Source organism: Epinephelus fuscoguttatus, linkage group LG5 (genome assembly GCF_011397635.1).
Source record: "Epinephelus fuscoguttatus linkage group LG5, E.fuscoguttatus.final_Chr_v1".
Lineage (NCBI taxonomy): Eukaryota > Metazoa > Chordata > Actinopteri > Perciformes > Serranidae > Epinephelus > Epinephelus fuscoguttatus.
Window position 1 is genome coordinate 29002464 of NC_064756.1, and position 228241 is coordinate 29230704.

The window sequence follows — 228241 nt, forward strand, 5'->3', positions numbered from 1 at the left end:
GTGACTTTAATGTGCTGCTTTGTGCAGTTTCTGCATCAATTTATGGTGCAAATGTCTTTAATTTTGTCAGAGTAAAAGTCATTGTTTGTGTAATGTGTTCTATCTATTGAAGAGGGCATGCTCCCCCCCCCCGAAATCTATACCTGTGTTTCTTCCCCTCTGTGAGGTGGAGGGTGAAGAGAAGGTGAAGTTTAAGGATGAAGAGCAGAAGCAGCATCAGTGTAGGAATATTACAGGAATAACACAGAACATTAAATATAGAGGAGGTTAAAATTATTTTGAGTGCCACATCAAGCTTTTATGCCATTGTATATTTCCAAAAGGGAAGGATCGTTACGCCATTGGAGGGGATACATGTGAAGCAGAGGGTTTCGGGGTCCTCTGACTGAATATTTTGAGCGCCAGATACTTAATTTCCTGCATTCTAGTGAATTTGTATGCACTGCTTTGTGCATTCAGTATCAATTTGTAGTGCAAATGTCTGTAATTTGTCAAAATAAAGTCCTCTGTGTGTGTCTGTATCTAAATATGCTCTAAATATTGTCCCCGTGCCCCCCCTGAATTCTACGCCTATGTATCTTCCCCTCTGTGAGGTGTGCCTGCACATATCTAAAGAGGATGAAGAGAAGGTGAGGTTTAAGTATAAAGAGCAGAAGGACACTAAATCACTGCAAACTATGATGAAGGGGGATTGAGAACCAACACCCCGGTCAGCCATCCATCACTGCAGCAGCAGGTGCTACCCAGGTCACGTAGGGGCAGCCCCCCGGGCAGGAGAGAAAATCAAGAAGTGCCTCAAAATAAAACCAAACCTATCAAAATAAAGCGCCCTGCACAGGCACTAAGTCTGATTTCTTCTCTCCTCTTTTTGCTCTCTAGGGATAAAAAAAAGTAATGAAGCATATGAATCATGTTCCCTCAGCTTTAAATCCTTTAAATCCAGTTGTGAGATCTGGTCTAATCTGACGGATGCTTTACCTAATGGGTGCCTCTAATTCATTTTAAGCTTATCTTGACCTGCACTACTGTAATACTTGACCTGAATTGCTGCAAAAAAGGTTTTCTCACAGAGCGCTGATGGCACACGTCACACTATGTAGTGGGTGAAGCTGTTATGATGTAACACCTGCTGCATTCATCCCTCCTCCGACTACACACAAGGTCACACAGAAGAATGGTCTGGTGGCTGTGTTATTAGGCAGCCACGTCCACACAAATGCATATTGATAGAGGAAAACGCCTGTGGCCAAACCACCGCCCTGGAATCTGAGAGCCACACACATCACATTACCAAACTCTACTAGGATACATACATGCAGCCAGTTTATCATGAAAGCCAATGGCAATAGGCAATACATTTCTGGCCCTGAACACTCAGCTGAGATCACACCAAGAAAAAGTAATAGGAACAAGCCTCAAGGCCAGGAAGCCAGCAAGACAGATAGCACTGATTACACCAAATGGCTGCACTGACGGGATTCAAGTGAAAAAACTAAAAGGCTAATTGAATTAAGTGAATTTCTTTTGTAAGAAGAATTCCCTCCACGCCATTGAGGACATAACTTGAATTCTACATGGCATCCGCATCAACCGACATCAAAGAGGGAAAGAATACTAAAAAATACATTTAAATAATCCGGGTAATTGATGATTCAGTGCAAACTTCCAGGCAGCTGTAATTAATTGCAGCATTAGACTTTGACAAAACAAAGTGCAGGCACACAGTAAGGTGTTTATGGTGGTAGATAACCACCGCAGGGCTTTTTGGAAAATAAAGATCTGTTTCAGCAATGTAAGGCTTTGTGGGAGCCATTAAAGAGTCCCAAAATACAATGCTTGGCAGTCAGCAAACCTGAGTTTAGCACTTGAGGTGAAGATTTGTTGTTCTTTCCTGCTTGAGAAAAAGACTCAGCAACTTTGTGGGCGTCGAAAGAAAAACTCTATGATTTCAGCACTTTAAAAATATGATGATTTATACTAAAATATTCTTGAGCCTCTGGGTAACAGTGACTCTTAGACAAGGTGGGGTAGTAGATAGCACTTCACATTCACAGATTGCTGAGTGAAACCTGTGCTGAGACACATCATATATTACCGCTCCTAGTGTTTAAGAAATTTGGCTGTTGCGACCTTTTTGTCCTCCCTATCAAACTATAAACCTTTTTAAAGACCATAAGAAGTTATGTTGGTTTGCTGGTATGAATATGATTGTGAGGAAATGCTCAATGTATGAAATGAGGCATCTTTCCTCAGGGTAACAGGGTGGTGAACTCTGACCTCGTTGTATCCTTAGCCTTAGCACATTGTCTCATTTGCCCTGCACTTCACATTTGCACTTATGACATCTGAACATCTGGTTCTTTTTCACAAATATTTCTTAAACTTGAAATTGACTTTTCACCCTTTATATTTCTTCTTCCTTATCCTTTGCACTCGTCTTTGGCAGGGCATCAGAAGTATGCCTCTGCACATATTATTTATGTCACAAATACTCCTTTGAATTCTTTAACATAAAGCTGCATAGTCCAAGTTTAAACATTTTTTTATAATGTACATATAAAGTAAATAAGTATGTTTACTCTTGTACTTGAGCTACTTGTACTTGACTTAAGTATTTATGTTTTATGCTACTTTATACTCGGGAAATATTGACTCCACTATATGTTATTTATTTCACAGCCTCAGTTACTGGTTACTTTCAGGTCAAGCTTTGATGTACAAAAAATGCAGCTTCAAAAATGTGATGCACTGTTACTTATATCCATCCATCCATCCATTTTCTAACCGCTTATCCTCTTGAGTTGCAGGGGGGCTGAAGCCTATCCCAGCTGACATTGGGCAAGAGGCAGGGTACACCCTGGACAGGTCGCCAGACTATCGCAGGGCAGACACATAGAGACAGACAACCATTCACAGTCACATTCACACCTACAGACAATTTAGAGTCACCAGTTAACCTGCATGTCTTTGGACTGTGGGAGGAAGCCGGAGTACCCGGAGAAAACCCACACTGACACGGAACATGCAGCATGAACATGCAACATGCAAACACATGCAAACTCCGCACAGAAGGGCTCCCACACCTGGGATCGAACCAGGAACCCTATTTTTTTGTGAGGCAACAGTGCTAACCACCACACCACCATGCCGTTATTTATATACAAAGTTATATACAAAGTTCAAATTAGATATACCCAACCAGCTGCTGACATGTTAATGCATCAGTAATAACAATATATGAAACACCCTGAAAGTGCAGACAAGTCTTCTGATTCTTTCATAATTTATTCTGCTCATCTTTACCTAAATACCTTTTTTTAACATTTAAATGCACTTATAATTGAGTGTTTTTATGTTGTGGTTCACTACTTGTACTGACGGATACAAGTCTTTTATTCAAATATTATGTTTTATTAAATGTCCTTTTTAGTTTCTTTTAGATATGATGATTAAGCGGTGCATGGCTGATCATTGTGCATCAATCACTAACCACTAGAAAAACAACAGGGCTTTAGTTGAGTAGACAGAAGCTGGCTTTGGTTTATGAGCCCACTGTTCACTGTAATGATTGCTGAAAAGCAGAAAGTTGAACAAGTTGATGAGTGATGTGCTCGTGGGAAAAAAAGGTCACGCTTCTGCTCCTCCTGCTGATGTGTGTTATTCTCCGTGTCAGAGTCTATTCTCCACTGTATCTTACACTGTAGGATAAAAATAATAAAAAAAATTCTACATAACTCTATTGTATCCACTCTGCTTCAGACTCACATCTGCTTCAAAGTTGACAGATAATCTTTTCAGTCTCGCAACTCATCGGTGTGATTTCAGCTGGCTATCTGCAGGGACTCTGCGTTGTTGCTTGTGTCATAACTGGCTGCTGGATCTGGGAATGCAAATTATCCCCCCAAAGTAAAGCTGTGACTGAAGTAATGATGCAAACAGTCAAAAGCTGCCCAGCAGTAGCAGGTGTTTCATGAGATCTGAGACTGTTGATGAGACCTCGCAATAATTTGAGTGAAAGGAACTTTCACAGAGTAAAATGCAAACAATGCCACAATTTGCTCAGTGAAGGCAAAACAGAGAACAGCAAAGATGAGGAATAAGATTTCATATCCATCTAGCATCAGCTGAGAATGTTGCATAAGCGACCCAGATGTCACAAAGCAGCCTTGATCTACCTGCACGGCACAGTGCCCCTTCTCAATGCATCATGAATATATTGCAGCCAACTGTGTCCTCACCAACTCTGAAATTAGCTCTGATGATGAGTCAGTGCTGGCCAACAGCAAGGTCAAACCTCTCTGACCATTTGAAATTATAATAATATGCAAACCAGGGCTAACTGTGAGCTATGCGCAGTAACATCTGTTTGTGAATGTTCATACTTATGTGACAGATGTTCGCTGTACATAAAGATATGTAAAAGTAAATAAAGTAGGAGGCTGATTATCTGGCTTGCTGACAACTCAGTCTCACAGTGGAATGCTAAGCGGTGCCCGCTGAGGCAGCAGAAATGAAAATATATTATCTTTTAAATGTCTCCCCGGCAGAAATGTTTGAAATTTCCGAACCATAACCGTGAAAAATAATTTGAAATGAGCTCTTGAAAATGAACAGAATCATTTCATGTGCTTAACATTCCCCATTCGCCAATGTCAGAACAACCTCAGTTCTGCACGTCAGTGTAAAGACAGCAACACTCCCCTCGCTTTGAGCCATCTCCATTTGTCCTGGATCGAAATGAAGAAACCGAGCTCGAGCCTGTGAAAGCCTGCACGTATTCAGACGCCCACACAGAAGACAGCCTGGGAGAAAATAGAGGCAGTTGATTCAATGTGAGCTAATTCATTCAGTCACTGTATGTCCCCTGTCAAGGCTGGTCCCCACAGGCCAATGCAACATCTGGATGTGTCCCCTCTGCTCTGTCTGCACAGCTTTCATGTTGCTCTCAAGGGATTCAGACATTTTCTCGGTCTGCCAAGTCTGTCTTGTTTATTTTGCATTCAGAATTGACACTTTTTACCATTATTGTCCAAGATTCAAGTTGGTCGGTAGCAACACTATGTGAACTTTGTTGTGCACATAGTGCACCCCTAATAAATAATTACACCCCTAAAAAGAATGTCCACGTCACCCTCTCTTCTACTGTACTTGATCTCTTCACAGTGGTCATAACCTCTTGAGATAACACATTCACCAGTGAGGGGAAATAAAGCCTTTGCTGCATTTAGACCCTTTATTTACACATTATATGCAAAAGAGGAAATCAAGTCACAATAGATTAAACACATGATGCCCTGAGCTTCCAATGTTATTTTGGTTGAGACCGTATGCAATTAATTTATTTCCATATTCCAATGAGAGAATAGAAAGTGTGAGTAATCCTCAGGGAGATTTAAACCAAGTGCAAAGGGAGGGTGGTAATCTTATAATCCTCTGTAATGTCGTAATGGTCTCTCCAAGCTTATCTAAACTAAACTAACTTTCCCAGCAGAATTCAATCACAGATACAGATGGACCGTAAAGAGTAATGTGACTAATGCTCCCTGTGCAATTCAACAATCTCATCTGCTGCAGCTCCATTAAAAAATATCTGCAATCCCAATTAAATATAGATCTTTGTAAATAAACAACATGAGTACAGACATGTAAGAGTTTCATTCCAAAATGAAACCCATGCTTTGTGCTTAAAGTCTGTAGATGCAGATTTTCTGCTAAAATAAATACACGATATTTAGAGGGAACTGTCCATGATGCTGTAACACCCTACTGGCTGACCAAAGCTGCAGCTGAAGCAGGAGGCGACTGGACTGGCTGAAGAAACTCTGAGGTGAAGACGGCCTCGGCGTACTCCTCCACAACATCCTGAAACTCTGCTGCCACGTCAGCCAGGGCCTCTGACAGCAAATCATCTGCCAGGCTGTGGGACGAGAGAGAACGGACATTAATATCCTTAAAACCAGGTTGCAAAGACATGAGAGTCAGTCTCTTTTGAAAGTTAGAAAGTCATCAGTAAACTTTAATCTGATAGAAAAGTCAGAATCTAACATCTGACAACTCACATTCTGCATCACAATAAATGAAAATGATATGTCAATGAAATTCATGTGACCACTGTAAGGGTTTCATAGAGGTCAAAAGAATGTAGTTAAATTATTCCCAAATATTCTTTATTGTTCCTGCCATAAATGTGAGAGTAGACCTTTTAAGATTGCTGAGTAAAAGTCAAGGGACTTAGACAAAATAATATATGTACATCACTTAAAAAAGGGGCGAGTAAGCTGACTTCCTAAGATTTCAAAGAAAATGTAAAACATCAGCCTTGTTTCATTATCTTCCAAAATGCAGGAGGTGTGATCAAAGCAGGTTTTTTCCCTAACCAGTGTGTCTACTAACATTCACAGCTGGACATGAAAAAACTCCTTGCCTTGAAAGACAGAAAATGAAGGAAAATAACTCAAAAGACTGGTGCAGCACCAGGCTAGATTCCAGTGTTTTGATCATTATCTGGGTCATCACACACACGCACGCACACACACAGGGATAAGTGCAAGTGGTGTACACTCTTGTATCTCCCTTACAGTGCCCCAAATACGTCAAATCATTAGATTGTCAGTGCAACAAAGCAATCAGAGTAATTGTGTGTTGTTGAACTACCTGTACCTTTGAAGAGTCAATGCATGAATACTTTGCTCTCAACACTGAATACAGACTGAAAATTGGATGGGAGCAGCCATTAGGAGATATTTCTAACACTAAAATGCTAAAAGACATGCTCGCCTTACTGAATGACTCTTAATATTCTGTATGTTAACCAATCCAAATACGATGAAATCCCACCACAAATGAAAATGAGCCATAAGTTAATATGCACTAGTAATTGTACAGAACAAGACTCACATTAATGGATGAAAAAATATGAAACTGTCTTGCAATGTATTTCAATAATCATCGGTCCAACAATATGAAAATGTATTTAAGAATTCAGACGAAGCTTTCAGTAGCTTGAAATATGTGTGTTTCCTGTGTTTTGTCTTTGCTAAAGTTTTGCTATTTTGCAATCAGTGTGTTAGCAGACAGAGCGCAAGGGGGGAGGAGAGGGGTGTTAGGCGCCACTAGGCGGCTCATTACCATCTCATCATGCAGACAGGTTTCTGCACTGTGTCAGAATAGCAGGGGGTGTAGATGTCTATATGGATGTGTTCTCTTTTGAGAAACATTGAGGTAATTGGTATCCCAACACAATATCCTTATTTTAACTCCAAATTCAGAAAAGCACAGCTCCATCTCTTGAAAACTTGGGTCCATTGATGTGGGACTGGTAACGAGCCACTGGCACAAGCAGCCGGATCCCACAGGTGGGATTGGGCAACAGTTTTTCAGCTCTGAATTTATGGGGGGAAAAAAAACAACTTACTGAGCTGTACACAAGACCACACATCTCTGTGACACAGAGGGAAAAAAAGATTAAAAAAAAAAAAAGTATCTTGTAGAAGTTGATATATCAAACACAACATGGACTCAGTACATCTGCAAAGATCAGACGCAGTCTTCTGCACTCTGCATTGCAGCAGCTTAAAAATTCTGTTAAGTATGCAAATGTGTGAGTGGGAGCGAAGAACAACAGCGAACACCAGGGACACACTGTGCAAACCATGAAGTGCATGATCCTTTCAGAGCGAGCCCTTCAGAGTCCACATTGCGTCTGTCAAACATGTCCAGGGACAAAACAGAGAGCAGGAAGGACAAATCTTGTTCCTATGTGGCTCTGGTGACACAAACTGAGCATGTGATACTGCTAAAATGTAGTAGAGATATTTGTATAAAACCTCAAAGACACAAAAAAGATTACTGAATTAGTTATAGACAGTTTAACCACAGATTCTGACACCCAGAGGGGGATCTAGAAACCTTCACAGTTAGTATTTTACCCGTCTGCGATGGCCCAGGGGTTGAAGCTGCCGACAGCCTCATGAGCCACAACACGCAGGTAGGCCTCGTAGTCTTCGCAGTACCGCCGGATGTTTCTCAGCATGCTGCCTGGTACAGAGATAACAGTCCCCTTGCTCCTCTCCACTGGGCCTGGGAACACGGTGCTGTGTCTGGGCTGCGCTTCATCTTGGGATGCCTCCTCTGTCAGGCTGTTCTCAGAGAGGACGCTGTGTCTGAGGAAACACAAGAGGATGCTCATGAGGCAAGGCATACAGGTGGATTTTCCTTGACACCTTTTTATTACCTTGAGCATTCTCACCGTATGAGCTGGGTGAAGGGCTTCTAAGGGCTGTGGAGAGGAGGCGAACTCATTTATTGACGAGGGTGTCAGAATAGAGTGCGGCGCTGTGATTGACCAGAAACACTTGCTGTTATAAGGCTGAGAATGATGAATTTAGGAGAGGTGTCAGTGCACAGACCAGCTCTCCCGTCAGCTCCTTGCTCAGAGTGAGTAGGGGCTCAGCTGGGCATTGCCATGGTCTGGCTTTATAATCCTCTCTGCTTGGACAAATCAGCCTGGCTGTTGCGACGGCGCTCTCGGTGCTATATTTAGTGTTGCAGCAGTTCCCAAAGCAAAGTGCCTCTCTATTGTGCTCCCCGGCCTCAGCTGAACCTGTTTCTGTTTTGACTGTGGGGGCCGCAAACTGCGGGGTGGCCATAAATATCAAAGTGTCAGCACAGTCAGCTCTGCTTCCAGTCTGAAATGGGTCGATTTACTGTCTGATGGGCATCTCAGGACCAACGTGCCGAAAGCCAACAATACAGCGCCCTGTAAATTCACTTCCTATTTATAGAGTCAGAACAGCACCCACGCTTTTTGTACCATATAAAAAAACCACATGAATCAGCCTGCTATTCCTGTTAACAAACACCATTCAGACAAATCTACAAGATCGACCTTGAATACATATCTATGAAAAGGGGATGTAACAATAATTATCACTGCAGTGTCACATGCAGTTGTTTGCCTCCACCAGCCAGTTGAGTTGCAGTTACCATCCGAGTCTTTCCAGACTCGTATGTGCCCATGACAGTTAACAAAGCTTCAAATTTGGATACAAAAAAGCTACAAATTCTAAAACACGGATGCTTCACACACATATGTTCGACCCGACAGCACAGAAGATCTACACAATCAGCACAGTTTCAAGGTGGACACCCAAGATTAGTGTCACCAATCCGACCAAATGGCTCTCCTTCTGTTCCTGAGTCATGGTGTTGAATAGTGGCCAGAAACAGGTTATTGCAAAATATGATGATGTCACAGAGAAGTCGACCTTTGACCTTTTAGATATAAAATGTCTTCACTTCATCATTTTATCCTATTAGACATTGTGTACAAATTTTGTCATAATGAACGTATGAATTCTTGAGTTATGGCCAAAACGTGTTCAGAGGTCACAGTGACCTTGACCTTTGTACACCAAAGTTCATCCTTGAGTCCCAAGTGGAAATTTGAGCCAAATTGGAGAACGTTTCCTCAGGCTGTTCTTGAGACATCGTGTTCATGAAAATAAGACAGATGAGGTCACAGTGACCTTGACCTTTGTCGACTAAAATCTAGTTTATCTTTGAGTACAACTGGTTGTTCTGAAGAGGAATTTGAAAACATCCCCTCAAGGTGTTCTTGCGATATCTCGTTCACGAGAGTGGGGCAGATGGACAACTCTAAAACATAATGCCTCTGACCTTAGCAATCAAAAATTACTAGCTAATGTTATGACTATGAAAGTGTTAATGGTACCTTTTCTCTTTATTCGGTCCTATAAAGCTAAATAAGAGTGCTACAGGACAAGAGGCAGCTGCATACGACATCTGTAGTGAACATTTCCGTAAACCTGTGTGTCCATGAGGTTGTGTGTGTTTCTGTGTGGACTGTGTTTGACAGGGGAACACAAATTAGATGGCTGAATCGACAAAAAAACATGCTCTTACCATCAAATCCACCCACCTACCTACAACTTGGCCCGCACGAAACCAAAACAGATAAACATCTTTAGCTATTAGCAAGATCACCGAAAGGGACTTTTAAGAAAAAAAAGCCTCAGCCATGTATTGCCTGGGAAACAGGGGACCTGGCAAAGGACAGTGCCATATGCGATACATCAAAAGGGACGCAGGCTGTGCTGAAGCAGAGTTGGACAAAGACGAATGTGACTCAGAGAGAGTACAAGGCGATTCAAGCCAGATTCACAGAAGCCCTGGTGAGCTCTTGACAACAGCAGGAAGGAAACAGGTGGAAGATGAATAGTGTGGAGGAAATCTGTATAGAGTGTGTATTTTCTTGCTTATTCAGTAATGCACTACTGTGAAATCTTTCATATTCCAGAAACAATCTCGTGTTTGACTCAAATCAGGTGGGACTACAGTGAATATAAGGTCACAACTGGAAGCGGAGGCAAAGCTACCAAGAAGCCATTTACTGTGCAACACAGCTTTCCGCTTGTTTGAAATATCTTGCCTGAGAGGACAACTGCGGCTGTAAACAAAGGGCTGGTGGATTGAGAGAGCAGATAAAAAAAATACATGAAAGGTTCAGAATATTGCTGAGTGGGGCTTTCATCTTTTCATTGATTTGTTTGACCTGCTGATGCAGCTGCAGTTGGTCAGTCAACATTAACCGAGAGGAGGGAGGAAAGTCGGGGTCTGTGTCTGGGTTCTTCACCATGGATACATAAATCTTATCTGCCGCTCTGCTGATGTTTCCAAAGATGAAATCTCTCACTCTATTGTCCCTGAGGTCGCTTGATAGCCCTCACACAAGCACAGAGACAGCCGGGGTAAAGAAGAATAGATGCTGTTTGGGAAATACTCTTTAGGAGGACAGTGCCAGTGTTATGTCTCATGATAGACGATGGAAGTGTTGAAATATTTATGTAATGTAAACAACTACCTTCCCACAAAATGGTGACGTTAACTCTCAACTCTCAACAAGCCCTACTGTTGTAAGTCATGACTTATAAGTAAACACTCGTCTCAGCAGAGACCGAAAGAACAGCCTGTCATAAACAATAAAATGAAATCCGCTTGCCCAGCTGGAACTGGATGTCAAGATAACATCAGAAAGACGTTGGACTCTAATGTAAGACGGAAGGTTAAATTTTGGCTTGAATGAAAATCTGGTTGACAATATTTCAAACGTCTAACAATGTTCCCGTTGTGTCGACATTGACATTTGCAGACAGTGGGTTTTGTTCTCAAGACCTTACGACTAAATGTTGTCACTCTACGTCAAGATGATGTTGGCATGACACATTTGGAAGAAGGATTTTGGTTACTTAACAACACAACTTGAAATTAACAAAATATCAACATCATCTGTCGTTAGTATTCTACCTCAAATTGATGTTGGTGCGAGACGGTGTCCTGACATTGAATTTGGGTCACCCAATATCACAACCTAAATATAACCAAATATCAACATCTGAGTTCCCCCATCTTTCCCCAAATCAGCTAAGAGTAATTCCATTTAATTAAATACATTCCCTCACCAGTCCTGCATGCCTTTATAACAGCACAAATCAGAAAGCAATAACTGATAACAGTCTTCCAGCATCAAACAATCCAACCAAAGCCTCAAAAGAATGTCTGTTGTCACAGTTTTTTCCTCGGTGTGTTTAAATGCGTGTGTGGTATGATGTTGCACGCATGACTGTTTTCCTGCTGACGGCAGCAACTGATGTGTCCCTCTGTGCTGAGAAATGTGAGTTATAAACAGTCAATCAGAGCTGAGACAACACATGATGTGCTCTTCACACAGTTTGCCGTTCCAAAGCCCCAAAATTAAACCTCACCATTCTGCCACACTCAACACTGGAAGAGTCAACACCGACAGAGGATTTACGCAATCCCACACCAACACAAAAACAAACTGCATTTTCAGGCTATTCCCCTCCACAGGAACTGATGCAAATCTGAATACAGATTTGAAGATTTTTTCACACATTTACAAATCTGATTATGCACACACAGATTCTTTACACACATCTGCAGATTCCAGTACACATTCACAAATCTCTGTGCCCATTTTAGAGATTCTTTTAACAAATCTAAAATCTGATTCTGAACACATGTATTGGGATGCAGTTACACACATTTGTAAATACTTTTGCTACAATAATGGCTCCATGCATGTGCTCCTTTAAGCTGCTCTTTTGCTTTAAAAGCAACATGAAAAGAGAATTATATCAGATCATCAATAATTCTCCATTCTGCTTAGAATACTTTATGCTGATTACTGCGCCAAAGTATTAATTATCTGAACTGTTGGCAGGTTTGCAAATATCTAGACTGACCTGAAGCTGGCTGCAGTTTCAAACACTTACTGGGACTTAAGTGTTTGCCACAATAAGAGTTTTCATTATCTGGAGAGTTACTTCCGTTAATGAGGTCAGTGTGTTGACTTTGGCATCAAGCTTAGGCTGTATCATTAAATCGAGCTTGTTTTCTTGGACATTAATGCAGCTCATTTCCTCAGGCTGCAAATGAAAAAAAAAAAAACAACAGTCAAATGTTGTTTCACAGTTATCTTAACTGTGAGACTCAGAACCTATTACTTCCTGTTAAAGACCAACACATTCTGACAACATCAACAAAAGCTGAATTCAACATGCAGACCGCAACAAGTTTAGGTGAGGCTGGCTCTAAAGACCTGTTCATGTCTGGTATAAACATGAGTCCTGAGTGACCGCATCACAAGTGGGCAGCTTTAAAGGGAAATTTCAGTTTATTTCAACCTGTCTCCTATCGTCCTAAATTTGTTTCAAGTGACTAGTGACATAAAAATAATAGTTAGCATGTTAGCCGTTAGCCTAGATACAGCCGGGGAGCATAGTAGCGTCAGACCTTTTAAAACGTAAGCAAACGGGCAACCTTCAAGTGCAAAGTTAGTCCACTAAACAAGCTTTTTTTCCACAAAGACCGCCTCATATCGTTAGGATAAATGTCAGAGAACATATAGAAAACGACATGTAAACGTTTTGTCTTACCTTACCGGTGTGGTGCCATGTTTGTTTACCATCTAGCTTTGCTTTCCAAAGCAAGGCCAAAATACTGCGAGAACAAGCAGCGATCTCATACCGCGCCAGGTCTGATGCTACTATGCGCCCCAGCTGTATCTAGGCTAACGGCTAACATGCTAACTATTATTTTTATGTCACTAGTCACTTGAAACAAATTTAGGACGATAGGACACAGGTTGAAATAAACCAAAATTTCCCTTTAAGTACTGGTGTGAATGCACCCAATGCGGCCTCAATGCATCCTGACAATCGATCACTCAGACGACAGATTCTCTCAGCAGTGTGTACACTAATGGGTCCTGGACCACATTGAAGGTTCCCCTACTCTGCTGACGTCCCAGCCCAGATAAGCAAATTGTTGCTGCTGTTACACAGGTTTGATGTAGCCCTGAAGGTCTCCAGAACCGTTTTCCTCTTCGCGAACGTTCAGTTCAATGTCTGTTAACACTGCAGCAAACTAGACTGTGTCATTAAACCTGATATAACTGTCAGTTAATGTTAGCCGTGTGATGCTAACAGTTGGCCCTGTCATTGTGTGTGTAGTTGGACTCCAATAAACTGTTCCTGGTGCAGAGCTCACACTTCCTTAGATATAGGCTCCTAATGATGATAAATTAAATGATGTGTTCATTTGCATATAGAGCCAGGAACTAAGATCCAATCACAAGTGGTTACTGGAGATAGATGTGGAGACGCATTCTAATGCCAGGTGTGAACAGACAGACTTAAAGCTGTCCACTTGTGATCCGATCACCCCGAATGCATGTTAATGCTCGGTGTAACTAGGCTCCCATTGCTCATGTGGTTCGTGCTGTAATGTATTATGTGTATTTGTTTCGGTATTCCTGGTGCAACGGGCTGCAGGGTTTTGTAATAAAACCTTTTGTTTACTTCATCTCATCTGTCAAGTGTTGTGAAATGTGTCACCAGGGTCAGTTTAGAGCCTGCAACACTGCAGCACAGGTCAGTTTACAGAGCAACTTCTCGACCCCCAAAGACAGCTTGATAAAACAATGTGCCTACTAAACACAATTTCCCTTTCTAGCTCGCATCAAATGACTCCCTACTTCCAACTTTATTACTTCTAAAGGGAGCAAGCACTTTGGAAAAAGACTTCTTGTCTGTCTACAATAACTTTCAGCTTGCACCTCATTGTAGGGTATAAAAGTACTTAGCAGCCGGCAGGTAACTACTAAACTGACTGGGTGTTCATTTAGAGCAGGAAAAGGTGACTAATGTGGTCAATGTATTAGAACCTATGGTAATTATTTTTCCCAATGATAAAAGTACAATCCAGCAAACTTGAAGCCACATAATATTATTTCATACACATAACCACCATCAATACAAACAAAGTTGCATCGTCATATTGAGTGGGACATTTTAGCAATCCCCCCATCTGGCTGTTTAATTGAGATATGTTGAGGAACACTGAAAGGAAAAGAAGCTCTGTGATGCCATGATGTGTGAGTCAACAGACAGCAAAGCTACCCACTCTCAATGCTGCTGAATTTGCCCATCACCATCAATGATTACTAAGGAACTGTGTTTGTCAGTGCACTGACAGAAACCAATAGTCATTACTCTGACTACAGCCAAGAAATCTCAGATGTTCCAATTAAAAACATCAACCAATAGATTACCTTTAAAGAGAATACATAATGTATAGACACTTGTTGTATAAAACAATAATAACTTGATGTTGTCTTGTGATCTATATTTGTAATTAATTTAGGTCAATTTGCAGAGATTTGTTTTTCACTTTGACATCAAAGATATTTTTCTACTGATCAATGTCAAAAATGCTAATTACATGGACTGTGATTCAATGTGTTAAGAAAGGAAAGATGAAAAGGTCTAGCAGGGTGCCAATGTTTTTTTTAAAAGGTACTGTAATTTGGACTGAGGGTAAAAGCGAGGCAGGCAAGTCTGTCTCTGTTTTATGCCACAAGGATTCAGAGAGTTTCAGAACAAATGAGCTGGCAGTTCTCAAATGTGTCCCTCTGTTCAGAAGCTGCAAAGCTGAAGGCTCTGAAGAAAGAACAAGTCATGATAAAACATAACACATCCTTAAAAAGACTAGACACTAAATAACTGACTTCCAAACGCCCATGTTGGCCAAAAAATAGGGCTATTACTTGATGGATGTGTTGCGAAGACACTGTCTAAGATGAGTCACAGTGGATCTTGGGGCAAAGTTTCCATTGAGGGAAGTGAACCCGAGGCACTCTGCGTTCATCCGACTTGAATTTGCTAATGCTGCTGCTGCTTGAATTTGTTAGAAGCAGCATCCTGCTGGCTTGTCTGTGTCAACAATTTCTAGTCCTTCCGCTCCTTTTTCTCTTCCTTCCAAGTTCCTTATTAACTTAAGCAGAGGAGCAGCTGCAGCCAAAGCCCTGGGCAGTGGAGGGTCTCTCTGTGGAGTCTGCTGCCAGAGACAGGAATAGACTCTGCCCTGGGTGCGGTAGCCACCAAGTGAGTTTTTGTGGGATGAGTAAGGCCTCCCAGTGGGAGAATGATTACAGGGCAACAGTACGTCATGTGGGAAAAAAAAACATTAACTGTCCATCGTTGGAAATACATTAACCACATTACTTTTCATCACAGTTCTAGAGGGCCAACCAAACCATTAACAAATGACTTCCTGTGGATGATGCTGCTAGTGCTTTAATTTCATAGCACATGCACAGAGAAGTCTTAAACTGCAATTTCATTTATTTTTCATTAGAAGTCCATAAAAAGTTATTTAGACTCTCTGAGCAATCAAAACCCAACATTTCAATAAGTCTATTTTTTTTAAACAGAAGGTTATATCATAATGTCATTTAAGCATCAATATTGTGTTGGAGCTGAGACTACCTAAAAGGAGACTCAGACCTTTAATTTCAGCTCAAGAGATCGTGAAGGAAGTTAAATAGGTCAAACCCTGATACTGCACCCCAGTTAATATTCTGGGAGGACTCCAAAATTTCCCTACTGCCTCTTTAAGATAAATAAAACAGCAAGGAAGGGAAGCCATCAACAAAAGATGAGAAGTACAAATTCTGTGAGCGTACAAAATGTGTAAAGGAAGTAGTAACCCACCCAGTCTCCACAGGTTTCTCTAGGACAATGTCAGCTGCAGAGCTCTGCCTCAGCACTGGCCTTGTGAGCCTAATTGGCTGAGGAGAGGCTGGCCCGGAGCCCGCGGCATGGCACTGGGGTCCTGGGAACAACAGAGAGAAAGGGGAGGGAGGGGTGGCGGTGGTGTGTGTCGAGAGGGATGGGGTGGAGCAGGGGACAGACAAAAAGACAGATGAAAAACAAGCAGAGCATAGACTCAGAATGACAAGTATTCACCTCCTCTCGTCAATTGTAGCTGTGTCTCCACCTACAGGAGACACCAGTGCAATACTTTCTCTACATGCAGTTAAAGAGGATAAACACCAGTGCGTTTGTTTGTTTTGTTTTTTTTTTTACCTGCTGTTCCTGGTCGGTCCCAGTAAAGAGGGTCTGAGTAGGTGATAGAAGCAAACCGTCTCCTCACTTCCTCCTGATCTCTCTGCTCAGACACACGCACACGCACGCACGCACGCACGCACGCACGCACGCACGCACGCACGCACACACACACACACACACACACACACAGATAAATGCATTTTAGAATAAAAAAGACAGTCCACCTGCCAATAGAGACTCCATCGGTAAACAACACCAGACCAAAGCTGTCACAAGAGCTCTCTATAAATAACAGCCCGATCACTGGTGACCTTTCGGGGTCCATGCTGACCTTCTGCTGGTGGGCCTTTCTGCAGAGCAGCTCTCACCTGTATCTCCTCCATACGAAGCAGCATACTCTCCAGGGTGGGGGCCTCCAGCCTACACTGAGCAATGCCCTCCAACTGTCTGTCTGCCTCAGCCGCCCACGCCGCCCGTGCAGTGTCCTCCAGCAGATCTTCAAGGAGCGCCTCACTCAGCTGCTCAGCACTTTCTGCTGCCTGTGGAGGACAGCATTCACAAAAAAACCCATTAACAGATACAAGCATAAAATTGAGCTGAATTGTTCAGTTGTGGTTGTTTAATTGTGGCCATGAGACCAAATTCAAACTTTATTCAATAGCAAGGCCAATTTTCCCCTCTCCCCCTGTGAATTATTGGCAACAGCAGTGCAGCTCACCCTCTCTGCAGCCTGCTCAGACAGCCGATTCCTCAGCGAGGAGCTGACCCTGTTCCTGGACTCACCAATCTGCTGAGGTAAACAGACAAAAACAAACTCAGTCCCACCCATCCACAGACAGCATCATTTACTTCCTTTTAGTTGACAAAAACAATATGGGTACTTAAAAAGTCACATTTCATTTGACTTTCGGAAAATCCAGAGCTAAACACATGCTCATTTTTTAATTTTATTTTAACAAATAAGACGTATTGATTGTTTCCCTCTTCTACAATGGAGGTAAAATCTGGCACCACCCAGGCAGAAGATAAGTCTTCCTACCTGTGCTTCATCCAGAAGGGGCTGAATTCTCTCTCTGGCCTCCTGCTCAGCCCTCTCAGCCCATCGAGTTGGCGAGACAACTTCTGACCTGTAAACCAAAACACACCCACACTATAAGCTGTCACAGAGGAAGTTCTATTAATATAAACACATTTAAATTGAATTCACAGGCCTGATTACAATCTACACAAAACAGCATTTGTCAGACTCTGTGTTTGCCTAAATATTCACATGTATTGTGATTAAACAAGGTCAAAACTATAAACTCATCAGCACTCTGCATGGAGGCAAACCTTGTAAACACCGTAGTGTGTTTATCGTGGAGGCCAATTAATTTACTCGCAGAGCCTGACACACTACTCACAACGACTCCATCTGAGGTCAGTTCAGTGCATATTAACTGGAAGGAGATTATTGACGAATGTGACATGAGCATTATATACAAGAAATAATCTGTACTTGTGTAGTTGTCCACTGTACATTACTTATCGCCTGTGGAGCAGGTGGAGCAACCGACTCCTGGCTCATCACTCAATAACATATGATAGCTCGCTGAATTCAGCCCCATGCCATAAAGTTTATTGAACTATTCTTTACTCCTTAAAAAGTTCAGTCCCATTATAGATGTATTATGCAATCTATACTGATGTGTTTTGATGGGTTTGCTGTCTTGCTGTTATTTACAGTATTTTTTTTTATCAATATTTGGGGCATATTTTATTGTTTTGAGTTCATGGATTAATTATAGTTGTGGCAGGTTGAACAGTCATCATTAGATTAGGCCCATTTGTCACAGCAGACATTTCACCACATCAGCAAGAAATGCTGAGGTGGAACGAAAATGTTGCACTTCCATTCAAGTGTCCCAAATACCCACTATGCAAAAAATCAGTGGCACCCTCGCACTTGCCAAGTACAGGCCTATTGCTTGTGTCGGTGTGTGTGAGGAAACAGAAGCATGAAGGTCAAACATTAATGCAACTAAAGCTTCATGGACCAAATGTTAACTACCGCCCATGCACTGCTCACGGCACACTGTGTTTTGCCGCTGGCCTTGTAGAATTAAACCATCCAGTGCTGATTGGATGTTGCTGCAATTCTGACCTGCATTATTTTCTGTTATTTTGTTTGTAGGTAATTATTTCCATCCTGTAATTCCCAATGTTACTGTTTATTTAATAATGAGGCCTGGTACATTGAGCTCTGTGTGGCAGGTTAATATTTGGATTACTGTCTTGATTTATGTGTTTTTTTTAAGTGGCATTACTGGTGGGAAATGTTTCTTATTAAGTAATCTGACAAATGTTTATGCAGGATACAGAACACGTCTAAGCATATATCATTATTATTATAAACAGTGTACTGTGTATTGTACGGTGACTGATAAAGCTCTACCCCTCTTGTGCAAATATTACTATGATCCTGTCCATATCAAAGAGGCACTGTGGAGTTTTCTTATGAATTTCTTATGTTGCAATTTGGGTACAGATGTGATCAACAAAGTATCTGCTTTTGTTGTCTGGATCAATATCTGACAACAGATGCAACATTACGGCAAGTATTTCTTCTGTACCTTAATGTCTTAATGCGTTCAGTCTCTTCTTTACTCAGTTGGTTGAGCTCTTTCAGCCTCTGCATCGTCATCTTATCCAGCCAGGCGTTCCTGCACCAAGCCAGTAATCATCAAATGAAACAAAATGCAAGATCAATTAAACATTTCACATAAATACCTTATAATCCCCATCTCTAAAATCAGGCTGATGCCAGCCCCTGATTAATTGGAAAGCACAATTGTAGTAATTAAGATTTGATTAAACAGAGACATATGTGGAACACTCAATCAATGTGGTGCTTATAACTGCCGAAAACAGGCCAACTATTAATCATTCACAAAGAGAAATGGCCTCAATCCAGCAGCCACCTAGATTAATTTATTGGGAAGAATTAACGTTGAATTAGAACCAGAGTATTGCCTGTGGCTCTCTGCAAGTGGGGTCTGACACATAGGTTAGAAATAACTCACTGACTACAGAAGGACGACTCATTAAGAGTCCATTCATTTTTCTTTTTCCTCTTGCTTGAACAGACAGACTAATATAAGTATGCCTATGTAAAGTATAAAGAAAATATTATCTTATCTGATAAACAGAGGAGATTCAAATCTGGATATACTGTAAGTCATAGGAGATTCACCTTAATGCTTCATTCTGAGCTTGTTTCTTCCTTTCTGAGCTCAACCCCGACTGTGCTACCAAACCACCGGCCACCGTCTGCCTTGGAGGGCTGGGCGACGGCTTCACGGGAGAGAAGAGACATCGAGGCTCTGGTCTTCTCCTCTGAGGGGATCTGTTAAGATAAAAGCGGACAGATGAAAGCAAACACTGGCACAGACGTATATACACTGTACTAAGATGGGTCAAAAAAAGATGGTGCGGGAATTGAGTAGGAGGAATATGGAGAAAAAGAATCACTGAAAGTTAAAGAGAAGACAATTTACACAAACAACCTGCAGCAGATTTATATTGGCCTCCCATACACACATTTTCCATGTCACATTTTTTAAGATAGCTACCATTCCTAAGAGAACGGACATACTGTAAACTTGGTAAAAAGGATAGCTGAATTATGAGTGTGCTACGGCTGATGTTATGTTTTTTTGTGCTGTGTTTTAACATTATTATTGTGGGGCTACAAATTTGGCAAAGCCTATAATCACACAGTGAATGCAAGCTATTAGTCCAGCAGGTAATTATGCTATTTTTCCAATGGTGCCTGCTCACGTCCACCATCTGGATGAAAAAAGAACTGCTTATTAGACAGGTCTCTCCTGGCATTGTTTTCCCCTTATATTTTTAAATGTTAATGTCAAGAGCACGTTTATTCATTCGTGCATTAATGATTAATGAGCAGGTGATTCACACTGTATGAAAACTGTTGCCTTGACATTAAAGTGTCCGACTTTACAGTACAAAACAGTGTAACCTTTGTTATGTAATGGCTTCAATCATCCAGTGTGCACGGTGAGTCAAAACACTGGTGAGCAATAATAGGCTTTGATTTTTAAAAACTGAATATGTCATCGGCTGTACAGACAGATAAAAGGCTCACCGCTGTGGAGGAGGAGAGTGAGGAGATGTAGGTATCCAGGGCACAGAGGCCTCTTTCTGGGGGAGCTGGTTCACTCTGAGCTGAGAGGAGACTGTGGGCTGCTGGAAACCTGCTGGTCTCTGGTTACGCTACAGCAAAAAATATAAAATATATGTTTATATCGTTTACGTGTTCATCACATTGTTTAAATCTTCGTGACCACTGCCACACCCTTGTACCCCTTTTACATAGTCCGTAGAAAAAAAATGGACGTAGCTACCGTGACGTCACCCATTGGTTTGTGGGCTGCTACTTCGGCATTTTGGCTGTCACCATGTTGGTTTTTTGGAGCCAGAAGTGATCATATTTGGATAAGAGGGTGGAGCTGTGAATGAGTGAGGGGTGGATCTGATGTGTAGACTGTAGACGCCTCACAGATAACCTCTCACCCAAGCAGCCCCGCCCTTAAATATGTATAATTTTAAACCTTAATAAAATTAAAACGGGTGAGTTACATAAAAAAATTATCCCTTGTACAGTCGTCATGAGGGGGGAAATTAGCTATAAAGTCCAAAATCATTTTAGATGATGTAAACATGTTAATTTCAGTTGTAAAGTTGAACAATTTAACATGGGGAGTGACAGGGACTGACTCGCATCCAAGGACCTGCAGTTGGCTTCATTTTGTAGCCCCAAATGAATGAAGCATTTTCTGCGTGTTACAACATATGTAATTAAGTATTGCATAAGCACCTTCATTATGATGTTTGCCTTCCTTCTCTCAGGGCGTTGAACCCCTCCTTCTCTGCAGTTGGTGTTTGCCTGAAGTCGTCCCTGCAACTCTCTTTCCCTCTGGGCGAGGCTCTCCAGGCCAGCCCTGAGCACCTCTTTTCGGTTCATGAGCTGGTGAAAAGTAGTTTTGGGCCTCTGTGAAGCCGTTCTCTTACCTGCTGACACAAATAAAATAATGAAACATGTGACTTTTTTGTCTTAAATTAATTAATCCTATGTACACAGAAATTAAGGAATAGCTCTGGCTCTTCAGGACTATTTAACATGAGTAAATCAGTGTGAAACCTGGGGGCTAAGGCATGATGCGACACATCACCTCCAATTAGCCAATTAGCTTACACTCTTGACAACCACTTGGGTCCCTAAGCTCATTGTAGGTGTTTGTGTCATCTCTTCCACAGGATGCCTCTCAGCCAAATAGGAGCCAGCAGGCGTTAACTGCTCATAAGACTAAGCAGCGGGAGACCGCGGGGCAGAGTTCTGCACTTCAGTTCCTGTTTCCCTATCACTTCTTCATGGCTCCTTATCAATTTTCAGCCTGGTGCAGCCATTTAGGCACAGTGGGAGGCCCAAACACAACTGCACAAAAGCCCTTAGGTGCATTCCAAATACTCCAGAGACAGTTTGTCCTTTGTCAAAAGGCTTACATACAATTTACTCTCCGTGCAATTTTCAAATGCTTGGGCAGTTGTTGGCTGTTTTGATGAATATTGTTGCTTATAGTACAAGGAAAACTGAGTATAAAATTACTCATGAAGTTATACATTTACAAATGTCTTACTAAAGAGAAGTAAAGGTGTTTTAATCCAGACAAAAGAAACACTCACCACCACGGGCACCTCTTTTGGGGTTTCCCGGTTTGCAAGGCCCTCGAATAGTTGAGGTGCCAGGACCCTTGGGTGCACTAATAGGTGACTTGCTGCGATGAGGAGACCTCCTGTGTGGAGGACATGCTGGGGCCTGCATCTTTTTGAGCAGCTCTTGTTTACTGAGGGCAGAATCCAAAGTCTAAAAGGAACACAGTGACGAGACCTTAAAATCTTGAGATTTTTTTACTCACAAAAACAAAAATTAACTAAACAATCCCTCAACAAAACAAGATGCATATGTAAAGACTACATAACATAACATAACAAAGACAATCATTTGGATAAGATTAACTATAAACCAAGAGCCATGTGCAGTAATAAAGCATAAGGATGAAATGACATGAATGACCACGAGCACTGACTCAGCTTTAATTTGTGTGTTTATATCAACACCAGGTTAATGCTGTAGGAACTGCACACCTTCCTATACATAATCTCATCTTCTGGAGGACAGAGAGTAACTAGAAAGGTTAACTTAGACATAAATAAAGTCATCTTATTTTTAAAAGCTGGTCAATTACAGCCATTAGTCTGTAACCTACATACAATGGCAGACGCTTGAAACTGGGGAACTATAAAAAGAGCCCTACATACGATACTAACCATATTACCGTCTAAACACTTTCTGATTATTAACTTATGCTCCTTACCTCTAGTTTCTGCAGGATGTTGAGAGCCGTCTCAGGCACAGCTGAACCCTGTTCTACTTCAACCTTGGCTGAGCACAAAGAGAGTTGGCGAATCAGCTGGCCCAGCTCTTTGTAATATGGGGGTACCTTGCCATGAGATAGATCTGAAAGCTGGTGGATAACAACTTGTAAGGCCCTCAGAGTTCCACGGTGGGCAGCTGCAAGCCTGTTTATCGCCATGGACTGGAGGAAGAACAGAAATGAAATCAGTTTACCATCAAATACAACAGATAACTTAATAATTTTGCATAGCTGGCAAAACTTTAAGAAAACTCCATTCAGCATACTAATTGAAAGAATTATTGAATGTGGTGTCATGTGCCAGTAACTGAAAATTACGGTTATAACAAACAGCAATGTCTTGTGTTTAATGCCTGTTATAGAAAGCATAGCATAGCACTAAGCAATGTGACAATGCTGCAGACATACCTTTTTGGTGTCCCATATCTTCTGGCTTTTTAGTTTCTCTATATCCTCTTGTATCTCTTTCACCTATTAAATAACAATTTAGGAGAGCAGCGTTCATAGATGAAAAGCAAATTACAAAGTCAGACATGGTTTATGCGGTTGAGATTTAAATACCTGTTGTTGGAGAACATAGATGACACGTGCTGACCGGGCTGCCTGCTTCTCTCGGCGCATCTCCAACCTGTTTTGCTCTTCAGGATCCAGTGGCTCCTCTATTTTCTCTCCTGTTGTTTAAATCCCAATCTTTATAATTGTTCATGATTACACATGCAATTTATAACTGTATGAAAAGTGTACTGATTGTGATGTATTGTAAGACATGAACATAAAGTAACACGCTGTTTTTGTGGGTTACCTCTGTTGGCTAGCTCTTCTACTTTCTTAATATACACCTCCAGCTCATTTTGTAGCTTGCAGATCTCCTGGCTTAAGGGAGCCTGTTTGCCTCCTTCAGACTGCTTTAGGCCAGGATCTCTGGTTGGGGGTGACCGGCCAATCCGAGGCATGGGAGAAATAGGATGCTTCTGGGGTGTGTGCACCGACCTTTTGGCTCCAGGTCGGGTTGCTTTTACTTTTGGACTGGAGGTCTTTACCTTGGTCTTATTTGGAGAGGCTGCAAGCTCCTATAGAGAGAGAAAAATACTTATTTTACTGAATAAAGCAGAAGTCATTCCTTGACTCAGACATAAACCAGTGAACCATTAGTTATAAAACTTGCACCGTTAATCTGAATCGGGTACCTGAAGCAGCTCTACATCACTTGTTTCCAGGAGGAAGGCCTCTTGAGAAGGTTTGGCAGGGGATTTTGTCAGTGACTCAAGTCGTCTTCGTCTCAGATCTCGCTTGGCCAGCTGAACTGCAGCCCGCAGTCTCTCCTCAGAGAGAGTGGTAAAGCTGATGGAGCTTCTGGTGCTGTCCACTTTCTCATTCTCCTCTAGCAGTGGCAGCAGCCTCTCTATCACAATGGGGGCTGGCGGGCGTACATAAGTGGCACGGTTGCTGGTACTTGCAGGGACGGCTTCATTGAACAATAGCTGTGGTGTGTAAGATATCAATCAGTCTTAAGCAGTCTTTTGTGTTATATAAACAGCCATTGTGGTATCAAAGTCAAATTTTGTTTGTTTTGTCCAATATCTCAACTTACAGATTTCACTTCAATCACTTCATTTGAACCCAGCTGCAAAGTTGTTTGGTACATTTAGTTAAATCCAGTGCTATCTAAAACAACAGCCCCACAACAAATTCTATCTTCATTAAGTGTTTTGTTTAAAATGTTTTTTTAAAAGGTGCTAAATGAACATTATGGACATTTTGGGGACTGCACTATTCGGTTCTGCTGAACTCCATACTGAGACGTTCAATGTCTCATTCAATAACCCAGCATAGCAGAAATCTTGGTATTATTTTTGATCGAAACCTAATCTTAGACAAAAATGTTAAATCAATGGGGCAATCCTGCTTTCATCATCTCAGAATCGTTTCAAAGATCGGACCATATCTTTACACCAAAAATCTGGAAACTGTAGACTACAGTAATTCCTCGCTCTCTGACATCAATAGAAAAAAAATTCTTTTCTGCTTTCAGTTCATCATTTTAACTTGAGCTAGGAAACATGACCACATTTCACCAAACCTGGCTTCCTTACACTAAATATCTGTTGCTTTTAGAATAGATTTTAAGGATTTATTGAGTACTTCCAAAGCCCAGAGAGACCTGTATCAAGTTAGTTATCTGATTTGATAATGCCCTACGTCCCTTCTTGCACCCTGAAATCCTAAAATTCAATTCAATTCAGTTCAATAGAACTGACTTTATCCCAAGGGAAATTCTTGTGCCAAAGAATGCTTCAAATTACAGTAACCACTAAGTACAGTAATCACAATTTAACGATTCACAACCAGGAACAACCAGCCAACCAGCGGGTTCCCAGGTCAGGGTCACTCACTGGGCCAGTTTTAGAGCAATATAGTATTAAATATGTGACAAAACATACAAATATACAAGATAAAAGTGTGCTCAAGGAGCTAAAGCAAAGCCAGTGCCTAACAGAGTAACAATAGGAGTACGAAAAGTACAAGAGTTACTAAAAATGAGCTAAAATGGTGGAAAAAAACAGACTAATGTCCATCCGTCCATCCATTTTCATCTGGCCAGCAGGCCAAGCAAAGCGCCCCAAACATCCCTCTCCCCAGCATCACTTTCCAGCTCCTCCTGGGGTACCCCAAAGTGTTCCCAGGCCAGATAACATACACAATCCCTCCAGTGTGTTCTGGGTCTGCCCCGGGGCCTCCTACCAGTGGGATGTGCCCAAAACTCCTCCAGCAGGAGGCACCGAGGAGGCATCCTGATCAGATGCCTGAAACACCTCAACTGACCCCTTTCGACCTCTTCATACTAATGTGTCACTCCTTATTGTTCTCAGGTCCAGACTGATTCACAAAGGTGATAGATCCTTTGCAGTCAGAGCTCCTAGACTTTGAATGATCTACCCGAGGAGATCAAAGCTGCAAACTTTGCCTCATTTTTTAAATCACTTTTTAAAACAACAACAACACCTTTGTAGAATAGTTTTTCTGCGATTTTACTTGTTTTATGACATTGGAACTCGTCTTACCCTATTTTTACTATGTACATCGTGTTTGTCTCTTAAATAATTTAATTATCACAATGTGATCTGTTTTTATTGTGAGGCACTTTGTAAATATGTTTTGAAAGGTACTATATAAAAAAATATGTTTACTATTATTCGTATTAGTATCTAGTTTATCGTCAGTAATTTAGATGGACTAAAATATTAGAAACACCCCAAACCACAGTCCCCTAAATGACCATAAAATGTTAACTAAACTAAACTAAACTAAACTATCAACATCTCTCTAGAACTGTTTCATGAAGGTTATATTAGGGTTTTATTGCAAGACTAACGTTAATCTATCAGGCTGAATTGGCTTTAGCTAGCTATACTAAATAAACTGGCAACTGAGTGTACATGCGCACAGGTATCGTAAGCTATCTAGCATGTCTGTAGACCCTGTAGCACAGGTGAATATAGCGGGTTTAAGATACTTCTTCCATTGTTGTTTACCTTGGTGTGGGACATCCCTGTAGTTAAATCGCTGTGGACGTTTCGAGTTGAATCTAAAGCAACCCAGTCTTTCCCTTGACTTTGCTGTACCACGGATGTGTGGGCAGACATTAGAGGAACAGCAACCGCCAAATTCAGTCACAATAGCAAACAATCATTGATGCATAGCGCATATAATAACGAGTTAGCATTAGCAAGCTAACTGCGCTTTTGAATTGAAGTTTGCAAACATCAAGTTAATCCCGACATAATCCATTCGACCATGGCCTGCAACGACTTTTTCTGTTCGTATCGAAACTATTAATTAGTTACGCACGTAGCGTGGCCAAAAGACTGTTAATTAAAGTACAGCACATGGTTAACGATTTAATTTTTAGTCGAAGCTTGGCAAACATTTGAATCGCCGCCATGACAACAACAGAACGCCGCTAGACGGAAGTAGTTTTCACCGAGTACGGATCATCAAAGAAATCAAACATCAGTACAACCGCGTTTTCTATGTATATGTTAAACATTAACAAAAACCCGTTCTGTATGATGTTATCAAAGTTTGAATTCAATGAATGAATGAATACTGTGTGACAGGGTAATTCATATACAGTGACATTTCTCTGAGAAAGGAGAAGTTAAAAATTCTTAATTAACAGTTTCAGGTACGCGTTCACTTTAAGAACCTTTGCACAGACCGGAAGTGGTAGTGTCACATTTTGAGTATTTCTACCAGGTTCACTGTGCAGAGGAGCAGTATTTCTGATATCACTTGTTAGTGCCTTATAGTCTAATAGTTTGAGGTAGTGCATTTTAACACTTGGTCTAAACGATGGCTCATTACGAAGAAGTAAATGTGCGCGGTTATGATGAATTCTGTCAGGCTGTGTCTGAGAGGAAAGGAAAGGATATTTTTGCTTATTTCTCTGGGGATAAAGACGCCTCAGGAAAGAGCTGGTGTCCAGACTGTGTGACAGGTAACATCAAATATTTACAACCATGAATTACTGTGTATAATATAGCCAATAGACATGATTAAAATGTATGGTCATGTGACTGTATGTTACAAACTTTTCATTGCTCTGGCAGAAAGATGATAGTAGAGAAGTGTTTTGCTTTTCATGGGTCTTTATTTGTTTCATATTTGGTGCATTGTCATTCAGTCATATTAAACAGTTACTTTTCTTCCCTTTTAGCGGAGCCAATTGTCAGAGGACAGATGAGTCATCTTCCCGAGGGCTCTGTTTTCATCTACTGTCAAGTTGGAGAAAGGGCCTAGTCAGTATTTCCCTCTGCTTTATTTTATGGCAAACTGTGCTGTCGCAAAACAAGAGAGCACACCATATTAGGGCTGCAATTAACATTTGAATCATTGATTTATCTGCTGTGCATGTCTTTCAATCATCTGATATGATGATAATGTCAATCACATGTAACTAGAGCTCAACATTTTGTCTTTAAAATTGTTAATTTATAGTTTGACAAAAAGCCAAAAACTCAAATTGATTTGATTTAATGTGATTTAGAAACAGTATGAAATGGAAATGCAAGTAATTTATTATATTTGTGCCAAAATACATTTACAAGTATGTGTACTTGATGGATTATTATACATATTATGTGAAATCAATACATTTTCTGTTGTTAATACATTTAAAGTTGTAAATACATTTACATTTAAACTTAATATATTTAAATAGTTTCAGAATTACAATATAAAGTTGGATCTCGTTTTGCATTTACATTTTAGGCAACCAACAAACCATAGAGCCAGTTAGAGTGAGCACAGCTTTAAATACTACATAGCAGCCAGAAAGTCTTGTGCCAGCACAATGACTAAGATAAATAATCAGCTCATACATGCACACACACACTCGATAGTTGTACTTTTTAATATATATTTTTATACTTGCTTATATTTTGTACTTATATTGGTTAATTTTTATTGTTGACTATTTATTATCTCTTACATTTGTGCCTTATTCTATATGTAAAGATGCGTGAAGTTTTTTCTTTCTTGCACCATTTGAGGATGACACAGCTGCACTTTGATTATGCTTTCATAATGAAAATAAGTTCTTGAATCTTAAAATACTTAGTAAAAGCCAAAGGAATGGTTGCCAAGAGAAAGAACATATAGCTGTTAATAGTAAAGACAGAAGTATCTCTTTTACAGTAACTTCATTATCTTTTCAAAGACTTTAATGTTGCAATATTTACAGCCATTATCTGTATTCCACGTTGACCGTCTACATGCAAACAATGGATTTGATAAGGCCATAATGCTACTCAACATATATGATGGATCACTGTCTGTAAAAGACAAAGGAGGGTTTTTGCACAATTTAAATGTCATGCTGTGTTATTTCATGTACCTATTAATTAACTCCATCCAAAAATGTTTTTGCTAATGCAGTTTGGTGTCAGAAAACTGAAGGCTGCTCTTTCAAATGCTGTAATGATATCCGCTGCCTAATAATTTCTTTTTCATGCTTCAGTTGGAAGGATTCAAGTAATGCGTTCAAGAAGACGCTGAAGTTGAGTGGAGTCCCCACTCTGCTGCGATACGGCACAGTAAGAATAATTTGCTCGACTATTTGTTGACAGGGATTAGACTAAGATCAGTTTTACAGATAAATTCATAGAATAATAACAGATAAAATCCAGTTTACATACAATTTCTTATCAAGTGTTGCATAATTGTCAAATATCAATGTAATGTAACATATTAATGTAGTGGTCTAGTCCAGAACAATTGCCTATAATACATAAATGTTAAAAGCCACCTTCTGTTATTGTGTTTCAGCCTCAGAAGTTGGTGGAGGAGGAATGCTTCAAAGCCGATCTGGTGAGGATGATGTTCACCGAGGACTGAGGCATCCTGATCTCTTCACATCAGTCATTTCATCATTTCTTCGCTGTTTAACAGTAAAGTTTACCGCCATTCAATTCCAGCATAATTGTCAAACCATGCACTACGTACATCTCCTTCTGTCATGTGATGCAAATCAACAACACTGTAACTTTACAACCAAAATAACGAGCATCCTGTGTAAGACACAGCTATTCACTTAATTCCGACGGGAATATCTTGCAAAGACAAACGTGGAACGGACGTAATTCCTACTAATGTTTCTTGTTCTGCTTTATGTGCAATCACTCAGTTCCGATTTGTAATTTGATCTCCATGCATTTCTTCAAATGTAATGTTAATCTAACACACTATTGATTTGAAAAATATCTTTATTGTGACCATTTTATTATGTGATTTTTTTGTTGCCTTGCAGTAGGATTGAAATGAAGTAGGACTTGATGTTGCAAATTGGTAGCAAAAGAAAATGTTTTTGTAAAGTGTTGTATTATGACTGATAAAGCTGAAATGTTGAAGTCCCACAAGGTTTTTATTGTATAATTTCTGGTCTTGGGGGCGGACAGTAAGACATTTTTTAAATTCATATTACAAGTGGTTGTTTTTTTTGCCATTTTAAGACCATTTTCCAGTACCATGGAAGTAGGTAGGAAGTAGTCAGGTAATTTAGAACATCAAGTAAATTGGGACATCTTATCATCTTCAAATATTGGCTGACAGCCACCAAACATGCTATTACATTGTTAATACAAATGTAATTTACATAACACAATCATATTAATGGGCCTGAGATAACTAATAGGAGCTGAGCAAAGATTACTCAGAATTTGCAAGGTATGGCGTGGCATGCTGATTTACTCTCCTAGGTAATAAGAGTGCTGCAGCTATCACGTAAGGGTATAACAACAAAAATGGTTATAGGATGTTTTATTTTATTTACTGTTGTGACTTCAAGTACACATTCAAGTAAATTGCATCTTTTTTTCTGAAGTGAAACCAGCATGTTTTAAGGCTTCCAGGAGCCAAAAAAAATCACAAGTTAAGATATTGTGGGTCACCCTCTCATATTACAGACATTTGTAGCATTTTTGTCACTTAAAAAGTATTACAAAAAGATGCAGTGAGTCCATGTCAGCCAAAAGTAATCTAGAATAGCCATCATTGTTAGACGCACACATCCATTTCAGATAATATAGCAACAAGGAAACAGGCAATGAAAGAATAGGGAAAGCATGGCAGAGAAGTTGGAGGATTTTTTGTAATGAATAGTTGGGTTACATTATGGTTTCATGAATTAATGACTGAACTGATATAAAATATTTAACATTTAAAAAAAACAACAAATATGACTATCCAATTTTACTTTCCCAGCTGTCCCATTTTACCCGGACATGTCATCAAGAGTCAGATAATCGGGTTACTTGATGTGTTTGAGCGTCTAAAGTTTCTCAAATATTTTACTTTGCTATCAATTTTCTGTGCAGAAATATAGCAGAGATACAAAACATGTTATAAAAGTAATATATAAGGTAGTCTTCAGAACTGTAGGTGTACCCAACCTCACAACTGACAGGTCTCAAATGATCTGAGAGGAGGCCCTACCATGGATTGGGGGTACCTCTGGGGTACCAGCACATCCCATGGGTGCTCAATCAGATTTGTATCTGGGGAAATTGGAGGCCAGATTGATGCCCTTAGCTTTTTGTCACATTCCTTAGGACATTCCTGAGCAGTTTCTGCAGAGGTATTTGGCTGAGTGGAGGGCGTCAAGTAGCATCCACATGAATGCCATGACCAAAAGTCTCCTGGCAGAACATTGCATTGTAACAAAATGATCTGTGTTACTCACTTCACCCACCACTGGTTTAATGTTTTGGCTGATCGGTGAATATTTCAATGGCTTTTTGGCTGATAGGTTGGTACACTGTAAATGGTCAAAGAAAAGTCGTGAGTATACCCCGTGTATTTACATACACCTTCCACTACACTACTGCCCTACATGAAGTTGTGCAGGAGGTTTCTCCTACTTTACCATTTGTTGCAGTCGAGGTAGTTTCCGGTTGTGAACACTGGGTGGCAGCATAATCATAGAAATAGATCTGGTTTGACCCCAGACTTATCTTTTTGGAATTTGCGAATTTTAATGTAGATGTGCCAAATAAAGCCTGTTAGATAAGCAAATCCCAAACATTTAATGAAATACAATGTCATTTTGAGTTGAAACCAAAATCCAGCTGCTTTTATTTTGAAATTTAAACAAGTTTGAGGATATAAAAAGTGTGAAGTCAGACATTACGATAATTAAACTGAATTTTCTATTCCTAACACATTTAACCCACCCACAGAATATAGTGACAGAGAGTCATCTTTGTAAGTACAATAACCAGATGTCATGATCAAAGTGTGCTTTGGGGGGAAAAGAGCGCAACTGCTGTTGCAGTCAGGGCGATTTAAGCGGAGCGCATTCCTGCACAGCGCTCACACCGGAGGACGAGCCGCGGTGAAACACAGACCGCAACGCCTCACAGGGGCTGGGAGCTCACCTAAAAACCTCACGTCGGAGGTGGAGGAAGTGCTGGGTGTCGCCTGAACATAGCGGTTACATGAGCAGCAGCCTCGGCTGAGGGAAACGTTGTGTGTTCGAGGACTGTACGCCGCGATGTCGGAGTTTCTGGTGAGTCTACTCGGGGAGCGGCTCGTCAACAGCGAGAAAGCCGAGGTGGACGTGCAGTCGCTGGGCGCCAAGCTCTCCCTGGTCGGGCTCTTCTTCGGATGCAGCCTGAACGCGCCGTGCAAGCAGTTCAACGGCAGCCTGTGCGAGTTTTACAGCAGGTTCAAAAAGGCGTCTGAACACAAGGACAAATTGGAAATCGTCTTCATCTCGTCTGATCAGGACCAGAAACACTGGCAAGACTTTTTGCAGGAGATGCCATGGCCTGCGTTACCTTTCAAAGACAGACACAAAAAGGTAAGATGGGCTGTGGTGATACAGAGGAACACCGACAAATCAGTGCTGACTCTCTGAGGAGCTTTTACTGTGTTTAGTGGGCTGGAAATGACTGAAAACCCCCCTGTAGGCCATGTCTGCTCCTTCTGTCAGTGTACAGGTGTATATGCTTTAATCTGGGTCATTAAATTGGTTTCATTAACCTCCTTTTAATCAGATTCCCTTAAAGCTGACTTTAATCAGCTGGACTTGTGTCATCTTAAATTAATCTCTCTAAGTCAAAAAAATCTAATTAGTGATAAGACACACATTATGCAGAAGGTCAAATTTAATAAAATGTAAAAAAGCCAAATCCAATAGAGTAAAAAGGATCTGTTTACAGAGACAAACATATAAGAAATTTACTTTTTAAAATCTTCTTCCACCCTATGATAACAACACATGCAGCTGGCAAAGGCACAATTTGTCCTCAACTTATTCAGACTTAATTTTATCAAAATAATCTAAGTGTGGCAGAGCAGACATTCCTAACTTATTACCAACAGAGGAAACAGAAAGAAATACTTACTTTCCTTTTGTCTCCACTGACTAATATTTCTGCTCAGGGAATAGTTATTGGCACACAATACAGCCAGAGAGCACACCTCATATTATCCATGTTGCTGCATGTGTCATCTGCCCAGTGAAGGCCTTCTAGTTTGCCATTATCTCATCTATAGCTTTCCTAATGGTGTCAACAGTGCAGAGCTTGGAGGATTTTTAGTTCAGTTTTGAACAGTACTTTGATTTATCTCACTTATTAAGCACCATTATGTTTATCTTTTTTTTTTTTTGTAAATCATAAGGCAGCTTGGATTTTTTTTCTGTGATGCTTATTTAAAAAGAAGTGTAAATTTTCATTGGAAATAGGCAAAGAAAACATTTTTTTAATTTTATTTTAGGATGTTAGTATATTAAATTGCATCATTTATCTCCCTATCAATTTGAGTGCAATCTAATATTTTGATAATGTAGGAGTTTTAATAGGAATATTTACGACAGATGTTTCTTGTTCATAGCTAAAACTGCCACAGAAAAAAATATGAAGAAACGAGAAGTCACCCAGAAACATTTTGTGGATTAAATTACGATTCTTTATGCTAAATAAAAAATGCATATTGCAGAGGTTTCCTTTACTGTTAGTAAGTGATATCGCAGCTGCATAAACACACAGTCTTTTCAAATGATAGAAAGGATGTAACATATGTTGTGTGTGCTGCAGGATGTCAGAGGGCCATCAAAGTGTCCTGATTGTAGCACAGGGTCTCTCTCTAAATCTAAATCAAAATGCAGATGTGACAAGCAAAGATACTGTGCTCAGTTGCATCGTATCAGTCATGCATGTCAGTGAATGCATGAGGTAAAGTCGATGACTGTGAATTTAAAATACTCACAAAATGCTAAGGAGGATTCTGACCCCATTTTTTTTTAGATAAGGCCTGATAATGCTTTTTAAGAGGAAGTAATATAAAATAAAAGAAAAGAAAAGAATAGCCTATAAGGCAAATGAAAATATTGTAACCTTGTTTACATCACACAATATGTGTGTAAACTCAAAATGTTTAGTATCCTACAGACTGTATTTTGTCAGACAGGATGCATTTTTCCAGTCTTGCCACGTTCAACCCTCGCTGCTCTTTGTGTAGGTGAGGCATGACTTGGACTGCATCATTGTCTTGTAAATTCTTTCAGATTGCCAATGATGATTTCCGTTACACCTCATAATGAAGTCCAGGCGTGAATAAGGCACGGAGATGACAGGGGGAGTGGGGGGTTGTCTTGTTGTCGTCTGGGGCGGAGCACATCCATCGCCACGGTGCAGCGTTATTGTGTTTCTGTCTGCTTGTGGAAAATATCTGTGGCATCAACATAACCATTGTTCATGCTCTGGTCGGTGGTCTGTTGGCTGTCTCGGCCTTGTGAGAATAGAGGCAGCGCAGTTGTGCATCTGTTTTGCAGAGGCCTGCAGTTTTGGTTCAGTTTGGGCTTCATCCAACCTCTCGGCCTATTCTCTCTCAGCATTATAACACAGCAGTGGAAATACATGGGAGCACCAGCAGCTTAGTCGCTATGCTGTGAATGTGACATCTCCAAAGGCCTGCAGAGCGTGCCGTTACTCGTCCTCATCCCCTAGTTAATTTATGATTTATGCATGTTGGCATTTTCGATTTTATTATAATGGAACAGAGATATATGCTGGCGTCTGTGCATTAATACATACTGCAGCCCCTCTCCTGTCCAAATGGGTGGTGTTAATCTCCAGCGGACCTGATTATAATAGCTGATTCTTCCTTTTTCCTCTAGATGTGGTAAATTGTAAATTAGCTGGCATCTATTTTGATAATCAGTTCAACATTTAGTCATTTTTTTAAGCAGAAATGCCAAATATGTGCTCGTTCTGGCTTCTCAGATGTGATGATTAGATGCTTTTCTTTGCCATAGCTGATAGTAATCTTAATATATTTAGGTTTTGGACTGTGAGTTGAACAAAACAAGCTACGTGAAAACATCAAATAGGAATGTGGGAATTTAAAACGCATTCAGTCCACTAGATTCTGACTTTTTTTTTTTTTTTTAGACGCAACAATGGATCGACTCATGGAAACATGAATGCAATGATTAAGTGCCTATTGTGTGGGGAGTTATGTTTCTTGATAAAAGACAAGGTGCACACATTTTCATTTTTTGGTCACAATTAGACGTGTCTGCTTCAAGTATGAGGTGTGATGTCGGATGGTGATAAGAATTGGATAAAATAAACTCTGGATGTGAACTTAACAGTAACTAAAAAGGAACTGCTGTCTATTTGTGTGCTATAGACAGACCTAATTGGTGAGTGATGTTGACCCAGTGGAGGGCTGTGGTGACGTTGTTGGTCTGCAGAAACTAAGTGGTCCTCTTACCTCTCCTCTCAGGCTCTGTTTGACTTGGTGCAAGCTGAGCTCATCACCCTGAAGGATGCAATCCCTCTTCAGTCGTGTCTTTCAGAGCCTCGCCGCCCACCTAGGAATCTCCGACTGTAACTCACCCCCTCCTCCCCCTTCATCTGCACTGCACTGACTTGGCTATCTATCTCTCACTGGAGGCTGTCTTCTTTTCTTTTCAGTCAGGAGTTATCGAGGCCTTCCTGTTGCAGGAAATGTTTGTTATTTAATCCAGAAGGGATGATAATGTTGATTAAATACAGAGAGAAAATAAAGTCGACTGTTGTCAACTTAAAGTCAAGGCCAATCTTTATTTTATCTCTCCCTGGGAAAAGGTGAAAGCGGTCATGCCGTTCTCTGGTGGTTTTGCAACCAACATAAACAGACTGAAAGGTGTAATTGGCCTTTACATTTTGGTGCCAGTGGATTTAATTTTGTTATTTCCTCGTGTGTGTTTGACTGATATTTTTTTTCTTGGGTCAGTTACAGACTGCTTAATGGGGTGGAAAATGTCAGTAGTCTTTCTTATTTGATATTTTCCATTCTGAGGTGGTTTTACTCCTAAAGCCATGCGGACCAAGAGGTCAGAACACTGTTTCTGCACAGCATAGAGGATATCCACAAGTGTTTGTCTCGGGGAATCCTTGAATACCCTGTTCTCAGTGAGTGGACGTCTGCTTGTTGTCCTGGGACGGCCAGCTGTCGGCCTGTCTTGGCTTGCTGGCACTGCCTTACAAGGACTTGTGCAGCAGGAGTTAGAGAGTTCCATGTAAATCAATTAAGGCCTCGGCCAACGCGATGTGACAACCCAACTTGACCGAAGGGGGGAGAACAAGCTGAGATGCTGCCAGTGCTGTTCTTGCAGGAGTCGAAGGGGGGAGGATCACATCGCGGAGAGAGAAAGGCCTCTTGTTCAGGTCCTCCTGGTTGGCGGTTCTGCTCTGTAGCCAGCCCCCAGAGGCAGGACGCCCGCTCACTCGGCTCAAAGCCAGGGGCTAAGGGTGCAGGGGGCTTCAGAGAGGGGCTAAGGATGCCTTTCATCAATATGTCACTATGATCTGCTGAAAACTGCAGTGCACCCAGCCTATCATAGCTCCTTGCACTGTGACAGTAGAAATGCTTGAAAAGGGCCCCTGACTGATATATCTGCAGGTGGTAATTCCCTCCTCTTGATCTGTCAGTGTTGCGTTTGGTTTTTGTGGGCCTGTATCGTTAGATGTTTTCCTCTTTGTTGTGTTCACTCGCACAGTGTGGGCTAATAACATCAACAGAATGTGACATTTTTGAGGCTTCTGTGATGTGGAACATCTGTAATTGAGAGCTTTAAAGTTAATTGTAGGATTCAGAGAGGATGTATTCGTCACCAGTTTCTGCTGAGCCAGCCTGTGTGCTTCAACTCATGGGAGCAGACTTCCTGGATTGTATCAGTTGGATATCAAACTGAGGTCTTAGATCACTATGTTTCTGACTGCCTCTGCTGCTAATTCAACAACAGTCGTAATTCAAATTCGGTCATCCTAAAAACATGCAGAATTCACAAGACTGACCACCCCAAACAAGGTAAACCAAGGATGATGTATGCAGAGTGGAAACTAAATCACTCAAAGCAACAACCCTACATTGGACACCAACATAAAGCAGATGAAAAAGCAGAACAAGGGCAGTCTAACATGGCCTAATCCACCAAATAAAGCTGTGAACTGGAAAACAGTGGCGCTCTCTTTTAGATTCCTAACTCTGATCAAAGTACAGGGGCTTTAATAAGTAGCCTAATATGAAGTTGGCTCAGGGACTAAATGGAAAGTAAGATAATCCTTACTTCAAGGCGTTTGACCCCAGCAGATTAAACCCTGAAACGACAGTTAACCTAAAGTTTCATGCTGTGTGAATACTTAAAGAGGTATGATTTACAATTTTAATGACTACCGGGTATGAGGGGAAAAAGGTTATTAACCCCCTAGAAACATTTAAACAGTACTTTGTTCTATATACATGCAGACCTTTAGAATAATTTATTCTGTATGCTTTACTGAAGTTTCTAATTGCCAAACTCAACTGTGATGCAGGGGTTTTCTGCCTTAGATTTAGCCAACGGAAGCAGTGTGTGGGCATAATACCTCTAACTACATACTAATTTTGTTTAAATTGCATATTGTGACATTTTTTTTTTTTTACAGCAAAAAGTACAGGAAGTACTTTATTTAATTAAGATTTGCATTTTGCACTTCAGGTATGATTGTGTGGGTTTATTTTTTTTAAATAGCTGCCTGGATATTTTGTGGATAATGTTTGTTTTGCCAGCCTCAACACCAGCTGTGTGAATATTATTTACTCCAGCAACAGTATATAATTTGTTTCCTATGTATGAAGTGATGAGAACAGAGATTTTATATCAGCTAATGTGTTATTATTGAAATGCAAATACTAATATTTACGCATTCTAGTTCACAACATTGGGTTTTGTGTTTAAGTTTTGTTGAGGTGACCTTGTAGAAACGGTTACCTTGACTCCGGCTTGAAGCGTGCATGCCAGGCTGCAGTGCTGTAGTTTAATGTGACTCCATTGTCCTGCAGCTGTGAGGCCTTGTTGCTGTGCGCCATGTTTGACAAGAGCTTATGTAAAGAATGTGGGCAGACACCTGCTCCGCTGAAGCCGTTCAGGGCCAGAGGGCATGGAAACAGTGTGTGTTTGTGAAGGCTCAGGATACTTGGCAATGCCAACTGTTACATCTCACACCAGCAAGCTTGTGTTACTGTCTCCTTTCACTGCCCATTATGTCCTCTTTACTGTGAGATCTGTAATATTGTGAGAGGCGACAATAGGGATCTCATCAGAGGTGAAGTTCGGTGGCTTAAGTTACCCAAGCGAGAGTTTAGGGAACAGTCGCACAGTGTGTCTCGTAAAACCCATTCCCTCTTGCAACTCAATCTGTTTTTACTTCCGTTATCTACCCGTTAAAAGACAACACACAATAGCTGTAAGGCTTTGACCCCTTGTCTGTGGTCCACGAACCACTGAAACGATACTCTGGGATTGGCTTTTCTTCTTTGTCCCTGCGTTCTTCAGCTGGACTGCCCCTGCACTCTGTGGTTTTCAGTCAGGACTTTCCAAAGCAGAGTGACGTTAAAGATAATAGACATGGCTAATGTGTTCACCGCAGTGTCTGCAGTAGCTCTCGATGAGAACAACAGATGATTCATCCGCTTGCGCACATTATCCCAAACTAGCCCAATTGTCACATACTTGCCAGTCAAATCATCCAAACCAGTGCAGCGTAAAGTCCAGAATGCAATCGCTTGATATTAATTTTGGATTCTACTGATGACAGGAAAGCAGCTTACCAAGCTTCTTTCCATGGAAATAAGCAGATGGTTGTTATTTCAATTCATAAATCCACCATCATCTGCTATTTCTTGCTTTATTTATTTTTTTCAGTGCTACTGCTGCTGTATTCAAGAGGTTTGTTCTTGCTTTTCTCTAAGCTGAGATCACTTCACGGACTGGTTGTTGTGCCTGGACCCTCCCCCACTCAATCCTCCGGTCTCTAATTGCCCCACACCGCAGCTCAGCAGCCCCCTCCAACATAATAACAGCATAGTCGCCCCAGGGGCATCCTGCCATCCAGAGCTGTCTTTCGTCTTCCTTTTGTTATCTCTCCTAGATTGAATGTTGGCTCTTTGTGATTGCCCAGTTTCCCCCCTCATCATCAGCACTGATCATATTTCTTAAGCTAAATGAAAAGGACAGAGTGATGGATGCACGCTTTAGACTGTCCACACTCACTGCAGATTTTTTTTACCTTTATCTCTGACACTCGATGAAACCTATCTCCTTCAGGAAATCTGCTGTATCAGTGAGTGGCAGCGCTGATTTGATGTAAATTTATTCATAGTATGAAAATTTCTGGCGTGACAAGTTTCCCTTTGGACGATAACCCTTTCCCTTCCATGTGACCACCACCCCGCTCCCAGGATGGAGGCACTGTTGTGTATATGCAAGCTGTAAACCCCCCTCACTGTGGTGTTTTCATCCAAGTGTAAGTGCTCCTGCAGCTCCTGCTCCTGTCTGAAAAGAAGCACGCCGTACAAAGAGACCCACTGTCTCAGCATGTAGCATGGCACACTGGCACCAGCCCCGCTGTCTTGCCTACAGTTGAGCTGTTGCATGTGGTGAACTGATTTTTATCCAGCAACTGACAAGCATGCACTCCCGACAAAGTGAGTAAAAGGGTAGCTTGATTTCTTAGAGTGCAAAGCTGTTTTCTGTAATGTTGCTGAAATGATTGTATTCTGTCCAAGATCTGAACATCTTGTCTTTGTCCTTTGCTTCAGTACACTTGAATTCTTGACAGTGGTGCTTCCTAACCACTTACCCAGGGGACCTCTGCAGTTGTGGAAAGATTGTGGAGTAGCTCAACTAATGAAAATTAAAAGACATATTCATGTATTCATGGTTTAGAGAGGGAAAAACGGCATCCAGTTTGGATTAAAACTGATGAAAGTAATGTAACGAATAAACAGCTAAAATACTTGGCTAAAGTAATGGATAAATGGTTGGAAGAGTTTGCTGAAATTAATTCAATTCAATTTGATTCGTGTAGCCCAACACCAGGTGGCTAACAACCACCACTTTAACTATAATAATAGACATAAATAATAATAAGTGTATGTATATGATGTAACAATATTAGCAGAAGCAGTAGGCATCAGGTAGGACCACCACCCAACTATGACCTGCAATCCAGGTGAAACCCCAATCTGTGTGAACCTGCGAATCAAGAAAGCACAAAAGCTCCAGGGAAGTAGCCAGGTTAGTAACATGCACTAATCGGACATGAATGTTTGTAAACTGACAAAGGACAAAGAGAGGAGCTAAGTGTATCATGGGAAGTTTCCTGACAGACTAGGCCTGTAGCCTGACTAGGGGCTGGTTCAATGCAAGCCTGAGCCAGCCCTAACTATACACTTCATCAAAGAGGAAAGTCTTAAATGGATGGAACGGTTGGTGTAGTTAGCAAAAACTAATGGATAAATGGTTGAAAGATCCAGATGGTGGCACTCTGAGAGTTGCAGAAATGTAAACTTGACCAAACCTTAACAGTTGAACTAAACACAACTGTATGAAAAAGTGATTGTAACAGAATTATATGTAGGGTTACAGCGTTACAACGTATAATGTATTATTGTAGCACGTTTCTGCAGTGTGACTTAACAACCACACTGAAGCCAGCTAAAATGAACACATGGTTGTTGATGAAGTGTTGATAGGGATGCGGTTGGATATCAGAGCCACTGATGTGGTGTGTACATGTGTGGCTGGGAACCACTGATGTTCATTATCTGCTGTGCTGTGTTTGAGGGTAGGACCAGTAGTTGTGTGTGTGTGTGTGTGTGTGTGTGTGTGTGTGTGTGTGTGTGTGTGTATTCAAAGACAGACAGGAAAAAGAGAAGTGGTAGTCACTCGCTCACGCTAAAAGAGCATGTGGAAGGAGAAATGCCCTGCTCTGCTCTGATGGGCTTTGTGGGCAGCCCACATCTTCTTGAAATTAAAAGGATAAATTTAATGTAGCACGCAGGGGCAGTGCAGTCTATCTTATTCATTGTCTGCCACTGTAATCACATTGTGGAATTTTAATATTGTGAATCGATCTGTTAGACAACTTTATGTGATTTTTCCATACCTTAACATTTATCAGGATATTCTGTTTAAGGGTGAAGATCATCTGGCTTTCATTTTATTTTTTTCAACTTATCCAAGTTTGTAAATGGCATGAGTGGATAAGGATGAAAAGAGTTATAGAGCTGCAATATCATCAGTATGAAGCATGCATATAAGAATATTTCTGCAAAATGTTAAGCTTTTTCTTTAATGAAGTATTGACAGTATAACTGGATAGTATTTCTCAATATTCTCGTCAGTGACATCCTGTGTCAATCTGTCAGCATGTGTACAGTGTGGACTCACACACCCGCCAACCCCAGTCACTCAGCAACAGACAGATTGAAGATGTTCACTGAGCACCAGAGGAAACCGAGCGATATTAAAATCCAGAAATAGCACTTTGTCAGTGTTTTTGACAGCTGAAAGAAACTTGCACTCAAGCACCGAGTCTCCACTGGGAGATCAGCCCAAGTCACCCATTCTTCTTTTTAATTTTAACTCTCTAGTTCACATATGCCCTTTGTCATACTGTTTCAAGGAATTTATGCACATATAAAAACATTTTTCCACATTGCTGATTTTACGTAATTCAGATTAGTTGGATCTAACTGTTGGCTGATCCTCACTTTGCTCCTAGGCAGATGCTACGGTGCGCTGTTAATCTGCTACAGGATAATGAGCCAGCTGAGGATATATCATATGTCTAATAAGGTCACAGACAGCTACGCAGGGAAATATTTTCCATAATATCGAATCAGCTCTTTCTCGTTTTCATGACATAGCATGGTAGCAAGTTCGGAGTTTTAACAGAGAGAGCCCAGAATTATAAGTAAGCATCTTCAAATGCACTTTTTGTCGGAGCTCAGCAACTCAAGAATTGTGTACCTAATTTAAATGCTGTCCTTGCTAAGTTGGCATGTTGCGTTGAGAAAAAGTGGAGAGAATTGAGGGAAGTCTGGCTGAAGCAGATCTCATGGCCTGTAGTTAGCTCATTATTTTTTGTAATAACCAGAGAGTCACTTGGAATCATTTCCAGACGCACCCATCCCCTGCTCCTCCAGGAGATTGCAAACAAACAGGCATTGTTGAATTCAGATCATTTAAATGTGTTTCTATTTTGATTATTAATCTAAATCACCAAAACCGTCTGCAGCCAGGTTCACTGAGTTTACTGCGCCTGTGTGTGTCATTTGACACCACTGCAACAACACGCTCCCCACATAATTGCACATTATATCTACTTGGACAAATGGATATGTTGATATTCCCTGTTGGTATCTGTCATGGCGTGTGTGTGCACGCCCAAGTCACATGATTCTTTAGAATACATTTGCAAGCTATTACTCAAGGTCACTGGTGGGCAAGCTAATCTGGAAAACAAATAATGGTGCTGCAGCGTTGCCAATAAATTGATTCATGCTGTTGTATTATCAGTAACATTACATTAACAATATGAAGCTGGGCTTACTTTTTAACGGGCTGCAAAATATTTACTGGGACTGAAAGCCTATGGCGGAGTACAATAATAATAGGTTAGAGAATGTCCTCCCTGCTTATGCCAGTTACTTACTATAGGTAATAATTAGTGATTTTAGTTTCAGTAATTTTAAAGTCAAGTCACATTAATTGTAGTTACATTGCCCAATGTCACAAATCATATATTTGCCTCCAGGGGCTTTACCATTTTACAGAATTCTACACCCTGTTTTTGATCCTTTACTCGGATAAGGAAAAATCCCCAACAAACCCTTTCATGGGAAAACATTGGTAGAAACGTCAAGAAGAAGAACAATGGAGGGATTCCTCTCCCTGGACAAGCAGGCATCCGATAGATGCTGTGTGTAAAGAATAGACCAACATAGTAAAACTGTAGTGTAGACAATCAGGATGACAAAATTATAGATAGATGGTCAACATATAAAGAATGGATCTGGCAGGATGTCTATTTGTAGATGTTTCGTCCAATTATGTGCTATTTTTGTTTTGTAGAAAGAAATTTGCCATCCTGGGGTGAAATTAGTCTCTGTATCATCTCTGTGTCTGCAGTAGTACTCATTTTGATGCTAGGTCTGGGCGCGCTATATACGTACATATCATGATTCTATAAATAAATATCGGCTTTAACAGTAACCTTTTTTTTTTTGTTTTGTTTATAAGCTGTAAACAAAACACTGTCATATTATTACCTTAAAAAAGATGACATGGCAAGGCAAACATATTAGCAAAACAGTCTGTGCGTTCCAATACTCATACTACTCAAATACTAACAAAAGGAATATTAATTAGTTAAGTGAAAAAAATGGTCATAAAGATAACCAACAACAGAAAGACATAGGATATTAAGAAGGTTAAAGTTCAGGGTGCACGTGGTGTGTCCCAATTTTATGCATCGTCCATGCAACAGTACTAACTTTGTAAGGGCATCATTAGTATGCACTGATAGTAAAAAGAAAATGTGATTAGGAATACAGGGAATTAAGTATTTACACATCCAGGAGACATTAAGCAACATTATGCTATTGGACTTGTATTTCTGGCATCTTCTTCAACATTGGACCTAATGAGTCCAATGTTTACTCTGTTTTTTGCTATGTTTTGGTCTCCACCAGCTCCTTAAGAGAGTATGTGGCTCCTGAGCTGCTAAATGTTCCACTCTGTTCATCAGCAAGTTGCTAACGTCTGTGTGCTACATGGTGGGCAGGTTAAAACAATAAGCGAAGACACTATAGAGCTCTGTATAGCTAAGAGGGTTTTCAGAGGTGGGTGATAATTCCCTGAGGGTATTGCACACTTCACATTACATGATGTCATTTGATCTGTTGTTTGTATGGAAATACTGCTTAGTGATTAGATTTAAATACTTAGGTTTAAAAAAATACACAATTCGTAGCATGAATCTGTTTCTAGAAAAGTTAAGACTCTGTAACTTAAAGCTTTGAGGCTGTGTATATATTTTTATAGTAGTTGTGCAGAATGTAGGGGATGTAGAAGTCCGGCTTGTTTGTTCACTTCAGCTGCAGCAAGTTAAGTAAACAAGCACAGAACCTGACCTTGCTGCAGAGAAACACATGGAGTCTGTATAACATACCAGAGCAATAGGCCAGATGATGTACTGATGGTAGCCCATATGGAGGTATTGGCAATGTTGTTGGCTGTAACAAGGGGAAAAATCAGAGGAAAGAGTCAATGAAAGGCTGGATAACACTACCCATGACAGGAAGCAAGGGTGTTGTGGGAGCTGCTGGTTATCTGAAAGAGAGGCTTTCTCATTGAATAACCCTCTAAGTGAAGAAGTAGCCTTGGATTTTAAGTAGTGGGACTGGAGTGTTTTCCGTCTCTGGAGGCTTGCTTGTCTGCACATTTCTACAGCCATCACATCCAGTTTTAAAATTAACCACGCTACGTCTTTGTTCAATAAAAACCCCACCACATGCATTCCACACATATTCCAGCTCATGTAGTGGCACTAAGGAACGTGCTCGTCCGAAAAGCCTTGCACAAATCATCAGACACTTTTAGTGTTTGAGGGAGTGGACCCCCTGCTGAGGCTCCACCATGGCTTAACTCTGCCTCTGTGTTGGGGGCTAATCGCTGTTTTGATTAGTCTTTTTTTACCCAATCTGTTTGCATGGAGCACCGATCCCACGGCCATGTTGAATGAAAGGGTTTATCAGCTTAAGCCTGTTGTAAGGAGCACGAGAGGTCTCATCTTTTCACTGAGGAAAGAGAGCGGCCCTCGGACACAAGTGTCCAGGCAATTAGAGACGCCGGGGCCTCAAAGAGAGATTACTGGCACACAGTTGTGGCCGGCGTCTTTCTTGTCCGGCACATTGTTCATGCGGTGTTTAGACCAGGGCTGCAGCTAATGGCTATTTTCACTTTTGATTAATCTGTGGATTATTTTATCGATGTTTGGCCTATAAAATGTCCAAAAAAGGGTGAAAATATCGATCAGTGTTTCCCAAAGTCCAAGATGACATCTTCAAATGTCTTGTTCAATCCACAACCCAAAGATAGCCAGTTATTGTCATAGAGGAGGAAATAAACCAGCAAATATTTACATTTAAGAACCTGGAATCAGAGATTTTTGACTTTTTTTCTTATAAATTACTCAAACCAATTAATTGATTATCAGCTTTGTAGGCGATTGTTGTTTCAAAGGGCAGAGGAGGAAATAACTGACCGCAGTCATGGGGCTCTAATCTTGGGGGGATTCTTTGAATTCAGTGTCAAATTAAAGACTTTAAAACTGTAAATTGTTTCCTTAGGGTGATGCCAATCATGTTGTCATGATACTGGAATATCTTACTTCGATACAACGGTGAAAAATATCTATCCGATAACATAATTGATACCACAGGGACAAACTGACATAAAGGTATGATAAAGGTAAAACATGAGACTTTTCTTGGTAGCAGAGAACAGCAGAATGACAGTAGTCAACATTAACAATAAGAGAGGAAGGCGCAGCTGGTATGGTACTGAAACTATTTAAAATATTTACAATTCACAATCAGTTTATCAAAAAATGTATATCTTTGACAACATAATGGCAATGGTCAGTCTTTCATCCTAACGTAGGAGCATTAGCCATATTTTCAGAGGCAGTATAGTACCTCTTCTGTCTTGTTTTTGTCTTAAGACCTAATCAGCATAATCTTATAAACATTTGCTACTGTAATGTAAACATATCCTAATAAGAAGTTAAATTTGGTGCAGCCTCCATCATGCTTTGTTTTGATTTGGCTAATTACATGGAAACATAACATCAAGATAGCATTGCAAAGCTGTTTGCATGCTAATTAGTGGTAAGGAGAAGTGTAACCATTGCTGGTGAGCCTCAGGGTGCCAGGCGCCCATGTCTGATTGCTGTGTCCACCCAAATGAAAATTACACTAACAAATAATGAAGGCTCTTTAATGGACCTCTCTGGAGTCACTTATTTGCCTCCGTGGCAGCTAGATTAGCTTTGTGTTCGCATAGAGTCGTGCCAGCATTACTGAACCAGTGCGAATGTTGAACCGGGCTGACTGCATTGGTGCCCATTAGGGTTGGGCCGGTGTAAAAAATTTCAATCCGGTTTGACTGGACCAGACTGGTATACCGATTCTTACCAGGTGTGACACTTAACTTAGCAGCTGGAGAATATCGTGGAAAATAATGACACCGTGTCCACCGTGTCAGCTGTTTGCTGGAGATCATACTTGAGACATAACATCTTAATAGATGGTTGAGTAGGCTTCTTCCTACATTTGTAATGTTACTTTTTTAAACAAAAAATCCGTTTTATATTGTGATATTTAGCCTGCTGAAAAAGACATAGCCTACAATATAGCCAACAAAAAGTAGACCAGGGCCCGTATTCACAAAGAATCCTAAGACTAAAAGTAGCTCTTAGTGACGTCATTCTAAGAAAAATCTTAGAATTCAAGGAATTCTAAGATTTTTCTTAGAATTTTCCCTTGGTAAGATAAAAGTTATTCATAAAGCATCTTAGGCCTTAAGAGAGCTCCTAAGGTGACAAACTGTTAAGAGGAGGGAGGAGGACTTTTAAGAAGCCTAAGAGTGTCTTAAACAGAGAAGATGGCGGAAAGACAGAGAGGAAGGAGAGATATTCTCCGTATATTGAACGACAGTGATTTAATAAAACGCTACCGGCTTGATCATGCAGGGATAATGTTTGTGGTTGACCTCATCAGGGATGAGCTTACTTTTCCCACCCAGCGTAGTAACGCAATAACGCCTGCTTTGGATTGCAGCACGTACCAGCGCTTCTCACACTCATCGCTTATGCGTAAAAGGAGAGGGAACGACACATTGATTTGTCGGGCAATGCGCTCCCAAGTCTACTTCTTCCCTTGTGCCGTGATCCCGGGACCGAATTTCCCTCTTAAAACTCCTTTGTTCTCCTCCACAAGCTGTGCCAACAGCAGGCACTACTCTTTTGTCCAGTTCGGCTTTTTCATTCTTTTTTTCTCCATTTCATACGTTGTTTTGGTCATTCTGCCAAATCAAACTGCTTTTTACAAGGAGACCAGCAATCACAGTAATTGCTGACATCTGAGTCTGCGTCCACCATTTATCAAATAGATTAAGTAGTAAAATTACCAGCATGGCGAGTAAACATAATAAGCAAATCAATATAATAATCGGCATGTGAATGAGGTATGTTCAAACATTTTGAAGCTGTGTAACAATTAATTTAATTTTGCTGAGTTTCATCATTATAACATAAAATTATTTTCACGATTACACATTTCTTAATAGCCTACAGTCTAAGTTCTATGATCAGTTGATTTCACTGTCCATTCATTACTAGGAGCGCATTTGTTTTTCTTTTTTTTTTTTCTTTTTTCCTTTTTGTAACAACCAATCACAGCTTTTAGAAGACTGCATCATACCTAGCAACAGGGTCAACCACACCTCCTCACTAAGATAAAAGTTTCTGTCCCCTCCTTGCTCAGAGTTGCTCTCAGAAACTTCCTGAACCACTCTTAAGCTAAGATTCCTTGCTAGGAATTTTTAGGCTAAGTTAGGAGCTCTCTGAGAGGACTCTGAGAATCTTTGTGAATACGGGCCCAGCTTTTCATTAGTGAGCATCTTTTAGCTCACCAGAAACCTTCAGCTCCCTGGTGATCTTTCTCCAGTCAGCCTCGACCTTATTTTGGCTTTTGTAGTGAAATAAGAGTGTTTTATGTAGATAACTCCCTGTCTTAACTTTATGTATCAGCCATTCCGAGTCCACTGCGGCGCTTTCAAAGTGAGCGACAGAAAAACAGGCCGTCCGACGAAAGTTCAGCTCACAACAGCAGTGCTGCATCACTCGCGATTATTTTGGACATCTTTTTCATCAGCTTCAAATCCTAAATGTTGCTTTATTGGTGCAGTTTTAGTTTTCTTGCTATGTCTCTTCATGTCACCCAAAAACACATTAGGTTGTAAACATACACCGTTTGTGCCACTCTGCCCCTCCCATCTCCTGAAATGTGTTCTCCTTCATATTGCCAACACCACCTTGTCTCACAGCCAGTCAGACACTCGTGGCTCCATTAGTCCATTTACAAACTACACAATATTATGTTGATCAGCCATCATATTGCTTATAACTGATGCAATACATGTTGGATTTAGCGCCGTGATGCCATCAGGGTGCTGATTTAGACTACTTTTTAATTTGCAGAACTTGTTATAATGACAAATAATGGTTCAGTTGGTTTGTATATAATCAAACTGGTTTAAGCTTGAACAGCGGACCCAACCAGTAAAACTGGAAATCAACCCAACTCTAGTGCCCATGGACCACAAGCCAAAGGGACCTCTAAATCCTGATAATATCTAGTGTATTCTTTTGTGAGCAAAATGGCAGGAAGATACAAATGTTGACTTAATCTGTGCCTGTTTTGCTTTTAATCCAGTGTGCTGCTTTGAATGGTATTAGTCATCCTGATTGTGATATTAGTAACGGCTGTTAATATGGGCAACAATGATTGCCTACATAGGGTTCTGTGATATGTCTATGTACTGTGAGAAGAACTCCCTTTAATATCTCTGTTTGTATTGGACCTGACATTAACAAGCATGACTGCAGAATTGGAATAACTTAATTTGTGAGGTATTTAATTTGCTGGTTTTTCCAAAACAGACATTCCCATCTGGTTATTTTAGTCATAGAATAGCAAATGGAGCCGTCAGCTGAGGAAAGCCTTGGGCTGAAACATGTCTGTCGTCCTCTTCTGCCATACACCATGAAAGTATCATATACTCGCGAGCACTGATGACCTCATGCGGCATTTTGTGATTTTAAAAAAAAAGAAAGAAAAAGATTTTTTGGGTGGCACCCATTATACTTGGAACATATTTGAGTTGAGCACGCCAGCTCTTTTGTTTGAGTTATTTTAGTCATAAACAGTTTCTCACTTGATTCACTACATTGATATTCTATTGAGCGATATAAAATTACACACCCACTTCGAGTTTGAGCTTTAACCAAAAAATGTACATCATAAAAATGGTGCATTATGATTCCACAGATGCAGTGAACATTCATAATATTTATGTTAGCTATAACTCAGCATTTGATGTCTGAATTTCATCCAACAGCTTGACTGAAGTGAAATAAAAATGTAGCATTTTTATGCACTTTATTTATAATTTTCGGCTTACACCCACATACTTCACTTTTATGATTTGAAAAAATAAGTCTTCAAATCAAATTTTGGTAGAGTTACTTTTTTTCTGGCACCAGGAGTAATTGTCACTTACAGTTTCATGACTTCCTTTCTTATGGCAACCTTTTTAAAGAGCATCTCAAGAGATAGAAGAGTTATGATATTAGCACATAAACCCTGTGCTGTTCACCTGAAGGTTAAAGCTTAAAACCTTTGGAAGGCCATAAAATTATAATGTGCCATTGTTGCTCAAGCATTCACACAGTGTTTGCAATGATGTACATTTTGTCTTTACATCCAAAAAAAGTTCTCTCTCCAAAAAAATTGTTGTAATGTTTAATGTCCTCACAAGAAGACAAACCAATTACATTTTTCTAGTCATCCTAGATGTGAAGAAAACTTGAGATCTTTTATGGTTTATACCTCTGGAGGAAATGAACTCGCAGAAAGCACACAAGCTTTAAAGTGAGAACCTTCCTGCTGATGCGACTCGTAGCCTGTGAGGTGTTAAATTGAATCCGGAGACCGTGCGAGTGCAGGGAGTGGGTAAACACAGACAAAATACTTAACCCTCCCTCTGCTCTGCAGCTCACCAGTATGTCACTCGCCACCTGCTCATTTGACAGCGCTGCTGGTTTTGAAAGCAGCAGGTGTGCTCTTTAAGTCCAGTGGTAGCAAGTTCCACTCTGACAACCTCGGTCTCTGTGTTGTGGTCACTAAACCTGCTTTTTCCAAAGGTGGAATATAGACTGGGATCACTTGGTGTTGGTTGTGTAGCCGCATTAGAAGCAAAGTGTTTGTTTGCACACAGTCCCCCATAGAAGCTTACGAATCTGAACTGAAGCAGAAAGAAAATCCAGATGAAGGTTTCATGTCAGGAATGTGAATGTCGTTCTGCCAAGTCATATACCTTTTCCCCCTCTCTTTTTTCATCTATCATATAATTATGGTGAGCTGCGAGAGCCAGAGGTATGTACTATGTTTTTAAAAGGCAGGGGGGAATAAAACTAAAGAATTATTGTTGTAAATGAAAATATGACTACAGGTTTTTCTGGTATGAATGAAACCAGGCTCAAAGAGAAAGGTGAGACCAGTTTTGATTTGTGCTCCTTACTCAAGAGTGCAAAGAGTAGCTCGCTGTGGCTGGAAAAACCCTACATGTGGAATCATTTCTCTCCTGTCCGCCGAGTTCTGCTGTGTTGCCGAACCCCTTGAGAAACAAAGGCATCTCCATCACTTCATCGCTTCCCCCTCAACGCTTTGTTGCTCCAGGTGTTCGCTGTCCGAGCAGTCGAGATGAACTGCAGATAGAAGCACTGAGCAGAGATACAGTTTAAAAAGTGGGGGGAAAAGGCAGCCAGAAGTTTCTGCAAGGCTGTCAAAATTCTCACAGGTACTTAATGAAACTCTGCTTTCCCTCAGTTAGGCTTCTTTAAGCGTGAGAGGCTGAGTGAGTGCGAGGAAATCCTCTTAACTTTGTTGTGGTGAGAGGAAAAATCTGGGTAGGGATCTGCCACTGGGGTGGAGATACGGTATGTTCTTAATGTATACTGTAATTACACTCTCTAATTACTGGCATCAGAGCAGAATCACAAAATATGAAAGCAGTATTTGACATCAGTCGTGCTAACAGGCTATTATTGGTCGTCTTGTTCTGTTTTCTAAGGTACAGCCATTCCCACAAGGCAGAGCAGAAGGATTTGACAGTTTGAAGTACAGAACAATGTCTAATGCTTTGGGAATAAAACTGCGGCTGCCTGTACATTCTCCTGCTTTCAAGGCCCCCTTTAACATGTTCTTCCTTTATCCATTCTCAGAAAGTGAAAGCAGAGCCAAGTTAAATACCTGGCATGGCCTCAAAGCTCTGAATATTTCTGCGGAAAGCAGAGCAGTTTGTGTAAGTTCGTGGATAGAGATAACAGATTGCATGTCTTCTGTGGCCGGTTGGTTGCCAGTTTTTGAGAAATGGGTGTACCACACACTGCCCTGGAATATTAGGTAATAATACACTGGGGTTTCTCAAGTGTGACCACTTTGAACTTGGTAATATCACAGTAGTGCTGTGAATCTCGACAAAATGGAGCAATTTGTTTATTAGACCATTGGTTCTCAACCTTTTTCATGTCAAAGACTCCTACATTAATTTAAATTAGGTCATGGACCCCCATTTGATAAGAATTCACCACCAGGACATCCATCTGAAAAGATTTTGGTTGTTAGATGTGATTTAAGACCAGAAATTTATAGCTGTCAAGCAGAGCCGAGACGAGTAGTCGATTAATCTTTTAAATACTCTAGCAACAGAAAATTATTTGGCATCTATTTTGATTTTCAAGTAATCTTTGTATTATTTTAAGCCAAACATTTGCTGGTCTTATGCTGCTTAAATGCATAGACTGTAAAAAAAAAAAAAAAAAATGGATGTGGCTACCATGACGTCACCCATTGGTTTGTGGACTCCTGTTTTGAAGTGTCAAGTTCGGCATTTCAGTAATCTCTATCTTAGTGTTTTTTGTAGTCAGAAATGACAGTATTTGAATGAGAGGCTGGGATGGGAGGGGTGGATCTGACTGAGAAGGACAAAGAATACTATTGGCAGACAGTCTGTCACTCAAAGTGGTCCATCCTTAATTATGCATAATGTTATGTCTTAATAAAATGTAAACGGTTGAATTATATAAAAATTCACCCCTGCACAGTTGTCATGACATGGAAAATTAGCTATAGAGACCTAAACTGTTTTTGTATCAGGCTGTAAACTTGTTTATTTGTGCTGTTAAGTTGGGAATTTTAACATGGACGTCTATGGGGAGTGATTGGCTTCTAGAGCCAGCCTCAAGTGGTCATTCGAGGAACTGCAGTTTGTGGCACTTCCATCTTAGTTGGATAGAACAAACCATTCAAAGATGTTACCTTGAGCTCAGAGACATTATACAGGGCATGTTTCACCATTTCCTGAAGTTTTATTAATAATGTGATTTTTCTATTCATGAGAAACGAGAACAAGAAAACAAGGGGCAAATTAATCGATATTGTCAATATTTGCCCTGTCGTTAACAACTGAGGAAATAGCCATGGAGGAAGTGAAACATATGACCAGAATAGCCACTCTCATGAGTCTTATTCACACTGGGCTCCCTTCTTTTGTGAATTACATTGTAAAAATACACCTTTACCCTTTTTTCTGGGGACCCTGTGGAACTCCCTAAAGGACACTTGGAGACCCCTGGTTGAGAACCCCTGTATTAGACAGTGTATTAAGAGTAGTATTGCTTTTGTAATAGTGAGGTGTGAGCTTCAGATTGGTCTGATTTTATTGTGCCTCAGTTAGATTTCACCTCTATAATTTCTTGCTCCTGACAGCCTCCTGTCAAGGGTCGTCTTTTTTTCTCCCTCTTTTATCCCTTCAGCTTCCCCTCCGTTGTGAGACCCTTGAGTTATTTTGGCCCTGAAAGCCAAACCTGCTGTCCTAGAATCATCTTTTAATTAGGCTGCCTCCCCTTCATTGATGATTCCTGTTTTACAGTATAGCCCACAGGACGTCAGAATAAGCCAAGAGAGTCAGAAGCAGCCCTGCAACCCTTTTTACCTTTAGCTGAAAGACAGCGATGAAAAGGAGGAAGGAAATGGTGCGGTTTCAATGATCTGCACCATCTTTGATCTCCAAATTGCTGCCATTACGTGTCATAATATTCCATGTAAAATTCCTCAGATTACCATGCTTTTGATGTTCATTCAGACTCGGCTTTGATATCAGCCTGCTGTGATTATGAATGTAACTTCTGATTTTGTGCAGCATTTATGCCATACAATAACACGACTGCTTCTCATTATGCAAACACCCAGATAACACTTCTTTATCTGAATGATGGAAATCTGTTCCAGTCACAGTCTGTTTGTATAGATGCCAGGGGGGGAAATATGTTGGTGGTTTTGGGGTTTAGCGATGCAGTCGACGGTTGGTACAGTTTGTGTTCTTGGCACTGAGAGAAAAGCAACAAGAGCAAGGCTTCGGCCACGATCCTAGGCCTGCTTTTGTGTTTGCCAGTGGTGCAGTGTGAGCAGCTGTAGGAGGATGCCAGCATGAGGACTGAAATAATTACTGCAGTATGCTAGTTTAGTCAACACTGTTCAACTGCAGCTGTTTCCTTTTGCGGTTGAAAGAATTTCAAAGGATGTAATGTAGCTTCAGGATTTTTTTTTTCTGGAAAGCAGAGTCATAACTACCTAGCAGGGATTTGCTGGACTTTGGTGCCATTTTGAAAAGTAAATATACTTAAAGTTTAATGGTCACAGCCTGTGACACGGAGTGGGAGCAGACACTTAAGTGTGGACAGGACCACTCCGAAGATTTATTATCAACCTGATGGGCTTGGACACACACTTGTGCACTCACACCATTTCGCTATGTTGTTTTTTTATAGACTCCACCCCCACAGCAGTGTCCTCTTCCCACCGACACAAAAGAGAGCAGGACGAGCAAACTGGGTCAGGTTCCTTTCTATTTATGCCATGTACGTGTTTTTTTTTTTGTTTGTTTTTTTGTTTTTTTTTCTTTTTCTTCCTGATGACACCGTCTTCAGTGGTCGTTAAACATTTGGACAGTTTGTTTCATTTTCTATGAGGTGCGGAGGTGTGAAGAGCTCCCAGAGCGGCTCTTAAAGGGGAACACCACCTAGATTAAGAATTCCAGTATGTTATTCCCATGGCCTGGTAAAGTTTGATCAATGTTTGTGAGCATGAGCTACTCTTTCAGAAGAAATTGAGTCTTAAACTTGTGATGTCATAGGTTATAAAGTCTGGAGTCTCTCCACAGACAATAAATGGGACCCATAAAATGTTTCTCTTTTTTATACACAAATGAGTATGTTCTCAGTTCTGAAACAGAAAATGTCCCCATATACTCAGAACATCATTGTTCTCATTGTCATCCCAATTCATTGTCTGTAGAGCAGCTCCAGATATTATTCTTAATGACATCACACATTTGAGTTTTAGCACTCTAGCTTTTGGGTTAGGGAGCGAGTTTACTGTCTTAGACCATAGGAATAACATGTATGACTTTTAAAAATGGGTGTAGTTCCCTTTATACTATTATCAATCCTTAAAGTCCCTGAAAACTTGGTTTCAAAACATTTCTCCATTACATCATGGCCCAAAGGGATACTTTGTGAGTTTTCAACCAGCTTTGTATCATAACAGTGTGGGTTGTATGTGTAAACGAACAATGGTTAAATTTCTCTCCATCTTGCCGGCGTTCAGATCTTCCTGGACATTTTTGCTGTCTCTCGGGCTGTAGCTCACACTACAGATTGTAAATGCACATTATCGAATCCCTGCCACCACAGACACAGAGTATAGAAGCGGATTGAGAGACAGTAACTGAAACCTGGTTTATATTTGTGCAGCACTATCTAGTTTTATGGTTTGATCCAAGCTTGAGATAGACACAGAGAGGTGGATCAAACCATAAAAAACTAGATAGTGCTGCATAAATATAAACCAGGTTTTAGTTACTGTATTGCCCATTTCTCTCCTAAACACATTAACACATTTTAGTGTACTGTTTGGCTGTAATATGAGACTTTGTGAACAGGAAGTGGGCACCATACTGTTTCCTGTATTGTAAAAACAGGCTGAAAACTCTGAGATCAAATGGAAACTAAACAAAGCAGTGTTGATCAAATATGAACCAAGATTCTGTTACCGTGTTGGCTAGTTTACTAACTGTAATTCAAGACTGTTTGTTACCAGCTGGCCGCCATATTGTTTCCTGTGTCAAAAAGGACAAGCACGCATTTTGTCTCCCACCAGCAGGAGCATTTATTGGTCTGGTGTGGCTCAGTGCATTCTTCAGTTTGAGGTTTTCTACCTCTTGAGCAAAAGCAAATACCACAGCCATTTCCATCTGTTTTTTTCTGGTCATGTAGCACCGATTTCATAAGTATTGTGTCTGTCTACTGCATGAACAGCCCAGTTTTATGAGACATCCTCAGTTAAGATTTATTAAGCTTTATTTATAAAGGGTGTAACACTCAAAAACAGGACTGTGTGAGGGTGGTTTGACCATATTTGACTGACAATGGCCCAGCAGCATAAGACAACAACCCCACACCTGTTTTCATATTTTCATTTAAATCTGTGCATGGAAGTATGTCATGTCCCCTTTTCCCACCTGAGCCCAGCCCACTTAAGACTAGTGTGAAGAGGTGAAAGAAATCAGCAGAAATCCCTCATGTAAAATGATCAGAATCATTATCACTAGTGCAGATAAGTGTGTGTTCTTGTAGGACCCTGTCGTTCACAATAGGAAGATAACTGAAAAAAATATGTTCTCAGGGCCTTTTATGTCTAATAAAAACAAAATTTGTCAGAAATTTGTAGTGCTTTAATGCAAGCACATATTCATCATTCATGGCCCCAGCTCAAGGTCTTTTTGATAATTGCATTTACAGACATGGTGGGTTTCGCCTCTCAGCAACATCCTCCTGCCCAGCCATTTCCCAGATGAGCAGCACTCTGTCATCTCTGCCTGCCAAACGCAGCCGCTGAAAAATGGAGACACTCCAACAAGCAATCGCTTTGGTCAAAATTATGCTAAAAAGGCAGTTCGCTCACATACTGCATTGCTCCCATGATATGTATCATTTTTTTATGCGCAACACATCTTGCGGATTGCCCATCTTCATAAATTTTTCTGTGCACAGACAGAGACGTGAACATTAAAGTCATTTCAGTGATTATGAGTGAGGAGTGTGTGCATTATTGTGCAGACCTGCATGTTACAGTTTCCTGTTATTCATCAGGGAGGCCAGAGTTTCAAGTTTGTTTCCAGAGTGTGTGCCACTCTCCCTGCACACTTTCTCAGGCTCCAACAATAGTCCCCTCGTCGTTGGCCCCTCGTAATCCTCTTTACCGCCCCCCTCCCCCCTCTTCCAACCTTTTCCTCTCTCCCCTCATAGGCCAGGCACCCCGCTGTGTTGTCAACATCAACCAATCATGCTGAGAGCTGCCACAGATTTTAAATGTTTGGAAATACTGCAAATCTGCTAATATGCAAGTTAAATACTTTGACTTTGAAATCTTGAATTCTTTTAGATGTTTAACTGAACTTTGTACATGAACACTAGAGGATGCTGAATTGTACTTATGAGCTGGATTTCCCAGTGTGTGGAGTGTGCCATTCTTGCTCACATAAGTACTTTATTTGTACACCTTGATGGCAGCTGGCGTATTCGACAGCTGATCATAGCTATAACTCCACTTCTTCCCAGGTTTTTTATGCTGTTGTTGTTTGAATGTTTTATTAATATTGTATGGCAGCAAGATAGCCATCACTGTCGGCTCCACTTCAGGATGTAGTATGTTTGTCATGCATTGTTTATCACCTGACTGCCTTGATATCGCTCACCACGTTCTTTGTGTTGAGAATCCATGCTGAACAGAGAGGATGCTGAGAGGAAGAAAAAGAGGAAGTGCACGTTCCTCATTTGTTGCCTTTGTTTACGCAGAGTCCGTTTTTGTCCTAAAAATCAATACAGGTTTTTTTGTGTGCAGCATGTATTCCATCTGTGTTTGCATGACTCAGCAGAGATACACTTACATGGATATTTATTGGCTTTACAGAAGCACTTTAAGGTTAGCCATCTCATTATAGTTAAAGCTTCTTATCACTAATGTTTGCTGCTTTACAATGAAAAGTAGTTAAACTACATCCAAACAGCATCATAGGACATGATCACAGTCTGAGTCTCAAATCTCATATTGTTGCTAGGCTAGTTTGATTTCGGGACTAGGGCAGGCCAGTCCTCTCTTCCGCAGCCTGAAGATGTGTTTTAAGGAGAGGATAGGGAGGAACTGTTGGGGTGGAATCAGGAAAATGCATAACTTTTAGGGAAGTTCGTAGTATTAGATCACATCTTGGTTGCAATCCAGAGGTGATTTTAGTGAAAAAGCAGGTGTTAATCATTAAATGACAACTGTGGCCAATGAGCCATGGTGTTGGCCTTAATGTATGGCGAAAAACATAATGAGAATACTATTAATATGTAGTTTGTAATTAACTATATAAAGTACATGACCCAAAGTAGTTAACCACTGAAAAAGCAACTGAGATTTCAATGTAAAAACTGCCACCCAGCTGCCACAAATTGAAGTTAAACTGGTAAGCAAACTACATGGAGCTAACACTGCTTATCACACAGGGGGGGTCTTCAGATCTTTTCTTTTTCCTTCCAAATGAGCACATCTCTCCTCTCGTCATCACTCTTCCTTGTTTTATTGCTGAAGCAATTCTTTCAGCATGATTCTAAATGCAATTATTCACCCATTTATCCCTTTATGCATCAAACTGCCTTTTTGCTTTGATGGAATGGCGAGTGACGGGTGGTAATTGTAGATCAAGGTCGGCCGGCTGGGGGGGCTGGCGCTCAGTTTCTGGCTTTGGCGGCCGGCAGCCCCTGGACCACCGATATGTTGCTCGTGGTGGGAACTAAAAACACTGCTGCTTATGAAGTCAGCCCCTGCTCACAGCGGCTGTGGCGGTTTCCCCCGTGCCAACCGTACAAGGGCTGCTCTTTTCATTCCAGCTCTCACCAAGTGATTCCTGCCCTCTGCCCCAGGCCACAACAAGCGTCGTCGTCACTCAAGTTGAGTGAGTGCGAGCGCTTCAGGAGGGCCTGAAAGCCCGTGACACTCCAGAAATCCACTTCAAACAAACAATTAGAGCATACTGATACATGGGGCTAATAGGCTTTTATGAGTATACTTAGAGGTAGCTTTGCTGTTGAGATCATATTAATTACTAGCAGGGTGTAGGGTGCTGCAAGTGAAATCCATTTAGCTTTTTACAGGTGATGCATAAAAAGTAGTTTCTCGCTGTGGATATGTGTGTGTTTGAATATACTAGTGGAATGTGAACCCTGTTCTTCCTGACTGCTGGAGCGCTGCCTCATCAGCTCCCACAATGCTGCTCAATATATGCAAAGCCGTCTCTTGACAGGGCTTGTTAAGCATCAATACTACACTCCTGCTCCAGAGATTTATTTCAATATGGGCCATTACCGTTGATAAAGTCCCCGCTCAACCCGACTGCTCACTCCCTTTGTGACTTCAGGATCTTTAAAGGAGCCATGTTTTTTTACAGCTGGAAAGGTGGATAGTTTTACCATTTCTCCTTAAAACCAAACAATCTGGCATTGTCACACTTTCATAGACTGCTGTGGGATGCTAGAGATGACGTGATGTTAAACATTAAACCACAGCATTACACAAAGTGTGGTGTGGATGTCTCATTTCATCATTCAGCAGAAGGAAAAACATTAATGTATTTGCGAAAGAGCACAAACAGCAATGACATAAATTAATTCATTGCGTGCACAACTTTATCACTATCTTTTGTTTTGGTGTGTGTGCGTTTGTGTGTATGTAGCAGAGTAAGGAGAAATCTGAACTGCAAAATGATCATCTCTCTAAAATATGCAGAGATAAGTGTCCAAGTGCTCAAGAATCAGCAGTTAGCCAAAGGAACCCAATAAAGTCCATTTTAACTAATTTAATGTGCATATTACCTTGCAATGTTCTCAATTTATTCATTTAAAGACTACAGTATTGATGAGTTAAGCAGAGCTTCATATAGAAATACAGCAAACAGTAGCTGCTACTCTTCTGCTTCCACCGATCTCTTCAAAGTTTCTTTTTTTCTCCCCTCCAGGCAGACGCCTTTAGAGTTTAGAGATATCATTAGTACAATGAAAGGGGTCTTTGACCAGGATGTCTGCCTTATTTTTCACTCCTCTAAAGCTCGGCTCTGTGCTGCTCATCACGCTCTAATGGAACACAACGCTGCAGCAATTAAGCAGCTGTTTGGAATTAATCAAATAAACCTCCCGATGCTTTTTTTCTAGATGTTTCCCGGAGAGGAAAAAGGGGGATGGAGACGCAGACATTTTGCAGTGCTTTAAGGTTCTTCGAATTAGGAGCATAGGTCATGGTTTTCAACTGATGAGTGCCTGCAACGTGTTATTATTTCCTGCTGTCCAGTGGCTGTGCTAAGAGGTTTATGTTGGACACAACAATCTGAAAGAGGGATGGGTTTAAAGGTTAAAATATGTATACAAATAAGCGTTGTTGTCCTAAAACATGATGTTAATTGTTGGTGTTTTACTCAATCCACAAACTGTACTCCAAGTCAAAGGGCTGTATAGCTCTAGAGGATATGCTCTCATAATGGATAAAACTCTGTGATTAAAATTTGACTGACACAGGAAATCATCTTCAGGCTGCAGATCTCTGTTGCTAAGGGACCAGACTGGTGGGCTCCTAATGGCTGAGTGGACCCTGAGCAATCTTGGGCAATTTCTTCACTTAATCATTAAGATCTGAAACAGGGAGGGGCGCTGCACTGCGCTTCGCTGTGAATTCATTACGGGGTTGAAGCATGAGATGAGTTGTAGTTGTAGAGACATAAGGAAAAACTGACAGAGTGTGAAAGACATGGAGTCATTACGAGCCAAGTGCTCATGTTTGGAGGAGCAATTAGTGGTTATTGGATTTCTGTAGACCATTATGGAATGGTCTGTGGAAGAAAATCAATTATTAAAGCATCATGTCCCTTTTGTCTTCATTCCACTGTAATTCCATGTAGGCCTGAGTGTTTTTTTTTTTTTTTTTTTTTGTGTGATGTATGAAAATTGCTGACTGAATCTTCTTGTGGAAACAGTAAGGCAATTCAGGATGTTTGTGAGCTCATTAAAAATGGGGAAAAAATGGCAGCATTGTCAGGTCTGTCATTTCACAGGAGAGAAATGCGTTGGAGGGAAAAAGAAAGTGTCCCATACAAAAGTCCAGTCTGGGCTGAACCAGCCTAGGCCGGTCCGTTTGCTTCCCTCTTGGCTGGACCACCCAGATGGATCTGGTGGGCTACACAAGTGAACATTGTATTCCTCTGGGGAAAAGATCATGTAGCAGAACTGCTTCCCAGATTCATCTCTGCTCAGAGACAAAAGGATTAATCAACAAAAAGATGAATATGTCACACCCGTCACAATCATGTCAAATGATTGTGACGGGTAATTATAAAGTAAGATAATGGATATGTTTTAAACTGCTGGCCAGGTCTACAGATGATGACTCTTGTTAAGTCTGGTGATCAAAATTACCACTTGACCAACATTTTGGGACATGAAAGGATGTCTCAAATTTCTGAAATTGTGTCTTAAAGTTTCTATAGATGCCCATGGTCTCCAAACAAGGAATGCCACACTTTTGCTTACCCCTTGTCCTTTCACAGATACCCATTTTCCACCACATTAGTGTTGGTTATTGAACTGTTTCCATTTAGGGTTCTTGGGACCCTGGTGCTATCCAGCGAACCAGCTTGCACTTCTACTAGTTTTGCATGGAACCATTGTAATCAAGGGTATGTCATCAACAGAGGGCGTTTCACAATGCACAACGTAAGTAAACAGAAGTAGCAAAATTGTGGATAACCTTGATTAACTACGAACTTTTGTTCTGTTGTTACAGATGTTTTTACCCAAAGAACAAGCCTTTTCTGCTGATCTCTCACTTGACTTCTCCATTATTTCCCTCTCCATCCTCTCTGTGCAATATGTAGAATATGAGAAGCTGATGTTGTCATTGTTCACTCTTAACCCTAGGTGCACAACCTAACGCATTGATGGATTGACGCTGACCGGAAGTCATTCATTCCAATAGAGGTGAAAATGACGGATAGTAATGAACTAGCGCGCAGCACGACAGCGGTTCCATGACTATCGGACCGTGGAGGCATTGGATTTTTCCTACTCGGGCGTTGACAACATGGGAGAAACGAAGCATTACGGTGCCGAAAGTAGGAAATAAATTGCAATCGCAGTTGTAAACAAACAATATCTCATTTATTTATGCATAAGAAAAATAAGCATAAGATTTTTTTTCATTATTAAAAGTATTTGTTGACCATAGGTTGATTTCTTTGTGGTTGATAATTAATCTATGTTTTCAAATTTTGCGCTCATTTCCATAGCCCATTTCGCATCAGCTCTTTCAGTAGTACACTACTCAACTCGTCTCAGTTCAGTTGGTACAGTGACAGTCAACATGAGAGATCTTCACAGGAAGATATTGCCAGCTCTTCTGCTAGATGACTTCGCTAACAGCTCTCCGCCGACAGCATGCTAGCTAGCCGCCCGCATCTGGCCAGGTCCTCGCGGCGTTGTTCTGGGGGTGGGGAATGCGTTGGGGAAACGCTCCGTTAAAACAGGAAAAATAGGTTGTGCACCCGGAGTAAGGATAAGAAAGCTGAAAACCAACTTTTCAGGGTCTGAACTAATTTATTCATGGTCAAAATGCTCTGAACTTTTACAGTGCCCTCCAAAAGTATTGGAACAGTGAGGCCAATTCCTTTATTTTTGTTGTAGACTGAAAATATTTGGGTTTGACATCAAAAGATGAATATGAGACAAGAGATCAACATTTCAGCTTTTATTTCCAGGTATTTACATCTGGATCTGATACACAACTTAGAAGATAGCACCTTTTGTTTGAACCCACCCATTTTTCATGAGAGCAAAAGTATTGGAACATGTCACTGACAGGTGTGTTTTGTTGCCCAGGTGTCTCCCAATTACATTGATTATTCAAACAATAAATAGCACTGAATGTCTGAGCTCAGTTTCAGATTGGGTACAATAGATTTTGCCTGTGCAGACTGCATTTAGAGGTGGAACCAACATGAAAACCAGAGAGCTGTCTATGGGTGAAAAAGAAGCAATTGTGAATCTGAGAGAAGATGGACAACCAGTCAGAGCCATTGCACAAACATTGGCCATAGCCAGTACAACCATTTGGAATGTCCTGAAGAAGAAAGAAACCACTGGTGTACTAAGCAACAGACGTCGAACAGGTAGACCAAGGAAAACATCAGCAGTTGATGACAGAAACATTGTGAGAGCTGTAAAGAAAGACCCTAAAGCAACTGTTAGTGACATCAGCAACAACCTCCAGAGGGCAGGAGTGAAAGTATCACAATCTACTGTTCGCAGAAGACTTCATGAACAAAAGTACAGAGGCTACACCAGAAGATGCAAACCACTCATTAGCAAGAAGAATAGGAAGGCCAGGCTGGAATTTGCCAAAAGGTACAGAGATGAGCCTCAAAAATTCTGGGAAAAAGTTTTATGGACTGATGAGACAAAGATTAACTTTTTCCAAAGTGATGGAAAGGCGAAAGTTTGGAGAAAGAAAGGATCTGTTCATGATCCCAAACATACAAGCTCATCTGTGAAACACGGTGGAGGTAATGTCATGGCTTGGGCTTGCATGGCTTCTTCTGGGACGGGCTCTTTCATCTTCATTGATGATGTAACACATGATGGCAGCAGCAAAATGAACTCAGAAGTCTACAGAAACATTTTGTCTGCTAATTTAAAGAAAGATGCAACCAAACTGATTGGGAGATCCTTCATCATGCAGCAAGATAACGACTTAAACCCAATAGAGCATGCATTTTACCTGCTGAAGAGGAGACTGAATGGAGTAACCCCCCAAAACAAACAACAACTGAAAGAGGCTGCGGTGGAAAAGCATCACAAAAGAAGAATGCAAAAGTTTGGTGATGTCACTGGGTCACAGGCTTGATGCAGTTATTGAAAGCAAAGGATTTGCAACTAAATATTAAGTCTCATTCACTTTAATCTATTTTAAGTTTATATGTTCCAATACTTTCGCTCACCTAAAAATTTTGTGTTCCATTACAAATAATGCTATCTTCTAAGTTGTGTATCAGATCCAGATGTAAATACCTGGAAATAAAAGCTGAAATGTTGATCTCTTGTCTCATATTCATCTTTTGATGTCAAACCCAAATGTTTTCAGTCTACAACAAAAGTAAACGAATTGGACTCACTGTTCCAATACTTTTGGAGGGCACTGTACATCCGGAGCGGAGCCTGTTCCATTTTGGCAGATAAGGGCAAATAGTGTCACCATCTGGCCCAAACAGTCTGGCTGAACACAGAGTTAATCTGCTGGTCACACAGCGATAAAACCTGGTGAAGACACTCATGCCCCCCAGAGGGTGACCCTCATTTTTTACAAAGACTTGTTAACTTTCGTCTTCGGCCACCCTCAGGCCAACATGCCTTTACACACAAAGCAAATCCTTGCTGTGAAATTTCTCTTTTCTTGGCTCTTGAGGCTCTCTCCTTTAGTCCCACAGTAAAGACTTGCACAGCATGATGCTGTGCACAGTTTTGCAAAGCCCAGTTTGTTTACTCTGGAATGCGAGTGAATCATCTCTCCAAACATCCTGGGAAAGCAGGTGACACAGGACTGACCAGAGAAAGTTGAAAAAATGGAACTTTATGCAAATTAGGACGCAGTTTCCCTGGAAGCTTTGCAGTAATTTGCACAAAAAGTATAGCCTTTAAATATGAAGATGAATGTTTCTGAGGAAGAGATTATTGTTAGTTTTTGGGGTTCCCTTTTCTGTATGTTCTTAGCTTCCAAGAATACAGATGCTTACAAAATTAAAATGCTTGTTGGCATAAAAGCTTCTCATTTATTACTCAATGTTTGCTCACATTGAAGTGAGACGTTACGGAAGCTCTAATACTCATAAACAAGCAAGCTACTAGTATTTTTGTGGCATATATTATGTTCACATTATGTCTAAATTAGGATCTATATGGGCTACATCTTGGCCTTTTTAGTGTCATCTAGTTTTCTGATAGAGAAAATGCCAACAAACCACCCATTTATTTATGTATTTATGGTAACTTGGTAACTGCATGGATTTGGTTTGTTTGTTTTTACTCAGCACACTCATTATGGTTTACTTGAGGCATGCCTAAGGGTGCACATTACAGTCATTGCAGTGATACGTAAAAATAATACGAACATCATTAATGTCAGGACCTTGAGGCCATTTCCTTTACGTATCTCGTTCTGATCACCCCAGGAGATTCAGAGTGAACTCAAGCTGTTTTTAAGTGGGCTGTTATGGTATAGGGGTAAATGAAATAGCAGGAGATGTTTCAGGTCTATAAATTTCAGGGTGAGCAGAACTGACACGCAGCGGCAAAGAGCGGGCTGTGCGGTCTCCTTGCGGTAGGTTATCTGCCAGAAATTATAAATATTATTTGAGCAAACTCGTTTCTAGCACAGTCCTCGCAGTCTGTCATGTGAAGCAGCGACTGCCGAGATCTTGACCAGTTGTCCTGTTGTCTCAACAAACGTGAGTGAGCACATAAACAGAGCCGGTCGTGCGGCAGACTCCCATATGGACTCCCTATTTGTAAGAACACTGGCCCGCTGTTTATATCTCAAAGCTCTCAGCTCAGATATCGTCATACTTTTATTCCATCTATTGCACTGTTTAGTTCTCCAGCTGGACACAAGTAGATGTGAGTTTGGAGCCATAATTGAGTTTACTCTGAGTAAAATAGAATTGATTTCACAGTGATGCCTGTTAATTAGCATGTAGCATTGTCTGCTCTCATTGAGACATTCTGTATGCGACACAAGCAAACCCACATTCAGCACTCAGATTCAGATGGTAGTTTATGCTGGGGAATGCAACCACTTACAAAGCGTGTGCTCTGTAGGCCACCACATATACTATGTGTTTGACAGACCACAGTTTCCTGGTTGGTATTTGGCAGCAATCGGAGCAAAACATGAGCTACATGGGTTTTTGATCCAAAGCCCTAAAGCCCAGTGACAACAAAATGACTGCAGGCAAAGATGGAATATATTAAGTTCAGTACAGATGAGTGAGGTAGAGCTAAACCTGTAATTAGAGATTGAGAGTGACGTTACAGGTTACACCTCTAGATATTGCCCAGGGCTACATAAAGACCCTAAGCCTTGAAAAGCAGCTTCACCGTGGCGATCTCTCCTCTTGGCCATTGTGCAACTGTAAGGTTGCCGCCACACCGCCGTGTTGCACCACCCCAAGGCACAATGTCTGCTGGTCATCTGTGTGTACGGATGTCGGTTTCGCTTGTGTCTGGCAGGATGTGTGTATATTCTAGGAAGCTACTTCGTCCGGTTCCTGCTCGTATGCATTACACCGAGTGCCACTCACAGGCCGGAGGGAGCAGGCAGAAATCTGTAGGTTCGCTCAATCCTGTTAATGTGGAACAGCATTTAATTAGATCCGCTCTGCATCGAGCAGCTGCATCTGTGTCTGCAAAGTAACGACACTCTGCATGTCGCTAAACACTGACGTTAAGGCGCAGATCGCTTTTAATGGACCTGTAAAAGTTAAAAAAAAAATGGGCTCAATGGGAGTGAGTGTAAAGAAGAACATTTTATGACAGCTTTGTGTGCAGTTTTATGGCCTCCCTGATGACATGGTGTCATCTTATCATCCCTGAACAAGTGATACACATTACTTATTGTGGCTACAATAAATAATACAAATTTTGACTCCTTTTTTTTACTTATGTTTCAGATTATTCAATTAATTATTGGTCTAAAACAGTGAAAAATACCTATCACAAATTCCCAGAGCCCAAGCTGACTGGATTAGAAGTCCTCCAAGTATTTGTTTAGTCCAATGACTCATTTGTAAAAATTAATTAAAAGGCTTGGTCTATAAAACATCAGCAAATGGAGAAAAAAGGTCCATCATAAACTTCCCAAGGACATCTTCAAATATCGTCCTTTTTTTCCAATCAAAAAGGTTGTCACACAAGAGAAGAATGTTTTTCTTCTTCCGTTTTTTATTAAGAAATACCTCAAACAACTATCAGCATAGTTGTTGATTTTCTGTCAAACTAATCGATTAATTGACTACTCACTTCAGCTCTAGTCCAAAGCCAAGAAAAATGATGTAAAATAGAAAGAAGCAGCAACTTCCCTCATTTGAGAAGCTGAAAGGAACCATTAACTGCATTTACATGCACAGAATATTTCAGTTTTTGCCTCATTCCATTTTGCTTAAAGTTTCCACTGGTGACTGACTTGTTGGACTGCAGGAACACAGCCTCCCTCTTCTATTCCCACGCAGCTTCTTGAAAAGGTCAGCGTTGTGATATTTGCGCACATCCATAACCTGTTGTTATCAAAGTGTTCATTATGTTTAAATTTAGGTTTATTTCTCTATCCAACCTGAAATGTGGGCTTTTCTTTTGGACAGGCATCTCTAACCTAGCCTCGCAAACTGTGGGTTGGTTTGTGTAAAACACACAGAGCTGACCATAAACAGGCAAGAGGCAATGTGTCACAAACTGCGGTAAAAAACCCAACTGAGATGCATAATCTGAATGTGCTGTATACATGTCCAAATAAGTCATGTCCATGTCTTAATCAGAAAATACTACATTTGGAACAAAATATGCTGTTTAAATGACCAGTATCAAATTCAGAATATCGTCATTCTGAATAATAGTTGAATATTAGTGTGCATGTAAACATAGTTACTGTTCCAATATTTTGCTTGCTAAATGTTTTTGAGCACATTGATCTTAGATGAAGATATGAGGCCTCATTTTCCAACCTTCAGAGGAAGCTGTTGCCTCTTATTCACAATTTTTTGGTACTGTATGAAAAAGAACCACCACCAAATAGCCGGTAGATAATCCATCACATCAAACATTAAGGTTTGGCTTGGTTTAGTCAGGAGTTCCCCTGTTGCATTGTAATTTCACTTTGCCCAACTCAACTTGTTTTCACATCAGTGCAGTCTACACAGTTGCACTTGCCTCGCTGTCAATCACATCACACCCACAGCAAGAAATGGAAATGTTCTCCAGGAAATGTTTCCCTCAAAAACGTATTTCCTTACAAACACTGTTGAATCCAGCCAGTGTAGAAAACATTAAGTCATCCTTTTAAAAATGTCACAAGTTAACATTTACATGAGTATTTCTGAATGATTTGTATTCTTTTTTAAGAAGGCTGACCGAAATTGATGGTTGAAGTCAAACTTTTTGTTTGAATTCTTAAGTAAGAACCTCCTGGGATAGATGTTACTGAGATCTGACTGATTGTAAATGTCAGTAGGTGGCTTCTTGCTGTGGAAAATATTTCTCTCTTCAATTTAAACAGGGAAAAGGTTGGATTGAGGTGTTAACAGACGTGATCAATTTGAGGCAGACGCATCTATTTTCAGTCTCTATTGTTTTCCTTCCATGTGATTGTTGACTCTCTGTGTTAGTGCCCTAAAAGTAGAGGAACCTTGCGTCCTGGCCAGGGAAAACAGAACTGGTTTGGATGATGTATTTTCTTTGTGGTGTTTTTGAGAGAAAACTGTGTCATTGACAAATCACGCTGGAGAGCAGAATCGGCATCACAATCCAATTTTCCACAGCGCGAAGTACAGGACGTACATAAGTACATATTGTCCAGCCCTCCTCACTTTCCATTTCTACTGTGTGTCGGAGAAAAGCATTTAAATGCAGTGTGACTGGCTATTGTGCAGCCCATCACCTTTTCACCCCCCTCTCCTCCCTCATTCCCTGCCTCTCCAGCGTGCTCAATGCGTGCCATTACAGTCCTTCATTTAAAAAAAAAAGGGTGGAGAGAAGGGAGGAATGGAGGACTGGAAAGGTGATGAGAGGAGTGAGAGATAAAAACCAGGCTGATTTCTATCTCGTTCGAGCTCCAGGCGCAGGCAGCAGCAGGCTTGTGCTCCCCAGCAACCAGGAGAAAAGGGATGAAGGCTGTAATGTGGCAGTACGGATTGATTCTCGTCATAATCTGTTCCTATCAGCTCTGGCACAAGGCAGAGTTTTGCACAGAGGCATTCGTCGCTTTTCAAAAAGACAGCCTGACACTTTTCATGCCATTATGCCATGCAACCACATCCTTACAGCCGAATTGTCTCATTATTTCCAAATCTACCTCATTGCTGTTTGAGCTGACATGTAGTCTTGCAGTTTGGTCCCAGTCAGATGGGGTGTAGCCTATCTCTTAACTGGTGCCAATTTGGATGTGGAAACATTGTGGAGTAGCTCATATTGAAAAATACATCAATTACAATTAGATTAAAGTATATACCCACTGAGTCAGCTGTAACACAACATGTTGAGCATGAAACAGTCAGCAAGCCAAGTCTGTAAATGTTTAGACATATACCTGCCACTGACGGCAGATGGAAACTGGCTGGTAGCTGAATCTGGTACAATGCAATTTTTTCTTTTTGTATGAAATTGATGTTTTTGATACATGGTCCCTGAGGGGAAAAAATACAATAAATTAAGCTAAACCTCTCTGCTGGCATTTAGCGAAAGAACTGGATAGATGGTTGACGTCAGCTAAAATAAGCTAAGAGATAAATGGTTAGAATAGTTTGTTGGAAGAAATGAATAAACAGTTTGAATAGTTAGGGACTGTTTGTTATTTATGAGGGGGGAGGGGTAGTGCAAAATGAGGAGGTATGTCAAATGATTTTTTTCAAGCACTGAGGAGGGACATGTTTTTTATTTGGACTCAGGAGAGGGATATAAAACTTTAAATGGTTGGATTTTTTTTTTCTTAAATACCATCTGAACCCCTGAACTTGCTGGGAGGTTTAAAATGTAAGTTTTCTTTATAAAAATATGTGCTGTGGGTTTAGTGAGACACTATTCATCAACGCCAGAAACTGTAACAGTGGAAATTAATGCCAGAAATTTGCTCGAATACATCATGTGAGACAAATGCTTCCGTCAGCATCTCTAAACCTTTAAATAGTTAATCAAAATAACTTTTTCTTCTCATTTTATATTTTGCCAAAAAGAAACTGTTTGCACCAACAACATCCTGTAAAACACGTCAAAATCTCTGTGCCGTTTCTTTGTTGCATTGGCTCCAGTACCTACATTTAGTATGAACATATAAAAATATGATTAAGACCTATTTAGGGGGTCATGCATTTTCCCCTAGTCAATTTTTTTTTACATCCAGGGAGGGTTAAAATAAAAGCAAAACCAAAAACAAAGGCATATCCTAGCCACCCCTCTCCCTTGATGATAAATAAAGAACAGTCCCTTAGCTAAAAGTAATGGACAGATGGCAATAATTAACCAAAGTAAAGATAATAGAAGAATTGTTTTAAAATAGATAACTGGAAGCAGACAGATGTTTGGAATAGTTTGCTCAAAGTAATGGATAAACAGTTAAAGTTAGCTAAAATAAGCTAATAGATAAATGGTTAAAAAAGATAGCTAAAAGTTAGGCCACTGCTACCAAAACCAAAACAGTAATGGTTTATTTGTATAAAAAAAAACATTGATAATATCATTTTTATGTGACAAATAGTGTTAAAGAGCACCCAGTTTAAAACTGATTCAAATGAATGCATGGAAGAAGACAGGTGGTGTCACTGGACGGGTGACTTCATCTGACATCATCATCTGTGGGAGTACATCAGACAAAAAAAAGGTCACGGACCGCTAGACTAAACAATTATTGATACATTATAAAAAGTACTATAATCATAAAAATTAATTGAGGTTACAGCCATAATTGGATGCTGTTTCTCCCTCCTTCCCAACTCAACCTACGTCCCCCCACATACACTACCACCTTGTTTGCTCTTAAAGGTTGCTTTGACTGTTCTTTTCTGTAGTCAGACCGAGCAGAATTGGTGATGCTGGGGCTGCAGGGATACACACATGCAGGCAGGCAGGCAGGCAGGCTGGGTGGGTGGGTGCGTGGGTCGGGCACTGGTGCTAACTGCTCCGGTGAGACGCTGGTAGTAACCAGGAGGGCGGAGAGAGGTGCTGTGAAAGAGTGGTCCGGCTTAGAACAGCAGTGCCTTTTGTGTCTGCCTGTTTCTGACGGTTATTTATAAACCCAGTAAACCCACAGCACATTCCTGGCCGCCACAGACGCAGGGAGAGCTGCACCTCACCCATGTGTGTCCTCTTTGTCTCTGCACGGAGCTCGATCCTAGCTGTCAGGATCAGGGATGACGTTGCTCTGTGCCGTTCACATCTGGCCTAATGAAGAGGACAAATAAAATGTGATTTATTCCTGATTCTGGAGGTGCATGAAAAACCACTTCACTCCCTTTTTTCTTTCTTGTTTTAGCATTTAATTTGCTCTTGGCTGTTGCATTTTTACGACCGCTGCTTGTGGTCTTCCATGACTCATATTAATGGGAGGGCCTCCTTCCTTGGCAATGGATTCTTTAGTTTAATGTTAGCCTATTACTGAACTTGACTACTTTTGAAAAGTGCAACTCTCTTTCTGTCTCTCCCTCTGTTCACATCTCCTGGGAATTCCTCTTCCGAGTTTGTGGAAAACATTAATCATATTTCCCTGGACAGCTTTTCAAAACCAGCACGAGACAATAATGCATTCAGGGTTTTCTTGTTTGCTGGACACCATATTTATCTTTAAATTGTGGATTGCTCTCAGGAAATTTGGTTTAATCATGTTTCCTTATGTAAGATGCTCAATAAATTGTTTAAAACACGGCAGTCACTGATGATGACAGTATAAAATATGTTTTTTTTTCTTATGCTAGCAGTCCGAGAGAGGCAATTGAGGTTCATCCTCTTCTTCCTCCTCTCCCATTTTGTTTCTGGCTCCAGTTATGTGCAGGTTTCCTGTAGCTGAGTCCAGAGAGCTGTTGGAGGAAGTCCAAGCACTAAAGGACACCCTTCCCCACCTTTTGAACCAGACTCCATTTTCTCCTCACTACAAAGGTCCCATGAGCTAATGGTTACAATTGTAATGGAAGCGGTATAATCCTGTCATTAATTTTAGTTCTGGATTTGTTTGTTTGCTTGTATTGTGCTCACCAGAGGATGCTGTTGATTCTGACTACAAACATACAGATAAAGATCCATTGCTCCTGCACTCATGTCTCTCCGTGCCTGTAAAAGGAATGAACAGATCTGGGTTTTTTTTCATTACCTTCCTGATTATTGGCAGGCCTTAAAAGCATTTTCCAGTCTTTTTAAATGTTAAGCCTGATTACAAGTGCTGCTTTGCTTTGCTCTGTTGTGCAGCATGAAATGTTTTAAACATTGCAGATAGGCTGTAATTAAAAAAAGGAGAGTCTTGCCATTTCAGCAAAGGTAATCATGTCTTTGTAGAGCTGCAGGCAGGAAAATATATTGTTTATGAGCTGCTCAACAGTCAGCTTCAGTAGGACCTTGTATCTCAACCCACTGCTGTAGGATTGCGATTCAATCGGGGGGGGGAGGAAGCATCAGTGTGATTGTCAGTGACATTTCATCCAGTGAGGCATTCAGGTAAAATGTCAGAAATAAGCAGCTACACTGTAAGGCAGAGCGAAAAACCAGCCATCATAGAGAGGTGGGAGATGTGAAATACGGGGATAATGGTGCACATTTTCAGACAGTCTTTCCTGGAAGGCATTCAAAGTTTTGCACACAGTTGTTTACATGAAAAACTGCTACAAATGGTTGTGTCAAGAACAAAAAATACAGAGCGTAGAGAGAAGTTCAAACCCTGGCTCCCTTCCCACCTCCGCACAGCTACCAATCACAGCGTGAGGTGGATGTAAATACCAGATCGTCGGTTTCAGAAAGGTACAGAAATCATCCAGCACAGTCTCCCACCCAAATTGCTGTCATAAACATGTGGGAGGTTTAACAAAACAAAAAAACGAAATCAAGAAAAGGCTCTGGACACTGCCGAGCTCACCGCTTGTTACAACACTTTGACCAAGTGGTCAGCAATTCCCGGAACAAGTAAATGCAATATAATATGACCTCGTCCAGTCCAAAAAACTGTAATTGTACATCACATATCAAGTGTGCGTGTAGTTGTAAATGTCAAAGAGATATCACAGAAAATGCACATCTGGTGTGGAACACATTCTAAAGAAACCTTAAAAATCTGTGTTTTTTACAACACTGTTTGGCTACTAACTATTTTGGCCAATGCAAATATGAGCCAGTGGTTTGTCCGTTCAGGGCTAGAAATATGGCAGTGCAACATGATGAACTCCGTGTTAGAGAATCTGCTCCCTAATCCGCTCATTCTAAGGTAACAAAAAACACTACAATTTGTGTTTTCAGGTGATTCTACACTAAAGAAAACATACTTACTCTATTATATATTTCATTCCTGCCAACAAATCCCCCTAAATCCTACACAATGGACCCTTAACTCAACAGTGTAACCAAGCCATGTTTGAATTTACACACAGCTGGTGCAAGCGGCTGCTGGAATTTAAATTATATGGTATCTTAGAAACAAGAAATCTGATTAGTGCTGTTGGCTTATTAGTCTGAAACCCCTGCCAACTATTTGCAGTGTTAGATCCATGTCAAGCTTGTAATTTCCTTCACATTGTCCTTTACTTCCTGTCCCCACTGCTTTCCAAACATCACAGCGCCAATACACTATTTAATTGCCAGTGGCTCCGAGTATTTCCAGCCTTGAACAGTAAAACTGTAAATGAATAATTGATATGTGTTGGATTGAGTGGGGAGGATTTGTGCCTGAGGATTACATCATCTTGTCTAAAAAAGCCCTTGAACTGCTGAAATAAGATATCAGAAGAGTCTGTAGGAAGCCAAGGCTTAGCAAGGGCTGGTGACCTCTGCCTGCATCTGTGGGAGGCCTCAGATCTGTATGTCAGGCTTGTGGAGCTGAATTACAAACACGCCGCCAAGCGCACACTTTCCTCTGATGCTGCTCATGTTTTTGATGCAGTGGAAGCTTCAAGCTCAGACGCTGGACGGCTTGCCTTGCCTTCATGAATGAAAATCACTTGGTGAAAAAAAAAGCTGTTTTATTCTTGGCTTTGTTTCCCTCTGAGAGTCTTTACAGGTGTGTACAAGACAAATCCCCCTAAAAGAGGCCCTCAGGTTCGCAGCATGGGAAGGTGGTGAGTGGGTAGATTACTGAATGTTTACGTAAAAGTTATTTTTTTTCTCAGACGAGTTTCATTTAAAAGCTGAGACGGAGGTGTCAGAGAGGATCAGGGGTTGCATGGAGGTTAGGCATGAACGGATGACATGAAGGCCATGCTGTTGCAGCCGGGCTATTAAAGGCCTGAACTTTGAACCTGTGCTCTTCCCGGTCAGGCAGCCCTCCACCAGGGTGACGTGACCCTGAAAATTGACACTCATGCCTCTTTCCCTCGTCTGTGCGGCCGTCTGCTCCACCCTGCTGCCATTTGCTCACTCTCACCGCCAGATTTTTGTTTACAGTTTTAAAACCCTCATGTTACCTGTGTGTGTCACCTTTCAACACAGCTTCTTTTAGCAGCATGCAACAGGAAAGGACTTAACGGTGCTTATTTGAGGTTTTTAACTAATCATGTGTGAAAAGCAGCACAATGCATTGGCCCTGGAATAAGCCAGTGTTCAGCTTTGCTACAAATACAGACATGTTTTTTTTAAGTGTTTAGTTGTTCCTTAGGGTTTCACCACATCAGACCACGCCAGCTCTGACAACAACGTGCTCTCGTAAATCATATCGGCTCTTCAAAATAAAGCAACGCTGGTTATATAGTAACCACGCTGTCAGAGTGGTGTTTATTGACTTGGCAGGAAAGAGGGATCACTCAGCCTCTCAGGGTAAACTATAGCTACAGTATTATTGGTTGCACTCATTGCTTGTGAGTCATAATATGATTTCCTTACTGCATCCTGATGCCTTAAGAGAATTTAGCTTCAAAGCATTACTGCTGGTTTTTACCAGTTATCTACGAAATCAGCTTTACTTTCCTGCCAACCACTCTTGAAAGCATACTGTCATTTATTTTTTTAGCAGGTAAGTCATTCCAGGGCTCAATAAGGATTGCCTGATTGCGTGGGGCAAGTAAAAAAAGGCCACGTTGGGCTCGTCAGTCTCGCAACTCGCTTGATCAGGCAAGTGGTAAAAAAAGAATTGAATACACTGTTTTTTACTGGAGATGATGATGGAAGTAGCTAACAGTGAGCCATCTTGCTTCCTTCTCATCTCTGTTCACAGTTGCACATGTGCGCTACCAATTGGACACTTGCAAGAAAGTAGTGAGAGAAGGCAAAGTTTACGAGTTGCAAGCGAGCATTTCAGTTTTCCTGTGAACAGGAGTTTTGTGTCAGAGGATTTTGGCAGAGCAACTGTCTTGCACAGTTTGCCACAAGTTTGAAAGCAAGGTGGATAAAACAGGGTTGTTTTTCAAGGAAACATCAAGCTTCCTAAAAATGTCACTGGAGTGCCATAACAAGAGCCAACGGCGTCCCGTTTGCATGACAGCTAAGGGAGGTGCCAACAACCCCACCTACAAGGCCTTGCTGGTGCTTGTACGATACATGACAATTAGTCTGCTTTGTTATTTGATAATCTCTAATAAATAAAATAATTTGTACAGACGCAAGTAAGAAATGGACTTAGGGCAAGTAGTTTTCTGTTCCACCTGTTTAACCGGGCAAGTGAAAAAGAAGCATGAACATTGAACCCTGTATTCACTGGAAATCAACTTGCAGAGACATGTCTGATACATAGTCTGTCACTATAAACATTTCATCACCTTTTATTTTCACATTACGTATAATGTTTATGGTTATTTGGTCATGGGCAGGGACTGTTGATGCAGTCAAAGACAATCCAAAACTGAGATTTTGCTTTTGTTACACACTGACATCTTCAGACTTAAGGTGTTCTAGCAGACACCAAGACACTGCTTTGATAGACTGAAAGGAGCCAGTTGAGGTGGGTGAGGCACCTGATTAAAAAACTCCCCCAGTCTCTCAGCTGTACTGGGAGCTCTCACAGATCCCCCAAGAGAAGCTGGAGGAAGTTGTAAGAGAGGAAAAAAAAGACTCAGCTCACTGTGCTGCCACCACAGTCCTGACCTTAAGTATCTAGAAAATTGATGGATGTTTATTTTGAGGCTCAGCGGGGGTTTGGCTCCGAGCTACATATCAGACCTTTTTATAAGTACTTATGAGGGGGAGCGTAGCCTCGGGTCCTCTGGCAGAGCACAGCAGCTTGTTCCAAGGACTGTGCTCATAACAAAAGGTGACCTGGTCTTTGCTGTCGAGGCTGTTGAGGTCTGCAGCACTCTGCCAGAGCTGAAGCTAGCCAGATCAGTAGCATCTTTTAAAACCACTACTCAAAGCACAGTTGTACAGGGGAGCATTTTTACAATGGGCTTTTATGCACCGTTTTATCGCTGCTCCAAACCTGTCTGTCTCCTCTCCATTGAGTTTTTATTTCCATTGTCTTTGTTTCCTTTTATCTACTCTGTCTCACTACTTTTTTAAAATCCTATTTTGTAAGACACTCTGTGGTTGATGTTAATGCAGTGAAATAGTATCCCCAATGTCCCAATTAAATTGTGGGAGTCAAGATCAAATTTAAGGACATTCAAACTGTTAGACATTTTAACATTTTTAATTGTTACCTGCATTAATTACAGGCAATAATTAACTGGTTGTTCGCTGATAACATAACAAAAATAGATGTATTTTGGTTGCTGATAGTGCGTGCCTGTCTACAAGGTTTTTCCCCAGTGCAACCTTAGACGTGTGGCCCAGACTTGATGGATATTTGATTTGTATAATGTTTTGTGAAATCCCTAATCTGGATGAAATGAAATCTGTACCCAAGAGTCTCCTCAGCTGGCCAATATGGGCTGATTCTGTTGGGGAGGGAGCTTATGTGGGTCTGAAATCTGTCGCCCCTGCTGTGAAAAGTGTCGGGGGATGGGGGGGGGGGTAATAAGCCGAGAATAAGACGTGCATGGAGTAAAGCGGGCGTGTGAGGGGAGGAGGGCTTGCGCGAGATACGAGAGGGGTCCAGCTGTACAGCTCAGCTATAAAATTGCACGGGGCCGCTCTGCAGCAGCAGCCAAACAGATGTGACTTTTAATGAGCGTAAGACTGGAGGAGGAAACAGGCTAATAGATGGATATAAAGTGTCACCATGGAACCAAATGTCACTGTAGAGATGCATGTAGCTCAGGCAATGGGCGGAAAGATGGGCGAGAACGTCCTTCCCCACAGGAAGCGGGAACCATTGTTGAGGTGGCATCATTGTGCATCACAGCCCACAGCAGCAGAAGCTTTGAAGATATGTGAGAAGTTGGACTGTGTTTCCTGGGACAGAGGGTGGTTGTCAGGCTCATAAGGCTATATATAGAATATATACTGTATGTGCGTGTGTGTTTGTTGGTGTGTATGTTCACATGCTGAGGCCAGGGAGTGCTACTTGTGTCAGAAGTGTTGTTTTATGAGGCAGAGCAGGCACAGGGTGTCATTGTGATTTATGGGGCTCCTCGCTGACTGTGGTGGGTACAAACAGACCAAATATATACCATACCCTGCCAAGTACACAGTGTCTCAACATCATGGCACTTATTGTGTATATTATGCTTTATTAGATATGTTCAGAACATAATTCAAGATCTAAATAGACTGTCATGCTTTCTAAGGATGACAGTAAAATCCCTCTGTGGTTGTCGGTCAAACATAGTGCTCTTAGATCGTACTGTGAGACACGTCCACCCACCAGAGACAGGCTGCATCAAAATTCTGACTGTGTAATATTGCTGCTACAACCCACATTTACAAACAATCAGAATATGACTTTAGATGATGCAGAACACACTGGTGAGCTAGCATTTCATGCTTCCCTATGTTTTTTTCTTGGCTGTGATCAGCTTCTTTTCTGAGGCCTCTCTCTGAGGCCGTTTGAAGCATTGATGAGCCAGCGCTATGGTCAAAGCTTGTTTATGGAATTATACTGAGAACATTCGCCCAGGACTTCATTAGAGCCATCTCACACAGTGTGACATGCATTGAATTTGCAAGATTGTTGTTGTGGCACAGTCTCAAGGCGCCTTTATTTTGACATCAAGTCTTTCCTTTGCGTGTCGTCAGTTGTCTGGTTTGCTTCTGTTCAGTAATGCCTGGATGCGATGATATGGTCCCCATTTGAATACCATTATAAATTTGTTTCATACTGGAATTACATGCATGCAGTTTATTTTCTCACTACAGATTGGCTAAGAGTGTGAGCTCAGACAGAATATACAATGTCGTGCTAAGCAGCCACCTAATAAATGTAAAGATGTGTTATGTCGATTGCCGTATATAGAATTCAGAGCTGCCCTGATTATGCACAAAACGCTGATAATGTGTCTGAAATGTTTCCTTCAAATTTCCATAAATATTAATGTGTTGTGTTGTGATGGCATCAGGGATTGAGCTGCAGCTCGGGGAGGCTTCCCAGGGCTCCAGCACGAGGAGGAGTGGTGGGAGTTAAATGTGGGGTCAAACAGAGGGCACAACAGGGAAGCTGTCTAAACCCGACACCCAACCCCCACCCTCCTGCGCCGGCACAGCTCTCCAGGAAACCGGGGTACCAGAGAAACGGCAATGTTGAGGCTTATGTGTAGAATTAATGCGCGGCTGCTGCTCTGGGTCTGTTTGCTGAGTGGAGCTAATTGAGCAGCAAGTGTAAAAAGCACATGCATGGAAATCAAGTTGTGCTGAAAGGCTTATTCTAATGTGTGTTTTGTCTCATTATTAATATGTAATAGCCTCAGATTCCCCAAGTGCAGAGGCATAGACTTAATGAGGCAATACAAAGTGCTTTTCTGGCGCATATCTGACCTTATTTGATGCCAGAATCACTTCATACTGTACTGGATTACATTTGAGAAAGAGTTGAGTGTGTTCTATTACCTTTTGGCAGAAAATATGAAAAAGAAATTCGAAAAAAATGCACCAGGCTTTCCAAGTCATGAGTTGGCAGATGATTACGAGTGTATTATGCCAGTCTCTAAGGGTCACGTTAAGGTAACTGATAGAGAGAGTCCAGCTGGTCCAGAGCCAAACCAGCTTTATCGTCTCTATCTGTGCCGTCCGTTAGACCCTGAAGGCCTCCACTTGATGAAATGCAGGCTGATGGTAGAAGGTGTGAGTTACAGCTAGCTGAGAAATCATGACACAGTTTTCATACAACAGCCTTCTGTCATCCTGTGAACAGCGTGGAGGTAAATCATTACCGCTGACTTCAGTTCTGCAGAATGTAATGATTGACTTGCAGAGACTGACCTCAATAAGGATGTTACCATGATGTTACTTCTCACATACAGTGCGCTGTTTGTGGATGTTTTGGTTGTTTTAATTTCTTGTACTACTGCTACTTGACAATAAACAGGATTCTGATTCAGGAAGACAGAGTCATTCTGATGTTTAAACTATAAACTGTATAAAAGTAATGGACATAGCCACGGTGACTTTACCTATTGGTTTGTGGATTTCCATTTTGACGCCTTGAGTTTGGCATTTTGGTCGTGGCCATCTTGGATTTTTGGAGCCAGAAGTGACCCAAGTTGACCATATTTGGATGAGAGGGTGGTGTTGGGAAGGAGCAAGGTGTGGTTCTGACTAATATGGTGCGTTCCATTTGCACTAGTTACTGCTAGATAATACACTATCATCATGAATGTTGAAATTAGCTACAGAGACCAAAACTATTTCTGTACCAGGCTGTAAACATGTTTATTTCTGCTGTAAAGTTTGCCATTTTAACATGGAGGTCGCTTTTGGTGACGGCCTCATGTGGCCATTAGAGGAACTGCAGTTTTTGGCACTTTGACATCAGCTTTATTATTCAGCCCTGGAAGTTTCTGCGTGGTTTAAACATCATCACGTCCGGCTAACTAGCTTTCTGTAGTGATTCTAACCTAGCATTAGCATTAATAAGGTCACTATCATAGCTAACTACATTTTGTGCGGTTACAAGTAATTTATTTAAAAAAGCCCATGTCACTGTGTAGTGTTTCTGTACTGCGTGGGAACTGCTCCTTGATGCTACTCGTGTAATGCTAGCACCTCTCCACTACTCTTTATTAGATCTGGGGACGTTTACACTGCAGCAATTCAAGGTAGCATAGCGTTAAATCCAGAAGCCACCATTTCAATACGATGAATTTTATCGTTGTACACTGCATGTGATGCATGCCATGCAAGAACGGGAAGCTTTGCACCAAAAGTGTTTTCTAGTGATTAGCTGGCATCTTCACCACATTACTTTCCACTGGGTTGTTATTAACAGCAATAAAGCATGAGAACTGAGTGTGACAGCAAATCAGGATTCTCAGAAATCTATCACATGACAAACAAATACCTCAAATCACATGATAATCAGACATCAACGTCCAGAAGACTGATGTTTTTAATTTTGTTCTCTTCGGACAGAGATGCATTTTTGTGGTTGAAAATGTCGGTTTAGCATGCTTGGATGACTAAAGCGGAGCGAAAAGGGTGCAATTAAAATGTTTTCCACATTAGTGTGGATATGCCTGTGTGTGTGTGTGTCTGTGTGTGTGTGTCTGTGTGTGTAATAGGTTTACACTTTGCTCTTTGTGATGCATCATAAAGAAAGAGGGATAGACAGAGGCTGAAATAAAGAACAGTCTATGGGGAGGGAGGCAGACTGGTCCAAACACCACTGGGAGTGAAGAATGCACCCCCTGCCATCTTGACCTTTGGCCTTTCCGAATGTAGGCCTCAGGGGCAGCCCACGCCTGTGGAGAGACAATGCTGCAAATACCTATTGAGCCCTGGCTTTTTACTCCTTTACAATCCCCCCTGCTTTTTTTTTTTTTACGCCGCGTTCTTTACTACATAAAAACTTCTCGCCATACAGGGTCCAAGTTTGGATTTAGAGCCTGTATTCAGGGGGTCGCTTTTGTGCCTCCACACAAGGCTGGAATGGGGAAACACCCACACACCTCCCTCCCTCTCTCCCTTGCTCCCTCTCCTTCTCCTTCTCTCTCTTTTTCTCCCATTTTCCTGCCGGGTTATTTCCCCTAAGCCCTCTGACATTCTGGCACCTGTTTTCCTCACAAAACCGTTAATTTATCACTGAATTATTAACTAAGAGCCCGCAATGTGTCTGGCACTCGGTGACATGTCCTGACTTTGTGGAAGGAAGGGGGGGGGGGTTGCCGGGTTGCTGTAGCAACGGGGGCCCTTTTATCGAAGAGAAAAAAAAGCAATTTAGCCAGCATCTCCTGTCTGCGTTCTGGAGGATGCACCACCCAAATGGCTCGGCCGGAGAATGTTATAGGCTTAATAAAAATACACCAGATAGCAGCAGCATTTCGCATTGAAGAGGCATGATGCGAAAGCCCGCTGTGCTCTTTCAGCTCAACAATTTTCGTGGAAGTGCATTTGCCCATCAGAATGGATGTGTAGTGCAGGATGAGCCTCTGTAATGAGCACAGTGGAGTAGTTTGGAGTGAGTGGCCTGTACTTTTTGTATTTTAGGAATATAGCTGACACTCGAGGGGAAAAATGGAAGTGGTTGGAAAATAGAAAAATTGGGTAACATTTTTTAAAAATCATGTGACAACAGTGGTGCAGGAACGTGTGACGGCAAAGCTCTGAGGATGAAAGCATATGGTGCTTTATGTAATGCAAAACGAGATGAAGCATATTAAGAGAGAGGTCGTCAGTCTAGCATGGGGAAAGGGCAGCAACTGTGCAGCTGTCACAGGGTTTGAGATGTGTATTTCACCACTGGGGGAGCCGGCGGTGAAGACTCTTGACTGGGTAAAGCGATAGTCGGGTCAGAGTAGCACTGATGGAAGCATGAAGTAACACACACTAGCCCGCATAGTGTTGGCTGAAGTATGGCTAAGAGGTGGGAGGGGAGGGTTCCCTTTGTAGCCATGAAGAGCAGCAACAGGGTTTTGAAGTGGATACAGGCAGTTACTGAGAGCCTCGGGAGCAGACTGAGCAGAGGCGGGGTGCAGCATGGAGGAATGTAAGTCAAAGCTGGCTGCAGGGGCCCAGCCAAAAGGGAATTACAGCGGTGTAGTCGGGAGATGTAGGGAGCAAGTAATGAGTTAGCAGACAGGAGAAGTTTGTTTCTCATCTGTCTTCAGCCATAGACTGCAGCAAGGAACACAGAAGTTAACCTAAAAACGTCCTGACACATGATGAATGAACTGTTGCTGCTGCTGTGCACCAACATGTTGGTTTGACTCCATTTGCAGATTGAGTTATCCATGTTGCACAGGGGATGGCTTGATTCCTAAAGAAGCTCCTGTTAGCGCCTGCCAAGAGGCAAACCAAGAGTCCATTCCAGCCTGCTCTCCCCTGCTCACAACTACAGTAAATGTTTACGGTCAGAGATCACACTGCCTGCAGGCAGTCTCAACAAAAAAAAAAGTCCCAGTAAAAGACAAATGCTTTTGTTGAGCATGTCTTGTGGGGGCTGGTCAGTCCGTCATACTGACAAGGCTCCATCTTCTAACAAATTGCTTCACACACTGACAACCAGGATCTATGGCAAGAAGTCATCGATCACCGGACTGTTCTGTGCAGGGGATCGCTGTATGAAATATATTTTTGAAAAACTCCTCTTTTGAAGATTTAAATCAGATCAAACTGGAACATGATTCTCTCCGTGTCCCTAATGTGGAACACATTACTTGTTTTTTCCCAAACGGTGCTGTAAACTGTGCCAATAAATTCCCCCTTGACAGGAATGAAAGGATTATATGGGGAACATTTTTGCTCGATAATAAATGCCATCAAGGTTTCCTGCGTAGGTTAAATTAAATTCCACAAATCTACTTTGTGCAGTTATGAATCATGAACACTGTAGGTTGTTTATCTGGATGAAATGGAATGAATAACATGAACATTTGGTTTAAGCCCTCTTTTTTTCCAAGATAAGAACTGGATTATCACCATTTGTCTCTTGTATAGTGCTCAGAGATAAAGGACTACGCTGCTATCAGCATCACAGCAGGATCCCTCTTGTGTCCTCTGTTGTAAAGGGCTGACTTTCCTTTGTAGTGGCACTGGTGTAATGAAGCAGTGAAGGGAGCGTCTGGCAGATGCCTCAGGCCTAACCGGCCCAGTGATAGCAGATCTGTGAGGAGATAGGCCCCGAACAATGATGGGTGAATTGGGCACGTTGAGTGATGAAATTTCTTCCACTCTAGTTCTCTCAACAGGGTGACACACACCACACCAGAGCCACGGCACAGACCTACCAGTTACTGAGTGAAGCTGAATTTCTCAGCAGGACGAGGCTGCAAGGGATTTCAAAACTGAAGCAGATGTGTGCACATTTAAAACTTTTAGCCCTCAAATCTGTTGGGGGGTTCTCCATGTAAGCTAACCTCCTTTTACAGAGCAGAATGTTGCCATAAAGTGCAAAGAGGCATGAAAGCGATCGCCATGGATGACATTTAACATGGAAATGTGGATGTCCCTGGGGCATTTTGTTTCTCTCCATTTTTCATTCTTGCTCACTTGCAGTCCAGAATGTCCAGGTACAGGTAGGCCATTAATGCCGCCATTGATCCCATCAAAAAAAATGTAGCTACATCTCAGAAGAATCAGCATTTTCTTTGATCAGTGGGGCGATAAGATTTGCAACCTTGGTATGTCCATGCACACTGATCCACTGGCCCCACAGCGGGCTGATTTGCTCGTCTTCTGTATATGGATCCGCAGCCATGCGTGATCCAATTAGCATGATGAGCACCGGGCGTAGAGTGAGGCTAATGTCCGCATGTCCAAGAGAGTTAATGGATTGTTAGTATGGATTTCCAGCTATCCCTGGAGTCTTAACAGTTGGTGGGCTCTCTACAGGGGTTATTGGCATCCTTAAACCAGTGTGTAACTATATAGCCAGGCCTCCTGCTCGGCTATATGGTTACACACTCTGTTGATATTGATAATGAATAGAAGCGCCCTTAGAGAAAGCTGGGAGTTGCAACATGCAATCTTGATGCAGTGAATACAATCTGCAAGCAGTTTGCATGTGAATTAGCTACAGAATGCTCTGCTGGACAAAATGTTTTGCATTTCTCGAAGAGCAAGCTTAATGAATCAGTAAAGAAAACAGCCAGAGCTGCAACTAATTATTATTTTCATGATTGGAATATTTTCTAAGTTTATCTTTTTTCCACAGTCTAAAGAGACATGTTCAAATGATTTGTTTTGTCCAACCAACAGTCCAAAACAAAAATATATTCAGTTTACAGTGGTAACACACAGAAAAAGGTCTTCATATTTTAGAAACTGGGAAATGGTTGGAATATTTCATCGATAAAATAAATTATTTATCAGTTATCCAAAAAGTCAGCAATAGTCTGACATTTTTAGAAATTTGCTCTGTTCTCATGTCCTCATGATAAAAACAGGCCCACAGGGAAGTAGTTCAGCCTTGCCCTGTGGCCACTTGCAGTATTGCAGGAAAAAAAAATCCCCTTCAGCCCAAAAAGCATTTTCTCCATTGACCACCAGTATAAAAGATGTTTGTAAAACTGTTGATGGGACACCTCAAACTTTAAATAAGGTCAATTATGGCTCTTTATATTATATTTTGTTTTATCCACAGAGGTTTTAGATTTGTTAAACTTTCCTTGAGCTGAGAAAAACAATTTAAAATCTGTGATGTCAGCACGATGTAAAGGCTATGTGCCAAGCAGGAACTCGCGGGTGGAGCCAGTGAGAGAAACACAGTGTGTCACCTAATGCTGAAGTAAAACTTTAAAGTAAGAAACTATTTTCAGTGTGTGCGCCAAGTGAGCAACTCCATTTCACTGAATAGGTACCATCTTGGGGTTCTGTATCTAGTTATCATTATACATCTATGGATAAATATGAAACTAAAGCTGCAGCCGGTTAGCTTAGCTTAGCATAAAGACTAGAAACAGAGGGCAAAAGCTAGCCTGGCTCTGTCAAAAATTAATAAAATTCAACTACCGGCATGACAAGAAAAGCTAAGCTAACCAGCTGCTGGCTGGAGCTTCGTATTTACTGCACAGATATGAAAGCAGCATCTTTTTATCTAACCCTCCTGAAGAAAACAAACATATGTCCCAATATGTCAAACTATTCCTTTAATCCTCTCAGCTCGACATACAGCAGCACATCCAAAAACACTTATGTCAAATGAGTTCCATTACAGACTAATAAAAACTTTTAAGATGACAAAAATATCTTTAACACCACTTCTAAAAGGCAGAAGCTGTTTCTCAAGCCAGGGGATGAGGGTGGATTTGACAGAATGATTTATGTGTATTTTTCAGTATCATGTCACATTCTGTATTTATTGTTTCAGCTATAATAGACAGCCTGCGGCTCTCGACAATGAAACAGTGTTTTTTGGGAAATGGATCGCTGTGGCATGTGATCCTCATGTTCTCTGTTCACGAGGAGGATGTTCTTATTGTGAGAGCTATTGTCTGTGGTGTTTTGGAGGAAAAGTTTGGATTTTGGAAGTACAATGAAAAAAACTCAGCTGTGTGACAAGTGTGAGATTCCCCCTTTTCCACCCCACCCATGCACGATGAATTCACATCTTTCAAGGTGCTGAAATCCATTTGTTTGTTTGCGACAGACTCCAGGACACGCAGCTTTGTGTAGTTACAAGGTCAGTCCAATCATAACAGCCCTTTCATTGTAAAGGCAGATCTAAACCCTCGAAGGATTTAGCATTTGGGGCTACTCTGATCTGCAGCCAAATCACCAGGCAGACGTGAATCGAGGATGCAGTAAATTAGTGGGAGACAAAGAGGAGGAATCGGTTCTGCCTCTGAGGTTGCTGCACAAATCTCTTAGCTGCTTTCTTGATGCTGCAGCATGAGAGCACTGAGTGACTCAGAAAGCCTTAGATTTGGTATACAGCTTCCTCTACTCTTAAAAAAATTATCCCTGCACTTCAGTTATCTTGATATGATCGTAGAAGATGTTTACTAAACTGTAGTGTTATTTCTATTTTTAGCCATGCCAGCAGCATGTTTTCAAAATCGTATTACCTCAGTGTGATTCCTCTGGGCCTTGACATGAAATACATTTTTTGACATTTTAGTGCAGAACCAATCACCCTATCACTCTGCTTTTTTTTATCCTCTTGTGTCCCTCTTACACTCTTTCAGCCAAATCCAGCTCTCAATCTCACATCATCAGCCCTGGATGACAGCAGCAGGCGGCTGAGTGAAATGGCTGCAGATACAGATGCAGCGTCAGGCACGTTAGCTTTCGGAGACAGTCACAGTTAATGCCCCTAAACCCCATCAATTTGTGAGCTGAGATTGAGTTTCCAGAGCAGCGTGGAGCGTGTGGTAAAACTGTTGACCGTGGCAGACGCTTAAGTTTGCTTTTGAGGGACTTCCAGACCAACATTGTCGGGAGGCTCCGGGTCGTCTTGTCCACGGGACGGGATGTCTGACCTGCTGTCAGAAAGGGCCTGTGGTTGACCTCTGATGAGTGTGTGACAACACGTGCAAAGAAGAGACACAGAATATGAGTAAAACATACACTGTGCACCATTTCCCCTCTCTCATTCAGTCTGCATATCTAAGTCTTTGTGCTCAGCTCCTGCACTGAAGTCACTGTTTTCATAGAAAGAGCAACAAAAGGTTTTCGTCAACCTGTAACCGAACTCCACGCTCACTTCACCGACTCTCAAGAAAAGCAGTGCTCACTTCATTTGGCACACAACCTGTTAGAATAACCACTGCAGCATCCAGACAGCGCAAATCATTATATTATATGGCCACTTAAGCATTTGGCTGAGTACAGCAGGTAATAAATTGGATGGTACAGTGTTAAATGTGTTCTTTGGCAAAGATTAAAACCGTTGTTCAGATAACTCCTTGCAAAGTAATTTAAAGGGAACCTATTATGCTTTTCCTAATTTTCTGTCATATATATAATGTTACAATGTCAGATCTTCATATTAAATGTGACCAAAGTGGCAAATAATGAGGTAAATGTATGAAAAAGAAGTTCCTGTGAGCAAAAACCTAAGGCTTCAGGCTTTTGTGATGAGCTGAAGTCAGCTCGTGATCAATTTCTTTAAATGGTCATCATCTCCAGGCACCCTACTGCAAGTGTTTGCATTACATAGCCTATGCTGCTACATGTAGCAACATGCTAAAGTCATGTTGTAAATTTCTCCCTGATTCTGCTGGAACATGTCCAGTTGTGTTTGGACTCTTTTATTGGTGAATTTTTAACAGGAAAAAGAGCACTATCCTCAGTTATTCCCTGGCTGCAAGAACACTGCTACATGTAGCAACATGCTAACATCAGGAGAACATGTAAACTTGGCTGCTGATGTTGTTAATTTCCCTCCAATTTTGGATCATATTCCAGCTGAAACATGTCCAGTTGTGTGTAGAAGCTTGTATCGGTGATTTTTCATGATAGAAGTGCTGCCGTTCTGTTACAGGCACTTCATGGCTGCTGAGATGCTAAGATTGCAGGGAAGACCCAGAAGTGCTGACCAGTCAGAGCAGACTGGGCTTTTTCGGGAGGGGGGTTTAAAGAGACTGTTACTAAAATGGAGCATTTCAGACAGAGGGTAAATACAGCTGTTGTAGGACAGACAGAATGAGGAAATTAAGCTGTCTTTTGAAAATTGAAACATGTAAACATGTTCTTGTGGAAACTAAAAGTGAGCATCATGTGTCCCCTTTAAGGCATTTTGATCCAATGACTCCAAAAAAAGGGGGGTCAGAACCTGGTGGATATAGGTCAAATAAAAGAGGATGAAACACACACTGACAGTATCGTCCTCTGGAGACCATGTCTCTCACTTTTGTCCTCCTGTCTGATCTTTTTCTGATCTGGTATCTGGATTTCATGCGAGGGATCCCCTTCTTCTTCTGCACTTGCTGAAGCAGCAACATTGCACAGCGCAGTTTGCCGCTCTTTACAAGACAAGGCTATTTTCTATTCACGGCGTAGGGCTCTTCCCTCTGATATGGAAAGTAAGTCTCGGATATGTGAAATGCTTGATCTGGTCTTTGATGTTAAGGACTACACTGATCGCTGAACTCTATAAATAGCGTCAGTTCATGCACAGATTTCTGGCTGTAAAAGATCTTTTCTGACTTTATGAGGCAGTATTAGTATCATCTCATTTATTATGATTAAACTTAAGGCCAGTGGGCACTCATAAACGCTGTGGAAGCTTGAGTCGTCTATCCAGAAAGCTCCAATAATTTACAGTGCTCAAAACTTATAAAAAGATTCTGAAATTTTTCTCTTTACTGCGGAGCAAAAGTGGTGCCTTTTGCAGCTGCTTTTACTCTTATTCATGACACAGCAGGGACGACACAAGTTTGCTCCTATGGAGCCTCGTTTAAAGCTTCTTACCCTCTGCTAATTCACCTCAGGGCTGACTGCACTCCTGTATTTTTTTATTCTACCTCCTAGTCTCCTGAGTCTCTTTAAAACAGCAAAGAAGGTGTTTGTCCTGTAAAATACATATAGGCCTCAGCTGACATTTGTTTGGTTTATACTGCAGTATTTCAGGTGAACATTGTTTCCTATGCACCGCATAGCTGCACTGAAGACGTCATGTTAGACTGAAAACAGTTTTTCTAGTTGAAATAAATAGGAACGTCATGGTCTTACTCATAAACGTTTTTTCCAACCTCTCCTCTCATCTTTTTCTCTCTGCAGATGAAGCTGTGGAACAAGTACAAGGTTACCAGTATCCCATCTCTGGTGTTTGTGGACGCAGCTACGGGGAAGGTGGTGTGTCGAAATGGTCTACTGGTGGTCAGAGATGACCCTAAAGGTGCAGCCTCCACAACCACACACACACACATGCACTTGCGTTATTATTAGCGAAGACATCACACTGATTTATTTCTATCCCCTGACCTCAAGCTCTGACCTTAATCCTCTTTACTAAATGGTTAACCTCAACCTCAACCGCCAGCCATTCTGGCCCTAAAAATATCACTGTTAAATGAGGTAATAGGAAGACATTTTAGGGTCAAAAGGACAGAATAACATAGATCTATTTCTCACCCACTTTGTCTGTCATACCTGTTTAACCGTGAATTCTTTAGTCTGTGTGGGCTGTGGGTGATGGACGGGATGCCACTTCTTCTCTAGTGATCTCACAGTAACACACCCAAATTCACAGACTTTCTACTCTACTGTAACACCTGCCCCCCATAAAACTAGAGCAGGTAAGAAAATTCCCCTGAGGCAAGGGGGCATGACTGCGCAAATTAAATGTAATTGGTTTTTTTATTAGCATTTGTACCCTTTTTTATGCACATTTTTATTTGTGCATGAAAGAAAAAAATGGAGGGAAAGGCATGTTACAGTGCTGCGAGTAATTCTAAAATAATAACAATTGGAATAATGATTTAAAAATGGGGTTTCCAGTCGCTCGGTGGGTAGAGCCATGTTTAAAGGCCTTCAAGTCCAACCTGTGGCCCTCTGCCGCATGCCATCTCCTGCTCCTTTCGTGTCGGCCACAGTAGTTAGCATCCGAACAGCATTGGAAAAACACAGATTTTAAACGTGAAACTGCTTTTAACAGTATTTATACCGGTTTAAATCACCGGGTCCATTTGTTTTGGTGAGAAAGATACCTCTTTAGATAATTCAGCTCATGGTTAAAACCTCCTGAATGTCTGGATCTTAAGTTATCAGAGAAAAAAGGCGAGAACACATTATCAGGTACACCCTAGATAGGGTCATTCACCTTTTCACATCAGCCACTGTAGTTAGCATCCCCTCTGCAATGAGCCTAACAGCACTGGAAAAACAGATTTGTAACATGAAACTGCTTTTTTTCAGTGGTTTTACTGGTTTTAAATCACCTGATCTGTTTGTTTTTGGTAATTCGGCTTCTGGTTAAAACCACCCAAACAACGAACGCTGAAGGAATCCTAACCAAGACTTCATGCTTGCCACATGGGAGAAGTTTCAGCTGGTTGCAATCTGCAGTCCTCACCACTAGATTCCACTAAGTCCTACACACTAGACCTTGAACTCTGCAACAATGCAAAATAATATGTTATTCCACTTAAGATATCTAATTTACCAGTATATTGTTCAACTTAGTTGCAGAACATGAATGAGCAAAATGAATTTCAGGAATGTAGGTAAATCAGCATGTAAATGAGTGCAGAGGTCACATCTGCGTACATATAGACCCAACACTCATTCTCTGTAATGATGTTTACCTGCTGAGATACTGCAGCACCACATCATTCAGCATTTGGCTAAAACATTTTGCAATAACCCCCCCCCCGTTTGTGTTGATTCTGCCGTAATTATGGTGCTGCATGAATATTATAGTGTGTCCATGTCTCACTCCCTCATCTGCAAACCCTATAATTTCTGCACTTTGAAGCGGAGACACAGAATTAACAAGAGTGAACTTGCATTCCTTTCCCCTGCACAGAGGACGTCCTCTGTGGCTGTGAAGATCTCAATATTTTAAAACGTTGCCTCTTCAGACCGTGTTAGGTCAGCGTGAAAAAAGAAGGGCCATTAGTCATGTGAGGAGGGAGAATAGCGGCTCTATGGCAGCACAGCGGTGGAGCAGAATGGATTTCACATGAGAATTGTGACAGATTCCGCTGCCTGGTTAATGAAAGCCAGCCCAAGCCTGCAGAATTATCCATGATTCATTAACTGTTCTTCCTAACTAGATGTAGCTGCAGAAGAGATTAATCTCCGGACTCGGTAGCAAACATAGGCCCATGCAGGCACTTGATTATGCCTTTGTTTTATAACAATGCTCACCACTTAACAGGCTCACATTTTTGCTTTATTGTGCATTTTGATGTATTTTCATTTGAGAGGCAGATTTAGAGCAGTTCCTGACGTGACAAATCAATTCAGCTGCAGCAGCTTTGGTTGGAGCGAGGAAAAGGGCACTAAAAGTTTGCCATACATCCACACTGGGAGGGGCGGGCAAACGATTCAGGGCCCTCTGCCTTTCACTCTCGATGAAAGGCCTGACTTGAGTGGCGGCAGACTAGCCTGCAGCGCAAAGATGGAGTGCACTTTTACAATCAGGACAACAATAAAAGGCTGTGTCAGTGCGGTGCAGATGTGTCATTCCTGCCTAATGAAGCCCTAGACGGCCACGCTCACATAAAGGGCCCATTATGAACCAGCCATACAAGGTTTTATTTATGATTACCTCCCTTTTTAATTTGGCTGTACCAAATGCATCTCCAGAGCTTGACGGTAACAATGAAGACAACCTTGAAAAGGAAATGAAAAGTGTGAAGGAGAGCAAGAAGGAAGTATTTCTGGCAGCTTTCATTTGCTCGAGAGGCACAGCTTTCAGTCGTCATTAAAACCATATTTTGATTCCGGTGTGTATTTCCAGTCACGGATATCACAAATAAGGCCTGGCTGGAAGTAATGCTCACATGACAAGTACACATGACTGTAATCTTACACCCGTGTCACAGACAGAAAATGTGTCTCTGGTTTAGAGCTGGAACACTTTGTCGATTAATTGATTAATTTTGCTAATCTATCAATATTTTTTTTTTAAAGAAAAATGCCAAAATTAAATGCTTATCAGCCTCTTAAACATGATTATTTTCTGGTTTACCCTGTATTCTATGACTGTAACGAAATTCTTTGGTCTTTGGACAATATAAGACAGTTGAAGACATCAGTTTGGATTCTGGGAAACTATGATAAGCTTCTTTTTTTTTTTTTTTAAAGATTATTTTTTGGTGCTTTTTGCCTTTAATGACAGGACAGTTGAAGCATGAAAGGGGGAGAGAGAGGAGATGACATGCAGCAGAGGGCCACAGGCAGGAGTTAAACCCACAGCTGCTGCCGCAAGGACACTGCTTTTGTACATGGGGCACCCACTGTACCCAGTGACCTCCTGGGTGCCCCATGATAACCATTTTCTGTCACTGTATAAACCAAACAATTAATCAAGGAAATATTTGACAGGTTAATCAGTAATCAAAAGAACTGCTGGTTGCAACCCTACTCTGCTTCTTTGCTGAAACATGTTTTCTTTAACTACTCTAGTGCTGTGGCTTTATGGATGGCAGTGTTGGTCAACCACTTTGGTCCAGACTGAAAGATTCAAACAAGTACTTGATGGATTACAATGAAATGTAGTACAGACCATGGAAATATACATGTAGAATGTTGTCTTACCGGTGTGGTGCCATGTTTGTTGTTTACCATTTAGATAAGGCTGCATAATTGTTGTAGTCCCATTCCTACATCAGAGAGTATTGTCTTCTGTGGGCCTAATTTGCAGCACTGTTCTTCATATTTAAAGGGAAATCTCGGTTTATTTCCAGCAGCCATTCTCCTCTCGTCCTTAATTTGTTTCCTCTCTCTCTCTCCTCCTCCGTTCTTCAGCATTTCACGAAGCTCTTTGTCAGTGTATTCTGGCCAAATAAATTGAGCCATGAAACTCTGCAAAATCAAAGTTAGTCCACAAAGTCAAAGCTTTTTCTGGCAAAAAGTCACTGCCATTATTCTATAAATCTCATAAAATAAATTAATGAACCTTTCAGGCTACTGTCCGGTTCTGCCTTGCAGCTGCTGCAGCTTGTTCTACCATTTAGATGGTATGAGATCGCTGCTTGTTCTCGATATTCCGTGCTTTGCAACAGAGGTATTCCTCGGTAAACACACCATAAGCTAAGAGAACAACTCTGAAGACCACCTAAATGTGGGATGTTAGTATGTAGGCCTTTCCAGCAGCCATTCCTCCTCTTATTTATGTGAGCCAGAATACACTGATGAAGAGCTTTCCTCGGAGGAGGAGAGAGAGAGAGCTCTTTGTCAGAGGAGGAATGGCTGCTGGAAGGATTTAGCTCTGGAGATTGGTGGTGTCTGCAAAATCAAATTGCTGCACCCCAATGCCCACAGAAGTCAGGAAGTCTGTTGCAAAATGGGAGCCATTATTCTATAAATCTTTCAAATGGTAAACAACAAACATGGCACCACACCGGTAAGGTAAGACAACATGTTTACATGTCGCTTTCTATATGTTCTCTGACATTTATCCTAACGATATGAGGCGGTCTTTGTGGAGAAAAAGCTTGTTTAGTGGACTAACTTTGCACTTGAAAGGATGCCCGTTCAATTAAGTTTTAACAGGTCTGACGCTACAGCTGTATCTAGGCTAACGGCTAACATGCTAACTATTATTTCTATGTCACTAGTGACTTGAAACAAATTAAGGACAATAGGAGACGGGTTGAAATAAACCGAAATTTCCCTTTAACAGAAAAATACAACCACACACCAATATAAGTTTCTCTGTTTTATTGAACTAAGTCTAATGTTAGCTTAATTGCCTTGCAAACTCAAACACGCTTCATTTAAATACAACAGGAAATGAAGAAAACTAAAAACCTTCCTTCTTAATTAGTCTTGTTCGTGATCTACTTATTAGTCCATTGTTCCAGTAATCAACTCTGGTTTGGTCGAAATGAATCCTTAACTCACCAAGCTGGATGTGAAAACATGCTGATCTGTGGCCGTTTATCCTTGCAGTCTCTCTCTCTCTGCCTCTCAGCTGTTCACTGAGCAGCGACTTTCACTCACATTTGGGAGGCAGCTATTGTACATCATGTAATAAACAGGGAACTAACTGTTATAGTAATGATGTACTCCACTGCTCGCATGGTCGTTACCGCAAACCGTCACCTCAGAGAGAATTTGTGACTTGCGGTCAGTTCCAACGGCAATGGTACTCCTAAAAACAGCCGTAACCCAGTTTACAATAATTTTATAGGTTTATGATCAAAAAACCTGCAAACTAATGACATTCTGATCAGCCTCAGCTAATTATTATTAGCACGCTAAACTAAGATGGTGACCATGGTAAGCATTAAAGCTGCCAAACATCAGCCTGTTACCACTTTCATTTTGAGCATGTTAGCAAGATATTAGCATTTAGCTCAAAGCACTGCTGTGCTCATGTGCAGCCTCACAGAGCTGCCAGCACGGCTGTACACTCTTGTTCTCTTATCTTTCTTTTTCTGATTCTTTTCTTTCCCACCTATCCCTTCCCATTGCCCCCTCCACTCTCCTACCCTCTCCCAGGCCTGGAGTTCCCCTGGGGACCGAAGCCTTTTGCGGAGGTGGTGGCAGGGCCTCTGCTCAGGAACAACAGGCAGACAACAGACAGCAGCTCTTTGGAGGGACACTACGTGGGAGTGTACTTCTCAGCACACTGGGTGAGCAAAGGGAGCTGAAAAACGGGACAAAGAGGACACTGAGTTTTACTTTGTTGGCCTCCTACCTCTGTCAAAACACTGACACAGTGAGAAGAAGGGACATCGGCAGCAGAGCGGAGCCGGAAGAGACGGAGCAGTTAGTTGAGACAGATATGAGAGAGGAGCAGGAGGGAGGAAGCGACTCCATTGTGTTGGTGTGTTTACACTAGCAGTGGTTAGCTATCCCTGGCGGTGCTTTCACCACCACCTCTGGACCTTTTTAAAAGTAGGCATTGGTCACCACACCTCACTGACATCATCGCTATTGTCTCTTTCTCTGCTGGACCTGCTGATAGCCAGTGAAGGTCATGACTCAGTGATGCATGAAAGGCCTTATGTCATCGGTGGACTGTTCTTGATGAGATGCAGCGCAGGCTTTACAGAGGCCAGTCAGCACGGCAGCTGCCAGAGCCACAGCCTCCAAGACCGGCTCTTCAGAACGGTGACGCCTGAAGGCTGGCTCAAACCCCAGACCCATACAAAATTCAAAAGGACAAGTCACAAAAGCCATTACAGTAGTTTATTTGTGGTGTTTTTACACCGCATTCCTCCTGGTTACTGGTGTAAATCTACCCGCTATTAAAGTAATTTCACAAATATGAAATGCCAGCACCTGGCCTTGGCATCCGTTTACACAGAAGCCTTTTTTCCCCTCTTAATGTTCTCGGGACTTGAAATGGCCCGTGGCAGAGGAACATGACCTATATTTCACTGTGCATTTGCTTTTTTCGCCTGCAGTGTGAGAGTGAGTGATTCTTTCAACTCATTGCAATAAAACTTAAGCTAAAAGTTCAGGCTCAAACACTAGCAAAGAAAAGCCGACATAAGACTCCTTTATGATACTGAAGCTTTGACACTAACTGTGATAGTATAGTACAACGACATACAGTGTTTACTTCTATGAGCAACTGAGGAAGGAGTCTGTTAATGAGCTGTGGATTGATCGAGGCTTTGTGCTTCACACTCTCACTCCCACAGTCCCTTTGTGTTGGTATGATGAGAATTCATGACTGGATCAATACAAGTGCTTGGCATACTGTATCCACTATAATCAGCTTGAATGATAATGAATACTGTCTGCTGTCTGTCATTAAATTAGAATGGAGGGATGATTTACTTCGCTGCATGTAAGATGACATTAATGAGAATTTATTTTATGTGTTGTCACATTGAAACATACAATTAATATAAAATATATGTATGTACACAGACATTCATATACAAATACACACACACAAATACCTACATGTACTCACATGTATGTGACTGTGCCTGTGCTGGAGAAGAAGGACACCTTGTAAAAAGACTTCTCCTAAAGATTAAAGCTAAGATAAAACCAATTACATGATTATATAATACCATTATGTTTAAGACATTACAGCATATGAATGGAATAAAACATAATAACGTGCTAACACACTAATGCTTTGCTTATTAATAACATCAATATGTTTGGCCACATTTTTGATATTCTGCCAATATTTTATAGATTACTGCTATTGCTTCTCTGAGGTATATGCAAGATATGGATGTGATGAGCAAATAGGTTATGACATGTATTGTTAATTTCATTAAGTGAGAGCAGTCTGAGGTCAGAAAATAACAGCATTTCAGTTAATGTATTTAATTAAAATAACCAAAATCCTAAAGGAAATCTACAGTAATATCTCTGGTGAAAGGAGGTTCCCACCTGATGACCCCAAAGATATGTTAATTATCACTGCTCACTGGTCTGTATAGTTAAGCCTTGCCATAATAGCTTATCATAGGGCTTAGGAGGTTATTCAGTGAGTGCTGAGCCTTTCTCTAGAGCACAAACTTCTTGTGTTTATTTGAACTGAAACACAGTGCAGAGAGAGGTTTTTTTTCCCCACATCTGTCTTTAATCTTTATTTTTTATTTGGATCCCCATTAGTTGCCGCTAAGATGGCAGCCACTTTTCCTGGGGTCCACGCATAACAAAACAAACATAAAAAGACATTTAACATATAAATGGTCTTGATAAGAATGTGTTCAAGACAAGTAAAAGTCAAACAAAAAACGCATATCAAATTACATTCTAGGATGGCCCCAGGATATTATATTATCACGATACCTAAGTAACAATACAATATAATTGTGATATAAAACATGTTGCAATTTGCTGAGTGCTGCGATGAAATATATTGTGATTTATGACGTTACTTCAACTGCAGATTTCAGCCTCAAAAGAAAAACATCTGCATTATTAAATAAGATAAGTTTTTAGTCTGCTCATCTTACTTCAATATTTTTCATTGCAGCAAAATGTTTTTAGAGGACTGAAAAAGCAATTGATTGTATTCTTCTAGAAGGCTAACAAAAGTATTACCCGTCTTTGTAATATTACTAGATCATTTAATAAAAAAATCTATACGTGGCGTCCATGTTAGGATAGCGCTTTACATTGGGGTTATTGCTGATGTCTCTCTGTAGTAGTTCATTAAAACATGCCTCACAGAGCGCGTCAATGATCACCTTCGGTAACATGTTCCGCATTGCATTTGCTCTATACATTACCAGAAGGCAAACTTGGAGGAGGTGGTCCAAAACTGTTTCCTTCCTAAAGAATGAAATGCCTAAGTTCTTCACCCTGTCTGCTGTAAATAGATCCTGATGTCATCCTAATGCCAGCCATACCACGGCTCCCCCTGCCTGCACAGAGTGTGGGCTCTTCAAACACACAGAACAACAAACAATTTCTCATGCCGGAGATTTACAGCAGGATTAATGGTTTTAGAAGGTCTATATTTGAAAGAAGCTGGATACAAAACAAGAGAGAATTACTAGTTTGTGGAAAGGTGTTTGCCACCGTGGTGAAAGAGTTTGGAAATACCCAAAGTAATGGAAGCTGCAGCAGTTATATTTGTGATTATGTCTACTCTGTATTCACTCCCTTTTCATTCTCTTTTTCCCCTCCCTCTGTCTGTGTTAGTGCCCACCATGCCGCAGTTTGACCCGGGTCTTGGTGGAGTCATATCGAACCGTGAAAGAGTCGGGGCAGAAGTTTGAGATCGTGTTTGTCAGCGCTGACAGGTAAGATTTATTGAGCCAGAGCAAACACGAGGTCATATTTATTGACACATCTGTCTGTCAAGGACACAAATAATCAATCCTCTCTATTCAGCCGTTAAATGAAATCACCAAATCACCATCTGCCTGGTGTTTTTCCTTCAGGTCAGAGGAGTCCTTTAAGCAGTACTTCAGCGAGATGCCGTGGTTGGCGGTGCCATATTCAGACGAGGCTCGGCGGTCACGACTCAACAGACTATATGGAATACAAGGTATTGTACAGCCACCTCTTCCTTTATAAATGTTGCTTCGGATCCTCATGCTGAGAGGAGAGAGTGTGTAGATTTCTTCCTCTGCCATTACATCACCCACTGAAACACTGGCACAATGGCTGATAGCAGTCTGTGCCGGGCAAGCAAACCGTAACACAGATTGCCCTGCAGCCTGAGGAATGTGCGCTGTTTATCAAGTTTACGGTCTTGTTCGCTACGGAAGTGTTGCGCCTCTCCCTCTGTGACTCGCTCTTTTTCTCCTGATTCTTTCCCCTGTGTGTGTACACAGAGGGCTGTGGATGAAGTTAGTAAGAGCTGGCTCTCGGCCTCTCCTGCAAAATATGTGAGGAATGCATGGGAGACGAGTCAACACTGCCCCCCTCCCGGATTTCAAAACCATGCAGTTCATGATCGCCCCCACCTCTGCTGACTTCAGTCCACATGCGCAGACAGGAACACACTCACTCACTCACGTACACCGTATGCTCCTGGATGATGTCTGTTTCTGATAAAGCTGTTAATTATAATCAGAAGATGGTGGGAGCCAGTGACATGTGAATAAAAGTGAGCACATCAAAATGAAAGCATGCAAAAAGGCAAAAACTGGTCAAAAAGGTCTTAAACATCCTCACAACAAAGCAAATCTCAGTGGGAGAGGAAGCAGTGTGCGTCATAATTAACGGAAATGACTCCAACCATCTCCCACACTGTTGCCCATTTCCTGCCCTCCTCTCTTTGTCTTCCTCTCCCATCACCTTCACCTCCTCTTTCTCCCTCACCAGGTATTCCCACGCTGATTCTGCTGGATGCAGAGGGTCACATGATCACGCGACAGGGCCGCGTGGAGGTGCTGAACGACCCAGAGTGCCGACTCTTTCCCTGGCACCCTCGGCCCGTGCTGGAGCTCAGCGAGGCCAACGCCGTGCAGCTCCACGAGGGGCCCTGCCTCGTCCTGTTTGTGGGTGAGTAAGCGGGCTATCATGATGCGGCCTCTGCTGCTCCACATGGGGCTCTGCCTGGAGCTGTTCGTATGTGAATGGAGTGGCATTTATGTGGAGCATATTGAATGTCAGACTCTGTGGAAAATTTCTTCCAGTGTTGAAAGGTGCAAAGGTGGGAAATGTTTGAGTATTTATCTATTTATATGCTAATACAGAAGGTGCAAGGAAGCAAAGTGCAGGAGGTTTGTGGAAAGGATTGAAAAATGACATGAATGTAGGACAAATACTGATTTTGTGAGAACTAAATGTCAAAGTTGGACAGTGGTGACCCTGAAAATTCAAGACCACCCCTGCGTCTCTTGTGGTCAAACTGGATTACAAAACAAGACAAAGACCATCTGTACACTTCCTTTCATGTCCTCTCTCATCTGTCCACCAGCCATCTCTCCGTCCTCGCTCACCATTTCACTCATCTGTGCATTTTTTTTTCCTCCCTCAGATGGCTTTTTTTTTCTCTTACTTTTAATGTCTTCCTATGTCTTTCTCCTGGTTCGTTCAGACGCAGAGGAGGAAGGTGAATTGGAGCCAGCCAAGGAGCTGATTCAGCCAATAGCGGAGAAGCTTATGGCCAAGTACAAAGCAAAGGAAGAGGAGATGCCGCTGCTGTTCTTTGTGGCTGGAGAGGTGAGATAAGCACACTTGAGGCACAGTAAGGTGACATTTCAAACAAACTTGCACAGCACCTGAAGTTGGGTCTATTAACTCCTGACTGATACTGGAATTTGACGACAATTTATTGGCCGATATTCAGTTGTTTTACATAAACATGTAACATATATAATAATTTGAATATTGTTTCCAACAAATAACCAACAATAATCTAGTAACAGCCAATATTTGGCCCAGCCGATATATCAGTCAGCGTGTAATCACACATTTTAAGTCCCTGCTTTGATTCTGCACCCAATACCTTGGTGATTGTTTAGACTGAAGGCAATAGAGGCCGTTCTTTGAGCCTCTTGATCCTGAAAAAGTGAAACTTACTCATATCTATGACCCAGAATTCAACTTGGTGCCTTTATCATGATGGGTAGACCCAGAGCGTGCCAGCAAACTTTCTCTACTCCCTCTGTATCCAAATAATCCCTCCATCTCCTACTTTATCTCCTCCCACGTCTCCCTCCATGTGGGACCCTGGAGTTTTCATAACTCTTGTTATCTCGTGTTGTTCTGTCTCGACCTTTCCAGAGCTGGTGGAGTTAGCAGCCGCAGCAGACATAATTACCAGATTAGCTACCTCTCCCCAGTTCCCGCGTTCTCTGCCCTCCAGCTCCCCTTCCTCCCAGTTCCCCCTGCCCAGCAGTCTGGGGAGGACGCGGCTGGTTTTTCGTGTCACACACTGAAGACAGGCTCAGGTTTCGTGGCCATGGGGCTTGAACATGTGCTAACTGTCTGACCCTGTGTGTCTGTCCAAGGTCGCTCATCAGCCTTGAAATGTCACTGACATACGTACACAGAACAAGAAAAGCTTATAGAGAGGCGAGAGCTGACATGATAGTGTTTCGTGTTCATTGTCTGTGTGCCAATATTTATTTGACCTAACACAAAGACACATTGTTGCACTGGAGCTTGTAGTGATTCAGAAGCGTCTTGTGTTATAGCAGATGTCTAAGTTTGCTTTGTTTCCCCTGTGGCACACATGCTAAGGGAAGATATTTTTACATCCACGCAGCGCAGGTATAATTTCCTGGCCCTTGCTTAACCGGCTATGAAATCACCAGTTTTACTTCCAGATCGGATTCACGCTCGGATATCACTTCCCGTTTCAGGCACTTAGTGAGTGGAGCTTCCAGGCTCTGGGCTCAGACTCCTGCACCTTGGCCCGGGTTAGTCCTGGTAGTCGCACGCTGCTTGCCAGGCCAGCTGCTGGGTTTTCTGTGTCCATGAGACAGCAGTATGCTGGCAGCCTCTCAGGGGGGAGAATGACACAGGATCTCCTTACCCTACTGAAAAAACCATACGCCACAGGATAGTGCACTGATTTTATGTATGCAGAATGAAAGATCTTTTGTTCTTTCATTTCTGCTGTGTACTGGCTGTTGCATGCAAAAGTAACTTTAGTGGTATTATCCAGTCACAAGAGAATTTAATAGATTTTTGTGGCAAGCAGCAGTGGTTCTTCTCTTCAACATTTCCATGCTTGGATTTGTGTGTAAAGCTCAATAAATATTATATTTTTAGCCGTGCTATTGGTGTGGCTTTCAAAATTGCAATTGTCAGCCTCCCACCTTTGTCTGGGCTGAATTTTTTCAGCAACTATTAGATGAATGACATGAGATTTATTGAACCTAATGGTTCCCAGAGGATGACCCCCATTGTGTTTGATGATCCCCTGACTTTTCCTCTAGCACCACCATGAGGTTAACTTTTGTGGTTTGAGTGACATATCTGAACAACAATTGGGTGGACTGCAATGACACACAATAAAGACAGTCATGGTGCCCAGCAGACTTGGTCGGCATCTGTTTTTTTGTACCTTAATACTTAACTGACATTTTACAGTATACGGTACATGATGATATTTGTGTCACTGTAGCATTTTTGTCATTTTCTAGTCAAAAATGCTGTGTTTATAATATGCAGTTAGCCTACTTAGATAAGTCTTACTGGGTTTAAATACTTACGGCCATAGAATAATGAATAGATAAGAAATGAGCGCCCTTGCTGGAGGACCAGATGACACTTCTTGCCGCGGTAGATACCGACACATCAGTGAGCCGAACAGAAATGATGTGTTTAATAAAATTATGTGGCAAATAAACTGCTTTTGTAGTTAGAAAAACTCATAAAGTTATATGTGGCAGTACTCCCAAAACAGGGGCAAAGCTGCTTTTGGTTCTTTACTAGTCCCATAATGTTATCCCCACCACTCGCAGTTGCTATCTTTCTCAGCTCAGCAGCCTGTTCCACCAATAGAGACTGACCTCTGGTGGTCTGTGTTGTGCACTACACTACACTACAACGCCTCAATGCAGCAGATGAGGGTTTGTGTTTTTGACAGTGCTGAAAACCATACTTTCGGAATTCCGAAATACCCCTGTATACCGTAACACTATGACGCCGCCTGAGCCTAGTGCCCAGTAGATGAATCCTAATGACTTTCGTGACCGGTGAGTTTTCCTCTAGCACTGCCATGTCAGTGATATTTAGAGCTGTGACAATTACTTGATGTCCAAACATTAATCAGCAAAAATTTTGATCATTGATGAATCATCTTGGTGAGCAAAAATACTAAAAAATGTGATAGTTTCGAGCTCTGAAATGTATTTTGATTTGAGCATACGGGTTTTTGGACAAAACAAAGCATTTGATGATGTCACCCTGAGCTCTAGAACATTGTGTTTGCCATTATTTACTATTGTCAGATGTTCCACAGGGCAAAGTTTTTGCCCTTTAATCAAGGAAATAATCTGCAAATTGTTCGCTAATGAAAATAATTGTCAGTTCCAGCTCTACATACAGTTGTGGTTGTGAGTGAAATGTCTTCACAGCTTTTCAAAAGAATTAGCATGAAATGTGTTGCAGACATTTATGCCCCCCTCAGGACAGACTGTAATAACTGGGTGATGCAGTAACGTGTTATCTAGTGCCATCATCAGGTCAGAATTGTTCAATACTTTTATGACCAAATAACTGCAAATCTACTGATGTGTTTAGTGCTAATTAGCAAATGCTACTATGCTAATACTCTATACTAAGATAGTGAACAAGTTTAGCATACCTGCTAAACATCAGCACGTTTGCTGTGTCATTGTGAGTGTGTTAGTTTTGTTGATGTTAGCTATCAGTACAGCCTCACACAGCTGCTGTAGACTTTTCGTATTGGCCATTTATAAACACATAGAAGGTATTTTTGTCCATATTACTAAAGCTCAATAAAGCTGACATGTTTTATTCCTTTTAGTGTTTAGATGGGGAGTGCAGCTCTTTCTCATATAAAAAAGATGACTTTGTTTTGATCTTAGACTGAAAGTTTTGTACCTCATGTAACTCAAGAGACATTCTTCAGTTGTTTATCCCTCATTTGCGCAAACAAGGCAAAGATGTTTTCACTTTGAGCAATATAAACTGATGAGCTGTTGCTGAGAATATCCAAAATTTCACAATCATGACTTCTCTTTGAGACACCAAAGCTGGCCAGCGACATGGACGCAGCCCTGGCTCAGGCCAGTGGGGAGGTTTGTTCATCATCACCAGTTCAGGCCTTATCAGATGATCACCGTCTGTGAAATGCCACAGTGCATCAATAATCAGAATAAGCCTGACACGGCCCAGCAGGTTCTACACACGGTAAACACACGCTGAGCCTTATCACAGCTGCGAGTGCAGGCTGCAGCAGAGAGGCCCTTTGTCTTTTTTGTTCGGAGCTGAGCTGCAGAGGGCGGGGGGCCTCTGGAATGGCTGCACCTCACGAGAAGCAGTTTACACAAGCAGAAAAGCCACACAAAAGAAGATGCATGACTTCCTACGGGGGCGAAGACTGATGCAGAGATTACATCTTCTCATATCGGCGAGCCTGGAAAGGCCACACTGACAGATTGTGGAATTTGCCTCTTTATGGTTTCTTTACACTGTGTGCCCAGATGATCTATAATCTACACTTAGAAATGCTGCACGACGGCATTCAAGGCTAAGCTTGTATTTGCAGTAGGGGAATCAAGCAGTATTTCACTCCTAACAACATTGTCCTTAGTGACAGCTTACATCTGTGACTATTAAGTGGTCAGTGTATGGTGATTTGCAGCGTAATAAAATGGGCTCCATTCAGAGGAAGTTAGTTGCCTACGACAGAAATACCACGCTGCAACTCATCTGTTCCATCTGTTAGCAGTTTTGCAAAGAAGGGGTCACAGACATCATCTTGGCATACTTATCCTTTTTAGGTAGCAGCACAGCCAAGCTATTCAATGAGAAGTCTGAGGGATGATTGTGTGGTTTGATCCATTTAGCGAGAAGAGCTGCAGATTTTCTGATAACAGAAAAGACACAATAAAGTGGTCTGAAAGGAGAGAACGCTTGAGTGTTATATGTAGCAGGAAATCCATCCAAAGTCACTTTATCTTTGACTTTGTTTTGACAAAACTCATATTGGCACATAAATCAGTAACAGTATTAACATCAGAGGAGCTGCCTCTCTGAGAGGTCCAACTCTTTGTTGCAGTGCCACCCTCTGGCCCTTTCTTGTTAGTTCTGCATTTTCAGCATAATCTTTTCCATATGAAACTGATCTTTAATCTTTGCGAGTCTCACTCTGAGCCAATGAAATAAGTGGGGGGGAAACCAGGTCATGCTGTCATGAGGAAAGCAGAATGTCCCGAATGATGCACATCTAACAAGTGAACCACATGACCTTACAAAACATGATACGTGAAATCTGTTTGACTTTGAGATGATATGACTAGAATAATGGATCTCTGTCAAGGTAGGAATGCCAAATGCAGACGTACTCCCAGCTGGAACTGAAGCTGAATTACAAAAGGGTGTGATTTCTTATTCAATCTCAATAATTAATGGCCCTTTCAAGCTTGTTTGAAAGTTGCTGCCTGCCTGCCTGCCTGCCTGCCAGTGATTCATTCTGTTACCTGTGGCTACAGGGGTTGTAATCCTGACTTGTTGAAGGGTGAAAGGTGACATCAAGCCTCAGGCAGAAAATGAGCGAAGCCCTTTCAAAATAACTGCAAAGAAATGAAAGTAGATTCCCCTCCAAACCCAGCAGCAGTCTATTTGTACCAAATTCCTCCACTGCGCTCTCTCATGCCCACATGTGCCATTCAAACGCTCTGCACTGAGACTTACATCTGATGTGAAGGAGCTTTTGAAAAGTGTTGTTGGACCCCCACCTGGTTCCTTCCTGTCTTTCCACTCAGCAGGATGTGTGACTAAGCACCGACACTCCGGTCTCTCTGGGCAGGCTGCCTGCAGGAAGACGGGAGAGAGTTTCATATTCTCTTTCAAGAAGTGTGCATTAATAAAGATTGTGCCAGGCAGTTATGAATTTTATGGGGTTATCTTAATGTGGCATAGTTCAAGTAATGGGTGCTGTCCTAGTTTCCCTCGCCAAAAGCAAGTCTGAACTGATGAGCAGCAGAGGAGTGTGTAATTTACACTGTCTTCTCTCCTGGAACGTTTCCAGTGTTTGACTTGCATATTTGTTGAAGTTATTCAAATGCCATGTGAGCTTTGATTCATAAGACAAGAGCTGATATAAAAGCTTCCCCAACACTTTACATAGCAGCAAGTCACTGAGTTTGTCCATGTTGTAAATGAGGATGGGATGTCTAAACCAGTGGTTCTCAGCTTCTCTTTTTTTGACCTACAACCCTTTTAACCAAAGCGATGTCTCCTTGGGACCCCTTGTCAGTTTGCATATGTCAGTGGGTTGTAGCCAGTTCAACATATATTCCTCATCTCTAAGACTGTTTTGTTTGAATAATAGAGGCCCGAAGAAGTACTTTTTTTTTTTTTTTTATTAATTTACAAGAAAGAAAGCCAAGCTAAGTGTTGTCAAGCAGAGGTGCAGACCAGAGTCTTATGACTTGGAGTTAAATCAGACTCAAGTCACAGATTTGATGACTTCAGACTCGATTTTACAAAATCAAAAAAATCAAACTCAATTTGGACTCAATGACTTAACTTGAACTTGAGCCTTTTGACTTGAAAGCACTTGATACCTTCCCCCAAGCCCCAAAGATTTAAAAGTATGTAAGTATGTGCCACGAATCAATTCATTTCCTAAATCAAATAACATTATCATTAGTCTTTTTGTTTCATTTGGACATAAAACATGCAAAAACATACATATTATGACATTTATAAAATGTCTTACAAATTTGAGAAAAGACAGACATTTTTCATGATGAGATATTATTAATACAACAAGACAGGGCAGACACATAGAGAATTCACTCTGTTGTGGTGCTGGCTAATAGTGCTATATGCTGAAAGTGCAATTTTGTTAAAATGGCATTACATTTGGTGAAGAGTGCATTATGACTGGAAACCCAAAGGAAGGACTTAGGGACTCAGGTTGTGGGACTTTCCTGTCTTGACTCAGAACTTGAGCACAAACACTTGAGACTTACTAGTGACTTGCAAAGCAATCCCTTGGTCCCATCTCTGTCAACACGTGTGCAAGAAAATGAAATGACGCAAAAGAAAATGTTGAATTCCTGCACACTGTCAGCACTGCAATGTTGCATTTTCAATAAACATTAAATTATTATTTTTTTCAATAAACTTGGAGCTCACAATGTGCTGAAATTCAGTACTTTTTCTACACCTAACTAATCTTTTTTTTGTTAGACAAATAAAAAAGAAAATAGTCTTTAAAAAAAACAATTTTATTTCCTGTTTCCTTTACAATCTTCTAATAATAAAATAATAATAATCCCTCAGATTCATGTTACAACTCCTTGGCAGGTCCCCACCTTCACTGTGGGAACAGGCCATATGACACTATACATAATACTACAGGAAACCTTATAAGGAAGCCAGTGGAAAAAGTTATATTTTCAGAGCAGAGCTATTTTATTTTCCAGCATGTTTGAATTACTTTACTGATTTTGATGGAAGCTTACTGTGTTGGCAGATAAAAATGTCATGTGGGTGTGTTATCGAACGGGCCTACCCTACAGGGGCCCAAGGGCTTGGGGGGGCAAAGTTGTCCCGCCTACAGTATAAGCTGGCAGCGGCGGTAGTAACAGTGAGTAAGGACCATTGATGAGCTGTGAGGTTTTGACACTGTATCATGTGCGACCTTTCGCCGTGAGATTTAAAAGCAGCTATCAGCAGTTGGCAGCTAACTCAAAGGAGAACAGCTGCCAATAATGTCCGCAAATATTATAGTATGGGGAGTCTTTTTTGTGTCCAGGCCCAGGGGCCCATCTGGTCATAATCTGCCTATGCATGTGAGCAAAAAAAAAAAAGAAAAGTGATGAAGACATCCTTTCTTTTGACTGAGCTTTTTGACTCTCCAACAAGACGTAAATAAGTCACTTTAACCAGAGGCTGTGGTTTGGGCCTGCTCCCAGTAATCCATCCGAGCTTGTGAGGAATGTACCACTGTAACATTACACACTATCACACCTAATCACTGTATCTTTTCTCTCCCACCACAGGATGACATGAGTGACTCCCTGCGGGACTACACTAACCTCCCCGAAGCTGCACCTCTGCTCACCATCCTGGACATGTCGGCCCGTGCCAAGTATGTTCGCGACGTGGAGGAGATCACGCCGGCCGTAGTGGAGCAATTTGTCGGCGACTTCCTGGCTGAAAAGCTCAAACCGGAGCCCATCTAAATATAGTTGGGACATACTATATGGGACTCACTCCATCATCGAACCCTGACCACCCTTCCCAGCCTCCCACTCTCTCTCTCTCTCTCCAAACCTCCCCCCTGATTCTGTCAGACTGTTAGAGAGATGTCTCGCTTTTTACTGACATTTTAACATTTTTTTTAGACATGTTCCTCTTTTCATGGAGTCCTCTCTTTCTCCTGTGGTGCCTTGCATTGACAATAGTCCCTACAGTAATATATATGGAGATTTTTTTTGGCCTCAAGAAAAGTTTTTTTTTCTTCACTTAATAGCATTTCTGAACTCTAGAGAAAACCAGAGAATTACCCAGTGGACCTACTTATTCAGCTGATTCTTTGCTTTCTCTTTTGTCTGCGAGATTCTTGTTACTTTTGGTTTCTGAATGATGTTGAGAAAGAATAAAATGCATTTTTACAGTTGTAATTCACTTGTAGTGCAAATGTGCTGAACCTCAGTTGGATGTAGCCGTAAGCCTTTATGGCCCTATTTAAAGTAAAAAGAAAAAAAAAACAGGTGCACATACAGTAAAGATCACATTATACTTGCTTGTAACAGACCAATGACTGATGTTTTAAAAACCCCTGTGTCTTGTTGTGTGTGTTATGATGTGAGTGAAAGTCATCTCTTGCCAGTTGTTAATGGTGGTTCTCATCTCAAAGTCATTACGAGGATTTTCTGTGAAGGTCCCCTAATGAAAAGGCCAGGTTATTTCTGAAGGCGCAGACATGGCATTTGAAAAGTGTTGAATGTATAAATCCCTGTATTCTGTTACTTCAGTCATGACTTCTCACGCCCATTAAAAATTCACTGGCAAGCACAAAGTTTTGTTCCTTTTAAGTTCTATCAATAAAGTTAGCTCTTGGATATGTAAAATAAACACAATGCAGTGACTCACCAGTTCCTTTGTGGGGTAAGACTCTTGGGCTTAATGCAAATGTTGCAGTTATTACGAGACACAGTATGCAGACTCCAGGTGGGATAAAAGTGTAGTGACTTCTGCATATTTGCATAGACAATATGGCTGCAGACAAAGGATGGACAGTCTTTTCTTTCTAGAATGAATATTCCAAGTGCATGCATCTATTTAAAGCTTTTATGAACTTTTTGAAAATGAGTAACAGGAAGGCATATATGCTTTTAATTTTCCTTTAGAGTGGGTGGTATAGTTTTACTTTTTTTGGAGAGCAGGGGAGAGTCATTTAACTTTTCCTAACCACAGATTCAAAGTGTTTCTACAGCTTCAGGCAAGTTAGGTTTTTTTTAATGTCCATCAGAAAGAAATTCAATTTTACAATAACCAAAACAGAATGGGGGGGAAATGAACAGAGATCAGTTACAGGGAGGTTAGGGACAATTTTGCTCAATGTTTATTGTAACAAATTAACATGACTTGTCTCATGGTGAAGATGAGGGTAGAACCAAATTGGAAAATAACTAACATCTTGGCAATTTTGTGTTTCTCACTCTGCATGTGGGATTTCACTGCTTTGATTCCCATCATGCCAACTTTGAAATACCTTTTGCATTACATATACGGAGCCTCATATGCATTGCCTCATGATAGTGTCATCCATTCCATGAAATCTTGGTTAAATAGTCACTTTTCATTGCATTTGCACTTCCCCACTCCACCCAGGGGACAATGATAGCTAGCTGAGCGTTGTTAGTTCCGCTACGCTGATCTGTGTGACATTAATGTGAGAGGCATTTGGTAAATTGTTACAAAAAATAAAAATATGTGACCAATTATTTTGAGGTTTTAAAATGCAACATCAGAAAAAAACAATTCATAAAATCCTACTTTCCATGTCTTAGCATATTTAAGACTTGAAAGACTGATTTAAAGACACTTTAATACCAATTAAGGCCTTCTTTTTAGATTAATTCAATGATTTACAAAGACTTTAAGGATATGCAGGAACCCTGTATAATTTATTTCAGCCTTCCCTTGTTAGATTTATTGTATGTCATCTATGGAATTACACTGAAAATCTCCTGAGTTTGGACTGGTGAGTGGATAAAAAATGAATTTGGAGTTGGGCTGGGGAATCCTAATGACCGGTTTTCACTATTTTCTCACACAAAACACACAGGCACTCAATCATTTCACAAATCCTCTTGGTTTTATTATTAGCAGGACAGGATGGTGAATGGAAATTTAAATAATACAGTTCAGTCTGCAGTAACAAGGACAAGTATACACCAGCATACACTGATATTAAGAGCTAACATGAAAGCTGCTGCTCAGCTGTAGGTTTCCATTTCCTACCAGGTGTCTGCATCAGTTTCATCAGTTGCTTCCTGCCCTCAAACAAAAGGATACTGGCAGCCATGGCTGAATTCAAGCTGTCCACATCAGGAGCGACAGGAATAAAGAGCCTGTGACCGGCGGTTTTCTCAGCCAGCTGGACGGCTTCAATACTCAGACCATGTGTCTCTCCACCTATCACAAGAGCAGTGGGACTCTGAGCCCAGCTCTCATGGTACAGCTTTGAGTCCACTCTGGGAAGTGAAAGTCCCTCGTCGTCACTATCTGAGTATAAATCAGAATCCGATTCTTCGTAGTGCGTGTTTTTGTAAATACTCCTTGTGCTGACCAAGCCGTAGTCCCCTGCTTTGGATGGTTTGTGAGACACGTTAACTTGTGAAGCCTCTGTTTCTCTGTTTCTGTCAGTTCCACAGTTGCTGTCGGCCACATGGACAGTCACAAGCTTAGGGAGATGTTTTTCCATATCATCCCACCCCAAACTGGGATAGATGGGAAGGCGGAAATGGGCTCCCATTGCTGCACGCAGAACTTTAGGCTCCCATGCATCAACACAACCTGTCGGTGGAAAAGTAAACAAATTTAAAAAACCACAAGCAAACAAGCAAAGCCATTTTCAAAGGGTGGAGTTCATTTGTTCACATCTTTAATTGAAAGCATACCCTTGGTGAGCAGGACTTCACTGCAGCCAGCAGCAGCAGCACATCGCAACATAGTCCCAAGGTTGCCAGGGTCTCTGATGTTGTCACATATCAGGGACAACGGCACTGAATGACCATTATTTGCAAAGTTCAATCGTGACGGGTTTGGACGAGAAAATATGGCTGCAGAAGAGGAAGCAGAAGTCAGTAACAACAACTCAGAGCACCTGTGCTTCATTTTAAATGAAAACAAAAAATTGCGACCCTCACCTATCACCCCTTGTGGGGCCATGAGGTCAGACCAGATCTTGATGTCCTCAAACTTGACTTTGACAAGCGTGGCCCTTTTCAGCTTGTCTAAGGGCAGCTCTCGGAGCCGATCAATGGTACTGAAGAACACCATCTGAGGGTTGGCTCCAGCATCCAGGGCATCACAGATCAAACGCCGGCCTTCCAGGAGGATTTTACCCTGGTGCTCCCGAAACGTCCTGGAACGAGCAACACTCACTAACCTCCTGAGGAAAGACAGAGAGGCAGAGATGGATTATAGGCAGTGTGAATATGAATTATCATGATTATGATACTGCTTTGGAAACACTGTAAATTGAAAAAAAAAAAACTGAAACTGTCAACTGAAAAAAATGGCTTACGACTTCTTATCATTAAACGGTATTTAGATCATTTACTTTGGTGAAAATAGTATTACCACAATTAAAATCTCCTCCAAGTTTAAGTCCTGCATTCAGAACTTTACTTAAGAAAAAGTATGAAAGCACTATCAGCAAAATCTAACTCAAACTGTAATCGTTAAAAAATACTGGTTAAACAGGCACAGGACTGTAACATATTATCTACAGTTTTTCAATACCGCTGACTTCAATATCGCAAAAATATACTGTCTTCAATAAATATTAAAAAATTCTACAAAATTCTTTATTTTCATCAAACTTCTCACATGGTAAAGGTTGTCTAGACACAAGTGACCTTTTCCTGAGTACTCCAAAATGGACAAAAGTGTAATTTAAACCTAGCACTATGTGATCAAAGAATGTATAAACAACATTAAAGATCTGATGAGACATGTTGTTTTCAATGATCTATGAACACATTGTGTGTTTACAATATATTATATCACTGACATATTCTTACTCATGCATAATATATGTAAGCATCATTTTAAACCGTAGTGCTGTAATCTAAATACATGATATTTTATAGACTACTCGTGTCTTTTTATGTGAAATATATTAAGCTGGAAAGTAACTTGTAACTATAATTGTCAAAAATGTGCATAAATGACATTATTTGCCTCTGAGATGTAGCAAAGTACAAATGTAAAAGTAGCATAATGGAAATATTCAAGTATAAGCACTTCAAAACACCACTTACATACTTGGTTACATTTCCCTACTGCTGTCTAAACAACTGACTCATGCAGGCTTGACAGTGGCTCTTTATCCTCTTTGCCACCTGATGACAACAATGATAAAATCTTGTGATCCATCCGATTTAGACCTTTTCTTTTAAACGCCAGTGTTGTTATCTGCAGTGGTGAAATGTAACAAAGTACATTCACCCCAGTACTGTGCCGAACTGCAATCTGAGGTACCCATACTTCACTTGAGTAATTCCATTTTATGCTACTTTACACTTCTAATGCTCTACATATTAGAGGTAAATGCTGTGGTTTTTACTCCACTACTTTTACTTGACAACTTAGGTTGATTTGCAGATTCAGACTATCAACACAACATATAAATCAACAAATAAATTCCAATATATTTTATAGATTAAGCTACCCAGCAGCATAGAAATACATTAAACTGAGTTCCCCCTTTACCAGCTGCAAAGTGATATACACATTAATGCATCACTAATTATAGTCCAGTAATATAATACATAATTGTATGTACTTTTACTTGAATAAGATTTTGTATTTTTCTTTGCATGTATCAGATTATTTGTACACTGTAGTATTCTACTTTTATTGAAGTAAAAGATCTGAATACTTCTTTCACCACTGGTTACTGTGACCATCATGACAGTAATTTCCTGCTGCCTTAATGAAGTGACACTTACGCCAGTCTCTTATCTCCAGGTAAAGCCCTCTCGAAGCGCAGTCCATCAATGTGATCCTTTGTAAAAGCAGGCTTTGTAACTGACTGCACATTATTCTTCCCTTTAACAAAGTCTCTTGCTTCGGGTTGCTCTGTTGTAGCTGTGACTTTCGCCTCCTTCTTCTTTTTGACATTTAGACCTGGTGACTGAGGCTGTGGCGTCGGTTTGGGGACTTTATCCGTGTCGTTTTCGGGGAACAACACTCGGACAGGTTTCCTCCTCAGTCCACGTACATACCGTTTTGATTCTGCAATAACACCACCTCCCTTTGATAGAAAAGTATTCCGCTCAATGGAAAGAAGACATATCACGCTCCTCATGTACGCTGCCATGTTTGCCCTGTTTCTTCTTCTCTGGTTTCACAGAGCGGTATGCTAACACTAGCTAAGCGCCGCCTGCTGTAGTGTTGGGAATACTACATTTCAGCATCTAAAATTCAATTCTAGTTTAATTATAAACAAAATTAATAACTCACTGCGTGGTTAATAATTCGCTGCGTAGTCAGTGTAGAGATTATACTGTACGTTTCCTATATTTATCTAGCTATTTCTTTTCCAAACTGAGATAACGATCAAAGTTGTTGCTCATCTGTAACCTCGCGAGAGAATTTGACACTTTGGGTGATACCATTAATCTGAACGCCTAGGGGTGGCAAACATAGTTGTACTACTTTTTATTTCGCGTAAATTCGTTTCGCTTAGCCACAGTAGTTTAATAATCTTAATCAACTGTCAATAAATTAAATTTAAAAAAAAACTAGAGGTGTTTGCAGCGGTAAATGCCCGCGGTTTGTTCATTTGTATTTACCCTCCTTTAATCGACGGCAGAAAAATCGATCATCAAGGAAGTGTAATCGCTATCTGCACACTGATCTGTGATACAGACATCAATATATCTGTAAACATGGCTTTGAGACGAGCGCTGCATTTTGTTTTCAAAGTTGGTGACAGGGCCAAAACTGCCACATTTTACCGAGATGTTCTGGGCATGAAGGTACTTTTTCTAAACTTCATTTGATGGACAGTAGCCATTAATTAACTTTTCTATTGCACAACGTTACGTAGCCTGCTAATTCCTCTTCTGTCGTATGATTGAAACTCTGGGTGTGTTCTCATACTAAATACTTACTGTATAATGTCTTCTTATCAATTTTAGATTTTACGCCATGAGGAGTTTGAGGAAGGCTGCAAAGCAACGTGTAACGGGTAGATATGAGACAACATAACTGAACTTTGTACTCATAGAGCTGTGTAACAGTTTCACAGTATTGTTAATATCCTCATAATAACCTTACTGACTGCTGCCTTCCTCCTGTGTCCACACAGCCCCTACGATGGAAAATGGAGCAAGACAATGGTTGGCTTTGGCCCAGAAGATGACCATTTTGTTGCTGAACTGACATACAACTATGGGGTGGGGGAGTATCAACTTGGCAATGACTTCTTGGTGGGTCAGAGTTCCACTGGGAACTTACAGAGAACAACACCATGTTGTGGTCAATGGCTGCAGTAGTCAGTTAAAGGGGTGATATTATATATTTTTTTCACCTTAGGGTCTGACTCTGCAGTCCAGCAAAGCTGTAAGCAATGCTAAACGTCTGGGATGGCCTCTCACTGAGGTAGGAGAGGCTCTGTATCTGACCCAGGCTCCAGGAGGTTATCCTTTCTACATTGTGGACAAAGAGCAGCCTTCCACTGGTATGTGTCAGAGGTCATTTTGTATGTCTGCATTCAGTAACCTGTTCATGCGGTAACCATTTGATAATTTGTTCCCAGACCCTGTGCAGAAGGTTTGTCTCGGAGTATCAGACCTCCAGAGATCGACCCACTACTGGTCTACGCTCTTGGGAATGAAGCTGATAGAAAAGAACGAGGAAAAGAAAACAGTGCTGATGGGATTTGCAGACACTCAAGTAAGTCAGCTATCAAAGAAATAATTAAGTCCATTGTTAATAAATCAGCAATGTATTTTAGTCTGACTGTTTTCTTTTTTATCTTTATGCAGTGTAAACTGGAGCTTCACGATAACGGTGGGGCAGTAGATCATGGAACAGCATTTGGGAGAATAGCTTTTTCATGCCCACGGGAGCAAGTAAATTATGATTTCATGGTTACATTCTTGTGTTTGTTAATATTGGAGAAAAGTAACTTTCGCTGGCAACATTTTCATCATAAATGTTTTTTGTTTGTTTTTTTCATTCCACAGCTGCCTGACCTCGAAGCCGTGATGAAAAAGGAAAATCAGAAAATTCTCACTCCATTAGTCAGCCTGGACACTCCTGGAAAAGCCACAGTAGAAGTGGTTATTTTGGCTGACCCAGTAAGTGCATTACTAATATAATCAAATGAAATTAGTCTCCATTAAAAAATTTTAACTGGAGCATGTTTGTTTTAGGATGGTCATGAGATTTGCTTTGTGGGAGACGAGGCTTTCAGGCAACTGTCCATGGTTGATCCCAAAGGAAATGAACTCCTTGATAAAGTTGGTGTTGCTCCAATATTTTCCCCTCAACATAAAATATGCAACATGTTTTTGATATTTACTGTACCTGCTCTCTGTCTGCTTTTAAACGTGTTTTGTTTTGGGTTTTTTTGTTTTGTTTTTTTTAGGCTATCGCCGAAGATAAAAGTGACGAGTGGTTTGCCAAACACAACAGACAGAAAGCTGCTGCATGAGATGAACTGCCTGGAGAATTGTGCACCATGAATATCTCACCAGTTCATATGATGATGAGATGCTGAACAAGACACCTGTAGTGTAAATCTTCTTATAATGACAACTCAATTATCCTGAGGCTGGCGGCATGAGATTTATTTTCCCCTGGGTGCACGCCACGAGGCACAGTTGCATTGACAGCACTTTGTGAAAGGACCACTAGTTCAAGTTGATGGACATTTTCCCAATAAATATTGTCACTGTCAGGCAGGGAGGTGGGCAGAAAAATCAATTTAATGCAACTACTTCTTTTAAAATCATTAAAGAGTCATGTTTTGTTGTTGTGCCCCTGGTGACCCTCCTTCATCCATTGTCCATGCATTGTATATGAATTAATTAATGCACTTAATTACTGGGCTGAAAGATTCATTTGCAACAGTTAAAAACAACTTTAATTAGAAAAATGTAGCATGCATGCACAAATTAAACTAGAATAAAAAATGTGTACACATCATAATAATACAGGACCTGACTTATTGATGATACTGGACTTCAGAAGTGTATATTCCTTAAATTAGCAGCCAGTCAAATTACCAAAACCCAATTACCTGTTGTGTACCTGGAGCTTTTGAGAGTCTGGGACCTTTGGGCAGTTGTTTGGAAATCCAACCTTGAATATTAACCATTAAAGTATGCTTTTAAATGCATCATGTTGTAAGAGCACTCTGTCTACAGATAAATGCATTCAGTACAGTATCATGTTGTTTATTCATGTTGAGTAACACAGAATCTTGTTATTTGTAGAAATTACATAATGGCACTCATCTGGTTGAATAAATTCTTTTTATCTTTTCACCTTTGAGAAAGAGTTTGTATTTTCTGTGTTTTATCTATGTATGAATTGGCTTTTTCTTCATGATGCATGTGAAGTGGGGTGTGAACTGCTGAATAACCTTCCATGTTTGAATGCATTGTTAAATATTAATATTTGCTTGAGCAGTTTTTTGTTGGCGGTGCCCCAGCAACTCTCCCACTTGTCACAGTTCTGTGCTGCAAGTGAACTGAGCTGCCAGCTGAGCAGCAGCAGGGCGGAACAGGCAGGCAGCACAGAGCCGGAGTGTTTACTCTGAGCACAGAGTGAACTGTCAGATGAAACTGCTCTGTGCTACGAAAACAGTTGAATATGTCCGGGTAAGTCACCTTGAAGATTAAGTGGAGTCAACGCAAGGCAAAGACATTTACAGTCGTTACAAAAACAGCGCTAACTTGTGCACCAGTCTCGCAGCTATGCTAGCTAAGTTAGCTGTAGCATTAGCTTGTTAGCACGGATTTGCTACTGATTTTCGGATGACGCGGCGACCAACATTTTTAACTATTTCAAGTTTGATTCGTTCGAGCTACTACCTCTTAACAATGAGCCACTGTGTTGCCACTGTTGGGTTGTTAAAAAGGACTGCTTTAAGGTAACTGTTTTACACACTACAATGATAAAAGTTTAGCTACATGCTATTTCATTTGGTTTGTTACTACACTAGTAAATTAGCAATGTTAGCTCTGTGATGCTAGTTGTGACTGTTAGCTGAAAAACACAAACTAACGTTCGTGAATTTGCATAGCAAATGTTGCGTCAGCCCGTTACAGTGACAGACAAGTCACTGATAGTTGTTTTCTTGCCACCAGTCAGTCACACACCTGACTGTAAGGTGTGGTAACTGAAGTGCATCTCTTCCTCTTTGACAGCAGCTGATAGCTGATATTGGAGTAGCCAGACTCATGTCCGAGATTTGGGTGTGAACAACTTGGGACACAATGTCTCTCTTACTGATATCCTTCCTGCTCATACTTCTCTGTGGGATTGTCTTGTTATGTGTCATTTTCAGGTAAGAGAAGCATCAGTTTCTACAGTGTGTCAGTGATTGCAAATTGCAGGCGACATTGATGTAGTTTGACTCATATTTAACCCATATGTTTACTGTCAGTGAGTTTCCCTATTTATGTGCAAGATCTCTGCTTTTGTCTGTTACTTATAGATGGCTCATATGCACCCTGGCTGTGCGATTCTTCCATACTGCACTGAATGCTGATCTAAAGATCAAATCAGTCGGGCTGTTTTCTGTCCAAGGAGTCAGTATCCAGTTTCACCCCCAGCATACTCTGGTAAGACACACTGTGTTTACATGACATTTATACAGCGAGCTCACTCAAGGAGGCTGCTTGTATTTCAGGGGTACATGTTTGTCTCACTAATGGCCAGTGGTACTTTTGTGATTTGTTATACCGTAACAGTGACTCTCTTTATGACAGGAAATTGACAGAATATGGATTTCAAGTAAACTTCTAAACCAGGATTTGCCGTAAGTTGTCACAAATTTTAGCAAATCAATTCCAGATGCTAAACCCTTAAATATGAGGATACATAACTCCATTATTTGAGACAGTTTCGGCACGTTTGTGTTTCAGGAGATACCTGGCGTTGTGTGTTGGTGAAACCAGAGTTAGGTTTGACTTGCAAGCACCACTCCGACCTTTGGTGAAGACGAGCCATGGAAAAAAGTCTGGGAAGCTTTCAGTCAGCCCCACAACGCTACGCTTCCTGTCCCAAGTATGGAGCCTCACTGCAGCTCACATTTTTGCTGCTACTGATATGTGTAAAGTGTTAACCTTTTTCTCATCTTGTGTTTTCAGCTGCTGTCGTTCCACGTCAGCTCGATCAATGTGATGGTGCTGAACCTGGCTCTGTCAGAGTCTCTGTGGCATATGACCGTTACAGGCATCACCTTGTTACTTGACCACCAGAGTAAAAGGTAACTGCACAGCTCACACTCTGTTTATCCATCTCATCCTGATCTCAATTACCTATTAAGTTTAATAAAACTAAAGAGTATCTCGTTAAGGATCATGCTACAAGGTTTTTTATTACAGGCTGGCGTGGGACTTCTCAGTTGGGCAGCTGAGCAGTAAAGTGCTTAAAAGCAGTCAGCTGGTGAGTTCTTCTTTTTTCCCTAAAAATAGAAACTTGTGATTGAATGTGTGTGACTAACGTGCTCTCCATTGTAGGATATATGTTTGGCTGAAGTGGCTCTGAGCCTGCTGCTCTCCGGAGATGTGAGCCTGCCTGAGATGAAGCCGGGTTGTCTGTCCCTGAGCGTGAGGACGCTTATAGCAGAGCTGCACGAGGGACTTTTTCTCAGCCAACTCTTATTGCCCCTGTCCCCAAAAAAGAACATTCAGGATGAATCTGGTGAGCAAATGCAAAGTCTGATCTCTGAAACATCAAATTGATTATTTGAATAATTTAGCAAAGTAGCGATGGCAATAAAGAATCAATTCTGGGATATTCATGTCACATCTGGGATGCTGTGTTGATTGTATGAGGTGTGGGGCATGGCAACTTCTATAACCAATCTATAAAGCAGAGCTGGTCTGCATGTGAGCTGGATTTGCCCTTTATTGCCCAAGCTAATTGTCTCCACTTGTGTACCCTTAACAAGTAGCTAGAATGAAAACGGTGGTGTCACTATTAGTTGTTTTCCACTGACTTTACATCAGTAAGCTTCTGCTTATTTTAAAACCCCTGCCTACCACTGTCTGTGATATTTTTAGCTGTTCTGCTAACCAGCAAAAAATGAGGACAAGGTCATATCATGGAGCTTGATTGACCTCTGTAGGTGCTTAAAATGTCCACATGCTTAATGATAAATGGATACAGTTTAACCTACGCAGTCAGAGTTATGCAATTATTTGAAAAGTAAGAAGAAGTTTGTCACATTAAGTCAAGTATTTTGACGTATTTTGTCTTTTGGGGGGCTTGTTCAATGAATGAGAAATTAAAGAAATATTTTGTTGAAACTAGGATCTCAGACTGTTGACAGTTTTGTCTATATATATATATGTAACTACACACAAAAAAATGTGGACAAAAAAGACACATGACACAATAATTCACTCAGGAGGCAGTCTCGATGTTATACTGAGATTATAATACTGTTAACACTGTTTCTTTTCAGAGTGTGAAAACACTGACTTCATCCAGACTGAGACTGTGGAACGGTTTCATCGGCTGATTCCCCACAAGGTCAATGTGGAATTTGATAATACAAATGTAACCCTGTCCATGCACAGCCAGAAAAGGTGAGTCAACATTTTTCCATCAACTGCATATAGTTGTTGTTTTGCACAATTTGATTCCCTATCGAATGACTCATTGATTTAAACGTTTGACACTCTTTTCTTTCCTTTCCGCACAGACACCTGAACTGGACTCTGAAGTCTTTAAAAGTCTGCTATGGACGTGACGACGAGCAGCTTCCTCTTAAAAGCTTCACTCCTGAGCTGAGCTTTCCCCAGAGCTCCCTGGAGCTCCTTCTGGAGGGTTAGTGGACAGCTGGGTGCCAGACGCAATGCAGAGAGAGTTGGATGAAGGAGAAAGCTATGAATAACACATTCACTTTTTTCCCTTCTCACTGGCAGATGGACTTCTCCTCTCACAAAGTCGGCAAAGAATCCTTTGTGTAAACGCGTTGAAGACAGCCCTGCAGGTGAGGAAGATGCTCGATGATCACATTACAAAGCATCTTGAGTCTATGACTCACATTTGACATTATTTTGACTTTGACTCATGTTTGTCTACATTTAGGTTACGTCAGTTGACATCTCGGGGTCTTTCACTGTCAACACTTGCATCATCCACTACCGTCACCAGGAGTTCTCCCATTGGCTAAATCTATTTCCATGGGAACAGCTAATCCACAGGAAAGCAGCACATAGAAAAAGGCAAGTTGCACAAGGAAAATCAAAGGTTTCGATTGCTGTCTTGCAATCAGTACTCAGGTTGGCGGGATTATCATCAGATATTTTCTGTGACACCTTTAAACGTTTACAGGAATGATTGTTTTTGTGTGAGAAGTCACCCACTGCAGTGAAAAAAATAATCTAATACCATTTACTGTCTTCTCTTTCTTATCCATGTCTGTGTTTACGCATCTCTCATTCTGTATTGTGTTGCTCCATGATGTTATCACGGTGTGTAGTCCATTAGATTATTTTCCCACCCTCCTTTTCTTCAGGCGCTTCCCTCACCTGGATGCCCCTGTGATGATCACCTCCTCCGTGTCCAATGTTAATGTGTCTGTTCAGCTCGGAGACACGACGCCTTTTGCTCTAGGCTTTCTCTCTGCCAGTGCAGGTAATGTAGGCCTTTAATATGCTGCACACGTGCACAGAGAAAGGCAGGTGAACGTCATATGATGTTACTGCTACAAAGCAAAATGAGGGCATGGTTGTGTTAAAGTATAACCTCAACACCCTGTGCTCAGCAACAGCACTCAATGTGATGATTACTTAACATCATGTGCAAGTCCTGTGCTATTGTTACAACATATTTTCCTTCAGTAAATATTCTCGATTCTTATTCTGTAGGCAACTTTTAGGTCAACCTTTTTCCAAACATGCCAAAGTAGATTAGAGAAGGACTTTTCTTAAGAGTGCCCTTTAAAGTTACACATTAACTTGTACGTGTTTATACCCATGTTGGCTTTTGTTGGCAATTTAAATCTCTATACTGCAGCAAATTTCAATGTATATCCACAAAGAAATGTTTTCTGATGACTCATACGTCGTGTATCTGCAGAACTGCAGCATCTTCTTGACAGTAAAGTTGACCCAGAGAGCACAGAGACCCAGAATGTGCACCGGCGTGCCTCACTGTCCCTGGACAACTTCTGGTGGAGAGTGGGTCAGGGGTCTCATATCCAACAAGCACCCCACCCTCCTGGTAAACATGTGTGGGGTGAAGCACTAATTTTAGACACGCTCAGTCTTCAGGTAGGAGCACTAATTATTAGATGTTTTATTGGGTCCATAATGATTCTTTTTCACGTTTTGTTAAGTAAATGAATTAGTCAGAGGATTTATTTGCATCATACCATTATTATTGATTGCTAATGTTGTATTTTCAAACTCATCTCTCCAGGGGAGTCTAATGCGACCCCACATGGAGTCGAGTAGCCACCCTTCGAGTCTGAGTGTGAAATCCAGTCTGAAAGGGCTTCAAGTGGAGCTCTCAGAGACCTGTGCACTGTGTCTGTCTCGCCTGCTGTCCCTCATCTGTGTTCCTCGTGACACAGGGTCACAGCTGTCAGATGTGGCCTCAGTGTCTCCCTCTAGTGACGATACCGTCCAGCCCATCCCCTCCTCACAGCAGCAGCTGCTGTTTAAACTGGACTGTTGTCTGGAGGATGTTAATGTGTTCACACTGTCTAATCTAGCAGGTGAGGTATTTTCACAACATGCAAGAACAAAATAATCTATTTAAAGACATATCCTTGGGCATTTAGAAATTGTGATCATCTTTTTGTCACAATTTTCTGACATTTTAAGAGATCAAACAGATAAGGAAAAAGTGAAAATTTGTTGATTGCCACCTCAGACCTCTGCTATGTTGTCATTCATCTTAAATGCTGACAAACACATTCATCTGAGCAAAAAAAAAAACAAAACAAATGGCCAAAAGTATTGTAGTAGTACATTTCAGAGCCAGCACAAAAAGTTGCAGGCGTTCCTCTTACAAATGTCTCGTCGCATTTTCATAATCTTGTGCAGCCAAAGACCCCCAAAAATTTTCAGTTCTTTAGTTTTTTTTTATCAGCATTATTAACATCTTATATTCTCATGTGTCGTCTACAGGAGCCGTGTCTTTGCGGATGGACACTGTCGAAGTTCAGAGCTCTGCAAACAGCTCCACTGTGTCTCTTCAAGGTGTTAGCTTGTCAGCCATCAAAGCACTCACAGAGAACATGGAGTCATGTTGCCCCGCCTCGCAGACCCCCAGCCCTGTGCTCAAACTCACCACGATAGCCTTTTCTTACTTCATCACCACCCAAACCTTACAGGTAATCAGATATTATCAGTTTTATTGCTTTGGACTGAATGAATCAATAGAATCAATGAAGGGGTCAGTATTCATTTTTTGTATCTTAATCAGGTTCAATGTGAAGAGGAGCTCACTGTCGAATGGACGCCACCAGACCACATGGTCTTATATCAGCACATGAGTGAAGCTCAGGCTTGTTGGCACATGCTTCGCGGAGAGAAAGAAGACGACGACGGTCCAGTCAAACCTACAGAGAGTGAAGTCATTTCAGGCCAGACTCGAGGGCTGCGTGTGAGTGTTGAACTGGGCTGCACTCGTTTGACAGCCCACGTGAGTGAGCAGAACTACATTCTCCTGCACACAGAAGCCCTCACACTCTCCAAGCACACTGGGTCCATGCACATACGTTCTCCCTCCATGATCTTTAACTTTGATGGCAACAACATTGTGACCTTTAAAGATCTAGATGTGGAAACACACACAGAGCTGACTGAGATGCAGCTGCACAGAGACACCTTCCCATTTCTCACCACTCCTCACAACCGTGTCTGGGTCCTCACTTGCCCATCTATGGCTGTTGAGTTCCCCTACCAGTACAATTTCTCAAACACCTTTGACATGGCCATTAGTGTGCAGAAGTGGCTGAAGACGCTTCATCGTTCCACAAGCGAAGTCACCACAGTCCAACGCCTACCTCCTGACCTTGTGTTCAAAATCAGCCAGTTCTCGTTTGTCTTCCTGGATGACATCTTTGAAATCAAGCTGCGAGACAACTATGAGCTAATGAAGGATGAGAGCAAGGAAAGTGCAAAACGTCTTCAGCTTCTGGATAAGAAAGTGGCAGATCTACGCAAGCAGCACGGAGAACTTCTTCCTGCCAGAAAGATTGAAGAGCTGTATAGTTCACTGGAGAAAAAGCACATTGAGATCTACATCCAGCGATCACGCCGCCTCTATGCCAACACACCCATGAGGAAGTCTCTGCTGACCTGGACTGTGTCAGACTTGGAGCTAGTAGCCCTGGCTGATCAGTCTCTCCATGGGCCAGAGAAGGTGAGAGAGCAGCTGAGGGACATTGACAGGATCAGTCCTTTCCCCAGAGATGGACTCCCTCTGGTGGTCCAGTGGTGCCGTGCTGTCAAGTTTAAACTGGCTGCATTTTTGGGTAAGTTGATAAAAAAAAATTTTTACAGCAGTAATTTGCAGATATGAGACAGGACTTAGAGACTCAGTCAGAAATAACATGTAATTAAACTTAAAGGCTTCATAGATAATAGTTTACCTCTACCATGCAAAAATTACTTATGTCTTTTCAACCGTTCCACTGTGCCAGTGAGAATTAGGGATTACCCTCGCTACCTGTTTGAGATCCGGGACTGGGATCTGTCAGGACGTCTCATTGGGACGGAGCAGGATGGACAGGCCAGGGCTCACCGCAAAGAGACTGTCCCACTTGGTCCGCCATGGGGAGACGTGACGGTCCACAGGAATATGCCACCACTCAAGTTCTACTATGATTTCAAATGTGAGTTACAGGACTCATGCTGTCACCATGCTATTCTCCAAGCACATTACTTGGTCTGTTTGTTTTTTATTACCAGTTCCCAGCAGACATACACAGCTCTTTGTTATGCCTGACCTGTCACAGCTTTGGAATATGCAGTATCCATTCATGTGACCAAAACAGAAGTTAAAAAGCAGAAGTAAGCATTTTCAGGGGCAAAGTAAGAGAGAAACCCTGCATATGTGTAACACTAAATATTGTAAAATGCCCAGGCCCAGTTTTAGAGAACAAAGTATAAAGTTTGCTGCAGTAGAAACACAGTAACAAGCTAGTTTTAAAAAAATTCTTGTGCAAAAGAGAAGTGCAGTGATTTTGTTTCCTAAAAGCAAGACATACCATTGTGATTAGTTCATGATGCTGGTAAATCTTAATCAGTATTGAGCAATCATTTTAGCCCCAGTTGTGCAGTCTTACTGTTGGGTAATGTGAGGTTTACTTTTTTTTGTTTATTTATTTTTTAAAAGATGAAAGCTAATATCTCTCTCTGAATATTCTCTTTACGCAGCGAACATCTCTCTGTACACTATTGTGTGGGGGCCATGTTGGGACCCTGCTTGGACTTTGATTGGCCAGTCTGTTGACCTGCTGACCAAACCCACAGTTGATCCCTCGCCTCCTCTGGCCTGGTGGGACAAAAGTCGTCTCCTTCTGCATGGGCGCTGGGTTATGGACATTGACCAGGCCAATCTTCATCAGCTGGCTACAGAGGTAAAACAATGTACAGGTGACAAACTCAACTGTTGTCAATCTGAGGTAGATCTATGCAGGAAGAAGTTTAGCAAAGTTAGTGACAAATCAGTAGATCGGTTGGCATTTACACTCACTGTGTGTTTAATGGTACATCCTGCACCCTCACAGTTTCTTATGTTTTACATTCTTGTAACTGAGCTATGTGATGCAAAATAAAATGATTCACGTAATCTAACATAAGGATGAATCTCATTCTCACAGGATCCTTACAACACTACAGAAAACCTTCACTGGGAGTGGAGTAAGCTGAACTTTGACTGGAACCCCGGCCAGTTTGTTTTTAAAGGAGATTTGGACGTAAATGTCAGAACAGCATCAAAGTAAGTGGAGCTGTCAGAGGGGAAAACAGCTGTTAAATGCTTTTAAATGTGTTTTTTATAGAATTGTTAAGTAATACTCATGCTTTTTTCCCACACCAGGTATGATGACATCTGTTTTCTACACCTGCCTAACCTGTGTATGACCCTTGACCTCCAATGGCTCTGCCATGGCAACCCCCATGACCACCATGCTGTGATGCTCTGCTGTGCGGAGAACGTTGCAGATGTGACCTCAGGACAACCTCATGACTCCTACAGAGCCTTTCGCTCTGAAAACCTCAATCTCTCCATCACCATGGACCTTAACCAGCACTGTGGCACAGGTATGTGCAACTCTGTTACATACGCTGTCTAACTAAGATAGGCCCACTGTGTTTTAAAGTAAGTATCATATAAGTATTTTGTTGTAGAGAACTATATATTTTGTCTTTGTAGAACCCTACCAGCCCAGAATCCTGCTGTACAGCAGCACTCTGCGCTGGATGCAGAACTTTTGGGCCACATGGACGGGTGTATCTCGACCTATCTGCAGAGGCAAGCTCTTCCACAGCCTCAGGCCTATCCGCAAGAAGCTGGGTCAACACTACAAACAGATGTCCTACACAGCTGCCTTCCCACAACTACAAGTAAGTGTTTTTTTAGGCTGCCTTCCAGCAACAGTCCACTGAAAATCTGCTTTTTGTTTTGCCGTGTAATCTGCATTTGCGGTCACTTCCACAGTACAATATGTACCTTGATTTCTGACAAATAATTTACTGAGGTCCACGCCTTTATTTCTCTACAGCTAATATCTACCATATGTTTGTATTTCTACATAATGTGTGTCCTTCAGGTGCATTACTGGGCCTCCTTTGCCCAGCAGAGAGGTATTCAAGTGGAATGCAACAAAGGCCACGTCTTTACTCGAGGGGCACAGAGACTTATTCCACAGGGTATGGGTGTTGAAAGAAACATAAATTAATAATTCATACAGATGTCTTAATTTAGTCTTTAAACAGAACATCAAGTAGTTTTTTTATATGGATGCATGTGTGTGTATCATATTGTCTTTCAGCTGGCACTGTGATGAGGAGGCTGATCTCCGAATGGAATGTGACTCAGATGGTTAGTGAGCTATCCCAGGTGACCGTTCACCTGATGGCCTCCACCTGGGACGAGACAGCAGATCACCAGATCAACGCTCAGGTGAAGAAGACTCACCTGCTCAGCCTGTCCTCCCTGAGCTACCAGAGACAGAGTAACCGCATGGAGGAGGTAAAAGCCCAGAGGTGGCAGTAATAAGCCTGTTCCTTACTTTCACAGAATTCATAATGGAACTCTTTTTGAATATTTTTGACAGGAGGTGAACCAGAAAGATGAGACTAACGCCTCTTACACTCACAAGCTCCGCCTAGTGGACCTGCGTGCTTCCTGGACCACCACTAACAGGAACATAGCCTTTGGGCTGTATGACGGTTATAAAAAGGCGTCTGTGCTGAAGAGAAACCTCTCCACTGAAGCTTTGAAGGGTCTGAGGATCGACACACAGCTGCAGACCAAAAAGCTCAAACGTTCTCCCTCCAACTACTCTCCCACCACAGCCCCGACCACACCAGTTGTGCCCACCGTCAGTCGAGTAGAAAAAAGTCAAAATGAAGGTGAGGAAATAGCTTGAGTAGGACAAAGACAATCGCAGAGTCTTTAAACATCCACTAACCTCCTTTTTGCTTTTCATTCCGTAGGAACCTCGATGCTCCAGAAACTGATTGAAGAAACAGACAAGTTTGTGGTGTTTTCAGAGGAGGACTCAGGTGTCAGCGACCAGCTGTGTGGCATCGCAGCCTGTCAGACTGATGATGTCTATAACCGCAACTGGTTTATCGAGTTGGTCAACTGTCAGGTGCCTTGATAGTTTATTTTCCTCATTTCTGTCCAAGATTTGTTTAGCTTTCATTGTTGTAAGGTCATGTAAATTCCTACTTATTGTCACTTCAAAAAGCTTTTTTACTCTAGTGTTGTTAGTTTCCATCTTTTGACCTCTAATTGAAGTATATGTATATATGCTATTATGGAATGAGAAAATCCAGCAATTGTGGCCACAGCATCCTACAACAGGGGCTGATAAAGCTCTTTCAAAACTAAAAAATGTGCTCTGTGATCTTGAAAGGTTTCTTTTTACCAAATTGTAATTTTCTTTGAATGCAGATTGATCCAGCCCAGTGTTTTAATCTCTGTCTGCTGTGCTTTATTCAGATGATGTTGCGCGGCACAGAGACTGCAGGCTGTGTGCTAGTGTCTGCAGCAAAGGCTCAGCTGCTTCAATGTGAGCACCATCCAGCCTGGTACAACGACACCCTGAAGCAGAAAACCACCTGGACCTGTCTGCTGGATGGCATGCAGTACTTTGCCACCATGGAGCCCAACCCGTCTGAGCAAGAGGACAGACAGTTGTGGCTGGAGGCAAGCACAGCTCTGTAGTTGCATCACGCTGTCTTAAAGGCCTGGATGAGACATAAAACACCTTTTGAAGAATACGAATTAGCCATTAGTCATTTAGAACTAAAGATTATTCTTTTTTCCCTCCTTCCAACTGTGTTTTAGTGGCACAATAAATGATTTTACATTTTCTTCGTACTGATATCAGAGATAAAACAAAGTTTTCAGTTGGTTAGCAATGCATTGCATGATATCCTATTTTGCATTCTGATATAACACACCTAATTTGAACACAAAGACAACTATCTATTCAACTACAATATCACAGCCGAGACTTTAGAGTAACTAATCTATTCCTGCTCTGATTTGCTTCATATTGTTGTGTTTAGGTGAAAAACATAGAGGAGCACAGGCAGCGTAACCTCGACTCAGTGCTGGAGCTGATGGAGAGTGGCCAGGCTGTGGGAGGAATGGTTAGCACCACAACAGGTGAATGACTTCTTAAATGCAGGGTTGTTCTGGATAAAAAAAAAAAAGTGGTGCGTTGTATGACAGCGACCACGCAGCCTCTAAATTTTCCTATCTATGTTTGTAGACTGGAACCAGCCAGCTCAGGTGAACGAGACTCAGCAGGTTCAGCGAATCATCTCACGGTGTAGCTGCAGGATGCATTACATCAGTTACAGTCACGACATCAACCCAGAGCTGGCAACACAAATCAAACCACCGGAGCTAAGGAATAACCATGAGAAGGAGGACCTGCTGAAAAAACAGGCTGGTATGTCTGGCCACCTACATACTCTGTATTTTCTACCAGCAAGGAAGGATGCATCTGGGTTCTTTTAAAAGGGGCAGATTACTATGTTGAAAATGTCAGGTGAAGAGGGGGATGTTACTATCATTTTTACTAAGTTCCCATATTCAAGCTTTAAAGAGTTGTATTATTTTGATTTGACAGGGGCTGTGGACACCTTCACCCTCATTCACCACGATCTTGAGATATCCACTAACCCTGTTCAGTACGCTATGATCCTGGACATAGTCAACAACCTGTTGCTGCACGTGGAGCCCAGACGCAAGGTAGGCTGCAGCATCAGATGGTCAATGGTCCCAATTTGCAAATTATTTCTTTGTCCTTAGCTATGTTTTATCTCTAATTTTTAAATCTTCTCGACATATAGGAGCATAGTGAGAAAAAGCAGCGTGTGCGCTTCCAGCTGGAAATTTCCAGTAACCCCGAGGAACAGCGCAGCAGCATCCTGCACCTCCAGGAGGCGGTCAGGCAGCACCTTGCCCTGATTAGACGCCTTGAGAAACAGATTTATTCCAACATCAGGGTGAGTCACAGAGCGCTTTGCTCCTTAAATCTCCACTGTTATTTAAAACTGAGGGGCAAATTCATAAAGAATGGATTGCAACCCCTGTCTGCCCCAGCTCAAGGGCCGTTTCACAGCATTTGCCCTTTTTTTGCACCTGAGTACAGTTATCCATGTGACCAAGTATAACTGGTGCCTTAGCACCAAGAACAATGGCAGGCAGAGAGAAAAGAAAACAGACGTTTTTAGAAAGTGGGCTACAGGTCCTGACTGATGAATTGTAGAAGTTTTCCTCAAAACTTCAGGCAAGGAATTTAAATGTGACAAAGAGAAACCGTATTTGAATTTAATATCCCAGCCTGTCAGCACGCCTCAGTAACTGCCAGCTCTCTGAAGACACTAATAATTTCACTGTAACTGCATGTTACTATTGGCACAGATCTTTGTGAACTGGACTGTTTTTGCAGTGAGGCTCATTTCCATAGAAAGGGGCCGATTTTGCATATTACCTAATTTAAATATGTGCAAATAGCACAGGAGCACTGAGGCGCTATTTGTTTGGCAGCGCAGCTCAGGGTGGGTGCATTTCCCCCTTTACATGTGCTTTGAGATTTCCAGGTTGTTTTTCTCTTTTCTGTGCAGGTTTAGTGGCCACGCATCATGGAAAAAATAACTATTATTTTTCAAATTTGCAGGCACAACCTGAGGAACTGAGCGGAGATGAACTGATGGAGATCAACACAAGACTGCAGAACCAGCTAAACCAGGAGAAGAACGACATGCAGATGAAGAGTGAAGAGCTCAACATTCTCATCAGGTCTCACATCGGCACCTGTTCACATCCAATACTGAGAAGATATGGCACACAGGTCAAAATATAAATATCCTTGTACTTTCAGGTGTTTTAAGGACTTCCAGCTGCAACGGGCAAACAAGCTGGAGCTGCGAAAGCCCCCAGAGGATGTGAGCGTGGTGAGGAGAACAGAGATCTACTTTGCCCAGGCCCGCTGGTGTTTGACCGAAGAGGACGGCCAGCTTGGCATCGCTGAGTTGGAGCTGCAGAGATTTATGTACAGTAAGGTGAGCACTGATGATTGTGCTGCAGACAGGATGGCAGAGTCTGTTTTTAACTTCCATTAGGGGCTGAAAACTTACCTGAAGACTTACGATATTATCTATCCTCTCTCATATCCTCTGTTAATATTGCACTTCAGAAACCATTACCTCTGCCTCCCTCTGTAGCTCTGATTTACTTCAGCTCTTGCCTTTATTCCGCAGTCTGTATTCCCAAGATCCATCCCAGGATAGCAGGGATATTTAACAGATCCTATCTTTGCATTTGTTGTATTTTTCTCTTTAAAAAAGCATTAGCTAAATGCAAAAAAATGAACTGCAAAAACACAATTTGCACCTCAGTATCTGATGATATCTTACCCAGACACATCAATTATTATACTTAATCAGTGCTGGATGATAAATGTTGACTTTCCTCCCACAGCTTAACAAGTCTGACGACACAGCAGAGCATCTTCTTGAGCTGGGGTGGTTCACAATGAACAACCTGCTGCCTAATGCAGCATACAAGGTACATTTGACTCTTGTTATTGTTTGTATTTTTCATCAGAACTTTTCAGTGCAGATGTTTTCTTTTTCAATGCCAAAGCTTACTGTCACTGTTCTAGTTCAATACTTTTGATGCTGACTAAATTGAGAGAAATTGTCGTGTAAGTATTTCCAAAAGCCTGAAGTATCCAATATTTATGACTCTCTGCCTGGTTTTCTCTGTGCAGCGTGTGAGGGTATGTACAGCGCTCATACAGTGACAAGACGTAACGTCTGTGTTGACTCCATCATGTTTGTCCAGATGGGATCACTCTGTGGCTCTTTAGGCCTTCATATTCAGTGTTGCATGCACGTTGTCATTGATGCATGTGTGACCCAGGACTCATTGCAAGATCACTCAAACATATTGGGTCACCCATACTGTGTTCAAATCATTGCTAAAATGTGCTGTTAACTATTTATCATTATTTTGTGATGTCGCTGAGGATGAAATTAACGCCCTCTTCTTTTATAGGTAGTACTTCGTCCTCAGAGCAACTGCCAGTCAGGACGTCAATTTGCTTTGCGCATCTTCAGTAAAGTGCGCCCCCCAGTGGGAGGAATCTCTGTGAAGGAACACTTTGAGGTGAGGAACATCACATTCCGATGCAACCACATTCACTGACACGTTAAGATTGTGTTTTATACTAACGATTGATTCCTTCATCAGGTGAACGTGGTGCCTCTCACCATCCAGCTGATGTACCAGTTCTTCAAAAGGATGATGGGATTTTTCTTCCCAGGAAGAAATGTTGAAGAGGAGGAGGTCACTGATGAGGAAGACAAGTTCAGATTGGTTACCACAGGTATGTTGTTGTCAACAGTGGTGATATGACAGCAGTAAGCTGAGTAGCTCTCAGTCTAGTCTCTGAGTGGGGTGACCAGGCTGTAATCTACACCAACTCACAAATCAATAATAGTTTCCATTTTCTCTGACAGATGTGTGTGTGTGTGTGTGTGTGTATGTGTGTGTGTATATGTGTGTATCAAATAGTCTATTACTGTGTTATGTCATCCCTCTGATCTATTAAAGGCTCTGTCACGTTGGATATGACCTTGAGATATGTGTGTGAGAGAGACTCAGTGGGAGTATAAGGTGTAGCGCGCAGAGTCACCCAGAGGCCACAGCGCTGATGCCTGTGCGGTCTTTGTCACAGGTATCCCTGTCAAGCCTCGGCAGTCATCAGAGGACACCATGGGTGCTATGGGCCCCAGCAAAGGTGTCGCCCAGGGACTGAACCGCACTGCGGGGGTCAGGAGGTCATTCAGGAAACCTCCAGAGGTATTAGTGCTGTTTGATAGTATGTGCTTAGATGTCACGAATAATAAAATAAAGAAATGTCATGCATTTAATAATTTCCGCCCACCAGCATCCTGTTGATGATATTGATAAGATGAAGGAGCGAGCTGCTATGAACAACTCCTTCATCTACATCAAGATTCCCCAAGTGCCCCTCTGTGTCAGCTACAAGGTGGGTTTTCTGTGCACAACAGCTGTTAGTGAGCTCTAAAATTAACTGTTATTTTCTATTTAGCGCCTGTTCATCATTATGGATAATGAGGTTGAATTAAAAGACCGAAAAGGATTATTCTCTTAATACCTTGACCTCAAGACAGCTCAGGTCATTCATACAAAACAGTCTCTAGCTGTGGAAAATCATTATTTTCCTAGCACTTTGATTATTAACTAAACTATAACTATAAATCATTAACTACAATGGCTGGTGTGCAACTTAACTTTTTAACTAAGTAAGGCACCTTTTTATGTCCAGACTGATGCTGTTTTTGTAGATGTTGAACTAATCTTTGTCTGTAAAATCCCTGTTCTTTAGGGGGAGAAGAGTAGTGTGGACTGGAAGGACCTGAACTTGGTTCTGCCTTGTTTGGAGTACCACAACAACACCTGGACGTGGCTTGACTTTGCCATGGCTGTGAAAAGGGACAGCCGGAAAGCTCTTGTAGCACAGGTAAATAATATTTATTACTTCAGCTTCTCTCCTTATTAAATGTTCACAGCTTGAAGTATCAGTTGTGAGTGAAGGTAGACCTAGATGTGGTAAAATCAATCTATTGTTTATTAGTTATCCTTTGTTGCAGCATGCCTTCAGTTGTTTTCATTTATTTATGATTACCAAGAATGACTAGGAGCGAAAACGGCATGAATTTGCCCTGACAATGAAAAGTTCTGTAATAATGAAGTTGTTCTTTTTGCTCTTTGCTGCTCAGATGATAAAGGAGAAGCTGCGTCTTAAGCCGGCCTCAGGCTCAGACCTGCGGGGGAAGGCATCTGAAGGGAAGTCGGACAACAGCCTGCAGCAGCAGGAGGAAGATGAGAAGGCTCGGCTCCTCATCGGCCTCAGCACCGCAGACAAGAGCTCCAGCAAGAAGAGCATCTTCAGTCGACGCAAGTGAAGCAACAAACACTCACACATTCAAGGCAGAGCTCGACAGCTCTGCAGCGGCTGCCGCACTCCCCTCGGCATGAGGATCAGGGAAAAACTGCCTCGCAGGGGTCAGAATATCAGTCTGTCTTTGCGAATCTCAATGAAAAAGGGAGACGGTCGAGCATTTCTAATAGTTTATGGGGGATACCTTACTGTATCATGAGCCTGCTGAACTTTTTTGTTGTGTCTCAGATTTGAGTTTATGGCCAAAATCCATGCAGGGTAACTGGAACAGCTCCAGGATTTAGAAGGGTGCCATTTTGACCAAATATATATTGTTTATTTGTGTGCCATTACAATTTCACTCTGCATTTCACATACAGAATGATGACCACTTATGTTGCATTGAATGTAGCGAGGAAGATTTACAGTGCGTAGCTAGCACTTCACTGTTAGTTTCCTCTGCTTCTATAAATGCAAGACTGAGAGCACCTTCTCCTGCTGGCTCAGGACCACTGTATGTCGCTAGAATAAATAGGACTCGACTGGAAGCACCTTCAATGCTGTCAGCTGTAAGAAGATTTTTGCCATAAATAAATATATCAGTATATGTTTTATCAATTAAAGAAAAATGGCTGTATGAGTGTCACTCTGACAGGAAAGCCTTTTCACACACATGACCACAGAAGATTTTTTATTTTGTCTTTAAATGTTTGTGCACCCCTCAGCTAGCTGTGTGACTGTACCTCACCCCAGTGCAATATATATCGAAAACAGAGCAGCAAAAACAGTTTATGTGTTGTTTAATGTCGCACTTGGTTTGATGGTATTGTGGCAAAGAAAAAAAAGAAAATATGTTGCAGCTAACTGCTGAGTGTATGTTTTGTAAATTTTATTACTAAAGCACTTTTTTATGCAAAGTATTTTGATATTTTTGTAACCACGGTTGTTTTCTGTTGAATTACCTGTATAACCGTGCTGCTTATTTCTGTCACATTTTTATTCTAAGAAGAAGAAGAAGATGCCCCCCCGAACATTTCAATTAAACGGTTCATATCGCAAAAGCAGATGTATTCACATTTCTATCAGCTCTGTGGCTTTTTTGTTTATCTGTCAATAAAAAGTGTTATAGTCTCTCAGTGGTGTTTGGGTGTTTGTGCAGAATAAAACACAGGGGCAGGTCTGTGAGTCGGAGTAAGTTTGGGAACAGAGGGATGATTGATCATTAATCTGACAGCTTTAACTGGAGCGGAATCGCGCTCCTCGCTGCGGATGACTCCCTGCAAACACGCTGCAAACATCTCTCTCTCCTCAGACACTAAAACAGACGAACACGTGGATCTCAGCTGTGGTGGTGATGATGGCAGCGGGGAAAGGACGCAAGAGGAAGAGCTGAATTTGTTACTTTTTTTTTTTTTTTTACTCATTTTTGTGCGTAATAGTTTCGCTCTCTTCATGGGCAGCGACATCAGTAAACCCAGGAAGGTGAGTCCATCAAATTCCGTCAGATTGGATTTATTCACATGCTGATATCATGGATGAGCTGGAGAAGTGAGCCGAAAAATATATACAAAGAAAATGTTTGCCGACAGTGAGAGAATGCTTATCTTGCGCAGTGGGTATTTGTCTAAGGAATATATAGGCTAGAAAAATTCATCTTTCTCTGGATGTTTAAAATTGAAGGTGCTAAGCTTTAAATAAATGCTTCCCGTCGATTCAACGTGTTTTAAAAGCAACAAAGTGCGTGTATTCCCCGAAACAAGATGTCCGCAGCATCAAAGTGAAGTGTTGTCAAAAATAGAGCTATTGATTGGTTAAGTGATCACTGACCTTCCTCCCGACCAGCTGCACGAGGGTCAATAGATGCTCGCTTTGATTTTGTGCAGGCAGCGCTGATTGAAATGGCTGCAGCCTGAGGCATCATGAGCACTGGAAAGTGTGTTTGAATTTCTAAAGTCTTATTGGCTAGATTTGTATTTTAATTTCAATCAAATTTTGTTATTAAATATTCAAACAAAATAGAAAAGTCATAGCCTAAGTAATAATTGGCTTATATGATTAAAAATGATATTTATTGAGGCAACCTAGGTGCATGAAATCATTCCCACTATAAGCAGTGGTGAGAGACATACTAAGTAAAAGTTGAAATGTAAAAGTATTAAATTACAAGTAAAAGCTATGCATTGAAAAGTTTGATGAAGCAGACCTGTAGAGGTTTATTAACAAAATGTGGTAAATAACAAAATAAATATGCTGCAGAATGGCCTATGATATGATTTTATATTAAACTATATGACTATTGTAACTCATGCATTAATATGTAAGCAGCATTTTAATATTGTAGCTGACTGAAAACAATATTTGGTACTCCATTTTTAACAATGCATCATATTTTATATATTTAATTTATAGGTTTATCTTTATTTGCAAAGTAACTTTAGCTTTGAGATAACTGTAACCGTACAATATTATCCTCTAAAATGTACTGGAGTCATGGATGTATTACTGAATGAGCCTACCGGGTGCAGGCCCAGGGGCCCAAATCTTAAGGGGCCTCCCTTTACCTGCAAAATATTACTCAAGTTTACACTGAACAACCAGGAGAAGATTTGAATTACCACAAAAATACCACAAAGAGATGCAAACGAAAGCAAAGGGACACAAAAGAATAACAAAAATGGGCAAAACCACGACTACAAAGAGACGTACAACAATAAAAAAGGGGCAAAACCACCAAAAAAAGGACATAAAATGACTACAAATAGATGTAAAACAATTAAAAGAGACCTAAAATGATGACTAAAAGACAAAACCACAGAGAGATGCTTAACATTTACAAAGAGATCCAAAACAATAGCAAAATGAGACTAAACAGTTATAAAGTCTGTGTGTCTTGCTCCTGTGTAGGAGAGGTGGTGGGGCCTTTTGCATATCTGTGCCCAGGGGCCCACTGTCTCATAATCCGCCCATGATTGGCATGTAAAGTTGCATAATATTAAACCACTTGTGTACATTTGCTTTATTACATTCCACCCCTCATGGCATCATAAAGCATTATTCTTTATTATCCAGAGAGAGAGACCACCTGCTCAGCGTCGACTCAGCCATGGGTTCCTCTCAAACTTGGGGGTCTCCATCTCTCACAGACGCAGACACACTGTTGCGTTTTCTCAGCCTGTGGGACTGGAAAACAGACCGCCCATTCCCACACTCCTGCTGCCTCCAGAGGACACAGAGACGACTCTTCCACCTTTCATTTCCATCTTTCTGCCTGAGTTCCCCCAGCGTACACTTCCTGGGCAAGACCATTTCCAGGTAAGACTGTTCAACAGAAGTGAAAAACAAAATGGTGGAAAATGTGGAGATAACTGTTTGTCTGTGCTCACAGATCCTGGGCTTCATAGCCAAAGGCTCATATGGACCCATCCTAAAAGTGAAGGACATTTTCAAAGAGAAGACCTACGCTGTGAAGGTCAGTTCAGCTGTAATAATCAGTATTATAACAGTATTATATGAGAACATAAAATACTTTTTGTGTAATCATTTTTTTTTTGTTGCAAAGGTTCTACCAAAGTCAGAGATACTGAAGCATGAAGTGTTGGAGCAGTCAAAAGAAGAAGTCATCATTCAGGTATCAGTGTGAAACTCAGATGTGGAAAAAGGTACCAGTAGACAGAAGTACTTTTACTTTACTAATCATATACAAAAGCTACAGCGGTAACTATTAGATTGAAACAAATGCTTTGATAATCTGTGATGGTTTTTGAAGCAAAATGACAAATATTTGCTGGCCCCAGCTACTTAATAATAAGGATCTGTTGATTGTTTTTATCATGGTATTAATGTCTTTCATAGACCAGTGGTACTCAATCAGGGGTCCTTATTTATATGTATAAATATATACATACGTTCCCCCTCAGTATTTGGAACATATGTATTTGTACGCCCAATAAAAACATAAAAGTAGTAGTAGTTTTATTTTGATGAACTGCTAGAACATGAGTCATAGATGCGACAAAGCCTCCGGTAAGGTACGTGGTGGCATTATACAACCTAAACAGCAGTTGCAATGTGCTATAAAATGGAAAGAACATGAGGCGGCTGTGCACAGTGTAGGCAGTACTATGCCATTTCCACTGTAATGCAGATAAGACACACATTGTTGCATAAAAATTCACAAGAATGCAGGAAATGAATGTGATGCTCAAAATTTCTCGGGGGAGGACCCTCAGACGCTCTGCCAAAAACGTGTCACCCAAAATGCCAACCAAAATCTTATCAAATTGGAATCTGTGACCTAATGTGTATCAGTTTAGGGGGGCTTGTCATGGAAAAGGTTGAGAACCAGTGGCATGGACTTGGCTATTTATCGGTGGATCAGAAAATAATCTGCAGGCTAGTCTGAAAAAAAAAAAGTTAGTTATAGCCCTGCTTATTTACTTACGTAGAAGTTATATATATCTCAGCATAACAACAGAAAAATCTAAATAAAACATTTAAATATGGCTGCTCAAGGTACTCATGGTTGCAGTATTAAACAAAGGACAAAGAGGAAAATGATTTATATTTTTCTGTCCTCACTCTTCTATTCAGTGTATTATCTGAAACATACTGTAGGACGTTTCCTGTCCATCTCCCACTGTTATATTCACTCTCACTGTGTATATGTGTGTGTGTGTGTTTGTGTGTGTGTGTGTGTTGACTGTTGCATTGCAGCGGCAGCTCAAACACCCATTCATCCACAATCTGCGGGACTGCTGGCAGACACAGCGCCATCTCTTCATTAGTGAGTTCATAAGTGTAAACAGTGGCATATAGTTCAACCCCTTTACCCTTTTATGATCCTGTCTGTGCGTCTGAGCACTTTTGTTTCCTCCTTAGTGGTCCCACATAAAGTAGTTTTGCTGTACGAGTGTGCTGCCTAACTGCAAATCTCTGAATCTCAGTGCTGGATGCTGAAGAGGCACACTGCCATCTAATGAGGGTGCAGGGTAAAGCTCACATCTTCAGCTGCGTGTGGCTGCAGATGCTGCACTGCCAACATGACCCTCCCGTCTTTACCAAACGTGATCATGAATTCATAAAAGTGGTATTAAAATATGTAACTCAGCTAACATGTCATCAACAAGACAGAAGTGTGTGTGGTTTGGACTTGACTTGACTTTGCTTTAATCCCACTGTCTTCCTCAACAGAGTGATGAGCCAATCTTTTTATTTTCTTCTTTGTGGTTTCCTCATTTCTGATATTTTATTCCAGAGGATTTTGGCCTGCATTAGCTGCTTCTAAGACACAAAAAGTGACTGTGTGTGTGTGCTGTCCTCTGCAGTGTGCGACTACTGCAGCACTGGAGACTTGTACACTTACTGGTTACTAAAGGGCCGCTTTGGGGAGGATGAGGTTCGGATCTTTGCTGCAGAGCTGGGCAGTGCGCTGGGTTAGTGTTCATCAGACTTTCACCATTAAGAGTTCAGCACACTGACCTTGAGCATTGACATGTGTCGACACAGACATCATGCTTGAGTTTTACGTGTGTGTGTTTAAGACTTTTTAAACATTGCCCCCTCCTTATCTTGTGTTTATCTATGCGTTTTGTGTGTTTGTCATTTCTAGGATTTCTGCATGACTTGGGGATCATGCATAGAGATGTAAAGGTATGATGTTTTATATGGAATGCATTTATCCATATGTGTATTTGTTACTTTAATTTATGACAATAATTTAACTTCTTTTCCAGATGGAGAACATTCTTTTAAGTGATCAAGGTAATGCATGTCTATAGTTTTTGATTTCTGTCCTGTAAAAACATTCAGACAGTTGTTATTGGTTATTACATTATAGTTATTATAACTATTCCCAGCAGCCTTCCTATAACCACTACATTAAAAACAATGCAAACCACTTAATAAAAAAAGTCCTGACTATAAAGGACACAGCCAAAAACAGGATCAAGAAAATGCATGTACGCATAAAAGTCATGAATTTACTTTTGGTGAATTTTTATGCACCTATTTTTTCATTTTTTTGCATCAATTTATGGTGTAAATGCCTTTAACTTTGTCAAAATAAATTGGTTTCAACATATTTTCAATGATTCAGGTCACCTTCGTCTGTCTGATTTCGGACTCTCGCGGCGCCTGAAACGAGGAGGCAAAGCGTTCACAATATGCGGGACAATCCAATACATGGGTGAGATTTTGGTTTAATTTCCTCACATGGATTGAAGAGTCATTTGTGTCTGTTTGAGCTACGCTATGCTGCATATTGGCTGACTGTATGAGAGCAACATTGGAGCCCCACCTGCGTTTCACTCCCATTGGATTCAGTTGACCCAGTTATGAATGTGATGCACCTGTGATGCAATTTTTATGTTGTTTTTGTGCTCCACTGTGCTGTCAGTTATGTTGCATGTCTTTCTGATGTACTCCTTTTTATTTTCTGTGTTGTTCTTTTTTCTTTACATAATTGTTGTCCTGTTTTGTCTGATCAGCTCCTGAAGTTTTAAGCGGAGGTCCGTACAACCACGCTGCTGACTGGTGGTCTCTTGGCATTATGTTGTTCTCACTGGCCACAGGAGAGGTGAGGGCACATGAACTCATGCTTTATTAGCTCTACATGTGGTCCTGTGTGAACTGTCTGAGCGCTTTTTTCTCTTGCTCTGTGCAGTTTCCAGTCCCTGCAGAGCCAAACCACAGCACCATGTTGAACAAGGTCAAAGATTTTCCTTATGTCCTGCCTGAGACCTTCAGCTCTGCTCTGAACTTACTGCTCACTGAGGTTTGCAAATGAGATTCTCCTGTTTCTAGTTTATACCCTCTGAGTGAAATATTATCATGTGCATCTGTTTTGTATCTGCAGCTTTTGTGCAAGAACCCAATGAACCGGCTTCATATCCTGGAGAGTTTCAAGATGCAGGCCTTCTTTCATGGCATTTCATTCGACTCTCTCATCCTTGAAAAGACGCCTGTGGAAGCCATCCTGGAGCTCAGGACTCATCCTGACAGGGCAGCCACAGCAATGAGAGGCCTGTCATTGGACGATTTCGATAGCTTTGACTGTGATAGAATCCTTCATTCTCCTACAACTCCCACTGAACTGTCTCCTACTTTGGCCAACATGGACCTGAGCCCAGCTACACAGCAGACTTGTAAAGCATAAGACTGGCCTGTGTTTATGAGCCTGGATACAGACGTTGGCTAGACATGAGAAATTATGCAGATTATGAACATGTCTCTGATACATGTGTCGCCCCCTGGGACTTGCTCTTCTATTTTTACAGTGTTCAGAAGTTCGATTTCCTCTGTATGTACACTCATAAAAATAAAGATGCTAACTAGAACCATACAGGGTTCTTTAGCTTGTTCCCATAGGAGATCCTTTTTGTTGTTCCTGATAGAGCCTTTTATAAAGGTTCCTGCTGTAGGTCTGCAGCCAACTCCGTTATTATTTCAACCACATGTTGCTACAGTTTATTGCTGTCATTGTGTAATAAAGTTGTGTTATACCTATAAATATAATTTGTTGTTTATTGACAATATTGAAATTCTATCAAATCACTTTGAAGGGTTTAGTTAAGATCAGTGGTGCAGTAGTTGTTGACAAGGTAGGTGTGCTACTAGGTAGATGGTTAGGTTACCAAGGAGGAAGTGGGTATATTGTCCTATATATTCTGATGTGTTTTTTGGCTGATAGGTGGGCATTCTGTAAATGGCTATAAAAAGAATGTGACTATGTTAACACTCCACTGCATCACTGGTTACTATCTATGAGTTGTGTGCTCATGTACAGGTGTTTGAATATTACCTTATCCCCAAAATCACTGGGTATACTGAATGTGTTTCATTACACACTCAAATAACATATTATTTATCTTGTACTGCAACATTCTTACAATATAACATTAAAAGGCATTAGTTTCACAGTTTAAAGAATCTTAACTCAAAGTTCACTTACTAGCTTTTTCCAGAGCTTTCGGTTGTATCTCATGATCTTCCTCGGGGACAGGTATACATGAAGTATGAATTTGGTAAATGGTAAATTTTTCCAATTGCTTTACATTATATGCCTCATTCACAGCCACATTCATACACTGGTGGCCATGCAAGGCTGCCATACAGGGTGCCACCTGCACCACATCACACTCCTGAGCCACAACTGCACATCGGCAAGCACATGTATTTCAACTTTGCATGCGCATTCCATGGAGTTGCTTTGGCACGCTACTCGGCTGTGTGTAATACCTGCATGACTTTATGCGGATGTGTTTTAAATAGTAAGGCTTTTAGCAGAAATACATGTGTTTGGAAAGTTCTGAGCATGTTACTGGACAAATGAGACTTGGATTATACTGCACGAGTAGTTTTGCTGTTGTTAAATGCGGATCTCAATGACAACATATTCTCACTCCGACTTTGTCACATGTTTAGTCATGGACTTTCCATGCTGATATGAAGTGCAAGGTACTCTGGGTGCGTTGGTTCCTGACGTTTTGCAACCCCATGTCAAGTTCTGCCAGTTAGATGCATTGTCTGTTTTTGAACTAAACTTTAGTTTTCACAGGAAATGTACAGTTTGTATGGAGTCTCTTTCAAAATAAATGCACTACATCAATACAACACTGCAAATTGACATTTTTTTTTCATTCAGCAACAAACACACTAGTTACCTTTTGCAAACATACACACATGGTTGGGTTTAGGAAAGAAGAACAGGGTTTGGCCCTACAATCGTACAGGAAGCGAACAACGGCCTCCTGGGTGAAAGTTTGGGGTTGTTGAACCCATCCACCATCCCTCCCAACTGCCCTACTCGGACTTCCACTGCCTAAACTTTTGTTGTTGTCCTGCCACATTTCCTTCTTATGCTGCCGAGTGCCATTAAACAATGATGGCACCCAGCCGCTTATCATGCTGACGTGAAAGGATGGCTTTTCGTGGGTGTCTGATGCCGGAAGTCACTGACCAAGTATCAGATTTTGACAACTTAGGAGTGAGAAAGTGTTGCCTATGACTTTAATTTTTCAAGAATGTTTACCATTTTTGGATCCTTGTTTATCCATTCCTTGTTTACCCAAACCCAAGGTAATACAGGGGGAGCAATTGAAATACACATGGTCATTTTGTGGGTGACGTATTATTTTAACCTTCATCAATGAAATGTACATAGAACAATGACTTCCAAAGATGATTCTAATCTAATGCCATATTGTTCAACTGTCTATTTTAAATGGCTCTGTAGATACCAGTGTTAAGTAAATGAGTCCTGCTGCTGTTTGACACTTGGGTAAAAAAAAACAACTCTAAACCACTGAGCGCATGACTGTCGTACCTGGATACATCGTGGCCAACTTTCAGTGTTGGGTCGACCTATTTAGAGCACAAAAACCTATCAAGGACACCCTTAATAGGACAGAAAATTAAAGACCAGATAAAGTAGGCCTATCATCATTAAATGTTTTTAATTAGGTAACAGAGAATAAAATGGAGAGCCCCAGCGGAGGCAGCCACGTATAATTGCTGTACTTCTTGAAGACATGTATCTATTTAAATCTGTATCTTCCTGAAAGGGAGTGCACCGGCTCCTCCTCCCACTGCCTCCTGACATTGAATTCCCTCTCAGGCCCCTGTCTTAGACAGGTCCACCATGTCTGTGTTGTGGCTGTATAGTGGCAGCCAGTCCAGTGACCCATATCTAGTTTCAGAGGCACACTAACCCACAATAGAGGAGAGAGGAGTCCCCCTGAAATGACGGCGAGCTGTCCCACTGAGTCTCACCAAATAGTAACACGCACAACAGGAAACATGCAGTTTCCTGAATGTAGCTTATAGCTACTGTAACAGTACAGGTCTACACAATTCAACACCCAATTCGAGATAATCCTGTTCAGCTCACACTATTGCATAATTTAATTCTCCTGTGTTAGTATTTTAAAACAAACCTTGTCTCATACAGTATATAAAATAACCAGCTTTTATATATGTGAGTTGATGTATCATGTGTCTGACACTTATGTAAAAAATGTCCTCTTCAAACTGAAAATGATTTAGCTGACCTCATTTTGGTCTAATTTGGGCCATATCACCATGTTCATTTACACTCACTGAAACCAGGAAATGATTTAACTATTTCCAAAGCCGTCCCATCACATTCCTTACAGTTTAAAGCTCACAGAAAGAAGCCATCGAGTGCATGAATTGCTTTGAGACTGAAACACCCCTGTGAATTCAAGGATGAAGACCGAATTATCAGGAGACTTGAAAGTCTCCTCTGGGCACATTTTTACTAATTAAAATAAAAATAGCACGCCATGGGGTATGGTTAAACGCTTAAATTAGGTTGCTATAGGGGTAAAGAGTGCTGACAGAATACATTATCTCACAATCAGCCTGAATATGGAGTGGCACCTAAAAGTGTTGACATAGTTAAAACATTAAAACTTATTTTTTAGGGTAAATGTGGATACAGACGCCCATTGTACGCCAATGCAATTTTCTAAGCACTATATTGAAATTAAGTGGCCTGAGAAACACTAAAGTGGCCATTTCAGCATTAAAAACAAGCAACTGCACGACAAAAAAGTCTTTATTTAAATAGAACAATGATTCATCACAAATCTTCTGATTTAAATGGGGCAGAGGTGGGTGCACAAGCACCGCCCAGGGGTGTCGCCTTATTAGGTGTGACATACTTGAGCTGGATACAAACTAGAGCTGACAGTGAGTTTCTTGTCAGTGTTCATCCCATCAGTGGACGAGACACATTTCTGTCAGGTAAGGACTTTATCTGCTCATCTTAAATCTTAAATAACTGACTTCAGTGGGTAAATCTATGCACCTGTATCAGGTAGTGATTGTTAGAAAGCTGATGGCTTCACATTTTATCTAAAACAAAAATGTTATTATTGTAATTATTTTTTGTACTTGCAGCAACTCCAAAAGTTCATATCTTTTTTCACACAATAAAAAAAATGTTTAGTTAATTTTGCATTTGTCCGTGATTTTAAGAGATGCTAAGAAATGCTAAGAGAAAATGACATGTCTTATTTATTGGGCCGGATATTGTTTAAAAAATTCTAATACCAGTGGTATCCTTAAAGTGATACTGATACCTGCAGAGTTAATTTGATACCTTTTTTTCTTCTTTATTTGATACCCATCATGTGATGGAATCATTTGGTTGTGCCACCAGACGCCACAGGCTTGTAGTATAGCCATGCTTTCAAATGTTTTGGTGGCAGCTCAGCACACTGAACTGCCAACTGACGACTATACGGATTGTTGCTGCTGCTGTAGTGTGTGATTGGCTGTGATCAAAACCATAAAAATAGAAATTTTTGTCTAGATCTGGGTCCAAAAAGATTTGAATGCAAGTTTCATTTGACTGGAGCAGTTTCAATACTACTTGGTAGCCTACTGTGTTATTTCAGTTGATGCCTTAAAGGGAAACAATGCTTATTTTCAAAATTTATACATTATTCCTATAGTCCCAGACAGTTTAAAAGTATAACCTAGAGTGCTAAAACTCATATTTGTTATGTCTAAGGTTATAAAGTCTAGAGCTGATCCATAGAAGATGAATGGTGAACGATGTTCTAGATGACACTGATAGCACCCAGGGGAATGGAAGAGTGTATGGGTACATTTTCTGTTTCCAAACTGAGAACATTACAATAGAATAAAGTCTTTTGAGTATAAAAAAGAAAACAAATGTTCAGTGAGTCTCCCATTCATAGTCTATGGAGCATCACAAGTTTGAGACTTACTTCTCTGGTTTTTGAGTTTGAGAGAGTGTAGCTCACGTTCACAAATATTGTTGAAGAGGCTGATACTTCAGCAGGCTCAGCACTCTGTAACACCCAGTTAAGATTATACCAACCAGGACCAATCTGTTGTCACCATATCATACCTCCTAAACTAGCACAACTCCCTTTGAGAAAGACAGAGGTGGAAAGAAATACGGATGGACCTTAAGATATTTCTGACTTAAACTTTGTGGATGAATAACATCTGTCTTCTTTGGGTTGTCAGTGTGTGAATAATACAATCATAAGGTCACTTCTTTTACCAAAGGCTGTATGACAATCAGTCGCTCAGGATGACACACCAGTTCCCCACACTCTCTGAGGCACAGAAGAGGGAGCTACATGAGATCGCTCTACGCATCGTTTCTCCAGGGAAGGGCATCCTGGCTGCGGACGAGTCTGTGGGTCTGTAGCACTCTTTATTTTAAACTCTGGAAAAAAATGTGTGCCATTAATGTTGCACTGAAAAACCACACTCACTCAGTTATGTCACCGATAAAGACAATCCAATCCAAAGAATGCATAGTATGGATATTAACATCTCATATGCATATCACATATGTTAATTGCAGGCAGCATGGCTAAGCGGCTCGCCCAGGTCGGGGTGGAGAACACAGAAGAGAACCGCAGACAGTTCCGGCAGATTCTCTTCAGTGCAGACGATCGCATCAACGGCTGCATTGGAGGGGTCATCTTCTTCCATGAGACGCTGTATCAGCACTCTGATAATGGTGTAGGCTTTGTCAAAATGATCAGGGACAGGGGCATCCTGGTCGGCGTCAAGGTTTGGCATATTAGTTCCAAATATTACAAATATGGGACATCAAATCATACCAAACTTTGTGGTAAAAGGTTGATTTTTTTTGATCGAGTATCATTATGGCACTGCAGTCTGCACTAACAATTAGTTGTTTTTGTTCACAAGAAACAAACAAGATTGTCACTTCTCTATTGCTTATTCCTCAGGTTGACAAAGGTGTTGTTCCCCTGGCAGGAACTTGTGGAGAAACCACCACACAGGGTCAGACAAAAACAACACTCACATCACCCAGAGTGTATATTACAAACAATCTATCAATCTTTTTTTAAACCTCTTCCACAGGTCTGGATGGACTGTCAGAGCGCTGTGCGCAGTATAAAAAGGATGGAGCCGTCTTTGCAAAGTGGCGCTGTGTGCTCAAAATCAGTGACGCCAATCCATCTAAACTGGCGATCACAGAAAATGCTAATGTACTTGCACGCTACTCCAGTATCTGCCAGCAGGTGAGAGCCCAATATTATAAACCGTGTCTGCACATTTTTGTGATTCATCTATATGTTGTTCTGATAATCTTTCCTTTCTCGGCCAGCATGGCATTGTGCCCGTGATAGAGCCGGAGATTTTGCCTGATGGAGATCATGACCTGAAACGCAGCCAGTATGTCACCGAGAAGGTGTGTTTCTTTTCTTTTATACAATCATGGGAGCTTTCCCATCCAGTCTACATGCGATTTGTGGACTTCAAGAAGGCTTACAACCATGTCCCATGGAGAGTTCTGTAGGGGATACCGCAGGAGTATAGGACACTGGGGTTGTTTCTACCAGCCATCTGGTCCTTCTACAATCACAGTGGGAGATGTGTCCATATACTTAGCACAAAGTCAGACATGTTTCTAGTGGGTGCTGGCCTCTGCCAGAGTTGTCTCTTGTCACCAGTTCTGTTTGTGATATTCATGGACAGGATCTCAAGACACAGCTAAGGGGAGAAAGAGGGGGTTGGGGACCTCAGAATTGCAGCTTAGCTCTTTGCAGATGATTCGGCTTTGTTGGCTTTATCAGACCGTGGCCTCCAGCTCACAGTGGAGTGGTTTTCAGCCAAGTGTGAAGAAGTCTGGATGAGAGTCAGCTCCTTCAAGTCCGAGGCCATGGTTCGAGGCCAGAAAATAGTATATTGCTCCCTTAGGGTTGGGAGTGAGTTACTGTCCCAAGTGAAGGAGTTCCAGTATCTCAGGGTCTTGTTCACGAGTGAGGATAAAATGGGGCATGAGACGGACAGGCGTTTGGTGTGGCATCAGCGGTTATGAGGGTGCTGTGTAATACTGTCTTAGTGAAGAAGGAGCTGAGGGACAAGGCAAAGCATTTGAATTACCCCCGCCCATGGTCACAAGCTTTGGGTAATGATTGAGAGAATTAGCTTGCGGATAAAAGCAGCCACCATACGGAGTTTCCTCTGTAGGGTGTCTGGGCTTTACCTTGGAGATCTGGAGGGAATTCAGAGTAGAGATGCTGCTCCTTTGCGTTGAAAGGGGCCAGTTGAGGTGGTTCATCCATAGATGTGCATCGGTGTGTGACGTTGATACTACAACAGTAAGAAGTGAGACAAAGAGGAAGGGAAGTATCTGTCTGCTGTCTCTTAGTTGAAACAATCCACGTGTTTCAGGTCCTGACTGCAGTGTACAAGGCCATGTCAGACCATCATGTGTATCTGGAGGGCACTCTCCTCAAACCCAACATGGTCACTGGTGGACACAGTTGCTCCACCAAGTACAGCCCAGAGGAGGTTGCGATGGCAACTGTCACCGCTTTGCGCCGCACTGTCCCCCCAGCAGTCCCAGGTAACCCAGAGCATTGTCGTGTCTGTTGAGAATTATACACAGATATGTTTGAAGTTTGCAGCAACAAAATAAAAGTCTTTTGTTCCCAACAGGAATTGCTTTTCTCTCCGGGGGTCAGAGTGAAGAAGAGGCCTCTGTCCACCTCAATGCCATCAACAACTGCCCTCTGGCTGCGCCCTGGGTCCTAACGTTCTCCTTCGGCCGAGCCCTGCAGGCATCTGCACTGAGAGCCTGGAGAGGACATAAAGAGAATGAGAAAGTTGCCACTGAGCAGTTCATCAAGAGAGCAGAGGTGCGTCCACCTCTCTTTGTCTTTATATAAAGCATATGATCCCAATCCTTTACCACTAACCAGTGTTTGTTTTCCTTTGTGTTTGTCCGCTTGCTCAATGTCCTCTCTGTCCACAGGTGAACAGTCTGGCATGTCAAGGAAAGTACACTGGTGGTGATAACTATGGCGATGGCAGCCAGCGCAGCTATGGTTCCTGTCATGCATACTGAGTAGTTTGAGAAGCCATGTTTCAATTAGCATCGTGTATTCTCTCCGTTACCGTAACAAGGAGGGAATTTAATGAAGATAATTAGGTTATTTTTAGAAATCTGACACTCATGATGATGTTCCATGAAAACAAGTGACAGCGTGTTTTCTTGCCTTGACAAATGAGGACAATCAGAACATGGCCTTGTGTATTTCTAATGCATGTATTACTGCATGGAGGTTGCTTGCTTTACTTTTGTTTGGATGCACAGTGTGCTCTTGTGATAGTGCCATAACTAAAGCTTTAAAGGTATTGTATCATGAATACTAAGTTGCCGTGTGCTGAAAGTAAATAGAATTTTCACTGCAGAGCAATAACATTAGTTTGTATCACAGCACAGTTAATTAAAAATAGTTTAAATTGATTCTCTGTGTTTGAGTGTGTGTACTTTAGTTTTGTTGGTAACCATGCACAATTAGAAATATTGCACCAGAAATTGGCTTCAGGCTAATTAATCTCTGCAGTCCCTGGGCAGAAAACACAATCAACACAGCAGGAACTTACAACACAGAGTGATTTTGTGTGTGTTATTATTCTGAGTAGTGTTCTCTAACAGTCGGAGTGTCTAATAGTCTGATAGTTCAAATGTAAGCATTCGAGCAATAAAGCTGTTCAGGCTCAGTCTGGTGTGGGCATTTTGATTTATGATAATTCATAGTTTTGTGATGTCTTCATCCTGACAGGAGTGTCTGCCAAGCAACAGTGACCACATGTTTCCTACACAAGAAACATGCAGGCTAGAGACACTTTTCCCACCAACAGTTTGACTTCTTTCATCCTCTCAGTCAAAAAGATAAGAAATAATTGTTTTTATCTCAGGGGAAATACATCTGAAGCATTTTCAGTACAAAGTAGGACAGAGTACAAAATAACAATAAAGGCGCAAGTATAAAAAATAGCAATAAACAGATATCCAAAGTCCACAAATCCAATTTATAGAACATTTACATAATGTATGAGAAGTGGCTTATATTAATGTATGTACAAAATTAAATTTGAAGTACAGCTAAATGTATAAGGTTAATTGAAAATGTTCAATATGCCTGGAATATTGCATGTAATGTCGCATTACTGCTCCATTATGTCCCATTGTGTCTCCTAATGTTCCTATCTTATAGACAATGCTGGAAAGTAGCTAAGTAGGATACTTACTTGAGTAGGCCTGCTGTATACGATTTTGACGTACTTGTGCTTCTCTTGTGTAATTCTATTTTATGCTACACAGTACTTCTACTCCACTCAAATTCAGAGAAAAATTACTCTTCATCTACTTGATAACTGGTTACGAGTTACTTAACAGATTTAGATGATTAATGCAAAATATATGATATATTAGGCTACACAGTGGTAAAATTAGTTCTGCCATTACTAGCTGCAACATTTAAGTGACATAATGAATCCAATAAAATAATACATGTTATTCTGAAACAGACCACTCAGCGTAACAAGTACTTCTAACCAGGGGTGTCATAGTGGCAGGAAAAGTGGGACTGATTGCCCAGGGCTGTAATGGAAGAGGGACCGTCAAAAAATCCTGGAATTAAAGTTTGGTTTTGTTTGCAGTTTCTTAGTAATTACTGCCGTAACTAAATTAAAACAGAGGAATAAATCTGTGTAAAGACTAATATTAACGCTGTATAAAAAAACAGTTGAATCTCTCTAAGGGCCTCTCTTACCCCTTAAAGGTGGAAAAAGGTTTAGTCTGCCCCTGCACTAGAAGCTGTCTCAAAAGCCCCGTTTCCAGACATGGTACCTAGACCCTAGGTCCGCTCAGCGTTTCCACCACAAAAACAGTACCCATGAATGTGGACGGGGTTGTTGTCGCTCGCTGCTCTGTCCAGCACTCACTGTATTTCCTCCTTTATCAGTCTGCACCTCGTTTATCGTCCACAGAACAAGGCTGCACGCCGACATTTTCAGAACAAAGCAGAACAGGCTGGAGTCAGATTCTCCCATGGCATATTTAAAATAGTGGGTTTGTGCATTTAGTCCTCCTAAGGCAAGCTGGAGGGTTTATTGTTGTTGGAGCCCACAAGATTGACGCGCCACAGTGCTATTTTTTTTTCCAAGTAAGGATTAGAATATATGCGGTTCACATAATCTGGTCGAAATTGATATAGATAAAGGCTTGAAGATCCACTCATTATTAAAAGTATATGTAATGTAAAAGCTAAAGTAATGGTCAGAGTTGTCACAGGGATTTACTGTGACAAAGTTGTCACAGAAGGTGTGTTGATGAATTCATGTCGTCAACTCATGCATTGAGTAACATTACAAGTAAATGTTCCTGGGCAGTGAATTAGGTTATTTCTTCTCCGACTACAGCTGCTGCGAGGCAGCAAAACATATTTTCATTCGATAGTTACAGTAATAAAACTCCCCACAGTATGAGCAGTGATTACATGAGTTTCAAAACCAGCCACAACTCTGCCCTGAGCAGAGTGACCACAGCCACAGTGTTCACAGCCCCACCTTTTGGTACCAGATCTTTGTGCTAGGTACCCAAACAGAAGGGGTGACCAAAAAGGGGACAGTACGGAACGGTTCCATTGGTACCATCCACAACTTTTCACAGTGGAAATGGAAAAAAAAGCGTACCAAACTGAACTGTACTGTACTGTAAGGCTCGGTTGAAATGAGGCTATAATAAAGTGTGCATCTCCTGCTAGCTCACCTAGCACCACTGAGCTAGCAAAAGTTACAGCTCAGCCGAGGAGGATGCCACTATGTTTACATCTCGTAATGTCACGAGCACGAGTCACTCATCAGTGAGTAGATGGACACTTCTCTCTGAGTGGTAATACAAGTGTAGTTCAGTAGAAAGAAAATAGTTCCTCTATGAAACTCCTTATAACAAGGTCTGTGAATTATCTTGAGTAACTGGGTCATGATTTCTGGAAAGAGACATTGCTGTTGAGTTTTGTTAATGTATTTTTTGGTGCTTTGACTGCCATCTAGTTTCATTATATCAGAGAGAAGGAAAAATATGTACGTGTCTGTTTTGGGGTGAACTGTCCCTTTAAGGAAAAACATCTTGTCTGTTAAAATGCATTTATATTATTATTATTCTCTATATAATAATATAGAAATGGAGTTTCATATTGCCTACAATATTAGCACTTAAAATTACCATGACCTGGATGACTGAGAATCTTCACCAACAAGGAGTTTCATATTATTTTGTTTTATCACCTTTACTCGAAAACATGCAACATATTCTCTTCAGAAATCTGTTCAGAAATGCATATTTTAAACAGAGATGAAGGACTAATTAAATTATTTTCATACAAGATATTTAAACAAGTTCGATCCCTGGCTTGATACTGAACCCCAAATTGCTCCTGATGGCTGTTCCATTGGTGTGTGAGTGTGTTAAAAACTGAGTAGCAAGTGACACATTGTATGGTAGCCTCAGCCACCAGTGTATGAATGTGCGTGTGTGTGTGTGTGTGTGTGTGAATGCGTGAATGCGTGAATGCGTGAATGTGACTCGTAGTGTAAAAAGCGTTTTGGTGTTCAGAAGACAAGAAAAGCACTATACAATTGCAGGTCCATTGAATTTTTTTTTTTATTACTTTACAGTAACAGTAGAACTAGAACACTGAGGTCCTGTTCCATCTTTGGTGCGTCATGGAACACCAGAGTTTGCAAATACAAGTGGGGACAGAGCTCCAAACTCATTCCTGCACAAACGCTTGAAGAGATAAGACACTTTTTACCGGAGTTAAAAAACTATTTTTCACTTGATTTTTTTATGTTCAGTTGTGTTGGGGGACGAGTACATTGTCAAGTAAATTACCTTTTTCATTAGTCACAATCAAAATATCAGCACAGTAACATGTGCCGTAATCAGGAGATAAAAATGCACATTTTGTCTTGCAAAAACCAATTTAAATTTGTAAACTGTAAAATTTTACAATTACTTAATAAGTATTTTACTAAAAATGACTGCTCCCTTTGTTATTCCTGTGAGCAGTTTGCAGATCACAAAAAAGTTTGTCATGTTACAGAAAAGCTTCTCTTGAAGTTACTGTGGAAAACAATTATTTCATTGTAGCACGAGATTCATGTTCTGTTTTGATTTTCTGAATATTATCACCAATATTATATTAGTATTGTCATAAACATTATTATGTTACTGTAACCAACTATTTTAAAAGTGAAAGTCCAGTATCATTTGTTGTATTAACTGCATTAGTTGCAACAATGCTGTGTTAATGAATGTAATGATTTTAGATGTGTAACATGTCGGTTACAGTTGTGCATCTGAAATACTTGATTTTAATTTGAAACAACACTATGGTATTTAGTCTCTTCAGTGTGAGTTTTTAGTGTAATTATAGTTTTGGTAGACCTGCTTTTAATGAACCTTTTCTTATTTTTCTTATTGCAGTGTCATGACCCAATAAATATTTCTCTAATTTAATTTCAGTTCAGTTAAACAATTCCCCTCATCAGGTTTTATTTCTTAAGCCTCATCTTAAGGTTTAGTGGAGTTACTGAGTGTGCTGCTTGAAAAAATCTGATTGTAAGTGAAATAATTATTGTGTGTGTTTTTGTCTGCAGTTTTCCTACATCAGTGTGTGAAATCGTCATTGAGACAATGCTCAGGTCCATTTTTGGACAAAATCTCTTTTCAAGAACTCGATCTTTGGGAGATAGGCACTCTTCTTCGAAGTGATCCAAATGAAGGGGTGAGAGATCTTCGTCTCCTAAAGTCTTCGACCCTCCCACCATCTGGAGGGAACACGAACGAAGGGGTGAGAGACCTTCGTCTCGTGGAGATAACAAGCCTTCTAAGACCTTGAGGCAGCAGGGATGAAGGGGTGAGAGCCCTTCATCTTTTGCACAGATCAACCCTTCTACCATCATGAAGGAGCACGGACCAAGGGGTGAGAGCCCTTAGTCTTGTGAAAACAACAAGTCCTCCGTCACGCCGAGGCAGCAGGGACAGAGAGGTGAGAGCCCTTTGTCTTCTGGAGACTTCAACCCTCCCACCATGTGGAGAGAGCATGAATGAAGGGGTGAGAGACCTTCGTCTTGTGGAGGTATCAAACCTTCTACCATGAAGGAGCACGGACCAAGGGGCGAGAGCCCTTTGTCTCATGAAGATAACAAGCCTTCTAAGACCTTGAGGCAGCAGGGACGAAGAGGTGAGAGCCCTTCATCTTTTGCACAAATCAACCCTTCTACCATCATGAAGGAGCACAGACCAAGGGGTGAGAGCCCTTGGTCTTGTGAAAACAACAAGTCCTCCGCCACCCAGAGGCAGCAGGGAGGAAGGGGTGAGAGCCCTTTGTCTCCTGCAGATTCCACCAACTAGCTCATCAAGGATGATTTCTTGGTTTCGCTGTGGAATTGTAAGGAGAGAAAACGAGAGGAGGAGGAGGAGGAGAAAAAACAAGAGGAACAGGAGGAGAAAGAGAGGATGGAGAGGATGATAAAGGCAAGAGACGAGCTGAGGGGGGAGATGGCGAGATTGGATGAGTTGAGGAGAGTAATACAGGAAAGACGGAGGAAGGAGGAAAGAGAAAGACGGGAAAGGGGGCCCGATAAAGAGCATTTGGAGATGAAAAGACAGAGGAAGGAGGCAAAAGAGAGAGATAAAATGGAGAAGGCGGTGAGAAATAGACAGAGGAAGGAGGAGAAAAAGAGGCTGAAGATGGTGAAGGAGATAAAAAGAGAGTGGAAGGAGGACAGAAAGAGACGGAAGGAGGAGGAGAAAGAGAGAAAAAGACAGAGGAAGGAGAGGATCGAAAAAGAGTGGAAGGAGAGAGAGATTCAGGCCCCGTTTAGACGACAACGCTTTCAACTGAAAACGGTAAACTTTAGTTGCGTTTTGGCTGATCGTTTACACGACAGCAGCGTTTTGGGTGCCTGAAAATGCAATGGTTTGAAAACGGGTTCCAGAGTGCAACGTTTTGGAAACGGCAGCGTCTCCGTTGTCATGTAAACATGCAATATGCAGTTCCTCTGAAAACGGAGACTTTTCGCACATGCGCATTACGGTTCCAGTCACTAGGCATGCCAACCATCACAACAATGCTGAGCTCTGCTTGCGCTGCTCACCCTGTTGATTTGAAGTTAAGTGTAGATCTGTTACTGTAGCAACTCCACCTCGTCGTCCATCCAGACAAAGTTATCTGTGCATGCTTTCGCCAGTGTGTCTTCTTTGTTTTGGTTTGTAATCACGGCGTTGGAGAGGAAGGCGCTTCAGCGCAGGCACATGCCGTCATGCTGTGGTGTTGCTTTGCAAATTTACACTGCCACCCATTGACCTGGCGTGCATACTACAGCGTTTCCAGTAGATTTTGCGGCTCCGTGTGAACGGGGATCGTTTCAATAACGTCGTCATATAAACGCAGAAGTTTTTTAAAACGCAAAGGACAGACTGGAGAACTGTTGTTCTGTTTAAAAGAGTACAAATTGCATGGCGCAAAACCTGGAAAGACAACATCCAAGTACTCAAACCAGCAGGAGCAACACCTCCTACAGAGAGGTAAGAAAGTCAACTGACATTCTTTCATAGAAAATGCCATTCACATATGGATTGCCTGTGATAGCTACACAATCACTTTTCACCACTCTGTTGATTCTTTCCTGTTAAGAGGTGTGCAGGTTTACATCTCGACTCCAGACTTAATCTTTTATATGCTGTTTATTTCAGGTGGCAGCAGTCCGGAGAAGGAGACAAAAACGACTGCAGAAACAGAACAGGACGTGAAGTGGACAGAGGCGAGGCAAGAACCTGAGAGAGTGAGGAAGGAAAAAAAGAAGGAGGAAGGCGGCAACGCCCCTGCAAAACTCTCCATGCAGGGCATTGTCTTACTTTAGGACACACGGACGTGTGGCACTCATGTAAACCCACCTTTTCCTGCCCACTTACTCACCTGCATCACCCAAGAACCTGCCTTTCTCCAACGCTTGTGTCCACCACCAGTATCTTGAGTTTCTGTCACAACAGTGACTGGTGCTGCTGAAAATAAATCAATTCATTAATCAGTTTAATTTGGCTTTTTTTTTTTTGATAAGTCCAGTTTTTTTCATTTTTTTTTCCTGAGGCTGTCTGCAAAGCGCAAATAATTTAACCATTGCCCTGTGTATAAACTGAAAACCAACTCTGAAAATGAAAGTCTCACAGATCCGACCATGTCTCAACCTTACCGTCAAAACCTGAGGGCTGTATACCATGAAGCCAGTTCGCCAGAGCCAGGCTCTCTTTGTCTGAGTTGGCTCGACAAACACTAAAGCCTTGATCACAGATGACGGGTACCACGAACAGGTTACCAACTTGCTCTGTTAACCCAGGCTTTCTCTCATAAAATTAGTCAAATGAAGTGCTTCAGTGTGAGTGAGAACAACATTGCATGTTAAATAAAATTCAGATTTTCTGCATCACTGGCAATTGTAGGTTCCCATGTAAAAAAAAATAAAAGCAACGTGATGCATACAGTTAAAAAACCAAACTGTACTGTACCGTACCACACTGCTCGGAGGAAACGGGTTAAATGCAGCTAGAGCTAAGTGAGTAACTACTTATGGGGCTCGAGCACCAACATACACTATCATGATTTTCGCTAAGAAAGGGAAATTTTGGTTTAAAAAAAGAAAAGACAAAAGCAAAGGAAAGGAGAAGAAAGCAAAGTGACTTTGTAAATTAATAAAACATTTCAAAAGGTGTGTGAGAGAGACATGGATCAAGATGGGTGGGGTAGGGGTCCCACAGAGACAGGTTTTTTTTATATATATACAGTACAGGCCAAAAGTTTGGACACACCTTCTCATTCAATGTGTTTTCTTTATTTTCATGACTATTTACATTGTAGATTCTCACTGAAGGCATCAAAACTATGAATGAACACATGTGGAGTTATGTACTTAACAAAAAAAGGTGAAATAACTGAAAACATGTTTTATATTCTTGTTTCTTCAAAATAGCCACCCTTTGCTCTGATTACTGCTTTGCACACTCTTGGCATTCTCTCCATGAGCTTCAAGAGGTAGTCACCTGAAATGGTTTTCCAACAGTCTTGAAGGAGTTCCCAGAGGTGTTTAGCACTTGTTGGCCCCTTTGCCTTCACTCTGCGGTCCAGCTCACCCCAAACCATCTCGATTGGGTTCAGGTCCGGTGACTGTGGAGGCCAGGTCATCTGCCGCAGCACTCCATCACTCTCCTTCTTGGTCAAATAGCCCTTACACAGCCTGGAGGTGTGTTTGGGGTCATTGTCCTGTTGAAAAATAAATGATCGTCCAACTAAACGCAAACCGGATGGGATGGCATGTCGCTGCAGGATGCTGTGGTAGCCATGCTGGTTTGAATTTTGAATAAATCCCCAACAGTGTCACCAGCAAAACACCCCCACACCATCACACCTCCTCCTCCATGCTTCACAGTGGGAACCAGGCATGTGGAATCCATCCGTCACCTTTTCATGCCTCACAAAGACACGGCCGTTGGAACCAAAGATCTCAAATTTGGACTCATCAGACCAAAGCACAGATTTCCACTGGTCTAATGTCCATTCCTTGTGTTTCTTGGCCCAAACAAATCTCTTCTGCTTGTTGCCTCTCCTTAGCAGTGGTTTCCTAGCAGCTATTTGACCATGAAGGCCTGATTCTAGCAGTCTCCTCTTAACAGTTGTTCTAGAGATGGGTCTGCTGCTAGAACTCTGTGTGGCATTCATCTGGTCTCTGATCTGAGCTGCTGTTAACTTGCGATTTCTGAGGCTGGTGACTCGGATGAACTTATCCTCAGAAGCAGAGGTGACTCTTGGTCTTCCTTTCCTGGGTCGGTCCTCATGTGTGCCAGTTTCGTTGTAGCGCTTGATGGTTTTTGCGACTCCACTTGGGGACACATTTGAAGTTTTTGCAATTTTCCGGACTGACTGACCTTCATTTCTTAAAGTAATGATGGCCACTCGTTTTTCTTTAGTTAGCTGATTGGTTCTTGCCATAATATGAATTTTAACAGTTGTCCAATAGGGCTGTCGGCTGTGTATTAACCTGACTTCTGCACAACACAACTGATGGTCCCAACCCCATTGATAAAGCAAGAAATTCCACTAATTAACCCTGATAAGGCACACCTGTGAAATGGAAACCATTTCAGGTGACTACCTCTTGAAGCTCATCGAGAGAATGCCAAGAGTGTGCAAAGCAGTAATTCAGAGCAAAGGGTGGCTATTTTGAAGAAAGTAGAATATAAAACATGTTTTCAGTTATTTCACCTTTTTTTGTTAAGTACATAACTCCACATGTGTTCATTCATAGTTTTGATGCCTTCAGTGAGAATCTACAATGTAAATAGTCATGAAAATAAAGAAAACGCATTAAATGAGAAGGTGTGTCCAAACTTTTGGCCTGTACTGTATATATATATATAAGGCCCAAAATTTGGTGCTGCGCCCCAAGCTTCTAACAGTGTTTCTACTGTGCTATTGCTACTTTTACACAAAAAACTGTTCTGAGTTCTTTTTGCACACACACATTCATTGTATTTGCATTATCTTTTCTGTGACCCAGAGGGAGTTTACAGCTTTATATCTAACTCATCGGTTTCCCATTTATCTTCAACCTGAAGCCTAATTAAGGTTAGAATCAGTTTCAAAGAAATAATGTGTCTTTGAGGATGGAGAACCAATTTCCTTGTTACCATTTTTTAAAACTTGCAGAAGTATCACATTTTCATTGAACAATAGTTTGTTGTCTGTAACAAAAGGCAGAAACAGTCTCATGAGCCACGGTCAAATTAAGTATTATTGTACGGTTGGCTACATATCCAGATATACAGCTCTGCATTTTAGGTGCAAGCCTTCAATGTTGCACTTTCATATTTTGCCTAGAGTCAAAGTAAATACTAAATTGATAAAGGTGACTGTCGATGACACAATAAGACGAGTTTATTTTATTCTTATCTGCTGTACCAAGGATGCTGTAAACACAGTTACTTTAGAAGTATAACCCTGCCTACCTTTGTACACCAACGTAAATGTTACGTAATGTTACATCAGCATGTGATATTTAACTACGCATAGCGTCAAACCTTTTTCTGAAAGCACGTTATTTGAGTTTGCCCTGTTATTTCTCCCCAAATAAGGTGGCTATCTATGGACTAACAGCCTTTCGGTACATTTGCACTGTCCGTGTTAATAAACGAATGAATAAATATAGTTATTATGGACTATCATTATGTCTGTCACATGTTATTACGTTTCTATTAGAGAAATTATTATCACTACACCTGGTCATTTGGCGGACTATTTTGTCAGGCGGAAGTGTCAGCGCTGGCTGCAGTGTTTCCGGTATTCATGAATGCTTCGGTAAAGGAGCGCGGTTCCTGAAGAAATACAGGAGTAGTGACCGCCTCGTCTAGTAGTTGTCTACCCGCTAAATATTCTGCAGATTGCAGACTAAAAAACCACTCGGATTTCCTTCTCCTCTCTGCTCGACGATTTACAGGCGCCTAGAGTCTGATCTCGGTGTAGCTCCGCCGACCTTATCGTTACAGGATCTTACAAACAACAGTCCGTTAGCTTAAGTAGCGAGCTAGCAGCTAGCAGCAATGTCGGGTGTTGTGCGAGGCCCCGCTGGGAACAACGACTGCCGAATTTATGTGGGAAACCTCCCCCCTGATATTCGCACAAAAGACGTGGAGGACGTGTTCTACAAATACGGAACAATCCGAGATATCGACCTGAAGAACCGGAGAGGGGGGCCGCCTTTCGCCTTCATTGAATTCGAGGACCCAAGGTAAGGAGCTAGCGTTAGGCCAGAGGTGCCCTATTGTGTGGCTAACCAACGCGTGTGCTAACGCGGGCTCCGACTATTCCCTGGTCTACCACTACCTTGTTGTCGTACAAAACGTGGTGTGTGCTGTTTCGGTTTCGATTTCGTGTTTTAAAAGTCTCACATGCACCTAAAAAATCACCCTTGTACCTCTGTTTCCTCTGCGTCCTTAATATGTAACGGTAACATAGTTGACGTTAACGTTAACCTGAGCGCGCTGCATTGTTTATAGCTACGGTTGTAACGTTAGTGAAATTTAACTCAGTGCACCAATAACGTTACGCTTGATTGCGTTATACGCAATAAAGCGCTTTCTTTGCAACGATTGCACAACAGACTATATTGTGTTTGTCCTTGGAGAAATTGAGGCAATATAACGCTAGTTATGTGCACGTCTGCCAGGCGGATTAGCAACCAGATCAAGTTAGCCGCTAACATGGCTGACCCCATCCGCCACTGCGTTCTCGCTGCACTCTTCATGTGTAAATGTGTAAATTATACCGTTTTTCTCAACAGGGACGCAGATGATGCAGTCTATGGACGTGATGGATATGACTATGACGGCTACAGGCTGCGTGTGGAGTTTCCTCGGAGCGGCAGGGGCTCGAGAGGCGGTTTCGGAGGGATCGGTGGAGCTCCAAGGGGCAGATATGGTCCTCCATCCAGACGCTCCGAGTACAGGGTCATTGTGTCAGGTAGGCAGCCATGCACTTGGCTTAACGTACAGAAATGATACTGTTATATTGTCATATCTATTTGATCACTGTATGAACGACTGTTTGCGGAATTAAAAATGTAACTAATGTGCACATTTGTGCAGTTAAAAGTATGGCTAGATCACGACAGATATTATAAACTTTAGAGCTCCACCTTGTTGGCTGTATTTTACTGTTGGGGCAGGTAAAGTATGCACTGTGCATGTGAAGTTAAACACTGTTGGTTTTGTTCATCACGATTTCTTTGAATAAATGCAAATAATTCAGGTAAAGCGCCAAAAATTCATTTGGAGAACAACTATTTTTAGTAGGAAATTGTTTCAGGGAGGTAGAGGTACACTTTCTTGTTGATTTGATTGATTATTACTGATAATGTAGACCAATGTGCCCACATGTGTGTTGTTGTAGAACTCACTTAATAACCTCCACTATGTCAGACTTGTTAGTATGATCTATTTATTACACATCTATAATGCTCAGTGCTCTACCCATAAAAAGCACTGTAAATGAGCCCATCATCATTTACATACAGTACACATCATCAATAAATTATGCCACAGTTAACACAGTGTTGCCACATTTCACACTGAGGAAGTTAATAAAGCACACAGACCGGATTAGCGTTTAACTATTTGTTTCTTCAAGCTAAACCAGTTTCTGCTTGTTTCCATTTTGACAAGTCTTCTTCCCACCACTGTTGGTCTCACCATCACAATTAATTGAGGTGCTCCTGTGTCACTCAACCCTGCATCTTCAGTTTTGGGAAGCAAAAGTAGTTGTGTAGTTGGGACACAAGTGGAAGTTCTCACACATGAACAAAGCTGTAAAGTTCACCATGTGTCCTCTAACATAACTCTGGTCAAATGTTTCAGGACTCCCTCAGAGTGGCAGCTGGCAGGACCTGAAGGACCACATGCGTGAAGCAGGCGACGTCTGCTATGCTGACGTTTTCAGAGATGGAACCGGGGTTGTAGAATTTGTGCGCAAAGAAGACATGACCTATGCCGTTCGAAAGCTGGACAACACCAAATTCCGCTCACATGAGGTATGTGTACTGATTTGATTAATTGTCATGGATAATGTGTGGAGGTGAGTACTGCAGCAAATGCTACATGTTTGAAATCACACCTGGCCCTCATTTCCATCTATGGAATTTCCACCATAGGAAGGAATGTTGCCTTTTCAATGTCAAGTTCTCTTGTGTCTGCCAGGGAGAGACTGCTTACATTCGTGTGAAATTAGACGGTCCCCGCAGCCCAAGTTATGGAAGATCACGCTCCCGCAGCCGTGGCAGTCGGAGCAGGAGCCGCAGTCGCAGCGCCAGTCGCAGCCGCAGCAATTCCCGTGGTCGTGGCAGAGGATCGCCCCGCTACTCGCCTCGTCACAGCCGCTCTCGCTCCCGTTCCTAAACCTTTCTACCACCGATGTTTTGATGTACACCCTCCTGTTTTTACCTCTTATGAGTTTCTCCAGATGTCAGCAGTTGATTTTTAATTTTTGCATTTCATGTCCCGATGTCCTTGTGGATGATCTTGGTATGTAGATGTATCCCCTCCCTCCCCTCTTTCCCTCTCGCCCCTCCCTCTCCAGCTACTTTGTCCTTTTGTTTTCTCCCCCTCTCTCTCCCCCTTCTTTCTGTCCTCTCAATTTTTGCAATATAAGAAATTGTGCTGTGTTGAACTTCAAAAATGTTGAGTTCGTATAAGCTGCACTCAACTTTTTTGCAAGTATTGAAAATTGAGTTTTGTTTTTGTTTTGTTTTTTTTTGGGTTTTTTTAAAAAAACATAGCTTCTCATTGGATATGTGGGGTGGGCTGTTTGGACGGGGAGCCCAATGCTTAACTGTATTTTACCCTTGTGTCTTCCTTTAGACATCTGAAGAGAAGGATTAAAGTGATTTGGAATAAAACCATTGTGGAGCACATTTCATTTGTATGGTCAGGATAGGACATCTAATTGAGGAGCAATCAGGTCGAGGCAATGGTACGCTTCATATTCCATAAATTGAACGTTTTGATAGGTTTCCATATCATGCATGTCATATTTAATAAAGCCATATGTGCTGTACTTTGTTATATATACAATTTTTAACTTGCTACTCTGGCTTGTGACAGAATAAGCAGTCCTAGATCAAGTGTTGTGATGTAAGTGTAACATCTTTGCTGTCAAATGTAAAAATCTGAATCACTACTTTGTTGCAAAAGCGTCCCACTTAACTCTAAATGTCCTCATTGGTTAAAATGTTTTAACTTCAGGGAGCTATAGTTTTTGTGCTCAGTGGCATATTTTTTTTTCTTGATCTGACATGAGTGCTCAAAAATGGAAAAATTAGGCCCAAAAATCTTGACATTTTATTCTAACAGTCTGCCTCTGATTTTCTTCCTGGTATTTCAAGGTTTTGATTGGAGGAGTGGCTCAGTGGATCCCAATCCTTGGAGCTGGATGGGTGGATCGATTAGGGAAGGGATAGGCAAGGATGGATGCTCGGAACGGGATCAGTTTTCCAGGATTCAAATGAGAGTTTGATTACAGAACTAATTAACGGGAGTCCCAGAGCAACTTTTTTTTTCTATTAGGCCCCCAAATGCCTATTTAAAGTTTTTCAGTGGTAATGGCTTTTATTTTACAAGAAAACGAAACTGAGGACCAGGAAGTTGGATCAAAGGATGGAGTCGTAGATGCCTGGTATGAAGGAATTAAATTTGGGGAGATTGGGAGGGGGTTTTATGTGGGAGTAGTTTCTATGTTTTATTTTGCTTAATCTTGCTTTTTCTCTTAGCATTTTCAATAAAACACTTTCAAACAAGGATATTTTAGTTTGTGTTTATTGAACCCAAACATGAACCCAAATGTCATATGTTTCTATTAGGCGTGTATAAAGCTTTATCCATGACATGATTAAAGCTAAAGCCCAGCACATTGCTCCTACTTGAATTTACAACCACATATTTGATACTGGAGATGTTCGTAAACCCAATGGAGCAGAAAATGAGGCTGTATCTTTGAATAAAAGCAGCACTACTTCCAGATATAATAGACAACACCAACACAATGCCAGTGCGTATGTTCAAAGCTCCAGTGTCTCTCAGCTGTGACGACAACTGATGAAAAACCCTGTACACAGCCCTAGTGATACCTACCCACAGCCAAGGTCTCGTTTCCTTTTAGCCCACAGTCAGTGGTGTATACTGTGAATGATGCATTGTGGGATGAAATAAGATGCCGGCAGACAGGAGCTGGAGAAAAACGCTTGCAACACACGGGGAGGCTGCAGCTCAGCCAATGGCAGGGTGCAGCATGTAGCAGAGGGGCGGGGAGCTGTTGGAGCACAGCAGAGAGAGCCAACCTACCTACATGCTTATTGTGTAAATCTTTAAAAAGCAATTAGCCGCAGCATCATCTAAACCTCCCCCCTTGCCTGGGTGAAATACATATATTTTTTGGGGAAAGAAGTGTTTCCATTCGGCTCCAGAAAAGGTGAGTTGCACAATCTCCAATGTTGGAAAGATTGACTTGCATGTCTTGGCATATTTGTGATTCGAGTTTCTGTAATGATGGTGAGCTTTTACTGTATGCCTTAATGTATTTCGACTGGTTGGACATGTACACTGTACTGGCAGGGATCACAGCAGGCGTTTTATTTCCTCTGCACATAATTTATTGGATACATTTTTGGCACTTTTGCGCTCCTGATGCAGAAGCTGCTTTTATCGGAAAGTGATTTTGCCAAGTAATTTAACTCCACCTGTATCAAGTTTCGCAGCCAATCTATGCAACACTCAAGTCATCGTGTAGTTATGAAGATGTAGATAACAACACATGAGCGTCAGTTATAATTATGAATCAGTGCACATGATGTGAAACGCGGTGCCAATCGGTCCAATCTTCTGCGTATGATTGATGTTTTTTTTTTTTTTTTGCGATGATCCGGCTGGCCTAAACCATCCCCATCACCACGTGCGGTGTTCATTTTCAGTGCAGTGAACGTCTGAGTGAACGTGCTCCTTTTTTTTTTTTATCTTCCTGAGGCAGGCACCATCATCATCCTCAACCATGACTGACAGGAAAGCTGTGATCAAAAACGCAGACATGTCCGAGGACATGCAGCAGGACGCGGTGGACTGTGCCACCCAGGCCATGGAGAAGTACAACATAGAGAAGGACATTGCAGCCTATATCAAGAAGGTGAGACAGGACGGCTGCATAGATGGATCCTCAGTGAGCTTACATCATTGGCACATGATCTGCAAATTCACAGCCTTTTTTTTTTATTGTCAGATCTATTTTTGCTCCAATGTGGAGAGGCTATTGTGAACAGGGCCGTGTCCAGGATTTTTTATTGCTGAGGTCATGAGTCTACAAGCCCCCCTCCAATGCACTGAATTTTTGACACTTTCATTTGGATTTTTTATGTTTCATGTTCACTGATTGCCCAACATGAAAGTCTAAATCAATCAAACTTACTGTGTAAAGCACTTTTCACTCAGGCTAGTGCTGTTCAAAGGGCTTTACAGATGACTGAACTAATAAGACACATACTATGAATATGAAAGATAAACAGTTTAAGACAAATGCACCCAAAAAATAATAATGCTGAAATTAAAATAATTCTTTAAACAGTACGGATTAAAGACATTAAAAAATGAATTGAATAAAAAAGCCAATGAAAACATATAAAAATGTTTCCCCCCAACACAAGATTTCACCTCGTGCTATGGGACTATAATGCACATTTTCAATAATTTTGAACAATTTATACCAGAAGTGATTAATCAAAATTTTAAAAAGGACAGAATCAAGACAATAAAAAATGAATTCATTGAAAACAGCCAATAATAACAAATGTTTTGAAAAGATGTATTAATTTAAAATGATTAAATAGTGGTCATAAAGTATATTTACCTAAAGCCAGTTCAGTAGTAGTAATGCTTTGTAAAAGCCTTGAAAATTCTTCGTTTAATTATTTTAATTTGCAATCTTTTTTCCTGGGATCAATAGAGTTCATCATAGGCCTCTTAATTTTTTTTTGAGCTTTAAAGAAATTAACCCCCAATTTTAAGGAGTCAATTAAAAGAAAATTATCAGGAAGTTTTTTGAGAAATGGCTATCCATTGAAGTCATTATGCAATCAAAAATGCTAAACATTTGCTGGCTTCACCTTGTCTATGTCTATTCATAACCCAACCTCAACAATATTTTTATATTACTACACTTTTTTTGAGTTTATAAATGGACGGACTGCATTTCAGGGATAATTTTAGGATTTCAAGTGACAAATTAATTAATTTGAATTGAGTAAAAGGTGCTGATTTGATGCCTTTTTATTATATGATTGTAAAATCATTAGGTCTGAGACTGTTGGTCAAATGAAACTAGCAGTTTGAAGATAATTATCCAGTGCTCTGGCACTGTTTTTTGACATTTAATACTTTAAATGATAATCAATTAATTGAGAAAATAACTGGCAGATTTGTGCCTGAAATACTGATAATATAAGTTAGTTGCAGACACTGCCTCATTATCTTCAGTGGGAGATATGACCTTAGTTATGACATACAAGCCAGGATTTGCATTTTGCAGCAGTTGGTTCTGGGTTTTAATTTGATATCCACTGATAATCTTTTTTTGACTTTTTCAGGAATTTGACAAGAAGTATAACCCCACCTGGCACTGCATCGTCGGGAGGAACTTCGGCAGCTACGTCACCCACGAGACAAAGCATTTCATTTACTTCTACTTGGGCCAAGTGGCCATCTTGCTCTTCAAGTCTGGCTGAGAAGTTTCTGATGGGTGTTGAGGAGTTTTTCTCCCTGAACCTAAATCGGAAATGCACTGGTGGCTGATGTCTCCCATACACTAATAACGACATACCATAACGATGCAAACCCGGCCGTGCGCAATTGCATGGACTATACACTATTTAATATGTATGTTACAGTAAGTTTACTTTTCGATAGTTGCCATTTGAATGCAACTTAAGTAGTTTTTGTTGATGCTGTTAAATTCTAGGTTGTAAAAGATTTCAACGTGGCCCTTGATTGTAAAATAAAGGAAAGCTGTAGAATGTAGTGGTGCATCTGCTTTCCTTCACAAGTGGCATTGCCAGACCCTGTTATGAGACTCCATCTGTCGGTTTAGATGGTAAAATCATACTGCGTGCACCAGTTTAACAATTCATCAAGATTCTAATATGTGATCATGAAAAGAGGTTGGTTAATGGGGCAAAATAGTCTTTTCACATGACAAGCTACTTCATGGCCTTCCTTTGGTTTCCAGGAGAACAAACAGCATGATTTTAGTTTACTACTGATATTTTACTAATTTAATAGCAATTATGTTGTCTGTACTCGCAAATACAAAACCTTTAATGTTTTCAATTTGGATTTTAGAATAAAATATCCAACAATTTCAGAGAAGATGTCACAACATCCAACACACTTGACATTTTGGAACCAACACAAGCCAGTGCATGCATTTCCAGGGATGTTTAATTAGTCAGTTTTCACTGTGAGGGACAATAGAGCAAATAAAGCTCACAAACACAGACCTTTAGCCTGTAATGTCCAAGTAATAACACAACAGACTGGTTACCAAAATCTCCCAACTCACCTACCTAGATTTCAGTCTTATAATCCTGTTTTTCTGCATGTTTGGAGGTTAATAATCATTATTTCTTTAAGTGTCATCAAACACAAATGGAAGCTCATCTCACAGCTGAAGTAATTTCTTTTAACTTTTGAGTATGTAGATACTGGACTGAGCTGATGTAAAGCAGTGTAAGGAAGGTGATTAAGATTAAAGCATCTGCAGCCAACTCTACCAAGGCTACCAACACCCCTATGTTTCAGATGGTTGTGTCGTCCTGTGTAGCTTGTGATAACTTCAAGTTGCATTTACCCCCAACTTTTATTTTTGCATTGCCAGTGTACTGCCAGACACGCAGTGTAAGACAAAGGAGTTCTTAAAGCAGCTGCAAGGAGGTGTATCTCTTGTCTAGCACACTGATTTGGTGTTTTCATTTTGTTATGTCAGCATAATTAGTTCAGTAAGGTAATGAATAATGTTTTGGTTCTTGAAGATGGCGGATTGGAGGGATTTTGGACACATATCTCACTGTGTGTGAAGACTGAATGTTTTCAGTTGCTCTCTCCCATAATCCAACGATGGGCGCATTGTGTATCTCTCAAGTGTTAGCTTGGATTGACATCGAGGGAAGTCTTCCTAACTATTGTCGATGTGAACTGATTTAGTATTGTTTTCCTCTGGCATGTATTTTTGCTGTGTATATGTAGGAGCCGTTCCAATGCTGTTAAATTTGCACAAAACGTGTGCCTGTCATTGCTCTCAACTGTAACCGGCTTGAGTACAATTGCACTTCATTAGAGTTATCCAGTAGGTTGCTACAGAACCAAAATCGTATAAACTCGATAAAATAAAAATTAATTGTTGACTTATTACACTGTGGCCTTTTATTTTGTCACTGCATCTTGCTGAAGACAACAATTCAGTGGTTGGAAATAAATCTTTGATACCTCTTGAGAATTAATTATTTACTTAAAGGAAGTAGTTTGAGACATTTTGGGAAATGGGCTGATTCACATAATTGCCACATTAAACCAGCAAGATGGCACATTTTGATTAGGTTGGCAGATTTTTTTCAGTGGATGGAACCATGGTAGCTGTTTCCATCTGTTTCCAGTCTCTATGCTAAACTAACAAGCTACTGATGCTGGCCTCATATCAACTGTAGAGACACGAGTGGTTATCAATCTTATCTAACTCTCAGCAAGAAAGGAAATAATCATAACATTATTTACCAAAATGTCAAATCAGTCCTCTCAAGGTCTGGTTTCAAGGATTTAGTGGCATCTAGCAATGACGTTGCAGAGCTAGAACCTCCCCCAGTGTGCCAATCATATAGGAGAACTATGGTGACCAACACCAAACCACTAATGGCCCTTTATAGAGCCAGTGTTTGCTTTCTCCATTCCGGGCTACTGTAGAAACAACATGGCAGACTCTGTGAAAGAGGACCCTCTCCCTATGTAGATATGAATGGCTTATTCTAAGATAATGAAACCACAGTTCAATTACAATTTCCAGGTGATTGTAAACAAATACAAACATAATTATGAATTTTATAAATCATATCTGTCAATAGATGCCCTGAAATCCTACACACAAGACCCTTCACCAAAAACTGTAATTCAGGTCTTGCCACGCCTTGTCTTGACACTTCAAAAGCCTCAGTATATTATTGATTGAGTTGAGTCCCTCAACTTCAAACATGACACTCATATGCACCTTTTGCAAAAGGCGCACTGGCACTGCAGGTTCAAAACAGACCATGAGACATATCCTTCCAAAAAAAGGCGCATGATGCTTTATGCTCTTGCTCATTGTTCAGTTGCATAATATGCCAATTCTACAATAAATCAAGACACAATAGACAACAGAAATCTATACAGTGTGAGCTGACTGAGCAAAGTGGATAACAAAGAGGAGAATATATACCACATGGGTTTCAGTATTTATGCGTTAAAGCTGCAGGGTACACAGTACAGTTGGCCTATGGCTGAGGTGTTGGACTCACTGTGTGTTCACTCTGAATACCAGGGCTCAAGTGGTCTGGTGTGAAAAATGGCCCATAGCAACAAGTGTGCGAGACCTTCACTCAGAGATGAGGAGCATGAACGACGCAATGGTGACATCAGTGGCTGTACTGTTGTGCTGGTTACCCATATGGCATGCCAAGGCACTTGGCTGCTCACAGCTCATCTCTCTGTGATACACAGATGCTGCGTTCAAGCCATGTCAGATTACTTTTTTTGATACTCATGTTTACCATATTCTCACTAATTACTCAAAGGGACACACCAGCTACCATATATTTTATAGTATCTTCACATGATTAAATTCAGACTTAACGTCGGACAACTTCAACATACATATTATCAGTTATCACTGCAAATCTGTATATGACAAAATGTCAAATAACATAAGAAATTATGTATTAAATTGATTTGTAAAGTAGTTTTTAAAATATGATTTATATAGTTAGTTATAGTTTGGCTTCTCAGGGGCATATATAGCAGGTAGCAGCATTTGTATTTCAACGTGTGTTCTTTGAGCACAGACGAATTTCTGAGGTGGCAAGTTGAATCATTGCAAGGGTCTTTTCTCTGATCTAGAGAGAGCGGGCCCTCCAAACACACCCCATGGGCCCCAGTGCAACAGCAGTGCCTGCACTGTCTATATTTTCACCCCTGGGTTTCGCAGCATGTGAAGGACAACCCAGCTTATTCAAACAAATGAAAACCCTGATGATCACTAGTGGATAGGGAAATATGGTTCTGACCATGAACTGCAAAATACCCAGGTAATAATTTTTAATAGAAAGCCTGTGAGTCTTGCACGTTCTAAATTGAGGGTTTGGAATTGAAGAAAAATGAAAAAATTGTGGATGTTTACCAAGCGACAATCTCTGGGGCTGAAAGGAAATCATCACTGAAGTGGCAAAAACTGCAGTTCCTCTAATGGCCACTTGAGGGTGGCTCCAAAAGGAAGTCAGTCCCTGCAGATGCCCCCTGCTAAAATGCCCAACTTAACAGCACAAATAACCATGTTGACAGCTTGGTACAAATTTTGGGATTAAAATTCCGCAGTAGGTGGGCTTCTTTGAGTAACGGGCTGTCTGCCGTCAGTGTCCTCAGCTTCTCAGTCAGATCCACCATCTTGTTCAAATATGGTCACTTCTGGTTCCACAAATCTAAGATGGTGATGGCCAAAATACCAAACTCAAGGCTTCAAAATGCCCACAAACCAGTGGATGATGTCACAGTAGCTACATCCTGTGTCAAACAAAAATACAAATCTTTACAAAACTTTTTGATGCTACTTTCTTTAATATCTGTCTTGCAAGCCGCCCAACAATATGGAAATTAAATACTACATTGCAAGAGTAACACTTAAATCTCAGAGCACTACAAGGCAGAATGATCAGCTACATTCAGACAAATCAATAATGTATTTGCTTCCCAGTCGTAGCATCCCAACTCTTGTAGAATCGCTTGCTCTGTTTTTCCATTAAAGCTGCACGAACTCGTAGCGCCCAGCAATGTGCCACCTAGAGCCATTACACCAGCTGATTTCACAGATAAACAAACCTTCAGTCAGAGTGAACTCAGCGAGCAGAGCTTGTGCTATTTGGGTTGGCATCAACACTTGTGTACACACGGCTGCAGACGACAAACAGGAACACAAGTTGGACCTCAGTTTCAACACAGAGATTATGTGTCAGGATCAGAGCTGCTGTCATAGTATGCATTACATGGTGATGTAATCATAGAAAAATTACAGATTTTATGTTTACCTTCAGTACCTGCAATATGACTGGGATATTTTGTGCTATTTCAATGTCAGGGTGGTTGTTGTCTTATTGAGAAACAGCAGCATGAGTATAGTTGTGTCATGTTGTCAGCTGTTGTTGGAGTTACGTGATGTCTGTACGTGGAAATCTGAAGAAACAAGAGCACGCAGAGTCAGTAGAGCTGAGAAAGCAGACAAATTAAAGGACAAGTTACTAATGAATAATTTCTAGAGACAGACTGAGGTCAAACTGGGTGAAATGAGACACTCTGTGGAGTTAACTGGAACACTTTGCCTGAGTGTGAGATAACACTTTTTGCAATTCCCACATCTACAGGGTTTTGAAGTTCAAAAAAAATTCCTTTTAACACACTGATGTCCTGGGATTCACTCACAGCTCTTTTTGCTGGGTGAAATGAATAAAGAATCAAAGCTGTAATTCGGCGTGTTTCACAGAAATACTGAATAATGTAAAAAAAGCTGTATCATGACCTTCTCATGTGTTTATTCACTCACACTTAAAAACAGGAGTACGTCAGAGAGGCTTGTCTGCTTTTTCACCAAACCTTCACTGATGTGTTACACTCTTGTTTTTGCCATCAGTGCTCCCATTCTCCCCCCTCCACATACCTGCCTGCCTCTCTTTCATACTGTAGCCTCTGGCTGCCTTCATCCATCTTCCCACACGGAGCTGTAATTCATGGTCAGAGCACATTCACATATAGACCACAGACAATTGGCTAGATGACGGAACGGCAGGTTTAAACATTAGGTTTGATCATTTAGATGATGGAAATTCAGTTTGTGAGTCTGAACTGGGGCCTTACAACTGACAAACAGATGAATCAGATTGTAGATTGTTTCTGGTTTGTTATGTGAAAATGATCATGTTTTCTAACTGATCACTTTATGATGGTGTCTCACACTACTCTTTTCCATCATTAAGCACTCAAATCCAAAGGTCCTTTTATCACGACATATTTTTTTTTTACTTATGCTCTCAAATGTCTCTATTCAGCCCCTTGCATGCTTGGCCTGAAAACCATTTTGAATAACCTGAAATGCACCAAACCGACTGTTGTTTTGGCTCAGGCCTGAAAATATCCTCCTGCTTTGTTCGCTCTCATTGATGTGGGGAATGTTTGTGCTCTGCAGATGCCTCATAGACTGTGAGATGACCAGTGGGCGGACTTAACACCGGCATAACAAGGAGGCAAATGACTCAGACTCAAACATCAGGGATGTCGATAAAGAAAAGGTGCCACATTAATATGTTAATTGCAGAAACTGGACTCAGGGACCAGAATGACATAATGTGTAGGTTGCAGTACACGTAGTTATTGTCTTGGGGAATCAACTTTGAATGTGTCAGTGCATAAAAATCTTTGTTCCTCTGCTGACTGCTGTGTGTTTAATGGTCGATTAAAAGCAAAAGGGCATCTAGAGTATATATGTAGTGGGGGATTTGAGGGGGGAACATGGGGGACGCCATCCTCCTTGTTAGCAAAATGACCACAATGCATCCCTGTTGTTAGCCTGCCATCACTCCCCATCCAGGTCCAAATCAGTACTGCTAGAAAGAAGAGATCCTTAGCTTTCTAATGATATCAGTATTGTTTTTCTACTCCAAATATTAATTAAAATATGTCACATAACATAGCATACATAGAAGTTAGCATGGACAGTTAGCAATGGACTTCCCAGGACAAATCAACATATATAATCCAGGGCTGGACACATATTCAGACTTCGGGACAAAGACAGAGAGTCTGCACTTTTCCCTGTCTCTCTTGTTTAACATGCTGGTAAATCTGAATGAAATATATTTTGGCGCTCATGGTTTTCTGTTGAATTGTTGAGAATGAGACTGAGCTGATGTGTAGCATGCCCATTTTGAAAAAAATTGAAACATTCACCATTATATTTTGATAAAATAGCTCATGTGAGGTTATAATATTGCGAAAATACATTGCGAAAGCCAAGACTTTGTTTATTTGACATCAAACAAAAACCCACTGTCTTGGACCCAGCCTTGTGACTATAACCAGACCAGAGTGTGGCTACTAAGTGTTCATTGCCAACTTGTCATCATTCCTTTACAGGCTTCAAAATTACACTCTGATAGCCAGGACTTGTTTATTTAAATCAAACAAAAGCCCAAAATGACTCAGAATTGAGACGTTGATGTAACTACACATTTATAGCCAAAAAAGACTTCCATTGAAAGATGCAGGATTTAGGTGCAAAGTTTGAATGCTGCTGAAACTCAGTGACAAAAAACAAAACAAAACAAACAAACAAACAAACAAAAAAAAAAACACGCACACACACAAAAAAGAAATTTAGAACACATCTACACTGAAGGTTGCCTCCACATGTACTCCTCCATTTTTGTTTTGGCTCTGTGCACAATGTTTTTTAGAGGACAACAAGATATTTTTAGACATGACTACAGAGCTGCAGCCCATTGTCTCCCTGTTGTAAACCTGGACAGATTCAGCTACTTTACTTACTTTATTAAAAACAAAAAATGCATATATTATGAAACATGAAACCAAACACATGATTTTTCTTGTCTGTACATAATTATCATCTTAATGCATTATATCCCTTAAACAGTATTACATTACTGTTCTCCCATATACAGTGACAGTCTTTCACAGAGCTTTAAAGTCATTTGTAGTGTGAAGAAAGCTTTGCGCCAAAATGTGTAACCTTTAAAATGTTATAGATAGATAGATAGATAGATAGATAATTATCCCCTTGTTTGTGTTCAAGGCAAAAGCTACATTTAATTTTTAAATTTTATGTCAAGCTGATGCGTCTTGAGTAAACAGATTGGCCAATCAGAGGTTCCTGTTGATGCTTGTCATAAGTCTGAGTTTACTTTTATGCACTTCCAAATTTTAACCACAAGAGGGAAACCTTTCTCTTTTTGAAAGATTATTTCTTTCTCTCATTCTTTCTTTCTTGTTGTTTATTATATGATTGTAGTGACTATTTTTTTTTAGAATATGTTTATTACATTTTTTATGCACAACACAGAACAAAGCAGCTTGGACATGACATGACAAATAAAATGAGTAGCTAAAAATAAGGCTTGAAATTAGGGTTACATCTCCAGTAAGTCATAGTTACAGTTATAAAACAACAATAATCACAGTATTTTGCAGCAGAAATACAACTGAATCTTTGATGAACTGAACACAAATAAAAATGTAGCATAACTTTGATTTAGCTCTCTAATGTTTATGAGGCAGTTGTCATGTATACATTTGTTGTGTCAGGAACATCTCCAGTGTGACACTAGAGTATCTGCATATCAAGCATTTTTTTTTTTCTTTTTTTTATTTCTGTGTAAAGCCACAAATCTCACAGTCAACAACCAATCATCAAACCATACATGTTTCCCTCACACCTTAACATGTCCTGGATAAAAATGATTATTTGATGTGTGAGAAATAAGACTGACGGGATATTCAGACTGAAACAGTGTGCAGTTTGACTCAGAAAAAATAGCTTTATTAGTAACACTGTATAAGTTAAACCATTTGCACAGGTCATATTACTATCTATATGTTGCCATGTGTAGAGCTTACATCACTACCTTTGGACTATCACTAAAACATGATAGTATCAAGAATGATTTCCAATAAAACCCCGTTATGAAATGCAACAGGAAGTTTAACTAAAAAATGGAATTTCCCAACACTAAAGGAAAACTACCACATGCTATTAATCGTTACTGATTACACTGAACATAAGGCAGAAATTCTGGATGTGTGAACAGATGAAGAAGCATTTTTATATCTCCATTTCTTCAGAGCTTGAGCGTTGCTCTGTGAGATCCTGCATGCCAATGGTCAGTGCTTTGTCCTCTCGTAGGGCACCCAGAGGTGATTTGCTTCATAAATGATGGTGCCCGGTCTGCTTTGCTGCACCCGAGAGCAGTTTGTTCTAATGGTTTCCCCTGAATGGAGTGCAGCCATGAAGGTTTGCATTGCAGGAAGTAGCTGAGGCAGTTTCACTCAGGTGTGGTATCGCTCATGAGGTTCATTAATAGAGCTTTTCTGAAGATTAGAAAGGTGGACATCAGCTGGGAGGCATTTCATTATGACTGTTGGTATAACAATGTACACACAATGCTCCTCAGACTTTGAAAACCGCAGGAGAGTGGAATAATCTTGTCACCCCTCATGCCTTAATGTTTTAACGAGATAGCAAATACAAAAACAACATACTCATACAAACACATACATAACGCTCTGTTCACCCGATCTTAGCAAACATCCTGCATGACTAAGTGAGGAGCAGGTTAAAGGTTGGAATGGCTGCCTTTCATGGGCCGCAATATTTTTATGACCTTGTCTGCACAGGCACTACTGAAAACACATACAAGTTTGCTCTTGGCAAAACTGAACTTTATGATTCCAAAATCCAAAAATGTTACCAGACATTCAGGTGTTTTGCAGTAATATGTGTCTGAATCAGCCTCATAGTCAGTAAGAAATCCTGGTTTCTGTTGACCTAAAGTCACCAGTCCCGTCTCTCCCACTAACCATCTTATCTGAGCCAAACCCTTTATGAACCATCACCTCGTAATCCTGCACCTTTACTGCCCTCGCTGTGTGCTGCTGTCAAGGATAAGGTAATCAGCTTATCATAAAGTCATGATTTATAAAACTTGGAATAAGGGCATCTTAGTGATTCAGACCTTCTTTGATATCATCCACTTCTTGCCTTATATGATGAAATAATGTGACAAGCCTTCCTTTCTCTCAGTAGACTTTTTGTCACAACAGTTTTAAAGCCAAACATCAGCATGTTCCCCATCCTGTTCATTTACCTGGATGAGCAGCGTCAGGAAGGAGGAGAGGGAGACTTGTTTCGGTACTTTCTTGCCTTATCTCAGATCATATCCCAGCACTGAAGGCATGTGATGTTGGGCAATGGGGTCATAAAGCAGGGCAACTCTTTACGAGAGGGACTGTGAAACTCTTGGCTTCACTGGCCGGCTCTGTAACTGCGAGGGGGGTTCCGCCATGCAAAATAATATTTGCGATAACATAACATTTTGTCCCCGTATTAAAATCTTCAAAATGCTTGAGAAAAATAATCCAAATATAGAAAAGGCTTATTTGCACTGAAAAGAAAATGAGTAACTTACTACAGTTTTTCCCACTTCCTTGAAGAAACCGATGTTATCAAGACACTGAAAGACATACTTTGTTGAAAAGTTTTTTTTTCTTCCCTTCAAATAATATTTCCTCTACATTCCTATTAAAGACACTGACTTTGACAACTAACACAGACTGGCATGTGCATTTTGTTGGGAATTTGCAGATGATGTGGATATATAGTGCTTCAAAACAAGAACCCTGTTAAATCTTCTGTTTTTATCTTGTCATGTTTTTGTGCATTTATTACGCAGATTAAGAATTATTTATGCATGAGGAGTAGTTCATTTCATATTGGTTTTGCAAGTGTTATGTTGGCTAGCTTACACCATGTGAGTTAGCTTAGCCTATTTTCAGTTAGTTTCAGTTTAGATTAGATTTAAGTTTTGTTCAGTGTGGTTTAGCAACTAGCTCAGCGTAGTTTAATTTACTATATTTTGTCTTAGTTTAGTTTAAGGTTAGGTTAGTTTTCAGTTTAGTGAACTTAGCTTGGTTTTTACTTAGTTTCATCCAGTTCATCTTAGTTTAGCTTTCTGCTCTTACTCCCGCGAGAGTACTACCTGCTTGATCCTGCCAGTAGCATATGCTTGTCTCAAAGATTGAGCCATGCAAGTCTAAGTACACATGGCTGGTACAGTGAAACTGTGAATTGCTCATTAAATCAATTTAGTTAGCAAGTAGTTTTGTTAAGCTCAGGTTAGTTTAGTTTATCTTGGCTTATGTAAATTTGGTTTTAGGTTAGATTAGGGGTTAGTTTAGTGAACTTAGTTTGGTTAAGTTTACTTTGTCTAAGTTTAACTTAATTTAGTTTAGTTTATAGTTTAGTTAGCAATTGGTCTAAGCACAGGTTAAGTTTATCTTGGCTTATCTTAGTTTGGTTTTAGGTTAGATTAGATTTTAGTTTAGAGAACTGAGCTTGGTTAAGTTAAGTTACGTCTAGTTTAGCATAATTCAGTCTAGTTTAGTTAAGTTAAGTGATTAGCTTAGTTTAGTACAGGTTAGTTTAATTTATCTTGGCTGATCTTATCTTTGTTTGATTTTTAGTTTTGTCTGATTTAGTCTGGTTTAGTTTAACTTAGCTGAGTTGTTTATTTGTTAGGAAATGCTCATTAATTTACTATTTATAAGGAATGACTTAATGTTAATAAACCTACCGCGTTAAGTCTTATTTTCTTTATTTTCTGCACGAAAACTTCAAAATAGTGTTGAAGTCAGATATTTTGTTTTCCCATTTTTGAACATTTTTAATACACTGGTGATGTTTGACAACTATGGTCACAGCACAGGTGTGAACCGTAGTTGAGGCAGAGCTGATCCTCACAGCAGAGCAGTGCAGGTGCTGTCAGACAGGTAACTGATGGGGTTAGATTATCCTGACAGACAGACTTTTAAAGCTGTTATAAAAGTGACTTTTTATTTGATTGCTGTCAGGTCTTGCTGGCCCTGACTCCATTCAAGGTTTGTTTGAAGACACCAAAAACCAAAGGACATGGGAAGGTATGTGTGTGTGGTGTGTGGGGGGTCATGCAGGGGGTTTGGTCAGGGAGGTCGGGGGGTAGGGAAGTCACACAGGTAGGGGACAATGATACAGGCGGTGGGACTGTGCAGTCACCATGTCTCAATCTACAAACTGACCCTGCATGACTGGTCTTGGGCAACAGCTAATGGCCCCCAATTACAGTTTCTCTGTCCTCCAGAAAGCAGCCAGTGTGGCGTGACCCTCTGAAATGAGTCTTCCCCACAAAAGCATGGCAACAATGGATATGTTTGGAGAATGAGAAGGCTTACCTTTATGTTAATTTTCATATCTTAGATTGAGAATGACACACTAATATTTGCTTTGAATCTTATCTTCACACTTGTAATAACACCTGTCTGGCTTCTTTTCAGTCCTCGAGATCATTTAGTATTTGCATGTTGAAATCTGGATGAAGCTAGTGAGGGTGGGAACAGAGCCGAGACAGAGGTCTGAGGTGGAAAGGTCAAACTGATGTTTCACCGTGAAGCCAGAGAGGGACATTTTTTTCCGACAGGATGCCTCCTGTGGTCGGGGTTAATGTGGTGTTGGAGGGACAGAGATGTGCGGATGAATTAATTTTAGGGATGAGCAGAGGAGCGTGAAGACAGAGGTCCAGAGTCCACTGGTGGTGGAGCGGTGGAGGGGAGGGAGCGGCTTTGGAAAATGGGTCTCTGAGTGCAGGTCTAAATTAAAAATCAAATAAGAACTCAATCAAATTAGAAAGTCAAGGTTTTCAAAAGCAGCGTCTTTATATGAAGTATGTCAGTGGTTCCCAACCTTCTTGGCTCACACATTTTTTTTTTAAAAGCTAAACGAGCAGAAAACAGAGATTTAACTTGTTGGTCCACTAGAAGAAAGGCAGAAACTTCAGTCAAAGATTGGTAGTCTGTCCCAGCAGATTAAATCACATGTTATAAGCCTAGGAGTGATTTTAGACTCTGATCTTAATTTTATTCGCCATTTTAACAGAGTTGCAAAAACATCATTTTTTCACCTTAGAAACATTGCCAAAATTAGACCTTTTTTAACTCAGGATGATGCTGAAATACTTGTACATGCTTTTATCACTAGCCGTTTGGACTACTGCAATTCCCTTTTTACTGGTCTCCCTAGAAAGTCACTAAAGAAACGGCAAGTTATTCTGAACGCTTCAGCCAGGATTTTAACAAATACAAAAAAAAGAGATCACATTAGTCCTCAGCTTGCATCATTGCACTGGTTGCCTGTTTCTTTTAGGATTGATTATAAAGTTCTGTTACTTACTTATAAGGCCTTAAATAATTTAGCACCGTCTTATATCAGCAATTGCCTTTCTTCTTATGCCCCAACAAGAACTCTCAGATCCTCCACTGCCTGTCTTTTAGTTGTTCCCAAGGTGTCCCACAAGAGAACCGGTGAAGCTGCTTTTTGTTTTTATGGCCCTAAACTATGGAACACTCTCCTTTTAGATCTGAGAATGGCAGACTCCTTAGCTATTTTTAAAAAGAAATTGAAAACCTATCCTAACCTAACCTATCAATATGGGTTGATTTAATTTGATTTTTATCACTGTTATTGTTTTGTTTTGTTGATGTTGTTTAAATTGATGTGTTGTTTTTAACTGTTGTTGTTTTGTTGTTTCTGATATTGCTCTGTTCAAGCACTTTGGGCTGCATTCGTGCATGAAAGGTGCTCTATAAATAAAGTTTATTATTATTATTATTATTATTATTATTATTATCATAAATAAATACTTGACTCAGGACAAGAGTTGAGCAGTTAAAGCAGAGAGTCATTTTTGCCATGTTGGTGGCAAGGCAAAACTGGAGTACAGTAACTCATCAACTATTAGATGCACTGACATGACTTTGGTGATCCCCAGACTTTCCTTCTGGCGCCATCATGAGCTTGACTTTTGTGGTCTTGAGTAAAATATCTTGACAACAATATGACAATTTGTGATAACGTAGATATCTCTTTAAGGGAACCCATTATGATTTTCCTTATTTTTTGTTGTATGATGTTACCATGTTAGATTTTCATACTAAACATGGCCAAAATTTTTCACCCAGGTGAGAATAATCACACTGCAGCTATACGACTATTTACACTCAGCAGCGTTGTTGACTACGGACACTGGTGCAAATGGCATTCTCCTGTCTTTATTTGGTCTTTTGCTTCAGGCATGCTAGTGCATGTGTTTATATTACATACACTGCTACATGTAGCTACATGCTAACTTCAGGGAAACAAGTAATCTTTGTTGTTGTCGTTCCTTTTCGAACATGTCCATAGCAGGCACAGGTAGCACAGCACGATCCTCATAAAGTGGTGCCTTCGTCCAAAAAAATTAACATGTCTTGACGTCAACTTTATGTTCAACATACTTCGTTATAGCCATTCTACCCACTGCAGTGATGGTGCAGAGACGCCAAGATACGGAAGACCTGTAAACGCCAACCCATAAAAGAAAAAGAGATCCCCTTTAACTGCTGTCATCAAGTCAAAATGTTTATTTGTCTGATATTTGATAATGACATTCCCATCAGCATTAGCTGCGCCTCATGTTAAATGCTAATTATCATGTGTTAGCATTTAGCTCAAAGTGCTGCTGAGTCTAAGTACAGCCTCACAGGGCCGCTAACGTGGCAGTGGACTCTTAATCTCGATTCTTTTTCGATTTCATATGATGCATTTTTCAAGGCCTGAAGATGTGACATTATGCCTTTTTTCACAAGATATATACCTAATATTTGAAAAAAAAAAAAAAAATCGACAAACTTTTGTGTAACAGAGACCCTTTAATTATCTTGTGATCTCTCAGGGGGTTCAGACCAACAGAAAGTAGATTATGTGTCTCCTTGAGAATGATTAGCCAAATTTGATGACAAACGACCAAAAACATATACAGGATATACAGTGGTGTTTCAGGGGTTTTGGTTCACTGCAACAGAGATTCATATCTGATGACTGTACAAAGAAGGCAACTGTAGGTGCTTTAAGCAATCACAGGGGGACAAGACAGACGCCACGGTCAACTGAGTGTGAAACTTTATTTGTGAAATAATAGATAACTGGGTTCCACATTAGGTGGCACAGGGCCAGAGTCTTAATTGTTGAAAAGCTGAGTTAAAGAAGCTCCTATATCAAAGTTCATGTTTACAGTAAAAACAGATTTTGAACTTAGAGAAAGATGGGAGCTCATCATGACAAGTTGTCACCGCTGATAAAGTGTGTTTGTGTCACTGGTGGATGACAGGTGTGTCATAATGTTCAGCTTTATATTGAAGAAATGTATCCATGATAATGTTTATACTGTGTTTACTGTTAAAAGCACACAGTGTGACTTCATTTTCTCTCCTATCAAACGTCTCAGACAGGATGAGTTACTGTAGCTCTCTTGACAATGATCCCATTTAGCTCCCTTGCAGCAAAGCCACACCAACATCGATTGGTGTATGAGGTAAAAGGAAATGTGCTGATTCCTCGCACACTCGGTTACACATTAACTGTTAACAAAAAAAGAAATAAAAAGAGCTCATAGACCTGGACAGATAACCTGCTACTGCATCCGTCAGACCAGGCAAATAAATTGCTGACAGAAAAAATAATCTTGACACTAAAGGTCATTGTTGCTACCGTCACATTTTCGTGTTACATTTATGGCCAAAATAAAGATCTACGAGCGAGAGAGAGAGAGAGCAGATTCCACTCATGAATTTAGGTGTCTTTGAAATATCCTTTTGTAGAAGAGATAAGTTTGCACAGCTTCATCACAGCCTGAATTTACATTTATGTACTCTGATAGCAATACCACGCTGTAAAAATATGCCATACTCCAAGTAAAAGTCACATTACTTAAGTGCATTTGAAGAATGTTACATGCTGTTAGTTTGTTTAAAATCCTGATCTGCAGAGTAACAACAGCTGTAGTACAGTAAAGAAAAAGTACATTTTCCTCTGAAACGTAGCGGAGTAGAAGTATAAAGTTAAGTTAAGTTAAATTAATTAATTCACTAACTACTACAACTACTACTACTACTACTACTACTACTACTAATAATAATAATACAATTTACATCTAGTGCAAAATAAAATGCACAATAAATAAAGTGGTGACAAAAAACAGGAATTACATTTGTATTATATCAGATGAATTTTCAGTGTTTTACATGTTATGCATGAACAAATATTTACATTTCTTTTGTTTGACAAATGTATGTAAATAAATGTACAGTATCTGGGAGGCTATACAGCTGCATATAAAAAGTTAACTGCTAACACTAATCACACATATTAAGCATATAACAATGTATGTTTACCGGGCATTAGCTATAGAGTGAAACATGCCATCAATTCAAAATCGCACTTGTAAGCAATTCTCACAAGATCAGGAAGAGTCATGAAGTATCAAGCTGTTGAAATAATGTTAAGTGTAGCATGTAAGTTGAATGGCAAAATTCTCCTGAGTTGATTGAAGGATTGCTCAGATCACCTGTTGTGGTGTCCTCAACCTATGGCAGACCTCATGTTAGCAAATACTATCAGCCAGATATTCTGGTCTCAAGGTCTCTTTAAGACTTGTTTTGCTGTCTTCTGCTGTTCTGTGTGAGGGTGATTTTGAAACCAAGGAATATCAAATAATACCTTTCCAATAGGTCCATCAGGATAGTTCTTGGCGTTTTTTTGTGCAAGAGTTTTGCTTGCCTAATTATCACCTAATGCCTGAGGCTTTATTTTGTTATTCTGTATTATTATTATTATTATTATTATTATTATTATTATTATCATTATCATAATTATTATCAAGGAGGCATTTTTTCATTGTGATAGCTCTTGTGAGATTTGTTTCACCGAGTGAATGTTCTTTATATTGTGTAGTTTGGAAATGGTCCTGAGGTGTCTTCCAAACGAGCGGAAATCTAGGGAATCACTGTCACAAAACAATAATTTAATTGAAAATTTAAATTTACTACTAAAGGCATTTTTTCGAGTTTAATACTTGTATGTACAAAGTTTGTAGTGAGTGAAACCCTGAATGTGATACCCAGCATATTAATGTTTTAGCTGCGCAGAGTGGAGCTGATTTTAACTATGTTACATAGTGTTATGCAGTTTATTCCAAAGAGATGCATATTTTAGATGCATATTTTATAAGATCATTATACAGTTTGTACATAAAATTTTTATCTGCAAAGTAACCATGGCTGTAATGGAGTAAAAATAATTACTGTATTTTTCCTCCAAAATGCAGTGAAGTTAAATTTGTTACTGTCTGTTACTGATGACAGGTTGTTTAGAATCAAGATGTAATACTGTATAATATATAAAATTCTATACTTAACCTTGTTACTTACAGTATGTGGGTTTTGACAGAATGATAAAAAATAAAGAATAAATAAAATAATATTTAGTGTCGAAGCACATGTGATTAGAGAGCGATATATGTGCCTGTGTGTGCGTTTTTGTCACTAGTGTCTCTGCTCACGTTGGGTAATTTTGTGTCATGCAGGCTCGGACAGCAGTGTGTTTGTTCTGCAGGGTTTCAGTCAGAACATTCCACCTCTCGTGGCTGCTAATGGCAGGTGTGCATGCCTCTGCATTAATCAGGGTGCTGTGAACCTGCCATTTAATCGCAGAGGAAGCCGAGCAGGTAATTACTTTTGAATCCCTAATTGCGCAGACAAGGAGAAAGAAAAACACTGGGCAGGGAGGCAGCCAGCCAACATCACAGGTCTTCTATCACTCCTGGGTTGTCCCTGTGTGTCACACTGAGCTGGTTTCAAGCATCTGGACACTGATCACTGGCTAATCAATACAGGTGTGCGGTATGTGTGGGACTGAGTCTATCCAAACTGGTGTTTGTAGTAAATGACAGAGAATAACTTTTGAGGAGTTTTAGTGGAAAATACACTCAGTTGCCACTTTATTAGGTACACTTAGTTTAACTGATGCAGTCTCTTTACCTTCATAAAAGTTAAAATCATTGATGTAACTTTTAAGGAATCTTGTAGCCTACCATAGTATTTCAATTTTAAAATTTTTATAATTAATCATTTTATATATTTTTTTATATTTTATACCAATAATCCAATGCAGCGCAGAGGCAAATATTGTACTCTTTACTCCAGTACTCTTATCTGACAGCTATAGTTACTATACTATGCAGACATATAATTGGCTTATAAAATCTGATGCCCTGTTTACACTGTGGAAAGCCTGTAACCAACTTTGTCGTTAACTCTTGAGTTCAGGTTGATTTTGCTGAATTCCTATGCTTTCCTTTTTTTCTTTGTTCAGCACCTTCTAAACAATCTTTACCCTGCTTGTATAGTGTCCTTTGTTTCAGCCAGTGTTGTTGTCAAGGCCACCAAAATCAAGACCAAGTCATGACCAACACTAGAGCGAGTCCCACAAAGCATGACACACTAATGATACAATGTGGAAAATGCAAACCACAGGCACTCCTTAAATTGATCTGAAAGATCCACATTCCCATGAAAACACCCACAGAAAACAAATTAAGATTACTATTCATCCACCTCTTGCCATACTCTCTATATGTGAGTGTGCATAAGTGTACTGTGAGAAATTTCTTGTTAAGATAATAAAAAGGCATTCAGGGGTGAAGTTTATGTGTGGCAATTTTATATTTTCTTCCATGAGCAGACAAATACAAACAAAAACTAAGGAGCTGAAATCACTATAACCATCTCTAAACAACACTCCTTTTTTGCACAGACAATTTACATTCCTGCAGTTGTGGGCTTGATCTGTCTTAAATAAAATCCAGAGTCCTCTTTGTCGGAGGCCGAGACAAGACCGAGTAAAGAGACAAGGACTGATCTTGGGTACTAAAGCAGTTGTTCCAAAAAATATATTATGGTCTAAAGACATAAATGAAATACTGTGTGAAGCATAAGTGCATTCATTGTGCTGATGATACTTCTATACTTTACTTAAGTAAGATTTTTAATGCAGGACTTTCACTTGTAATGGAGTAGTTTTACTCAAGTAAAATACTTCTTCCTCTCTCGAAAGAATCTCTCACAGCTCCTACTCTCCTCCTAATAACCTGCAACAAAGCTTGTGAAGCACTGTTTTGGTCTGCTGTTGCTGTAATGAGCCCAATTTGCAAAGATTTTCTTTCTTGCCAGCACAACAAAGAGTTCACACAGCATTTGGATGTCAACAAGCACAAAGCAAACATCTGATAACTGCATTCCAGCATTGTTTCCAAATGCACTGCTAAATAAAGAGACCTCTTATCGTGCGCCATAATTTGTCACAAACTCTTCCTTGTAGGCGTGTGTTTGACTTCCCGCTGAGTACAGCAGCTAACGGCTTGGATCTGATTGACTCATGTTCTTTTCACGGGAGATTTATTGCACGGTGACACACCTTACATGGACCTGGCACAGTCTGTCTGCTCAAAATAAGGTCAGGGATGATATTTGTGTGGGAGTGTGTGTGTGTGTGTGTGTGTGTGTGTGTGTGTTTGAACTTTATTGTTATATGCTACGGTTACACACTGTGTGGTCAGTGCAGTAAAACTCTCAAATAACTATAAAAATCAAACATAAGTGGGTAGATTGAATAACATGACAGACAACGACCAAAAGAAACATGTACAACAGGTTAGGCAGAGGGTCAGTCTCACCTGCATGATGTCCCGGTGTTCACTAGGTGACAGCAGTGAGTTCAACAAGAGGTTCAGAGGAGCTCCACATCCTGCTGCTAACATTTAAACAAAAGGAGTCCTATGTTTCTATGCCTTCACCACAGGACTATGCAAAATGAACCACTGGTATGGGACTGGAGCTCATGTCAGCGTCATGCAAATCTCCACAGAGTTCTCCAGTTTAACAGTCACTAATAGATAACCAGAAATGTGGACGATGGAACGTCTTCACAGTTTGCCCACTGTTGGAAACATTTGGGTACAGTTATGCTTTCAGGAAGGATCGAATGATTTCATCTCCACACAAAAAATAAATGTTTTATTTCCGTGAAGTGACACGAACAACACAAAGCCTCTGTGTGTTAAGTCCTGCTGAGACAGAAAGTGTTTAGCAGCTTTGCTTGACAAGTTTCCAGTAGGTGTTTGCTCCAATAAATGTGTGAAATCAATTAATGTCTTCCTGTACCAGTCAGGACTAATCTAAGGTTTATCTAACACATCTATTGATTATCACTGGTGGCACAACAACACATAGTTTCACCTAAAAACAGCAGTGTGGTCGTCCTGTCGTCAGACTGCAGTTGTGTTTTCATGCCTCAGTGTGCCTGCGTGTGCTTTTTTGGCTCATTTACTTTCTCAGAGTCAATCTGTTAGACTGTGACGCTGCTGTCAACCTCTTTGTCTGCATTGGTGCTCAACAAAATTGGTTCTTAAGCTTTCTGGATCTTCCAAATTAAAGAAAATATAATAATGATGAATTAAAAGCATTATAAAAGTGGTGTTTTACATTTAAGCACATAATATTATGTCTACATATGTATTTATATTCTTTCTATTTATACTGACATGTAGCACCTTTAATATGTATTTTCTTACATAAGTTAATATCTTATGTGTTTGAATTTAAAAAACAAATCCAATAAGTAAAGAAACATATTTCATGTATAGACCGGTGTCTATCTATGCTATGCAACAGGCCTCTTTTTAAAATTAAAAAGTCACAGTACAGACACACAGGTGAAAATAATAGCATTAACAGTGGAATGAATTCAATTCACCTGCTTCAGTTTCAGGGTCTAAGAATTGTGCATGCTGTGTGTTACACTGTCATGGCTTATTGGGTCACGTAAATATAATACAGTTTAATACTATTAGTAACACTTGTGTTTTTCCTACAATAACAAACCAAAATGTCCGCTGACCAAAAAAAAAAAAAAGCCTGTTGATGTTTAAAGAGTCTTTTCTTGACTTTTTCTGACTTCATGATATCTTAATATGTTGCTGTGATTTAACATGTTGTGCTGGCTTTATCATACTTTTCTTTGATTCTGACATTTGATAAGCAGCTTTTTCTCTGTTTTCACCTGATGCCATAGAGATAGCTGCTCTGCCCCCCTCTGCACCCAAAGACAAAGTGGCTGTTGCTTCGATCCCTGAGTCAATATTGACCACCAGCCAGCGGGAGAGAGAAGCAGCAGCAGCAGCAGCAGCTGGGAGGAAGATAGCCAAGAGATCATCATCAACTATACACACACACACACACACACACACACACACATGCACTTATGAAACCATAAAAAACACCAGCATACTGTCAGTATGATGTGGTTATTGACTTCCTGAGGCTGAGATACATTTCATTGATGTCAGTGCAACACAATTTCTTCTATTCAAGAAAGTATTCAAGAAATCTCAAGACAAGAGGCGAGAACCAGAGGAGCATAAGTGGCGAAAATGAGTTATGTATACATATATATATACAGCGCCTTGCAAAAGTATTCACCCCCCTAGGAATTTTTCACGTTTTAAAACCTCACAACCTGGAATTAAAATGTATTGTTTGAGCATTTTCATCATTTCATGTACAGAACATGCCAACAACTTTGAAGATGTGAAAAAACTTTTTTATTGTGAAGCAAACAACAAAAAGGCCCAAAAACAAAGAACTTCAGTGTGCATAATTATTCACCCCCCTGAAGTCAGTACTTTGTAGAGCCACCTTTTGCAGCAATTACAGCTGCAAGTCTCTTTTCATAAGTCTCTATGAGCTTGCCACATCTTGCAACTGGGATTTTTGCCCATTCTTCATGGCAAAACTTCTCCAGCTCCCCCAAATTGGATGGTTTCCGCTTGTGAACGGCAGTCTTCAAGTCAAACCAGGTCCGGGCTTTGACTAGGCCATTCTAACACATTTAACTTCTTCTCCTTAAATCATTCAAGCGTAGCTTTAGCAGTATGCTTCGGGTCATTGTCCTGCTGGAAGGTGAACCTCCGTCCCAGTCGCAAATCACAGGCAGACTGAAACAGGTTTTGCTCCAGAATGTCCCTGTATTTACCACCATCCATCTTTCCCTCTATGCGGACCAGTTTCCCAGTCCCTGCTGCAAAACATCCCCACAGCATGATGCTGCCACCACCATGTTTCACTGTGGGGACGGTGTTCTTGGGGTGATGGGATGTGTTGGGTTGCCGCCAGACATAGCATTTCCCTTTGTGGCCAAAAAGTTCAATTTTAATCTCATCTGACCAGATCACCTTCCGCCATACATTTAGGGGGTCGGCCACATGCTTTTTGGCAAACTCAAAACGTGCTTTCTTGTTTTTAACACTAAGTAAAGGCTTTTTTCTGGCCACTCTTCCATAAAGCCCAGCTCTATGGAGTGTACGGCTTATTGTGGTTCTATGGACAGACACACCAGTGTTTGCTGTGGAACTCTGAAGCTCCTTCAGGGTTACCTTTGGTCTCTCTGTTGCCTCTCTAATCAATGCCCTCTTTGCCCGGTCTGTGAGTTTTGGTGGTCGGCCCTGTCTTGGCAGGTTTGTTGTGGTCCCGTGTTGTTTCCATTTGGTGATTATGGATTTGATGGTGCTCGGGGATCATCAAAGATGTAGATATTTTTTTATAACCCAGTCCTGACTTGTATCTCTCTATAACTTTGTCCCTGACTTGTTTGGAGAGCTCCTTGGTCTTCATGATGTGATGCTTCTTGCTAAGTGGAGTTGCAGCCCATTGGGGCCTCTCAGAAAAGGTGTGTTTATACTGACACATCATGTGACACTTAGATTGAACACAGGTGGACTTCATTTAACTAATTCTGTGACTTGTGAAGGTAATAGATTGCACCAGCGCTTTTTAAGGGGCTTCATAGCAAAGGGGGTGAATACATATGCACATGCCAATTTTCACTTTTTTATTTCTTTAAATTATTCTTTTATATATATTTTTCTCATTTCACTTCACCAACTTAGATAACTTTGTGCAGATCCATCACATGAAATTTTCAGATGAAAAACATTTAAATTACAGGTTGGAATCTAACAAAATAGTTAAAAAGCAAAGGGGGGTGAATACTTTTGCAAGGCGCTGTATATCTATCTATCTATCTATCTATCTATCTATCTATCTATCTATCTATCTATCTATATATATATATATACAGTACAGGCCAAAAGTTTGGACACACCTTCTCATTCAATGCGTTTTCATGACTATTTACATTGTAGATTCTCACTGAAGGCATCAAAACTATGAATGAACACATGTGGAGTTATGTACTTAACAAAAAAAGGTGAAATAACTGAAAACATGTTTTATATTCTAGTTTCTTCAAAATAGCCACCCTTTGCTCTGATTACTGCTTTGCACACTCTTGGCATTCTCTCCATGAGCTTCAAGAGGTAGTCACCTGAAATGGTTTCCACTTCACAGGAGTGCCTTATCAGGGTTAATTAGTGGAATTTCTTGCTTTATCAATGGGGTTGGGACCATCAGTTGTGTTGTGCAGAAGTCAGGTTAATACACAGCCGACAGCCCTATTGGACAACTGTTAAAATTCATATTATGGCAAGAACCAATCAGCTAACTAAAGAAAAATGAGTGGCCATCATTACTTTAAGAAATGAAGGTCAGTCAGTCTGGAAAATTGCAAAAACTTTAAATGTGTCCCCAAGTGGAGTCGCAAAAACCATCAAGCGCTACAACGAAACTGGCACACATGAGGACCGACCCAGGAAAGGAAGACCAAGAGTCACCTCTGCTTCTGAGGATAAGTTCATCCGAGTCACCAGCCTCAGAAATCGCAAGTTAACAGCAGCTCAGATCAGAGACCAGATGAATGCCACACAGAGTTCTAGCAGCAGACCCATCTCTAGAACAACTGTTAAGAGGAGACTGCGAATCAGGCCTTCATGGTCAAATAGCTGCTAGGAAACCACTGCTAAGGAGAGGCAACAAGCAGAAGAGATTTGTTTGGGCCAAGAAACACAAGGAATGGACATTAGACCAGTGGAAATCTGTGCTTTGGTCTGATGAGTCCAAATTTGACATCTTTGGTTCCAACCGCTGTGTCTTTGTAAGACGCAGAAAAGGTGAACGGATGGATTCCACATGCCTGGTTCCCACTGTGAAGCATGGAGGAGGAGGTGTGATGGTGTGGGGGTGTTTTGCTGGTGACACTGTTGGGGATTTATTCAAAATTGAAGGCACACTGAACCAGCATGGCTACCACAGCATCCTGCAGCGACATGCCATCCCATCCGGTTTGCGTTTAGGTGTACGATCATTTATTTTTCAACAGGACAATGACCCCAAACACACCTCCAGGCTGTGTAAGGGCTATTTGACCAAGAAGGAGAGTGATGGAGTGCTGCGGCAGATGACCTGGCCTCCACAGTCACCGGACCTGAACCCAATGGAGATGGTTTGGGGTGAGCTGGACCGCAGAGTGAAGGCAAAGGGGCCAACAAGTGCTAAACACCTCTGGGAACTCCTTCAAGACTGTTGGAAAACCATTTCAGGTGACTACCTCTTGAAGCTCATGGAGAGAATGCCAAGAGTGTGCAAAGCAGTAATCAGAGCAAAGGGTGGCTATTTTGAAGAAACTAGAATATAAAACATGTTTTCAGTTATTTCACCTTTTTTTGTTAAGTACATAACTCCACATGTGTTCATTCATAGTTTTGATGCCTTCAGTGAGAATCTACAATGTAAATAGTCATGAAAATAAAGAAAACGCATTGAATGAGAAGGTGTGTCCAAACTTTTGGCCTGTACTGTACATGTGTGTGTGTGTGTGTGTGTGTGTGTGTGTGTGTGTGTGTGTAATGAAAGCTTTTGAGTTGTGCCTCTGCCAAAACAGTTACTTATATGAGTTATTAATCAAACCAAAAGACTAGAGATTATTTGAGGCCAAAAAGGGTGCAAGTGCATTTACTCAGAATATTGTCAACTAAGTATTCAGTCATCCACATGTTTATGAAGTTTTCGTATTCAAGACTGAATTCAATAAACAAAGTCAGGACAAAGTATGGTCATTTTGTTTTGGCTGTCCTGTAAAGTTGGTCAAATGTCACATATGCCCCTCTGGTTCAAAAAGACAAAGCTAGATATACAATATATTATACAATAATGATCAAAAATAGCCTAAAAATAAGTGGGATAATTTTACTGTTCATAACACTCGTGAAATATGTGGCAGCCAAGTCACACCTGTTGAGAGGGATGTAATTGTATTGCAGGGTTTTTTTTACACTTTGACTACAAATTACAGAGAGAAAACTACAAATTTGAGTATAAAAATACTTATACTTGTAACAGAGTGTTTTTACAGTCTGATATTAGTACTTTTTACTTAATGGAAGGATCTGGAAAAGGGCCCCGTTACATCAAGCTAATAGTCTGCTATCAGTCAATGTTGGGCCATTGGAGAGCGTCTGTTGTCCTAGTCTGTGTGGTGTGTCCTGCACCGTTGATCCTAGTCAGCCGCTGTCTAGTTGGCATCAGAGATGGCAGAGACTGTCGTTGAGTGAAACCATTCTGATTGGCAGTTCAGCTCAGTGCTCAGAAGAGAAACAGAAGTGAGAAAAGCAGACCACCACATTCTCACTCCGACCTCGACACATATTACCGCTTGGTCATTAATTTTCCATGTCTACATGTGACACGCAAGATAGCCTGTGTGCTTCTGATGTTGACGTTCTGGGATGCCTCATCAAGTTCCTCCTGTTACATGCATTGATTCTTTTCAAAATACAATTCCTTTTTTCACAGATAATGTACAGTTTGCATACTCGCTTTAGAAATAAACACACTACGCTAGTACGACACCATGAATTGTTGTTTCTTTCCTTCACCAAAAAAACGCACATGGTTATGTTGAGCCAACACATGAACAGGGATAAGGCACCAAAAGCATGTGGTTAGGTTGTGAAAAACATAACAGGGTTTGGCTTCATATTCATACAGGAAGTGAACACTGGCCTCCCAGATGAAAGTTGGCGATTGTTGGACACAACCACCACCCATCCTGCCCACCCAACTTGGAGCTTTTGTCCCCTTAACTTACATTGTTGTCCGGCAACGTTTCCCGCTGTGTATCTTGGGTTAGGGGTTAGGGTTAGGGTGTATCTTGTCGACGTAAAAGGATGGCTCTTTTTGAGCAAACAAACGACTAAAGTCAAGATAGTGTGAGATCAAAACAAACTTGTTATATGAGGCAAGATTATTTTTTTTTAGCCACTGAGCTTCATAGCAGAAATGGTTTACAATTGTTTGTGTTAGTATCGCTAGCACACAGTAAATATCCTTTGTTCTTTCTTCATCAGGTTGTAATGTTAATGTGCTAACTGGCTAACTAATGTCTTGAATCTGTTCTGTCTGTCTTCTAGTTCCCATTTTTTAGTGACAAATACAGGCTACCACTGCCCGCTGTTAAATAGGGTTATTTCCTCTCACGCAGGAGCAGGGCGTACATGCTAGTTCACCATTGGCTGTAGTCTTAATGGTGTGTTTACGTCCAAGTTTTTGGCCGAGACACAGGCAATGAGGGGCTAAGCAATTTATGGTGTAAATGTCAGTAATTTCGTCAAAGTAAAAGTCCTTTGCTACTTTCATGTTTGTATAGTGGGAGAGATGCACATGTTCTAAATACTGAGGGGGACATGTCCCCTGCATCCACCCTGAAATCTACACCTACATCTGTAACTGAACTGCAGAGGGTTTATGACCTTTGCCATCAAATATCTCCTTTCGATGTCTTCAGAGTTGTAAAATCACAGCGAGAACTGTTTGCCCCTTGTACTATGAATGTAAAAAGAAGACATGCTCTGACAGGATAAATCAGCTGTATCTGGGGGCAGCTTGGCTCAGTAAAAGTGTAGGAGTATCAAACTGTTGGGGGCATGTTTGATGCCAGGGGTTGTGCTGCCCTGACAAACATGATGCTGCTTCACAGTATTTTCTCTCATGTCTGCAAACCTGAGCTTCACAGGATGGAAAATCCCAAATCTGCTGTGTCTGTTTAGTATTTCTTATCAGCTGATCTGTCTTTGGAAGAGAACAAAACACAAAAATACTACACAAGAGAGAAGTTAAGATGTAATCAAACAGCACTGAGACAGAAACCAATTTGCGGTGTGGTGACTAAGAGCCCAAACCTCAAAGCTGCTCTGATCTGACATGATTTAACAAAAGAAAGGAGGAGGAAAAGCTCAATCCCTGACTGCACACACACCTTTTGCATGAAAAGCAAACACAACCAAGAGACTTTCAAGTCTTGGGTTTGATTCAAACCCACAGAAACACTCTGTCACACACACATAAACACACACACAACGTGTGCGACGTGTGTTGACAGAGTCGACACACACACCTCCAGCGCTACAGACTGGCAGACTGCCCCACTTCTCCCAGTTCAGGATCATCCGCAGGTCATGTTTAAGAACTGGGAGGAGTGGATGGATGCCAGTGCTTTCCATCACTTTCCTCTTCCGTATCCTTGCTTGAATCGGGCACCTGCAAACAAAGATGTCCTCTCTGTGTGTGCAGCCATCTTCCTGTGATTCATGGGTGTGGTGACGACATCTTATTGCACTGATTGAGATCAAAACTGAGGCTCCATCTGATGTGATGCAATCAAAGCACAAGTGGAAAAGTCTGAACACTGATGGATTTATAACAGATAAGATTAACAACCTGTAATTATCATTCCAATAGCCAGAGGATTTGCATGATTAATGAGGTTTTGTGTGGGGGTGGGATCTTTAGACTCTTAGCTTTTATTTTTAGAATAAAGGTCCACATTACAGGATTGTTTTTTTTCTTGTTGACACTTCTTGGTTGAGTCAACTGAGACATATTTCCTGCAAAAACATGCCCCCTGTCAACGCTGCTCTCTTCATTCTTGAGGAGAAATAGTTTGACATTCTGGAAAGTACTCTTGTTTGCTTTCTTGACGAGCGTTAGATGAGAAGATCAATCCCACTCTCATATTTGTCTAAGTATGAGGCTACAGCCAGCAGCAGATTAGCTTAGCTTAGCATAAAGACTGGAGACAGGTTGAAACAGCTTGTCTGGCTCTGTCCAAATGCAACAAAATCTGCCTGACAGCACAATTTTTCACTAATTCACATGTTAGATCTCATCTGATTAATTTCATTCAAACAACGAAGTGTAAAAATGAAAATTGGCAGTTTTATATTATGTGCTGGACTATTTCTTTGTGTGAGCTGTAATCATCTGAAAATGTCATTGTGAGTTTGCAGTTACTTATCACATAACATACTTTAGCATTTTGTTGTTTGCCTGGCTACTTTTTATCTCTGCTGTGTTATATTAATTTTCCCACTGGGACTGGTCAGCTGTGTGTAGTATGAGCGCCAGTAAATGTCTGCATTATACGTTTCTACAAACCGAAAATTTGTTACATTTTTACATTTCATACTGATAAAATCAACATTTCTAAAATGATGTTCAGATTTCATGTGTGTGTGAGCTGAGTTGCTTATCAGGAGGGAAAGCAGATGATGGATTGTGTGAGATAGCTGCTAAGCAAGCTGCCGTGCAGCAGGCCACTGTTGAAGACTAGTGACATTTCCAGCTATGTTGTTGGTGACAAAACTGGGCGTTTTAAGCCAAAAAATTATGTCCTAACCATGACCAAGTGCTTTTCGTGCCTAAATCTGTCCAAATATCACCACAGCGTTGTCATAACATAAAATGGAAAACAGAAACGTAAAGTTTTAACATGTACAAAACCTACAAATTTCTCATATGAAACATGAAACATATAAAGACACAGACCACTGTTGAAAACCAGTTACACTTTCAACTGTGTTTGTAGCCACAAACTGGATATTTTTCAGTGAGATGAGGTGTTGGGACATTTCTGGCCGTGTTTGTGCAGTCAGACTGGGTATTTGAAGCCCAAACATGATCATGATTTTCCCTAACCCTGGCCAAGTGGTTTTTGAACTTAAACCTAACCACACATTAACCACAGCATTGTCACAACATAAAACTGAAAATCAAAACAAAGAAATGTAATATTTCAACATGTGTGAGACGAAGAAATTTAGATTATGAAACATACAAGCTAAACATACTGCTGTTATGGTTTACAGAAATGTACAATGCCAACATTTATTCTGGCGATTGGGTTGTTACACCACATGCAGTATCGATGACTTTGTTAGCTTTATTTTTTCATTGCCAGTTTTTTACGTTAATTTTAGTATTTTCAGAAGCCTTTTACGATGAAGTTGTCTGTTGGAAACTTAATATCATCCTGTTGTTACCAGAGTGAAACCAACAACATGTCATTTTTACACACTGTTTTGGTTCAAACAAACCGGATATGTGTTAATTAGTGAGCTTTGGAGGCTCACTCTGAGCAGATTATTTTACCTTTTGATAGAACCAAGCTAGCTGTTTTCCCCTATTTACAGTCTTCATGCTAAGCTAAGCTAATCGGCCGCTGCCTGTACCTTCATATTTATAGTACAGATATGAGTGATATCAATATCTTCTCATCTAATTCCTGGCAAGAAAGTGAATAACTTATTTCCCAAAATTTCAAACTATTCTTTTAAGAAAAAACTTTTTCAGAAAAGACTTTAACATGTCTGCCTCTTTATTCTGACACAGATAACAGCAGGATTTGACGACAAGCAGCTGTCTCCGGTCTCTGAGGATAGACATGAGTGGACGGAGAGTTCACGTTGAGGGTAAGGTCCAGCTCAGTCTGTGGAACGGTACATGGCCACTGGTTCCTCAATCTCACGCATGCAACATGTAGACTTTACCCTTTATATTTGAGTCATTTTCCAAATGTTCCGGTTGGTGCGTCCACTGGACTGTGGGGTGAGGAGTGAGAGGTCGTGAGGGGTCAGTGGAGACACCGAAAAGCAGCCAAGCACACCTTGAGCCAGCGTCAGGAACTCACAATGAGTCCCTGTAGCTAAAATATTAAAATGACAGAGAGAACAGGCCGACACTGGTTGGATCCTGGTGTAGGGCCAATCTGGGCAAATGAAAGAATGAAAAACATACACGTCATTTCAATGTATTATAGATTCAAATTAAAGGTATAAATTTGTCCTTTTCCCTGATGTTTTTCTATCAGCATGATGATGATGATGTATTTCACACGTTACTGACTGATTCATTAAAAAGAGGGCAGTCATATTTTTCTGTTTTGCAAATACAGCTCAGAGTGGGAGCTGTTAGATAAACTTTGTCATCTTTGCACCACTTTAATATCTGCACCTACCTACCCTCCAATTTCAGCTGCTGGTGATGACATAAAACATCCCCAGGTCTAAACTGGACACCTTGGCTTAAAGAGTTTTACAATGTTGATATTTGTAAAGATTTCTACTCCTTATCAGTATTCTGATGGGTTGTCCTACCTGAGCATTGCTGACCCATTTCCTTTCGAGGCCTTCAGCACAGCAGGTGTGATAACCCACAAAGATAAAAGAGAAAGCGTTTCATCTCAGGTAGTTCAATCCTGAACTTAGAAACTTCCAGTCTCCACTTTTAAAGCCAACATGGATGATAAATCCACAAATGTGACATTTAAGGTTTTCTTATTTGGGATCTGGGAGGCTTAGTGGACAAACAAAATCAGCAGCGTTTTAGTTAGATAATTAAATAATAACCCAAAATTAGTTTTCACTTCACTTGGTTGCCCACTGGTAGACTCTCCTATTTTAAACAGTGACTCAATTCATACAAACTTTTTGGCTCATGACCCTTTAAACACAAAGCAATGCCAACTCGTGACCTGAACATCAGACGTTGCATATGTCTATAAGTTGTGAGCAGTTTAAATAGTTTGTGAAGGTCTAAAGAGGTAAAACTATCCTACATAACAGCTCCAAAAGTAACAATTTGAGAACAACTAAGGACAATATTGTGTAGCAGAAATGTCTACTCTCTTCTTTCTGATCTTATTGCTCATCTGGTAACTCCTCATATTTATCTTGCAGTATCTTTTGGAGGTCTCGACGCCAACGTTAGGAACCTTCGACCTAAGGCCCAGACACACCAAACCAACATTACAGAACTATTGTTGACGAAGGCCTATTGTTGCATCACCTCATGTTGCCTGTGTCTCAGCCAATAGTTGCACTTGAACTCACAGCAAAGACCACAGCCAACTAGTATGTATGCTCTCTGTGCCATTCTCTATACCAGCAAGGCCATGGCAAGAGAGACAGAAGTATGAAGTGGCTGCTGACTCTGAGGCTCCTTACTGCTAAAGCAGATGAGGCTGATGAATCTGTAAAGACTGGCTGGTGATGTTGAGGTGGAGGGCGCACACGACTGAACCATGTCAGAGAAGGAACCATATTTAAAATGAGGAGCAGTAAGATGATAGGCTGACGGAGAGGGTGTGTCGCTGAGCTATTGGTTGATTGTGAATCAGCTGAAGAACAGCTGATAACTCAACTGATAGCCCTGGATAATGACACCTAGAGATAGTGAGTGTGCATGCATGCAAGGAGTGAATGGTGAGGTGAGAAAGAAAATGTATGAAAACCATTGTCTTCCTGACTGAACTTCGCTAGAGCTTCATCAGTCTGTATTCATCATTTAAAAGGGAAAACCAGAAGACCAACAGGACATATTGAATACACTAGTTAGCCAGTTAGCACATTAACAACCCAACACCATACTGAAAGAACAAATAATATTTACCACGTGCTACCAGACAATTGACCCTTCGCTACACCCTCCTGCCTCTCGAATGCAGACTGGCCACTCATAGTGTAGCACGGGCCAGCTCTGACAAGTGTCTGACAACCACATGGCTGAGTTCAGACTCTCATGCAATCATTTTAGATTTCCTTCATTTTCAGGCAGGTTTTGTGGATCTAGAACTAAGCTTTGTGCCTGGGACACATATTATAATGATACCCATTACCTGGAGAGGTTGGAAGGAGATATAAGTTTCTTCCCTCTTCCAAAACCAAAATCAAACCCTGAAAAGTGCCCTTGAGAAAGTTTTGCGGCGGAGGACAGACACCGATCCATGTATAATTTTGAGGCCTCTGTGTCAAAGGATGATGCTGGAGCTGTTCTAAATTTTTCTTGCTGTCAACAGAAATCATGTTTTTGACTGTCTCACAATACTTGCTGACTATCCATTCCAGTCTGTTGCACTCAGCCCCAACCCCACGTGTTCCTATTAAGGACGTAAATCTTTACAAAAGGGTCACACATACATACTTTCATATTTTAAAAAGCCAAAGTAATTAACCAAAACAGCTGGGCACTGTAGCTTTTAGCAAATGTTGCTCAAACAGGAGTAAATAGTGCATATGTTCGGGACTATTTTCAGCTGCGGATCAATACACATTTTGTGCTCTTGTGAGTATTTACAGCAGTAGGGTAGCATCTCTGGGGTTTACTCAAAATAAATGACAGTACATGTGTTTGGCATTATACAAGAAGATGTCTGCAGTCTCCAGCATGTCTAATTGATGTGTTTTTAATATTTTTTGGACAACAGTGGAGCTTTGTGGCACAGAAGAATGAGATATATCAGGCTTTAGCTGCACAGTCAGTAGTTGTTAGTACAGTATGTTGGTCTGTGCCGACACGATGGCACATGTGGACGGACAGGTATAGTTACAGAAAACAGGTAGACTGTCCAGGCCCCGGTTGGTCCCTGTCCCCCTGGTTGCTCAACTCGTGTGTCACCGATCTGTGTGAAAGCGTTAATGGGCAGTGCCTGTTCCATGTCGCGCTCCAGCGCTCAGGCCCGATTTCACAACAGGGCCTGTGTACTGGATAAACTTTGTATTTTTTCTGCTTGTTATTATTTGTCGTTAATGGTTGACAGATTTTAAATGGAGACATGTGAAAGTGCCAGGAAAAATGTACTTCAAAGTGTTGTCACCCAGAAGTGGCAAGGCGTAGGTTTCTGTGCCTGTTAATCTCAATTGTTAAGTTACATCTTTTTTAGACTTAGATTTATAAACATTTTCAATTAAATTCAGACAAAAGTATAACATGTGTATCTTAGTTTAAACTAGTATCATTTATTAACATGCCTGTGGTGGCAAACATAATAAATGTGGTTATTTTTTCCTGCCACAGGTGTTCCAGATCATCTTTCTTTGATTTGCCTTTAACCCAACAAATCTCCAGCTTCAAACCAATTTCTAACTTTTCCTTTAAACCCTCTCTTGGGACTGTGTGAAAACGTTTAGTGTCAGACAACAAATGGCCCCATTTATTATATTATTAAGAAAATCAATTTGTTTCTCCAGGCCCTTAAAAAGAACACAGAGTCATATAAGTGTCACCTGGAGAGACGGAGCTGCAGACACACTGTAATTTATCTGTCTCTGCTTGGTTATCAACTTCACCTGCATAACACAGCAGCAGTGGCGCTAATCACACCTGAGTGAAGTGCAGCTAAAGTGTACAGCTCAAGAAAACTTTATAAGAATAGTAGCCAGAGATAAGAGTGTAATCTGTGTCATGAAACCCAAAGTGCAGCAGACTTTTAAATGAGAGATACAAGTTGAAGATATAGCAAAATAAGGCTTCACTAAAATATAATCATTAACATTCCCACAGAGAGCAGTGTCTCATGGACTCAGCAGTGGATTGTTAATGACCTTAATATGAACTTTGTGTTTATATTTATTCCTGTATTGTTACTGTTATATTCATATATTAGTTACACTCAGATCATTATCATCACTTTCTGCACTTCCACCAACGTCATGTTGTGTTTAGGAAAATCCTGCTGCATCATATTAGCTCCGATGCTAATAGGCTCAGGGCAATGCTACGTATTACTAATGATCAACCACATTGATACTACACTGAAAGATTATGTCTAACCAATAATTGTCTAAGTATCTTGTTGTAAACCACCGGGCATGTTCACAAAGGAGGTCAGTGGCTTCTGTGTCCATGCTGTTTTTGTTTACAGCAAGTTTTGATTGCAGAAAGCGCAAATTGTGTCTTTTTTCTCTGTACCTTCTTCATTAGAGAGAGACAAAGTCAGAATTATATGTGCTTGTGGAAAATATTATATTATGAAAAAAAGGATTACACCTGTTAGTCAATCAGCATCCAGAAGAATCCTGGATTTTCTTTTCTAAAAACAGCTCATGTACACATTATATGTATCTGTTTCTGTGCCAACTTATACCTTAAAACAAACTGTCTGTACAGGAAGCTGATCTGAACTGCTGGTCTCAGGTCAGTTTTCTGGCTCCACCACCTTATGCTTACACATTTTATGGTTTTCATGATACTGTGGATATATAGTGAGTCAACATATATGACTATTTTTTATCATCTCGTTACAATTTAAGAATTTAGTCATACAAACTTTAACAGTTTAAAGTAATATTGATACATTTCTAAGTGTAAAGCATGCTAGTCAACTAATGCAAGGGCGTAGGACTCATAAAACAGGGGCTTCGGTGTGTCTCCTCCAGAAAAGTTTGAGCATCAAACACTTAATTTCCTGCAATTTGGTGACTTTTCATGCATCAATATTTGCCTTTTCAGCATCACTTTATGGTGTAAATAACGTACACTTTTACAAATAAAAGTCCTCTGCTACTTTAATGTTTTTCTTCCAGGGGGACAAATGTACATGTTCTAAATATTGAGGAGGACATGTCCCCTGTGTCACCCCTGAAATCTTCACCCATGAACTAATGTAATTTGAATAGCCTAGAAATAATGTTCTTTTTGCAGAGTTTATGTATGTCAATAGGTAATGCAATTAATTGTACAATACAAAAAGTATTGTAAAAAGTACAGTATTAACTGTAAATGCAGAATATATTACTTGTTTAATGCCATTTAATGTTTATTATTTAATATTTATCATCTCTGATACACACACTGATCTACATCAGGCTATAGAACTGCTGATGTAAAGCTGCAACATGCCAACACATCAGCCAACACAATAATAAAGGATGATGAACAACATACAGCTCATTTATAACTTTGGTTTCAGTTATTTTACTTTTATTTATTTATTTATTTATTTATATTTATTTGCCAATGCTGTAAATATCTGTGCTACATATTTAATGTTTCTTGGTGTGAACATGACAGCTGTTTAATTCTAAATTGTGAAAGGATCGACGTCTCTGTACGAATCCAACTTGAGTTTTTAACTTTGAGTTAACCAACATTTTTTTTATTTTTGACATTTTCCGCATGTTCTCGTCTAAACCCATCACACTCTACCAAAACGTATGCACTGAGATTTATGTTGAAAAGTCTTCATGCAAAAATAAATAAACAAACAAATGCAGAATTTTTGCAGATTTTGGTTAAAAGCACATTTACTCTGACAGCTTCAGATAAAATTTAAACCACCTTTGAAGACCAGCAATTTTCAGACTCATATATATCATCAACAGTGAAACGAGGCAAAATCACTCATTCACGTACTTTACTTTTCAGGATTTTTGATCCGCTAAATACCCCTTATTGACTATATCCAAACCGCAGGCAGCTGGAGAACATACCATTTGATGTTTGCAATAAAATCGTGTTTAATAAAGCTTACAAAATAAATGTGTATGTGTTTACTTGGACCTTACAGCCACATTGGACACCTTGAACATCTGAGTTCACCCCTCAGTCAGTCTTTGGTTCACATGGCACAGCTAAATGAGGATAAACAGCTTTATTATTGTTTTATTTACAGAACAGTTCCACCTGGAAACAAAGGTGGAGAAAAATCCTTAATTAACCCCATTCTGCTTTTACATTAATGATTAATGGTTTGTTTAACTCCTGAGTGAAGTGAAGGTTTATGGGGTTTTTTCTAAATTTGCAAAGTGAGATAAAACTGAGGAGTTTCATTTAGCATCTTAAAGGACCCAATAGTTTATATTGTGTGGTGTCATTGGGCGCAGATAAGACATTTAGAGCAATTTAAAACTTTTTAAAGGGATTTTTGTCCCAAGTTTGAAGGTATTCTGTATATTTTTAGATTATTATAACGTTTTATTTACACATGTAATTCTGGAGATGGGGCCAAATTATTTTTGTAGTGATTATTATGCCAGTTTTTTCCTCAGAGAAAGTTAAAAAATGAAACCATTTCTTCTTTCTATCTAATACATGAGCATTTCTCTGTGCACAATGTGAGTATTTGCCTAAAAACTAATTAACCTGGATGATTAGGCTTCATTAAAGGAAACAAACAGCTCATTAACACCTATACGATTATCTCATTAAGTAGGCCTAATAATAACAATAGGCTACATATACAGTAATAGAAATTTACCCCTTTAATAAGAAAAATAAATAAATGAAAAGACAAAAGCCTCCACCTGTAGCGCTACATCTACACGCTATTATAATAAAACTGGATCCAGCGGTGTGAATATGTGCAGCTCGCCTTTCTTAAAAGTCTTTATGGCGTATACAACAGGGTCCAAAGTCCATGAAAGTTTTGCTGATAAGGGGAGCCAATAAAAGCAGCAGTGCAGCAGAGTAAACACATGTCTACCTCGGCCCAGAGCGGGCCTTATTCAGTGGATTTACATAAGGCTCCCATCAGCCGGCCCACTCATTACCACGTTTTATATCCCCCTGCACTCAGAAAGCATCATGACAAAGTAGCTCCATCCTCCCCTTCAACAGGGAAGTGAAGCAGCTTCTCGGAGCAGGTGTCAGCAGCCGCAAACTCCCCACCACACTGGAGCAGAGAGGAAGAAGGGAACTTTATCTTTTACTTTTTTATCACACCCTTCTGCGTCCTGTCTTTTCCCATCTGCTGCAGCGCGCGCACACAGCAGGCCTATGTTGTGTTTTTAATGTTTTCTAAAATGGTATCCAAGCTGACATCCCTGCAGCAGGAGCTCCTCAGCGCCCTGCTGGACTCAGGAGTTACCAAAGATGTTCTGATCCAGGCCCTGGATGATATGGACCCCAGCCCGACGGGCTTTGGAGTAAAACTGGAGAGCCTGCCCATGTCCCCCGCTCCGCCTCAGAGCGGCAAGATGAACGGGGCGGACACCGACTCGAAACCCGTCTTCCACACGCTCACCAACGGCCACAGCAAGGGCAAGCTGTCCGGGGATGAGGGCTCCGAAGACGGGGACGACTACGACACCCCGCCGATACTGAAGGAGCTCCAGTCGCTCAACACGGAGGAGGCCGCCGAGCAGAGGGCGGAGGTGGAGCGCATGTTGGCGTAAGTTATCCAACTTTTTTACAGAGGTGTAAAAACTAGTTAAAAGTAAGTTAAATCGCAAGTTGAAGGGCTGAAGAAAAATGTGAAAATAAGCGCTTATATGGGTTTATTTTGTTTATTATAGCGCACTTTAAATTATTTTATTTTTTACGTGTGAAAGGTAGAAAATGACGCACACATTTTTAAAAAATGGCCCTTCATATACCAAAAGTCCTTTCCCCTCTGTGTTTACAATTTTAAAATAACCCGCCACGGCTCTGTTTTCACATTCTGGTTACTAATTATCCACATGGATTATTATTTCTTTACCTTTGCAAAATATCAGCTGAACTTAGATCCTATTTATTATTAACTATACACTCCACCTCTTCATGATAAAAATCCGACATGGAGAGAAAGTGAATCCAAGCAAGTCTGGCTGTGAATTTATTTGAAAAATAAGCTTGGGAAATATAATAAAACATGCGTATTATTAATATTAATATTAATAATACATTTAAATTTAATTAAAATAAAACAATTTTAACTTTTCCATTTATTTATGTGTCAGTAAACTCATCATGACATAAAGAAAATCCTAATTGGACATCCTTAACCCCTTTATGAACTCATTTATTTCTAATTATCTCCATTCAGACCACTTGATTTACTGTAACACTAATATCTGAGGCTCCAACACGGACCGGAAGAATATCAAAACTAACCACGTGTAGTTAAGTTATTATTAATTTTATTCTATAAATCATCAACTGAAAGATACACAGTGGCGTGTGATTAGAGTGAATGGAGATCTGGTTATTCATTGTCAAAAGTTATAAACTAACATCTCCCACTTAACCCGCAGACTTAGATGTAGGCCTTCACATTCTCCAAAACAAACAGACGTGTGTAGATTTGCTATAATTACCGATGTCAGTGTGACTGGGCCCGCTAATCTCGGACTGTAGGATTAGGCTGCGTTTTACCTCCGTGTAGTTTTTGTTACACTTTAAAACTGCTGCCAAAAATTGACTAATAATGGAGAAGTTAAGTCTACAGGTAAGACCATGTTTTTAATACTAAACTTGTATTTGGAATCAAAGAAAAAAAATCTTTCTTTTTGCTGAATTTTGCCTTTCTGTTAAATTAACCTCTTTATATCATTCATTTTACAGACAACAAGTAACCCTGACCTTAGATGATATTTATAAATTTTCATTTATATTTATGTATAGCCTACAAATAGGCATATATATATATATATATATGTATATGGAGACTGAAAAGTAAAAACTACTCGATTATAATTACAAATTATTTCACAGTTTTTGGGATCTTTTTAATTTAGATTTGCATCCTTTAAATTTACACAAACCTAATCTAACTGTTTCCAGGCTGAAACACTAAGTCCAAGTTTCTCAACCTGCCTCAATCCACTTGAACTAACCTTTGAAAATATTTACAGCCTATTGAACACAATGATAAACATGTCGTCAGTAAAGGGACTTGTTACCCTTTAAACTTGAGGCCTTGAAAAACAGTGAAGCTGAAGAACAGGAACAAGCCCATATGTGTGTGTGTGATTAGAGCATTTCTATATCTGTAGATTTAATTAGGTATGAATAAACAACTTTCAAAACAAAACAACAAAACTACCAAAGTTTCCCCTTCACACGAGGCATTTCATGACGTATTTACATTTTCTGACAGCTTGACATTGACCAAACAACATTATTTCAGCCTTTAAATGTGATTAAAGCTGGTTTTGCTCTTTACCACTTCCCTGTGAGAGTCACACGAAGTTCAGTGGTGAAATGAGTGTTTTCTGCTCCTGTGTTTTATCTGAACCCAGAGAGGATCCATGGCGTGCTGCCCGCATGATCAAAGGTTACATGCAACAGCACAACATCCCCCAAAGGGAGGTGGTGGATGTCACGGGGCTTAACCAGTCTCACCTCTCCCAGCACCTCAACAAAGGCACGCCCATGAAAACACAGAAGCGAGCGGCCCTCTACACCTGGTATGTCAGGAAACAGCGGGAAATTCTCCGACGTAAGTTAATATTTGAGTTTCTCACAGCTTTGCCCAGGCTTGTATGTACAGTAGTTTGCAGCAGCACAGCGATTTATTTGGGTTTCAAACCTGTGGGGATATCAAGTTGAGTTGACATACACATGCTGGATGACACATACATGCACCTAGCAACAGGCCTGTGCTAAATCCCATTGCAGTTTGTCATAATGCATCAGAAGAGGAATTTTATTTATGGATTGAAAACACCACTTTCATGTGTCTGACTAACTTCTCCTTTTACAAATGTCTTCTCCTGTATTTTTGCAATCAAAGAAAACACCGTGTTTTGTTGAATGAACCTCTCCTTGTTTTGCAGAGTTCAACCAGGCAGTGCAAGGCTCTGGCAGCAACATGACAGACAAAGGCAATCAGGATCCGATGTTTTTTTTCCCAGAGTACAACCCAACCAGTCAGGGCATGGGCCAGCCTGGTGACGAGGTCGGCAGTGAACCCTCCTGCAAGAAAATGAGACGTAACCGTTTCAAATGGGGTCCTGCATCCCAGCAAATCCTGTACCAGGCCTATGAACGGCAGAAGAACCCCAGCAAGGAGGAGAGGGAAGCTTTGGTAGAAGAGTGCAACAGGTAGATAAACATGACACCTTCCTCTACTCTCTCACATTAATCTTATCCAAACAATGCCAACCCACATATGTCTCCTGCAGAGCCGAGTGTCTCCAGAGAGGCGTCTCCCCTTCCAAAGCTCAGGGCCTCGGCTCTAATCTGGTCACTGAAGTGCGAGTCTATAACTGGTTTGCCAACCGACGTAAAGAGGAAGCCTTCAGGCAGAAGTTGGCCCTGGACGCCATCAACGTACCGCCACACAGCATGAACCCTCTGCTGTCACACAGCTCGCCACATCATAACAGCGCTTCACCTCCCAGTAAGATGCCAGGTGGCTTTTCTTTGCATGCAGTTCAGCATCACAGAGAGCAGACAGGATGTGTCATGATTTTCCTTTACTCTACCAATTTAGCATTGCACTCTCATAACACTGTCAGGCCATCTAAAAAGAAAAGTCTAAAAACTGATGCAGCAGAACAAGTGACATCGTCTTTGTCAAAACCTGGTGCCTACATTACCCATAATGCACATTAATTCCAAGACCTATAGATTGACTTTAATGTGTAAAATTGGTGGCATTCCCCTTCAAATGTCATGTGTGCAGATTCATTGCGTAGGCTTAAACATTCCACACAAGTGACACAGAGGGCCCGAGGAAATATACACTAACTTAGAGGAAAGTTTTGTTCTTTGGTCCCAAATTTTAGTTAATATTGTAAAAAAAAAAAAAGTGCATGATTTAGTTTTCTTCGGTGTGAAAATGCCATCAGAGGTTTGAAGCACAGTTGATGTGATCAGAGGGGCAGAGAAAGAGGGAACAAGTGATCAATGAGTGTGAGTGAGCTGAGCAAATGCTATTGTTATTCTGATCTTTGAAAACACACTGAGAACAATCCACATTGTACCTGCAATCTCCACTCCAAAGTCAGCATGGAGAAGCATGACACAAAGGGCAGCAATCCTGTCAGGCCAGGGTCAGGCCAGGGTCAGGGAGGGGGACAGACACATCCAGATTACCTCGACATAACGCCGTCATTTCCACATTTCCTCCTCCCATGCAGGTTGCTAATGACTCCACTCAGAGAGTCTCCAAAACAAGGAACCGCTGTGCGTTATTGCTCTGACCATTTCACCCTGACCTGATGTTTGCATTTGGAGTAATTAGTATTGACTGAGTCTACCTGGTGTATACGACATAAAAACAAAGCTGATAGGCCTCACGGAGCATTATCCTCCGTGCCATCACTCACCCTCCATAAAACTGTGATTTGAGAGTCTCTCTCGGAGCCCATTGTTGTCCCCTCGTGTTCGAACACGAGGCAAGCTTTGAAGGGAAAACAAACTGTTTGCTTTGGCTTGCTCTTTTACCTTTGGTGATTGTCTGTTTGCTTGAGGTTTTTGTGTTGTTGTTGCTCAGAACACCTGACCAGGCATTGAACTCAGGTTGCCAAGCCAGAGAGGTCAGCGATAAGGATGCAGAAGTGAAGGGTCGGTGCATGGCGGAAAACACTTTGCTCCTCTGAAAAGAGAAAAAAAAAAACCCTCAGCTGGCTGCTTACAAGGTGTCCTGCTGGCATCCTGCCGACAGCATCAGCTGTTTTTCAGTGTCAGCCCCTGGCCTGACAATAATATCTCAACGGGGCGTCTCATTGCGTTGCTAGGGCACGGCCTGTATTATGCATGCTTAATGGACAATTAAAATCCTTTGCTACTACATCTCCCAGGCCTTTGATAAGGGGCTTCTCTGACTTCTACACTCTATACTCTCCCTCAGCAGGGGGTCCCATTGTCTGTGGTGTATTAGAAGACTGCAGTGACTGTAACCTAGGTTCATTTATCTCTGCTGGGCCTTGAGGAGAACTGATTTTAAAGCCTCCCCCCTCATCTTTATGGGCTCTGGTATAGTTGCTGAGGCTGGGTGCAGACTTGGAGCAGCAGGAGCTGTCCACTGGGGTATTGGCTCTTTTCTGGCCAGACAGGACTGATGACCCCTTCTTCGCCTACAGAGAAAGCTGGTCACCCCCCTCCTTAAACCTTCAATCGCCACACCTTCAGTCATACGAGAAAGGTCACTGCAGGGTCAGATCAAAGGAACTCCTCTGACTTTGGGAGTTTTTATTGATTCTGCTTCAGTTCATTGAACAGTCGGTCACAACTGGATAGACAGTCAAACAGTGTGACGTGCAGTTTTGGTGGTGACCTTTTTTACTTTCAGAAATGGAACTGATCTCAGGCAGATTACATAGTTGGCCAGCAGGCATATGTGCGCACACACCTGTGTTTTTCTATGTAATATTTACTCACCGTTCATCCACTAATTACGTTTACTGAGCTCAAGTAATCCGTCTTATTCAGGCCATTTTACTATTAAGCATTAATCTGTGCTAACAAGTTAGTTAATGTTATAAATTCGTAGACTGAGTCATAACTTACAACTGTGTGTTTAGAGTCAATAGATTTTCTCATACAACAATATTCTAAAGAATAGGTTGAGAAAATGTTGTATTTTTGCTGCACTTTATTAAAGACCTTTTCAGATTCAGATTTTACATTAAATATGATAACCAAACAGAAAACGACACATTGTTACAGATTAAACCACTGACTCAAGATGCTTGATCAATCAGTGAACAATCAGTGTGTGGTCGGGGCCCCTTGTCAATTTTCAGATGTCTATGAGCTGCTCCACCAAAAATACTTTTCCCCTCTAAACTCTCCAGTATTTCACAAACAAGACAAATGAAAAAATGAATGCCAATGACGTTGCGCTAACACTTCCGGATAGACAAGTGGCAGTTGTTTTGAATTTCAGAGATGTGTATATTGGCAAACTTGTTTAATTCCCTCGTCATTTCTTCACCTGTAACTGTAATGTTTAAAGATATATAGTTAAAAACGGTGGTCCGACATATCTAACATTTCTGCTATGCTTATGTTATGTACTGTGCTGCTTTCGTAGCATCTTTGATAAACCAAATCTACTGATACAGAAGCTCAGTTTGACCTTACACACTTACCAATCGAGGCAGTGGTAGACCAGCAACTCCTGTATTCTAAAATGACAATTTTTGTCAATAGAGTCTGTTGGCTTTAATATAACAGCTTAAATTCACTGTCAGAAATCACTGCCTATCAGCAAGGTAAAGCACTGAAGATATTCTGAATATAACATACGCTGAAAGTGATACAAATTTTTTGGGGTGGGCCTTTTATTAGGTGGCTAAACAGTAAGCTATTGAGGCAGTGTTTGCTCATTGCCATTTCATTTCATGTTCATGACGCAGAGGTTTTCTACCTGGAAGTTACTGAAAACAAATATTGCGATTCGGTGCACAGCAAATGAATACAACTCCCTGTTGCAGAGCTTTATTATTTCGTCTTTCCTGCCCCACTAATCATCTCACAAACCTACAGATTTATGTTGTGACCCTTTGGAGGGGACCGACCCCTAAATTAAGAACCACTGCACTAAACTACCTAAACTAGCTACAACAGTAAGATGCTGCCTACACATTGGCACATCAGTAACAATCTCGTCTAATACTTCAGTCACAAGGGTCGTTTATCTGCTTGACAAGTACTTTTACTTTTGACACTTAAAGTACATTTTGCCAGTACTTTTAGTTGCATAAGGTTTTAAATGAAGGACTTTTACTTGTAATGATTTATTTTTAGATAAATTCTTATTCAGCTACTGTTCATTTGGCAGCTGAAGTCACCATAAAACTGTATCATTGCCGTGTAAGCTGAGCTGCATCGTTCTGCATGTTACAAAACTAGCAAACTCAGAAGTTCCTGATCAGACACAGCAGTGGGGGGGATTATCCGTGGGCTGTGTTGCTTTCCGTCACCTCAGGCTAGCTTGAAACAAGACACACACAGAAAAGGATGGCCTAGCTCTGCACTTTCCACTGCTCTGTGTCTCCCAGTGAGCCACAAAGCAGGGACTGGATACGTCCTGCAGAGACCCAGGAGGTCTGTCATATGCAGCGGCACTACAATGAGCACTGCCTGGGGTTGGGGAGGCATGCTTTGATATTACATGGGTCACACAGGGAGCTAGAGCCTTTTAAACTTGCTGAAGATCCTTGCCACCACTCCCCTTCTGAGGTTCTCGCCCTCCCCCTGCTCTCCTAAAGGATGCCTCCGTTTTTCATGCATTGTCCCATCTTGCTGGATTCAGTTTTACAGAATCCCCTAGCAGGATTAGTAAGTGTCTGTAGAAAACCTTCTTTCAAGAAACTCAGAGTCTCTTCGTTCAGATCGTGGAAGTCCTCCTTACTTACTCCGAGGTTCCCTGCAGCTAGAATTACTGCCAAACCCAAAGAAACAAAACTGGCCTGAATAGCATCCTTTTCTCTCTCTGACACTTTAAGAGGTCACCCAGCACCGAGATAACTGCCTTTTTATGAGTCCTCCTCTATTCTGTGGCAATGGGGGTCATGAGTCCAATGGAGTGCTTTATTGTTCTGCGGCAGTGTTTACAAGGCACGGTGGAGTGTTGTGGGGTTGCTAGTATGTTGCTGAAGACAATATGAAGTCTGTGGGCTGAACAAAATGGACGACAGGTAGTTTCAAGGATGAAATATGGCACTGTGGCCTCAGACATGGCGGTGTCTGTATTTTAAGTGTCTGTAGTTAAAGGAATAGTTCAGCATTATGGGAAATATGCTTGTTTGCTTCTTGCTGAGAGTAAATTGAAGATTAATTCCACTCTCATGTCTGTGCATTAAGACCCAGACACACCAAACCAGTGGCAACAAAGGCCAACTGTTGTGTCACCTTCTACATGCTCTAATCCCAATTTGTCAAATGTCATCAGTAGCTACACACATCAAAATGTGACACACTGGGATACCCTCCTGCCTTTGTTTTGGATGTTTACAGACGACATGTCAATTTACGCTTGTCACATGCAGTGAAATGTTCTCAAAATACACTTCCCTCTTCACCGGAAAGGTACAGTTTCTGTTTGTTACATGCATGAAGTCTTTTTCAAAATTAACTTACAATGTGGGTAAAATAATTCAATTTTAGGTTGATTTTAGGATTAGGCAACAAAAGCATGTGGATAGGATTAAAAAAAAACATCATGGTTTATCTTAAAACGCACACAGGAACCAAACGGCAGGCTACCAGGTGAAAGTCCAGAGTTTGTTTGACCCATCCAACTGGCCTCCCACCTGCTCTACATGGACTTTCTCATTCCTTTATATTGCGATAGTTGCCAGCAGCGCAACAAACCGCCACCGACTGGTGTGTATCATACTGCGTCTATGTCTGAGGCTGAGGTCCACTTACAAAGCAACAGTATTTGACTACTTTGTTGCATGCTGCCTTTAAAACTGATGCGCCTGGTGCTTTTCATATGCCAAAATCACTGACAAAGCAGCGGTATTTGACAAGTTGAGAGTGAGAACAGGCTGGTCACCTCATGTCCTCTGTGTCTTGGCCAAAAAATTATGCTTGAATGCACCTCAGTGACTACAGTCAATGGCAAACTAGCACGTACGTGAGAGGAATTAAGTCTTCATAGCAGCAAGCGGCGGCAGTCTGTATTCATCATTCAAAAAGGGAAATAGGAAGACTGACAGGATGGAATCAAGATACTAGTTAGCCAGTTAGCACATTAACAACACAACCAGATGTTGAAAGAACAAATGATATCTACCGTACGAACAGTTTCTGCTAAAGAGCTCCATGACTAAAATAGAAAAATCTTACCTACCTACCTATTTCAATCTCACACCCTCTTAACTAGTCGTTTGTTCGCTCTCCTCACTTCTGTTTCTCTCCTTGTGCGCTGAGCTGAACTACCAATAAGAGTGATTTCATGCTCCACTGGGCTCCGCTGGTCTGATGCCGACATGCTGAATCAGCTGAAAAACAACCGACAAAGACCGACTAGTGCCAACGATGAAGGGTGTACAAACTAGGGCGACAGTCACTCACTGACAGCTCAACATTTATTGACAGCTGACACAGCTTGGTATGTCAGGACCCTTAAATGTAAAGCTGGAGCGTAAAGACAGATCACGTAGTTTAGCATAAAAACTGGAGACAGGGGGAACCAGCTAGTGTGGCTTTGTCCAAATGCAAAAAAATCTGCCTAAAGTTACCAGCATCTCTAACACTCACTAGGTAGGGTAACATGTAATGTCTTGTTTGTTAATGCTGGTAAGTGAATTTTGTTACTTGTTTGTAATCTTTATGCTTAGCTAAGATAGCCGGCTTCTGGTTATAGCTTCGAGAGTGGTATCAGTGTTCTCAGCTAACTCTTAAAAAGTTTCAAACTATTGCCTTAAATGTATGACATTGTTACAATATTATTACGATTACTGCTGGGATACATGTGAATCTGCACACATCAACTCAAAGATTTTGCAGGACTTCAGGATATACAAATGATGCCCAGTTGTTCCCTGATACCTGAAGCAAACATTCACATCTACAAGCACATCCTGTTCCAGGTTCCAGCAGCGACAAGAAATCAATGCCCTCCTCGTTGGTCTCATTTAGCGTCAGCGCCTCTCCCTCTTTTATCTTAAAACGGCTGTATATCAATGCCTCCTGTCATGTGTGACCGACTTCGGCAGAGCATTCAGGCTGTCACACCTGGGTCAGGGACGGAGGGCTCGGGGAAGATGGGAGATCTGAGTGCAAACAGAGTCTGTCTCTACACTGTCACTGAGGGAGGGACGCTCTCTGTGTCTGTGTGAGGCTGAGACCACAGGATAAGAATGTGTTTGACATTGCTTGTAATTGTGTAATGTTTACTCTGTTGGTATCAGAGGGGACCTGCATCAGCAAACAGGCATTTGATTGTCGGTGCTGGTGGGGTGAAGCATTCCTCTGGGCCTCCAGTGAGAGACAACAAGAAGTCTAGACACAGGATTAAGAATTGCATTTTCATTTCAACTTCACTGTGAATATGTGGACAAAAAGTACATTTACTCAAGCACTGTATTTGAGTAGAATGTTTTAAGTACCGCATTTTCCATTTACTGCCACTTCATACTTATACTCGTCTACATGTCAGAGAGGAAAATAATGTTTTAAAAGATTTTATATGGAAAAAAAAACCCAACAGAAGACATATAATAAGCTTATGAAATACACTTCTCTGATTGTTTAATTTAGGCTGGAAGAGGTACATTTATCCAATATTTCCCCAAATAAATGTAAGTAGCAAACTGCCAGACCTAGCACGTTTGGCACCCTAGGGAACTTCCCCTGCCACCCCACCCAAAGAAAAATAAAATAAAATAAAATAAAATAAAATAAAATAAAATAAACAACAAAACAAAACAAAATAAAATAAAATAAGATAAAATAAAATAAAAAATCATAAAAAAACATTAAAACTTTAAAAAAAAATGAAATTAAATTAAATGAAATTGAATTAAATTAAAAGGAAATTTACATGTTACATGGTGGCCACCTATGTCACCTGCAGGAAAATCCACCACTGTTGTGACCCTTTGGAGAGAGTCTTACCTCTAGGTTGGAAAACACTGGACTAAACTACCAACTGTTTATCAACAGTAAAATGCTGCTTACACACTGATGTATCAGTAGTAAAAATCTGACAATGCTATAACACTCACAGGGGCTGTTTATCTGCAGAAAGAGTACGTAAATTTCTACGTACAGATATTTCTTCTAATTACATTTTGTTGTTGGTACTAATGAAGCTTCAGACTGATGTAATTACGAACATTATCATTAGGATTTGTGTGCTAATCAGACGGGAGTTCTGCTGTTGTGAATGAGTGAACACAGTGAATGGCCTTGGCTGAGCTACGCAGATAGCAGCAGACGGATCAGTGTGTTTGTTTGCTCTGTCCTCCCCTGTCTGAGTCAAAGAGCAGGTTGGTTGGGGAGACAGCGTCGTTTCTCAGCACAGAATGAGGACTGCGCTGCTATCTCTCTGCCCTACTTAACTGTTTTAGTTGTAGGACACCGCAAGTGAAACTAACTGTCTCTCTCCCTCTCTGTCAGTGCGTTACAGCCAAGGCCCCGGTGAGGTCACCTCCTCCACGGCCATCAGTCACCACAGTAGCAACGCGATGGCGACCAGCCAGTCAGTGCTCCAGCAGGTGTCTCCGGGAGGATTGGACCACAGCCACAATCTGCTGTCACCTGACGCCAAGATGGTGAGTGAACACACCTGGGCCCTCATGGCCTCAGATTAGATAAGACCCAGCCTGCGCTTAGCATAAACGTACAAAGCAGGTTCCTGAACCTCCTCTCCCATGGACCCATGGGCAAGAGCCAACAATTAGCACATTGTGCTGCTCTGTTTGGAAGGTGGAGCTGGGGTGGCAGGCCATGGCTGGAGTAGCACGCAACCTTCACCAGAGTGTACCAGGCATGTATGTCGCTCAGCCAATAAACCTGACAAAGAAACATTATGCTCTTATTGATTAAATGCCTCGCAAAGAGGAGCCACAGGTGGAGCGCTGCTTGTTCTGTCAAAGAAATGACGCCAACATTTGATTGTAGCAGATTTTTTTTGTGTGTCTACCTCAGAGTTTCTCCCTTCTGCCCTCGTCCAATATTTGATCAGTGACAAGGAAACCTGTGCATGGATCTATAGCGTTTGAGTGGTGGTGCAATACTTTTGATATATGTGATTTGCTGGAAATTGTATACTATTTTGGTATAAAAAAAATGCCAACAACCCTAAATTCTACCATTTGAACTACTTCTGTTGTCCAAGATGACATAAAATATAAAGTTAAGCAGCTGCATGTAGTTCACTAACTTCCCTGTCAGTTCAAAATACTTCTGCCTTTTGGAGCGGCATTATGGGAAATGACCACGTCGAGGGCAGGCAGTGTAGAGTGCAGCAGGTCAGAGCTGACAGTTTCTTATCGGCAGATGTGTGTTTGACCGGTCTGCCCACTGTGGGCAGCTGGCAGTAGTCAAATAGTTGCAGCCCCACCGAGTGGGAGGATCTCCATCCAGATAGCTGATACTATAAATGCTGTTTATTTAGCAAATACGTGCGTAAGCATTTGTATGAATCAACATGCAGTTACAAACACTGTCAGTGTGCTTCACAAACTCATGTCTTCTAGCTGCATTTTTAGGACGATTTATTTCTGCACCTTTTGTGTTTAATCAGTATTTGCCTGTGTGCTGTGTACAAGTGGAGTTACACAAGCACAGTGTCATACAAAAGAATCTGAACTAAGTCAGCATTTATGTCTTTTGTTTGTTTTGCAGCCAACATCTGTTTTACTTTGAAAATACATTCATGGGAATTTACACAGCAGACAGTCAAAGTTCTCATAACTTACGATGTTGTAGTCTGTTATAAAAGATATTCCAGCATTAAATCAGTAATTTCACTTTGCTGATTTCCTTCTTCTTTCCCCAGATTTCAGGTTCAGGTGGAGGACTTCCTCCAGTTAGCACACTGACCAACATCCACAGTTCCCATCACGGCCACCAGCAGACACAGAACCTCATCATGCCCCTAACTGGAGTCATGGCCATAGCACAGAGTAAGTCTTCTGTCCCTCCTGGAAAAAAAGTCATTGAATTTATTTCATCATGGTATAGTTTGACTAAGGTTTCTCTGTGTCTCATTAGGTTTAAACACATCGCAATCTCAGACAGTGCCAGTGATCAACAGCGTGGCGGGCAGCCTTGCAGCGCTGCAACCGGTGCAGTTTTCCCAGCAGCTCCACAGCCCCCACCAGCAGAGCCTGATGCAGCAGTCCCCCAGCCACATGAGCCAGCAGCCGTTCATGGCTACTGTCACACACTCGCACAGTCAGTAACACTCAGTTCTACGCTCAGCTTCTTTGTACACAAGCCTTGAGCCATGTTGTATCAGTTATATCACCAACCTATTTGGCTTGTGTTGCTTTAAAAGCTATAAAGCAGTGAACCTTAACTTGTGGCCCACGTGTTGGCTGATCCACCAACCATTTTCTAATTCACAATAAAAATAAATTGATACACACTAGGTTTTTTTTATTTATTTGAATGCGATTAAGGTGCCAGGGTGCATAAAAAGAAGCATTTAAATAAACCCCCCCAAAAAAGTGCTAGGCGTTTGAGCCGCCGGACTCCTCAACAGAGGTTTGCACTATGCCCCAAATTTCCTTAAATCCTAGAAATGGTCCTGCTCACACTTTACCAGTGCAGGGCTGCTCTGACTGGATTTGCCTTTTCGCAAAGATGAATAAGGACAGCGAATGTCAAAAGCTTTAAAACAGGCAATTCATTCATTATAAAGGCTGATAAATATTATTGTTCATTTATTAATTGGCCCTTGGTCTTTTGTCATTTTGCAAAAGTCGTCCCCAGGCAAAGCAAGTTAAGTATCCCTGGTATACCATCTGTGTGAGCAGTTATAAAGGTGATTTATCTTTTTTAATTTGCTTACCACAACAATTTTTGAGGGCCGAAAAGCTAAAACTGTCCAGTATTTCCCAAGGAAAAAATGAATAAAAAAATAAATAAAATGTACCTTTTAGGGGTCTCAAGCTTGGTAACCAGTGAGTTATAACAGCTGGACAGATAATGTGGTGCAAAGTTCTCAAGCACTGAAAGCTAAAATGCGTAAGAAGTTTAAGAAATAAAGCCTAACAAAACAACCTATTATGATCTAATAGGTTTGATTTTGTTACCCAAAATCTGATTTTGGAGTCATGCATGGATGCATCTTGGCCCAAATGATGAGAGCAGTCAAATCTTTTGCCACTTTCTAATCTGTCTCTCAATATTACAGTAAAAGCAGAAAGATAAAGTGAAACTTCACTCACAAATTCTAGATTTTAGATCAGAACTTCTCTTGCGACTTTAGCATCTTCAGTAACTAACCCTCGTTATTTAACAAAAACATTGTTTTTTTTCCTGTTTCAAAAAAAAAACCACGTTCCACTGTTGAAATCTAATTATTTGTCTGTCTTTCCTTTGCAGTGTATCCTCACAAGCAAGAGCCCCCGCAATATTCCCACCCGTCACGTTTCCCCTCGGCCATGGTGGTCACAGACGCCAACAGCATCAGCACCATCAGCTCCATGTCCTCGAGCAAGACGGTCAGTCCTTACTCTGTCACATCATATCACATCACAGAGGCCACACCAAGATGCATGTTCTCACCTCTGTCTGCCTGCCACTGTGTGTTTTAGAGTGAAAAACTCGAAGTCTGTGATCAGTGTGGGGGCGTTTGCATGAGAATCAGCAGTAAATCTGAGTTGTTACTGCAGCTTTTGTTGTAATTCTTACAATTTGCAACAGGGATCATGACCTTTTCATCAGATCTCAATTTTCAGAAGTACTGTAACATTTTGATTAGCTCACTCCTCACCTATTGATACACACAAATCACCCTCACTCTGCTCTGTTTGAGAGAAAAGACACAATCAAAAGCGCACACTTAACAGCAGGATCTACATCATGACAGGGAGAAGTGTGTGTGTGTGTGTGTTATGATTGTGTGTTGACTTGTTTAATTCCTGTCACATTAGGACGCTCCTGTAAACAAGATGGTGCAACTCGGGGGTCTCTCCTGGGTAAATACAATTTTATCAGTTCAGTCACGTAGTTTAAATGAGTAAAATCACCAAAATTGCACACAAATCATTTAAGTAGCACACTGCTTCTTTTACTGTTCAAAGTTTTTGTCTGGGGCTGCTGCTGATGTTCAAATGCTTTCATTTGGCTCCAAAGTCATAGATGAGACAGATATATGGATAGTATACTCCTCAGAATTCCTATTTCCTCTTAAACAGGCGTCTAATCAATCACCTGTTCCCTCAGCCTGAACGCCTCTTGATTAATGCTGCCTCCTTTCACTGGTGAGAGTTGCCTCTGCGATCAGGAAATGAGCCCCGCTGTTAATCAAAGTTCTCAGGCCTTGTGTGCTGCTACTTTCCTCCATGCTACAGTGAGGCTGGAGATGAGATGGGCTGGGTGGGGGGTGGAGTTTTTTTTTTTTTTCTTTTTTGGTAATTACACCTCTTCCTCTTTCCTACTTCTCCCTGCTCTCGGTGATCGCTCTAGCCTGAAATGTTGTCCACGGTGCTTTCACACGCTCAATTTCCCACGCTGTAGCCAAGCACTCGTACCGCCACGCTGCTACTGACAGACAGATGGGGTGATGGGATGATAGCTCAGAGTGTCATGTATCCTCTGCGGAGGATACATGGCAGAAGTATAACAAATCTTTTTGAGGCTGCAAAATATGGGCACACTTTGGCCAGGGTGTTACTCTCTCTGTTGGGGACAATCTGCTGTTTATTAATGCACTTAAAAAAGTATGTTGTAATTAAAGCTTTACCCAGTGAAGGAAGAAGTTCTCAGATCTTTTACTTGTGTAAAAAAAACACAATGTAAGAATACTTAAGTTTCAATATTAATTTCTAAATTTTAAATCATCTTGTCAGTTTGATGGTTTATACTCAAAATAATACCAATAAAAATAGTCATTTGAGTACGTCAACTAATACTATTTTTCACTGTTAGACCTTATTTGTGATAACATACTCAAGAATTACTGTAATACTTCAAATACTGCAGGAACAATACAGATGAAGTGGTTTCAGATATTTGATCGACCGTTCCAATGTATGAAAACTAAATATTGACTTGACAAGGAGCTGATTTTTATAAGGAAGGTCGCAAGCCAAAAAAAAGTTGGGAGCCACTGGTTTAATCTTTAACAATACATTGTAGGACTGCAACTGGCCATTCATTTTGTTATCAGTTAATCTGCTGATTTTCTTTGTCAATTAAATGTTTAAAACATCAGAAAAACTGTAAAATACCTGAGGTGACGTCATCAAATGTCTTGTTTTGTCTGGCCAACAGTCCAAAACACAAAACTAATTAATTTATCAAGATATAATACCAAGAAAAGCAGCAAATGTTCAAATTTCAGAGCCTGTAACTATTTCTTTAAGTATTCTTTCTTGACTTCTCTTCTGTTGATCAACTCACTGATAGGTCTACTAATCGTTGCAGCTCTAATGCAAAGCAAGGCAAGTTAATTTTTAATTTTATACATTTCAGCAACAAGGCAATTGGGAGTGCTCTATATAAAACATCAGAGGCATTGAGACAGAGTGCAAAAGAAACACATCACAAAAGGACTTTTGAATACAACTAAAAATGTCATTAAAGACCCACAGTATTGAAAATAACACAACCTAAAATATACTAAGATGGGTACAAAATGCAAGAATAAAAGTCACAGTTCAGTGTAAGAAATTAATAAATATTTGATTTGATAAAAGGCAACAGCAAACAGAAAAGTCTTCAGCTAAGCAGTCCCTCCCAAAATGTAAAAATGCATTGTATTTTAGAAGCATTTTCCTGTTCTCTTTCTGTAAAATCTTAATATGACAAGTAGCCACTCACACGTCTGTCAAAAAAAAAAAGAAAATGGAATTAAAAGTAAAATATTTCCCTCCAAAATGTATGGGAGTAAAAAGTACTAAAAGTAAACCACAAGTACCTCAAAATTATACAAAATTACAGTACTGGAGTAAAAGTACTGGTGGTTACTCTCCACCACTGGCATCATCACCGGGTGGCATTTCACAAAACCATTTCTTTAGAGAGGTATTTTCTTATCAGGACTTTATTTGGATGGGGCAGCCTTCTTCTCGTGACATGACCAGCGCGCTCGGGCTTTATAATGCTCATTGTTTACCGAGAACCCTCCATTATACCTGAGCCTGTTCCAAACTCACCTCTGCGTCTAATGACTCGAGTCTTAGCTGCGGGTCAGCTTTATCAGGTGAGGCTGTTTGCTGGCCGCAGGGTCACGCCGGGGTCACCTGCCTCCACCCTTGGAGAGGCAGGGGAAAAATAAATTCCACAAACAGTCTAAAAAAAGAGAGACTGAGAGGGCATTTGAATGGAAACAAGACTTTACAGAGTCAGGAGAAGAGGGATGAGGAATGTATTTGGTCAGGTGTGGCATATGAAGGTGCAGGGGTGATGTATTTACCAGTGGTGGAAGAAGTATTCAGATTGTTTACTTAAGTAAAAGTACCACATCATGACAAGTAAAAGTCCTGAAATCAAAGCAACTAAATCTACTGAAAGTTTCAAAAGTAAAACAGATCTTACCAGTGTTTTATTACTGAATCATGTAACCTCCATTTTATGTTGTTGTGTGTTATGATGGAGCTGTTTTACTTATTACATATTGTAGATTAATCGTAGCACCAAATTCTGTTCCCTTTGCAAAAGCAGTCTCGGTGTGCCCCCCTGCCTTTCCTCTCTTGATCAATGCCTCTGTCATGTATCACGTGATTTTTTTCCCTTTATTTTTGGAGCCCTGATTTCCCTTTCTTGGGGAAAACCATGCATGCGTTGGTGCTCCAGCCACATTTCACATGTCATTTACTTAGCTCTAGCTGCAGTAGTGCAGGGGCGGCCTAAACTGTTTTGCGCCCTCAAGGGGTGAGAGGGGCCTCAGGGAGCCTCCACTTCTTCTTTTGTATACAAAGTTTGGTATTTCAAACAGTTTATTCATTCAGTTTTAATTTAGTTATGGAGCTGATGTCTTAAAAAATAAAATATTGCAAATAAAACCAAACTTTTCATCCCAGGCTTTTTGAGGGCCCCTCTCCCATATTCAGTCCTTTTTTCCCCCCACTACCATGCCCCTAAGTTTAACCTGTATATTGTGATATATTTTGCATTTGCATCTTAATCTAAAAAGCACAAAGTAACTATAGCCATATAGGGCTGCAACTTATAATTATTTTCATTATTAGTTAATCTGCAGATTGTTTTTTTCAATCAATCAATAAATTGTTTGGTCCATAACATGTCAGAAAGTGATGTATTTAAATGTCTTTTTTAGTCAGTTCAAACCCCAAAAATATTCAGTTTAGTATGATATGAAGTAGAAAAAAGCTGGTATTCATATTTTTGAGGCTGAAAGGAGTATTTTCTGCCAATTTTGCATAAAAAATTGCTTTAAATGATGAACTAATTCTCCAAAAAGTTGCAGATTATTTTTCTGTTGACTGACTAATCGATTAGCTGACTAATCGCTGCAGCTCTATAGCTGTAAAATCAATATACTGGATTAAAACATATAATATATGTAGCCCAGTAGAAGTATAAAGTAGCATAAAATGGAAAAACTCAAGTATAAGTAGGCTACCTTCCATGATGAAATGTACTCGTCGTTTTGGTATTTATGTGTGTTTCATGTGTCACTTTAAGGAGGCCTTGATGTACATTACATATACCTGTGTCACTGGACAGATTGTATTTATTGTTTTATGTAACACCTGCCTACTTTGTCTCACATTTCTCTCCTTCTCCTTTCAGTGTCCTCTTCAAGCTTGGTGAGAGCATCCACCTGACTTCCTTGGTGCCCAGCAACCGGAGCACATTTTTCCACCCTCTCACTGCGGTAACCATGACAACTCTTAATAACCGGCAACGGCGCGCTGGATGATGAGTCAGTCAACAAAACAAGAGGAGTGGCGTCGACGGTGGGCCAGGCGGTGAAATTGAGAAATGGGTACAGAGAGGGGGGAAAAGGAAAAAAAAAAACCTCACTGCACCTGAGAGTGAGGAGACTGGATCCCCCTCTGTCGCACACAAATGATCAACAAGGATGATTTTAACACAATCTTTGAAAACAGTATTCAGTTTTTTTAATCCCCCCTGTCATCCTCTTTTTCTGACATTACAAAGGAACAAAAACCAAGCACCCAAAAAGCGCTCACAAACTGCTGTGGTACGGACTTGAATGAAGGCTCTGGGACATCTTACACTGTGATTTAAGGTGGAATTATGAAGAAACCCTGACACTAACAGAGACACTGATCAGCCTCTGTGAAGGCTGAAAGACTCACAACAAGTTCCTGGATGCCTCCTTCCACACTTTGCCTTGCACGTGAGCAGAGCTGTGTGACAATCACAAAAACCCCGTATTGATCTTGTGCATGTATGTGACATTCTTACTGGGCTTTAAAGGAGTCTTCCATGTTATTCATTCACGCTCAGTTTTGCTGTGCTAGCGTTAGTGCAGGTGATGAATGCGAGGAATTCATCATTTGGAGTTGTTCAATGTGTAAACTGTGATTGAAAAGACTTTGACAATCTTGAAAGGACTATGCAATGCGTCAATAGTTGTATGCAATGCTTTGAATAACTGGATTCTGCACAGAACTCCACACACTTGAGACTGGAAATGAATATGCACTATCAATGAAGTCACCAATAGGTATATATATATAGATGTGCTATATAGGTATATATACTGGAGTTGCTGTTGATAAAGCTGCCTTTAAAATAACACAAAAGCAGATGGATGTGACAAATATGCCAAAGAATAAGAGTCAGCCTGCAATGTCTACGCAGGGAGGGCTGACACACACTTTAACTGTGGCCCTTCCCCTCCATGTTGTTTGCACACAGGTTCAGGTGAATTTCAGGAATGGGACTCACCCTCCTCCTCCTTCTCCCACTTCCTGCCTCAATGTGAAGAGATACCAAATAGGACAAATATTGTTAATAACTCCTCATCATAAGTCAGGACCCCCTGGGGGTGGTTAGAATGAAAATATTGACAAGTATTCAGAAACAAAACAATCATCTTAGTCTGGTATTTTGTGCAGGAGAGAGACATGAAAGACGGCGGTGTTGTGACAGCAGCTGCTGTAATCATGAAGGAATCCACAAAGACTGAGAGCTGTTGGGGAAAGGAGTAGCTGCTGTGGGCACAGACGCCCTCACACAGTTCCAGTTTCACTTATACTTTGACTTTGCTGGGTGAGAAAGGTCGAGTTGGGGACCAAATATGGCAGCATTACATCATCACTGTACTACCCATGTTTCTACGAGACAAAAAAAGCAATGTCGACTATCAAACCCTGCGTATCGCCAGTGTGTCAGATCCAGTCTCCTGTTCAATATTAGGTCATTACATTTGTTATTATTATGTTGGTTGGTCTGTGACTGTTATTGTAGGCACATCTACTGCCATCTGATCAGAGGGCACTCTTACTTGTGTGACAGGACATGATTTTTTTTTCTCCTCCTAATGTATTATTTTTGTATAAAAATTGAAATCAATCATAAATCATTATTTATACTTTCTGAGAAAATGTTGATATTTCAAGTAAAAGTTTTTTTTCAAAATGAACACATGGTTTGGATTATTTTGTAAATGATAGATAGATAGATAGATAGATAGATAGATAGATAGATAGATAGATAGATAGATAGATAGATAGAAAAGTGGAGTAGAAGTTTAAAGTAACTTAAAATGAAAGTACCTTAAATGTGTATGTAAGTGCAGTACTTCAGTTACTTTCCACGACTGCAAAACTTTTATAGCCTCTACAAAGATGTTGTGGTGCAGCTGTGTGATAAGACAAACAGCCTCTTTGAAGTTCATAGATCTAAAGTGCACATTACATTTCAGGCAACAGGTTCACGGAACCCGATATGTTGATAGCATAATTCATTTCAGCCCTTATCTGGGACTGACACAGAGCCCACTGTAAAAAATATATAGCTGTCATCATAGTTCCTGTAGTGACAAGAAACACAGCTTTCAATTTTAAGGGGTTTAAGTCGAGGAAAAGATTGTAGTTAATTTTAACATATCACACAGTTTCTAAACTTTATATTCCATGTTATGTCTAGTTGGTCAGGAGGTATCGGAGCTGTGTGGCCTAGGCAATATTTTTCTACCCATAGTAAGGTAAAATCTCATATTATAAATTCACATATTCTTGAATATATTTTTTAAAAGAGAACAAAACTAAATAAAAAATATAGAGAGTTTGGTGAGCAGTGACATTTTAAAGCACATCTAAAAACAAATTGAGAAATTTCTGGAGTAAGAACTGTTTCTGTAATATCTGTATATAAAGTCTGATACAACTCATTGGCCTGTGCTGCTTATAAAACATTTTATTATATTAAAAAAATCATATAGAAGCTTTTAAAACATCAGCTTTAAAATTAGAGTTAAAAAAACCTAACAGGGTTGTGAATTATGTCACCCCAAAGACTTTATCCCTACGCTGACCTGCAGCCTCCATAGTGGAGCCCTACTGAGGGGAGCCTTGTAATCCACTGATGTTGCTCTATTTGGTTTATAATGGGGCCTTTGATTTTCAGACCCAGGAGGCCTCTAAAGATCCGACCATGTCTCTTTTACTCTGTTCTCCAAAAGAAACTGAAATAAGGCTCATTAGCATCTGTTAGAGTCAGAAATAAAACACTGAACTCTCTAAACATGACATTAATTCAGCTGGGAATACGAGATTGATTTGTCAGCAGGTTCTTGGACAAGTGTTAGAAATATTCTAAAGATTTTTCTGGCTGTAAACACAGTATGTATTTTATATATTTATTGTAGGTTAATCTAATATTTGAGTGATGCGTTTGTGTTTAATCACCAAGTGACACTTCTGAGGAAGGCTGAAGTTTCTGCCGAAACATGTCAAGGTATGTAACATCCTAACATGTCTGAGATAAAAGAACAACTAAAGTCATTGGGAAAGTTTTGTTGATTCATTTCATTCTTACCTAACAGCTAACTTTGAATGAAATACAACGAGTCATCTGGTGTTCTGCTTAAACACATCTTTGCCATAACCAACCCAACATGCTAAATGTTACAGTAATTACACCAAGAATTTAAAGTTACAACATGCTGCCACGTGCTGTTCTGTGTTCACGACTCACGTTTACTCGCATACTCACATTTAATCTTTGGAAAAATATTGTTTTCAGTGTGACAAATGACTCTTTATTGCTCCATCAGCAGGGGGCACCATAACTCATTTGGGAATTTATGCCTACTATATAATATACAGTAGATTAACAACAAGAAACTATACTTAAAGAATTAAATTCGTTTTTGTGATTTCTTTTTTTTTGGGGGGGGGGGGGGTTATTCTAGTGACATTTAACTCAAATAAAATCTGCAGCTTTCACTTGAAAATGTTCATTTCAAACTACTTACTTAATATTTGATCAGCATGCCTATTTGTGAGGAGCCACATTAGTTATTAAAAGGTAATTGAACTCCAAAAGATCAGAATCAATTTCTCCACTTGCTGGACAGCTTCTTTGCACAGGAAGTTTTAACCAGACTTCAGGACACTATTCATCCAGTTTTACAAGATAATCACCACCTCCTTCACAGCTCTCTGGTGCAGCGTTGCTTCTGTCTGATCAAAGCACAAAACTTCCAGGGAACAGAGGATCATTGACTCTCCCTTCACCTCCTGTGAGAGGGCTGGCATGACTCCCAGGCAGCGGAGCGTAAAACAGGGAAGGTCATGACTGATGCCAACTCTGGCCAGACGAAGTTCATGTGGGCACATGTTGTCAGTCAAAACATGACGTCCTCAAGAAAAGTTTATCACTTTAGCGATAAAATTCAAACTAGTACATCACTTTTTTTTTTATGTATGAAGTCATTAAACTCTGAACCTGCTCTGCATATGTTTGCACTCAGACTGAGGTCAAGACTCTTGATCCACATTCACACTATGAGATATATACTGTAGAACTTACTGCAGTAAAACCATAAATACAGCTGCCGGTATCACTGTTAGCAAGTGTCACTGCCCCTGTATTGGTTCTTTTATTAGTATCATTTAAATGCCTATGTATTGTGATGTGGAGAGCAGCTCCATTACAAAGGTGGTGACACGTGTGACCTACAAAACTATTGGCCAGTATCTATGTCCTGCTGGTGTAAAATCTTCGTGGATGAACTATATCATATAATAATATCATAGTCATCATCATCACAAGTGCTTGCTAGATATTCCTTACATTATTGATAAATTAGATCATATTCATGTCAAGTGAAGGTAAAGTCACATTTCAGTCCAATTATATACATACAGCATAACAATCATAGAAGAAGATATACTTTATTAATCCCTGCAGGGAAATTTTATTTTTTCACTCTGTAGTCATGTACACACAGGCCCAAAATACACACACATACACAAACAGGACCTGAACATGCATTAAATGGAGAAATGTCAGAGCGAGGGAGCTGCCTTGGACAGGCACCCCAAGCAGTTGGGGGTTCAGTGCCTTGCTAAAGGCTAAAGTTTACTTTGTTTCTGTTACCATGTGCATCATGTTCTTTAATGTCTGACTACTTTGTCTTGTTTATGAAATGTACACTGACATACCAAGGCAAATTAGAAAACATTATAACCCAAAGTAAGTTTATAATCAATTGCCTTCATTGACTGATAGGCAGTGGTGGACTCAGGCTGTCTGAGGGGTAGGGGCGAAAAAAAATAAAAAGGGCACCAGGGCGCACAAAGTTTTCTAGCATGTAGGGTCGCTTATATGGCACTAGATCATATTTTACTCATTTTAAGGCCACCCTAGAGGGCCCTTTATTATGTTTTATCTACTGTTGACTGAATCACATTGTTAAAGATAACTTCCAGGTAGAAAACCTCAGCCTCACATTCATAAAATGAAATGGTGCTGAGCAAACACTGCCTCAACTGGTTAGTTTTTAGCCACCTAAAAAAAAGGCCTACCTTAAAAAAAATCAATATCAGTTTGCTATCCTTAGAATATCTTAATCATTTTACCTTGCTTGAAACAGCCCATGAATTTGAAGTCCTTATCCCAGAGTCCTTTGACAGAAACAGTATTTTTCAGTTTTATCTTGGAGAATATCAGAGTTGCTGGTCTACAACTGCCTCGATCAGTTAGTGTGTGAGGTAGTGTAGAGAAAATAAGCCAAATATTGTGAACACTTCAACTGATATTGAGTTTTTTGGGTGGCTAAAATACGTTTTGCTGCATCCAAGCATCCAAGAGGGCACTTTTGCTACGGTTTGTTCACATATGGGGGTAAAATGCTCTTAAACTGGTTTTTGGATTCAGTCCATCACACCATCCATTCTACACTGTATATAAATTCAAGTAAACACCTCATCTTTTACTGAAATGTATTTATTTAACCTTTATTTTTACAAGGTAAGATGGCTGGACATACATTTTGTGTAGCACACAATGTCCTTTTAACAGAAAAATAGAGACAAAATAATGGGAACGGGCGGAGTCAATAAATAAAACTGACCATTATTAAAGTGCAAGTAATCACAGTTGGGGAGAGAATGGTTGAAAATAATACAAATACAAGAAGAGGACACCATGCAACCTAAACAGAGATACAGTGTAGAAGATGCTCTGTTAGAGAGTCTGCTGCAGCAGTGTGGTGGTGCTGGAGGTGGACCAACAGTTTCATAGCGATCAGGGACTCAAGAGGTCAACACAAGGAGTGAGCTGACACCCGGGACACAGAGGAGAGGGCCAAAGAGACAGAAAGTCGAAGCTGCAGGGTGAATGTGGCCCGTGTGTTTAGCAGCGCCAGAAGAAAGGACACTACATCAACTCCAGCTGGGGCCCAGGGGGTTAATGGATAAGACTACCCAGCAGGGGTCAAGGGTCAGGAGGCCACTCTCTGCCAGGGCTAATTGGTCACTGTGACGAGAGCTAACGCCACCTTTCTATGGAGAAATACATACACATGTATGGAGGCGCTCTGACAGGAGTCTTCCATCAAAAGCCCTCATCAAGGAGGCCTCTGTTGTGCTCCTGCACAGTCATGGAGATCAGTCAGGCCTCCATAGTAACAATCAGTGCCCTTCACCGTACATCGCTGCCACCGCCACCTACAGTGACAGCTAGGCTGGACTCATGGAAAGATGGGTGGCTTTTGATCTCAAGTTATGTCATTCACTTCCATTCAGCTAATTAGCATTCACTTTATTTAGCTTTAATATGAAAGATGATCCCTAGATCTGTATAATTTGGTCTATAAATCTAAAAATTTTGAGCTTGTTTTCATTTACTGTCGATTGAGTATTAGAAAACCATTCTCTCTGTATAATGCATACAAAGTTTCTACAGTATCAGAGAGTATTTCTTGAGTATGTTATTGTAAAATACACATATAAATATGGGATTTATATCTTGGTCAGAACAAATTTATTTGCAGTATATGGCACATTTCATGCATGAGGGAGGTTTAAAAAATTTTTAGACATTTAAACTTTAGAAACGAATATAAAGCTAGAAGCAATAGTGATATTATAAAGACATAAAAGCAAAATAATGGTGATAAACACAACATTAGAAGGCAACAGGGTATTGAGCCTGCTTTTAATATTTACATTTTTTTTTTAACAGAATATTTACATTTTTTTTTTAATTTTAGGATGTTTCAATCTACAACAAAATGTATTAATCATTTAAAAAGTATGCATGGAGTCATACTGAGAAATCAAACTGAATGCTATATCAGCAGTGCATCTCACCTCCTTTTTAGGATTTTGAGACAGAGTTAGCAAACTGAAACTCATAAAAACAATCTTTGATCATCTCCACACCTGAACATCTCAGGGTTTGTGCAGTGCAAAGGAAAATGAGACTCACTTTCTACTTTAACCAAATCACACAGCTCATGCAATCTGTTTTTCTCCTGAATAGTTTTAAATCTGCCACCATCAATAGCCACGGGGAGAACACCAGCTCCCAACTGTCTAACTAAAGATCTTCAGCTGTGACATTAGCTAGATATGACATAACTCAGGCATACGTTTGTTAAGTGTGCAAATATATCCTTAATTTTGTCTTAAAGTGTAGACAAAAAAAGGTTATTTGAGTGTATATATAATACATGTCACTGAAAATCAAGATTTGTTTATTCAATAAAGGCAACTTATAATAAAGAGAAATTTCCTGAAAGAGAAAATGAAACCCTCATATTTTGTCTACTTGAGACAGCTGTCACAAGCATGACCCCAGACTGTGATCGATCTTACATAGGTTTTAAGAGCCGGTCATATGCTTCATGCTGGAGCTATTTACCCCTTAATGACCTTGTTCAGTATCTAATTGTTTGGAGGAAAATCCCCTTGTCACTGTCCAAGAAAAACACCAGGGAAATGACGCTTGTTCATGGCTCTCTATGCGGGATTTACCTGAAAGAAATCATTAAATAAACAAGCATTAAACAAAATTTTAGAGCCACATAAGTTGTTACAGATGAGTCTCTGCAGGGCAAAAGTGCAAGTTTCACCAGAATGAGTCTTAATTCACTCGATTTGCATCTGAGGCTGAAAACCTGGCTCAGAGGAATCCTGACAGATTGATGTTGTCATGCTGATGCTGTCACAGGCTTGATGCTGGACGGGTTAATGATTTATGGGGAATAGTGGGATGCCCAGAATGGGACCTGGGTTAATGTTCACCTCTCTTGCCAGACCTCCTCTCTGGGGGGCTGCCCACAGCCAGTCCAGGTCCAACTGTCGAGGGGACATGACTGACTGAGTGACTGAGTCGGCCGGCCTCCAGCTAAACCCGGCACACACAGCAGGGAGAGAGCCCACGCTCTGCTCTCAGAAGACAGGGGGGGACACGAGACTGACGAGACCTTTCGTCTTTTTAATGAGTATCAATAGAAGCAATAAAGAGCAGCAGAAAATAAAGCAAACAGTTGTAATGAGCACTCAAAAACAAATCAACCACACAGGTGATAACTAAAATTGCCCTCCACTTAAAATTGTTACTTAAATTGGATCTTTGTGCTTCACTGTGCAGGATGACGTATGTAGTCTGATAATACTGGACAGGAAAAGTTTCTCTGTGTTCACCTTAAATCTACATTCAGGATGTGTACAAACAAGCAGGATTTTGTAACATTGCAACCAGTTTAAAAGCCAATCATAGTCTAATATGCACAGGTGTCAGACACTTAAACTGAATGCTTTTAAAGACCTTTCGAGATAGTTTTTAACCAAATTTAAGACAGATTTTTGGATAAATCATCTTTTTTTAATGCAAGCATTGCAGGTATAAAGGTAAGCAGTATATATGTTGGCCTGTGTTTTCTGTAGGAATATGGTTATGAGCGTGAGTTAGGTTAATCTACATTTTGCCAACAGGTAAGTCCAAGTATGCAGACACAGTTTTAGATTCAGTGGTGGGTTTAAGGATTTGCAACATCAGAAATGTGAACCATCACACAGAAGAGCTTCACTCATTTTGACAAAATAAGTTAAGAGATGGATAAATGAAATATGTAAAATAATAGTGACTGCACAAAGTCAAATTTAAGATTATTTAATGACTTTTAAGGCCTTATTTTTATATAATTGAATTTAAAACGTTTTAAGACTTTTTATCGATCTGCAGACACCCTGATGCAACTTACACAAGAGTGATGTGGAAATGTCCAGCACACCGAGAACTGACTTGTCAGTAAAGTTGGACATTACATTTTTGAAATGAAAGATATGTGCTCATTCATTGATTGAGCTTTTCTCAATGAGAGTGAATGAATACATTTTATTTAAGAACTGTGCTTTTTTTCTCTCAGAAAACCACAACACCAAATCAGTCACAAATTATTACTCCAAGCAGAGTATCTATTATAAGACCTAAACATGTCTGGAGGGGGTCTTTAACCAAATTTAAATCCCTAGGGTGAGAGCAACAGAGTGTGACATTTGGATCTTTAGAAACACATAGGAATACATTAGTCCAAGTTCCCCAATAAAACCCCCTCTATTCATTTCATTTTTATTATAATTTGGATGTTTCTTATTTTACTTTTTCAGCCATCTGTTTAAATAAAATGTTCTTACATTTTATTCCCCAACATTAAATGCCGTTTCTGGGCCTTCTGTTTACTTTCATTCCCTTATGGGGCTGAGTATAAAACCTCAATACCAACCAAAATGTGTTGGTCGTTGAATGTTTGTTTGGATTCTTCTTCTTGATTACTGCCTTATTCGTCAGATATTTCTCACTTCTAATAAGCCGTATCTAATTTAGGCTATATTGTAATTAGGCAAAGTTCAAAAGGGTAAGGGTAAAAATTTGCTGATATTCCCCCAAATTAAGGTATCAAAATGTACTGATTTATACAATCAGTTATATGGTCTTTTAAAGATACTGAAGTCCCAATATTTGAAAGAGTCTGGAGTCTAAAAAAAAGACAGAATAAGCCTGCAAATCTATCACGTGTGTTTGTGCGCAAGTGTAGAATATAAACTTCTCCTCAGTAAAAAAACAGTTTGTAAGAGACAGTGCTGAGAACAAGTGACCACACAAGCACCATGTCTTGATATCTAGATACAGATCTTTATCAATTGCTCATACTGAATGTAGTCAAATGTGACTATTCACCAAGTCTGATACAGCAAAATCAATTTGTTAAACATCCATCATGTCTAAGTTTCTAATTGTAAAATGTAAACCAACCATATTCACAGAAATAACATACCAAGAACATGACCACAGATCTGTCCTGTGACACTGGCTGTGATGATGTACGTAAATGAGACAGATGAAAAAATATTTCTATACTTACTAAAAAAAATTCCCCACTTGCATAAAAAAAAGTTTTGCTTTCTAAGACCTTTATCTGTAAAACTAAAAGTGCAGTTTTTCTTTTAGCTGTGAGTCACAGTGAAACCTAAATGGCCGCATTAGTCCCTCTGTCATGTATATGGACTCTGAATCATTGCTGCTGAATAGAGCAGAGGTATAGGAAAGGTTGAGGGCAGACCAGGTGATGGATAGCAGCGGGGCTTGTCATCCGCTGCTTTACACTGCTCTCATTAAGCTGTAAATCTTTCACAACAACACCCGCTATGAGACAATGCTGGGGAGGCTTTTCCTTGTTGCTCCACCTTGTCATTGGTGTAACAATGAAATTGCCAACTGAATCACTTTGTCGGGACACACAATGGCCTCAATACTTGGCGCAGCCAGTAAAAATGTTGGACAAGACATCAGGAGGATATATACAAGCGGAGTGAGATACAGCAAATAACGGATTTAAAAAATACACTTCTAATAATGCAAATCAGAGATATGAAGCAAGTGACACATTTCAGTAAATTAACTTCAAAAATGTGTTGAAATAAGGTGAAAACAGTCGGTGTCGTTTGCCACATGAACATTACATAATTAAAATGTACAATATGTGTCATAGTGCAAGTTTGGGAATGCCTCTATTGGTGTCTTTGCCATAGGTCACAACTGTAGGATTACTTCTGCTCACAAGAAAAAAAAAATTAAAGCATATAAGTCAAATACAAGATGTTGGTGGCGGAAATATTTTTGTCACCTTTAACCTACTTTATGGAGATTTTTATGGGGAAATTTGTGGTTTGAATGAACATGCAGATCACAACTTCCCATCATCATGGTCTCTGTCAACATGACAACTGATAATTAAGATTACTAGAAGGCATACACTACACAGCCAGTGTCACTCTGTACAACTGCATGCAGGCTTTGTCATAAAGAGGAGCTCTGCTCTTGTGATTGTTTGTACTGTATGTGTTTACATGGACAAAGCTGCAAACAAGCTAAACACTGACATCTGCTGGAAATGATCTTTCATTGCATCAGACGTCTTGGGAACTGTCTGCCCTGTGATATGGCTC

The 228241-nt window shown here is 40.8% G+C and overlaps 11 protein-coding genes across 20 annotated transcripts; 9 read left to right on the forward strand and 2 right to left on the reverse strand.

Annotated features, from left to right (window-relative positions):
- Positions 1–5034: 5034 nt before the first annotated feature.
- On the reverse strand, positions 5035–26904 carry kiaa0753 (KIAA0753 ortholog). 3 transcript variants are annotated; one of them, XM_049577442.1, is made up of 18 exons: positions 26482–26904; positions 24136–24429; positions 23751–24018; positions 23510–23619; positions 23357–23419; positions 22889–23110; positions 22197–22377; positions 21331–21524; positions 20599–20726; positions 19684–19836; positions 19064–19153; positions 17491–17578; positions 17170–17241; positions 16820–16990; positions 16470–16551; positions 16095–16215; positions 7929–8162; positions 5035–5917 (listed from the first exon to the last, which is right to left on the reverse strand). In XM_049577442.1, exons 1-18 carry the CDS (start codon positions 26590–26592, stop codon positions 5764–5766), a joined length of 2736 nt encoding a protein of 911 aa, XP_049433399.1. In that variant the 5' UTR covers positions 26593–26904; the 3' UTR covers positions 5035–5763. The 3 variants fall into 3 exon arrangements, with proteins under 3 accessions (XP_049433399.1, XP_049433400.1, XP_049433398.1); XM_049577443.1 differs by having other exon boundaries at positions 17170–17238; positions 21331–21527; XM_049577441.1 differs by having other exon boundaries at positions 21331–21527.
- Positions 26905–27176: 272 nt separating this feature from the next.
- Positions 27177–29865, forward strand: txndc17 (thioredoxin domain containing 17). The gene is made up of 4 exons (XM_049576304.1): positions 27177–27446; positions 27666–27747; positions 28968–29043; positions 29276–29865. Exons 1-4 carry the CDS (start codon positions 27302–27304, stop codon positions 29342–29344), a joined length of 372 nt encoding a protein of 123 aa, XP_049432261.1. The 5' UTR covers positions 27177–27301; the 3' UTR covers positions 29345–29865.
- A 1838-nt stretch (positions 29866–31703) lies between these two features.
- nxn (nucleoredoxin) lies at positions 31704–106506 on the forward strand. Its single transcript, XM_049577046.1, has 8 exons — positions 31704–32306; positions 87442–87559; positions 92836–92969; positions 95962–96062; positions 96204–96310; positions 97093–97272; positions 97811–97935; positions 105429–106506. The coding sequence occupies exons 1-8, from the start codon at positions 31998–32000 to the stop codon at positions 105609–105611; spliced, it is 1257 nt and encodes a 418-aa protein (XP_049433003.1). The 5' UTR covers positions 31704–31997; the 3' UTR covers positions 105612–106506.
- A 1227-nt stretch (positions 106507–107733) lies between these two features.
- On the reverse strand, positions 107734–111244 carry mrm3a (mitochondrial rRNA methyltransferase 3a). Its single transcript, XM_049577197.1, has 4 exons — positions 110616–111244; positions 108807–109051; positions 108558–108719; positions 107734–108453 (listed from the first exon to the last, which is right to left on the reverse strand). The coding sequence occupies exons 1-4, from the start codon at positions 110984–110986 to the stop codon at positions 107855–107857; spliced, it is 1377 nt and encodes a 458-aa protein (XP_049433154.1). The 5' UTR covers positions 110987–111244; the 3' UTR covers positions 107734–107854.
- Positions 111245–111441: 197 nt separating this feature from the next.
- On the forward strand, positions 111442–114016 carry glod4 (glyoxalase domain containing 4). The gene is made up of 9 exons (XM_049577198.1): positions 111442–111647; positions 111810–111859; positions 111980–112100; positions 112207–112351; positions 112430–112566; positions 112659–112745; positions 112860–112973; positions 113049–113135; positions 113264–114016. The coding sequence occupies exons 1-9, from the start codon at positions 111558–111560 to the stop codon at positions 113327–113329; spliced, it is 897 nt and encodes a 298-aa protein (XP_049433155.1). The 5' UTR covers positions 111442–111557; the 3' UTR covers positions 113330–114016.
- A 348-nt stretch (positions 114017–114364) lies between these two features.
- LOC125888811 (protein KIAA0100-like) lies at positions 114365–131670 on the forward strand. Of its 5 annotated transcripts, none has more exons than XM_049576425.1 (40): positions 114365–114500; positions 115050–115189; positions 115340–115466; positions 115614–115663; positions 115770–115911; positions 115995–116113; positions 116232–116292; positions 116367–116550; positions 117317–117440; positions 117557–117681; positions 117780–117847; positions 117946–118082; positions 118340–118494; positions 118939–119132; positions 119281–119578; positions 119994–120199; positions 120292–121345; positions 121514–121705; positions 122250–122452; positions 122696–122814; positions 122914–123137; positions 123250–123440; positions 123647–123746; positions 123869–124068; positions 124154–124451; positions 124536–124693; positions 125047–125253; positions 125619–125718; positions 125825–126007; positions 126188–126309; positions 126411–126566; positions 127241–127362; positions 127445–127625; positions 128044–128130; positions 128623–128733; positions 128818–128953; positions 129305–129429; positions 129518–129619; positions 129980–130114; positions 130374–131670. In XM_049576425.1, the coding sequence occupies exons 2-40, from the start codon at positions 115119–115121 to the stop codon at positions 130557–130559; spliced, it is 6753 nt and encodes a 2250-aa protein (XP_049432382.1). In that variant the 5' UTR covers positions 114365–114500; positions 115050–115118; the 3' UTR covers positions 130560–131670. The 5 variants fall into 5 exon arrangements, with proteins under 5 accessions (XP_049432382.1, XP_049432383.1, XP_049432381.1 ...); XM_049576426.1 differs by having other exon boundaries at positions 115053–115189; XM_049576424.1 differs by lacking the exon at positions 114365–114500 and adding an exon at positions 114577–114772.
- Positions 131671–131792: 122 nt separating this feature from the next.
- Positions 131793–137977, forward strand: rskra (ribosomal protein S6 kinase related a). 2 transcript variants are annotated; one of them, XM_049576474.1, is made up of 12 exons: positions 131793–132016; positions 133604–133846; positions 133920–134003; positions 134094–134162; positions 135248–135317; positions 135859–135966; positions 136143–136183; positions 136267–136294; positions 136629–136718; positions 137020–137108; positions 137196–137306; positions 137388–137977. In XM_049576474.1, exons 1-12 carry the CDS (start codon positions 131804–131806, stop codon positions 137685–137687), a joined length of 1446 nt encoding a protein of 481 aa, XP_049432431.1. In that variant the 5' UTR covers positions 131793–131803; the 3' UTR covers positions 137688–137977. The 2 variants fall into 2 exon arrangements, with proteins under 2 accessions (XP_049432431.1, XP_049432432.1); XM_049576475.1 differs by having other exon boundaries at positions 137196–137240.
- A 3230-nt stretch (positions 137978–141207) lies between these two features.
- On the forward strand, positions 141208–145826 carry aldoca (aldolase C, fructose-bisphosphate, a). Its single transcript, XM_049577479.1, has 9 exons — positions 141208–141298; positions 142598–142734; positions 142902–143113; positions 143296–143350; positions 143432–143592; positions 143679–143762; positions 144749–144923; positions 145016–145215; positions 145332–145826. The coding sequence occupies exons 2-9, from the start codon at positions 142623–142625 to the stop codon at positions 145422–145424; spliced, it is 1092 nt and encodes a 363-aa protein (XP_049433436.1). The 5' UTR covers positions 141208–141298; positions 142598–142622; the 3' UTR covers positions 145425–145826.
- A 9924-nt stretch (positions 145827–155750) lies between these two features.
- On the forward strand, positions 155751–158872 carry srsf1a (serine and arginine rich splicing factor 1a). 2 transcript variants are annotated; one of them, XR_007449351.1, is made up of 5 exons: positions 155751–156211; positions 156764–156942; positions 157836–158008; positions 158175–158498; positions 158835–158872. XR_007449351.1 is itself a non-coding variant. In XM_049576185.1 (4 exons), the coding sequence occupies exons 1-4, from the start codon at positions 156024–156026 to the stop codon at positions 158370–158372; spliced, it is 738 nt and encodes a 245-aa protein (XP_049432142.1). In that variant the 5' UTR covers positions 155751–156023; the 3' UTR covers positions 158373–158872. The 2 variants fall into 2 exon arrangements, 1 of the variants encoding a protein (XP_049432142.1); XM_049576185.1 differs by having other exon boundaries at positions 158175–158872.
- Positions 158873–159954: 1082 nt separating this feature from the next.
- On the forward strand, positions 159955–163235 carry dynll2a (dynein, light chain, LC8-type 2a). Of its 2 annotated transcripts, none has more exons than XM_049576187.1 (3): positions 159955–160440; positions 160992–161148; positions 162602–163235. In XM_049576187.1, the coding sequence occupies exons 2-3, from the start codon at positions 161017–161019 to the stop codon at positions 162737–162739; spliced, it is 270 nt and encodes an 89-aa protein (XP_049432144.1). In that variant the 5' UTR covers positions 159955–160440; positions 160992–161016; the 3' UTR covers positions 162740–163235. The 2 variants fall into 2 exon arrangements, with proteins under 2 accessions (XP_049432144.1, XP_049432143.1); XM_049576186.1 differs by having other exon boundaries at positions 159965–160440; positions 160996–161148.
- A 35242-nt stretch (positions 163236–198477) lies between these two features.
- hnf1ba (HNF1 homeobox Ba) lies at positions 198478–218910 on the forward strand. The gene is made up of 10 exons (XM_049576230.1): positions 198478–199164; positions 200996–201195; positions 201533–201800; positions 201881–202098; positions 209781–209935; positions 211165–211291; positions 211380–211562; positions 212718–212836; positions 213269–213313; positions 217095–218910. The coding sequence occupies exons 1-10, from the start codon at positions 198785–198787 to the stop codon at positions 217113–217115; spliced, it is 1716 nt and encodes a 571-aa protein (XP_049432187.1). The 5' UTR covers positions 198478–198784; the 3' UTR covers positions 217116–218910.
- The last annotated feature ends 9331 nt before the right edge of the window (positions 218911–228241 follow it).

What these genes read in the sequence shown, in the direction of transcription:
- hnf1ba (XM_049576230.1), top strand. Translation starts at nt 198,785, where the DNA reads ATGTTTTCTAAAATGGTATCCAAGCTGACATCCCTGCAGCAGGAGCTC. An exon ending in TTGGTAGAAGAGTGCAACAG is followed by an intron (nt 201,801 to 201,880) that starts GTAGATAAACAT and finishes TGTCTCCTGCAG; the next exon opens with AGCCGAGTGTCTCCAGAGAG. An exon ending in AGTCATGGCCATAGCACAGA is followed by an intron (nt 211,292 to 211,379) that starts GTAAGTCTTCTG and finishes GTGTCTCATTAG; the next exon opens with GTTTAAACACATCGCAATCT.
- aldoca (XM_049577479.1), top strand. Translation starts at nt 142,623, where the DNA reads ATGACACACCAGTTCCCCACACTCTCTGAGGCACAGAAGAGGGAGCTA. An exon ending in TGGAGAAACCACCACACAGG is followed by an intron (nt 143,351 to 143,431) that starts GTCAGACAAAAA and finishes CCTCTTCCACAG; the next exon opens with GTCTGGATGGACTGTCAGAG. An exon ending in AGTTCATCAAGAGAGCAGAG is followed by an intron (nt 145,216 to 145,331) that starts GTGCGTCCACCT and finishes CTCTGTCCACAG; the next exon opens with GTGAACAGTCTGGCATGTCA.
- srsf1a (XM_049576185.1), top strand. Translation starts at nt 156,024, where the DNA reads ATGTCGGGTGTTGTGCGAGGCCCCGCTGGGAACAACGACTGCCGAATT. An exon ending in ATTGAATTCGAGGACCCAAG is followed by an intron (nt 156,212 to 156,763) that starts GTAAGGAGCTAG and finishes TTTTCTCAACAG; the next exon opens with GGACGCAGATGATGCAGTCT. An exon ending in CCAAATTCCGCTCACATGAG is followed by an intron (nt 158,009 to 158,174) that starts GTATGTGTACTG and finishes TGTGTCTGCCAG; the next exon opens with GGAGAGACTGCTTACATTCG.
- LOC125888811 (XM_049576425.1), top strand. Translation starts at nt 115,119, where the DNA reads ATGTCTCTCTTACTGATATCCTTCCTGCTCATACTTCTCTGTGGGATT. An exon ending in AATGTCAGAACAGCATCAAA is followed by an intron (nt 122,815 to 122,913) that starts GTAAGTGGAGCT and finishes TTCCCACACCAG; the next exon opens with GTATGATGACATCTGTTTTC. An exon ending in TAACCAGCACTGTGGCACAG is followed by an intron (nt 123,138 to 123,249) that starts GTATGTGCAACT and finishes TTGTCTTTGTAG; the next exon opens with AACCCTACCAGCCCAGAATC.
- glod4 (XM_049577198.1), top strand. Translation starts at nt 111,558, where the DNA reads ATGGCTTTGAGACGAGCGCTGCATTTTGTTTTCAAAGTTGGTGACAGG. An exon ending in CAAAGAGCAGCCTTCCACTG is followed by an intron (nt 112,352 to 112,429) that starts GTATGTGTCAGA and finishes ATTTGTTCCCAG; the next exon opens with ACCCTGTGCAGAAGGTTTGT. An exon ending in GAAATGAACTCCTTGATAAA is followed by an intron (nt 113,136 to 113,263) that starts GTTGGTGTTGCT and finishes TGTTTTTTTTAG; the next exon opens with GCTATCGCCGAAGATAAAAG.
- mrm3a (XM_049577197.1), bottom strand. Translation starts at nt 110,986, where the DNA reads ATGGCAGCGTACATGAGGAGCGTGATATGTCTTCTTTCCATTGAGCGG. An exon ending in CCTGGAGATAAGAGACTGGC is followed by an intron (nt 109,052 to 110,615) that starts GTAAGTGTCACT and finishes GTCTTTCCTCAG; the next exon opens with GAGGTTAGTGAGTGTTGCTC. An exon ending in TGAAGTCCTGCTCACCAAGG is followed by an intron (nt 108,454 to 108,557) that starts GTATGCTTTCAA and finishes TTCCACCGACAG; the next exon opens with GTTGTGTTGATGCATGGGAG.
- kiaa0753 (XM_049577441.1), bottom strand. Translation starts at nt 26,592, where the DNA reads ATGTCTGCCCACACATCCGTGGTACAGCAAAGTCAAGGGAAAGACTGG. An exon ending in CTGAGCAGGCTGCAGAGAGG is followed by an intron (nt 16,991 to 17,169) that starts GTGAGCTGCACT and finishes TGTCCTCCACAG; the next exon opens with GCAGCAGAAAGTGCTGAGCA. An exon ending in GGACCGACCAGGAACAGCAG is followed by an intron (nt 16,216 to 16,469) that starts GTAAAAAAAAAA and finishes TGTTGTTCCCAG; the next exon opens with GACCCCAGTGCCATGCCGCG.
- txndc17 (XM_049576304.1), top strand. Translation starts at nt 27,302, where the DNA reads ATGGCTCATTACGAAGAAGTAAATGTGCGCGGTTATGATGAATTCTGT. An exon ending in GTGTCCAGACTGTGTGACAG is followed by an intron (nt 27,447 to 27,665) that starts GTAACATCAAAT and finishes CTTCCCTTTTAG; the next exon opens with CGGAGCCAATTGTCAGAGGA. An exon ending in CTCTGCTGCGATACGGCACA is followed by an intron (nt 29,044 to 29,275) that starts GTAAGAATAATT and finishes ATTGTGTTTCAG; the next exon opens with CCTCAGAAGTTGGTGGAGGA.
- rskra (XM_049576474.1), top strand. Translation starts at nt 131,804, where the DNA reads ATGACTCCCTGCAAACACGCTGCAAACATCTCTCTCTCCTCAGACACT. An exon ending in AAGAAGAAGTCATCATTCAG is followed by an intron (nt 134,163 to 135,247) that starts GTATCAGTGTGA and finishes GTTGCATTGCAG; the next exon opens with CGGCAGCTCAAACACCCATT. An exon ending in CATTCTTTTAAGTGATCAAG is followed by an intron (nt 136,295 to 136,628) that starts GTAATGCATGTC and finishes TCAATGATTCAG; the next exon opens with GTCACCTTCGTCTGTCTGAT.
- nxn (XM_049577046.1), top strand. Translation starts at nt 31,998, where the DNA reads ATGTCGGAGTTTCTGGTGAGTCTACTCGGGGAGCGGCTCGTCAACAGC. An exon ending in GGTCAGAGATGACCCTAAAG is followed by an intron (nt 87,560 to 92,835) that starts GTGCAGCCTCCA and finishes ACCCTCTCCCAG; the next exon opens with GCCTGGAGTTCCCCTGGGGA. An exon ending in CTGCCTCGTCCTGTTTGTGG is followed by an intron (nt 97,273 to 97,810) that starts GTGAGTAAGCGG and finishes TGGTTCGTTCAG; the next exon opens with ACGCAGAGGAGGAAGGTGAA.
- dynll2a (XM_049576187.1), top strand. Translation starts at nt 161,017, where the DNA reads ATGACTGACAGGAAAGCTGTGATCAAAAACGCAGACATGTCCGAGGAC. An exon ending in TTGCAGCCTATATCAAGAAG is followed by an intron (nt 161,149 to 162,601) that starts GTGAGACAGGAC and finishes TGACTTTTTCAG; the next exon opens with GAATTTGACAAGAAGTATAA.